Genomic DNA, 288358 nt, shown 5'->3' on the forward strand with positions numbered 1-288358 from the left:
ACAGCACGCTGACGGTGGAGCACGCTGACAGTGGAGCACGCTGACGGTGGAGCACGCTGACGGTAGAGCACGTTGACGGAGCAGCACGCTGACGGTGGAGCACTCTGACGGTGTAGCACGCTGACGGTGGAGCACGCTGACGGTGAAGCACGTTGACGGAGCAGCACGCTGACAGTGCAGCACGCTGACGGTGAGCACGCTGACGGTGCAGCACGCTGACGGTGGAGCACGCTGACGGTGGAGCACGTTGATGGAGAAGCACGCTGACGGTGCAGCACACTGATGGTGGAGCACGCTGATGGTGGAGCACGCTGACGGTAGAGCACGTTGACGGAGCAGCACGCTGACGGTGGAGCACGCTGATGGTGCAGCACGCTGACGGTGGAGCACGCTGACGGTGGAGCACGATGACGGAGCAGCTCGCTGACGGTGGAGCACGCTGACGGTGGAGCACGCTGACGGTGGAGCACGCTGACGTAGCAGAACACTGACGGAGCAGCACGATGAGGGTGGAGCACGCTGATGGTGGAAAATGCAGACAGTGGAGCACACTGACGGAACAGCACGCTGACGGTGGAGCACGCAGACGCTGGAGTACGTTGACGGTGGAGCACGCTGACGGTGCAGCACGCTGACGGTAGAGCAGGCTGACGGTGGAACACGCTGACGGTGGAACACGCTGACGGAGCAGCACGCTGACGGTGGAGAACGCTGACGGAGCAGCACACTGATGGAGCAGCACGCTGGCGGTGGAGCACGCTGATGGTGGAGCACGCTGACGGAGCAGCACCCTGACGGTGGAACATGCTGACGGTGGAGCACGCTGACAGTGGATGCACCCTGACAGTGTAGCACGCTGACGGTGGAACATGCTGACGGTGGAGCACGCTGACGGTGGAGCACGCTGACGGAGCAGCACGCTGACGGTGGAGCACGCTGACGGTGCAGCATGATGACGGAGCAGCACGCTGACGGTGGAGCACACTGACGGAGCAGCACGCTGACGGTGGAGCACGCTGACGGTGGAGCACGTTGATGGAGCAGCACGCTTACGGTGCAGCATGCTGACGGTGGAGCATGCTGACGGTGGAGAACTTTGACGGAGCAGCACGCTGACGGTGGAACACGCTGACGGTGGAGCATGCCAAAAGTGGAGCACGCTGACGGTGTAGCAAACAGACGGTGGAGCACGCTGACAGTGGAGCACGCTGACGATGGAGCACACTGATGGAGCAGCACGTTGACGGAGCAGCACGCTGACGGTGGAGCACGCTGACGGTGCAGCACGCTGACGGTGGAGCATGCTGACGGTGGAGCACGCTGACGGAGCAGCACGCTGACGGTGGAGCACGTTGACAGAGCAGCACGCTGACGGTGGAACAAACTGACGGTGGAACACACTGATGGTGGAGCACGCTGACGGTCCAGCACGCTGACGGTGCAGCACGCTGACGGTGGAGCACGCTGATGGAGCAGCATGCTGACCGTGGAGCACGCTGACGGTGAAGCACGCTGACGGAGCAGCACGCTGGCAGTGGAGCACGCTGACGGTGGAGCACGCTGAAAGTGGAACACGCTGACGGTGGAGCACGCTGATGGAGCAGCACGCTGACGGTGGGGAACGCTGACGGAGCAGCACACTGACGGTGGAGCATGGTGACGAAGCAGCACCCTGGCAGTGGAGCAGGCGGAAGGAGCAGCACGCTGATGGTGCAGCACGCTGGCGGTGGAGCACGCTGACGGGGGAGCAAGCTGACAGAGCAGCACCCTGATGGTGGAACACGCTGACGGTGGAGCACGCTGACTGTGGAACACGCTGACTGTGGAGCACACTGACGGAGAGGCACGCTGATGGTGGAGCACGCTGACGGTAGAGCACGTTGACGGTGGAGCATGCTGACGGTGCAGCACGCTGATGGTGGACCACGCTGACGGAGCAGCACGCTGACAGCGGAGAACGCTGACAGATCAGCACGCTGACTGTGGAGCACACTGACGGAGAGACACGCTGACGGTGGAGCACGCTGACGGTAGAGCACGTTGACGGTGGAGCATGCTGATGGTGGAGCACGCTGGCAGTGGAGCTCGCTGAAGGTGGAGCACGCTGACGGAGCTGAACGCTGCCGGTGCAGCACGCTGACGGTGGAGCACGCTGACTGTGGAACATACTGACTGTGGAGCACACTGACGGAGAGGCACGCTGATGGTGGAGCACGCTAACAGTAGAGCACGTTGACGGTGGAGCATGCTGACGGTGCAGCACGCTGATGGTGGACCACGCTGACGGAGCAGCACGCTGACAGTGGAGAACGCTGACGGATCAGCACGATGACTGTGGAGCACACTGACGGAGAGACACGCTGATGGTGGAAAACGCTGACGGTGGAGCACATTGACGGTGGAGGACGTTGACGGAGCAGCACGCTGCCGGTGGAGCACGCTGACGGTGGAGCATGCTGACGGTGGAACACGCTGACGGAGCAGCACGCTGACGGTGGAGTACGCTGATGGAGCAGCATGCTGACGGTGCAGCACGCTGCCGGTGGAGCATGCTGATGGTGGAGCACGCTGACGGTGGAGCACGCTGACGGTGGAGCACATTGACGGAGCAGCACGCTGACGGTGGAAAACACTGACGGTGGAGGACTTTGACGGAGCAGCACGCTGATGGTGGAACACGCTGACGGAGCAGCACGCTGATGGTGGAGCACGCTGATGGAGCAGCACGCTGACAGTGGAGCACGCTGGCGGTGGAGCTCGCTGACGGAGCAGCACGCTGACGGTGGAGCACGCTGACGGTGGAGAATGCTGAAGGATCAGCACGCTGACGGTGGAGCAAGCTGACGGAGCGGCACGCTGACCGTGGAGCATGCTGACGGTGGAGCACGCTGACGGTGGAGCACATTGACGGAGCAGCACGCTGACGGTGGAGCACGCTGGCGGTGGAGCTCGCTGACGGAGCAGCACGCTGATGGTGGAGCACGCTGACGGTGGAGCATGCTGAAGGATCAGCACGCTGACGGTGGAGCAAGCTGACAGAGCAGCACGCTGACGGTGGAGCATGCTGATGGTGGAGCACGCTGACGGTGGAGCACGCTGACGGTGGAGCACATTGATGGAGCAGCACGCTGATGGTGGAGCATGCTGACGGTGGAGCACGCTGACGGTGGAGCACGCTGACGGAGCAGCACGCTGATGGTGGAGCATGTTGATGGAGCAGCACGCTGACAGTACAGCACGCTGACGGTGGAGCACGCTGACAGTGGAGCACGCTGACGGTGGAGCACGCTGACGGTAGAGCACGTTGACGGAGCAGCACGCTGACGGTGGAGCACGCTGACGGTGTAGCACGCTGACGATGGAGCACGCTGACGGTGAAGCACGTTGACGGAGCAGCACGCTGACAGTGCAGCACACTGACGGTGAGCACGCTGACGGTGCAGCACGCTGACGGTGGAGCACGCTGACGGTGCAGCACGCTGACGGTGGAGCACGCTGATGGTGGAGCACGCTGACGGTAGAGCACGTTGACGGAGCAGCACGCTGACGGTGGAGCACGCTGATGGTGCAGCACGCTGACGGTGGAGCACGCTGACGGTGGAGCACGTTGACGGAGCAGCACGCTGACAGTGCAGCACGCTGACGGTGGAGCACGCTGACGGTGGAGCACGCCGACTGTGGAACACGCTGACTGTGGAGCACACTGACGGAGAGGCACGCTGATGGTGGAGCACGCTGACGGTAGAGCACGTTGACGGTGGAGCATGCTGACGGTGCAGCACGCTGATGGTGGACCACGCTGACGGAGCAGCACGCTGACAGCGGAGAACGCTGACGGATCAGCACGCTGACTGTGGAGCACACTGACGGAGAGACACGCTGATGGTGGAGCACGCTGACGGTAGACCACGTTGATGGTGGAGCGTGCTGATGGTGGAGCACGCTGGCAGTGGAGCTCGCTGAAGGTGGAGCACGTTGACGGTGGAGGACGTTGACGGAGCAGCACGCTGCCGGTGGAGCACGCTGACGGTGGAACACGCTGACGGAGCAGCACGCTGACGGTGGAGCACGCTGATGGAGCAGCACGCTGACGGTGGAAAACGCTGACAGTGGAGGACTTTGACGGAGCAGCACGCTGACGGTGGAACATGCTGACGGAGCAGCACGCTGACGGTGGAGCACGCTGACGTTGGAGCACGTTGACGGAGCAGCACGCTGACAGTGCAGCACGCTGACGGTGGAGCACGCTGACGGTGGAGCACGCTGACTGTGGAACACGCTGACTGTGGAGCACACTGACGGAGAGGCACGCTGATGGTGGAGCACGCTGACGGTAGAGCACGTTGACGGTGGAGCATGCTGATGGTGGAGCACGCTGGCAGTGGAGCTCGCTGAAGGTGGAGCACGCTGACGGAGCTGAACGCTGCCGCTGCAGCACGCTGACGGTGGAGCACGCTGACTGTGGAGAACGCTGACGGATCAGCACGATGACTGTGGAGCACACTGACGGAGAGACACGCTGATGGTGGAGCACGCTGACGGTAGACCACGTTGATGGTGGAGCGTGCTGATGGTGGAGCACGCTGGCAGTGGAGCTCGCTGAAGGTGGAGCACGTTGACGGTGGAGGACGTTGACGGAGCAGCACGCTGCCGGTGGAGCACGCTGACGGTGGAGCACGCTGACGGTGGAACACGCTGACGGAGCAGCACGCTGACGGTGGAGTACGCTGATGGAGCAGCACGCTGACGGTGCAGCACGCTGCCGGTGGAGCATGCTGATGGTGGAGCACGCTGACGGTGGAGCACGCTGACGGTGGAGCACGTTGACGGAGCAGCACGCTGACGGTGGAAAACACTGACGGTGGAGGACTTTGACGGAGCAGCACGCTGACGGTGGAACACGCTAACGGAGCAGCACGCTGATGGTGGAGCACGCTGACGGAGCAGCACGCTGACAGTGGAGCACGCTGGCGGTGGAGCTCGCTGACGGAGCAGCACGCTGACGGTGGAGCACGCTGACGGTGGAGCATGCTGAAGGATCAGCACGCTGACGGTGGAGCAAGCTGACGGAGCGGCACGCTGACCGTGGAGCATGCTGACGGTGGAGCACGCTGACGGTGGAGCACGCTGACGGTGGAGCACATTGACGGAGCAGCACGCTGACGGTGGAGCACGCTGGCGGTGGAGCTCGCTGACGGAGCAGCACGCTGACGGTGGAGCACGCTGACGGTGGAGCACGCTGAAGGATCAGCATGCTGACGGTGGAGCAAGCTGACGGAGCAGCACGCTGACGGTGGAGCATGCTGATGGTGGAGCACGCTGACGGTGGAGCACGCTGACGGTGGAGCACATTGACGGAGCAGCACGCTGATGGTGGAGCATGCTGACGGTGGAGCACGCTGACGGTGGAGCACGCTGACGGAGCAGCACGCTGATGGTGGAGCACGTTGATGGAGCAGCACGCTGACAGGGCAGCCCGCTGACGGTGGAGCACGCTGACAGTGGAGCACGCTGACGGTGGAGCACGCTGACGGTAGAGCACGTTGACGGAGCAGCACGCTGACGGTGGAGCACGCTGACGGTGCAGCACGCTGACAGTGGAGCACGCTGACGGTGAAGCACGTTGACGGAGCAGCACGCTGACAGTGCAGCACGCTGACGGTGAGCACGCTGACGGTGCAGCACGCTGACGGTGGAGCACGCTGACGGTGGAGCACGTTGACGGAGCAGCACGCTGACAGTGCAGCACGTTGACGGTGGAGCACGCTGACGGTGGAGCACGCTGAAGGTGGAGCACGCTGACGGAGCTGAACGCTGCCGGTGCAGCACGCTGACGGTGGAGCAAGCTGACTGTGGAACATGCTGACTGTGGAGCACACTGACGGAGAGGCACGCTGATGGTGGAGCACGCTAACAGTAGAGCACGTTGACGGTGGAGCATGCTGACGGTGCAGCACGCTGATGGTGGACCACGCTGACGGAGCAGCACGCTGACTGTGGAGAACGCTGACTGATCAGCACGCTGACTGTGGAGCACACTGACGGAGAGACACGCTGATGGTGGAGCACGCTGACGGTAGACCACGTTGATGGTGGAGCGTGCTGATGGTGGAGCACGCTGGCAGTGGAGCTCGCTGAAGGTGGAGCACGTTGACGGTGGAGGACGTTGACGGAGCAGCACGCTGCCGGTGGAGCACGCTGACGGTGGAGCACGCTGACGGTAGATCATGCTGACGGTGGAAAACGCTGACGGTGGAGCACGTTGACGGTGGAGGACGTTGACGGAGCAGCACGCTGCCGGTGGAGCACGCTGACGGTGGAGCACGCTGACGGTGGAACACGCTGACGGAGCAGCACGCTGACGGTGGAGCACGCTGATGGAGCAGCACGCTGACGGTGCAGCACGCTGCCGGTGGAGCATGCTGATGGTGGAGCACGCTGACGGTGGAGCACGCTGATGGTGGAGCACGTTGACGGAGCAGCACGCTGACGGTGGAAAACGCTGACGGTGGAGGACTTTGACGGAGCAGCACGCTGACGGTGGAACACGCTGACGGAGCAGCACGCTGATGGTGGAGCACGTTGATGGAGCAGCACGCTGAAAGTGCAGCACGCTGACGGTGGAGCACGCTGACAGTGGAGCACGCTGACGGTGGAGCACGCTGACGGTAGAGCACGTTGATGGAGCAGCACGCTGACGGTGGAGCACGCTGACGGTGCAGAACGCTGACGGTGGAGCACGCTGAGGGTGAAGCACGTTGACGGAGCAGCACACTGACAGTGCAGCACGCTGACGGTGAGCACGCTGACGGTGCAGCGCGGTGACGGTGGAGCACGCTGACGGTGGAGCACATAGACGGAGCAGCACGCTGACGGTGCAGCACGCTGACGGTGGAGCACGCTGATGGAGCACGCTGACGGTAGAGCACGTTGACGGAGCAGCACGCTGACGGTGGAGCACGCTGACGGTGCAGCACGCTGACGGTGGAGCAGGCTGACGGTGGAGCACGTTGACGGAGCAGCACGCTGACAGTGCAGCACGCTGACGGTGGAGCACGCTGACGGTGGAGCACGCCGACTGTGGAACACGCTGACTGTCGAGCACACTGACGGAGAGGCACGCTGATGGTGGAGCACGCTGATGGTAGAGCACGTTGACGGTGGAGCATGCTGACGGTGCAGCACGCTGATGGTGGACCACGCTGATGGAGCAGCACGCTGACAGCGGAGAACGCTGACGGATCAGCACGCTGACTGTGGAGCACACTGACGGAGAGACACGCTGATGGTGGAGCACGCTGACGGTAGACCACGTTGATGGTGGAGCGTGCTGATGGTGGAGCACGCTGGCAGTGGAGCTCGCTGAAGGTGGAGCACGTTGACGGTGGAGGACGTTGACGGAGCAGCACGCTGCCGGTGGAGCACGCTGACGGTGGAACACGCTGACGGGAGAGCATGCTGACGGTGGAAAACGCTGACGGTGGAGCACGTTGACGGTGGAGGACGTTGACGGAGCAGCACGCTGCCGGTGGAGCACGCTGACGGTGGAACACGCTGACGGAGCAGCACGCTGACGGTGGAGCACGCTGATGGAGCAGCACGCTGACGGTGCAGCACGCTGCCGGTGGAGCATGCTGATGGTGGAGCACGCTGACGGTGGAGCACGCTGACGGTGGAGCACGTTGACGGAGCAGCACGCTGACGGTGGAAAACGCTGACGGTGGAGGACTTTGACGGAGCAGCACGCTGACGGTGGAACAGGCTGACGGAGCAGCACGCTGACGGTGGAGCACGCTGACGGTGGAGCACGTTGACGGAGCAGCACGCTGACAGTGCAGCACGCTGATGGTGGAGCACGCTGACGGTGGAGCACGCTGACTGTGGAACACGCTGACTGTGGAGCACACTGACGGAGAGGCACGCTGATGGTGGAGCACGCTGACGGTAGAGCACGTTGACGGTGGAGCATGCTGACGGCGCAGCATGCTGATGGTGGACCACGCTGACGGAGCAGCACGCTGACAGCGGAGAACGCTGACGGATCAGCACGCTGACTGTGGAGCACACTGACGGAGAGACACGCTGACGGTGGAGCACGCTGACGGTAGAGCACGTTGACGGTGGAGCATGCTGATGGTGGAGCACGCTGGCAATGGAGCTCGCTGAAGGTGGAGCACGCTGACGGAGCTGAACGCTGCCGGTGCAGCACGCTGACGGTGGAGCACGCTGACTGTGGAACATGCTGACTGTGGAGCACACTGACGGAGAGGCACGCTGATGGTGGAGCACGCTAACAGTAGAGCACGTTGACGGTGGAGCATGCTGACGGTGCAGCACGCTGATGGTGGACCACGCTGACGGAGCAGCACGCTGACAGTGGAGAACGCTGACAGATCAGCACGATGACTGTGGAGCACACTGACGGAGAGACACGCTGATGGTGGAGCACGCTGACGGTTGACCACGTTGATGGTGGAGCGTGCTGATGGTGGAGCACGCTGGCAGTGGAGCTCGCTGAAGGTGGAGCACGTTGACGGTGGAGGACGCTGACGGTAGATCATGCTGACGGTGGAAAACGCTGACGGTGGAGCACGTTGACGGTGGAGGACGTTGACGGAGCAGCACGCTGCCGGTGGAGCACGCTGACGGTGGAGCACGCTGATGGTGGAGCACGCTGATGGAGCAGCACGCTGACGGTGCAGCACGCTGCCGGTGGAGCATGCTGATGGTGGAGCACGCTGACGGTGGAGCACGCTGACGGTGGAGCACGTTGACGGAGCAGCACGCTGACGGTGGAAAACGCTGACGGTGGAGGACTTTGACGGAGCAGCACGCTGACGGTGGAACACGCTGACGGAGCAGCACGCTGATGGTGGAGCACGCTGACGGAGCAGCACGCTGACGGTGGAGCACGCTGGCGGTGGAGCTCGCTGACGGAGCAGCACGCTGACGGTGGAGCACGCTGACGGTGGAGCATGCTGAAGGATCAGCACGCTGACGGTGGAGCACGCTGACGGTGGAGCACGCCGACTGTGGAACACGCTGACTGTGGAGCACACTGACGGAGAGGCACGCTGATGGTGGAGCACGCTGACAGTGGAGCACGCTGACGGTGGAGCACGCTGACGGTAGAGCACGTTGATGGAGCAGCACGCTGACGGTGGAGCACGCTGACGGTGCAGAACGCTGACGGTGGAGCACGCTGAGGGTGAAGCACGTTGACGGAGCAGCACACTGACAGTGCAGCACGCTGACGGTGAGCACGCTGACGGTGCAGCGCGGTGACGGTGGAGCACGCTGACGGTGGAGCACATAGACGGAGCAGCACGCTGACGGTGCAGCACGCTGACGGTGGAGCACGCTGATGGAGCACGCTGACGGTAGAGCACGTTGACGGAGCAGCACGCTGACGGTGGAGCACGCTGACGGTGCAGCACGCTGACGGTGGAGCAGGCTGACGGTGGAGCACGTTGACGGAGCAGCACGCTGACAGTGCAGCACGCTGACGGTGGAGCACGCTGACGGTGGAGCACGCCGACTGTGGAACACGCTGACTGTCGAGCACACTGACGGAGAGGCACGCTGATGGTGGAGCACGCTGATGGTAGAGCACGTTGACGGTGGAGCATGCTGACGGTGCAGCACGCTGATGGTGGACCACGCTGATGGAGCAGCACGCTGACAGCGGAGAACGCTGACGGATCAGTACGCTGACTGTGGAGCACACTGACGGAGAGACACGCTGATGGTGGAGCACGCTGACGGTAGACCACGTTGATGGTGGAGCGTGCTGATGGTGGAGCACGCTGGCAGTGGAGCTCGCTGAAGGTGGAGCACGTTGACGGTGGAGGACGTTGACGGAGCAGCACGCTGCCGGTGGAGCACGCTGACGGTGGAACACGCTGACGGGAGAGCATGCTGACGGTGGAAAACGCTGACGGTGGAGCACGTTGACGGTGGAGGACGTTGACGGAGCAGCACGCTGCCGGTGGAGCACGCTGACGGTGGAACACGCTGACGGAGCAGCACGCTGACGGTGGAGCACGCTGATGGAGCAGCACGCTGACGGTGCAGCACGCTGCCGGTGGAGCATGCTGATGGTGGAGCACGCTGACGGTGGAGCACGCTGACGGTGGAGCACGTTGACGGAGCAGCACGCTGACGGTGGAAAACGCTGACGGTGGAGGACTTTGACGGAGCAGCACGCTGACGGTGGAACAGGCTGACGGAGCAGCACGCTGACGGTGGAGCACGCTGACGGTGGAGCACGTTGACGGAGCAGCACGCTGACAGTGCAGCACGCTGATGGTGGAGCACGCTGACGGTGGAGCACGCTGACTGTGGAACACGCTGACTGTGGAGCACACTGACGGAGAGGCACGCTGATGGTGGAGCACGCTGACGGTAGAGCACGTTGACGGTGGAGCATGCTGACGGCGCAGCATGCTGATGGTGGACCACGCTGACGGAGCAGCACGCTGACAGCGGAGAACGCTGACGGATCAGCACGCTGACTGTGGAGCACACTGACGGAGAGACACGCTGACGGTGGAGCACGCTGACGGTAGAGCACGTTGACGGTGGAGCATGCTGATGGTGGAGCACGCTGGCAATGGAGCTCGCTGAAGGTGGAGCACGCTGACGGAGCTGAACGCTGCCGGTGCAGCACGCTGACGGTGGAGCACGCTGACTGTGGAACATGCTGACTGTGGAGCACACTGACGGAGAGGCACGCTGATGGTGGAGCACGCTAACAGTAGAGCACGTTGACGGTGGAGCATGCTGACGGTGCAGCACGCTGATGGTGGACCACGCTGACGGAGCAGCACGCTGACAGTGGAGAACGCTGACAGATCAGCACGATGACTGTGGAGCACACTGACGGAGAGACACGCTGATGGTGGAGCACGCTGACGGTTGACCACGTTGATGGTGGAGCGTGCTGATGGTGGAGCACGCTGGCAGTGGAGCTCGCTGAAGGTGGAGCACGTTGACGGTGGAGGACGCTGACGGTAGATCATGCTGACGGTGGAAAACGCTGACGGTGGAGCACGTTGACGGTGGAGGACGTTGACGGAGCAGCACGCTGCCGGTGGAGCACGCTGACGGTGGAGCACGCTGATGGTGGAGCACGCTGATGGAGCAGCACGCTGACGGTGCAGCACGCTGCCGGTGGAGCATGCTGATGGTGGAGCACGCTGACGGTGGAGCACGCTGACGGTGGAGCACGTTGACGGAGCAGCACGCTGACGGTGGAAAACGCTGACGGTGGAGGACTTTGACGGAGCAGCACGCTGACGGTGGAACACGCTGACGGAGCAGCACGCTGATGGTGGAGCACGCTGACGGAGCAGCACGCTGACGGTGGAGCACGCTGGCGGTGGAGCTCGCTGACGGAGCAGCACGCTGACGGTGGAGCACGCTGACGGTGGAGCATGCTGAAGGATCAGCACGCTGACGGTGGAGCACGCTGACGGTGGAGCACGCCGACTGTGGAACACGCTGACTGTGGAGCACACTGACGGAGAGGCACGCTGATGGTGGAGCACGCTGACGGTAGAGCACGTTGACGGTGGAGCATGCTGACGGTGCAGCACGCTGATGGTGGACCACGCTGACGGAGCAGCACGCTGACAGCGGAGAACGCTGACGGATCAGCACGCTGACTGTGGAGCACACTGACGGAGAGACACGCTGATGGTGGAGCACGCTGACGGTAGACCACGTTGATGGTGGAGCGTGCTGATGGTGGAGCACGCTGGCAGTGGAGCTCGCTGAAGGTGGAGCACGTTGACGGTGGAGGACGTTGACGGAGCAGCACGCTGCCGGTGGAGCACGCTGACGGTGGAACACGCTGACGGAGCAGCACGCTGACGGTGGAGCACGCTGATGGAGCAGCACGCTGACGGTGCAGCACGCTGCCGGTGGAGCATGCTGATGGTGGAGCACGCTGACGGTGGAGCACGCTGACGGTGGAGCACGTTGACGGAGTAGCACGCTGACGGTGGAAAACGCTGACAGTGGAGGACTTTGACGGAGCAGCACGCTGACGGTGGAACATGCTGACGGAGCAGCACGCTGACGGTGGAGCACGCTGACGTTGGAGCACGTTGACGAGCAGCACGCTGACAGTGCAGCACGCTGACGGTGGAGCACGCTGACGGTGGAGCACGCTGACTGTGGAACACGCTGTCTGTGGAGCACACTGACGGAGAGGCACGCTGATGGTGGAGCACGCTGACGGTAGAGCACGTTGACGGTGGAGCATGCTGACGGCGCAGCACGCTGATGGTGGACCACGCTGACGGAGCAGCACGCTGACAGCGGAGAATGCTGTCGGATCAGCACGCTGACTGTGGAGCACACTGACGGAGAGACACGCTGACGGTGGAGCACGCTGACGGTAGAGCACGTTGACGGTGGAGCATGCTGATGGTGGAGCACGCTGGCAGTGGAGCTCGCTGAAGGTGGAGCACGCTGAAGGTGGAGCACGCTGACGGAGCTGAACGCTGCCGGTGCAGCACGCTGACGGTGGAGCACGCTGACTGTGGAGAACGCTGACGGATCAGCACGATGACTGTGGAGCACACTGACGGAGAGACACGCTGATGGTGGAGCACGCTGACGGTAGACCACGTTGATGGTGGAGCGTGCTGATGGTGGAGCACGCTGGCAGTGGAGCTCGCTGAAGGTGGAGCACGTTGATGGTGGAGGACGTTGACGGAGCAGCACGCTGCCGGTGGAGCACGCTGACGGTGGAGCACGCTGACGGTGGAACACGCTGACGGAGCAGCACGCTGACGGTGGAGTACGCTGATGGAGCAGCACGCTGATGGTGCAGCACGCTGCCGGTGGAGCATGCTGATGGTGGAGCACGCTGACGGTGGAGCACGCTGACGGTGGAGCACGTTGACGGAGCAGCACGCTGACGGTGGAAAACACTGACGGTGGAGGACTTTGACAGAGCAGCACGCTGACGGTGGAACACGCTGACGGAGCAGCACGCTGATGGTGGAGCACGCTGACGGAGCAGCACGCTGACAGTGGAGCACGCTGGCGGTGGAGCTCGCTGACGGAGCAGCACGCTGACGGTGGAGCACGCTGACGGTGGAGCATGCTGAAGGATCAGCACGCTGACGGTGGAGCAAGCTGACGGAGCGTCACGCTGACCGTGGAGCATGCTGACGGTGGAGTACGCTGACGGTGGAGCACGCTGACGGTGGAGCACATTGACGGAGCAGCACGCTGACGGTGGAGCACGCTGGCGGTGGAGCTCGCTGACGGAGCAGCACGCTGACGGTGGAGCACGCTGACGGTGGAGCACGCTGAAGGATCAGCATGCTGACGGTGGAGCAAGCTGACGGAGCAGCACGCTGACGGTGGAGCATGCTGATGGTGGAGCACGCTGACGGTGGAGCACGCTGACGGTGGAGCACATTGACGGAGCAGCACGCTGATGGTGGAGCATGCTGACGGTGGAGCACGCTGACGGTGGAGCACGCTGACGGAGCAGCACGCTGATGGTGGAGCACGTTGATGGAGCAGCACGCTGACAGGGCAGCACGCTGACGGTGGAGCACGCTGACAGTGGAGCACGCTGACGGTGGAGCACGCTGACGGTAGAGCACGTTGACGGAGCAGCACGCTGACGGTGGAGCACGCTGACGGTGCAGCACGCTGACAGTGGAGCACGCTGACGGTGAAGCACGTTGACGGAGCAGCACGCTGACAGTGCAGCACGCTGACGGTGAGCACGCTGACGGTGCAGCACGCTGACGGTGGAGCACGCTGACGGTGGAGCACGTTGACGGAGCAGCACGCTGACAGTGCAGCACGTTGACGGTGGAGCACGCTGACGGTGGAGCACGCTGAAGGTGGAGCACGCTGACGGAGCTGAACGCTGCCGGTGCAGCACGCTGACGGTGGAGCAAGCTGACTGTGGAACATGCTGACTGTGGAGCACACTGACGGAGAGGCACGCTGATGGTGGAGCACGCTAACAGTAGAGCACGTTGACGGTGGAGCATGCTGACGGTGCAGCACGCTGATGGTGGACCACGCTGACGGAGCAGCACGCTGACAGTGGAGAACGCTGACAGATCAGCACGCTGACTGTGGAGCACACTGACGGAGAGACACGCTGATGGTGGAGCACGCTGACGGTAGACCACGTTGATGGTGGAGCGTGCTGATGGTGGAGCACGCTGGCAGTGGAGCTCGCTGAAGGTGGAGCACGTTGACGGTGGAGGACGTTGACGGAGCAGCACGCTGCCGGTGGAGCACGCTGACGGTGGAGCACGCTGACGGTAGATCATGCTGACGGTGGAAAACGCTGACGGTGGAGCACGTTGACGGTGGAGGACGTTGACGGAGCAGCACGCTGCCGGTGGAGCACGCTGACGGTGGAGCACGCTGACGGTGGAACACGCTGACGGAGCAGCACGCTGACGGTGGAGCACGCTGATGGAGCAGCACGCTGACGGTGCAGCACGCTGCCGGTGGAGCATGCTGATGGTGGAGCACGCTGACGGTGGAGCACGCTGATGGTGGAGCACGTTGACGGAGCAGCACGCTGACGGTGGAAAACGCTGACGGTGGAGGACGTTGACGGAGCAGCACGCTGACGGTGGAACACGCTGACGGAGCAGCACGCTGATGGTGGAGCACGGTGAGGGAGCAGCACGCTGAAAGTGCAGCACGCTGACGGTGGAGCACGCTGACAGTGGAGCACGCTGACGGTGGAGCACGCTGACGGTAGAGCACGTTGATGGAGCAGCACGCTGACGGTGGAGCACGCTGACGGTGCAGAACGCTGACGGTGGAGCACGCTGACGGTGAAGCACGTTGACGGAGCAGCACACTGACAGTGCAGCACGCTGACGGTGGAGCACGCTGATGGAGCACGCTGACGGTAGAGCACGTTGACGGAGCAGCACGCTGACGGTGGAGCACGCTGACGGTGCAGCACGCTGACGGTGGAGCAGGCTGACGGTGGAGCACGTTGACGGAGCAGCACGCTGACAGTGCAGCATGCTGACGGTGGAGCACGCTGACGGTGGAGCACGCCGACTGTGGAACACGCTGACTGTGGAGCACACTGACGGAGAGGCACGCTGATGGTGGAGCACGCTGATGGTAGAGCACGTTGACGGTGGAGCATGCTGACGGTGCAGCACGCTGATGGTGGACCACGCTGACGGAGCAGCACGCTGACAGCGGAGAACGCTGACGGATCAGCACGCTGACTGTGGAGCACACTGACGGAGAGACACGCTGATGGTGGAGCACGCTGACGGTAGACCACGTTGATGGTGGAGCGTGCTGATGGTGGAGCACGCTGGCAGTGGAGCTCGCTGAAGGTGGAGCACGTTGACGGTGGAGGACGTTGACGGAGCAGCACGCTGCCGGTGGAGCACGCTGACGGTGGAACACGCTGACGGGAGAGCATGCTGACGGTGGAAAACGCTGACGGTGGAGCACGTTGACGGTGGAGGACGTTGACGGAGCAGCACGCTGCCGGTGGAGCACGCTGACGGTGGAACACGCTGACGGAGCAGCACGCTGACGGTGGAGCACGCTGATGGAGCAGCACGCTGACGGTGCAGCACGCTGCCGGTGGAGCATGCTGATGGTGGAGCACGCTGACGGTGGAGCACGCTGACGGTGGAGCACGTTGACGGAGCAGCACGCTGACGGTGGAAAACGCTGACGGTGGAGGACTTTGACGGAGCAGCACGCTGACGGTGGAACAGGCTGACGGAGCAGCACGCTGACGGTGGAGCACGCTGACGGTGGAGCACGTTGACGGAGCAGCACGCTGACAGTGCAGCACGCTGATGGTGGAGCACGCTGACGGTGGAGCACGCTGACTGTGGAACACGCTGACTGTGGAGCACACTGACGGAGAGGCACGCTGATGGTGGAGCACGCTGACGGTAGAGCACGTTGACGGTGGAGCATGCTGACGGCGCAGCACGCTGATGGTGGACCACGCTGACGGAGCAGCACGCTGACAGCGGAGAACGCTGACGGATCAGCACGCTGACTGTGGAGCACACTGACGGAGAGACACGCTGACGGTGGAGCACACTGACGGTAGAGCACGTTGACGGTGGAGCATGCTGATGGTGGAGCACGCTGGCAATGGAGCTCGCTGAAGGTGGAGCACGCTGACGGAGCTGAACGCTGCCGGTGCAGCACGCTGACGGTGGAGCACGCTGACTGTGGAACATGCTGACTGTGGAGCACACTGACGGAGAGGCACGCTGATGGTGGAGCACGCTAACAGTAGAGCACGTTGACGGTGGAGCATGCTGACGGTGCAGCACGCTGATGGTGGACCACGCTGACGGAGCAGCACGCTGACAGTGGAGAACGCTGACAGATCAGCACGATGACTGTGGAGCACACTGACGGAGAGACACGCTGATGGTGGAGCACGCTGACGGTTGACCACGTTGATGGTGGAGCGTGCTGATGGTGGAGCACGCTGGCAGTGGAGCTCGCTGAAGGTGGAGCACGTTGACGGTGGAGGACGCTGACGGTAGATCATGCTGACGGTGGAAAACGCTGACGGTGGAGCACGCTGACGGTGGAGCTCGCTGACGGAGCAGCACGCTGCCGGTGGAGCACGCTGACGGTGGAGCACGCTGATGGTGGAGCACGCTGATGGAGCAGCACGCTGACGGTGCAGCACGCTGCCGGTGGAGCATGCTGATGGTGGAGCACGCTGACGGTGGAGCACGCTGACGGTGGAGCACGTTGACGGAGCAGCACGCTGACGGTGGAAAACGCTGACGGTGGAGGACTTTGACGGAGCAGCACGCTGACGGTGGAACACGCTGACGGAGCAGCACGCTGATGGTGGAGCACGCTGACGGAGCAGCACGCTGACGGTGGAGCACGCTGGCGGTGGAGCTCGCTGACGGAGCAGCACGCTGACGGTGGAGCACGCTGACGGTGGAGCATGCTGAAGGATCAGCACGCTGACGGTGGAGCAAGCTGACGGAGCGGGACGCTGACCGTGGAGCATGCTGACGGTGGAGCACGCTGACGGTGGAGCACGCTGACGGTGGAGCACATTGACGGAGCAGCACGCTGACGGTGGAGCACGCTGGCGGTGGAGCCCACTGACGGAGCAGCACGCTGACGGTGGAGCACGCTGACGGTGGAGCACGCTGAAGGATCAGCACGCTGACGGTGGAGCAAGCTGTCGGAGCAGCACGCTGACGGTGGAGCATGCTGACGGTGTATCACGCTGACGGTGGAGCACGCTGACGGTGGAGCACATTGACGGAGAAGCACGCTGATGGTGGAGCATGCTGACGGTGGAGCACGCTGACGGTGGAGCACGCTGACGGAGCAGCACGCTGATGGTGGAGCACGTTGATGGAGCAGCACGCTGAAAGTGCAGCACGCTGAAGGTGGAGCACGCTGACAGTGGAGCACGCTGACGGTGGAGCACGCTGACGGTAGAGCACGCTGACGGTGCAGCACGCTGACGGTGGAGCACGCTGATGGAGCAGCATGCTGACGGTGGAGCACCCTGACGGTGGAGCACGCTGACGGAGCAGCACGCTGGCAGTGGAGCACGCTGACGTTGCAGCATGCTGACGTTGGAGCACGCTGACGGTGGAGCACACTGACGGAGAAGCACGCAGACAGTGAAGCACGTTGACGGAGCAGCACGGTGATGGGGGAAAACGCTGACGGTGGAGCACGTTGACGGAGCAGCACGCTGACGGTGGAGCACGCTGATGGAGCAGCACGCTGACGGTGGAACACTCTGACGGAGCAGCATGCTGACGGTGGATAACGCTGACGGAGCAGCACGCTGACGGTGGAACACGCTGACAGAACAGCACGTTGACAGTGGAGAACACTGAAAGTGGCACACGCTGATGTTGGAGCACGCTGACGGAGCAGCACACTGACGGTGGGGAACGCTGACGGAGCAGCACACTGACGGTGGAGCATGATGACGAAGCAGCACCCTGGCAGTGGAGCAGGCGGAAGGAGCAGCACGCTGATGGTGCAGCACGCTGGCGGTGGAGCACGCTGACGGGGGAGCAAGCTGACAGAGCAGCACCCTGATGGTGGAACACGCTGACGGTGGAGCACGCTGACAGTGGAGCACGCTGATGGTGGAACATGTTGACGGTGGAGCACGCTGACGGTGGAGCACGCTGATGGAGCAGAACGCTACCGGAGCACCACGCTGACGGTGGAGCACACTGACGGAGCAGCACGCTGACGGTCGAGCACGCGGACGGTGGAGCACGCTGATGGAGCAGCATGCTGATGGTGGAGCATGTTGACAGAGCAGCACGCTGACGGTGGAACACGCTGATGGTGGAACACGCTGATGGTGGAGCACGCTGACGGTCCAGCACGCTGACGGTGCAGCACGCTGACGGTGGAGCACGCTGATGGAGCAGCATGCTGACGGTGGAGCACCCTGACGGTGGAGCACGCTGACGGAGCAGCACGCTGGCAGTGGAGCACGCTGACGGTGGAGTACGCTGAAAGTGGAACACGCTGACGGTGGAGCACGCTGACGGAGCAGCACGCTGACGGTGGGGAACGCTGACGGAGCAGCACGCTGACGGTGGAGCATGGTGACGAAGCAGCACCCTGGCAGTGGAGCAGGCGGAAGGAGCAGCACGCTGATGGTGCAGCACGCTGGCGGTGGAGCACGCTGACGGGGGAGCAAGCTGACACAGCAGCACCCTGATGGTGGAACACGCTGACAGTGGAGCACGCTGACAGTGTAGCACGCTGATGGTGGAACATGTTGACGGTGGAGCACGCTGACGGTGGAGCACGCTGACGGAGCAGAACGCTACCGGAGCAGCACGCTGACGGTGGAGCACGCTGACGGTGGAGCACGCTGACAGTGGAGCACACTGACGGAGCAGCACGCTGACGGTCGAGCACGCTGACGCTGGAGAACGTTGACTGTGGAGCACGCTGACGGTGGAGCACGCTGACGGTGGAGGACTTTGACGGAGCAGCACGCTGACGGTGGAACTCGCTGACGGAACAGCACGCTGATGGTGGAGCACGCTGACGGAGCAGCACGCTGACGGTGGAGAACGCTGGCGGTGGAGCTCGCTGACGGAGCAGCACGCTGACGGTGGAGCACGCTGAAGGTGGAGCATGCTGAAGGATCAGCACGCTGACGGTGGAGCAAGCTGACGGAGCGGGACGCTGACCGTGGAGCATGCTGACGGTGGAGCACGCTGACGGTGGAGCATGCTGACGGTGTATCACGCTGACGGTGGAGCACGCTGACGGTGGAGCACATTGACGGAGAAGCACGCTGATGGTGGAGCATGCTGACGGTGGAGCACGCTGACGGTGGAGCACGCTGACGGAGCAGCACGCTGATGGTGGAGCACGTTGATGGAGCAGCACGCTGAAAGTGCAGCACGCTGACGGTGGAGCACGCTGACAGTGGAGCACGCTGACGGTGGAGCACGCTGACGGTAGAGCACGTTGACGGAGCAGCACGCTGACGGTGGAGCACGCTGACGGTGCAGCACGCTGACGGTGGAGCACGCTGACGGTGAAGCACGTTGACGGAGCAGCACGCTGACAGTGCAGCACGCTGACGGTGAGCACGCTGACGGTGCAGCCCGGTGACGGTGGAGCACGCTGACGGTGGAGCACGTTGACGGTGGAGCACGCTGACAGTGGAGCATGCTGACGTTGCAGCACGCTGACGTTGGAGCACGCTGACGGTGGAGCACACTGACGGAGAAGCACGCAGACAGTGAAGCACGTTGACGGAGCAGCACGGTGATGGGGGAAAACGCTGACGGTGGAGCACGTTGACGGAGCAGCACGCTGACGGTGGAGCACGCTGATGGAGCAGCACGCTGACGGTGGAACACTCTGACGGAGCAGCATGCTGACGGTGGATAACGCTGACGGTGGAGCACGCTGACGGTGGAACACGCTGACAGAACAGCACGTTGACAGTGGAGAACGCTGAAAGTGGCACACGCTGATGGTGGAGCACGCTGACGGAGCAGCACACTGACGGTGGGGAACGCTGACGGAGCAGCACACTGACGGTGGAGCATGATGACGAAGCAGCACCCTGGCAGTGGAGCAGGCGGAAGGAGCAGCACGCTGATGGTGCAGCACGCTGGCGGTGGAGCACACTGACGGGGGAGCAAGCTGACAGAGCAGCACCCTGATGGTGGAACACGCTGACGGTGGAGCACGCTGACAGTGGAGCACGCTGATGGTGGAACATGTTGACGGTGGAGCACGCTGACGGTGGAGCACGCTGATGGAGCAGATCGCTACCGGAGCACCACGCTGACGGTGGAGCACACTGACGGAGCAGCACGCTGACGGTCGAGCACGCGGACGGTGGAGCACGCTGATGGAGCAGCATGCTGATGGTGGAGCATGTTGACAGACAGCACGCTGAGGGTGGAACACGCTGATGGTGGAACACGCTGATGGTGGAGCACGCTGACGGTCCAGCACGCTGACGGTGCAGCACGCTGACGGTGGAGCACGCTGATGGAGCAGCATGCTGACGGTGGAGCACGCTGACGGTGGAGCACGCTGACGGAGCAGCACGCTGGCAGTGGAGCACGCTGACGGTGGAGTACGCTGAAAGTGGAACACGCTGACGGTGAAGCACGCTGACGGAGCAGCACGCTGACGGTGGGGAACGCTGACGGAGCAGCACGCTGACGGTGGAGCATGGTGACGAAGCAGCACCCTGGCAGTGAAGCAGGCGGAAGGAGCAGCACGCTGATGGTGCAGCACGCTGGCGGTGGAGCACGCTGACGGGGGAGCAAGCTGACACAGCAGCACCCTGATGGTGGAACACGCTGACAGTGGAGCACGCTGACAGTGTAGCACGCTGATGGTGGAACATGTTGACGGTGGAGCACGCTGACGGTGGAGCACGCTGACGGAGCAGAACGCTACCGGAGCAGCACGCTGACGGTGGAGCACGCTGACGGTGGAGCACGCTGACAGTGGAGCACACTGATGGAGCAGCACGCTGACGGTCGAGCACGCTGACGCTGGAGAACGTTGACTGTGGAGCACGCTGACGGTGGAGCACGCTGACGGTGGAGGACTTTGACGGAGCAGCACGCTGACGGTGGAACACGCTGACGGAACAGCACGCTGATGGTGGAGCACGCTGACGGAGCAGCACGCTGACGGTGGAGAACGCTGGCGGTGGAGCTCGCTGACGGAGCAGCACGCTGACGGTGGAGCACGCTGAAGGTGGAGCATGCTGAAGGATCAGCACGCTGACGGTGGAGCAAGCTGACGGAGCGGGACGCTGACCGTGGAGCATGCTGACGGTGGAGCACGCTGACGGTGGAGCACGCTGACGGTGGAGCACATTGACGGAGCAGCACGCTGACGGTGGAGCACGCTGGCGGTGGAGCTCACTGACGGAGCAGCACGCTGACGGTGGAGCACGCTGACGGTGGAGCACGCTGACGGACCAGCACGCTGACGGTGGAGCAAGCTGACGGAGCAGCACGCTGACGGTGGAGCATGCTGACGGTGGAGCACGCTGACGGTGGAGCACGCTGACGGTGGAGCACATTGACGGATAAGCACGCTGACGGTGGAGCACGCTGACGGAGCAGCACGCTGATGGTGGAGCACGTTGATGGAGCAGCACGCTGAAAGTGCAGCACGCTGACGGTGGAGCACGCTGACAGTGGAGCACGCTGACGGTGGAGCACGCTGACGGTAGAGCACGTTGACGGAGCAGCACGCTGACGGTGGAGCACGCTGACGGTGCAGCACGCTGACGGTGGAGCACGCTGACGGTGAAGCACGTTGACGGAGCAGCACGCTGACAGTGGAGCACGCTGACGGTGCAGCGCGCTGACGGTGGAGCACGCTGACGGTGGAGCACGCTGACAGTGGAGCATGCTGACGTTGCAGCACGCTGACATTGGAGCACGCTGACGGTGGAGCACACTGACGGAGAAGCATGCAGACAGTGAAGCACGTTGACGGAGCAGCACGGTGATGGGGGAAAACGCTGACGGTGGAGCACGTTGACGGAGCAGCACGCTGACGGTGGAGCACGCTGATGGAGCAGCACGCTGACGGTGGAACACTCTGACGGAGCAGCATGCTGACGGTGGATAACGCTGACGGAGCAGCATGCTGATGGTGGAACACGTTGACAGAACAGCACGTTGACAGTGGAGAACGCTGAAAGTGGAACACGCTGACGGTGGAGCACGCTGACGGAGCAGCACGCTGACGGTGGGGAACGCTGACGGAGCAGCACACTGACGGTGGAGCATGGTGACGAAGCAGCACCCTGGCAGTGGAGCAGGCGGAAGGAGCAGCACGCTGATGGTGCAGCACGCTGGCGGTGGAGCACGCTGACGGGGGAGCAAGCTGACAGAGCAGCACCCTGATGGTGGAACACGCTGACGGTGGAGCACGCTGACAGTGGAGCACGCTGATGGTGGAACATGTTGACGGTGGAGCACGCTGACGGTGGAGCACGCTGATGGAGCAGAACGCTACCGGAGCACCACGCTGACGGTGGAGCACACTGACGGAGCAGCACGCTGACGGTCGAGCACGCGGACGGTGGAGCACGCTGATGGAGCAGCATGCTGACGGTGGAGCATGTTGACAGAGCAGCACGCTGACGGTGGAACACGCTGATGGTGGAACACGCTGATGGTGGAGCACGCTGACGGTCCAGCACGCTGACGGTGCAGCACGCTGACGGTGGAGCACGCTGATGGAGCAGCACGCTGACGGTGGAGCACGCTGACGGTGGAGCACGCTGACGGAGCAGCACGCTGGCAGTGGAGCACGCTGACGGTGGAGTACGCTGAAAGTGGAACACGCTGACGGTGGAGCACGCTGACGGAGCAGCACGCTGACGGTGGGGAACGCTGACGGAGCAGCACGCTGACGGTGGAGCATGGTGACGAAGCAGCACGCTGGCGGTGGAGCACGCTGATGGGGGAGCAAGCTGACACAGCAGCACCCTGATGGTGGAACACGCTGACAGTGGAGCACGCTGACAGTGTAGCACGCTGATGGTGGAACATGTTGACGGTGGGGCACGCTGACGGTGGAGCATGCTGACGGAGCAGAACGCTACCGGAGCAGCACGCTGACGGTGGAGCACGCTGACGGTGGAGCACGCTGACAGTGGAGCACACTGATGGAGCAGCACGCTGACGGTCGAGCACGCTGACGCTGGAGCACGTTGACTGTGGAGCACGCTGACGGTGGAGCACGCTGATGGTGGAGCATGCTGATGGTGGAGCACGCTGACGGTGGAGCACGCTGACGGAGCAGCACGCTGACGGTGGAGCACGCTGACGGTGGAACACGCTGACGTAGCAGAACGCTGATGGAGCAACACGCTGAGGGTGGAGCACACTGACGGTGGAACACGCTGACGCTGGAGTACGTTGACGGTGGAGCATGCTGACGGTGGAGCACATTGACGGTGGACCACGTTGAAGGAGCAGCACGCTGACGGTGGAACACGCTGATGGTGGAGCACGCTAATGGTGCAGCACACTGATGGTGGAGCACGCTGACGGTGCATTACGCTGACGGTGGAGCACGCTGACGTTGAACACGCTGATGGAGCAGCATGCTGACGGTGGAGCACGTTGACAGAGCAGCACGCTGACGGTGGAACACGCTGATGGTGGAACACGCTGATGGTGGAGCACGCTGACGGTCCAGCACGCTGACGGTGCAGCACGCTGACGGTGGAGCACGCTGATGGAGCAGCATGCTGACGGTGGAGCACGCTGACGGTGGAGCACGCTGACGGAGCAGCACGCTGGCAGTGGAGCACGCTGACGGTGGAGTACGCTGAAAGTGGAACACGCTGACGGTGGAGCACGCTGACGGAGCAGCACGCTGACGGTAGGGAACGCTGACGGAGCAGCACGCTGACGGTGGAGCATGGTGACGAAGCAGCACCCTGGCAGTGGAGCAGGCGGAAGGAGCAGCACGCTGATGGTGCAACACGCTGGCGGTGGAGCACGCTGACGGGGGAGCAAGCTGACACAGCAGCACCCTGATGGTGGAACACGCTGACAGTGGAGCACGCTGACAGTGTAGCACGCTGATGGTGGAACATGTTGACGGTGGAGCACGCTGACGGTGGAGCACGCTGACGGAGCAGAACGCTACCAGAGCAGCACGCTGACGGTGGAGCACGCTGACGGTGGAGCACGCTGACAGTGGAGCACACTGATGGAGCAGCACGCTGACGGTCGAGCACGCTGACGCTGGAGCACGTTGACTGTGGAGCACGCTGACGATGGAGCACGCTGACGGTGGAGCATGCTGATGGTGGAGCACGCTGACGGTGGAGCACGCTGACGGAGCAGCACGCTGACGGTGGAGCACGCTGACGGTGGAACACGCTGACGTAGCAGAACGCTGATGGAGCACCACGCTGAGGTTGGAGCACCCTGACGGTGGAACACGCTGACGCTGGAGTACGTTGACGGTGGAGCACGCTGACGGTGGAGCACATTGACGGTGGACCACGTTGAAGGAGCAGCACGCTGACGGTGGAACACGCTGATGGTGGAGCACGCTAATGGTGCAGCACACTGATGGTGGAGCACGCTGACGGTGCATTACGCTGACGGTGGAGCACGCTGACGTTGAACACGCTGATGGAGCAGCACGCTGACGGTGGAGCACGCTGACGGTGGAGCATGGTGACGAAGCAGCACCCTGGCAGTGGAGCAGGCGGAAGGAGCAGCACGCTGATGGTGCAGCACGCTGGCGGTGGAGCACGCTGACGGGGGAGCAAGCTGACACAGCAGCACCCTGATGGTGGAACACGCTGACAGTGGAGCACGCTGACAGTGTAGCACGCTGATGGTGGAACATGTTGACGGTGGAGCACGCTGACGGTGGAGCACGCTGACGGAGCAGAACGCTACCGGAGCAGCACGCTGACGGTGGAGCACGCTGACGGTGGAGCACGCTGACAGTGGAGCACACTGATGGAGCAGCACGCTGACGGTCGAGCACGCTGACGCTGGAGCACGTTGACTGTGGAGCACGCTGACGGTGGAGCACGCTGACGGTGGAGCATGCTGATGGTGGAGCACGCTGACGGTGGAGCACGCTGACGGAGCAGCACGCTGACGGTGGAGCACGCTGACGGTGGAACACGCTGACGTAGCAGAACGCTGATGGAGCAACACGCTGAGGTTGGAACACACTGACGGTGGAACACGCTGACGCTGGAGTACGTTGACGGTGGAGCACGCTGACGGTGGAGCACATTGACGGTGGACCACGTTGAAGGAGCAGCACGCTGACGGTGGAACACGCTGATGGCGGAGCACGCTAATGGTGCAGCACACTGATGGTGGAGCACGCTGACGGTGCATTACGCTGACGTTGGAGCACGCTGACGTTGAACACGCTGATGGAGCAGCACGCTGACGGTGGAGCACGCTGACGGTGCAGCCCGCTGACTGACCAGCACGCTGACGGTGCAGCACGCTGACAGTGGAGCATGCTGACGTTGCAGCACGCTGACGTTGGAGCACGCTGACGGTGGAGCACGCTGACGGAGAAGCACGCTGACAGTGAAGCACGTTGACGGAGCAGCATGCTGATGGGGGAAAACGCTGACGGTGGAGCACGTTGACGGAGCAGCACGCTGACCGTGGAACACGCTGACGGAGCAGCACGCTGATGGTGGAGCACGCTGACGGAGCAGCACGCTGACGGTGGAACACGCTGGCGGTGGAGCACACTGACGGAGCAGCACGCTGATGGTGGAGCACGCTGATGGAGCAGCACGATGACGGTGGAGCACGCTGGCAGTGGAGCACGCTCACGGAGCAGCACGCTGACGGTGGAGCAAGCTGATGGTGGAACACGCTGATGGTGGAACACCCTGACGGTGGAGCAAGTTGATGGAACAGCACGCTGATGGTGGAACACGCTGACGGTGGAGCACGCTGACGGTGGAGCATGCTGACCGTGGAGCACGCTGCCAGTGGAGCATGCTGACGGTGGAGCACCCTGACGGTGGAGCACGTTGACGGAACAGCACGCTGACGGTGGAACACGCTGACGGTGGAGCACGTTGACGGTGACGCATGCTGACATTGGAGCACGCTGCCAGTGGAGCACGCTGCCGGTGGAGCACGCTGACGGTTGAGCATGCTGACGGAGCAGCACACTGACAGTGGAGCACGCTGACGGTGGAGCACGCTGACAGTGGAGCATGCTGACGTTGCAGCACGCTGACGTTGGAGCACGCTGACGGTGGAGCACGCTGACGGAGAAGCACGCTGACAGTGAAGCACGTTGACGGAGCAGCACGCTGATGGGGGAAAACGCTGACGGTGGAGCACGTTGACGGAGCAGCACGCTGACGGTGGAGCACGCTGATGGAGCAGCACGCTGACGGTGCAGCACGCTGCCGGTGGAGCACGCTGACGGTGGAGTACGCTGACGGTGGAGCACGCTGACGGTGGAGCATGGTGACGAAGCAGCACCCTGGCAGTGGAGCAGGCGGAAGGAGCAGCACGCTGATGGTGCAGCACGCTGGCGGTGGAGCACGCTGATGGGGGAGCAAGCTGACACAGCAGCACCCTGATGGTGGAACACGCTTACAGAGGAGCACGCTGACAGTGTAGCACGCTGATGGTGGAACATGTTGACGGTGGAGCACGCTGACGGAGCAGCACGCTGACGGTGGAGCACGCTGACGGTGGAACACGCTGACGTAGCAGAACGCTGATGGAGCAACACGCTGAGGGTGGAGCACACTGACGGTGGAACACGCTGACGCTGGAGTACGTTGACGGTGGAGCACGCTGACGGTGGAGCACATTGACGGTGGACCACGTTGAAGGAGCAGCACGCTGACGGTGGAACACGCTGATGGTGGAGCACGCTAATGGTGCAGCACACTGATGGTGGAGCACGCTGACGGTGCATTACGCTGACGGTGGAGCACGCTGACGTTGAACACGCTGATGGAGCAGCATGCTGACGGTGGAGCACGTTGACAGAGCAGCACGCTGACGGTGGAACACGCTGATGGTGGAACACGGTGATGGTGGAGCACGCTGACGGTCCAGCACGCTGACGGTGCAGCACGCTGACGGTGGAGCACGCTGATGGAGCAGCATGCTGAAGGTGGAGCACGCTGACGGTGGAGCACGCTGACGGAGCAGCACGCTGGCAGTGGAGCACGCTGACGGTGGAGTACGCTGAAAGTGGAACACGCTGACGGTGGAGCACGCTGACGGAGCAGCACGCTGACGGTAGGGAACGCTGACGGAGCAGCACGCTGACGGTGGAGCATGGTGACGAAGCAGCACCCTGGCAGTGGAGCAGGCGGAAGGAGCAGCACGCTGATGGTGCAGCACGCTGGCGGTGGAGCACGCTGACGGGGGAGCAAGCTGACACAGCAGCACCCTGATGGTGGAACACGCTGACAGTGGAGCACGCTGACAGTGTAGCACGCTGATGGTGGAACATGTTGACGGTGGAGCACGCTGACGGTGGAGCACGCTGACGGAGCAGAACGCTACCGGAGCAGCACGCTGACGGTGGAGCACGCTGACGGTGGAGCACGCTGACAGTGTAGCACGCTGATGGTGGAACATGTTGACGGTGGAGCACGCTGACGGTGGAGCACGCTGACGGAGCAGAACGCTACCAGAGCAGCACGCTGACGGTGGAGCACGCTGACGGTGGAGCACGCTGACAGTGGAGCACACTGATGGAGCAGCACGCTGACGGTCGAGCACGCTGACGCTGGAGCACGTTGACTGTGGAGCACGCTGACGATGGAGCACGCTGACGGTGGAGCATGCTGATGGTGGAGCACGCTGACGGTGGAGCACGCTGACGGAGCAGCACGCTGACGGTGGAGCACGCTGACGGTGGAACACGCTGACGTAGCAGAACGCTGATGGAGCAACACGCTGAGGTTGGAGCACACTGACGGTGGAACACGCTGACGCTGGAGTACGTTGACGGTGGAGCACGCTGACGGTGGAGCACATTGACGGTGGACCACGTTGAAGGAGCAGCACGCTGACGGTGGAACACGCTGATGGTGGAGCACGCTAATGGTGCAGCACACTGATGGTGGAGCACGCTGACGGTGCATTACGCTGACGGTGGAGCACGCTGACGTTGAACACGCTGATGGAGCAGCACGCTGACGGTGGAGCACGCTGACGGTGGAGCATGGTGACGAAGCAGCACCCTGGCAGTGGAGCAGGCGGAAGGAGCAGCACGCTGATGGTGCAGCACGCTGGCGGTGGAGCACGCTGACGGGGGAGCAAGCTGACACAGCAGCACCCTGATGGTGGAACACGCTGACAGTGGAGCACGCTGACAGTGTAGCACGCTGATGGTGGAACATGTTGACGGTGGAGCACGCTGATGGTGCAGCACGCTGGCGGTGGAGCACGCTGATGGGGGAGCACGCTGACGGTGGAGCACGCTGACGGTGGAGCACGTTGACGGAGCAGCAAGCTGACGGTGGAACACGCTGACGGAGCAGCACGCTGATGGTGGAGCACGTTGATGGAGCAGCACGCTGAAAGTGCAGCACGCTGACGGTGGAGCACGCTGACAGTGGAGCACGCTGACGGTGGAGCACGCTGACGGTAGAGCACGTTGACGGAGCAGCACGCTGACGGTGGAGCACGCTGAAGGTGCAGCACGCTGACGGTGGAGCACGCTGACTGTGAAGCACGTTGACGGAGCAGCACGCTGACAGTGCAGCACGCTGACGGTGAGCACGCTGATGGTGCAGCGCGGTGACGGTGGAGCACGCTGACGGTGGAGCACGTTGACGGAGCAGCACGCTGACGGTGCAGCACGCTGACGGTGGAGCACGCTGATGGTGGAGCACGCTGACGGTCCAGCACGCTGACGGTGCAACACGCTGACGGTGGAGCACGCTGATGGAGCAGCATGCTGACGGTGGAGCACGCTGACGGTGAAGCACGCTGACGGAGCAGCACGCTGGCAGTGGAGCACGCTGACGGTGGAGCACGCTGAAAGTGGAACACGCTGACGGTGGAGCACGCTGATGGAGAAGCACGCTGACGGTGGGGAACGCTGACGGAGCAGCACACTGACGGTGGAGCACGCTGACGGTGGAGCACGCTGAAAGTGGAACACGCTGACGGTGGAGCACGCTGATGGTGCAGCACGCTGGCGGTGGAGCACGCTGACGGGGGAGCAAGCTGACAGAGCAGCACCCTGATGGTGGAACACGCTGACGGTGGAGCACGCTGACTGTGGAACATGCTGACTGTGGAGCACACTGACGGAGAGGCACGCTGATGGTGGAGCACGCTGACGGTAGAGCACGTTGACGGTGGAGCATGCTGACGGTGCAGCACGCTGATGGTGGACCACGCTGACGGAGCAGCACGCTGACAGCGGAGAACGCTGACAGATCAGCACGCTGACTGTGGAGCACACTGACGGAGAGACACGCTGACGGTGGAGCACGCTGACGGGAGAGCACGTTGACAGTGGAGCATGCTGATGGTGGAGCACGCTGGCAGTGGAGCTCGCTGAAGGTGGAGCACGCTGACGGAGCTGAACGCTGCCGGTGCAGCACGCTGACGGTGGAGCACGCTGACTGTGGAACATGCTGACTGTGGAGCACACTGACGGAGAGGCACGCTGATGGTGGAGCACGCTAACAGTAGAGCACGTTGACGGTGGAGCACGCTGATGGTGGACCACGCTGACGGAGCAGCACGCTGACAGTGGAGAACGCTGACGGATCAGCACGATGACTGTGGAGCACACTGACGGAGAGACACGCTGATGGTGGAGCACGCTGACGGTAGACCACGTTGATGGTGGAGCGTGCTGATGGTGGAGCACGCTGGCAGTGGAGCTCGCTGAAGGTGGAGCACGTTGACGGTGGAGGACGTTGACGGAGCAGCACGCTGCCGGTGGAGCACGCTGACGGTGGAGCACGCTGACGGCAGAGCATGGTGACGGTGGAAAACGCTGACGGTGGAGCACGTTGACGGTGGAGGACATTGACGGAGCAGCACGCTGCCGGTGGAGCACGCTGACGGTGGAGCACGCTGACGGTGGAACACGCTGACGGAGCAGCACGCTGACGGTGGAGTACGCTGATGGAGCAGCACGCTGACGGTGCAGCACGCTGCCGGTGGAGCATGCTGATGGTGGAGCACGCTGACGGTGGAGCACGCTGACGGTGGAGCACGTTGACGGAGCAGCACGCTGACGGTGGAAAACACTGACGGTGGAGGACTTTGACGGAGCAGCACGCTGACGGTGGAACACGCTGACGGAGCAGCACGCTGATGGTGGAGCACGCTGACGGAGCAGCACGCTGACAGTGGAGCACGCTGGCGGTGGAGCCCGCTGACGGAGCAGCACGCTGACGGTGGAGCACATTGACGGAGCAGCACGCTGACGGTGGAGCACGCTGGCGGTGGAGCTCGCTGACGGAGCAGCACGCTGACGGTGGAGCACGCTGACGGTGGAGCACGCTGAAGGATCAGCACGCTGACGGTGGAGCAAGCTGACGGAGCAGCACGCTGACGGTGGAGCATGCTGATGGTGGAGCACGCTGACGGTGGAGCACGCTGACGGTGGAGCACATTGACGGAGCAGCACGCTGATGGTGGAGCATGCTGACGGTGGAGCACGCTGACGGTGGAGCACGCTGACGGAGCAGCACGCTGATGGTGGAGCACGTTGATGGAGCAGCACGCTGACAGTGCAGCACGCTGACGGTGGAGCACGCTGACAGTGGAGCACGCTGACGGTGGAGCACGCTGACGGTAGAGCACGTTGACGGAGCAGCACGCTGACGGTGGAGCACGCTGACGGTGCAGCACGCTGATGGTGGAACACGCTGACTGTGGAGCACACTGACGGAGAGACACGCTGATGGTGGAGCACGCTGACGGTAGACCACGTTGATGGTGGAGCGTGCTGATGGTGGAGCACGCTGGCAGTGGAGCTCGCTGAAGGTGGAGCACGTTGACGGTGGATGACGTTGACGGAGCAGCACGCTGCCGGTGGAGCACGCTGACGGTGGAGCACGCTGACGGTAGATCATGCTGACGGTGGAAAACGCTGACGGTGGAGCACGTTGACGGTGGAGGACGTTGACGGAGCAGCACGCTGCCGGTGGAGCACGCTGACGGTGGAGCACGCTGACGGTGGAGTACGCTGATGGAGCAGCACGCTGACGGTGCAGCACGCTGCCGGTGGAGCATGCTGATGGTGGAGCACGCTGACGTTGGAGCACGCTGACGGTGGAGCACGTTGACGGATCAGCAAGCTGACGGTGGAACACGCTGACGGAGCAGCACGCTGATGGTGGAGCACGTTGATGGAGCAGCACGCTGAAAGTGCAGCACGCTGACGGTGGAGCACGCTGACAGTGGAGCACGCTGACGGTGGAGCACGCTTTCGGTAGAGCACGTTGACGGAGCAGCACGCTGACGGTGGAGCACGCTGAAGGTGCAGCACGCTGACGGTGGAGCACGCTGACGGTGAAGCACGTTGACGGAGCAGCACGCTGACAGTGCAGCACGCTGACGGTGAGCACGCTGATGGTGCAGCGCGGTGACGGTGGAGCACGCTGACGGTGGAGCACGTTGACGGAGCAGCACGCTGACGGTGCAGCACGCTGACGGTGGAGCACGCTGATGGTGGAGCACGCTGACGGTAGAGCACGTTAATGGAGCAGCACGCTGACGGTGGAGCACGCTGACGGTGCAGCACGCTGACGGTGGAGCACGCTGACGGTGGAGCACGTTGACGGAGCAGCACGCTGACAGCGGAGAACGCTGACGGATCAGCACGCTGACTGTGGAGCTCACTGACGGAGAGACACGCTGATGGTGGAGCACGCTGACGGTAGACCACGTTGATGGTGGAGCGTGCTGATGGTGGAGCACGTTGGCAGTGGAGCTCGCTGAAGTTGGAGCACGTTGACGGTGGAGGACGTTGACGGAGCAGCACGCTGCCGGTGGAGCACGCTGACGGTGGAACACGCTGACGGAGCAGCACGCTGACGGTGGAGCACGCTGATGGAGCAGCACACTGACGGTGCAGCACGCTGCCGGTGGAGCATGCTGATGGTGGAGCACGCTGACGGTGGAGCACGCCGACGGTGGAGCACGTTGACGGAGCAGCACGCTGACGGTGGAAAACGCTGACGGTGGAGGACTTTGACGGAGCAGCACGCTGACGGTGGAACACGCTGACGGAGCAGCACGCTGATGGTGGAGCACGCTGACGGAGCAGCACGCTGACGGTGGAGTAGGCTGGCGGTGGAGCTCGCTGACGGAGCAGCACGCTGACGGTGGAGCACGCTGACGGTGGAGCACGCTGAAGGATCAGCACGCTGACGGTGGAGCAAGCTGACGGAGCGGCACGCTGACCGTGGAGCATGCTGACGGTGGAGCACGCTGACGGTGGAGCACGCTGACGGTGGAGAACTTTGACGGAGCAGCACGCTGACGGTGGAACACGCTGACTGTGGAGCACACTGACGGAGAGACACGCTGATGGTGGAGCACGCTGACGGTAGACCACGTTGATGGTGGAGCGTGCTGATGGTGGAGCACACTGGCAGTGGAGCTCGCTGAAGGTGGAGCACATTGACGGTGGATGACGTTGACGGAGCAGCACGCTGCCGGTGGAGCACGCTGACGGTGGAGCACGCTGACGGTAGATCATGCTGACGGTGGAAAACGCTGACGGTGGAGCACGTTGACGGTGGAGGACGTTGACGGAGCAGCACGCTGCCGGTGGAGCACGCTGACGGTGGAGCACGCTGACGGTGGAGTACGCTGATGGAGTAGCACGCTGACGGTGCAGCACGCTGCCGGTGGAGCATGCTGATGGTGGAGCACGCTGACGGTGGAGCACGCTGACGGTGGAGCACGTTGACGGATCAGCAAGCTGACGGTGGAACACGCTGACGGAGCAGCACGCTGATGGTGGAGCACGTTGATGGAGCAGCACGCTGAAAGTGCAGCACGCTGACGGTGGAGCACGCTGACAGTGGAGCACGCTGACGGTGGAGCACGCTGACGGTAGAGCACGTTGACGGAGCAGCACGCTGACGGTGGAGCACGCTGAAGGTGCAGCACGCTGACGGTGGAGCACGCTGACGGTGAAGCACGTTGACGGAGCAGCACGCTGACAGTGCAGCACGCTGACGGTGAGCACGCTGACGGTGCAGCGCGGTGACGGTGGAGCACGCTGACGGTGGAGCACATTGACGGAGCAGCACGCTGACGGTGCAGCACGCTGACGGTGGAGCACGCTGATGGTGGAGCACGCTGACGGTAGAGCACGTTAATGGAGCAGCACGCTGACGGTGGAGCACGCTGACGGTGCAGCACGCTGACGGTGGAGCACGCTGACGGTGGAGCACGTTGACGGAGCAGCACGCTGACAGTGCAGCACGCTGACGGTGGAGCACGCTGACGGTGGAGCACGTCGACTGTGGAACACACTGACTGTGGAGCACACTGACGGAGAGGCACGCTGATTGTGGAGCACGCTGACGGTAGAGCACGTTGACGGTGGAGCATGCTGACCGCACAGCACGCTGATGGTGGACCACGCTGACGGAGCAGCACGCTGACAGCGGAGAACGCTGACGGATCAGCACGCTGACTGTGGAGCACACTGACGGAGAGACACGCTGATGGTGGAGCACGCTGACGGTAGACCACGTTGATGGTGGAGCGTGCTGATGGTGGAGCACGCTGGCAGTGGAGCTCGCTGAAGTTGGAGCACGTTGACGGTGGAGGACGTTGACGGAGCAGCACGCTGCCGGTGGAGCACGCTGACGGTGGAACATGCTGACGGAGCAGCACGCTGACGGTGGAGCACGCTGATGGAGCAGCACGCTGACGGTGCAGCACGCTGCCGGTGGAGCATGCTGATGGTGGAGCACGCTGACGGTGGAGCACGCCGACGGTGGAGCACGTTGACGGAGCAGCACGCTGACGGTGGAAAACGCTGAGGGTGGAGGACTTTGATGGAGCAGCACGCTGACGGTGGAACACGCTGACGGAGCAGCACGCTGATGGTGGAGCACGCTGACGGAGCAGCACGCTGACGGTGGAGTAGGCTGGCGGTGGAGCTCGCTGACGGAGCAGCACGCTGACGGTGGAGCACGCTGACGGTGGAGCACGCTGAAGGATCAGCATGCTGACGGTGGAGCAAGCTGACGGAGCGGCACGCTGACCGTGGAGCATGCTGACGGTGGAGCACGCTGACGGTGGAGCACGCTGACGGTGGAGAACTTTGACGGAGCAGCACGCTGACGGTGGAGCACGCTGGCGGTGGAGCTCGCTGACGGAGCAGCACGCTGACGGTGGAGCACGCTGACGGTGGAGCACGCTGAAGGATCAGCACGCTGACGGTGGAGCAAGCTGACGGAGCAGCACGCTGACAGTGGAGCATGCTGACGGTGGAGCACGCTGACGGTGGAGCACGCTGACGGTGGAGCACATTGACGGAGCAGCACGCTGATGGTGGAGCATGCTGACGGAGCAGCACGCTGATGGTGGAGCACGTTGATGGAGCAGCACGCTGACAGTGCAGCACGCTGACGGTGGAGCACGCTGACAGTGGAGCACGCTGACGGTGGAGCACGCTGACGGTAGAGCACGTTGACGGAGCAGCACGCTGACGGTGGAGCACGCTGACGGTGCAGCACGCTGACGGTGGAGCACGCTGACGGTGAAGCACATTGACGGAGCAGCACGCTGACAGTGCAGCACGCTGACGGTGAGCACGCTGACGGTGCAGCACGCTGACGGTGGAGCACGCTGACGGTGGAGCACGCTTACAGTGGAGCACGCTGACGGTGGAGCACGCTGACGGTAGAGCACGTTGACGGAGCAGCACGCTGACGGTGGAGCACGCTGACGGTGCAGCACGCTGACGGTGGAGCACGATGACGGTGAAGCACGTTGACGGAGCAGCACGCTGACAGTGCAGCACGCTGACGGTGAGCACGCTGACGGTGCAGCACGCTGACGGTGGAGCACGCTCACGGTGGAGCACGTTGACGGAGAAGCACGCTGACGGTGCAGCACGCTGACGGTGGAGCACGCTGATGGTGGAGCACGCTGACGGTAGAGCACGTTGACGGAGCAGCACGCTGACGGTGGAGCACGCTGACGGTAGAGCACGCTGACGGTGGAGCACGCTGACTGTGGAACACGCTGACTGTGGAGCACACTCACGGAGAGGCACGCTGATGGTGGAGCACGCTGACGGTAGAGCACGTTGACGGTGGAGCATGCTGACGGTGCAGCACGCTGATGGTGGACCACGCTGACGGAGCAGCACGTGGACAGCGGAGAACGCTGACGGATCAGCATGCTGACTGTGGAGCACACTGACGGAGAGACACGCTGACGGTGGAGCACGCTGACGGTAGAGCACTTTGACGGTGGAGCATGCTGATGGTGGAGCACGCTGGCAGTGGAGCTTGCTGAAGGTGGAGCACGCTGACGGAGCAGAACGCTGCCGGTGCAGCACGCTGACGGTGGAGCACGCTGACTGTGGAACATGCTGACTGTGGAGCACACTGACGGAGAGGCACGCTGACGGTGGAGCACGCTAACAGTAGAGCACGTTGACGGTGGAGCATGCTGACGGTGCAGCACGCTGATGGTGGACCACGCTGACGGAGCAGCACGCTGACAGTGGAGAACGCTGATGGATCAGCACGCTGACTGTGGAGCACACTGACGGAGAGACACGCTGATGGTGGAGCACGCTGACGGTAGACCACGTTGATGGTGGAGCGTGCTGATGGTGGAGCACGCTGGCAGTGGAGCTCGCTGAAGGTGGAGCACGTTGACGGTGGAGGACGTTGACAGAGCAGCACGCTGCCGGTGGAGCACGCTGACGGTGGAGCACGCTGACGGTAGAGCATGCTGACGGTGGAAAACGCTGACGGTGGAGCACGTTGACGGTGGAGGACGTTGACGGAGCAGCACGCTGCCGGTGGAGCACGCTGACGGTGGAGCACGCTGACGGTGGAACATGCTGACGGAGCAGCACGCTGACGGTGGAGCACGCTGATGGAGCAGCACGCTGACGGTGCAGCATGCTGCCGGTGGAGCATGCTGATGGTGGAGCACGCTGACGGTGGAGCACGCTGACGGTGGAGCACGTTGACGGAGCAGCACGCTGAGGGTGGAAAACGCTGACGGTGGAGGACTTTGACGGAGCAGCACGCTGACGGTGGAACACGCTGACGGAGCAGCACGCTGATGGTGGAGCACGCTGACGGAGCAGCACGCTGACGGTGGAGCACGCTGGCGGTGGAGCTCGCTGACGGAGCAGCACGCTGACGGTGGAGCACGCTGACGGTGGAGCACGCTGAAGGATCAGCACGCTGACGGTGGAGCAAGCTGACGGAGCAGCACGCTGACCGTGGAGCATGCTGACGGTGGAGCACGCTGACGATGGAGCACATTGACGGAGCAGCACGCTGACGGTGGAGCACGCTGGCGGTGGAGCTCGCTGACGGAGCAGCACGCTGACGGTGGAGCACGCTGACGGTGGAGCACGCTGAAGGATCAGCACGCTGACGGTGGAGCAAGCTGACGGAGCAGCACGCTGACGGTGGAGCACGCTGACAGTGGAGCACGCTGACGGTGGAGCACGCTGACGGTAGAGCACGTTGACGGAGCAGCACGCTGACGGTGGAGCACGCTGAAGGTGCAGCACGCTGACGGTGGAGCACGCTGACGGTGAAGCACGTTGACGGAGCAGCACGCTGACAGTGCAGCACGCTGACGGTGAGCACGCTGACGGTGCAGCGCGGTGACGGTGGAGCACGCTGACGGTGGAGCACATTGACGGAGCAGCACGCTGACGGTGCAGCACGCTGACGGTGGAGCACGCTGATGGTGGAGCACGCTGACGGTAGAGCACGTTAATGGAGCAGCACGCTGACGGTGGAGCACGCTGACGGTGCAGCACGCTGACGGTGGAGCACGCTGACGGTGGAGCACGTTGACGGAGCAGCACGCTGACAGTGCAGCACGCTGACGGTGGAGCACGCTGACGGTGGAGCACGTCGACTGTGGAACACACTGACTGTGGAGCACACTGACGGAGAGGCACGCTGATTGTGGAGCACGCTGACGGTAGAGCACGTTGACGGTGGAGCATGCTGACCGCACAGCACGCTGATGGTGGACCACGCTGACGGAGCAGCACGCTGACAGCGGAGAACGCTGACGGATCAGCACGCTGACTGTGGAGCACACTGACGGAGAGACACGCTGATGGTGGAGCACGCTGACGGTAGACCACGTTGATGGTGGAGCGTGCTGATGGTGGAGCACGCTGGCAGTGGAGCTCGCTGAAGTTGGAGCACGTTGACGGTGGAGGACGTTGACGGAGCAGCACGCTGCCGGTGGAGCACGCTGACGGTGGAACATGCTGACGGAGCAGCACGCTGACGGTGGAGCACGCTGATGGAGCAGCACGCTGACGGTGCAGCACGCTGCCGGTGGAGCATGCTGATGGTGGAGCACGCTGACGGTGGAGCACGCCGACGGTGGAGCACGTTGACGGAGCAGCACGCTGACGGTGGAAAACGCTGAGGGTGGAGGACTTTGATGGAGCAGCACGCTGACGGTGGAACACGCTGACGGAGCAGCACGCTGATGGTGGAGCACGCTGACGGAGCAGCACGCTGACGGTGGAGTAGGCTGGCGGTGGAGCTCGCTGACGGAGCAGCACGCTGACGGTGGAGCACGCTGACGGTGGAGCACGCTGAAGGATCAGCATGCTGACGGTGGAGCAAGCTGACGGAGCGGCACGCTGACCGTGGAGCATGCTGACGGTGGAGCACGCTGACGGTGGAGCACGCTGACGGTGGAGAACTTTGACGGAGCAGCACGCTGACGGTGGAGCACGCTGGCGGTGGAGCTCGCTGACGGAGCAGCACGCTGACGGTGGAGCACGCTGACGGTGGAGCACGCTGAAGGATCAGCACGCTGACGGTGGAGCAAGCTGACGGAGCAGCACGCTGACAGTGGAGCATGCTGACGGTGGAGCACGCTGACGGTGGAGCACGCTGACGGTGGAGCACATTGACGGAGCAGCACGCTGATGGTGGAGCATGCTGACGGAGCAGCACGCTGATGGTGGAGCACGTTGATGGAGCAGCACGCTGACAGTGCAGCACGCTGACGGTGGAGCACGCTGACAGTGGAGCACGCTGACGGTGGAGCACGCTGACGGTAGAGCACGTTGACGGAGCAGCACGCTGACGGTGGAGCACGCTGACGGTGCAGCACGCTGACGGTGGAGCACGCTGACGGTGAAGCACATTGACGGAGCAGCACGCTGACAGTGCAGCACGCTGACGGTGAGCACGCTGACGGTGCAGCACGCTGACGGTGGAGCACGCTGACGGTGGAGCACGCTTACAGTGGAGCACGCTGACGGTGGAGCACGCTGACGGTAGAGCACGTTGACGGAGCAGCACGCTGACGGTGGAGCACGCTGACGGTGCAGCACGCTGACGGTGGAGCACGATGACGGTGAAGCACGTTGACGGAGCAGCACGCTGACAGTGCAGCACGCTGACGGTGAGCACGCTGACGGTGCAGCACGCTGACGGTGGAGCACGCTCACGGTGGAGCACGTTGACGGAGAAGCACGCTGACGGTGCAGCACGCTGACGGTGGAGCACGCTGATGGTGGAGCACGCTGACGGTAGAGCACGTTGACGGAGCAGCACGCTGACGGTGGAGCACGCTGACGGTAGAGCACGCTGACGGTGGAGCACGCTGACTGTGGAACACGCTGACTGTGGAGCACACTCACGGAGAGGCACGCTGATGGTGGAGCACGCTGACGGTAGAGCACGTTGACGGTGGAGCATGCTGACGGTGCAGCACGCTGATGGTGGACCACGCTGACGGAGCAGCACGTGGACAGCGGAGAACGCTGACGGATCAGCATGCTGACTGTGGAGCACACTGACGGAGAGACACGCTGACGGTGGAGCACGCTGACGGTAGAGCACTTTGACGGTGGAGCATGCTGATGGTGGAGCACGCTGGCAGTGGAGCTTGCTGAAGGTGGAGCACGCTGACGGAGCAGAACGCTGCCGGTGCAGCACGCTGACGGTGGAGCACGCTGACTGTGGAACATGCTGACTGTGGAGCACACTGACGGAGAGGCACGCTGACGGTGGAGCACGCTAACAGTAGAGCACGTTGACGGTGGAGCATGCTGACGGTGCAGCACGCTGATGGTGGACCACGCTGACGGAGCAGCACGCTGACAGTGGAGAACGCTGATGGATCAGCACGCTGACTGTGGAGCACACTGACGGAGAGACACGCTGATGGTGGAGCACGCTGACGGTAGACCACGTTGATGGTGGAGCGTGCTGATGGTGGAGCACGCTGGCAGTGGAGCTCGCTGAAGGTGGAGCACGTTGACGGTGGAGGACGTTGACAGAGCAGCACGCTGCCGGTGGAGCACGCTGACGGTGGAGCACGCTGACGGTAGAGCATGCTGACGGTGGAAAACGCTGACGGTGGAGCACGTTGACGGTGGAGGACGTTGACGGAGCAGCACGCTGCCGGTGGAGCACGCTGACGGTGGAGCACGCTGACGGTGGAACATGCTGACGGAGCAGCACGCTGACGGTGGAGCACGCTGATGGAGCAGCACGCTGACGGTGCAGCATGCTGCCGGTGGAGCATGCTGATGGTGGAGCACGCTGACGGTGGAGCACGCTGACGGTGGAGCACGTTGACGGAGCAGCACGCTGAGGGTGGAAAACGCTGACGGTGGAGGACTTTGACGGAGCAGCACGCTGACGGTGGAACACGCTGACGGAGCAGCACGCTGATGGTGGAGCACGCTGACGGAGCAGCACGCTGACGGTGGAGCACGCTGGCGGTGGAGCTCGCTGACGGAGCAGCACGCTGACGGTGGAGCACGCTGACGGTGGAGCACGCTGAAGGATCAGCACGCTGACGGTGGAGCAAGCTGACGGAGCAGCACGCTGACCGTGGAGCATGCTGACGGTGGAGCACGCTGACGTTGGAGCACATTGACGGAGCAGCACGCTGACGGTGGAGCACGCTGGCGGTGGAGCTCGCTGACGGAGCAGCACGCTGACGGTGGAGCACGCTGACGGTGGAGCACGCTGAAGGATCAGCACGCTGACGGTGGAGCAAGCTGACGGAGCAGCACGCTGACGGTGGAGCACGCTGACAGTGGAGCACGCTGACGGTGGAGCACGCTGACGGTAGAGCACGTTGACGGAGCAGCACGCTGACGGTGGAGCACGCTGAAGGTGCAGCACGCTGACGGTGGAGCACGCTGACGGTGAAGCACGTTGACGGAGCAGCACGCTGACAGTGCAGCACGCTGACGGTGAGCACGCTGACGGTGCAGCGCGGTGACGGTGGAGCACGCTGACGGTGGAGCACATTGACGGAGCAGCACGCTGACGGTGCAGCACGCTGACGGTGGAGCACGCTGATGGTGGAGCACGCTGACGGTAGAGCACGTTAATGGAGCAGCACGCTGACGGTGGAGCACGCTGACGGTGCAGCACGCTGACGGTGGAGCACGCTGACGGTGGAGCACGTTGACGGAGCAGCACGCTGACAGTGCAGCACGCTGACGGTGGAGCACGCTGACGGTGGAGCACGTCGACTGTGGAACACACTGACTGTGGAGCACACTGACGGAGAGGCACGCTGATTGTGGAGCACGCTGACGGTAGAGCACGTTGACGGTGGAGCATGCTGACCGCACAGCACGCTGATGGTGGACCACGCTGACGGAGCAGCACGCTGACAGCGGAGAACGCTGACGGATCAGCACGCTGACTGTGGAGCACACTGACGGAGAGACACGCTGATGGTGGAGCACGCTGACGGTAGACCACGTTGATGGTGGAGCGTGCTGATGGTGGAGCACGCTGGCAGTGGAGCTCGCTGAAGTTGGAGCACGTTGACGGTGGAGGACGTTGACGGAGCAGCACGCTGCCGGTGGAGCACGCTGACGGTGGAACATGCTGACGGAGCAGCACGCTGACGGTGGAGCACGCTGATGGAGCAGCACGCTGACGGTGCAGCACGCTGCCGGTGGAGCATGCTGATGGTGGAGCACGCTGACGGTGGAGCACGCCGACGGTGGAGCACGTTGACGGAGCAGCACGCTGACGGTGGAAAACGCTGAGGGTGGAGGACTTTGATGGAGCAGCACGCTGACGGTGGAACACGCTGACGGAGCAGCACGCTGATGGTGGAGCACGCTGACGGAGCAGCACGCTGACGGTGGAGTAGGCTGGCGGTGGAGCTCGCTGACGGAGCAGCACGCTGACGGTGGAGCACGCTGACGGTGGAGCACGCTGAAGGATCAGCATGCTGACGGTGGAGCAAGCTGACGGAGCGGCACGCTGACCGTGGAGCATGCTGACGGTGGAGCACGCTGACGGTGGAGCACGCTGACGGTGGAGAACTTTGACGGAGCAGCACGCTGACGGTGGAGCACGCTGGCGGTGGAGCTCGCTGACGGAGCAGCACGCTGACGGTGGAGCACGCTGACGGTGGAGCACGCTGAAGGATCAGCACGCTGACGGTGGAGCAAGCTGACGGAGCAGCACGCTGACAGTGGAGCATGCTGACGGTGGAGCACGCTGACGGTGGAGCACGCTGACGGTGGAGCACATTGACGGAGCAGCACGCTGATGGTGGAGCATGCTGACGGAGCAGCACGCTGATGGTGGAGCACGTTGATGGAGCAGCACGCTGACAGTGCAGCACGCTGACGGTGGAGCACGCTGACAGTGGAGCACGCTGACGGTGGAGCACGCTGACGGTAGAGCACGTTGACGGAGCAGCACGCTGACGGTGGAGCACGCTGACGGTGCAGCACGCTGACGGTGGAGCACGCTGACGGTGAAGCACATTGACGGAGCAGCACGCTGACAGTGCAGCACGCTGACGGTGAGCACGCTGACGGTGCAGCACGCTGACGGTGGAGCACGCTGACGGTGGAGCACGCTTACAGTGGAGCACGCTGACGGTGGAGCACGCTGACGGTAGAGCACGTTGACGGAGCAGCACGCTGACGGTGGAGCACGCTGACGGTGCAGCACGCTGACGGTGGAGCACGATGACGGTGAAGCACGTTGACGGAGCAGCACGCTGACAGTGCAGCACGCTGACGGTGAGCACGCTGACGGTGCAGCACGCTGACGGTGGAGCACGCTCACGGTGGAGCACGTTGACGGAGAAGCACGCTGACGGTGCAGCACGCTGACGGTGGAGCACGCTGATGGTGGAGCACGCTGACGGTAGAGCACGTTGACGGAGCAGCACGCTGACGGTGGAGCACGCTGACGGTAGAGCACGCTGACGGTGGAGCACGCTGACTGTGGAACACGCTGACTGTGGAGCACACTCACGGAGAGGCACGCTGATGGTGGAGCACGCTGACGGTAGAGCACGTTGACGGTGGAGCATGCTGACGGTGCAGCACGCTGATGGTGGACCACGCTGACGGAGCAGCACGTGGACAGCGGAGAACGCTGACGGATCAGCATGCTGACTGTGGAGCACACTGACGGAGAGACACGCTGACGGTGGAGCACGCTGACGGTAGAGCACTTTGACGGTGGAGCATGCTGATGGTGGAGCACGCTGGCAGTGGAGCTTGCTGAAGGTGGAGCACGCTGACGGAGCAGAACGCTGCCGGTGCAGCACGCTGACGGTGGAGCACGCTGACTGTGGAACATGCTGACTGTGGAGCACACTGACGGAGAGGCACGCTGACGGTGGAGCACGCTAACAGTAGAGCACGTTGACGGTGGAGCATGCTGACGGTGCAGCACGCTGATGGTGGACCACGCTGACGGAGCAGCACGCTGACAGTGGAGAACGCTGATGGATCAGCACGCTGACTGTGGAGCACACTGACGGAGAGACACGCTGATGGTGGAGCACGCTGACGGTAGACCACGTTGATGGTGGAGCGTGCTGATGGTGGAGCACGCTGGCAGTGGAGCTCGCTGAAGGTGGAGCACGTTGACGGTGGAGGACGTTGACAGAGCAGCACGCTGCCGGTGGAGCACGCTGACGGTGGAGCACGCTGACGGTAGAGCATGCTGACGGTGGAAAACGCTGACGGTGGAGCACGTTGACGGTGGAGGACGTTGACGGAGCAGCACGCTGCCGGTGGAGCACGCTGACGGTGGAGCACGCTGACGGTGGAACATGCTGACGGAGCAGCACGCTGACGGTGGAGCACGCTGATGGAGCAGCACGCTGACGGTGCAGCATGCTGCCGGTGGAGCATGCTGATGGTGGAGCACGCTGACGGTGGAGCACGCTGACGGTGGAGCACGTTGACGGAGCAGCACGCTGAGGGTGGAAAACGCTGACGGTGGAGGACTTTGACGGAGCAGCACGCTGACGGTGGAACACGCTGACGGAGCAGCACGCTGATGGTGGAGCACGCTGACGGAGCAGCACGCTGACGGTGGAGCACGCTGGCGGTGGAGCTCGCTGACGGAGCAGCACGCTGACGGTGGAGCACGCTGACGGTGGAGCACGCTGAAGGATCAGCACGCTGACGGTGGAGCAAGCTGACGGAGCAGCACGCTGACCGTGGAGCATGCTGACGGTGGAGCACGCTGACGTTGGAGCACATTGACGGAGCAGCACGCTGACGGTGGAGCACGCTGGCGGTGGAGCTCGCTGACGGAGCAGCACGCTGACGGTGGAGCACGCTGACGGTGGAGCACGCTGAAGGATCAGCACGCTGACGGTGGAGCAAGCTGACGGAGCAGCACGCTGACGGTGGAGCATGCTGACGGTGGAGCACGCTGATGGTGGAGCATGCTGACGGTGGAGCACGCTGACGGTGGAGCACGCTGACGGTGCAGCGCGCTGACGGTGGAGCACACTGACGGTGGAGCACGTTGACGGAGCAGCACGCTGACGGTGCAGCACGCTGACGGAGCACGCTGATGGTGGAGCATGCTGACGGTAGTGCACGTTGACGGAGCAGCACGCTGACGGTGGAGCACGCTGACGGTGCAGCACGCTGACGGTGGAGCACGCTGACGGTGGAGCACGTTGACGGAGCAGCACGCTGACAGTGCAGCACGCTGACGGTGGAGCACGCCGACTGTGGAACACACTGACTGTGGAGCACACTGACGGAGAGGCACGCTGATGGTGGAGCACGCTGACAGTAGAGCACGTTGACGGTGGAGCATGCTGACGGTGCAGCACGCTGATGGTGGACCACGCTGACGGAGCAGCACGCTGACAGCGGAGAACGCTGACGGATCAGCATGCTGACTGTGGAGCACACTGACGGAGAGACAGGCTGATGGTGGAGCACGCTGACGGTAGACCACGTTGATGGTGGAGCGTGCTGATGGTGGAGCACGCTGGCAGTGGAGCTCGCTGAAGGTGGAGCACGTTGACGGTGGAGGACGTTGACGGAGCAGCACGCTGCCGGTGGAGCACACTGACGGTGGAGCACGCTGACGGTAGAGCATGGTGACGGTGGAAAACGCTGACGGTGGAGGACTTTGACGTAGCAGCACGCTGACGGTGGAACACGCTGACGGAGCAGCACGCTGATGGTGGAGCACGCTGACGGAGCAGCACGCTGACGGTGGAGCACGCTGGCGGTGGAGCTCGCTGACGGAGCAGCACGCTGTCGGTGGAGCACGCTGACGGTGGAGCACGCTGAAGGATCAGCACGCTGACGGTGGAGCAAGCTGACGGAGCGGCACGCTGACCGTGGAGCATGCTGATGGTGGAGCACGCTGACGGTGGAGCACGTTGACGGAGCAGCACGCTGAGGGTGGAAAACGCTGACGGTGGAGGACTTTGACGGAGCAGCACGCTGACGGTGGAACACGCTGACGGAGCAGCACGCTGATGGTGGAGCACGCTGACGGAGCAGCACGCTGACGGTGGAGCACGCTGGCGGTGGAGCTCGCTGACGGAGCAGCACGCTGACGGTGGAGCACGCTGACGGTGGAGCACGCTGAAGGATCAGCACGCTGACGGTGGAGCAAGCTGACGGAGCAGCACGCTGACGGTAGAGCATGCTGACGGTGGAAAACGCTGACGGTGGAGCACGTTGACGGTGGAGGACGTTGACGGTGCAGCATGCTGCCGGTGGAGCACGCTGACGGTGGAGCACGCTGACGGTGGAACATGCTGGCGGAGCAGCACGCTGACGGTGGAGCACGCTGATAGAGCAGCACGCTGACGGTGCAGCATGCGGACAGCGGAGAACGCTGACGGATCAGCATGCTGACTGTGGAGCACACTGACGGAGAGACACGCTGACGGTGGAGCACGCTGACGGTAGAGCACGTTGACGGTGGAGCATGCTGATGGTGGAGCACGCTGGCAGTGGAGCTTGCTGAAGGTGGAGCACGCTGACGGAGCAGAACGCTGCCGGTGCAGCACGCTGACGGTGGAGCACGCTGACTGTGGAACATGCTGACTGTGGAGCACACTGACGGAGAGGCACACTGTCGGTGGAGCACGCTAACAGTAGAGCACGTTGACGGTGGAGCATGCTGACGGTGCAGCACGCTGATGGTGGACCACGCTGACGGAGCAGCACGCTGACATTGGAGAACGCTGACGGATCAGCACGATGACTGTGGAGCACACTGACGGAGAGACACGCTGATGGTGGAGCACGCTGACGGTAGACCACGTTGATGCTGGAGCGTGCTGATGGTGGAGCACACTGGCAGTGGAGCTCGCTGAAGGTGGAGCACGTTGACGGTGGAGGACGTTGACGGAGCAGCACGATGCCGGTGGAGCACGCTGACGGTGGAGCACGCTGACGGTGGAACATGCTGACGGAGCAGCACGCTGACGGTGGAGCACGCTGATGGAGCAGCACGCTGACGGTGCAGCATGCTGCCGGTGGAGCATGCTGATGGTGGAGCACGCTGACGGTGGAGCACGCTGACTGTGGAGCACGTTGACGGAGCAGCACGCTGAGGGTGGAAAACGCTGACGGTGGAGGACTTTGACGGAGCAGCACGCTGACGGTGGAACACGCTGACGGAGCAGCACGCTGATGGTGGAGCACGCTGACGGAGCAGCACGCTGACGGTGGAGCACGCTGGCGGTGGAGCTCGCTGACGGAGCAGCACGCTGACGGTGGAGCACGCTGACGGTGGAGCACGCTGAAGGATCAGCACGCTGACGGTGGAGCAAGCTGACGGAGCAGCACGCTGACCGTGGAGCATGCTGACGGTGGAGCACGCTGACGGTGGAGCACATTGACGGAGCAGCACGCTGATGGTGGAGCACGCTGGCGGTGGAGCTCGCTGACGGTGCAGCACGCTGACGGTGGCGCACGCTGACGGTGGAGCACGCTGAAGGATCAGCACGCTGACGGTGGAGCAAGCTGACGGAGCAGCACGCTGACGGTGGAGCATGCTGACGGTGGAGCACGCTGACGGTGGAGCACATTGACGGAGCAGCACTCTGATGGTGGAGCATGCTGACGGTGGAGCACGCTGATGGTGGAGCATGCTGACGGTGGAGCACGCTGACGGTGGAGCACGCTGACGGTGCAGCGCGCTGACGGTGGAGCACGCTGACGGTGGAGCACGTTGACGGTGGAGCACGTTGACGGAGCAGCACGCTGACGGTGCAGCACGCTGACGGTGGAGCACGCTGATGGTGGAGCACGCTGACGGTAGAGCACGTTGACGGAGCAGCACGCTGACGGTGGAGCACGCTGACGGTGCAGCACGCTGACGGTGGAGCACGCTGACGGTGGAGCACGTTGACGGAGCAGCACGCTGACAGTGCAGCACGCTGACGATGGAGCACGCTGACGGTGGAGCACGCTGACTGTGGCGCACGCTGACGGTGGAGCACGCTGACTGTGGAACACGCTGATGGTGGAGCACGCTGACGGTAGAGCACGTTGACGGAGCAGCACGCTGACGGTGGAGCACGCTGACGGTGCAGCATGCTGACGGTGGAGCACGCTGACGGTGGAGCACGTTGACGGAGCAGCACGCTGACAGTGCAGCACGCTGACGGTGGTGCACGCTGACGGTGGAGCACGCTGACTGTGGAACACGCTGACTGTGGAGCACACTGACGGAGAGGCACGCTGATGGTGGAGCACGCTGACGGTAGAGCACGTTGACGGTGGAGCATGCTGACGGTGCAGCACGCTGATGGTGGACCACGCTGACGGAGCAGCACGCTGACAGCGGAGAACGCTGACGGATCAGCACGCTGACTGTGGAGCACTCTGACGGTGATTCACGCTGACGGTGGAGCACGCTGACGGTGGAACATGCTGACGGAGCAGCACGCTGACGGTGGAGCACGCTGATGGAGCAGCACGCTGACGGTGCAGCATGCTGCCGGTGGAGCATGCTGATGGTGGAGCACGCTGACGGTGGAGCACGCTGACGGTGGAGCACGTTGACGGAGCAGCACGCTGAGGGTGGAAAACGCTGACGGTGGAGGACTTTGACGGAGCAGCACGCTGACGGTGGAACACGCTGACGGAGCAGCACGCTGATGGTGGAGCACGCTGACGGAGCAGCACGCTGACGGTGGAGCACGCTGGCGGTGGAGCACGCTGACGGAGCAGCACGCTGACGGTGGAGCACGCTGACGGTGGAGCACGCTGAAGGATCAGCACGCTGACGGTGGAGCAAGCTGACGGAGCAGCACGCTGACCGTGGAGCAAGCTGACGGTGGAGCACGCTGACGGTGGAGCACATTGACGGAGCAGCACGCTGACGGTGGAGCACGCTGGCGGTGGAGCTCGCTGACGGAGCAGCACGCTGACGGTGGAGCACGCTGACGGTGGAGCACGCTGATGGTGGAGCATGCTGACGGTAGAGCACGCTGACGGAGCAGCACGCTGACGGTGGAGCACGCTGACGGTGCAGCACGCTGACGGTGGAGCACGCTGACGGTGGAGCACGTTGACGGAGCAGCACGCTGACAGTGCAGCACGCTGACGGTGGAGCACGCTGAAGGATCAGCACGCTGACGGTGGAGCAAGCTGACGGAGCAGCACGCTGACGGTAGAGCATGCTGACGGTGGAAAACGCTAACAGTAGAGCACGTTGACGGTGGAGCATGCTGACGGTGCAGCACGCTGATGGTGGACCACGCTGACGGAGCAGCACGCTGACATTGGAGAACGCTGACGGATCAGCACGATGACTGTGGAGCACACTGACGGAGAGACACGCTGATGGTGGAGCACGCTGACGGTAGACCACGTTGATGGTGGAGCGTGCTGATGGTGGAGCACACTGGCAGTGGAGCTCGCTGAAGGTGGAGCACATTGACGGTGGAGCACGTTGACGGAGCAGCACGCTGACAGTGCAGCACACTGACGATGGAGCACGCTGACGGTGGAGCACGCTGACTGTGGCGCACGCTGACGGTGGAGCACGCTGACTGTGGAACACGCTGATGGTGGAGCACGCTGACGGTAGAGCACGTTGACGGAGCAGCACGCTGACGGTGGAGCACGCTGACGGTGCAGCATGCTGACGGTGGAGCACGCTGACGGTGGAGCACGTTGACGGAGCAGCACGCTGACAGTGCAGCACGCTGACGGTGGTGCACGCTGACGGTGGAGCACGCTGACTGTGGAACACGCTGACTGTGGAGCACACTGACGGAGAGGCACGCTGATGGTGGAGCACGCTGACGGTAGAGCACGTTGACGGTGGAGCATGCTGACGGTGCAGCACGCTGATGGTGGACCACGCTGACGGAGCAGCACGCTGACAGCGGAGAACGCTGACGGATCAGCACGCTGACTGTGGAGCACACTGACGGAGAGACACGCTGACGGTGGAGCACGCTGACGGTGGAACATGCTGACGGAGCAGCACGCTGACGGTGGAGCACGCTGATGGAGCAGCACGCTGACGGTGCAGCATGCTGCCGGTGGAGCATGCTGATGGTGGAGCACGCTGACGGTGGAGCACGCTGACGGTGGAGCACGTTGACGGAGCAGCACGCTGAGGGTGGAAAACGCTGACAGTGGAGGACTTTGACGGAGCAGCACGCTGACGGTGGAACACGCTGACGGAGCAGCACGCTGATGGTGGAGCACGCTGACGGAGCAGCACGCTGACGGTGGAGCACGCTGGCGGTGGAGCTCGCTGACGGAGCAGCACGCTGACGGTGGAGCACGCTGACGGTGGAGCACGCTGACGGTAGAGCATGCTGACGGTGGAAAACGCTGACGGTGGAGCACGTTGACGGTGGAGGACGTTGACGGAGCAGCACGCTGCCGGTGGAGCACGCTGACGGTGGAGCACGCTGACGGTGGAACATGCTGACGGAGCAGCACGCTGACGGTGGAGCACGCTGATGGAGCAGCACGCTGACGGTGCAGCATGCTGCCGGTGGAGCATGCTGATGGTGGTGCACGCTGACGGTGGAGCACGCTGACGGTGGAGCACGTTGACGGAGCAGCACGCTGAGGGTGGAAAACGCTGACGGTGGAGGACTTTGACGGAGCAGCACGCTGACGGTGGAACACGCTGACGGAGCAGCACGCTGATGGTGGAGCACGCTGACGGAGCAGCACGCTGACGGTGGAGCACGCTGGCGGTGGAGCTCGCTGACGGAGCAGCACGCTGACGGTGGAGCACGCTGACGGTGGAGCACGCTGAAGGATCAGCACGCTGACGGTGGAGCAAGCTGACGGAGCAGCACGCTGACCGTGGAGCATGCTGACGGTGGAGCACGCTGACGGTGGAGCACATTGACGGAGCAGCACGCTGACGGTGGAGCACGCTGGCGGTGGAGCTCGCTGACGGAGCAGCACGCTGACGGTCAAGCACGCTGACGGTGGAGCACGCTGAAGGATCAGCACGCTGACGGTGGAGCAAGCTGACGGAGCAGCACGCTGACGGTGGAGCATGCTGACGGTGGAGCACGCTGATGGTGGAGCATGCTGACGGTGGAGCACGCTGACGGTGGAGCACGCTGACGGTGCAGCGCGCTGACGGTGGAGCACACTGACGGTGGAGCACGTTGACGGAGCAGCACGCTGACGGTGCAGCACGCTGACGGTGGAGCACGCTGATGGTGGAGCATGCTGACGGTAGAGCACGTTGACGGAGCAGCACGCTGACGGTGGAGCACGCTGACGGTGCAGCACGCTGATGGTGGAGCACGCTGACGGTGGAGCACGTTGACGGAGCAGCACGCTGACAGTGCAGCACGCTGACGGTGGAGCACGCCGACTGTGGAACACACTGACTGTGGAGCACACTGACGGAGAGGCACGCTGATGGTGGAGCACGCTGACAGTAGAGCACGTTGACGGTGGAGCATGCTGACGGTGCAGCACGCTGATGGTGGACCACGCTGACGGAGCAGCACGCTGACAGCGGAGAACGCTGACGGATCAGCATGCTGACTGTGGAGCACACTGACGGAGAGACAGGCTGATGGTGGAGCACGCTGACGGTAGACCACGTTGATGGTGGAGCGTGCTGATGGTGGAGCACGCTGGCAGTGGAGCTCGCTGAAGGTGGAGCACGTTGACGGTGGAGGACGTTGACGGAGCAGCACGCTGCCGGTGGAGCACGCTGACGGTGGAGCACGCTGACGGTAGAGCATGGTGACGGTGGAAAACGCTGACGGTGGAGGACTTTGACGTAGCAGCACGCTGACGGTGGAACACGCTGACGGAGCAGCACGCTGATGGTGGAGCACGCTGACGGAGCAGCACGCTGACGGTGGAGCACGCTGGCGGTGGAGCTCGCTGACGGAGCAGCACGCTGACGGTGGAGAACGCTGACGGTGGAGCACGCTGAAGGATCAGCACGCTGACGGTGGAGCAAGCTGACGGAGCGGCACGCTGACCGTGGAGCATGCTGATGGTGGAGCACGCTGACGGTGGAGCACGCTGACGGTGGAGCACGTTGACGGAGCAGCACGCTGAGGGTGGAAAACGCTGACGGTGGAGGACTTTGACGGAGCAGCACGCTGACGGTGGAATACGCTGATGGAGCAGCACGCTGATGGTGGAGCACGCTGACGGAGCAGCACGCTGACGGTGGAGCACGCTGGCGGTGGAGCTCGCTGACGGAGCAGCACGCTGACGGTGGAGCACGCTGACGGTGGAGCACGCTGAAGGATCAGCACGCTGACGGTGGAGAAAGCTGACGGAGCAGCACGCTGACGGTAGAGCATGCTGACGGTGGAAAACGCTGACGGTGGAGCACGTTGACGGTGGAGGACGTTGACGGTGCAGCATGCTGCCGGTGGAGCACGCTGACGGTGGAGCACGCTGACGGTGGAACATGCTGGCGGAGCAGCACGCTGACGGTGGAGCACGCTGATAGAGCAGCACGCTGACGGTGCAGCATGCGGACAGCGGAGAACGCTGACGGATCAGCATGCTGACTGTGGAGCACACTGACGGAGAGACACGCTGACGGTGGAGCACGCTGACGGTAGAGCACGTTGACGGTGGAGCATGCTGATGGTGGAGCATGCTGGCAGTGGAGCTTGCTGAAGGTGGAGCACGCTGACGGAGCAGAACGCTGCCGGTGCAGCACGCTGACGGTGGAGCACGCTGACTGTGGAACATGCTGACTGTGGAGCACACTGACGGAGAGGCACACTGTCGGTGGAGCACGCTAACAGTAGAGCACGTTGACGGTGGAGCATGCTGACGGTGCAGCACGCTGATGGTGGACCACGCTGACGGAGCAGCACGCTGACATTGGAGAACGCTGACGGATCAGCACGATGACTGTGGAGCACACTGACGGAGAGACACGCTGATGGTGGAGCACGCTGACGGTAGACCACGTTGATGGTGGAGCGTGCTGATGGTGGAGCACACTGGCAGTGGAGCTCGCTGAAGGTGGAGCACGTTGACGGTGGAGGACGTTGACGGAGCAGCACGATGCCGGTGGAGCACGCTGACGGTGGAGCACGCTGACGGTGGAACATGCTGACGGAGCAGCACGCTGACGGTGGAGCACGCTGATGGAGCAGCACGCTGACGGTGCAGCATGCTGCCGGTGGAGCATGCTGATGGTGGAGCACGCTGACGGTGGAGCACGCTGACTGTGGAGCACGTTGACGGAGCAGCACGCTGAGGGTGGAAAACGCTGACGGTGGAGGACTTTGACGGAGCAGCACGCTGACGGTGGAACACGCTGACGGAGCAGCACGCTGATGGTGGAGCACGCTGACGGAGCAGCACGCTGACGGTGGAGCACGCTGGCGGTGGAGCTCGCTGACGGAGCAGCACGCTGACGGTGGAGCACGCTGACGGTGGAGCACGCTGAAGGATCAGCACGCTGACGGTGGAGCAAGCTGACGGAGCAGCACGCTGACCGTGGAGCATGCTGACGGTGGAGCACGCTGACGGTGGAGCACATTGACGGAGCAGCACGCTGATGGTGGAGCACGCTGGCGGTGGAGCTCGCTGACGGAGCAGCACGCTGACGGTGGCGCACGCTGACGGTGGAGCACGCTGAAGGATCAGCACGCTGACGGTGGAGCAAGCTGACGGAGCAGCACGCTGACGGTGGAGCATGCTGACGGTGGAGCACGCTGACGGTGGAGCACATTGACGGAGCAGCACGCTGATGGTGGAGCATGCTGACGGTGGAGCACGCTGATGGTGGAGCATGCTGACGGTGGAGCACGCTGACGGTGGAGCACGCTGACGGTGCAGCGCGCTGACGGTGGAGCACGCTGACGGTGGAGCACGTTGACGGTGGAGCACGTTGACGGAGCAGCACGCTGACGGTGCAGCACGCTGACGGTGGAGCACGCTGATGGTGGAGCACGCTGACGGTAGAGCACGTTGACGGAGCAGCACGCTGACGGTGGAGCACGCTGACGGTGCAGCACGCTGACGGTGGAGCACGCTGACGGTGGAGCACGTTGACGGAGCAGCACGCTGACAGTGCAGCACGCTGACGATGGAGCACGCTGACGGTGGAGCACGCTGACTGTGGCGCACACTGACGGTGGAGCACGCTGACTGTGGAACACGCTGATGGTGGAGCACGCTGACGGTAGAGCACGTTGACGGAGCAGCACGCTGACGGTGGAGCACGCTGACGGTGCAGCATGCTGACGGTGGAGCACGCTGACGGTGGAGCACGTTGACGGAGCAGCACGCTGACAGTGCAGCACGCTGACGGTGGTGCACGCTGACGGTGGAGCACGCTGACTGTGGAACACGCTGACTGTGGAGCACACTGACGGAGAGGCACGCTGATGGTGGAGCACGCTGACGGTAGAGCACGTTGACGGTGGAGCATGCTGACGGTGCAGCACGCTGATGGTGGACCACGCTGACGGAGCAGCACGCTGACAGCGGAGAACGCTGACGGATCAGCACGCTGACTGTGGAGCACACTGACGGAGAGACACGCTGACGGTGGAGCACGCTGACGGTGGAACATGCTGACGGAGCAGCACGCTGACGGTGGAGCACGCTGATGGAGCAGCACGCTGACGGTGCAGCATGCTGCCGGTGGAGCATGCTGATGGTGGAGCACGCTGACGGTGGAGCACGCTGACGGTGGAGCACGTTGACGGAGCAGCACGCTGAGGGTGGAAAACGCTGACGGTGGAGGACTTTGACGGAGCAGCACGCTGACGGTGGAACACGCTGACGGAGCAGCACTCTGATGGTGGAGCACGCTGACGGAGCAGCACGCTGACGGTGGAGCACGCTGGCGGTGGAGCTCGCTGACGGAGCAGCACGCTGACGGTGGAGCACGCTGACGGTGGAGCACGCTGAAGGATCAGCACGCTGACGGTGGAGCAAGCTGACGGAGCAGCACGCTGACCGTGGAGCAAGCTGACGGTGGAGCACGCTGACGGTGGAGCACATTGACGGAGCAGCACGCTGACGGTGGAGCACGCTGGCGGTGGAGCTCGCTGACGGAGCAGCACGCTGACGGTGGAGCACGCTGACGGTGGAGCACGCTGATGGTGGAGCATGCTGACGGTAGAGCACGTTGACGGAGCAGCACGCTGACGGTGGAGCACGCTGACGGTGCAGCACGCTGACGGTGGAGCACGCTGACGGTGGAGCACGTTGACGGAGCAGCACGCTGACAGTGCAGCACGCTGACGGTGGAGCACGCTGAAGGATCAGCACGCTGACGGTGGAGCAAGCTGACGGAGCAGCACGCTGACGGTAGAGCATGCTGACGGTGGAAAACGCTGACGGTGGAGCACGTTGACGGTGGAGGACGTTGACGGTGCAGCATGCTGCCGGTGGAGCACGCTGACGGTGGAGCACGCTGACGGTGGAACATGCTGGCGGAGCAGCACGCTGACGGTGGAGCACGCTGATGGAGCAGCACGCTGACGGTGCAGCATGCGGACAGCGGAGAACGCTGACGGATCAGCATGCTGACTGTGGAGCACACTGACGGAGAGACACGCTGACGGTGGAGCACGCTGACGGTAGAGCACGTTGACGGTGGAGCATGCTGATGGTGGAGCACGCTGGCAGTGGAGCTTGCTGAAGGTGGAGCACGCTGACGGAGCAGAACGCTGCCGGTGCAGCACGCTGACGGTGGAGCACGCTGACTGTGGAACATGCTGACTGTGGAGCACACTGACGGAGAGGCACGCTGTCGGTGGAGCACGCTAACAGTAGAGCACGTTGACGGTGGAGCATGCTGACGGTGCAGCACGCTGATGGTGGACCACGCTGACGGAGCAGCACGCTCTCATTGGAGAACGCTGACGGATCAGCACGATGACTGTGGAGCACACTGACGGAGAGACACGCTGATGGTGGAGCACGCTGACGGTAGACCACGTTGATGGTGGAGCGTGCTGATGGTGGAGCACACTGGCAGTGGAGCTCGCTGAAGGTGGAGCACGTTGACGGTGGAGGACGTTGACGGAGCAGCACGATGCCGGTGGAGCACGCTGATGGTGGAGCACGCTGACGGTGGAACATGCTGACGGAGCAGCACGCTGACGGTGGAGCACGCTGATGGAGCAGCACGCTGACGGTGCAGCATGCTGCCGGTGGAGCATGCTGATGGTGGAGCACGCTGACGGTGGAGCACGCTGACTGTGGAGCACGTTGACGGAGCAGCACGCTGAGGGTGGAAAACGCTGACGGTGGAGGACTTTGACGGAGCAGCACGCTGACGGTGGAACACGCTGACGGAGCAGCACGCTGATGGTGGAGCACGCTGACGGAGCAGCACGCTGACGGTGGAGCACGCTGGCGGTGGAGCTCGCTGACGAAGCAGCACGCTGACGGTGGAGCACGCTGACGGTGGAGCATGCTGAAGGATCAGCACGCTGACGGTGGAGCAAGCTGACGGAGCAGCACGCTGACCGTGGAGCATGCTGACGGTGGAGCACGCTGACGGTGGAGCACATTGACGGAGCAGCACGCTGATGGTGGAGCACGCTGGCGGTGGAGCTCGCTGACGGAGCAGCACGCTGACGGTGGCGCACGCTGACGGTGGAGCACGCTGAAGGATCAGCACGCTGACGGTGGAGCAAGCTGACGGAGCAGCACGCTGACGGTGGAGCATGCTGACGGTGGAGCACGCTGACGGTGGAGCACATTGACGGAGCAGCACGCTGATGGTGGAGCATGCTGACGGTGGAGCACGCTGATGGTGGAGCATGCTGACGGTGGAGCACGCTGACGGTGGAGCACGCTGACGGTGCAGCGCGCTGACGGTGGAGCACGCTGACGGTGGAGCACGTTGACGGAGCAGCACGCTGACGGTGCAGCACGCTGACGGTGGAGCACGCTGATGGTGGAGCACGCTGACGGTAGAGCACGTTGACGGAGCAGCACGCTGACGGTGGAGCACGCTGACGGTGCAGCACGCTGACGGTGGAGCACGCTGACGGTGGAGCACGTTGACGGAGCAGCACGCTGACAGTGCAGCACACTGACGATGGAGCACGCTGACGGTGGAGCACGCTGACTGTGGCGCACGCTGACGGTGGAGCACGCTGACTGTGGAACACGCTGATGGTGGAGCACGCTGACGGTAGAGCACGTTGACGGAGCAGCACGCTGACGGTGGAGCACGCTGACGGTGCAGCATGCTGACGGTGGAGCACGCTGACGGTGGAGCACGTTGACGGAGCAGCACGCTGACAGTGCAGCACGCTGACGGTGGTGCACGCTGACGGTGGAGCACGCTGACTGTGGAACACGCTGACTGTGGAGCACACTGACGGAGAGGCACGCTGATGGTGGAGCACGCTGACGGTAGAGCACGTTGACGGTGGAGCATGCTGACGGTGCAGCACGCTGATGGTGGACCACGCTGACGGAGCAGCACGCTGACAGCGGAGAACGCTGACGGATCAGCACGCTGACTGTGGAGCACACTGACGGAGAGACACGCTGACGGTGGAGCACGCTGACGGTGGAACATGCTGACGGAGCAGCACGCTGACGGTGGAGCACGCTGATGGAGCAGCACGCTGACGGTGCAGCATGCTGCCGGTGGAGCATGCTGATGGTGGAGCACGCTGACGGTGGAGCACGCTGACGGTGGAGCACGTTGACGGAGCAGCACGCTGAGGGTGGAAAACGCTGACGGTGGAGGACTTTGACGGAGCAGCACGCTGACGGTGGAACACGCTGACGGAGCAGCACGCTGATGGTGGAGCACGCTGACGGAGCAGCACGCTGACGGTGGAGCACGCTGGCGGTGGAGCTCGCTGACGGAGCAGCACGCTGACGGTGGAGCACGCTGACGGTGGAGCACGCTGAAGGATCAGCACGCTGACGGTGGAGCAAGCTGACGGAGCAGCACGCTGACCGTGGAGCATGCTGACGGTGGAGCACGCTGACGGTGGAGCACATTGACGGAGCAGCACGCTGACGGTGGAGCACGCTGGCGGTGGAGCTCGCTGACGGAGCAGCACGCTGACGGTGGAGCACGCTGACGGTGGAGCACGCTGAAGGATCAGCACGCTGACGGTGGAGCAAGCTGACGGAGCAGCACGCTGACGGTGGAGCATGCTGACGGTGGAGCACGCTGACGGTGGAGCACATTGACGGAGCAGCACGCTGATGGTGGAGCATGCTGACGGTGGAGCACGCTGATGGTGGAGCATGCTGACGGTGGAGCACGCTGACGGTGCAGCGCGCTGACGGTGGAGCACGCTGACGGTGGAGCACGTTGACGGAGCAGCACGCTGACGGTGCAGCACGCTGACGGTGGAGCACGCTGATGGTGGAGCATGCTGACGGTAGAGCACGTTGACGGAGCAGCACGCTGACGGTGGAGCACGCTGACGGTGCAGCACGCTGACGGTGGAGCACGCTGACGGTGGAGCACGTTGACGGAGCAGCACGCTGACAGTGCAGCACGCTGACGGTGGAGCACGCCGACTGTGGAACACACTGACTGTGGAGCACACTGACGGAGAGGCACGCTGATGGTGGAGCACGCTGACAGTAGAGCACGTTGACGGTGGAGCATGCTGACGGTGCAGCACGCTGATGGTGGACCACGCTGACGGAGCAGCACGCTGACAGCGGAGAACGCTGACGGATCAGCATGCTGACTGTGGAGCACACTGACGGAGAGACACGCTGATGGTGGAGCACGCTGACGGTAGACCACGTTGATGGTGGAGCGTGCTGATGGTGGAGCACGCTGGCAGTGGAGCTCGCTGAAGGTGGAGCACGTTGACGGTGGAGGACGTTGACGGAGCAGCACGCTGCCGGTGGAGCACGCTGACGGTGGAGCACGCTGACGGTAGAGCATGGTGACGGTGGAAAACACTGACGGTGGAGCACGTTGACGGTGGAGGACGTTGACGGAGCAGCACGCTGACGGTGGAGCACGCTGACGGTGGAGCACGCTGACGGAGCAGCACGCTGACGGTGGAGCACGCTGATGGAGCAGCACGCTGACGGTGCAGCACGCTGCCGGTGGAGCATGCTGATGGTGGAGCACGGTGACGGAGCAGCACGCTGACGGTGGAAAACGCTGACGGTGGAGGACTGTGACGTAGCAGCACGCTGACGGTGGAACACGCTGACGGAGCAGCACGCTGATGGTGGAGCACGCTGACGGAGCAGCACGCTGACGGTGGAGCACGCTGGCGGTGGAGCTCGCTGACGGAGCAGCACGCTGACGGTGGAGCACGCTGACGGTGGAGCACGCTGAAGGATCAGCACGCTGACGGTGGAGCAAGCTGACGGAGTGGCACGCTGACCGTGGAGCATGCTGACGGTGGAGCACGCTGACGGTGGAGCACACTGACGGTGGAGCACATTGACGGAGCAGCACGCTGACGGTGGAGCACGCTGGCGGTGGAGCTCGCTGACGGAGCAGCACGCTGACGGTGGATCACGCTGACGGTGGAGCACGCTGAAGGATCAGCACGCTGACGGTGGAGCAAGCTGACGGAGCAGCACGCTGACGGTAGAGCATGCTGACGGTGGAAAACGCTGACGGTGGAGCACGCTGACGGTGGAACATGCTGACGGAGCAGCACGCTGACGGTGGAGCACGCTGATGGAGCAGCACGCTGACGGTGCAGCATGCGGACATCGGAGAACGCTGACGGATCAGCATGCTGACTGTGGAGCACACTGACGGAGAGACACGCTGACGGTGGAGCATGCTGACGGTAGAGCACGTTGACGGTGGAGCATGCTGATGGTGGAGCACGCTGGCAGTGGAGCTTGCTGAAGGTGGAGCACGCTGACGGAGCAGAACGCTGCCGGTGCAGCACGCTGACGGTGGAGCACGCTGACTGTGGAACATGCTGACTGTGGAGCACACTGACGGAGAGGCACGCTGACGGTGGAGCACGCTAACAGTAGAGCACGTTGACGGTGGAGCATGCTGACGGTGCAGCACGCTGATGGTGGACCACGCTGACGGAGCAGCACGCTGACATTGGAGAACGCTGACGGATCAGCACAATGACTGTGGAGCACACTGACGGAGAGACACGCTGATGGTGGAGCACGCTGACGGTAGACCACGTTGATGGGGGAGCACGCTGGCAGTGGAGCTCGCTGAAGGTGGAGCACGTTGACGGTGGAGGACGTTGACAGAGCAGCACGCTGCCGGTGGAGCATGCTGACGGTGGCGCACGCTGACGGTAGAGCATGCTGACGGTGGAAAACGCTGACGGTGGAGCACGTTGACGGTGGAGGACGTTGACGGAGCAGCACGCTGCCGGTGGAGCACGCTGACGGTGGAGCACGCTGATGGAGCAGCACGCTGACGGTGCAGCATGCTGCCGGTGGAGCATGCTGATGGTGGAGCACGCTGACGGTGGAGCACGCTGACGGTGGAGCACGTTGACGGAGCAGCACGCTGAGGGTGGAAAACGTTGACGGTGGAGGACTTTGACGGAGCAGCACGCTGACGGTGGAACACGCTGACGGAGCAGCACGCTGATGGTGGAGCACGCTGACGGAGCAGCACGCTGACGGTGGAGCACGCTGGCGGTGGAGCTCGCTGACGGAGCAGCACGCTGACGGTGGAGCACGCTGACGGTGGAGCACGCTGAAGGATCAGCACGCTGACGGTGGAGCAAGCTGACGGAGCAGCACGCTGACGGTAGAGCATGCTGACGGTGGAAAACGCTGACGGTGGAGCACGTTGACGGTGGAGGACGTTGACGGTGCAGCATGCTGCCGGTGGAGCACGCTGACGGTGGAGCACGCTGACGGTGGAACATGCTGGCGGAGCAGCACGCTGACGGTGGAGCACGCTGATGGAGCAGCACGCTGACGGTGCAGCATGCGGACAGCGGAGAACGCTGACGGATCAGCATGCTGACTGTGGAGCACACTGACGGAGAGACACGCTGACGGTGGAGCACGCTGACGGTAGAGCACGTTGACGGTGGAGCATGCTGATGGTGGAGCACGCTGGCAGTGGAGCTTGCTGAAGGTGGAGCACGCTGACGGAGCAGAACGCTGCCGGTGCAGCACGCTGACGGTGGAGCACGCTGACTGTGGAAAATGCTGACTGTGGAGCACACTGACGGAGCGGCACGCTGTCGGTGGAGCACGCTAACAGTAGAGCACGTTGACGGTGGAGCATGCTGACGGTGCAGCACGCTGATGGTGGACCACGCTGACGGAGCAGCACGCTGACATTGGAGAACGCTGACGGATCAGCACGATGACTGTGGAGCACACTGACGGAGAGACACGCTGATGGTGGAGCACGCTGACGGTAGACCACGTTGATGGTGGAGCGTGCTGATGGTGGAGCACACTGGCAGTGGAGCTCGCTGAAGGTGGAGCACGTTGACGGTGGAGGACGTTGACGGAGCAGCACGATGCCGGTGGAGCACGCTGACGGTGGAGCACGCTGACGGTGGAACAAGCTGACGGAGCAGCACGCTGACGGTGGAGCACGCTGATGGAGCAGCACGCTGACGGTGCAGCATGCTGCCGGTGGAGCATGCTGATGGTGGAGCACGCTGACGGTGGAGCACGCTGACTGTGGAGCACGTTGACGGAGCAGCACGCTGAGGGTGGAAAACGCTGACGGTGGAGGACTTTGACGGAGCAGCACGCTGACGGTGGAACACGCTGACGGAGCAGCACGCTGATGGTGGAGCACGCTGACGGAGCAGCACGCTGACGGTGGAGCACGCTGACGGTGGAGCACATTGACGGAGCAGCACGCTGACGGTGGAGCACGCTGGCGGTGGAGCTCGCTGACGGAGCAGCACGCTGACGGTGGATCACGCTGACGGTGGAGCACGCTGAAGGATCAGCACGCTGACGGTGGAGCAAGCTGACGGAGCAGCACGCTGACGGTAGAGCATGCTGACGGTGGAAAACGCTGACGGTGGAGCACGCTGACGGTGGAACATGCTGACGGAGCAGCACGCTGACGGTGGAGCACGCTGATGGAGCAGCACGCTGACGGTGCAGCATGCGGACATCGGAGAACTCTGACGGATCAGCATGCTGACTGTGGAGCACACTGACGGAGAGACACGCTGACGGTGGAGCATGCTGACGGTAGAGCACGTTGACGGTGGAGCATGCTGATGGTGGAGCACGCTGGCAGTGGAGCTTGCTGAAGGTGGAGCACGCTGACGGAGCAGAACGCTGCCGGTGCAGCACGCTGACGGTGGAGCACGCTGACTGTGGAACATGCTGACTGTGGAGCACACTGACGGAGAGGCACGCTGACGGTGGAGCACGCTAACAGTAGAGCACGTTGACGGTGGAGCATGCTGACGGTGCAGCACGCTGATGGTGGACCACGCTGACGGAGCAGCACGCTGACATTGGAGAACGCTGACGGATCAGCACGATGACTGTGGAGCACACTGACGGAGAGACACGCTGATGGTGGAGCACGCTGACGGTAGACCACGTTGATGGTGGAGCACGCTGGCAGTGGAGCTCGCTGAAGGTGGAGCACGTTGACGGTGGAGGACGTTGACAGAGCAGCACGCTGCCGGTGGAGCATGCTGACGGTGGCGCACGCTGACGGTAGAGCATGCTGACGGTGGAAAACGCTGACGGTGGAGCACGTTGACGGTGGAGGACGTTGACGGAGCAGCACGCTGCCGGTGGAGCACGCTGACGGTGGAGCACGCTGACGGTGGAACATGCTGACAGAGCAGCACGCTGACGGTGGAGCACGCTGATGGAGCAGCACGCTGACGGTGCAGCATGCTGCCGGTGGAGCATGCTGATGGTGGAGCACGCTGACGGTGGAGCACGCTGACGGTGGAGCACGTTGACGGAGCAGCACGCTGAGGGTGGAAAACGTTGACGGTGGAGGACTTTGACGGAGCAGCACGCTGACGGTGGAACACGCTGACGGAGCAGCACGCTGATGGTGGAGCACGCTGACGGAGCAGCACGCTGACGGTGGAGCACGCTGGCGGTGGAGCTCGCTGACGGAGCAGCACGCTGACGGTGGAGCACGCTGACGGTGGAGCACGCTGAAGGATCAGCACGCTGACGGTGGAGCAAGCTGACGGAGCAGCACGCTGACGGTAGAGCATGCTGACGGTGGAAAACGCTGACGGTGGAGCACGTTGACGGTGGAGGACGTTGACGGTGCAGCATGCTGCCGGTGGACCACGCTGACGGTGGAGCACGCTGACGGTGGAACATGCTGGCGGAGCAGCACGCTGACGGTGGAGCACGCTGATGGAGCAGCACGCTGACGGTGCAGCATGCGGACAGCGGAGAACGCTGACGGATCAGCATGCTGACTGTGGAGCACACTGACGGAGAGACACGCTGACGGTAGAGCACGCTGACGGTAGAGCACGTTGACGGTGGAGCATGCTGATGGTGGAGCACGCTGGCAGTGGAGCTTGCTGAAGGTGGAGCACGCTGACGGAGCAGAACGCTGCCGGTGCAGCACGCTGACGGTGGAGCACGCTGACTGTGGAAAATGCTGACTGTGGAGCACACTGACGGAGCGGCACGCTGTCGGTGGAGCACGCTAACAGTAGAGCACGTTGACGGTGGAGCATGCTGACGGTGCAGCACGCTGATGGTGGACCACGCTGACGGAGCAGCACGCTGACATTGGAGAACGCTGACGGATCAGCACGATGACTGTGGAGCACACTGACGGAGAGACACGCTGATGGTGGAGCACGCTGACGGTAGACCACGTTGATGGTGGAGCGTGCTGATGGTGGAGCACACTGGCAGTGGAGCTCGCTGAAGGTGGAGCACGTTGACGGTGGAGGACGTTGACGGAGCAGCACGATGCCGGTGGAGCACGCTGACGGTGGAGCACGCTGACGGTGGAACATGCTGACGGAGCAGCACGCTGACGGTGGAGCACGCTGATGGAGCAGCATGCTGGCGGTGCAGCATGCTGCCGGTGGAGCATGCTGATGGTGGAGCACGCTGACGGTGGAGCACGCTGACTGTGGAGCACGTTGACGGAGCAGCACGCTGAGGGTGGAAAACGCTGACGGTGGAGGACTTTGACGGAGCAGCACGCTGACGGTGGAACACGCTGACGGAGCAGCACGCTGATGGTGGAGCACGCTGACGGAGCAGCACGCTGACGGTGGAGCACGCTGGCGGTGGAGCTCGCTGACGGAGCAGCACGCTGACGGTGGAGCACGCTGACGGTGGAGCACGCTGGCGGTGGAGCTCGCTGACGGAGCAGCACGCTGACGGTGGCGCACGCTGACGGTGGAGCACGCTGAAGGATCAGCACGCTGACGGTGGAGCAAGCTGACGGAGCAGCACGCTGACGGTGGAGCATGCTGACGGTGGAGCACGATGACGGTGGAGCACATTGACGGAGCAGCACGCTGATGGTGGAGCATGCTGACGGTGGACCACGCTGATGGTGGAGCATGCTGACGGTGGAGCACGCTGACGGTGGAGCACGCTGACGGTGCAGCGCGCTGACGGTGGAGCACGCTGACGGTGGAGCACGTTGACGGAGCAGCACGCTGATGGTGCAGCACGCTGACGGTGGAGCACGCTGATGGTGGAGCACGCTGACGGTAGAGCACGTTGACGGAGCAGCACGCTGACGGTGGAGCACGCTGACGGTGCAGCACGCTGACGGTGGAGCACGCTGACGGTGGAGAACGTTGACGGAGCAGCACGCTGACTGTGGAGCACGCTGACGGTGGAGAACGCTGACGGTGGAGCACGCTGATTGTGGCGCACGCTGACGGTGGAGCACGCTGACTGTGGAACACGCTGATGGTGGAGCACGCTGACGGTAGAGCACGTTGACGGAGCAGCACGCTGACGGTGGAGCACGCTGACGGTGCAGCATGCTGACGGTGGAGCACGCTGACGGTGGAGCACGTTGACGGAGCAGCACGCTGACAGTGCAGCACGCTGACGGTGGAGCACGCTGACGGTGGAGCACGCTGACTGTGGAACACGCTGACTGTGGAGCACACTGACGGAGAGGCACGCTGATGGTGGAGCACGCTGACGGTAGAGCACGTTGACGGTGGAGCATGCTGACGGTGCAGCACGCTGATGGTGGACCACGCTGACGGAGCAGCACGCTGACAGCGGAGAACGCTGACGGATCAGCACGCTGACTGTGGAGCACACTGACGGAGAGACACGCTGATGGTGGAGCACGCTGACGGTAGACCACGTTGATGGTGGAGCGTGCTGATGGTGGAGCACGCTGGCAGTGGAGCTCGCTGAAGGTGGAGCACGTTGACGGTGGAGGACGTTGACGGAGCAGCACGCTGCCGGTGGAGCACGCTGACGGTGGAGCATGCTGACGGTAGAGCATGGTGACGGTGGAAAACGCTGACGGTGGAGCACGTTGACGGTGGAGGACGTTGACGGAGCAGCACGCTGCCGGTGGAGCACGCTGACGGTGGAGCACGCTGACGGAGCAGCACGCTGACGGTGGAGCATGCTGATGGAGCAGCACGCTGACGGTGCAGCACGCTGCCGGTGGAGCATGCTGATGGTGGAGCACGTTGACGGAGCAGCACGCTGACGGTGGAAAACGCTGACGGTGGAGGACTTTGACGGAGCAGCACGCTGACGGTGGAACACGCTGACAGAGCAGCACGCTGATGGTGGAGCACGCTGACGGTGGAGCACGCTGATGGAGCAGCACGCTGACGGTGCAGCATGCTGCCGGTGGAGCATGCTGATGGTGGAGCACGCTGACGGTGGAGCACGCTGACGGTGGAGCACGTTGACGGAGCAGCACGCTGAGGGTGGAAAACGCTGACGGTGGAGGACTTTGACGGAGCAGCACGCTGACGGTGGAACACGCTGACGGAGCAGCACGCTGATGGTGGAGCACGCTGACGGAGCAGCACGCTGACGGTGGAGCACGCTGGCGGTGGAGCTCGCTGACGGAGCAGCACGCTGACGGTGGAGCACGCTGACGGTGGAGCACGCTGAAGGATCAGCACGCTGACGGTGGAGCAAGCTGACGGAGCAGCATGCTGACGGTGGAGCACGCTGACGGTGGAGCACGTTGACGGAGCAGCACGCTGACAGTGCAGCACGCTGACGGTGAGCACGCTGACGGTGGAGCACGCTGACGGTGGAGCACGTTGACGGAGCAGCACGCTGATGGTGCAGCACGCTGACGGTGGAGCACGCTGATGGTGGAGCACGCTGACGGTAGAGCACGTTGACGGAGCAGCACGCTGACGGTGGAGCACGCTGACGGTGCAGCACGCTGACGGTGGAGCACGCTGACGGTGGAGAACGTTGACGGAGCAGCACGCTGACAGTGCAGCACGCTGACGGTGGAGAACGCTGACGGTGGAGCACGCTGATTGTGGCGCACGCTGACGGTGGAGCACGCTGACTGTGGAACACGCTGATGGTGGAGCACGCTGACGGTAGAGCACGTTGACGGAGCAGCACGCTGACGGTGGAGCACGCTGACGGTGCAGCATGCTGACGGTGGAGCACGCTGACGGTGGAGCACGTTGACGGAGCAGCACGCTGACAGTGCAGCACGCTGACGGTGGAGCACGCTGACGGTGGAGCACGCTGACTGTGGAACACGCTGACTGTGGAGCACACTGACGGAGAGGCACGCTGATGGTGGAGCACGCTGACGGTAGAGCACGTTGACGGTGGAGCATGCTGACGGTGCAGCACGCTGATGGTGGACCACGCTGACGGAGCAGCACGCTGACAGCGGAGAACGCTGACGGATCAGCACGCTGACTGTGGAGCACACTGACGGAGAGACACGCTGATGGTGGAGCACGCTGACGGTAGACCACGTTGATGGTGGAGCGTGCTGATGGTGGAGCACGCTGGCAGTGGAGCTCGCTGAAGGTGGAGCACGTTGACGGTGGAGGACGTTGACGGAGCAGCACGCTGCCGGTGGAGCACGCTGACGGTGGAGCATGCTGACGGTAGAGCATGGTGACGGTGGAAAACGCTGACGGTGGAGCACGTTGACGGTGGAGGACGTTGACGGAGCAGCACGCTGCCGGTGGAGCACGCTGACGGTGGAGCACGCTGACGGAGCAGCACGCTGACGGTGGAGCATGCTGATGGAGCAGCACGCTGACGGTGCAGCACGCTGCCGGTGGAGCATGCTGATGGTGGAGCACGTTGACGGAGCAGCACGCTGACGGTGGAAAACGCTGACGGTGGAGGACTTTGACGGAGCAGCACGCTGACGGTGGAACACGCTGACAGAGCAGCACGCTGATGGTGGAGCACGCTGACGGTGGAGCACGCTGATGGAGCAGCACGCTGACGGTGCAGCATGCTGCCGGTGGAGCATGCTGATGGTGGAGCACGCTGACGGTGGAGCACGCTGACGGTGGAGCACGTTGACGGAGCAGCACGCTGAGGGTGGAAAACGCTGACGGTGGAGGACTTTGACGGAGCAGCACGCTGACGGTGGAACACGCTGACGGAGCAGCACGCTGATGGTGGAGCACGCTGACGGAGCAGCACGCTGACGGTGGAGCACGCTGGCGGTGGAGCTCGCTGACGGAGCAGCACGCTGACGGTGGAGCACGCTGACGGTGGAGCACGCTGAAGGATCAGCACGCTGACGGTGGAGCAAGCTGACGGAGCAGCATGCTGACGGTGGAGCACGCTGACGGTGGAGCACGTTGACGGAGCAGCACGCTGACAGTGCAGCACGCTGACGGTGAGCACGCTGACGGTGCAGCACGCTGACGGTGGAGCACGCTGACGGTGGAGCACGTTGACGGAGCAGCACGCTGACAGTGCAGCACGTTGACGGTGGAGCACGCTGACGGTGGAGCACGCTGAAGGTGGAGCACGCTGACGGAGCTGAACGCTGCCGGTGCAGCACGCTGACGGTGGAGCAAGCTGACTGTGGAACATGCTGACTGTGGAGCACACTGACGGAGAGGCACGCTGATGGTGGAGCACGCTAACAGTAGAGCACGCTGACGGTGGAGCAAGCTGACGGAGCAGCACGCTGACGGTAGAGCATGCTGACGGTGGAAAACGCTGACGGTGGAGCACGTTGACGGTGGAGGACGTTGACGGTGCAGCATGCTGCCGGTGGAGCACGCTGACGGTGGAGCACGCTGACGGTGGAACATGCTGGCGGAGCAGCACGCTGACGGTGGAGCACGCTGATGGAGCAGCACGCTGACGGTGCAGCATGCGGACAGCGGAGAACGCTGACGGATCAGCATGCTGACTGTGGAGCACACTGACGGAGAGACACGCTGACGGTGGAGCACGCTGACGGTAGAGCACGTTGATGGTGGAGCATGCTGATGGTGGAGCACGCTGGCAGTGGAGCTTGCTGAAGGTGGAGCACGCTGACGGAGCAGAACGCTGCCGGTGCAGCACGCTGACGGTGGAGCACGCTGACTGTGGAACATGCTGACTGTGGAGCACACTGACGGAGCGGCACGCTGTCGGTGGAGCACGCTAACAGTAGAGCACGTTGATGGTGGAGCATGCTGACGGTGCAGCACGCTGATGGTGGACCACGCTGACGGAGCAGCACGCTGACATTGGAGAACGCTGACGGATCAGCACGATGACTGTGGAGCACACTGACGGAGAGACACGCTGATGGTGGAGCACGCTGACGGTAGACCACGTTGATGGTGGAGCGTGCTGATGGTGGAGCACACTGGCAGTGGAGCTCGCTGAAGGTGGAGCACGTTGACGGTGGAGGACGTTGACGGAGCAGCACGATGCCGGTGGAGCACGCTGACGGTGGAGCACGCTGACGGTGGAACATGCTGACGGAGCAGCACGCTGACGGTGGAGCACGCTGATGGAGCAGCACGCTGATGGTGCAGCATGCTGCCGGTGGAGCATGCTGATGGTGGAGCACGCTGACGGTGGAGCACGCTGACTGTGGAGCACGTTGACGGAGCAGCACGCTGAGGGTGGAAAACGCTGACGGTGGAGGACTTTGACGGAGCAGCACGCTGACGGTGGAACACGCTGACGGAGCAGCACGCTGATGGTGGAGCACGCTGACGGAGCAGCACGCTGACGGTGGAGCACGCTGGCGGTGGAGCTCGCTGACGGAGCAGCACGCTGACGGTGGAGCACGCTGACGGTGGAGCACGCTGAAGGATCAGCACGCTGACGGTGGAGCAAGCTGACGGAGCAGCACGCTGACCGTGGAGCATGCTGACGGTGGAGCACGTTGACGGAGCAGCACGCTGACAGTGCAGCACGCTGACGGTGGAGCACGCTGACGGTGGAGCACGCTGACTGTGGAACACGCTGACTGTGGAGCACACTGACGGAGAGGCACGCTGATGGTGGAGCACGCTGACGGTAGAGCACGTTGACGGTGGAGCATGCTGACAGTGCAGCACGCTGATGGTTGACCACGCTGACGGAGCAGCACGCTGACAGCGGAGAACGCTGACGGATCAGCACGCTGACTGTGGAGCACACTGACGGAGAGACACGCTGATGGTGGAGCACGCTGACGGTAGACCACGTTGATGGTGGAGCGTGCTGATGGTGGAGCACGCTGGCAGTGGAGCTCGCTGAAGGTGGAGCACGTTGACGGTGGAGGACGTTGACGGAGCAGCACGCTGCCGGTGGAGCACGCTGACGGTGGAGCATGCTGACGGTAGAGCATGGTGACGGTGGAAAACGCTGACGGTGGAGCACGTTGACGGTGGAGGACATTGACGGAGCAGCACGCTGCCGGTGGAGCACGCTGACGGTGGAACACGCTGACGGAGCAGCACGCTGACGGTGGAGCACGCTGATGGAGCAGCACGCTGACGGTGCAGCACGCTGCCGGTGGAGCATGCTGATGGTGGAGCACGTTGACGGAGCAGCACGCTGACGGTGGAAAACGCTGACGGTGGAGGACTTTGACGGAGCAGCACGCTGACGGTGGAACACGCTGACAGAGCAGCACGCTGATGGTGGAGCACGCTGACGGAGCAGCACGCTGACGGTGGAGCACGCTGGCGGTGGAGCTCGCTGACGGAGCAGCACGCTGACGGTGGAGCACGCTGACGGTGGAGCACGCTGAAGGATCAGCACGCTGACGGTGGAGCAAGCTGACGGAGCGGCACGCTGACCGTGGAGCATGCTGACGGTGGAGCACGCTGACGGTGGAGCACGCTGACGGTGGAGCACATTGACGGAGCAGCACGCTGACGGTGGAGCACGCTGGCGGTGGAGCTCGCTGACGGAGCAGCACGCTGACGGTGGAGCACGCTGACGGTGGAGCACGCTGAAGGATCAGCACGCTGACGGTGGAGCAAGCTGACGGAGCAGCACGCAGACGGTGGAGCATGCTGACGGTGGAGCACGCTGACGGTGGAGCACGCTGACGGTGGAGCACATTGACGGAGCAGCACGCTGATGGTGGAGCACGCTGACGGTGGAGCACGCTGACTGTGGAACACGCTGACTGTGGAGCACACTGACGGAGAGGCACGCTGATGGTGGAGCACGCTGACGGTAGAGCACGTTGACGGTGGAGCATGCTGACGGTGCAGCACGCTGATGGTGGACCACGCTGACGGAGCAGCACGCTGACAGCGGAGAACGCTGACGGATCAGCACGCTGACTGTGGAGCACACTGACGGAGAGACACGCTGATGGTGGAGCACGCTGACGGTAGACCACGTTGATGGTGGAGCGTGCTGATGGTGGAGCACGCTGGCAGTGGAGCTCGCTGAAGGTGGAGCACGTTGACGGTGGAGGACGTTGACGGAGCAGCACGCTGCCGGTGGAGCACGCTGACGGTGGAGCACGCTGACGGTAGAGCATGGTGACGGTGGAAAACGCTGACGGTGGAGCACGTTAACGGTGGAGGACGTTGACGGAGCAGCACGCTGCCGGTGGAGCACGCTGACGGTGGAACACGCTGACGGAGCAGCACGCTGACGGTGGAGCACGCTGATGGAGCAGCACGCTGACGGTGCAGCACGCTGCCGGTGGAGCATGCTGATGGTGGAGCACGTTGACGGAGCAGCACGCTGACGGTGGAAAACGCTGACGGTGGAGGACTTTGACGGAGCAGCACGCTGACGGTGGAACACGCTGACGGTGGAGCACGCTGAAGGATCAGCACGCTGACGGTGGAGCACGCTGACGGTGGAGCACGCTGAAGGATCAGCACGCTGACGGTGGAGCTCGCTGACGGAGCAGCACGCTGACGGTGGAGCACGCTGACGGTGGAGCACGCTGAAGGATCAGCACGCTGACGGTGGAGCAAGCTGACGGAGCGGCACGCTGACCGTGGAGCATGCTGACGGTGGAGCACGCTGACGGTGGAGCACGCTGACGGTGGAGCACATTGACGGAGCAGCACGCTGACGGTGGAGCACGCTGGCGGTGGAGCTCGCTGACGGAGCAGCACGCTGACGGTGGAGCACGCTGACGGTGGAGCACGCTGAAGGATCAGCACGCTGACGGTGGAGCAAGCTGACGGAGCAGCACGCAGACGGTGGAGCATGCTGACGGTGGAGCACGCTGACGGTGGAGCACGCTGACGGTGGAGCACATTGACGGAGCAGCACACTGATGGTGGAGCATGCTGACGGTGGAGCACGCTGACGGTGGAGCACGCTGACGGAGCAGCACGCTGATGGTGGAGCACGTTGATGGAGCAGCACGCTGAAAGTGCAGCACGCTGACGGTGGAGCACGCTGACAGTGGAGCACGCTGACGGTGGAGCACGCTGACGGTAGAGCACGTTGACGGAGCAGCACGCTGACGGTGGAGCACGCTGACGTTGCAGCACGCTGACGGTGGAGCACGCTGACGGTGGAGCACGTTGACGGAGCAGCACGCTGACAGTGCAGCACGCTGACGGTGGAGCACGCTGACGGTGGAGCACGCTGACTGTGGAACACGCTGACTGTGGAGCACACTGACGGAGAGGCACGCTGATGGTGGAGCACGCTGACGGTAGAGCACGTTGACGGTGGAGCATGCTGACGGTGCAGCACGCTGATGGTGGACCACGCTGACGGAGCAGCACGCTGACAGCGGAGAACGCTGACGGATCAGCACGCTGACTGTGGAGCACACTGACGGAGAGACACGCTGACGGTGGAGCACGCTGACAGTGGAGCATGCTAACGTTGCAGCACGCTGACGTTGGAGCACGCTGACGGTGGAGCACGCTGACGGAGAAGCACGCTGACAGTGAAGCACGTTGACGGAGCAGCACGCTGATGGGGGAAAACGCTGACGGTGGAGCACGTTGACGGAGCAGCACGCTGACGGTGGAGCACGCTGATGGAGCAGCACGCTGACGGTGGAGCACGCTGATGGAGCAGCATGCTGACGGTGCAGCACGCTGCCGGTGGAGCATGCTGATGGTGGAGCACGCTGACGGTGGAGCACGCTGACGGTGGAGCACGTTGGCGGAGCAGCACGCTGACGGTGGAAAACGCTGACGGTGGAGGACTTTGACGGAGCAGCACGCTGACGGTGGACACGCTGACGGAGCAGCACGCTGATAGTGGAGCACGCTGGCGGTGGAGCACACTGACGGAGCAGCACGCTGACGGTGGAGCACGCTGACGGTGGAGCACGCTGAAGGATCAGCACGCTGACGGTGGAGCAAGCTGAAGGATCAGCACGCTGACGGTGGAGCAATCTGACGGAGCAGCACGCTGACGGTGGAGCATGCTGACGGTGGAGCACGCTGACGGTGGAGCACGCTGACGGTGGAGCACATTGACGGAGCAGCACGCTGACGGTGGAGCACGCTGGCGGTGGAGCTCGCTGACGGAGCAGCACGCTGACGGTGGAGCACGCTGACGGTGGAGCACGCTGAAGGATCAGCACGCTGACAGTGGAGCAAGCTGAAGGATCAGCACGCTGACGGTGGAGCAAGCTGACGGAGCAGCACGCTGACGGAGCAGCACGCTGACGGTGGAGCACGCTGGCGGTGGAGCACACTGACGGAGCAGCACGCTGACGGTGGAGCACGCTGACGGTGGAGCACGTTGACGGTGGAGCACGCTGATGGAGCAGCATGCTGACGGTGGAGCACGCTGACGGTGGAGCACGCTGACGGAGCAGCACGCTGGCAGTGGAGCACGCTGACGGTGGAGCACGCTGAAAGTGGAACACGCTGACGGTGGAGCACGCTGACGGAGCAGCACGCTGACGGTGGGGAACGCTGACAGAGCAGCACACTGACGGTGGAGCATGGTGACGAAGCAGCACCCTGGCAGTGGAGCAGGCGGAAGGAGCAGCACGCTGATGGTGCAGCACGCTGGCGGTGGAGCACGCTGACGGGGGAGCAAGCAGACAGAGCAGCACCCTGATGGTGGAACACGCTGACGGTGGAGCCCACTGACAGTGGAGCATGCTGATAGTGTAGCACGCTGATGGTGGAACATGGTGACGGTGGAGCACGCTGACGGTGGAGCACGCTGACGGAGCAGAACGCTACCGGAGCAGCACGCTGATGGTGGAGCACGCTGACGGTGGAACACGCTGACAGTGGAGCACACTGACGGAGCAGCACGCTGACGGTCGAGCACGCTGACGGTGGAGCACGCTGATGGAGCAGCATGCTGACGGTGGAGCACGTTGACAGAGCAGCACGCTGACGGTGGAACACGCTGACGGTAGAACACGCTGATGGTGGAGCACGCTGACGGTCCAGCACGCTGACGGTGCAGCACGCTGACAGTGGAGCATGCTGACGTTGCAGCACGCTGACGTTGCATCACGCTGACGGTGGAGCACGCTGACGGAGAAGCACGCTGACAGTGAAGCACGTTGACGGAGCAGCACGCTGATGGGGGAAAACGCTGACGGTGGAGCACGTTGACGGAGCAGCACGCTGACGGTGGAACACGCTGACAGAGCAGCACGCTGATGGTGGAGCACGCTGACGGAGCAGCACGCTGACGGTGGAACACGCTGGCGGTGGAGCACAATGACGGAGCAGCACGCTGATGGTGGAGCACGCTGACGGAGCAGCACGATGACGGTGGAGCACGCTGACAGTGGAGCACATTCACGGAGCAGCACGCTGACGGTGGAGCAGGCTGATGGTGGAACACGCTGACGGTGGAACACCCTGACGGTGGAGCAAGTTGACGGAACAGCACGCTGATGGTGGAGCACGCTGACAGTGGAGCACGCTGACGGAACAGCACGGTGACGGTGGGGCATGCTGACGGTGGAGCACGCTGCCGCTGGAGCACGCTGATGGAGCAGCACGCTGACGGTGCATCACTTTGGCGGTGCAGCACGCTGACGGTGGAGCACGCTGACAGTGCAGCACGCTGACGGTGGAGCACGCTGACTGTGGAACACGCTGACTGTGGAGCACACTGACGGAGAGGCACACTGAAGGTGGAGCACGCTGACGGTAGAGCACGTTGACGGTGGAGCATGCTGATGGTGCAGCACGCTGATGGTGGACCAAGCTGACGGAGCAGCACGCTGACGGTGGAGCACGCTGACGGTAGAGCATGCTGACGGTGGAAAACGCTGACGGTGGAGCATGCTGAAGGTGGAGCACGTTGATGGTGGAGGACGTTGACGGAGCAGCACGCTGCCGGTGGAGCACGCTGACGGTGGAGCACGCTGACGGTGGAACACGCTGACGGAGCAGCACACTGACGGTGGAGGACACTGATGGAGAAGCACGCTGACGGTGGAGCACGTTGACGGAGAAGCACGCTGACGGTGGAGCACGGTGTTGGAGCAGCACGCTAATGGTGGAGCATGCTGATGGTGGAGCACGCTAGCAGTGGAGCTCGCTGACGGTGCAGCACGCTGACGGTGCAGCACGCTGACGGGGGAGCACGCTGATGGAGCAGCACGCTGACGGTGGAACACTCTGACGGAGCAGCATGCTGACGGTGGATAACGCTGACGGAGCAGCACGCTGACGGTGGAACACGCTGACAGAACAGCACGTTGACACTGGAGAACGCTGAAAGTGGAACACGCTGACGGTGGAGCACGCTGACGGAGCAGCACGCTGACGGTGGGGAACGCTGACGGAGCAGCACACTGACGGTGGAGCATGGTGACGAAGCAGCACCCTGGCAGTGGAGCAGGCGGAAGGAGCAGCACGCTGATGGTGCAGCACGCTGGCAGTGGAGCACGCTGACGGGGGAGCAAGCTGACACAGCAGCACCCTGATGGTGGAACACGCTGACGGTGGAGCACGCTGACAGTGGAGCACGCTGACAGTGTAGCACGCTGATGGTGGAACATGTGGACGGTGGAGCGCCCTGACGGTGGAGCACTCTGACGGAGCAGAATGCTACCGGAGCAGCACGCTGACGGTGGAGCACGCTGACGGTGGAACACGCTGACAGTGGAGCACACTGACGGAGCAGCACGCTGACGGTCGAGCACGCTGACGCTGGAGCACGTTGACTGTGGAGTACGCTGACGGTGGAGCACGCTGATGGTGGAGCATGCTGATGGTGGAGCACGCTGACGGTGGAGCACTCTGACGGAGCAGCACGCTGACGGTGGAGCACGCTGACGGTGGAACACGCTGACGTAGCAGAACGCTGATGGAGCAACACGCTGAGGGTGGAGCACACTGATGGTGGAACACGCTGATGCTGGAGTACGTTGACGGTGGAGCACGCTGACGGTGGAGCACATTGACGGTGGACCACGTTGAAGGAGCAGCACGCTGACGGTGGAACACGCTGATGGTGGAGCACGCTAATGGTGCAGCATACTGATGGTGTAGCACGCTGACGGTGCATTACGCTGACGGTGGAGCACGCTGACGGTGGAACACGCTGATGGAGCAGCACGCTGACGGTGGAGCACGCTGACGGTGCAGCCCGCTGACTGACCAGCACGCTGACGGTGCAACACGCTGACAGTGGAGCATGCTGACGTTGCAGCACGCTGACGTTGGAGCACGCTGACGGTGGAGCACGCTGACGGAGAAGCACGCTGACAGTGAAGCACGTTGACGGAGCAGCACGCTGTTGGGGGAAAACGCTGACGGTGGAGCACGTTGACGGAGCAGCACGCTGACGGTGGAACACGCTGACGGAGCAGCACGCTGATGGTGGAGCACGCTGACGGAGCAGCACGCTGACGGTGGAACACGCTGGCGGTGGAGCACACTGACGGAGCAGCACGCTGATGGTGGAGCACGCTGACGGAGCAGCACGATGACGGTGGAGCACGCTGGCAGTGGAGCACGTTCACGGAGCAGCACGCTGACGGTGGAGCAGGCTGATGGTGGAACACGCTGACGGTGGAACACCCTGACGGTGGAGCAAGTTGACGGAACAGCACGCTGATGGTGGAGCACGCTGACAGTGGAGCACGCTGACGGAACAGCACGGTGACGGTGGGGCACGCTGACGGTGGAGCACGCTAACGCTGGAGCACGCTGACGGAGCAGCACGCTGACGGTGCATCACGTTGACAGAGCAGCACGCTGACGGTGGAGCACGCTGACAGTGCAGCACGCTGACGGTGGAGCACGCTGATTGTGGAACACGCTGACTGTGGAGCACACTGACGGAGAGGCACGCTGACGGTGGAGCACGCTGACGGTAGAGCACGTTGACGGTGGAGCATGCTGATGGTGCAGCACGTTGATGGTGGACCACGCTGACGGAGCAGCACACTGACGGTGGAGCACGCTGACGGTGGAGCACGCTGACGGTGGAGCGCGATGACAGAGCAGCAAGCTGACGGAGCAGCACGCTGACAGTGGAGCACGCTGACGGAGCAGCACACTGACGGAGCAGCATGCTGACGGTGGAGCACACTGACGGAGCAGCACGCTGACGGTGGAGCACGCTGATGGTTGAGCACGCTGATGGTGGAACACGCTGACGGTGGAACACGCTGACGGTGGAGCATGCTGACGGAGCAGCACGCTGATGGTGGAGCAGGCTGACGGTGGAGCACACTGATGGAGCAGCACTCTTACGGTGGAGCACGCTGGTAGTGGAGCACGCTGACGGTGGAGCACGCTGACGGTGGAGCATGCTGTCGGAGCAGCACACTGACGGTGGAGCACGCTGATGGTGGAGCACGCTGATGGTGGAGCACGCTGACGGAGCATCATGCTGACGGTGGAGCAGGCTGACGGTGGAACACGCTGACAGAGCATCACGCTGACGGTGGAACACGCTGACAGTGGGACACGCTGATGGGGCAGCATGCTGACGGTGGAGCACCCTGACGGTGGAGAACGCTGATGGTGGAACACGCTGACGGAGCAGCATGCTGATGCTGGAAAACGCTGACGGAGCAGCACACTGACGGTGGAGCACGATGACGGAGCAGCACGCTGACGGTGGAGTTCGTTGACAGAGCAGCACGCTGATGGTGGAGCACGCTGACGGTCCAGCGCGCTGATGGAGCAGCACGCTGACGGTGGAGCATGCTGACGGTGGAGCACGCTGACGGAGCAGCACGCTGGCAGTGGAGCAGCACGCTGACGGTGGAGCACACTGACGGAGCAGCACGCTGATGGTGGAGCACGCTGACGGTGGAGCATGCTGACGGAGCCACACGCTTATGGTGCAGCACGCTGACGGTGGAGCACACTGAGGGTGGAGCACGTTGACGGAGAAGCACGCTGACGGTGGAGCACGCTGACGGTGGAGAACTTTGACGGAGAAACACGCTGACGGTGGAGCACGTTGACGGAGCAACACGCTGACGTTGGAACACGCTGACGGTGGAGCACGCTGACGGAGCAGCACGCTGACGGTGGAACACGCTGACGGTGGAGCACGCTGACGGTGGAGCACGCCAACAGTGGAGCACGCTGACAGTGTAGCAGACGGTGGAGCACGCTGACGGTGGAGCATGCTGACGATGGAGCACACTGATGGAGCAGCACGCTGACGGAGAGTCACACTGACGGTGGAGCACACTGACGGACCAGCACGCTGACGGTGGAGCATGCTGAAGGTGGAGCACGCTGACGGTGCAAAACGCTGTCAGAGCAGCACGCTGACGGTGGAGCACGCTGATGGTGGAAAACGCTGACGGAGCAGCACGCTGACGGTGGAGCACGCTGACGGTGGAGCATGCTGATGGTAGAACACGCTGACGGATCAGCACACTGACGGTGGAGCACGTTGACAGAGCAGCACGCTGACGGTGAAAAACGCTGATGGTGGAACACGCTGATGGTGGAGCATGCTGATGGAACAGCACGCTGATGGAGCAGCACACTGACGGTGGAACACGCTGACAGTGGGACACGCTGACGGAGCAGCACACTGACGGTGGAACACTCTGACAGTGGGACACGCTGACGGAGCAGCACACTGACGGTGGAGCACGCTGACGGTGGAGCACGCTGACGGTGGAGCGCGTTGACAGAGCAGCACGCTGATGGTGAAAAACGCTGACGGTGGAACACGCTGATTGTGGAACACGCTGACAGTGGGACATGCTGACGGAGCAGCACACTGACGGTGGAGCACGCTGACGGTGGAGCACGCTGACGGTGGAACACACTGACGGATCAGCACACTGACGGTGGAGCGCGTTGACAGAGCAGCACGCTGATGGTGAAAAACGCTGATGGTGGAACACGCTGATGGTGGAGCATGCTGATGGAACAGCACGCTGACGGAGCAGCACACTGACGGTGGAGCATGCTGACGGTGGAGCACGCTGACGGAGCAGCACGCTGACGGTGGAGCATGCTGACAGAGCAGCACGCTGACGGTGGAACACGCTGACGGTGGAACACGCTGATGGTGGAGCACGGTGACGAAGCAGGACCCTGGCAGTGGAGCAGGCGGAAGGAGCAGCACGCTGATGGTGCAACACGCTGGCGGTGGAGCACGCTGACGGGGGAGCACGCTGACAGAGCAGCACCCTGACGGTGGAACACGCTGACGGAGCAGCACACTGACGGTGGAGCGCGTTGACAGAGCAGCACGCTGACGGTGAAAAACGCTGATCGTGGAACACGCTGATGGTGGAGTATGCTGATGGAACAGCACGCTGATGGAGCAGCACGCTGACGGTGGAGCATGCTGACGGTGGAGCACGCTGACGGAGCAGCACGCTGACGGTGGAGCACGTTGACAGAGCAGCACGCTGACGGTGGAACACGCTGACGGTGGAACACGCTGATGGTGGAGCAAGGTGACGAAACAGGACCCTGGCAGTGGAGCAGGCGGAAGGAGCAGCACGCTGATGGTGCAGCACGCTGGCGGTGGAGCACGCTGACGGGGGAGCACGCTGACTGAGCAGCACCCTGACGGTGGAACACGCTGACGGAGCAGCACACTGACGGTGGAGCGCGTTGACAGAGCAGCACGCTGACGGTGAAAAACGCTGATGGTGGAACACGCTGATGGTGGAGTATGCTGGTGGAACAGCACGCTGACGGAGCAGCACGCTGACGTTGGAGCATGCTGACGGTGGAGCACGCTGACGGAGCAGCACACTAACTGTGGAGCACGCTGACGGTGGAGCACGCTGACGGAGCAGAACGCTACCGGAGCAGCACGTTGACGGTGGAGCACGCTGACGGAGCAGCACGTTGACGGTGCAGCAGGCTGACGGTGGAACACACTGTCGGAGCAGCGCGCTGTTGGTGGAACACGCTGACGGTGGAGCACGCTGACGGTGGAGCGCGTTGACAGAGCAGCACGCTGACGGTGGAACACGCTGACGGTGGAACAGACTGACAGAGCAGCACCCTGACGGTGGAACACGCTGACGGTGGAGCACGCTGATGGAGCAGCGCGCTGATGGTGGAACACGCTGACAGTGGAGCACGCTGATGGTGGAAAACGTTGACGGTGGAGCACGTTGACGGTGGGCAACGCTGACTGAGCAGCACACTAACTGTGGAGCACGCTGACGGTGGAGCACGGTGACGAAGCAGGAACCTGGCAGTGGAGCAGGTGGAAGGAGCAGCACGCTGATGGCGCAGCACGCTGGCGGTGGATCACGCTGACGGGGGAGCACGCTGACAGAGCAGCACGCTGACGGTGAAAAACGCTGATGGTGGAACACGCTGATGGTGGAGTATGCTGATGGAACAGCACGCTGACGGAGCAGCACGCTGACGGTGGAGCATGCTGACGGTGGAGCACGCTGACGGAGCAGCACGCTGACGGTGGAGCACGTTGACAGAGCAGCACGCTGACGGTGGAACACGCTGACGGTGGAACACGCTGATGGTGGAGCAAGGTGACGAAGCAGGACCCTGGCAGTGGAGCAGGCGGAAGGAGCAGCACGCTTATGGTGCAGCACGCTGGCGGTGGAGCACGCTGACGGGGGAGCACGCTGACAGAGCAGCACCCTGACGGTGGAACACGCTGACGGTGGAGAACGCTGACAGTGGAGCACACTGACACTGTAGCACGCTGATGGTGGAAAACGTTGACGGTGGAGCACACTGACGGTGGAGCACGCTGATGGAGCAGCACACTAACTGTGGAGCACGCTGACGGTGGAGCACGCTGATGGAGTAGAACGCTACCGGAGCAGCACGTTGACGGTGGAGCACGCTGACGGAGCAGCACGTTGACGGTGCAGCAGGCTGACGGTGGAACACGCTGTCGGAGCAGCGCGCTGATGGTGGAACACGCTGACGGTGGAGCACGCTGACGGTGGAGCGCGTTGACAGAGCAGCACGCTGACGGTGGAACACGCTGACGGTGGAACAGACCGACAGAGCAGCACCCTGACGGTGGAACACGCTGACGGTGGAGCACGCTGATGGAGCAGCGCGCTGATGGTGGAACACGCTGACAGTGGAGCACGCTGATGGTGGAAAACGTTGACGGTGGAGCACGTTGACGGTGGAGCACGCTGACTGAGCAGCACACTAACTGTGGAGCACGCTGACGGTGGAGCACGGTGACGAAGCAGGAACCTGGCAGTGGAGCAGGTGGAAGGAGCAGCACGCTGATGGCGCAGCACGCTGGTGGTGGATCACACTGACGGGGGAGCACGCTGATGGTGGAGCACGCTGACGGTGGAGCACGCTGACGGTGGAGCACGCTGAAGGATCAGCACGCTGACAGTAGAGCAAGCTGACTGAGCAGCACGCTGAAGGTGGAGCACGCTGCCGGTGGAGCACGCTGACGGTGGAGCACGCTGACGGTGGAACACGCTGACGGAGCAGCACACTGACGGTGGAGGACACTGATGGAGAAGCACGCTGACGGTGGAGCACGTTGACGGAGAAGCACGCTGACGGTGGAGCACGGTGTTGGAGCAGCACGCTAATGGTGGAGCATGCTGATGGTGGAGCACGCTAGCAGTGGAGCTCGCTGACGGTGCAGCACGCTGACGGTGCAGCACGCTGACGGGGGAGCACGCTGATGGAGCAGCACGCTGACGGTGGAACACTCTGACGGAGCAGCATGCTGACGGTGGATAACGCTGACGGAGCAGCACGCTGACGGTGGAACACGCTGACAGAACAGCACGTTGACACTGGAGAACGCTGAAAGTGGAACACGCTGACGGTGGAGCACGCTGACGGAGCAGCACGCTGACGGTGGGGAACGCTGACGGAGCAGCACACTGACGGTGGAGCATGGTGACGAAGCAGCACCCTGGCAGTGGAGCAGGCGGAAGGAGCAGCACGCTGATGGTGCAGCACGCTGGCAGTGGAGCACGCTGACGGGGGAGCAAGCTGACACAGCAGCACCCTGATGGTGGAACACGCTGACGGTGGAGCACGCTGACAGTGGAGCACGCTGACAGTGTAGCACGCTGATGGTGGAACATGTGGACGGTGGAGCGCCCTGACGGTGGAGCACTCTGACGGAGCAGAATGCTACCGGAGCAGCACGCTGACGGTGGAGCACGCTGACGGTGGAACACGCTGACAGTGGAGCACACTGACGGAGCAGCACGCTGACGGTCGAGCACGCTGACGCTGGAGCACGTTGACTGTGGAGTACGCTGACGGTGGAGCACGCTGATGGTGGAGCATGCTGATGGTGGAGCACGCTGACGGTGGAGCACTCTGACGGAGCAGCACGCTGACGGTGGAGCACGCTGACGGTGGAACACGCTGACGTAGCAGAACGCTGATGGAGCAACACGCTGAGGGTGGAGCACACTGATGGTGGAACACGCTGATGCTGGAGTACGTTGACGGTGGAGCACGCTGACGGTGGAGCACATTGACGGTGGACCACGTTGAAGGAGCAGCACGCTGACGGTGGAACACGCTGATGGTGGAGCACGCTAATGGTGCAGCACACTGATGGTGTAGCACGCTGACGGTGCATTACGCTGACGGTGGAGCACGCTGACGGTGGAACACGCTGATGGAGCAGCACGCTGACGGTGGAGCACGCTGACGGTGCAGCCCGCTGACTGACCAGCACGCTGACGGTGCAGCACGCTGACAGTGGAGCATGCTGACGTTGCAGCACGCTGACGTTGGAGCACGCTGACGGTGGAGCACGCTGACGGAGAAGCACGCTGACAGTGAAGCACGTTGACGGAGCAGCACGCTGTTGGGGGAAAACGCTGACGGTGGAGCACGTTGACGGAGCAGCACGCTGACGGTGGAACACGCTGACGGAGCAGCACGCTGATGGTGGAGCACGCTGACGGAGCAGCACGCTGACGGTGGAACACGCTGGCGGTGGAGCACACTGACGGAGCAGCACGCTGATGGTGGAGCACGCTGACGGAGCAGCACGATGACGGTGGAGCACGCTGGCAGTGGAGCACGTTCACGGAGCAGCACGCTGACGGTGGAGCAGGCTGATGGTGGAACACGCTGACGGTGGAACACCCTGACGGTGGAGCAAGTTGACGGAACAGCACGCTGATGGTGGAGCACGCTGACAGTGGAGCACGCTGACGGAACAGCACGGTGACGGTGGGGCACGCTGACGGTGGAGCACGCTAACGCTGGAGCACGCTGACGGAGCAGCACGCTGACGGTGCATCACGTTGACAGAGCAGCACGCTGACGGTGGAGCACGCTGACAGTGCAGCACGCTGACGGTGGAGCACGCTGATTGTGGAACACGCTGACTGTGGAGCACACTGACGGAGAGGCACGCTGACGGTGGAGCACGCTGACGGTAGAGCACGTTGACGGTGGAGCATGCTGATGGTGCAGCACGTTGATGGTGGACCACGCTGACGGAGCAGCACACTGACGGTGGAGCACGTTGACGGAGCAACACGCTGACGTTGGAACACGCTGACGGTGGAGCACGCTGACGGAGCAGCACGCTGACGGTGGAACACGCTGACGGTGGAGCACGCTGACGGTGGAGCACGCCAACAGTGGAGCACGCTGACAGTGTAGCAGACGGTGGAGCACGCTGACGGTGGAGCATGCTGACGATGGAGCACACTGATGGAGCAGCACGCTGACGGAGAGTCACACTGACGGTGGAGCACACTGACGGACCAGCACGCTGACGGTGGAGCATGCTGAAGGTGGAGCACGCTGACGGTGCAAAACGCTGTCAGAGCAGCACGCTGACGGTGGAGCACGCTGATGGTGGAAAACGCTGACGGAGCAGCACGCTGACGGTGGAGCACGCTGACGGTGGAGCATGCTGATGGTAGAACACGCTGACGGATCAGCACACTGACGGTGGAGCACGTTGACAGAGCAGCACGCTGACGGTGAAAAACGCTGATGGTGGAACACGCTGATGGTGGAGCATGCTGATGGAACAGCACGCTGATGGAGCAGCACACTGACGGTGGAACACGCTGACAGTGGGACACGCTGACGGAGCAGCACACTGACGGTGGAACACTCTGACAGTGGGACACGCTGACGGAGCAGCACACTGACGGTGGAGCACGCTGACGGTGGAGCACGCTGACGGTGGAGCGCGTTGACAGAGCAGCACGCTGATGGTGAAAAACGCTGACGGTGGAACACGCTGATTGTGGAACACGCTGACAGTGGGACATGCTGACGGAGCAGCACACTGACGGTGGAGCACGCTGACGGTGGAGCACGCTGACGGTGGAACACACTGACGGATCAGCACACTGACGGTGGAGCGCGTTGACAGAGCAGCACGCTGATGGTGAAAAACGCTGATGGTGGAACACGCTGATGGTGGAGCATGCTGATGGAACAGCACGCTGACGGAGCAGCACACTGACGGTGGAGCATGCTGACGGTGGAGCACGCTGACGGAGCAGCACGCTGACGGTGGAGCATGCTGACAGAGCAGCACGCTGACGGTGGAACACGCTGACGGTGGAACACGCTGATGGTGGAGCACGGTGACGAAGCAGGACCCTGGCAGTGGAGCAGGCGGAAGGAGCAGCACGCTGATGGTGCAACACGCTGGCGGTGGAGCACGCTGACGGGGGAGCACGCTGACAGAGCAGCACCCTGACGGTGGAACACGCTGACGGAGCAGCACACTGACGGTGGAGCGCGTTGACAGAGCAGCACGCTGACGGTGAAAAACGCTGATCGTGGAACACGCTGATGGTGGAGTATGCTGATGGAACAGCACGCTGATGGAGCAGCACGCTGACGGTGGAGCATGCTGACGGTGGAGCACGCTGACGGAGCAGCACGCTGACGGTGGAGCACGTTGACAGAGCAGCACGCTGACGGTGGAACACGCTGACGGTGGAACACGCTGATGGTGGAGCAAGGTGACGAAACAGGACCCTGGCAGTGGAGCAGGCGGAAGGAGCAGCACGCTGATGGTGCAGCACGCTGGCGGTGGAGCACGCTGACGGGGGAGCACGCTGACTGAGCAGCACCCTGACGGTGGAACACGCTGACGGAGCAGCACACTGACGGTGGAGCGCGTTGACAGAGCAGCACGCTGACGGTGAAAAACGCTGATGGTGGAACACGCTGATGGTGGAGTATGCTGGTGGAACAGCACGCTGACGGAGCAGCACGCTGACGTTGGAGCATGCTGACGGTGGAGCACGCTGACGGAGCAGCACACTAACTGTGGAGCACGCTGACGGTGGAGCACGCTGACGGAGCAGAACGCTACCGGAGCAGCACGTTGACGGTGGAGCACGCTGACGGAGCAGCACGTTGACGGTGCAGCAGGCTGATGGTGGAACACGCTGTCGGAGCAGCGCGCTGTTGGTGGAACACGCTGACGGTGGAGCACGCTGACGGTGGAGCGCGTTGACAGAGCAGCACGCTGACGGTGGAACACACTGACGGTGGAACAGACTGACAGAGCAGCACCCTGACGGTGGAACACGCTGACGGTGGAGCACGCTGATGGAGCAGCGCGCTGATGGTGGAACACGCTGACAGTGGAGCACGCTGATGGTGGAAAACGTTGACGGTGGAGCACGTTGACGGTGGGCAACGCTGACTGAGCAGCACACTAACTGTGGAGCACGCTGACGGTGGAGCACGGTGACGAAGCAGGAACCTGGCAGTGGAGCAGGTGGAAGGAGCAGCACGCTGATGGCGCAGCACGCTGGCGGTGGATCACGCTGACGGGGGAGCACGCTGACAGAGCAGCACGCTGACGGTGAAAAACGCTGATGGTGGAACACGCTGATGGTGGAGTATGCTGATGGAACAGCACGCTGACGGAGCAGCACGCTGACGGTGGAGCATGCTGACGGTGGAGCACGCTGACGGAGCAGCACGCTGACGGTGGAGCACGTTGACAGAGCAGCACGCTGACGGTGGAACACGCTGACGGTGGAACACGCTGATGGTGGAGCAAGGTGACGAAGCAGGACCCTGGCAGTGGAGCAGGCGGAAGGAGCAGCACGCTTATGGTGCAGCACGCTGGCGGTGGAGCACGCTGACGGGGGAGCACGCTGACAGAGCAGCACCCTGACGGTGGAACACGCTGACGGTGGAGAACGCTGACAGTGGAGCACACTGACACTGTAGCACGCTGATGGTGGAAAACGTTGACGGTGGAGCACACTGACGGTGGAGCACGCTGATGGAGCAGCACACTAACTGTGGAGCACGCTGACGGTGGAGCACGCTGATGGAGTAGAACGCTACCGGAGCAGCACGTTGACGGTGGAGCACGCTGACGGAGCAGCACGTTGACGGTGCAGCAGGCTGACGGTGGAACACGCTGTCGGAGCAGCGCGCTGATGGTGGAACACGCTGACGGTGGAGCACGCTGACGGTGGAGCGCGTTGACAGAGCAGCACGCTGATGGTGGAACACGCTGACGGTGGAACAGACTGACAGAGCAGCACCCTGACGGTGGAACACGCTGACGGTGGAGCACGCTGATGGAGCAGCGCGCTGATGGTGGAACACGCTGACAGTGGAGCACGCTGATGGTGGAAAACGTTGACGGTGGAGCACGTTGACGGTGGAGCACGCTGACTGAGCAGCACACTAACTGTGGAGCACGCTGACGGTGGAGCACGGTGACGAAGCAGGAACCTGGCAGTGGAGCAGGTGGAAGGAGCAGCACGCTGATGGCGCAGCACGCTGGTGGTGGATCACACTGACGGGGGAGCACGCTGATGGTGGAGCACGCTGACGGTGGAGCACGCTGACGGTGGAGCACGCTGAAGGATCAGCACGCTGACAGTAGAGCAAGCTGACTGAGCAGCACGCTGAAGGTGGAGCACGCTGACGGTGGAGCACGCTGACGGAGCAGCATGCTTACGGTGCAGCACGCTGACGGTGGAGCATGCTGACGGTGGAGCACGCTGACGGAGCAGCACGCTGACGGTGGAGCACGATGACGGTGGAGCAAACTGACGGAGAAGCACGCTGATGGTGGAGCACGCTGACGGAGCATCATGCTGACGGTGGAGCAGGCTGACGGTGGAGCACGTTAACGGTGCAGCACGCTGACGGTGGAGCACGCTGACATTGGAGCAAGCTGACGGAGCAGCACGCTGACGGAGCAGCACGCTGACGGTGGAGCACGCTGACGGTGGAACACGCTGACGGTACAGCATGTTGACGGAGCAGCATGCTGACGGTGGAGGACGCTGACGGTGGAAGACGCTGACGGTGCAGCATGTTGACGGAGCACCACGCTGACGGTGGAGCACGCTAATGGAGCAGCACGCTGACGGTGCATCACGTTGACAGAGCAGCATGCTGACGGTGGAGCACGCTGACGGAGCATCACGTTGACGGAGCAGCACGCTGACGGTGGAGCACGCTGATGGTAGAGCACATTGACGGAGCAGCACGCTGACGGTGGAGCACGCCGACGGTGGAGCACGCTGGCGGTGGAGCATGTTGACAGAGCAGCACGCTGACGGTGAAAAACGTTGATGGTGGAACACGCTGATGGTGGAGCATGCTGACGGAACAGCACGCTGACGGAGCAGCACACTGACGGTGGAGCATGCTGACGGTGGAGCACGCTGACGGACCACCACGCTGACGGTGGAGCACGTTGACAGAGCAGCACGCTGACGGTGGAACACGCTGACGGTGGAACTCGCTGATGCTGGAGCACGGTGACGAAGCAGGACCCTGGCAGTGGAGCAGGCGGAAGGAGCAGCACGCTGATGGTGCAGCACGCTGGCGGTGGAGCACACTGACGGGGGAGCACGCTGACAGAGCAGCACCCTGATGGTGGAACACGCTGACGGTGTAGCACGCTGACAGTGGAGCACGCTGACAGTGCAGCACGCTGATGGTGGAAAACGTTGACGGTGCAGCACGCTGACGGTGGAGCACAGTGAGGGTGGAGCACGTTGACGGAGAAGCACGCTGACGGTGGAGCACGCTGACGGTGGAGAACTTTGACGTAGAAGCACGCTGACGGTGGAGCACGTTGACGGAGCAACATGCTGACGTTGGAACACGCTGACGGTGGAGCACGCTGACGGTGGAGCATGCTGACGGAGCAGCACGCTGACGGTGGAGTACGCTGACGGTGGAAAACGCTGACAGAGCAGCACGCTGACGGTGGAGCACGCTGACGGTGGAGCACGTTGACGGAGCAACACGCTGACGTTGGAACACGCTGATGGTGGAGCACGCTGACGGTGGAGCATGCTGACGGAGCAGCACGCTGACGGTGGAGCACGCTGACGGTGGAAAACGCTGACAGAGCAGCACGCTGACGGTGGAGCACGCTGACGGTGGAGCACGCTGACGGAGTAGCACGCTGACAGAGCAGCACATTGACGGAGCAGCACGCTGACGGTGGAGGACGCTGACAGTGCAGCATGCTGACGGCAGAGCATTCTGACGGCAGAGCACGTTGACGGAGCATCACGCTGACGATGGAACATGCTGACGGTGGAGTACGCTGACGGTGGAGAACGCTGACAGAGCAGCACGCTGACGGTGGAGCACGCTGACGGTGGAAAACGCTGACGGAGCAGCACGCTGACGGTGGAAAACGCTGATGGTAGAGCACGCTGACGGTGGAGCATGCCGATGATGGAGCATCCTGACGGAGCAGCACGCTGATGGTCGAGCACGCTGACGGTGCAGCACGCTGACGGTGGAGCACGCTGATGGTGGAGCACGCTAACGGTGGAGCACGCTGACGGAGCAGCACGCTGACGGTGGAGCACGCTGACGGTGGAGCACGCTGACGGTGGAGCACGCTGAAGGATCAGCACGCTGACAATAGAGCAAGCTGACGGAGCAGCACGCTTACGGTGCAGCACGCTGACGGTGGAGCATGCTGACGGTGGAGCACACTGACTGAGCAGCACGCTGAAGGTGGAGCACGCTGACGGTGGAGCACGCTGACGGAGCAGCACGCTTACGGTGCTGCACGCTGACGGTGGAGCATGCTGACGGTGGAGCACGCTGACGGAGCAGCACGCTGACGGTGGAGCACGATGACGGTGGAGCAAACTGACGGAGAAGCACGCTGATGGTGGAGCACGCTGACGGAGCATCATGCTGATGGTGGAGCAGGCTGACGGTGGAGCACGTTAACGGTGCAGCACGCTGACGGTGGAGCACGCTGACATTGGAGCAAGCTGACGGAGCAGCACGCTGATGGAGCAGCACGCTGACGGTGGAGCACGCTGACGGTGGAACACGCTGACGGTGCAGCATGTTGACGGAGCAGCATGCTGACGGTGGAGGACGCTGACGTTGCAACACGCTGACGGTGCAGCATGTTGACGGAGCACCACACTGACGGTGGAGCACGCTGACGGTGGAGAACGCTGACAGTGGAACACACTGACGGTGCAGCACGTTGAGGGAGCAGCACGCTAAGGGTGGAGCACGCTGCCGGTGGAGCAGGCTGACATTGGAACACTCTGACGGTGGAACACGCTGACGGTACAGCATGTTGTCGGAGCAGCAGGCTTACGGTGGAGCACATTGACGGTGGAGCACGCTGACGGTGGAGCGAGTTGATGGAACAGCACGCTGACGGTGGAGCACACTGACAGTGGAGCACGCTGACGGAGCAGCACGCTGACAGTGGAGCACGCTGACAGTGGAGCACGTTGACGGAGCATCACGCTGAAGGGGGAAAACGCTGACGGTGGAGCACTTTGACGGAGCAGCACGCTGACGGTGGAACATGCTGACGGAGCAGCATGCTGATGGTGGAGCACGCTGACGGAGCAGCACGCTGAAGGTGGAGCACGCTGATGGTGGAGCACGCTGACGGAGAAGCACGCTGATGGTGGAGCACGCTGACGGAGCATCATGCTGACGGTGGAGCAGACTGACGGTGGAGCACGTTGACGGTGCAGCACGCTGATGGTGGAACACGCTGACAGAGCAGCATGCTGACAGTGGAACACGCTGACAGTGGGACACGCTGACGGAGCAGCACGCTGACGGTGCAGCATGCTGACGGTGCAGCACGCTGATAGTGGAACACGCTGACAGAGCAGCATGCTGACAGTGGAACACGCTGACAGTGGGACACGCTGACGGAGCAGCACACTGACGGTGCAGCATGCTGACGGTGGAGCACGCTGACGGTGGAACACACTGACGGAGCAGCACGCTGACGGTGGAACACGCTGACAGTGGGACACGCTGACGGAGCAGCACACTGACGGTGGAGCACGCTGACGGTGGAGCACGCTGACGGTGGAGCGCGTTGACAGAGCTGCACGCTGACGGTGAAAAACGCTGACGGTGGAACACGCTGATGGTGGAACACGCTGACAGTGGGACACGCTGACGGAGCAGCACACTGACGGTGGAGCACGCCGACGGTGGAGCACGCTGGCGGTGGAGCACGTTGAGAGAGCAGCACGCTGACGGTGAAAAACGCTGATGGTGGAACACGCTGATGGTGGAGCATGCTAACGGAACAGCACGCTGACGGTGGAGCACACTGACGGTGGAGCATGCTGACGGTGGAAAACGCTGACGGACCAGCACGCTGATGGTGGAGCACGCTGACGGTGGAGCATGCTGACGGAGCAGCACGCTGACGATGGAGCACGTTGTCGGAGAAGCACGCTGATGGTGGACCATGCTGACGGTGGAGAATGTTGACGGAGAAGCATGCTGTCGGTGGAGCACGTTGACGGAGCAGCACGCTGACGATGGAACATGCTGACGGTGGAGTACGCTGACGGTGGAGAACGCTGACGGAGCAGCACGCTGACGGTGGAGCGCGCCAACAGTGGAGCACGCTGACGGTGGAGCACACTGATGGTGGAGCACACTGACGATGGAGCACACTGACGGAGCAGCACGCTGACGGAGCAGCACACTGACGGAGCAGCACACTGACGATGGAGCACGCTGCCGGTCGAACACGCTGAAGGTGCAATACGCTGACGTTGGAGCACGCTGATTGTGCAGCACGCTGACGGTGGACAACGTTGACGGAGCAGCAAACTGACGGTGCAGCACGCTGACAGTGGAGCACGCTGACGGTGGAGCACGCTGACGGTGGAATACGTTGATGTTGGAGCACGCTGACGGTGGAGCACGTTGACGGAGCAGCACGCTGACGGTGGAGAAAGCTGACGGTGGAGCACACTGATGGTGGAGCATGCTGACGGAGCAGCACGCTGACAGTGCAGCACGTTGATGGAGCAGCACGCTGACAGTGGAAAACGCTGACAGAGCAGCACGCTGACGGTGGAGCACGCTGATGGTGGAGCACGCTGACGGTGGAGCACACTGACAGTGCAGCACGTTGATGGAGCAGCACGCTGACAGTGCAGCACGCTGACCGTGCAGCACGCTGATGGTGGAGCACGCTGACGGTAGAGCACATTGACGGAGCAGCACGCTAATGGTGGAGCACGCTGACGGTGGAGCACGTTGACGGAGCTGCATGCTGACAGTGGAGCACGTTGTCGGAGAAGCACGCTGACGGTGGAGCATGCTGATGGTGGAGAATGTTGACGGAGAAGCATGCTGTCGGTGGAGCACGTTGACGGAGCAGCAAGCTGACGATGGAACATGCTGACGGTGGAGTACGCTGACGGTGGAGAACGCTGACGGAGCAGCACGCTGACGGTGGAGCACGCCAACAGTGGAGCACGCTGACGGTGGAGCACACTGATGGTGGAGCACGCTGACGATGGAGCACACTGACGGAGCAGCACGCTGACGATGGAGCACACTGACGGAGCAGCACGCTGACGGAGCAGCACACTGACGGAGCAGCATGCTGACGATGGAGCACACTGACGGAGCAGCACGCTGACGGAGCAGCACACTGACGGAGCAGCACGCTGACGATGGAGCACACTGAGGGAGCAGCACGCTGACGGTGGAGCACGCTGACGGAGCAGCATACTGACGGAGCAGGACGCTGACGGTGGAGCACGCTGACGGTGCAGCACGCTGACGGACCAGCACGCTGACAGTGGAGCACGCTGATGGTGGAGCACACTGACGGTAGAAAACGCTGACGGACCAGCACGCTGATGGTGGAGCATGCTGACGGTGGAGCATGCTGACGGAGCAGCACGCTGACGGTGGAGCACGCTGATGGTGGAAAACGCTGACGGAGCAGCACGCTGACGGTGGAGCACGCTGATGGTGGAAAACAATGACGGAGCCGCACGCTGACGGAGCAGCACGCTGACGGTGGAGCACGCAGACGGAGAAGCACACTGACGGTCGAGAACGCTGACGGTGCAGTACGCTGACGGTGGAGCACGCTGAAGGTCGAGAACGCAGAAGGTGCAGCACGCTGACGGTGGAGCACGCTGACGGTGGAGCACGCTGACGTTGGAGCACACTGACGGTGGAAAACGCTGACGGACCAGCACGCTGATGGTGGAGCACGCTGACGGTGGAGCACGTTGACGGAGCAGCACACTGACGGTGGAGTACGCTGACTGTGCAGCACGCTGATGGTGGAGCACGCTGACGGAGCAGCACGATGACGGTGGAGCACGCTGTCGGAGCAGCACGCTGACGGTGGAGCACGTTGACAGTGCAGCACGCTGACTGTGGAGCACGCTGATGGTGGAGCACGCTGACGGAGCAGCATGCTGACGGTGGAGGACGCTGACGGAGCAGCACGCTGACGGTGGAGCACGCCAACAGTGGAGCACGCTGACGGTGGAGCACACTGATGGTGGAGCACGCTGACGATGGAGCACACTGACGGAGCAGCACGCTGACGATGGAGCACACTGACGGAGCAGCACGCTGACGGAGCAGCACACTGACGGAGCAGCATGCTGACGATGGAGCACACTGACGGAGCAGCACGCTGACGGAGCAGCACACTGACGGAGCAGCACGCTGACGATGGAGCACACTGAGGGAGCAGCACGCTGACGGTGGAGCACGCTGACGGAGCAGCATACTGACGGAGCAGGACGCTGACGGTGGAGCACGCTGACGGTGCAGCACGCTGACGGACCTGCACGCTGACAGTGGAGCACGCTGATGGTGGAGCACACTGACGGTAGAAAACGCTGACGGACCAGCACGCTGATGGTGGAGCATGCTGACGGTGGAGCATGCTGACGGAGCAGCACGCTGACGGTGGAGCACGCTGATGGTGGAAAACGCTGACGGAGCAGCACGCTGACGGTGGAGCACGCTGATGGTGGAAAACAATGACGGAGCCGCACGCTGACGGAGCAGCACGCTGACGGTGGAGCACGCAGACGGAGAAGCACACTGACGGTCGAGAACGCTGACGGTGCAGTACGCTGACGGTGGAGCACGCTGACGGTCGAGAACGCAGAAGGTGCAGCACGCTGACGGTGGAGCACGCTGACGGTGGAGCACGCTGACGTTGGAGCACACTGACGGTGGAAAACGCTGACGGACCAGCACGCTGATGGTGGAGCACGCTGACGGTGGAGCACGTTGACGGAGCAGCACACTGACAGTGGAGTACGCTGACTGTGCAGCACGCTGATGGTGGAGCACGCTGACGGAGCAGCACGATGACGGTGGAGCACGCTGTCGGAGCAGCACGCTGACGGTGGAGCACGTTGACAGTGCAGCACGCTGACTGTGGAGCACGCTGATGGTGGAGCACGCTGACGGAGCAGCATGCTGACGGTGGAGGACGCTGACGGAGCAGCAGGTTGACGAAGCAGCACGCTGACGGTGGAGCACGCTGACGGTGGAGAACGCTGACAGAGCAGCACGCTGACGGTGGAATACGCTGATGGTGCAGCAGGTTGACGAAGCAGCACGCTGACGGTGGAGCACGCTGACGGTGGAGAACGCTGACAGTACAACACGCTGACGGTGCAGCACGTTGACGGAGCAGCACGCTGACGGTGGAGCACGCTGACGGTGGAGCACGCTGACGGTGGAGCACGCTGAAGGATCAGCACGCTGACGGTGGAGCAAGCTGACGGAGCAGCACGCTGACGGTGGAGCATGCTGATGGTGGAGCACGCTGACGGTGGAGCACGCTGACGGTGGAGCACATTGACGGAGCAGCACGCTGATGGTGGAGCATGCTGACGGTGGAGCACGCTGACGGTGGAGCACGCTGACGGAGCAGCACGCTGATGGTGGAGCACGTTGATGGAGCAGCACGCTGACAGTGCAGCACGCTGACGGTGGAGCACGCTGACAGTGGAGCACACTGACGGTGGAGCACGCTGACGGTAGAGCACGTTGACGGAGCAGCACGCTGACGGTGGAGCACGCTGACGGTGCAGCATGCTGATGGTGGAGCACGCTGGCAGTGGAGCTCGCTGAAGGTGGAGCACGTTGACGGTGGAGGACGTTGACGGAGCAGCACGCTGCCGGTGGAGCACGCTGACGGTGGAGCACGCTGACGGTAGATCATGCTGACGGTGGAAACCGCTGACGGTGGAGCACGTTGACGGTGGAGGACGTTGATGGAGCAGCCCGCTGCCGGTGGAGCACGCTGACGGTGGAGCACGCTGACGGTGGAACACGCTGACGGAGCAGCACGCTGACGGTGGAGCACGCTGATGGAGCAGCACGCTGACGGTGCAGCACGCTGCCGGTGGAGCATGCTGATGGTGGAGCACGCTGACGGTGGAGCACGCTGACGGTGGAGCACGTTGACGGAGCAGCAAGCTGACGGTGGAACACGCTGACGGAGCAGCACGCTGATGGTGGAGCACGTTGATGGAGCAGCACGCTGAAAGTGCAGCACGCTGACGGTGGAGCACGCTGACAGTGGAGCACGCTGACGGTGGAGCACGCTGACGGTAGAGCACGTTGACAGTGCAGCACGCTGACGGTGAGCACGCTGACGGTGCAGCGCGGTGACGGTGGAGCACGCTGACGGTGGAGCACGTTGACGGAGCAGCACGCTGACGGTGCAGCACGCTGACGGTGGAGCACGCTGATGGTGGAGCACGCTGACGGTCCAGCACGCTGACGGTGCAACACGCTGACGGTGGAGCACGCTGATGGAGCAGCATGCTGACGGTGGAGCACGCTGACGGTGAAGCACGCTGACGGAGCAGCACGCTGGCAGTGGAGCACGCTGACGGTGGAGCACGCTGAAAGTGGAACACGCTGACGGTGGAGCACGCTGATGGAGAAGCATGCTGACGGTGGGGAACGCTGACGGAGCAGCACACTGACGGTGGAGCACGCTGACGGTGGAGCACGCTGAAAGTGGAACACGCTGACGGTGGAGCACGCTGATGGTGCAGCACGCTGGCGGTGGAGCACGCTGACGGGGGAGCAAGCTGACAGAGCAGCACCCTGATGGTGGAACACGCTGACGGTGGAGCACGCTGACTGTGGAACATGCTGACTGTGGAGCACACTGACGGAGAGGCACGCTGATGGTGGAGCACGTTGACGGTAGAGCACGTTGACGGTGGAGCATGCTGACGGTGCAGCACGCTGATGGTGGACCACGCTGACGGAGCAGCACGCTGACAGCAGAGAACGCTGACAGATCAGCACGCTGACTGTGGAGCACACTGACGGAGAGACACGCTGACGGTGGAGCACGCTGACGGTAGAGCACGTTGACGGTGGAGCATGCTGATGGTGGAGCACGCTGGCAGTGGAGCTCGCTGAAGGTGGAGCACGCTGACGGAGCTGAACGCTGCCGGTGCAGCACGCTGACGGTGGAGCACGCTGACTGTGGAACATGCTGACTGTGGAGCACACTGACGGAGAGGCACGCTGATGGTGGAGCACGCTAACAGTAGAGCACGTTGACGGTGGAGCACGCTGATGGTGGACCACGCTGACGGAGCAGCACGCTGACAGTGGAGAACGCTGACGGATCAGCACGATGACTGTGGAGCACACTGACGGAGAGACACGCTGATGGTGGAGCACGCTGACGGTAGACCACGTTGATGGTGGAGCGTGCTGATGGTGGAGCACGCTGGCAGTGGAGCTCGCTGAAGGTGGAGCACGTTGACGGTGGAGGACGTTGACGGAGCAGCACGCTGCCGGTGGAGCACGCTGATGGTGGAGCACGCTGACGGTAGAGCATGGTGACGGTGGAAAACGCTGACGGTGGAGCACGTTGACGGTGGAGGACATTGACGGAGCAGCACGCTGCCGGTGGAGCACGCTGACGGTGGAGCACGCTGACGGTGGAACACGCTGACGGAGCAGCACGCTGACGGTGGAGTACGCTGATGGAGCAGCACGCTGACGGTGCAGCACGCTGCCGGTGGAGCATGCTGATGGTGGAGCACGCTGACGGTGGAGCACGCTGACGGTGGAGCACGTTGACGGAGCAGCACGCTGACGGTGGAAAACACTGACGGTGGAGGACTTTGACGGAGCAGCACGCTGACGGTGGAACACGCTGACGGAGCAGCACGCTGATGGTGGAGCACGCTGACGGAGCAGCACGCTGACAGTGGAGCACGCTGGCGGTGGAGCCCGCTGACGGAGCAGCATGCTGACGGTGGAGCACATTGACGGAGCAGCACGCTGACGGTGGAGCACGCTGGCGGTGGAGCTCGCTGACGGAGCAGCACGCTGACGGTGGAGCACGCTGACGGTGGAGCACGCTGAAGGATCAGCACGCTGACGGTGGAGCAAGCTGACGGAGCAGCACGCTGACGGTGGAGCATGCTGATGGTGGAGCACGCTGACGGTGGAGCACGCTGACGGTGGAGCACATTGACGGAGCAGCACGCTGATGGTGGAGCATGCTGATGGTGGAGCACGCTGACGGTGGAGCACGCTGATGGAGCAGCACGCTGACGGTGCAGCACGCTGCCGGTGGAGCACGCTGACGGTGGAGTACGCTGACGGTGGAGCACGCTGACGGTGGAGCATGGTGACGAAGCAGCACGCTGGCAGTGGAGCAGGCGGAAGGAGCAGCACGCTGATGGTGCAGCACGCTGGCGGTGGAGCACGCTGATGGGGGAGCACGCTGACTGTGGAGCACACTGACGAAGAGACACGCTGATGGTGGAGCACGCTGACGGTAGACCACGTTGATGGTGGAGCGTGCTGATGGTGGAGCACGCTGGCAGTGGAGCTCGCTGAAGGTGGAGCACGTTGACGGTGGATGACGTTGACGGAGCAGCACGCTGCCGGTGGAGCACGCTGACGGTGGAGCACGCTGACGGTAGATCATGCTGACGGTGGAAAACGCTGACGGTGGAGCACGTTGACGGTGGAGGACGTTGACGGAGCAGCACGCTGCCGGTGGAGCACGCTGACGGTGGAGCACGCTGACGGTGGAGTACGCTGATGGAGCAGCACGCTGACGGTGCAGCACGCTGCCGGTGGAGCATGCTGATGGTGGAGCACGCTGACGGTGGAGCACGCTGACGGTGGAGCACGTTGACGGATCAGCAAGCTGACGGTGGAACACGCTGACGGAGCAGCACGCTGATGGTGGAGCACGTTGATGGAGCAGCACGCTGAAAGTGCAGCACGCTGACGGTGGAGCACGCTGACGGTGAGCACGCTGACGGTGCAGCGCGGTGACGGTGGAGCACGCTGACGGTGGAGCACGTTGACGGAGCAGCACGCTGACGGTGCAGCACGCTGACGGTGGAGCACGCTGATGGTGGAGCACGCTGACGGTAGAGCACGTTAATGGAGCAGCACGCTGACGGTGGAGCACGCTGACGGTGCAGCACGCTGACGGTGGAGCACGCTGACGGTGGAGCACGTTGACGGAGCAGCACGCTGACAGTGCAGCACGCTGACGGTGGAGCACGCTGACGGTGGAGCACGTCGACTGTGGAACACACTGACTGTGGAGCACACTGACGGAGAGGCACGCTGATGGTGGAGCACGCTGACGGTAGAGCACGTTGACGGTGGAGCATGCTGACCGCACAGCACGCTGATGGTGGACCACGCTGACGGAGCAGCACGCTGACAGCGGAGAACGCTGACGGATCAGCACGCTGACTGTGGAGCACACTGACGGAGAGACACGCTGATGGTGGAGCACGCTGACGGTAGACCACGTTGATGGTGGAGCGTGCTGATGGTGGAGCACGCTGGCAGTGGAGCTCGCTGAAGTTGGAGCACGTTGACGGTGGAGGACGTTGACGGAGCAGCACGCTGCCGGTGGAGCACGCTGACGGTGGAACACGCTGACGGAGCAGCACGCTGACGGTGGAGCACGCTGATGGAGCAGCACGCTGACGGTGCAGCACGCTGCCGGTGGAGCAGGCTGAAGGTGGAGCACGCTGACGGTGGAGCACGCCGACGGTGGAGCACGTTGACGGAGCAGCACGCTGACGGTGGAAAACGCTGACGGTGGAGGACTTTGACGGAGCAGCACGCTGACGGTGGAACACGCTGACGGAGCAGCACGCTGATGGTGGAGCACGCTGACGGAGCAGCACGCTGACGGTGGAGTAGGCTGGCGGTGGAGCTCGCTGACGGAGCAGCACGCTGACGGTGGAGCACGCTGACGGTGGAGCACGCTGAAGGATCAGCACGCTGACGGTGGAGCAAGCTGACGGAGCGGCACGCTGACCGTGGAGCATGCTGACGGTGGAGCACGCTGACGGTGGAGCACGCTGACGGTGGAGAACTTTGACGGAGCAGCACGCTGACGGTGGAACACGCTGACTGTGGAGCACACTGACGGAGAGACACGCTGATGGTGGAGCACACTGACGGTAGACCACGTTGATGGTGGAGCGTGCTGATGGTGGAGCACGCTGGCAGTGGAGCTCGCTGAAGGTGGAGCACGTTGACGGTGGATGACGTTGACGGAGCAGCACGCTGCCGGTGGAGCACGCTGACGGTGGAGCACGCTGACGCTAGATCATGCTGACGGTGGAAAACGCTGACGGTGGAGCACGTTGACGGTGGAGGACGTTGACGGAGCAGCACGCTGCCGGTGGAGCACGCTGACGGTGGAGCACGCTGACGGTGGAGTACGCTGATGGAGCAGCACGCTGACGGTGCAGCACGCTGCCGGTGGAGCATGCTGATGGTGGAGCACGCTGACGGTGGAGCACGCTGACGGTGGAGCACGTTGACGGATCAGCAAGCTGACGGTGGAACACGCTGACGGAGCAGCACGCTGATGGTGGAGCACGTTGATGGAGCAGCACACTGAAAGTGCAGCACGCTGACGGTGGAGCACGCTGACAGTGGAGCACGCTGACGGTGGAGCACGCTGACGGTAGAGCACGTTGACGGAGCAGCACGCTGACGGTGGAGCACGCTGAAGGTGCAGCACGCTGACGGTGGAGCACGCTGACGGTGAAGCACGTTGACGGAGCAGCACGCTGACAGTGCAGCACGCTGACGGTGAGCACGCTGACGGTGCAGCGCGGTGACGGTGGAGCACGCTGACGGTGGAGCACGTTGACGGAGCAGCACGCTGACGGTGCAGCACCCTGACGGTGGAGCACGCTGATGGTGGAGCACGCTGACGGTAGAGCACGTTAATGGAGCAGCACGCTGACGGTGGAGCACGCTGACGGTGCAGCACGCTGACGGTGGAGCACGCTGACGGTGGAGCACGTTGACGGAGCAGCACGCTGACAGTGCAGCACGCTGACGGTGGAGCACGCTGACGGTGGAGCACGTCGACTGTGGAACACACTGACTGTGGAGCACACTGACGGAGAGGCACGCTGATGGTGGAGCACGCTGACGGTAGAGCACGTTGACGGTGGAGCATGCTGACCGCACAGCACGCTGATGGTGGACCACGCTGACGGAGCAGCACGCTGACAGCGGAGAACGCTGACGGATCAGCACGCTGACTGTGGAGCACACTGACGGAGAGACACGCTGATGGTGGAGCACGCTGACGGTAGACCACGTTGATGGTGGAGCGTGCTGACGGTGGAGCACGCTGACGGTAGAGCACGTTGACGGAGCAGCACGCTGACGGTGGAGCACGCTGAAGGTGCAGCACGCTGACGGTGGAGCACGCTGACGGTGAAGCACGTTGACGGAGCAGCACGCTGACAGTGCAGCACGCTGACGGTGAGCACGCTGACGGTGCAGCGCGGTGACGGTGGAGCACGCTGACGGTGGAGCACGTTGACGGAGCAGCACGCTGACGGTGCAGCACGCTGACGGTGGAGCACGCTGATGGTGGAGCACGCTGACGGTAGAGCACGTTAATGGAGCAGCACGCTGACGGTGGAGCACGCTGACGGTGCAGCACGCTGACGGTGGAGCACGCTGACGGTGGAGCACGTTGACGGAGCAGCACGCTGACAGTGCAGCACGCTGACGGTGGAGCACGCTGACGGTGGAGCACGTCGACTGTGGAACACACTGACTGTGGAGCACACTGACGGAGAGGCACGCTGATGGTGGAGCACGCTGACGGTAGAGCACGTTGACGGTGGAGCATGCTGACCGCACAGCACGCTGATGGTGGACCACGCTGACGGAGCAGCACGCTGACAGCGGAGAACGCTGACGGATCAGCACGCTGACTGTGGAGCACACTGACGGAGAGACACGCTGATGGTGGAGCACGCTGACGGTAGACCACGTTGATGGTGGAGCGTGCTGATGGTGGAGCACGCTGGCAGTGGAGCTCGCTGAAGTTGGAGCACGTTGACGGTGGAGGACGTTGACGGAGCAGCACGCTGCCGGTGGAGCACGCTGACGGTGGAACACGCTGACGGAGCAGCACGCTGACGGTGGAGCACGCTGATGGAGCAGCACGCTGACGGTGCAGCACGCTGCCGGTGGAGCATGCTGATGGTGGAGCACGCTGACGGTGGAGCACGCCGACGGTGGAGCACGTTGACGGAGCAGCACGCTGACGGTGGAAAACGCTGACGGTGGAGGACTTTGACGGAGCAGCACGCTGACGGTGGAACACGCTGACGGAGCAGCACGCTGATGGTGGAGCACGCTGACGGAGCAGCACGCTGACGGTGGAGTAGGCTGGCGGTGGAGCTCGCTGACGGAGCAGCACGCTGACGGTGGAGCACGCTGACGGTGGAGCACGCTGAAGGATCAGCACGCTGACGGTGGAGAACGCTGACGGAGCGGCACGCTGACCGTGGAGCATGCTGACGGTGGAGCACGCTGACGGTGGAGCACGCTGACGGTGGAGAACTTTGACGGAGCAGCACGCTGACAGTGGAGCACGCTGGCGGTGGAGCTCGCTGACGGAGCAGCACGCTGACGGTGGAGCACGCTGACGGTGGAGCACGCTGAAGGATCAGCACGCTGACGGTGGAGCACATTGACGGAGCAGCACGCTGATGGTGGAGCATGCTGACGGAGCAGCACGCTGATGGTGGAGCACGTTGATGGAGCAGCACGCTGACAGTGCAGCACGCTGACGGTGGAGCACGCTGACAGTGGAGCACGCTGACGGTGGAGCACGCTGACGGTAGAGCACGTTGACGGAGCAGCACGCTGACGGTGGAGCACGCTGACGGTGCAGCACGCTGACGGTGGAGCACGCTGACAGTGAAGCACGTTGACGGAGCAGCACGCTGACAGTGCAGCACGCTGACGGTGAGCACGCTGACGGTGCAGCACGCTGACGGTGGAGCACGCTGACGGTGGAGCACGCTTACAGTGGAGCACGCTGACGGTGGAGCACGCTGACGGTAGAGCACGTTGACGGAGCAGCACGCTGACGGTGGAGCACGCTGACGGTGCAGCACGCTGACGGTGGAGCACGATGACGGTGAAGCATGTTGACGGAGCAGCACGCTGACAGTGCAGCACGCTGACGGTGAGCACGCTGACGGTGCAGCACGCTGACGGTGGAGCACGCTCACGGTGGAGCACGTTGACGGAGAAGCACGCTGACGGTGCAGCACGCTGACGGTGGAGCACGCTGATGGTGGAGCACGCTGACGGTAGAGCACGTTGACGGAGCAGCACGCTGACGGTGGAGCACGCTGACGGTAGAGCACGCTGACGGTGGAGCACGCTGACTGTGGAACACGCTGACTGTGGAGCACACTCACGGAGAGGCACGCTGATGGTGGAGCACGCTGACGGTAGAGCACGTTGACGGTGGAGCATGCTGACGGTGCAGCACGCTGATGGTGGACCACGCTGACGGAGCAGCACGTGGACAGCGGAGAACGCTGACAGATCAGCATGCTGACTGTGGAGCACACTGACGGAGAGACACGCTGACGGTGGAGCACGCTGACGGTAGAGCACGTTGACGGTGGAGCATGCTGATGGTGGAGCACGCTGGCAGTGGAGCTTGCTGAAGGTGGAGCACGCTGACGGAGCAGAACGCTGCCGGTGCAGCACGCTGACGGTGGAGCACGCTGACTGTGGAACATGCTGACTGTGGAGCACACTGACGGAGAGGCACGCTGACGGTGGAGCACGCTAACAGTAGAGCACGTTGACGGTGGAGCATGCTGACGGTGCAGCACGCTGATGGTGGACCACGCTGACGGAGCAGCACGCTGACAGTGGAGAACGCTGATGGATCAGCACGCTGACTGTGGAGCACACTGACGGAGAGACACGCTGATGGTGGAGCACGCTGACGGTAGACCACGTTGATGGTGGAGCGTGCTGATGGTGGAGCACGCTGGCAGTGGAGCTCGCTGAAGGTGGAGCACGTTGACGGTGGAGGACGTTGACAGAGCAGCACGCTGCCGGTGGAGCACGCTGACGGTGGAGCACGCTGACGGTAGAGCATGCTGACGGTGGAAAACGCTGACGGTGGAGCACGTTGACGGTGGAGGACGTTGACGGAGCAGCACGCTGCCGGTGGAGCACGCTGACGGTGGAGCACGCTGACGGTGGAACATGCTGACGGAGCAGCACGCTGACGGTGGAGCACGCTGATGGAGCAGCACGCTGACGGTGCAGCATGCTGCCGGTGGAGCATGCTGATGGTGGAGCACGCTGACGGTGGAGCACGCTGACGGTGGAGCACGTTGACGGAGCAGCACGCTGAGGGTGGAAAACGCTGACGGTGGAGGACTTTGACGGAGCAGCACGCTGACGGTGGAACACGCTGACGGAGCAGCACGCTGATGGTGGAGCACGCTGACGGAGCAGCACGCTGACGGTGGAGCACGCTGGCGGTGGAGCTCGCTGACGGAGCAGCACGCTGACGGTGGAGCACGCTGACGGTGGAGCACGCTGAAGGATCAGCACGCTGACGGTGGAGCAAGCTGACGGAGCAGCACGCTGACCGTGGAGCATGCTGACGGTGGAGCACGCTGACGGTGGAGCACATTGACGGAGCAGCACGCTGACGGTGGAGCACGCTGGCGGTGGAGCTCGCTGACGGAGCAGCACGCTGACGGTGGAGCACGCTGACGGTGGAGCACGCTGAAGGATCAGCACGCTGACGGTGGAGCAAGCTGACGGAGCAGCACGCTGACGGTGGAGCATGCTGACGGTGGAGCACGCTGACGGTGGAGCACATTGACGGAGCAGCACGCTGATGGTGGAGCATGCTGACGGTGGAGCACGCTGATGGTGGAGCATGCTGACGGTGGAGCACGCTGACGGTGGAGCACGCTGACGGTGCAGCGCGCTGACGGTGGAGCACGCTGACGGTGGAGCACGTTGACGGAGCAGCACGCTGACGGTGCAGCACGCTGACGGTGGAGCACGCTGATGGTGGAGCATGCTGACTGTAGAGCACGTTGACGGAGCAGCACGCTGACGGTGGAGCACGCTGACGGTGCAGCACGCTGACGGTGGAGCACGCTGACGGTGGAGCACGTTGACGGAGCAGCACGCTGACAGTGCAGCACGCTGACGGTGGAGCACGCCGACTGTGGAACACACTGACTGTGGAGCACACTGACGGAGAGGCACGCTGATGGTGGAGCACGCTGACAGTAGAGCACGTTGACGGTGGAGCATGCTGACGGTGCAGCACGCTGATGGTGGACCACGCTGACGGAGCAGCACGCTGACAGCGGAGAACGCTGACGGATCAGCATGCTGACTGTGGAGCACACTGACGGAGAGACAGGCTGATGGTGGAGCACGCTGACGGTAGACCACGTTGATGGTGGAGCGTGCTGATGGTGGAGCACGCTGGCAGTGGAGCTCGCTGAAGGTGGAGCACGTTGACGGTGGAGGACGTTGACGGAGCAGCACGCTGCCGGTGGAGCACGCTGACGGTGGAGCACGCTGACGGTAGAGCATGGTGACGGTGGAAAACGCTGACGGTGGAGCACGTTGACGGTGGAGGACGTTGACGGAGCAGCACGCTGCCGGTGGAGCACGCTGACGGTGGAACACGCTGACGGAGCAGCACGCTGACGGTGGAGCACGCTGATGGAGCAGCACGCTGACGGTGCAGCACGCTGCCGGTGGAGCATGCTGATGGTGGAGCACGTTGACGGAGCAGCACGCTGACGGTGGAAAACGCTGACGGTGGAGGACTTTGACGTAGCAGCACGCTGACGGTGGAACACGCTGACGGAGCAGCACGCTGATGGTGGAGCACGCTGACGGAGCAGCACGCTGACGGTGGAGCACGCTGGCGGTGGAGCTCGCTGACGGAGCAGCACGCTGACGGTGGAGCACGCTGACGGTGGAGCACGCTGAAGGATCAGCACGCTGACGGTGGAGCAAGCTGACGGAGCGGCACGCTGACCGTGGAGCATGCTGATGGTGGAGCACGCTGACGGTGGAGCACGCTGACGGTGGAGCACGTTGACGGAGCAGCACGCTGAGGGTGGAAAACGCTGACGGTGGAGGACTTTGACGGAGCAGCACGCTGACGGTGGAACACGCTGACGGAGCAGCACGCTGATGGTGGAGCACGCTGACGGAGCAGCACGCTGATGGTGGAGCACGCTGACGGTAGAGCACGTTGACGGTGGAGCATGCTGACCGCACAGCACGCTGATGGTGGACCACGCTGACGGAGCAGCACGCTGACAGCGGAGAACGCTGACGGATCAGCACGCTGACTGTGGAGCACACTGACGGAGAGACACGCTGATGGTGGAGCACGCTGACGGTAGACCACGTTGATGGTGGAGCGTGCTGATGGTGGAGCACGCTGGCAGTGGAGCTCGCTGAAGTTGGAGCACGTTGACGGTGGAGGACGTTGACGGAGCAGCACGCTGCCGGTGGAGCACGCTGACGGTGGAACATGCTGACGGAGCAGCACGCTGACGGTGGAGCACGCTGATGGAGCAGCACGCTGACGGTGCAGCACGCTGCCGGTGGAGCACGCTGACGGTGGAGCACGCTGACGGTGGAGCACGTTGACGGATCAGCAAGCTGATGGTGGAACACGCTGACGGAGCAGCACGCTGATGGTGGAGCACGTTGATGGAGCAGCACGCTGAAAGTGCAGCACGCTGACGGTGGAGCACGCTGACAGTGGAGCACGCTGACGGTGGAGCACGCTGACGGTAGAGCACGTTGACGGAGCAGCACGCTGACGGTGGAGCACGCTGAAGGTGCAGCACGCTGACGGTGGAGCACGCTGACGGTGAAGCACGTTGACGGAGCAGCACGCTGACAGTGCAGCACGCTGACGGTGAGCACGCTGACGGTGCAGCGCGCTGACGGTGGAGCACGCTGACGGTGGAGCACGTTGACGGAGCAGCACGCTGACGGTGCAGCACGCTGACGGTGGAGCACGCTGATGGTGGAGCACGCTGACGGTAGAGCACGTTAATGGAGCAGCACGCTGACGGTGGAGCACGCTGACGGTGCAGCACGCTGACGGTGGAGCACGCTGACGGTGGAGCACGTTGACGGAGCAGCACGCTGACAGTGCAGCACGCTGACGGTGGAGCACGCTGACGGTGGAGCACGTCGACTGTGGAACACACTGACTGTGGAGCACACTGACGGAGAGGCACGCTGATGGTGGAGCACGCTGACGGTAGAGCACGTTGACGGTGGAGCATGCTGACCGCACAGCACGCTGATGGTGGACCACGCTGACGGAGCAGCACGCTGACAGCGGAGAACGCTGACGGATCAGCACGCTGACTGTGGAGCACACTGACGGAGAGACACGCTGATGGTGGAGCACGCTGACGGTAGACCACGTTGATGGTGGAGCGTGCTGATGGTGGAGCACGCTGGCAGTGGAGCTCGCTGAAGTTGGAGCACGTTGACGGTGGAGGACGTTGACGGAGCAGCACGCTGCCGGTGGAGCACGCTGACGGTGGAACACGCTGACGGAGCAGCACGCTGACGGTGGAGCACGCTGATGGAGCAGCACGCTGACGGTGCAGCACGCTGCCGGTGGAGCATGCTGATGGTGGAGCACGCTGACGGTGGAGCACGCCGACGGTGGAGCACGTTGACGGAGCAGCACGCTGACGGTGGAAAACGCTGACGGTGGAGGACTTTGACGGAGCAGCACGCTGACGGTGGAACACGCTGACGGAGCAGCACGCTGATGGTGGAGCACGCTGACGGAGCAGCACGCTGACGGTGGAGTAGGCTGGCGGTGGAGCTCGCTGACGGAGCAGCACGCTGACGGTGGAGCACGCTGACGGTGGAGCACGCTGAAGGATCAGCACGCTGACGGTGGAGAACGCTGACGGAGCGGCACGCTGACCGTGGAGCATGCTGACGGTGGAGCACGCTGACGGTGGAGCACGCTGACGGTGGAGAACTTTGACGGAGCAGCACGCTGACAGTGGAGCACGCTGGCGGTGGAGCTCGCTGACGGAGCAGCACGCTGACGGTGGAGCACGCTGACGGTGGAGCACGCTGAAGGATCAGCACGCTGACGGTGGAGCACATTGACGGAGCAGCACGCTGATGGTGGAGCATGCTGACGGAGCAGCACGCTGATGGTGGAGCACGTTGATGGAGCAGCACGCTGACAGTGCAGCACGCTGACGGTGGAGCACGCTGACAGTGGAGCACGCTGACGGTGGAGCACGCTGACGGTAGAGCACGTTGACGGAGCAGCACGCTGACGGTGGAGCACGCTGACGGTGCAGCACGCTGACGGTGGAGCACGCTGACAGTGAAGCACGTTGACGGAGCAGCACGCTGACAGTGCAGCACGCTGACGGTGAGCACGCTGACGGTGCAGCACGCTGACGGTGGAGCACGCTGACGGTGGAGCACGCTTACAGTGGAGCACGCTGACGGTGGAGCACGCTGACGGTAGAGCACGTTGACGGAGCAGCACGCTGACGGTGGAGCACGCTGACGGTGCAGCACGCTGACGGTGGAGCACGATGACGGTGAAGCATGTTGACGGAGCAGCACGCTGACAGTGCAGCACGCTGACGGTGAGCACGCTGACGGTGCAGCACGCTGACGGTGGAGCACGCTCACGGTGGAGCACGTTGACGGAGAAGCACGCTGACGGTGCAGCACGCTGACGGTGGAGCACGCTGATGGTGGAGCACGCTGACGGTAGAGCACGTTGACGGAGCAGCACGCTGACGGTGGAGCACGCTGACGGTAGAGCACGCTGACGGTGGAGCACGCTGACTGTGGAACACGCTGACTGTGGAGCACACTCACGGAGAGGCACGCTGATGGTGGAGCACGCTGACGGTAGAGCACGTTGACGGTGGAGCATGCTGACGGTGCAGCACGCTGATGGTGGACCACGCTGACGGAGCAGCACGTGGACAGCGGAGAACGCTGACAGATCAGCATGCTGACTGTGGAGCACACTGACGGAGAGACACGCTGACGGTGGAGCACGCTGACGGTAGAGCACGTTGACGGTGGAGCATGCTGATGGTGGAGCACGCTGGCAGTGGAGCTTGCTGAAGGTGGAGCACGCTGACGGAGCAGAACGCTGCCGGTGCAGCACGCTGACGGTGGAGCACGCTGACTGTGGAACATGCTGACTGTGGAGCACACTGACGGAGAGGCACGCTGACGGTGGAGCACGCTAACAGTAGAGCACGTTGACGGTGGAGCATGCTGACGGTGCAGCACGCTGATGGTGGACCACGCTGACGGAGCAGCACGCTGACAGTGGAGAACGCTGATGGATCAGCACGCTGACTGTGGAGCACACTGACGGAGAGACACGCTGATGGTGGAGCACGCTGACGGTAGACCACGTTGATGGTGGAGCGTGCTGATGGTGGAGCACGCTGGCAGTGGAGCTCGCTGAAGGTGGAGCACGTTGACGGTGGAGGACGTTGACAGAGCAGCACGCTGCCGGTGGAGCACGCTGACGGTGGAGCACGCTGACGGTAGAGCATGCTGACGGTGGAAAACGCTGACGGTGGAGCACGTTGACGGTGGAGGACGTTGACGGAGCAGCACGCTGCCGGTGGAGCACGCTGACGGTGGAGCACGCTGACGGTGGAACATGCTGACGGAGCAGCACGCTGACGGTGGAGCACGCTGATGGAGCAGCACGCTGACGGTGCAGCATGCTGCCGGTGGAGCATGCTGATGGTGGAGCACGCTGACGGTGGAGCACGCTGACGGTGGAGCACGTTGACGGAGCAGCACGCTGAGGGTGGAAAACGCTGACGGTGGAGGACTTTGACGGAGCAGCACGCTGACGGTGGAACACGCTGACGGAGCAGCACGCTGATGGTGGAGCACGCTGACGGAGCAGCACGCTGACGGTGGAGCACGCTGGCGGTGGAGCTCGCTGACGGAGCAGCACGCTGACGGTGGAGCACGCTGACGGTGGAGCACGCTGAAGGATCAGCACGCTGACGGTGGAGCAAGCTGACGGAGCAGCACGCTGACCGTGGAGCATGCTGACGGTGGAGCACGCTGACGGTGGAGCACATTGACGGAGCAGCACGCTGACGGTGGAGCACGCTGGCGGTGGAGCTCGCTGACGGAGCAGCACGCTGACGGTGGAGCACGCTGACGGTGGAGCACGCTGAAGGATCAGCACGCTGACGGTGGAGCAAGCTGACGGAGCAGCACGCTGACGGTGGAGCATGCTGACGGTGGAGCACGCTGACGGTGGAGCACATTGACGGAGCAGCACGCTGATGGTGGAGCATGCTGACGGTGGAGCACGCTGATGGTGGAGCATGCTGACGGTGGAGCACGCTGACGGTGGAGCACGCTGACGGTGCAGCGCGCTGACGGTGGAGCACGCTGACGGTGGAGCACGTTGACGGAGCAGCACGCTGACGGTGCAGCACGCTGACGGTGGAGCACGCTGATGGTGGAGCATGCTGACTGTAGAGCACGTTGACGGAGCAGCACGCTGACGGTGGAGCACGCTGACGGTGCAGCACGCTGACGGTGGAGCACGCTGACGGTGGAGCACGTTGACGGAGCAGCACGCTGACAGTGCAGCACGCTGACGGTGGAGCACGCCGACTGTGGAACACACTGACTGTGGAGCACACTGACGGAGAGGCACGCTGATGGTGGAGCACGCTGACAGTAGAGCACGTTGACGGTGGAGCATGCTGACGGTGCAGCACGCTGATGGTGGACCACGCTGACGGAGCAGCACGCTGACAGCGGAGAACGCTGACGGATCAGCATGCTGACTGTGGAGCACACTGACGGAGAGACAGGCTGATGGTGGAGCACGCTGACGGTAGACCACGTTGATGGTGGAGCGTGCTGATGGTGGAGCACGCTGGCAGTGGAGCTCGCTGAAGGTGGAGCACGTTGACGGTGGAGGACGTTGACGGAGCAGCACGCTGCCGGTGGAGCACGCTGACGGTGGAGCACGCTGACGGTAGAGCATGGTGACGGTGGAAAACGCTGACGGTGGAGCACGTTGACGGTGGAGGACGTTGACGGAGCAGCACGCTGCCGGTGGAGCACGCTGACGGTGGAACACGCTGACGGAGCAGCACGCTGACGGTGGAGCACGCTGATGGAGCAGCACGCTGACGGTGCAGCACGCTGCCGGTGGAGCATGCTGATGGTGGAGCACGTTGACGGAGCAGCACGCTGACGGTGGAAAACGCTGACGGTGGAGGACTTTGACGTAGCAGCACGCTGACGGTGGAACACGCTGACGGAGCAGCACGCTGATGGTGGAGCACGCTGACGGAGCAGCACGCTGACGGTGGAGCACGCTGGCGGTGGAGCTCGCTGACGGAGCAGCACGCTGACGGTGGAGCACGCTGACGGTGGAGCACGCTGAAGGATCAGCACGCTGACGGTGGAGCAAGCTGACGGAGCGGCACGCTGACCGTGGAGCATGCTGATGGTGGAGCACGCTGACGGTGGAGCACGCTGACGGTGGAGCACGTTGACGGAGCAGCACGCTGAGGGTGGAAAACGCTGACGGTGGAGGACTTTGACGGAGCAGCACGCTGACGGTGGAACACGCTGACGGAGCAGCACGCTGATGGTGGAGCACGCTGACGGAGCAGCACGCTGACGGTGGAGCACGCTGGCGGTGGAGCTCGCTGACGGAGCAGCACGCTGACGGTGGAGCACGCTGACGGTGGAGCACGCTGAAGGATCAGCACGCTGACGGTGGAGCAAGCTGACGGAGCAGCACGCTGACGGTAGAGCATGCTGACGGTGGAAAACGCTGACGGTGGAGCACGTTGACGGTGGAGGACGTTGACTGTGCAGCATGCTGCCGGTGGAGCACGCTGACGGTGGAGCACGCTGACGGTGTAACATGCTGGCGGAGCAGCACGCTGACGGTGGAGCACGCTGATGGAGCAGCACGCTGACGGTGCAGCATGCGGACAGCGGAGAACGCTGACGGATCAGCATGCTGACTGTGGAGCACACTGACGGAGAGACACGCTGACGGTGGAGCACGCTGACGGTAGAGCACGTTGACGGTGGAGCATGCTGATGGTGGAGCACGCTGGCAGTGGAGCTTGCTGAAGGTGGAGCACGCTGACGGAGCAGAACGCTGCCGGTGCAGCACGCTGACGGTGGAGCACGCTGACTGTGGAACATGCTGACTGTGGAGCACACTGACGGAGAGGCACGCTGTCGGTGGAGCACGCTAACAGTAGAGCACGTTGACGGTGGAGCATGCTGACGGTGCAGCACGCTGATGGTGGACCACGCTGACGGAGCAGCACGCTGACATTGGAGAACGCTGACGGATCAGCACGATGACTGTGGAGCACACTGACGGAGAGACACGCTGATGGTGGAGCACGCTGACGGTAGACCACGTTGATGGTGGAGCGTGCTGATGGTGGAGCACACTGGCAGTGGAGCTCGCTGAAGGTGGAGCACGTTGACGGTGGAGGACGTTGACGGAGCAGCACGATGCCGGTGGAGCACGCTGACGGTGGAGCACGCTGACGGTGGAACATGCTGACGGAGCAGCACGCTGACGGTGGAGCACGCTGATGGAGCAGCACGCTGACGGTGCAGCATGCTGCCGGTGGAGCATGCTGATGGTGGAGCACGCTGACGGTGGAGCACGCTGACTGTGGAGCACGTTGACGGAGCAGCACGCTGAGGGTGGAAAACGCTGACGGTGGAGGACTTTGACGGAGCAGCACGCTGACGGTGGAACACGCTGACGGTGCAGCACGCTGATGGTGGAGCACGCTGACGGAGCAGCACGCTGACGGTGGAGCACGCTGGCGGTGGAGCTCGCTGACGGAGCAGCACGCTGACGGTGGAGCACGCTGACAGTGGAGCACGCTGAAGGATCAGCACGCTGACGGTGGAGCAAGCTGACGGAGCAGCACGCTGACCGTGGAGCATGCTGACGGTGGAGCACGCTGACGGTGGAGCACATTGACGGAGCAGCACGCTGACGGTGGCGCACGCTGACGGTGGAGCACGCTGAAGGATCAGCACGCTGACGGTGGAGCAAGCTGACGGAGCAGCACGCTGACGGTGGAGCATGCTGACGGTGGAGCACGCTGACGGTGGAGCACATTGACGGAGCAGCACGCTGAAGGTGGAGCATGCTGACGGTGGAGCACGCTGATGGTGGAGCACGCTGACGGTGCAGCGTGCTGACGGTGGAGCACGCTGACGGTGGAGCACGTTGACGGAGCAGCACGCTGACGGTGCAGCACGCTGACGGTGGAGCACGCTGATGGTGGAGCACGCTGACGGTAGAGCACGTTGACGGAGCAGCACGCTGACGGTGGAGCACGCTGACGGTGCAGCACGCTGACGGTGGAGCACGCTGACGGTGGAGCACGTTGACGGAGCAGCACGCTGACAGTGCAGCACGCTGACGATGGAGCACGCTGACGGTGGAGCACGCTGACTGTGGCGCACGCTGACGGTGGAGCACGCTGACTGTGGAACACGCTGATGGTGGAGCACGCTGACGTTAGAGCACGTTGACGGAGCAGCACGCTGACGGTGGAGCACGCTGACGGTGCAGCATGCTGACGGTGGAGCACGCTGACGGTGGAGCACGTTGACGGAGCAGCACGCTGACAGTGCAGCACGCTGACGGTGGTGCACGCTGACGGTGGAGCACGCTGACTGTGGAACACGCTGACTGTGGAGCACACTGACGGAGAGGCACGCTGATGGTGGAGCACGCTGACGGTAGAGCACGTTGACGGTGGAGCATGCTGACGGTGCAGCACGCTGATGGTGGACCACGCTGACGGAGCAGCACGCTGACAGCGGAGAACGCTGACGGATCAGCACGCTGACTGTGGAGCACACTGACGGAGAGACACGCTGACGGTGGAGCACGCTGACGGTGGAACATGCTGACGGAGCAGCACGCTGACGGTGGAGCACGCTGATGGAGCAGCACGCTGACGGTGCAGCATGCTGCCGGTGGAGCATGCTGATGGTGGAGCACGCTGACGGTGGAGCACGCTGACGGTGGAGCACGTTGACGGAGCAGCACGCTGAGGGTGGAAAACGCTGACGGTGGAGGACTTTGACGGAGCAGCACGCTGACGGTGGAACACGCTGATGGAGCAGCACGCTGATGGTGGAGCACGCTGACGGAGCAGCACGCTGACGGTGGAGCACGCTGGCGGTGGAGCTCGCTGACGGAGCAGCACGCTGACGGTGGAGCACGCTGACGGTGGAGCACGCTGAAGGATCAGCACGCTGACGGTGGAGCAAGCTGACGGAGCAGCACGCTGACCGTGGAGCACGCTGACGGTGGAGCACATTGACGGAGCAGCACGCTGACGGTGGAGCACGCTGGCGGTGGAGCTCGCTGACGGAGCAGCACGCTGACGGTGGAGCACGCTGACGGTGGAGCACGCTGAAGGATCAGCACGCTGACGGTGGAGCAAGCTGATGGAGCAGCACGCTGACGGTGGAGCATGCTGACGGTGGAGCACGCTGACGGTGGAGCACATTGACGGAGCAGCACGCTGATGGTGGAGCATGCTGACGGTGGAGCACGCTGATGGTGGAGCATGCTGACGGTGGAGCACGCTGACGGTGCAGCGCGCTGACGGTGGAGCACGCTGACGGTGGAGCACGTTGACGGAGCAGCACGCTGACGGTGCAGCACGCTGACGGTGGAGCACGCTGACGGTGCAGCACGCTGACGGTGGAGCACGCTGACGGTGGAGCACGTTGACGGAGCAGCACGCTGACAGTGCAGCACGCTGACGGTGGAGCACGCCGACTGTGGAACACACTGACTGTGGAGCACACTGACGGAGAGGCACGCTGATGGTGGAGCACGCTGACAGTAGAGCACGTTGTCGGTGGAGCATGCTGACGGTGCAGCACGCTGATGGTGGACCACGCTGACGGAGCAGCACGCTGACAGCGGAGAACGCTGACGGATCAGCATGCTGACTGTGGAGCACACTGACGGAGAGACACGCTGATGGTGGAGCACGCTGACGGTAGACCACGTTGATGGTGGAGCGTGCTGATGGTGGAGCACGCTGGCAGTGGAGCTCGCTGAAGGTGGAGCACGTTGACGGTGGAGGACGTTGACGGAGCAGCACGCTGCCGGTGGAGCACGCTGACGGTGGAGCACGCTGACGGTAGAGCATGGTGACGGTGGAAAACACTGACGGTGGAGCACGTTGACGGTGGAGGACGTTGACGGAGCAGCACGCTGCCGGTGGAGCACGCTGACGGTGGAACACGCTGACGGAGCAGCACGCTGACGGTGGAGCACGCTGATGGAGCAGCACGCTGACGGTGCAGCACGCTGCCGGTGGAGCATGCTGATGGTGGAGCACGTTGACGGAGCAGCACGCTGACGGTGGAAAACGCTGACGGTGGAGGACTTTGACGTAGCAGCACGCTGACGGTGGAACACGCTGACGGAGCAGCACGCTGATGGTGGAGCACGCTGACGGAGCAGCACGCTGACGGTGGAGCACGCTGGCGGTGGAGCTCGCTGACGGAGCAGCACGCTGACGGTGGAGCACATTGACGGAGCAGCACGCTGACGGTGGAGCACGCTGGCGGTGGAGCTCGCTGACGGAGCAGCACGCTGACGGTGGATCACGCTGACGGTGGAGCACGCTGAAGGATCAGCACGCTGACGGTGGAGCAAGCTGACGGAGCAGCACGCTGACGGTAGAGCATGCTGACGGTGGAAAACGCTGACGGTGGAGCACGTTGACGGTGGAGCACACTGACGGTGGAACATGCTGACGGAGCAGCACGCTGACGGTGGAGCACGCTGATGGAGCAGCACGCTGACGGTGCAGCATGCGGACATCGGAGAACGCTGACGGATCAGCATGCTGACTGTGGAGCACACTGACGGAGAGACACGCTGACGGTGGAGCATGCTGACGGTAGAGCACGTTGACGGTGGAGCATGCTGATGGTGGAGCACGCTGGCAGTGGAGCTTGCTGAAGGCGGAGCACGCTGATGGAGCAGAACGCTGCCGGTGCAGCACGCTGACGGTGGAGCACGCTGACTGTGGAACATGCTGACTGTGGAGCACACTGACGGAGAGGCACGCTGACGGTGGAGCACGCTAACAGTAGAGCACGTTGACGGTGGAGCATGCTGACGGTGCAGCACGCTGATGGTGGACCACGCTGACGGAGCAGCACGCTGACATTGGAGAACGCTGACGGATCAGCACGATGACTGTGGAGCACACTGACGGAGAGACACGCTGATGGTGGAGCACGCTGACGGTAGACCACGTTGATGGTGGAGCACGCTGGCAGTGGAGCTCGCTGAAGGTGGAGCACGTTGACGGTGGAGGACGTTGACAGAGCAGCACGCTGCCGGTGGAGCAAGCTGACGGTGGCGCACGCTGACGGTAGAGCAAGCTGACGGTGGAAAACGCTGACGGTGGAGCACGTTGACGGTGGAGGACGTTGACGGAGCAGCACGCTGCCGGTGGAGCACGCTGACGGTGGAGCACGCTGACGGTGGAACATGCTGACGGAGCAGCACGCTGACGGTGGAGCACGCTGATGGAGCAGCACGCTGACGGTGCAGCATGCTGCCGGTGGAGCATGCTGATGGTGGAGCACGCTGACGGTGGAGCACGCTGACGGTGGAGCACGTTGACGGAGCAGCACGCTGAGGGTGGAAAACGTTGACGGTGGAGGACTTTGACGGAGCAGCACGCTGACGGTGGAACACGCTGATGGAGCAGCACGCTGATGGTGGAGCACGCTGACGGAGCAGCACGCTGACGGTGGAGCACGCTGGCGGTGGAGCTCGCTGACGGAGCAGCACGCTGACGGTGGAGCACGCTGACGGTGGAGCACGCTGAAGGATCAGCACGCTGACGGTGGCGCACGCTGACGGTGGAGCACGCTGAAGGATCAGCACGCTGACGGTGGAGCAAGCTGACGGAGCAGCACGCTGACGGTGGAGCATGCTGACGGTGGAGCACGCTGACGGTGGAGCACATTGACGGAGCAGCACGCTGATGGTGGAGCATGCTGACGGTGGAGCACGCTGATGGTGGAGCACGCTGACGGTGCAGCGTGCTGACGGTGGAGCACGCTGACGGTGGAGCACGTTGACGGAGCAGCACGCTGACGGTGCAGCACGCTGACGGTGGAGCACGCTGATGGTGGAGCACGCTGACGGTAGAGCACGTTGACGGAGCAGCACGCTGACGGTGGAGCACGCTGACGGTGCAGCACGCTGACGGTGGAGCACGCTGACGGTGGAGCACGTTGACGGAGCAGCACGCTGACAGTGCAGCACGCTGACGATGGAGCACGCTGACGGTGGAGCACGCTGACTGTGGCGCACGCTGACGGTGGAGCACGCTGACTGTGGAACACGCTGATGGTGGAGCACGCTGACGTTAGAGCACGTTGACGGAGCAGCACGCTGACGGTGGAGCACGCTGACGGTGCAGCATGCTGACGGTGGAGCACGCTGACGGTGGAGCACGTTGACGGAGCAGCACGCTGACAGTGCAGCACGCTGACGGTGGTGCACGCTGACGGTGGAGCACGCTGACTGTGGAACACGCTGACTGTGGAGCACACTGACGGAGAGGCACGCTGATGGTGGAGCACGCTGACGGTAGAGCACGTTGACGGTGGAGCATGCTGACGGTGCAGCACGCTGATGGTGGACCACGCTGACGGAGCAGCACGCTGACAGCGGAGAACGCTGACGGATCAGCACGCTGACTGTGGAGCACACTGACGGAGAGACACGCTGACGGTGGAGCACGCTGACGGTGGAACATGCTGACGGAGCAGCACGCTGACGGTGGAGCACGCTGATGGAGCAGCACGCTGACGGTGCAGCATGCTGCCGGTGGAGCATGCTGATGGTGGAGCACGCTGACGGTGGAGCACGCTGACGGTGGAGCACGTTGACGGAGCAGCACGCTGAGGGTGGAAAACGCTGACGGTGGAGGACTTTGACGGAGCAGCACGCTGACGGTGGAACACGCTGATGGAGCAGCACGCTGATGGTGGAGCACGCTGACGGAGCAGCACGCTGACGGTGGAGCACGCTGGCGGTGGAGCTCGCTGACGGAGCAGCACGCTGACGGTGGAGCACGCTGACGGTGGAGCACGCTGAAGGATCAGCACGCTGACGGTGGAGCAAGCTGACGGAGCAGCACGCTGACCGTGGAGCACGCTGACGGTGGAGCACATTGACGGAGCAGCACGCTGACGGTGGAGCACGCTGGCGGTGGAGCTCGCTGACGGAGCAGCACGCTGACGGTGGAGCACGCTGACGGTGGAGCACGCTGAAGGATCAGCACGCTGACGGTGGAGCAAGCTGATGGAGCAGCACGCTGACGGTGGAGCATGCTGACGGTGGAGCACGCTGACGGTGGAGCACATTGACGGAGCAGCACGCTGATGGTGGAGCATGCTGACGGTGGAGCACGCTGATGGTGGAGCATGCTGACGGTGGAGCACGCTGACGGTGCAGCGCGCTGACGGTGGAGCACGCTGACGGTGGAGCACGTTGACGGAGCAGCACGCTGACGGTGCAGCACGCTGACGGTGGAGCACGCTGACGGTGCAGCACGCTGACGGTGGAGCACGCTGACGGTGGAGCACGTTGACGGAGCAGCACGCTGACAGTGCAGCACGCTGACGGTGGAGCACGCCGACTGTGGAACACACTGACTGTGGAGCACACTGACGGAGAGGCACGCTGATGGTGGAGCACGCTGACAGTAGAGCACGTTGTCGGTGGAGCATGCTGACGGTGCAGCACGCTGATGGTGGACCACGCTGACGGAGCAGCACGCTGACAGCGGAGAACGCTGACGGATCAGCATGCTGACTGTGGAGCACACTGACGGAGAGACACGCTGATGGTGGAGCACGCTGACGGTAGACCACGTTGATGGTGGAGCGTGCTGATGGTGGAGCACGCTGGCAGTGGAGCTCGCTGAAGGTGGAGCACGTTGACGGTGGAGGACGTTGACGGAGCAGCACGCTGCCGGTGGAGCACGCTGACGGTGGAGCACGCTGACGGTAGAGCATGGTGACGGTGGAAAACACTGACGGTGGAGCACGTTGACGGTGGAGGACGTTGACGGAGCAGCACGCTGCCGGTGGAGCACGCTGACGGTGGAACACGCTGACGGAGCAGCACGCTGACGGTGGAGCACGCTGATGGAGCAGCACGCTGACGGTGCAGCACGCTGCCGGTGGAGCATGCTGATGGTGGAGCACGTTGACGGAGCAGCACGCTGACGGTGGAAAACGCTGACGGTGGAGGACTTTGACGTAGCAGCACGCTGACGGTGGAACACGCTGACGGAGCAGCACGCTGATGGTGGAGCACGCTGACGGAGCAGCACGCTGACGGTGGAGCACGCTGGCGGTGGAGCTCGCTGACGGAGCAGCACGCTGACGGTGGAGCACATTGACGGAGCAGCACGCTGACGGTGGAGCACGCTGGCGGTGGAGCTCGCTGACGGAGCAGCACGCTGACGGTGGATCACGCTGACGGTGGAGCACGCTGAAGGATCAGCACGCTGACGGTGGAGCAAGCTGACGGAGCAGCACGCTGACGGTAGAGCATGCTGACGGTGGAAAACGCTGACGGTGGAGCACGTTGACGGTGGAGCACACTGACGGTGGAACATGCTGACGGAGCAGCACGCTGACGGTGGAGCACGCTGATGGAGCAGCACGCTGACGGTGCAGCATGCGGACATCGGAGAACGCTGACGGATCAGCATGCTGACTGTGGAGCACACTGACGGAGAGACACGCTGACGGTGGAGCATGCTGACGGTAGAGCACGTTGACGGTGGAGCATGCTGATGGTGGAGCACGCTGGCAGTGGAGCTTGCTGAAGGCGGAGCACGCTGATGGAGCAGAACGCTGCCGGTGCAGCACGCTGACGGTGGAGCACGCTGACTGTGGAACATGCTGACTGTGGAGCACACTGACGGAGAGGCACGCTGACGGTGGAGCACGCTAACAGTAGAGCACGTTGACGGTGGAGCATGCTGACGGTGCAGCACGCTGATGGTGGACCACGCTGACGGAGCAGCACGCTGACATTGGAGAACGCTGACGGATCAGCACGATGACTGTGGAGCACACTGACGGAGAGACACGCTGATGGTGGAGCACGCTGACGGTAGACCACGTTGATGGTGGAGCACGCTGGCAGTGGAGCTCGCTGAAGGTGGAGCACGTTGACGGTGGAGGACGTTGACAGAGCAGCACGCTGCCGGTGGAGCATGCTGACGGTGGCGCACGCTGACGGTAGAGCATGCTGACGGTGGAAAACGCTGACGGTGGAGCACGTTGACGGTGGAGGACGTTGACGGAGCAGCACGCTGCCGGTGGAGCACGCTGACGGTGGAGCACGCTGACGGTGGAACATGCTGACGGAGCAGCACGCTGACGGTGGAGCACGCTGATGGAGCAGCACGCTGACGGTGCAGCATGCTGCCGGTGGAGCATGCTGATGGTGGAGCACGCTGACGGTGGAGCACGCTGACGGTGGAGCACGTTGACGGAGCAGCACGCTGAGGGTGGAAAACGTTGACGGTGGAGGACTTTGACGGAGCAGCACGCTGACGGTGGAACACGCTGACGGAGCAGCACGCTGATGGTGGAGCACGCTGACGGAGCAGCACGCTGACGGTGGAGCACGCTGGCGGTGGAGCTCGCTGACGGAGCAGCACGCTGACGGTGGAGCACGCTGACGGTGGAGCACGCTGAAGGATCAGCACGCTGACGGTGGCGCACGCTGACGGTAGAGCATGCTGACGGTGGAAAACGCTGACGGTGGAGCACGTTGACGGTGGAGGACGTTGACGGTGCAGCATGCTGCCGGTGGAGCACGCTGACGGTGGAACATGCTGGCGGAGCAGCACGCTGACGGTGGAGCACGCTGATGGAGCAGCACGCTGACGGTGCAGCATGCGGACAGCGGAGAACGCTGACGGATCAGCATGCTGACTGTGGAGCACACTGACGGAGAGACACGCTGACGGTGGAGCACGCTGACGGTAGAGCACGTTGACGGTGGAGCATGCTGATGGTGGAGCACGCTGGCAGTGGAGCTTGCTGAAGGTGGAGCACGCTGACGGAGCAGAACGCTGCCGGTGCAGCACGCTGACGGTGGAGCACGCTGACTGTGGAACATGCTGACTGTGGAGCACACTGACGGAGCGGCACGCTGTCGGTGGAGCACGCTAACAGTAGAGCACGTTGACGGTGGAGCATGCTGACGGTGCAGCACGCTGATGGTGGACCACGCTGACGGAGCAGCACGCTGACATTGGAGAACGCTGACGGATCAGCACGATGACTGTGGAGCACACTGACGGAGAGACACGCTGATGGTGGAGCACGCTGACGGTAGACCACGTTGATGGTGGAGCGTGCTGATGGTGGAGCACACTGGCAGTGGAGCTCGCTGAAGGTGGAGCACGTTGACGGTGGAGGACGTTGACGGAGCAGCACGATGCCGGTGGAGCACGCTGACGGTGGAGCACGCTGACGGTGGAACATGCTGACGGAGCAGCACGCTGACGGTGGAGCACGCTGATGGAGCAGCACGCTGACGGTGCAGCATGCTGCCGGTGGAGCATGCTGATGGTGGAGCACGCTGACGGTGGAGCACGCTGACTGTGGAGCACGTTGACGGAGCAGCACGCTGAGGGTGGAAAACGCTGACGGTGGAGGACTTTGACGGAGCAGCACGCTGACGGTGGAACACGCTGACGGAGCAGCACGCTGAGGGTGGAGCACGCTGACGGAGCAGCACGCTGACGGTGGAGCACGCTGGCGGTGGAGCTCGCTGACGGAGCAGCACGCTGACGGTGGAGCACGCTGACGGTGGAGCACGCTGGCGGTGGAGCTCGCTGACGGAGCAGCACGCTGACGGTGGCGCACGCTGACGGTGGAGCACGCTGAAGGATCAGCACGCTGACGGTGGAGCAAGCTGACGGAGCAGCACGCTGACGGTGGAGCACGCTGACGGTGGAGCACGCTGACGGTGGAGCACATTGACGGAGCAGCACGCTGATGGTGGAGCATGCTGACGGTGGAGCACGCTGATGGTGGAGCATGCTGACGGTGGAGCACGCTGACGGTGGAGCACGCTGACGGTGCAGCGCGCTGACGGTGGAGCACGCTGACGGTGGAGCACGTTGACGGAGCAGCACGCTGACGGTGCAGCACGCTGACGGTGGAGCACGCTGATGGTGGAGCACGCTGACGGTAGAGCACGTTGACGGAGCAGCACGCTGACGGTGGAGCACGCTGACGGTGCAGCACGCTGACGGTGGAGCACGCTGACGGTGGAGCACGTTGACGGAGCAGCACGCTGACAGTGCAGCACGCTGACGGTGGAGCACGCTGACGGTGGAGCACGCTGACTGTGGCGCACGCTGACGGTGGAGCACGCTGACTGTGGAACACGCTGATGGTGGAGCACGCTGACGGTAGAGCACGTTGACGGAGCAGCACGCTGACGGTGGAGCACGCTGACGGTGCAGCATGCTGACGGTGGAGCACGCTGACGGTGGAGCACGTTGACGGAGCAGCACGCTGACAGTGCAGCACGCTGACGGTGGAGCACGCTGACGGTGGAGCACGCTGACTGTGGAACACGCTGACTGTGGAGCACACTGACGGAGAGGCACGCTGATGGTGGAGCACGCTGACGGTAGAGCACGTTGACGGTGGAGCATGCTGACGGTGCAGCACGCTGATGGTGGACCACGCTGACGGAGCAGCACGCTGACAGCGGAGAACGCTGACGGATCAGCACGCTGACTGTGGAGCACACTGACGGAGAGACACGCTGATGGTGGAGCACGCTGACGGTAGACCACGTTGATGGTGGAGCGTGCTGATGGTGGAGCACGCTGGCAGTGGAGCTCGCTGAAGGTGGAGCACGTTGACGGTGGAGGACGTTGACGGAGCAGCACGCTGCCGGTGGAGCACGCTGACGGTGGAGCATGCTGACGGTAGAGCATGGTGACGGTGGAAAACGCTGACGGTGGAGCACGTTGACGGTGGAGGACGTTGACGGAGCAGCACGCTGCCGGTGGAGCACGCTGACGGTGGAACACGCTGACGGAGCAGCACGCTGACGGTGGAGCACGCTGATGGAGCAGCACGCTGACGGTGCAGCACGCTGCCGGTGGAGCATGCTGATGGTGGAGCACGTTGACGGAGCAGCACGCTGACGGTGGAAAACGCTGACGGTGGAGGACTTTGACGGAGCAGCACGCTGACGGTGGAACACGCTGACAGAGCAGCACGCTGATGGTGGAGCACGCTGACGGAGCAGCACGCTGACGGTGGAGCACGCTGATGGAGCAGCACGCTGACGGTGCAGCATGCTGCCGGTGGAGCATGCTGATGGTGGAGCACGCTGACGGTGGAGCACGCTGACGGTGGAGCACGTTGACGGAGCAGCACGCTGAGGGTGGAAAACGCTGACGGTGGAGGACTTTGACGGAGCAGCACGCTGACGGTGGAACACGCTGACGGAGCAGCACGCTGATGGTGGAGCACGCTGACGGAGCAGCACGCTGACGGTGGAGCACGCTGGCGGTGGAGCTCGCTGACGGAGCAGCACGCTGACGGTGGAGCACGCTGACGGTGGAGCACGCTGAAGGATCAGCACGCTGACGGTGGAGCAAGCTGACGGAGCAGCACGCTGACGGTAGAGCATGCTGACGGTGGAAAACGCTGACGGTGGAGCACGTTGACGGTGGAGCACGCTGACGGTGGAGCACGTTGACGGAGCAGCACGCTGAGGGTGGAAAACGCTGACGGTGGAGGACTTTGACGGAGCAGCACGCTGACGGTGGAACACGCTGACGGAGCAGCACGCTGATGGTGGAGCACGCTGACGGAGCAGCACGCTGACGGTGGAGCACGCTGGCGGTGGAGCTCGCTGACGGAGCAGCACGCTGACGGTGGAGCACGCTGACGGTGGAGCACGCTGAAGGATCAGCACGCTGACGGTGGAGCAAGCTGACGGAGCAGCACGCTGACGGTAGAGCATGCTGACGGTGGAAAACGCTGACGGTGGAGCACGTTGACGGTGGAGGACGTTGACGGTGCAGCATGCTGCCGGTGGAGCACGCTGACGGTGGAGCACGCTGACGGTGGAACATGCTGGCGGAGCAGCACGCTGACGGTGGAGCACGCTGATGGAGCAGCACGCTGACGGTGCAGCATGCGGACAGCGGAGAACGCTGACGGATCAGCATGCTGACTGTGGAGCACACTGACGGAGAGACACGCTGAAAGTGCAGCACGCTGACGGTGGAGCACGCTGACAGTGGAGCACGCTGACGGTGGAGCACGCTGACGGTAGAGCACGTTGACGGAGCAGCACGCTGACGGTGGAGCACGCTGACGTTGCAGCACGCTGACGGTGGAGCACGCTGACGGTGGAGCACGTTGACGGAGCAGCACGCTGACAGTGCAGCACGCTGACGGTGGAGCACGCTGACGGTGGAGCACGCTGAAGGATCAGCACGCTGACGGTGGAGCAAGCTGAAGGATCAGCACGCTGACGGTGGAGCAATCTGATGGAGCAGCACGCTGACGGTGGAGCATGCTGACGGTGGAGCACGCTGACGGTGGAGCACGCTGACGGTGGAGCACATTGACGGAGCAGCACGCTGACGGTGGAGCACGCTGGCGGTGGAGCTCGCTGACGGAGCAGCACGCTGACGGTGGAGCACGCTGACGGTGGAGCACGCTGAAGGATCAGCACGCTGACAGTGGAGCAAGCTGAAGGATCAGCACGCTGACGGTGGAGCAAGCTGACGGAGCAGCACGCTGACGGAGCAGCACGCTGACGGTGGAGCACGCTGGCGGTGGAGCACACTGACGGAGCAGCACGCTGACGGTGGAGCACGCTGACGGTGGAGCACGTTGACGGTGGAGCACGCTGATGGAGCAGCATGCTGACGGTGGAGCACGCTGACGGTGGAGCACGCTGACGGAGCAGCACGCTGGCAGTGGAGCACGCTGACGGTGGAGCACGCTGAAAGTGGAACACGCTGACGGTGGAGCACGCTGACGGAGCAGCACGCTGACGGTGGGGAACGCTGACAGAGCAGCACACTGACGGTGGAGCATGGTGACGAAGCAGCACCCTGGCAGTGGAGCAGGCGGAAGGAGCAGCACGCTGATGGTGCAGCACGCTGGCGGTGGAGCACGCTGACGGGGGAGCAAGCAGACAGAGCAGCACCCTGATGGTGGAACACGCTGACGGTGGAGCCCACTGACAGTGGAGCACGCTGATAGTGTAGCACGCTGATGGTGGAACATGTTGATGGTGGAGCACGCTGACGGTGGAGCACGCTGACGGAGCAGAACGCTACCGGAGCAGCACGCTGATGGTGGAGCACGCTGACGGTGGAACACGCTGACAGTGGAGCACACTGACGGAGCAGCACGCTGACGGTCGAGCACGCTGACGGTGGAGCACGCTGATGGAGCAGCATGCTGACGGTGGAGCACGTTGACAGAGCAGCACGCTGACGATGGAACACGCTGACGGTAGAACACGCTGATGGTGGAGCACGCTGACGGTCCAGCACGCTGACGGTGCAGCACGCTGACAGTGGAGCATGCTGACGTTGCAGCACGCTGACGTTGCATCACGCTGACGGTGGAGCACGCTGACGGAGAAGCACGCTGACAGTGAAGCACGTTGACGGAGCAGCACGCTGATGGGGGAAAACGCTGACGGTGGAGCACGTTGACGGAGCAGCACGCTGACGGTGGAACACGCTGACAGAGCAGCACGCTGATGGTGGAGCACGCTGACGGAGCAGCACGCTGACGGTGGAACACGCTGGCGGTGGAGCACAATGACGGAGCAGCACGCTGACGGTGGAGCACGCTGACGGAGCAGCACGATGACGGTGGAGCACGCTGACAGTGGAGCACATTCACGGAGCAGCACGCTGACGGTGGAGCAGGCTGATGGTGGAACACGCTGACGGTGGAACACCCTGACGGTGGAGCAAGTTGACGGAACAGCACGCTGATGGTGGAGCACGCTGACAGTGGAGCACGCTGACGGAACAGCACGGTGACGGTGGGGCATGCTGACGGTGGAGCACGCTGCCGCTGGAGCACGCTGATGGAGCAGCACGCTGACGGTGCATCACTTTGGCGGTGCAGCACGCTGACGGTGGAGCATGCTGACAGTGCAGCACGCTGACGGTGGAGCACGCTGACTGTGGAACACGCTGACTGTGGAGCACACTGACGGAGAGGCACACTGAAGGTGGAGCACGCTGACGGTAGAGCACGTTGACGGTGGAGCATGCTGATGGTGCAGCACGCTGATGGTGGACCACGCTGACGGAGCAGCACGCTGACGGTGGAGCACGCTGACGGTAGAGCATGCTGACGGTGGAAAACGCTGACGGTGGAGCATGCTGAAGGTGGAGCACGTTGATGGTGGAGGACGTTGACGGAGCAGCACGCTGCCGGTGGAGCACGCTGACGGTGGAGCACGCTGACGGTGGAACACGCTGACGGAGCAGCACACTGACGGTGGAGGACGCTGATGGAGAAGCACGCTGACGGTGGAGCACGTTGACGGAGAAGCACGCTGACGGTGGAGCACGGTGTTGGAGCAGCACGCTAATGGTGGAGCATGCTGATGGTGGAGCACGCTAGCAGTGGAGCTCGCTGACGGTGCAGCACGCTGACGGTGCAGCACGCTGACGGGGGAGCACGCTGATGGAGCAGCACGCTGACGGTGGAACACTCTGACGGAGCAGCATGCTGACGGTGGATAACGCTGACGGAGCAGCACGCTGACGGTGGAACACGCTGACAGAACAGCACGTTGACACTGGAGAACGCTGAAAGTGGAACACGCTGACGGTGGAGCACGCTGACGGAGCAGCACGCTGACGGTGGGGAACGCTGACGGAGCAGCACACTGACGGTGGAGCATGGTGACGAAGCAGCACCCTGGCAGTGGAGCAGGCGGAAGGAGCAGCACGCTGATGGTGCAGCACGCTGGCAGTGGAGCACGCTGACGGGGGAGCAAGCTGACACAGCAGCACCCTGATGGTGGAACACGCTGACGGTGGAGCACGCTGACAGTGGAGCACGCTGACAGTGTAGCACGCTGATGGTGGAACATGTGGACGGTGGAGCGCCCTGACGGTGGAGCACTCTGACGGAGCAGAATGCTACCGGAGCAGCACGCTGACGGTGGAGCACGCTGACGGTGGAACACGCTGACAGTGGAGCACACTGACGGAGCAGCACGCTGACGGTCGAGCACGCTGACGCTGGAGCACGTTGACTGTGGAGTACGCTGACGGTGGAGCACGCTGATGGTGGAGCATGCTGATGGTGGAGCACGCTGACGGTGGAGCACTCTGACGGAGCAGCACGCTGACGGTGGAGCACGCTGACGGTGGAACACGCTGACGTAGCAGAACGCTGATGGAGCAACACGCTGAGGGTGGAGCACACTGATGGTGGAACACGCTGATGCTGGAGTACGTTGACGGTGGAGCACGCTGACGGTGGAGCACATTGACGGTGGACCACGTTGAAGGAGCAGCACGCTGACGGTGGAACACGCTGATGGTGGAGCACGCTAATGGTGCAGCACACTGATGGTGTAGCACGCTGACGGTGCATTACGCTGACGGTGGAGCACGCTGACGGTGGAACACGCTGATGGAGCAGCACGCTGACGGTGGAGCACGCTGACGGTGCAGCCCGCTGACTGACCAGCACGCTGACGGTGCAGCACGCTGACAGTGGAGCATGCTGACGTTGCAGCACGCTGACGTTGGAGCACGCTGACGGTGGAGCACGCTGACGGAGAAGCACGCTGACAGTGAAGCACGTTGACGGAGCAGCACGCTGTTGGGGGAAAACGCTGACGGTGGAGCACGTTGACGGAGCAGCACGCTGACGGTGGAACACGCTGACGGAGCAGCACGCTGATGGTGGAGCACGCTGACGGAGCAGCACGCTGACGGTGGAGCACGCTGGCGGTGGAGCACACTGACGGAGCAGCACGCTGATGGTGGAGCACGCTGACGGAGCAGCACGATGACGGTGGAGCACGCTGGCAGTGGAGCACGTTCACGGAGCAGCACGCTGACGGTGGAGCAGGCTGATGGTGGAACACGCTGACGGTGGAACACCCTGACGGTGGAGCAAGTTGACGGAACAGCACGCTGATGGTGGAGCACGCTGACAGTGGAGCACGCTGACGGAACAGCACGGTGACGGTGGGGCACGCTGACGGTGGAGCACGCTAACGCTGGAGCACGCTGACGGAGCAGCACGCTGACGGTGCATCACGTTGACAGAGCAGCACGCTGACGGTGGAGCACGCTGACAGTGCAGCACGCTGACGGTGGAGCACGCTGATTGTGGAACACGCTGACTGTGGAGCACACTGACGGAGCAGCACGCTGACGGTCGAGCACGCTGACGCTGGAGCACGTTGACTGTGGAGTACGCTGACGGTGGAGCACGCTGATGGTGGAGCATGCTGATGGTGGAGCACGCTGACGGTGGAGCACTCTGACGGAGCAGCACGCTGACGGTGGAGCACGCTGACGGTGGAACACGCTGACGTAGCAGAACGCTGATGGAGCAACACGCTGAGGGTGGAGCACACTGATGGTGGAACACGCTGATGCTGGAGTACGTTGACGGTGGAGCACGCTGACGGTGGAGCACATTGACGGTGGACCACGTTGAAGGAGCAGCACGCTGACGGTGGAACACGCTGATGGTGGAGCACGCTAATGGTGCAGCACACTGATGGTGTAGCACGCTGACGGTGCATTACGCTGACGGTGGAGCACGCTGACGGTGGAACACGCTGATGGAGCAGCACGCTGACGGTGGAGCACGCTGACGGTGCAGCCCGCTGACTGACCAGCACGCTGACGGTGCAGCACGCTGACAGTGGAGCATGCTGACGTTGCAGCACGCTGACGTTGGAGCACGCTGACGGTGGAGCACGCTGACGGAGAAGCACGCTGACAGTGAAGCACGTTGACGGAGCAGCACGCTGTTGGGGGAAAACGCTGACGGTGGAGCACGTTGACGGAGCAGCACGCTGACGGTGGAACACGCTGACGGAGCAGCACGCTGATGGTGGAGCACGCTGACGGAGCAGCACGCTGACGGTGGAACACGCTGGCGGTGGAGCACACTGACGGAGCAGCACGCTGATGGTGGAGCACGCTGACGGAGCAGCACGATGACGGTGGAGCACGCTGGCAGTGGAGCACGTTCACGGAGCAGCACGCTGACGGTGGAGCAGGCTGATGGTGGAACACGCTGACGGTGGAACACCCTGACGGTGGAGCAAGTTGACGGAACAGCACGCTGATGGTGGAGCACGCTGACAGTGGAGCACGCTGACGGAACAGCACGGTGACGGTGGGGCACGCTGACGGTGGAGCACGCTAACGCTGGAGCACGCTGACGGAGCAGCACGCTGACGGTGCATCACGTTGACAGAGCAGCACGCTGACGGTGGAGCACGCTGACAGTGCAGCACGCTGACGGTGGAGCACGCTGATTGTGGAACACGCTGACTGTGGAGCACACTGACGGAGAGGCACGCTGACGGTGGAGCACGCTGACGGTAGAGCACGTTGACGGTGGAGCATGCTGATGGTGCAGCACGTTGATGGTGGACCACGCTGACGGAGCAGCACACTGACGGTGGAGCACGCTGACGGTGGAGCACGCTGACGGTGGAGCGCGTTGACAGAGCAGCACGCTGACGGAGCAGCACGCTGACAGTGGAGCACGCTGACGGAGCAGCACACTGACGGAGCAGCATGCTGACGGTGGAGCACACTGACGGAGCAGCACGCTGACGGTGGAGCACGCTGATGGTTGAGCACGCTGATGGTGGAACACGCTGACGGTGGAACACGCTGACGGTGGAGCATGCTGACGGAGCAGCACGCTGATGGTGGAGCAGGCTGACGGTGGAGCACACTGATGGAGCAGCACTCTTACGGTGGAGCACGCTGGTAGTGGAGCACGCTGACGGTGGAGCACACTGACGGTGGAGCATGCTGTCGGAGCAGCACACTGACGGTGGAGCACGCTGATGGTGGAGCACGCTGATGGTGGAGCACGCTGACGGAGCATCATGCTGACGGTGGAGCAGGCTGACGGTGGAACACGCTGACAGAGCATCACACTGACGGTGGAACACGCTGACAGTGGGACACGCTGATGGGGCAGCATGCTGACGGTGGAGCACCCTGACGGTGGAGAACGCTGATGGTGGAACACGCTGACGGAGCAGCATGCTGATGCTGGAAAACGCTGACGGAGCAGCACACTGACGGTGGAGCACGATGACGGAGCAGCACGCTGACGGTGGAGTTCGTTGACAGAGCAGCACGCTGATGGTGGAGCACGCTGACGGTCCAGCGCGCTGATGGAGCAGCACGCTGACGGTGGAGCATGCTGACGGTGGAGCACGCTGACGGAGCAGCACGCTGGCAGTGGAGCAGCACGCTGATGGTGGAGCACACTGACGGAGCAGCACGCTGATGGTGGAGCACGCTGACGGTGGAGCATGCTGACGGAGCCACACGCTTATGGTGCAGCACGCTGACGGTGGAGCACACTGAGGGTGGAGCACGTTGACGGAGAAGCACGCTGACGGTGGAGCACGCTGACGGTGGAGAACTTTGACGGAGAAACACGCTGACGGTGGAGCACGTTGACGGAGCAACACGCTGACGTTGGAACACGCTGACGGTGGAGCACGCTGACGGAGCAGCACGCTGACGGTGGAACACGCTGACGGTGGAGCACGCTGACGGTGGAGCACGCCAACAGTGGAGCACGCTGACAGTGTAGCAGACGGTGGAGCACGCTGACGGTGGAGTATGCTGACGATGGAGCACACTGATGGAGCAGCACGCTGACGGAGAGTCACACTGACGGTGGAGCACACTGACGGACCAGCACGCTGACGGTGGAGCATGCTGAAGGTGGAGCACGCTGACGGTGCAAAACGCTGTCAGAGCAGCACGCTGACGGTGGAGCACGCTGATGGTGGAAAACGCTGACGGAGCAGCACGCTGACGGTGGAGCACGCTGACGGTGGAGCATGCTGATGGTAGAACACGCTGACGGATCAGCACACTGACGGTGGAGCACGTTGACAGAGCAGCACGCTGACGGTGAAAAACGCTGATGGTGGAACACGCTGATGGTGGAGCATGCTGATGGAACAGCACGCTGATGGAGCAGCACACTGACGGTGGAACACGCTGACAGTGGGACACGCTGACGGAGCAGCACACTGACGGTGGAACACTCTGACAGTGGGACACGCTGACGGAGCAGCACACTGACGGTGGAGCACGCTGACGGTGGAGCACGCTGACGGTGGAGCGCGTTGACAGAGCAGCACGCTGATGGTGAAAAACGCTGACGGTGGAACACGCTGATTGTGGAACACGCTGACAGTGGGACATGCTGACGGAGCAGCACACTGACGGTGGAGCACGCTGACGGTGGAGCACGCTGACGGTGGAACACACTGACGGATCAGCACACTGACGGTGGAGCGCGTTGACAGAGCAGCACGCTGATGGTGAAAAACGCTGATGGTGGAACACGCTGATGGTGGAGCATGCTGATGGAACAGCACGCTGACGGAGCAGCACACTGACGGTGGAGCATGCTGACGGTGGAGCACGCTGACGGAGCAGCACGCTGACGGTGGAGCATGCTGACAGAGCAGCACGCTGACGGTGGAACACGCTGACGGTGGAACACGCTGATGGTGGAGCACGGTGACGAAGCAGGACCCTGGCAGTGGAGCAGGCGGAAGGAGCAGCACGCTGATGGTGCAACACGCTGGCGGTGGAGCACGCTGACGGGGGAGCACGCTGACAGAGCAGCACCCTGACGGTGGAACACGCTGACGGAGCAGCACACTGACGGTGGAGCGCGTTGACAGAGCAGCACGCTGACGGTGAAAAACGCTGATCGTGGAACACGCTGATGGTGGAGTATGCTGATGGAACAGCACGCTGATGGAGCAGCACGCTGACGGTGGAGCATGCTGACGGTGGAGCACGCTGACGGAGCAGCACGCTGACGGTGGAGCACGTTGACAGAGCAGCACGCTGACGGTGGAACACGCTGACGGTGGAACACGCTGATGGTGGAGCAAGGTGACGAAACAGGACCCTGGCAGTGGAGCAGGCGGAAGGAGCAGCACGCTGATGGTGCAGCACGCTGGCGGTGGAGCACGCTGACGGGGGAGCACGCTGACTGAGCAGCACCCTGACGGTGGAACACGCTGACGGAGCAGCACACTGACGGTGGAGCGCGTTGACAGAGCAGCACGCTGACGGTGAAAAACGCTGATGGTGGAACACGCTGATGGTGGAGTATGCTGGTGGAACAGCACGCTGACGGAGCAGCACGCTGACGGTGGAGCATGCTGACGGTGGAGCACGCTGACGGAGCAGCACACTAACTGTGGAGCACGCTGACGGTGGAGCACGCTGACGGAGCAGAACGCTACCGGAGCAGCACGTTGACGGTGGAGCACGCTGACGGAGCAGCACGTTGACGGTGCAGCAGGCTGACGGTGGAACACGCTGTCGGAGCAGCGCGCTGATGGTGGAACACGCTGACGGTGGAGCACGCTGACGGTGGAGCGCGTTGACAGAGCAGCACGCTGACGGTGGAACACGCTGACGGTGGAACAGACTGACAGAGCAGCACCCTGACGGTGGAACACGCTGACGGTGGAGCACGCTGATGGAGCAGCGCGCTGATGGTGGAACACGCTGACAGTGGAGCACGCTGATGGTGGAAAACGTTGACGGTGGAGCACGTTGACGGTGGGCAACGCTGACTGAGCAGCACACTAACTGTGGAGCACGCTGACGGTGGAGCACGGTGACGAAGCAGGAACCTGGCAGTGGAGCAGGTGGAAGGAGCAGCACGCTGATGGCGCAGCACGCTGGCGGTGGATCACGCTGACGGGGGAGCACGCTGACAGAGCAGAACGCTGACGGTGAAAAACGCTGATGGTGGAACACGCTGATGGTGGAGTATGCTGATGGAACAGCACGCTGACGGAGCAGCACGCTGACGGTGGAGCATGCTGACGGTGGAGCACGCTGACGGAGCAGCACGCTGACGGTGGAGCACGTTGACAGAGCAGCACGCTGACGGTGGAACACGCTGACGGTGGAACACGCTGATGGTGGAGCAAGGTGACGAAGCAGGACCCTGGCAGTGGAGCAGGCGGAAGGAGCAGCACGCTTATGGTGCAGCACGCTGGCGGTGGAGCACGCTGACGGGGGAGCACGCTGACAGAGCAGCACCCTGACGGTGGAACACGCTGACGGTGGAGAACGCTGACAGTGGAGCACACTGACACTGTAGCACGCTGATGGTGGAAAACGTTGACGGTGGAGCACACTGACGGTGGAGCACGCTGATGGAGCAGCATACTAACTGTGGAGCACGCTGACGGTGGAGCACGCTGATGGAGTAGAACGCTACCGGAGCAGCACGTTGACGGTGGAGCACGCTGACGGAGCAGCACGTTGACGGTGCAGCAGGCTGACGGTGGAACACGCTGTCGGAGCAGCGCGCTGATGGTGGAACACGCTGACGGTGGAGCACGCTGACGGTGGAGCGCGTTGACAGAGCAGCACGCTGACGGTGGAACACGCTGACGGTGGAACAGACTGACAGAGCAGCACCCTGACGGTGGAACATGCTGACGGTGGAGCACGCTGATGGAGCAGCGCGCTGATGGTGGAACACGCTGACAGTGGAGCACGCTGATGGTGGAAAACGTTGACGGTGGAGCACGTTGACGGTGGAGCACGCTGACTGAGCAGCACACTAACTGTGGAGCACGCTGACGGTGGAGCACGGTGACGAAGCAGGAACCTGGAAGTGGAGCAGGTGGAAGGAGCAGCACGCTGATGGCGCAGCACGCTGGTGGTGGATCACGCTGACGGGGGAGCACGCTGATGGTGGAGCACGCTGACGGTGGAGCACGCTGACGGTGGAGCACGCTGAAGGATCAGCACGCTGACAGTAGAGCAAGCTGACTGAGCAGCACGCTGAAGGTGGAGCACGCTGACGGTGGAGCACGCTGACGGAGCAGCATGCTTACGGTGCAGCACGCTGACGGTGGAGCATGCTGACGGTGGAGCACGCTGACGGAGCAGCACGCTGACGGTGGAGCACGATGACGGTGGAGCAAACTGACGGAGAAGCACGCTGATGGTGGAGCACGCTGACGGAGCATCATGCTGACGGTGGAGCAGGCTGACGGTGGAGCACGTTAACGGTGCAGCACGCTGACGGTGGAGCACGCTGACATTGGAGCAAGCTGACGGAGCAGCACGCTGACGGAGCAGCACGCTGACGGTGGAGGACGCTGACGGTGGAAGACGCTGACGGTGCAGCATGTTGACGGAGCACCACGCTGACGGTGGAGCACGCTGACGGTGGAGAACGCTGACAGTGGAACACGCTGACGGTGCAGCACGTTGAGGGAGCAGCACGCTGAGGGTGGGGCACGCTGCCGGTGGAGCAGGCTGACATTGGAACACCCTGACGGTGGAACACGCTGACGGTACAGCATGTTGTCGGAGCAGCACGCTTACGGTGGAGCACGTTGACGGTGGAGCACGCTGACGGTGGAGCGAGTTGATGGAACAACACGCTGACGGTGGAGTACACTGACAGTGGAGCACGCTGACGGAGCAGCACGCTGACGGTGGAGCACGCTGATGGAGCAGCACGCTGACGGTGCAGCATACTGATGGAGCAGCACGCTGACGGTGGAGCACGCTGACGGTGGAGCACGCTAATGGAGCAGCACGCTGACGGTGCATCACGTTGACGGAGCAGCATGCTGACGGTGGAGCACGCTGACGGAGCATCACGTTGACGGAGCAGCACGCTGACGGTGGAGCACGCTGATGGTAGAGCACGTTGACGGAGCAGCACGCTGACGGTGGAGCACGCCGACGGTGGAGCACGCTGGCGGTGGAGCATGTTGACAGAGCAGCACGCTGACGGTGAAAAACGTTGATGGTGGAACACGCTGATGGTGGAGCATGCTGACGGAACAGCACGCTGATGGAGCAGCACACTGACGGTGGAGCATGCTGACGGTGGAGCACGCTGACGGACCACCACGCTGACGGTGGAGCACGTTGACAGAGCAGCACGCTGACGGTGGAACACGCTGACGGTGGAACTCGCTGATGCTGGAGCACGGTGACGAAGCAGGACCCTGGCAGTGGAGCAGGCGGAAGGAGCAGCACGCTGATGGTGCAGCACGCTGGCGGTGGAGCACACTGACGGGGGAGCACGCTGACAGAGCAGCACCCTGATGGTGGAACACGCTGACGGTGCAGCACGCTGACAGTGGAGCACGCTGACAGTGCAGCACGCTGATGGTGGAAAACGTTGACGGTGGAGCACGCTGACGGTGGAGCACACTGACGGAGCAGCACACTAACTGTGGAGCACGCTGACGGTGGAGCACGCTGACGGAGCAGAACGCTACCGGAGCAGCACGTTGACGGTGGAGCACGCTAATGGAGCAGGACGCTGACGGTGCAGCATGCTGACAGTGGAGCACGCTGACGGTGGAACACGCTGACGGAGCAGCGCGCTGACGGTGGAAAACGTTGACGGTGGAGCACGTTGACGGTGGAGCACGCTGACGGAGCAGCACACTAACTGTGGTGCACGCTGACGGTGGAGCACGCTGACGGAGCAGAACGCTGACGGTGGAGCACGCTACTGGAGCAGCACGTTGACGGTGGAGCACGCTGATGGAGCAGCACGCTGACGGTGGAGCACGCTGACAGTGGAGCACGCTGACAGTGTAGCACGCTGATGGTGGAAAACGTTGACGGTGGAGCACGTTGACGGTGGAGCACGCTGACGGAGCAGCACACTAACTGTGGAGCACACTGATGGAGCAGCACGCTGGCAGGGAGCAGCACGCTGACGGTGGAGCACACTGACGGAGCAGCACGCTGACGGTGGAGCACGCTGACGGTGGAGCATGCTGACGGAGCCACACGCTTATGGTGCAGCACGCTGACGGTGGAGCACAGTGAGGGTGGAGCACGTTGACGGAGAAGCACGCTGACGGTGGAGCACGCTGACGGTGGAGAACTTTGACGTAGAAGCACGCTGACGGTGGAGCACGTTGACGGAGCAACATGCTGACGTTGGAACACGCTGACGGTGGAGCACGCTGACGGTGGAGCATGCTGACGGAGCAGCACGCTGACGGTGGAGTACGCTGACGGTGGAAAACGCTGACAGAGCAGCAGGCTGACGGTGGAGCACGCTGACGGTGGAGCACGTTGACGGAGCAACACGCTGACGTTGGAACACGCTGATGGTGGAGCACGCTGACGGTGGAGCATGCTGACGGAGCAGCACGCTGACGGTGGAGCACGCTGACGGTGGAAAACGCTGACAGAGCAGCACGCTGACGGTGGAGCACGCTGACGGTGGAGCACGCTGACGGAGTAGCATGCTGACAGAGCAGCACATTGACGGAGCAGCACGCTGACGGTGGAGGACGCTGACAGTGCAGCATGCTGACGGCAGAGCATTCTGACGGCAGAGCACGTTGACGGAGCATCACGCTGACGATGGAACATGCTGACGGTGGAGTACGCTGACGGTGGAGAACGCTGACAGAGCAGCACGCTGACGGTGGAGCACGCTGACGGTGGAAAACGCTGACGGAGCAGCACGCTGACGGTGGAGCACGCTGATGGTAGAGCACGCTGACGGTGGAGCATGCCGATGATGGAGCATCCTGACGGAGCAGCACGCTGATGGTCGAGCACGCTGACGGTGCAGCACGCTGACGGTGGAGCACGCTGATGGTGGAGCACGCTAACGGTGGAGCACGCTGACGGAGCAGCACGCTGACGGTGGAGCACGCTGACGGTGGAGCACGCTGACGGTGGAGCATGCTGACGGTGGAGCACACTGACGGAGCAGCACGCTGACGGTGGAGCACGATGACGGTGGAGCAAACTGACGGAGAAGCACGCTGATGGTGGAGCACGCTGACGGAGCATCATGCTGATGGTGCAGCACGCTGACGGTGGAGCACGCTGACATTGGAGCAAGCTGACGGAGCAGCACGCTGACGGTGGAGCACACTGACAGAGCAGCACGCTGATGCTGGAGCACGCTGACGGTGGAGCACGCTGACGGTGGAGCACGCTGAAGGATCAGCACGCTGACAATAGAGCAAGCTGACTGAGCAGCACGCTGAAGGTGGAGCACGCTGACGGTGGAGCACGCTGACGGAGCAGCACGCTTACGGTGCTGCACGCTGACGGTGGAGCATGCTGACGGTGGAGCACGCTGACGGAGCAGCACGCTGACGGTGGAGCACGATGACGGTGGAGCAAACTGACGGAGAAGCACGCTGATGGTGGAGCACGCTGACGGAGCATCATGCTGATGGTGGAGCAGGCTGACGGTGGAGCACGTTAACGGTGCAGCACGCTGACGGTGGAGCACGCTGACATTGGAGCAAGCTGACGGAGCAGCACGCTGACGGAGCAGCACGCTGACGGTGGAGCACGCTGACGGTGGAACACGCTGACGGTGCAGCATGTTGACGGAGCAGCATGCTGACGGTGGAGGACGCTGACGTTGCAACACGCTGACGGTGCAGCATGTTGACGGAGCACCACACTGACGGTGGAGCACGCTGACGGTGGAGAACGCTGACAGTGGAACACGCTGACGGTGCAGCACGTTGAGGGAGCAGCACGCTAAGGGTGGAGCACGCTGCCAGTGGAGCAGGCTGACATTGGAACACTCTGACGGTGGAACACGCTGACGGTACAGCATGTTGTCGGAGCAGCAGGCTTACGGTGGAGCACATTGACGGTGGAGCACGCTGACGGTGGAGCGAGTTGATGGAACAGCACGCTGACGGTGGAGCACACTGACAGTGGAGCACGCTGACGGAGCAGCACGCTGACAGTGGAGCACGCTGACAGTGGAGCACGTTGACGGAGCATCACGCTGAAGGGGGAAAACGCTGACGGTGGAGCACTTTGACGGAGCAGCACGCTGACGGTGGAACATGCTGACGGAGCAGCATGCTGATGGTGGAGCACGCTGACGGAGCAGCACGCTGAAGGTGGAGCACGCTGATGGTGGAGCACGCTGACGGAGAAGCACGCTGATGGTGGAGCACGCTGACGGAGCATCATGCTGACGGTGGAGCAGGCTGACGGTGGAGCACGTTGACGGTGCAGCACGCTGATGGTGGAACACGCTGACAGAGCAGCATGCTGACAGTGGAACACGCTGACAGTGGGACACGCTGACGGAGCAGCACGCTGACGGTGCAGCATGCTGACGGTGCAGCACGCTGATAGTGGAACACGCTGACAGAGCAGCATGCTGACAGTGGAACACGCTGACAGTGGGACACGCTGACGGAGCAGCACACTGACGGTGCAGCATGCTGACGGTGGAGCACGCTGACGGTGGAACACACTGACGGAGCAGCACGCTGACGGTGGAACACGCTGACAGTGGGACACGCTGACGGAGCAGCACACTGACGGTGGAGCACGCTGACGGTGGAGCACGCTGACGGTGGAGCGCGTTGACAGAGCTGCACGCTGACGGTGAAAAACGCTGACGGTGGAACACACTGATGGTGGAACACGCTGACAGTGGGACACGCTGACGGAGCAGCACACTGACGGTGGAGCACGCCGACGGTGGAGCACGCTGGCGGTGGAGCACGTTGAGAGAGCAGCACGCTGACGGTGAAAAACGCTGATGGTGGAACACGCTGATGGTGGAGCATGCTAACGGAACAGCACGCTGACGGTGGAGCACACTGACGGTGGAGCATGCTGACGGTGGAAAACGCTGACGGACCAGCACGCTGATGGTGGAGCACGCTGACGGTGGAGCATGCTGACGGAGCAGCACGCTGACGATGGAGCACGTTGTCGGAGAAGCACGCTGATGGTGGACCATGCTGACGGTGGAGAATGTTGACGGAGAAGCATGCTGTCGGTGGAGCACGTTGACGGAGCAGCACGCTGACGATGGAACATGCTGACGGTGGAGTACGCTGACGGTGGAGAACGCTGACGGAGCAGCATGCTGACGGTGGAGCGCGCCAACAGTGGAGCACGCTGACGGTGAAGCACACTGATGGTGGAGCACACTGACGATGGAGCACACTGACGGAGCAGCACGCTGACGGAGCAGCACACTGACGGAGCAGCACACTGACGATGGAGCACGCTGCCGGTCGAACACGCTGAAGGTGCAATACGCTGACGTTGGAGCACGCTGATTGTGCAGCACGCTGACGGTGGACAACGTTGACGGAGCAGCAAACTGACGGTGCAGCACGCTGACAGTGGAGCACGCTGACGGTGGAGCACGCTGACGGTGGAATACGTTGATGTTGGAGCACGCTGACGGTGGAGCACGTTGACGGAGCAGCACGCTGACGGTGGAGAAAGCTGACGGTGGAGCACACTGATGGTGGAGCACGCTGACGGAGCAGCACGCTGACAGTGCAGCACGTTGATGGAGCAGCACGCTGACAGTGGAAAACGCTGACAGAGCAGCACGCTGACGGTGGAGCACGCTGATGGTGGAGCACGCTGACGGTGGAGCACACTGACAGTGCAGCACGTTGACGGAGCAGCACGCTGACAGTGCAGCACGCTGACCGTGCAGCACGCTGATGGTGGAGCACGCTGACGGTAGAGCACATTGACGGAGCAGCACGCTAATGGTGGAGCACGCTGACGGTGGAGCACGTTGACGGAGCTGCATGCTGACAGTGGAGCACATTGTCGGAGAAGCACGCTGACGGTGGAGCATGCTGATGGTGGAGAATGTTGACGGAGAAGCATGCTGTCGGTGGAGTACGTTGACGGAGCAGCAAGCTGACGATGGAACATGCTGACGGTGGAGTACGCTGACGGTGGAGAACGCTGACGGAGCAGCACGCTGACGGTGGAGCACGCCAACAGTGGAGCACGCTGACGGTGGAGTACACTGATGGTGGAGCACGCTGACGATGGAGCACACTGACGGAGCAGCACGCTGACGATGGAGCACACTGATGGAGCAGCACGCTGACGGAGCAGCACACTGACGGAGCAGCATGCTGACGATGGAGCACACTGACGGAGCAGCACGCTGACGGAGCAGCACACTGACGGAGCAGCACGCTGACGATGGAGCACACTGAGGGAGCAGCACGCTGACGGTGGAGCACGCTGACGGAGCAGCATACTGACGGAGCAGGACGCTGACGGTGGAGCACGCTGACGGTGCAGCACGCTGACGGACCAGCACGCTGACAGTGGAGCACGCTGATGGTGGAGCACACTGACGGTAGAAAACGCTGACGGACCAGCACGCTGATGGTGGAGCATGCTGACGGTGGAGCATGCTGACGGAGCAGCACGCTGACGGTGGAGCACGCTGATGGTGGAAAACGCTGACGGAGCAGCACGCTGACGGTGGAGCACGCTGATGGTGGAAAACAATGACGGAGCCGCACGCTGACGGAGCAGCACGCTGACGGTGGAGCACGCAGACGGAGAAGCACACTGACGGTCGAGAACGCTGACGGTGCAGTACGCTGACGGTGGAGCACGCTGACGGTCGAGAACGCAGAAGGTGCAGCACGCTGACGGTGGAGCACGCTGACGGTGGAGCACGCTGACGTTGGAGCACACTGACGGTGGAAAACGCTGACGGACCAGCACGCTGATGGTGGAGCACGCTGACGGTGGAGCACGTTGACGGAGCAGCACACTGACGGTGGAGTACGCTGACTGTGCAGCACGCTGATGGTGGAGCACGCTGACGGAGCAGCACGATGACGGTGGAGCACGCTGTCGGAGCAGCACGCTGACGGTGGAGCACGTTGACAGTGCAGCACGCTGACTGTGGAGCACGCTGATGGTGGAGCACGCTGACGGAGCAGCATGCTGATGGTGGAGGACGCTGACGGAGCAGCAGGTTGACGAAGCAGCACGCTGACGGTGGAGCACGCTGACGGTGGAGAACGCTGACAGAGCAGCACGCTGACGGTGGAATACGCTGATGGTGCAGCAGGTTGACGAAGCAGCACGCTGACGGTGGAGCACGCTGACGGTGGAGAACGCTGACAGTGCAACACGCTGACGGTGCAGCACGTTGACGGAGCAGCACGCTGACGGTGGAGCACGCTGACGGTGCAGCACATTGACGGTGGAGCACACTGACGGTCGAGCACGCAGAAGGTGCAGTCGCTGACGGTGCAGTACGCTGACGGTGGAGCATGCTGACGGTGGAGCACGCTGACGGTGGAGCACACTGACGGAGAAGTACGCTGATGGTGGAGCACGCTGACGGTGGAGCACATTGAGGGTGGAGCACAGTGACGGTGCAGCACGCTGGCGGTGGACAACGTTGATGGAGCAGCACGCTGACGGTGGAGCACGCTGACGGTGGAGCACGTTGACAGTGGAGCACGCTGACGGTGGAGCACGTTGACGGTGGAGCATGCTGACGGAGAAGCACGCTGACGGTGGAGCACGCAGACGGACAAGCACACTGACGGTCGAGAATGCTGATGGTGCAGTACACTGATGGTGGAGCACGCTGACGGTCGAGAACGCAGAAGGTGCAGCACGCTGACGGTGGAGCACGCTGACGGTGGAGCATACGGACGGTGGAAAACACTGACGGACCAGCACGCTGATGGTGGAGCACGCTGACGGTGGAGCATGCTGACGGAGCAGCACGCTGACGGTGGAGCACGCTGACGGTGGAAAACGCTGACAGAGCAGCACGCTGACGGTGGAGCACGCTGACGGTGGAGCACGCTGACGGAGTAGCACGCTGACAGAGCAGCACATTGACGGAGCAGCACGCTGACGGTGGAGGACGCTGACAGTGCAGCATGCTGACGGCAGAGCATTCTGATGGCAGAGCACGTTGACGGAGCAGCACGCTGACGATGGAACATGCTGACGGTGGAGTACGCTGACGGTGGAGAACGCTGACAGAGCAGCACGCTGACGGTGGAGCGCGCCAACAGTGGAGCACGCTGACGGTGGAGCACACTGATGGTGGAGCATGCTGATGATGGAACACACTGACGGAGCAGCACGCTGACGGAACAGCACACTGACGGAGCAGCACACTGACGATGGAGCACGCTGACGGTCGAACACGCTGAAGGTGCAATACGCTGATGCTGGAGCACGCTGACGGTGCAGCACGCTGACGGTGGACAACGTTGACGGAGCAGCAAACTGACGGTGCAGCACGCTGACAGTGGAGCACGCTGACGGTGGAGCACGCTGACGGTGGAAAACACTGATGTTGGAGCACGCTGACGGTGGAGCACGTTGACGGAGCAGCACGCTGACGGTGGAGAAAGCTGACGGTGGAGCACACTGACGGTGGAGCACGCTGATGGAGCAGCACGCTTACAGTGCAGCACGTTGACGGAGCAGCACGCTGACAGTGGAAAACGCTGACAGAGCAGCACGCTGACAGTGGAGAACGCTGATGGTGCAGCACGCTGACGGTGGAGCACGCTCACGATGGAGCACGCTGACGGTGGAGCACGCTGGCAGTGCAGCACGCTGACGGTGGTGCACGCTGATGGTGGAGCACGCTGACAGTGCAGTCCGCTGACAGATCAGCATGCTGACGGTGGAATACGCTGACGGTGCAGCAGGTTGACGAAGCAGCACGCTGACGGTGGAGCACGCTGACGGTGGAGAACGCTGACAGTGCAACACGCTGACGGTGCTGCACGTTGACGGAGCAGCGCGCTGACGGTGGAGCACGCTGACGGTGCAGCACATTGACGGTGGAGCACGCTGACGGTGGAGAACACTGATGGTGGAGCACGCTGACGATGGAGCACACTGACGGAGCAGCACGCTGACGGAACAGCACACTGACGGAGCAGCACACTGACGATGGAGCACGCTGACGGTCGAACACGCTGAAGGTGCAATACGCTGACGCTGGAGCACGCTGACCGTGCAGCACGCTGACGGTGGACAACGTTGACGGAGCAGCAAACTGACGGTGCAGCACGCTGACAGTGGAGCACACTGACGGTGTAGCACGCTGACGGAGCAGCACGCTGACAGTGCAGCACGTTGACGGAGCAGCACGCTGACAGTGGAAAACGCTGACAGAGCTGCACGCTGACGGTGGAGCACGCTGATGGTGGAGCACACTGACGGTGGAAAATGCTGACGGACCAGCACGCTGATGGTGGAGCACGCTGACGGTGGAGCATGCTGACGGAGCAGCACGCTGACGGTGGAGCACGCTGATGGTGGAAAACGCTGACGGAGCAGCACGCTGACGGTGGAGCACGCTGATGGTGGAAAACATTGACGGAGCCGCACGCTGACGGAGCAGCACGCTGACGGTGGAGCACGCAGACGGAGAAGCACACTGACGGTCGAGAACGCTGACGGTGCAGTACGCTGACGGTGGAGCACGCTGACGGTCGAGAACGCAGAAGGTGCAGCACGCTGACGGTGGAGCACGCTGAAGGTGGAGCACACTGACGGTGGAAAACGCTGACGGACTAGCACGCTGATGGTGGAGCACGCTGACGGTGGAGCACGCTGACGGAGTAGCATGCTGACAGAGCAGCACATTGACGGAGCAGCACGCTGACGGTGGAGCACGCTGACAGTGCAGCATGCAGACGGCAGAGCATTCTGACGGCAGAGCACATTGACGGAGCAGCACGCTGACGGTGGAGCACGCTGACGGTGGAGCACGTTGACGGAGCAGCACGCTGACGGTGGAGTACGCTGACTGTGCAGCACGCTGACGGTGGAGCACGCTGACGGAGCAGCACGATGACGGTGGAGCACGCTGTCGGAGCAGCACGCTGACGGTGGAGCACGTTGACAGTGCAGCACGCTGACTGTGGAGCACGCTGACGGTGGAGCACGCTGATGGAGCAGCATGCTGACGGTGGAGGACGCTGACGGAGCAGCACGCTGACAGTGCAGTACGCTGACGGTGGTGCACGCTGACGGTGGAACACGCTGACGGTGCAGCAGGTTAACGAAGCAGCACGCTGACGGTGGAGCACGCTGACGGTGGAGAACGCTGACAGTGCAGCATGCTCACGATGGAGCACGCTGACGGTGGAGCACGCTGGCAGTGCAGCACGCTGACGGTGGTGCACGCTGATGGTGGAGCACGCTGACAGTGCAGTCCGCTGACAGAGCAGCACGCTGACGGTGGAATACGCTGACGGTGCAGCAGGTTGACGAAGCAGCACGCTGACGGTGGAGCACGCTGACGGTGGAGAACGCTGACAGTGGAGCACATTGAGGGTGGAGCACAGAGACGGTGCAGCACGCTGACGGTGGACAGCGTTGACGGAGCAGCACACTGACGGTGGAGCACGCTGACGGTGGAGCACGTTGACAGTGGAGCACGCTGACGGTGGAGCACGTTGACGGTGCAGCACGCTGACGGACCAGCACGCTGACAGTGGAGCACGCTGATGGTGGAGCACACTGACGGTGGAAAATGCTGACGGACCAGCACGCTGACGGTGGAGCACGCTGACGGTCGAGAACGCAGAAGGTGCAACACGCTGACGGTGGAGCACGCTGACGGTGGAGCACACTGACGGTGGAAAACACTGACGGACCAGCACGCTGATGGTGGAGCATGCTGACGGTGGAGCATGCTGACGGAGCAGAACGCTGACGCTGGAGCACGCTGACGGTGCAGCACGTTGACGGAGCAGCAAGCTGACGGTGGTGCACGCTGACGGTGGAACACGCTGACGGTGCAGCAGGTTGACGAAGCAGCACACTGACGGTGGAGCACGCTGACGGTGGAGAACGCTGACAGTGCAACACGCTGACGGTGCAGCACGTTGACGGAGCAGCACGCTGACGGTGGAGCACGCTGACGGTGCAGCACATTGACGGTGGAGCACGCTGATGGTCGAGCACGCAGAAGGTCCAGTCATTGACGGTGCAGTACGCTGACGGTGGAGCATGCTGATGGTGGAGCACGCTGACGGTGGAGCACACTGACGGAGAAGTACGCTGATGGTGGAGCACGCTGACGGTGGAGCACATTGAGGGTGGAGCACAGTGACGGTGCAGCACGCTGACGGTGGACAGCGTTGACGGAGCAGCACACTGACGGTGGAGCACGCTGACGGTGGAGCACGTTGACAGTGGAGCACGCTGACGGTGGAGCACGTTGACGGTGCAGCACGCTGACGGACCAGCACGCTGACAGTGGAGCACGCTGATGGTGGAGCACACTGACGGTGGAAAATGCTGACGGACCAGCACGCTGACGGTGGAGCACGCTGACGGTCGAGAACGCAGAAGGTGCAACACGCTGACGGTGGAGCACGCTGACGGTGGAGCACACTGACGGTGGAAAACACTGACGGACCAGCACGCTGATGGTGGAGCATGCTGACGGTGGAGCATGCTGACGGAGCAGAACGCTGACGCTGGAGCACGCTGACGGTGCAGCACGTTGACGGAGCAGCAAGCTGACGGTGGAGCACGGTGACGGTGCAGCACATTGACGGTGGAGCACGCTGATGGTCGAGCATGCAGAAGGTGCAGTCGCTGACGGTGCAGTACGCTGACGGTGGAGCATGCTGACGGTGGAGCACGCTGACGGTGGAGCACACTGACGGAGAAGTACGCTGATGGTGGAGCACGCTGACGGTGGAGCACATTGAGGGTGGAGAACAGTGATGGTGCAGCACGCTGACGGTGGACAACGTTGACGGAGCAGCACGCTGACGGTGGAGCACGCTGACGGTGGAGCACGTTGACAGTGGAGCACACTGACGGAGAAGTACGCTGATGGTGGAGCACGCTGACGGTGGAGCACATTGAGGGTGGAGCACAGTGATGGTGCAGCACGCTGACGGTGGTAAACACTGACGGACCAGCACGCTGATGGTGGAGCACGCTGACGGTGGAGCATGCTGACGGAGCAGCATGCTGACGGTGGAGCACGCTGACGGTGGAAACGCTGACGGAGCAGCACGCTGATGGTGGAGCACGTTGACAGTGCAGCACGCTGACTGTGGAGCACGCTGACAGAGCAGCACATTGACGGAGCAGCACGCTGACGGTGGAGCACGCTGACAGTGCAGCATGCTGACGGCAGAGCATTCTGACGGCAGAGCACATTGACGGGGCAGCACGCTGACAGGGCAGTACGCTGACGGTGGTGCACGCTGACGGTGGAATCCGCTGACGGTGCAGCATTTTGACGAAGCAGCACGCTGACGGTGGAGCATGCTGACGGTGGAGAACGCTGACAGTGCAACACGCTGACGGTGCAGCATGTTGACGGAGCAGCACGCTGACGGTGGAGCACGCTGACGGTGCAGCACATTGACGGTGGAGCACGCTGAAGGTCGAGCACGCAGAAGGTGCAGTCGCTGACGGTGCAGTACGCTGACGGTGGAGCATGCTGACGGTGGAGCACACTTACGGTGGAGCACACTGACGGAGAAGTACGCTGATGGTGGAGCACGCTGACGGTGGAGCACGTTGAGAGTGGAGCACAGTGACGGTGCAGCACGCTGACGGTGGACAACGTTGACGGAGCAGCACGCTGACGGTGGAGCACGCTGACGGTGGAGCACGTTGACAGTGGAGCACACTGATGGTGGAAAACACTGACGGACCAGCACGCTGATGGTGGAGCACGCTGACGGTGGAGCATGCTGACGGAGCAGCAAGCTGACGGTGGAGCACGCTGACGGTGGAAACGCTGACGGAGCAGCACGCTGATGGTGGAGCACGCTGACGGTGGAGCACGCTGATGGAGTAGCATGCTGACAGAGCAGCACATTGACGGAGCAGCACGCTGACGGTGGAGCACGCTGACAGTGCAGCATGCTGACGGCAGAGCATTCTGACGGCAGAGCACATTGACGGAGCAGCACGCTGACGGTGGAGCACGCTGACGGTGGAGCACGTTGATGGAGCAGCACGCTGACGGTGGAGTACGCTGACTGTGCAGCACGCTGACGGTGGAGCACGCTGACGGAGCAGCACGATGACGGTGGATCACGCTGTCGGAGCAGCACGCTGACGGTGGAGCACGTTGCCAGTGCAGCACGCTGACTGTGGAGCACGCTGACGGTGGAGCACGCTGACAGAGCAGCATGCTGACGGTGGAGGACGCTGACGGAGCAGCACGCTGACAATGCAGCACGCTGACAGTGGTGCACGCTGACGGTGGAACACGCTGACGGTGCAGCAGGTTGACGAAGCAGCACGCTGACGGTGGAGCACGCTGACGGTGGAGAACGCTGACAGTGCAACACGCTGACGGTGCAGCACGTTGACGGAGCAGCACGCTGACGGTGGAGCACGCTGACGGTGCAGCACATTGACGGTGGAGCACGCTGATGGTCGAGCACGCAGAAGGTCCAGTCATTGACGGTGCAGTACGCTGACGGTGGAGCATGCTGATGGTGGAGCACGCTGACGGTGGAGCACACTGACGGAGAAGTACGCTGATGGTGGAGCACGCTGACGGTGGAGCACATTGAGGGTGGAGCACAGAGACGGTGCAGCACGCTGACGGTGGACAGCGTTGACGGAGCAGCACACTGACGGTGGAGCACGCTGACGGTGGAGCACGTTGACAGTGGAGCACGCTGACGGTGGAGCACGTTGACGGTGCAGCACGCTGACGGACCAGCACGCTGACAGTGGAGCACGCTGATGGTGGAGCACACTGACGGTGGAAAATGCTGACGGACCAGCACGCTGACGGTGGAGCACGCTGACGGTCGAGAACGCAGAAGGTGCAACACGCTGACGGTGGAGCACGCTGACGGTGGAGCACACTGACGGTGGAAAACACTGACGGACCAGCACGCTGATGGTGGAGCATGCTGACGGTGGAGCATGCTGACGGAGCAGAACGCTGACGCTGGAGCACGCTGACGGTGCAGCACGTTGACGGAGCAGCAAGCTGACGGTGGTGCACGCTGACGGTGGAACACGCTGACGGTGCAGCAGGTTGACGAAGCAGCACACTGACGGTGGAGCACGCTGACGGTGGAGAACGCTGACAGTGCAACACGCTGACGGTGCAGCACGTTGACGGAGCAGCACGCTGACAGTGGAACACGCTGACGGTGCAGCACGTTGACGGAGCAGCACGCTGACGGTGGAGCACGCTGACGGTGCAGCACATTGACGGTGGAGCACGCTGATGGTCGAGCATGCAGAAGGTGCAGTCGCTGACGGTGCAGTACGCTGACGGTGGAGCATGCTGACGGTGGAACACGCTGACGGTGGAGCACACTGACGGAGAAGTACGCTGATGGTGGAGCACGCTGACGGTGGAGCACATTGAGGGTGGAGAACAGTGATGGTGCAGCACGCTGACGGTGGACAACGTTGACGGAGCAGCACGCTGACGGTGGAGCACGCTGACGGTGGAGCACGTTGACAGTGGAGCACACTGACGGAGAAGTACGCTGATGGTGGAGCACGCAGACGGTGGAGCACATTGAGGGTGGAGCACAGTGATGGTGCAGCACGCTGACGGTGGACAACGTTGACGGAGCAGCACGCTGACGGTGGAGCACGCTGACGGTGGAGCACGTTGACAGTGGAGCACGCTGACGGTGGAGCATGTTGACGGTGGAGCACGTTGACGGTGGAGCATGCTGACGGAGAAGCACGCTGACGGTGGAGCACGCAGACGGAGAAGCACACTGACGGTCGAGAACGCTGACGGTGCAGTACGCTGACTGTGGAGCACGCTGACGGTGGAGCACACTGACGGTGGTAAACACTGACGGACCAGCACGCTGATGGTGGAGCACGCTGACGGTGGAGCATGCTGACGGAGTAGTTCGCTGACGGTGGAGCACGCTGACGGTGGAAAACGCTGACGGAGCAGCACGCTGACGGTGGAGCACGCTGACGGTGGAGCACACTGACGGAGTAGCACGCTGACAGAGCAGCACATTGATGGAGCAGCACACTGACGATGGAGCACGCTGACGGTCGAACATGCTGAAGTTGCAATACGCTGACGCTGGAGCACGCCGACGGTGCAGCACGCTGACGGTGGACAACGTTGATGGAGCAGCAAACTGACGGTGCAGCACGCTGACAGTGGAGCACGCGGACGGTGGAGCACGCTGACGGTGGAAAACGCTGATGTTGGAGCACGCTGACGGTGGAGCACGTTGACGGAGCAGCACGCTGACGGTGGAGAAAGCTGACGGTGGAGCACACTGACGGTGGAGCACGCTGACGGAGCAGCACGCTGACAGTGCAGCACGTTGACGGAGCAGCACGCTGACAGTAGAAAAAGCTGACAGAGCAGCACGCTGACAGTGGAGCACGCTGTTGGTGGAGCACGCTGACGGTGGAGCACGCTGACAGTGCAGCACGTTGACGGAGCAGCACGCTGACAGTGCAGCACGCTGACGGTGGAGCATGCTAACGGTAAAGCACATTGACGGAGCAGCACGCTGATGGTGGAGCACGCTGACGGTGGAGCACGTTGACGGAGCTGCACGCTGACAGTGGAGCACGTTGTCGGAGAAGCACGCTGACGGTGGAGCATGCTGACGGTGGAGAATGTTGACGGAGAAGCATGCTGTCGGTGGAGCACGTTGACGGAGCAGCAAGCTGACGATGGAACATGCTGACGGTGGAGTACGCTGACGGTGGAGAACGCTGACGGAGCAGCACGCTGACGGTGGAGCGCGCCAACAGTGGAGCACGCTGATGGTGGAGCACACTGATGGTGGAGCACGCTGACGATGGAGCACACTGACGGAGCAGCACGCTGACGATAGAGCACACTGACGGAGCAGCATGCTGATGGAGCAGCACACTGACGGAGCAGGACGCTGACGGTGGAGCACGCTGACGGTGCAGCACGCTGACGGACCAGCACGCTGACAGTGGAGCACGCTGATGGTGGAGCACACTGACGGTGGAAAATGCTGACGGACCAGCACGCTGATGGTGGAGCACGCTGACGGTGGAGCATGCTGACGGAGCAGCACACTGACGGTGGAGCACGCTTATGGTGGAAAGCGCTGACGGAGCAGCACGCTGACGGTGGAGCACGCTGATGGTGGAAAACAATGACGGAGCCGCACGCTGACGGAGCAGCACGCTGACGGTGGAGCACGCAGACGGAGAAGCACACTGACGGTCGAGAACGCTGACGGTGCAGTACGCTGACGGTGGAGCACGCTGATGGTCGAGAACGCAGAAGGTGCAGCTCGCTGACGGTGGAGCACGCTGACGGTGGAGCACACTGACGGTGGAAAACGCTGACGGACCAGCACGCTGATGGTGGAGCACGCTGACGGTGGAGCATGCTGACGGAGCAGCACGCTGACGGTGGAGCACGCTGACGGTGGAAAACGCTGACGGTGGTGCACGCTGATGGTGGAGCACGCTGACAGTGCAGTCCACTGACAGATCAGCATGCTGACGGTGGAATACGCTGACGGTGCAGCAGGTTGACGAAGCAGCACGCTGACGGTGGAGCACGCTGATGGTGGAGAACGCTGACAGTGCAACACGCTGACGGTGCAGCACGTTGACGGAGCAGCACGCTGACGGTGGAGCACGCTGACGGTGCAGCACATTGACGGTGGAGCACGCTGACGGTGGAGAACACTGATGGTGGAGCACGCTGACGATGGAGCACACTGACGGAGCAGCACGCTGACGGAACAGCACACTGACGGAGCAGCACACTGACGATGGAGCACGCTGACGGTCGAACACGCTGAAGGTGCAATACGCTGACGCTGGAGCACGCTGACCGTGCAGCACGCTGACGGTGGACAACGTTGACGGAGCAGCAAACGGACGGTGCAGCACGCTGACAGTGGAGCACACTGACGGTGTAGCACACTGACGGAGCAGCACGCTGACAGTGCAGCACATTGACGGAGCAGCACGCTGACAGTGGAAAACGCTGACAGAGCAGCACGCTGACGGTGGAGCACGCTGATGGTGGAGCACACTGACGGTGGAAAATGCTGATGGTGGAGCACGCTGACGGTGGAGCATGCTGACGGAGCAGCACGCTGACGGTGGAGCACGCTGATGGTGGAAAACGCTGACGGAGCAGCACGCTGACGGTGGAGCACGCTGATGGTGGAAAACAATGACGGAGCCGCACGCTGACGGAGCAGCACGCTGACGGTGGAGCACGCAGACGGAGAAGCACACTGACGGTCGAGAACGCTGACGGTGCAGTACGCTGACGGTGGAGCACGCTGACGGTCGAGAACGCAGAAGGTGCAGCACGCTGACGGTGGAGCACGCTGAAGGTGGAGCACACTGACGGTGGAAAACGCTGACGGACCAGCACGCTGATGGTGGAGCACGCTGACGGTGGAGCACGCTGACGGAGTAGCATGCTGACAGAGCAGCACATTGACGGAGCAGCACGCTGACGGTGGAGCACGCTGACAGTGCAGCATGCAGACGGCAGAGCATTCTGACGGCAGAGCACATTGACGGAGCAGCACGCTGACGGTGGAGCACGCTGACGGTGGAGCACGTTGACAGAGCAGCACGCTGACGGTGGAGTACGCTGACTGTGCAGCACGCTGACGGTGGAGCACGCTGACGGAGCAGCACGATGACGGTGGAGCACGCTGTCGGAGCAGCACGCTGACGGTGGAGCACGTTGACAGTGCAGCACGCTGACTGTGGAGCACGCTGACGGTGGAGCACGCTGATGGAGCAGCATGCTGACGGTGGAGGACGCTGACGGAGCAGCACGCTGACAGTGCAGTACGCTGACGGTGGTGCACGCTGACGGTGGAACACGCTGACGGTGCAGCAGGTTGACGAAGCAGCACGCTGACGGTGGAGCACGCTGACGGTGGAGAACGCTGACAGTGCAGCATGCTCACGATGGAGCACGCTGACGGTGGAGCACGCTGGCAGTGCAGCACGCTGACGGTGGTGCACGCTGACGGTGGAGCACGCTGACAGTGCAGTCCGCTGACAGAGCAGCACGCTGACGGTGGAATACGCTGACGGTGCAGCATTTTGACGAAGCAGCACGCTGACGGTGGAGCATGCTGACGGTGGAGAACGCTGACAGTGCAACACGCTGACGGTGCAGCATGTTGATGGAGCAGCACGCTGACGGTGGAGCACGCTGACGGTGCAGCACATTGACGTTGGAGCACGCTGAAGGTCGAGCACGCAGAAGGGGCAGTCGCTGACGGTGCAGTACGCTGACGGTGGAGCATGCTGACGGTGGAGCACACTGACGGTGGAGCACACTGACGGAGAAGTACGCTGATGGTGGAGCACGCTGACGGTGGAGCACGTTGAGGGTGGAGCACAGTGACGGTGCAGCACGCTGACGGTGGACAACGTTGACGGAGCAGCACGCTGACGGTGGAGCACGCTGACGGTGGAGCACGTTGACAGTGGAGCACACTGACGGTGGAAAACGCTGACGGACCAGCACGCTGATGGTGGAGCACGCTGACGGTGGAGCATGCTGACGGAGCAGCATGCTGACGGTGGAGCACGCTGACGGTGGAAACGCTGACGGAGCAGCACGCTGATGGTGGAGCACGTTGACAGTGCAGCACGCTGACTGTGGAGCACGCTGACAGAGCAGCACATTGACGGAGCAGCACGCTGACGGTGGAGCACGCTGACAGTGCAGCATGCTGACGGCAGAGCATTCTGACGGCAGAGCACATTGACGGGGCAGCACGCTGACAGGGCAGTACGCTGACGGTGGTGCACGCTGACGGTGGAATCCGCTGACGGTGCAGCATTTTGACGAAGCAGCACGCTGACGGTGGAGCAAGCTGACGGTGGAGAACGCTGACAGTGCAACACGCTGACGGTGCAGCATGTTGACGGAGCAGCACGCTGACGGTGGAGCACGCTGACGGTGCAGCACATTGACGGTGGAGCACGCTGAAGGTCGAGCACGCAGAAGGTGCAGTCGCTGACGGTGCAGTACGCTGACGGTGGAGCATGCTGACGGTGGAGCACACTTACGGTGGAGCACACTGACGGAGAAGTACGCTGATGGTGGAGCACGCTGACGGTGGAGCACGTTGAGAGTGGAGCACAGTGACGGTGCAGCACGCTGACGGTGGACAACGTTGACGGAGCAGCACGCTGACGGTGGAGCACGCTGACGGTGGAGCACGTTGACAGTGGAGCACACTGATGGTGGAAAACACTGACGGACCAGCACGCTGATGGTGGAGCACGCTGACGGTGGAAAACGCTGATGGAGCAGCACGCTGATGGTGGAGCACGCTGACGGTGGAGCACGCTGATGGAGTAGCACGCTGACAGAGCAGCACATTGACGGAGCAGCACGCTGACAGTGGAGCACGCTGACAGTGCAGCATGCTGACGGCAGAGCATTCTGACGGCAGAGCACATTGACGGAGCAGCACGCTGACGGTGGAGCACGCTGACGGTGGAGCTCGTTGATGGAGCAGCACGCTGACGGTGGAGTACGCTGACTGTGCAGCACGCTGACGGTGGAGCACGCTGACGGAGCAGCACAATGACGGTGGATCACGCTGTCGGAGCAGCACGCTGACGGTGGAGCACGTTGACAGTGCAGCACACTGACTGTGGAGCACGCTGACGGTGGAGCACGCTGACAGAGCAGCATGCTGACGGTGGAGGACGCTGACGGAGCAGCACGCTGACAGTGCAGCACGCTGACAGTGGTGCACGCTGACGGTGGAACACGCTGACGGTGCAGCAGGTTGACGAAGCAGCACGCTGACGGTGGAGCACGCTGACGGTGGAGAACGCTGACAGTGTAACACGCTGACGGTGCAGCACGTTGACGGAGCAGCACGCTGACGGTGGAGCACGCTGACGGTGTAGCACATTGACGGTGGAGCACGCTGATGGTCGAGCACGCAGAAGGTCCAGTCGTTGACGGTGCAGTACGCTGACGGTGGAGCATGCTGATGGTGGAGCACGCTGACGGTGGAGAACACTGACGGAGAAGTACGCTGATGGTGGAGCACGCTGACGGTGGACAGCGTTGACGGAGCAGCACACTGACGGTGGAGCACGCTGACGGTGGAGCACGTTGACAGTGGAGCACGCTGACGGTGGAGCACGTTGACGGTGCAGCACGCTGACGGACCAGCACGCTGACAGTGGAGCACGCTGATGGTGGAGCACACTGACGGTGGAAAATGCTGACGGACCAGCACGCTGATGGTGGAGCACGCTGACGGTCGAGAACGCAGAAGGTGCAGCACGCTGACGGTGGAGCACGCTGATGGTGGAGCACACTGACGGTGGAAAACACTGACGGACCAGCACGCTGATGGTGGAGCACGCTGACGGTGGAGCATGCTGACGGAGCAGCACGCTGACGCTGGAGCACGCTGACGGTGCAGCACGTTGACGGAGCAGCACGCTGACGGTGGAGCACACTGACGGTGCAGCACATTGACGGTGGAGCACGCTGATGGTCGAGCATGCAGAAGGTGCAGTCGCTGACGGTGCAGTACGCTGACGGTGGAGCATGCTGACGGTGGAGCACGCTGACGGTGGAGCACACTGACGGAGAAGTACGCTGATGGTGGAGCACGCTGACGGTGGAGCACATTGAGGGTGGAGAACAGTGATGGTGCAGCACGCTGACGGTGGACAACGTTGACGGAGCAGCACGCTGACGGTGGAGCACGCTGACGGTGGAGCACGTTGACAGTGGAGCACACTGACGGAGAAGTACGCTGATGGTGGAGCACGCTGACGGTGGAGCACATTGAGGGTGGAGCACAGTGATGGTGCAGCACGCTGACGGTGGACAATGTTGACGGAGCAGCACGCTGACGGTGGAGCACGCTGACGGTGGAGCACGTTGACAGTGGAGCACGCTGACGGTGGAGCACGTTGACGGTGGAGCACGTTGACGGTGGAGCATGCTGACGGAGAAGCACGCTGACGGTGGAGCACGCAGACGGAGAAGCACACTGACGGTCGAGAATGCTGACGGTGCAGTACGCTGACTGTGGAGCACGCTGACGGTGGAGCACACTGACGGTGGTAAACACTGACGGACCAGCACGCTGATGGTGGAGCACGCTGACGGTGGAGCACATTGAGGGTGGAGCACAGTGATGGTGCAGCACGCTGACGGTGGACAACGTTGACGGAGCAGCACGCTGACGGTGGAGCACGCTGACGGTGGAGCACGTTGACAGTGGAGCACGCTGACGGTGGAGCACGTTGACGGTGGAGCACGTTGACGGTGGAGCATGTTGACGGAGAAGCACGCTGACAGTGCAACACGCTGACGGTGCAGAACGTTGACGGAGCAGCACGCTGACGGTGGAGCACGCTGACGGTGGAGCACGTTGACAGTGGAGCACGCTGACGGTGGAGCAGGTTGACGAAGCAGCACGCTGACGGTGGAGCATGCTGACGGTGGAGAACGCTGACAGTGCAACACGCTGACGGTGCAGAACGTTGACGGAGCAGCACGCTGACGGTGGAGCACGCTGACGGTGCAGCACATTGACGGTGGAGCACGCTGAAGGTCGAGCACGCAGAAGGTGCAGTCGCTGACGGTGCAGTACGCTGACGGTGGAGCATGCTGACGGTGGAGCACGCTGACGGTGGAGCACACTGACGGAGAAGTACGCTGATGGTGGAGCACGCTGACGGTGGAGCACGTTGAGGGTGGAGCACAGTGACGGTGCAGCACGCTGACGGTGGACAACGTTGACGGAGAAGCACGCTGACGGTGGAAAATGCTGACGGACCAGCACGCTGATGGTGGAGCACGCTGACGGTGGAGCATGCTGACGGAGCTGCACGCTGACGGTGGAGCACGCTGACGGTGGAAAACGCTGATGGAGCAGCACGCTGATGGTGGAGCACGCTGACGGTGGAGCACGCTGATGGAGTAGCACGCTGACAGAGCAGCACATTGACGGAGCAGCACGCTGACAGTGGAGCACGCTGACAGTGCAGCATGCTGACGGCAGAGCATTCTGACGGCAGAGCACATTGACGGAGCAGCACGCTGACGGTGGAGCACGCTGACGGTGGAGCTCGTTGATGGAGCAGCACGCTGACGGTGGAGTACGCTGACTGTGCAGCACGCTGACGGTGGAGCACGCTGACGGAGCAGCACAATGACGGTGGATCACGCTGTCGGAGCAGCACGCTGACGGTGGAGCACGTTGACAGTGCAGCACACTGACTGTGGAGCACGCTGACGGTGGAGCACGCTGACAGAGCAGCATGCTGACGGTGGAGGACGCTGACGGAGCAGCACGCTGACAGTGCAGCACGCTGACAGTGGTGCACGCTGACGGTGGAACACGCTGACGGTGCAGCAGGTTGACGAAGCAGCACGCTGACGGTGGAGCACGCTGACGGTGGAGAACGCTGACAGTGTAACACGCTGACGGTGCAGCACGTTGACGGAGCAGCACGCTGACGGTGGAGCACGCTGACGGTGCAGCACATTGACGGTGGAGCACGCTGATGGTCGAGCACGCAGAAGGTCCAGTCGTTGACGGTGCAGTACGCTGACGGTGGAGCATGCTGATGGTGGAGCACGCTGACGGTGGAGAACACTGACGGAGAAGTACGCTGATGGTGGAGCACGCTGACGGTGGACAGCGTTGACGGAGCAGCACACTGACGGTGGAGCACGCTGACGGTGGAGCACGTTGACAGTGGAGCACGCTGACGGTGGAGCACGTTGACGGTGCAGCACGCTGACGGACCAGCACGCTGACAGTGGAGCACGCTGATGGTGGAGCACACTGACGGTGGAAAATGCTGACGGACCAGCACGCTGATGGTGGAGCACGCTGACGGTCGAGAACGCAGAAGGTGCAGCACGCTGACGGTGGAGCACGCTGATGGTGGAGCACACTGACGGTGGAAAACACTGACGGACCAGCACGCTGATGGTGGAGCACGCTGACGGTGGAGCATGCTGACGGAGCAGCACGCTGACGCTGGAGCACGCTGACGGTGCAGCACGTTGACGGAGCAGCACGCTGACGGTGGAGCACGCTGACGGTGCAGCACATTGACGGTGGAGCACGCTGATGGTCGAGCATGCAGAAGGTGCAGTCGCTGACGGTGCAGTACGCTGACGGTGGAGCATGCTGACGGTGGAGCACGCTGACGGTGGAGCACACTGACGGAGAAGTACGCTGATGGTGGAGCACGCTGACGGTGGAGCACATTGAGGGTGGAGAACAGTGATGGTGCAGCACGCTGACGGTGGACAACGTTGACGGAGCAGCACGCTGACGGTGGAGCACGCTGACGGTGGAGCACGTTGACAGTGGAGCACACTGACGGAGAAGTACGCTGATGGTGGAGCACGCTGACGGTGGAGCACATTGAGGGTGGAGCACAGTGATGGTGCAGCACGCTGACGGTGGACAATGTTGACGGAGCAGCACGCTGACGGTGGAGCACGCTGACGGTGGAGCACGTTGACAGTGGAGCACGCTGACGGTGGAGCACGTTGACGGTGGAGCACGTTGACGGTGGAGCATGCTGACGGAGAAGCACGCTGACGGTGGAGCACGCAGACGGAGAAGCACACTGACGGTCGAGAATGCTGACGGTGCAGTACGCTGACTGTGGAGCACGCTGACGGTGGAGCACACTGACGGTGGTAAACACTGACGGACCAGCACGCTGATGGTGGAGCACGCTGACGGTGGAGCACATTGAGGGTGGAGCACAGTGATGGTGCAGCACGCTGACGGTGGACAACGTTGACGGAGCAGCACGCTGACGGTGGAGCACGCTGACGGTGGAGCACGTTGACAGTGGAGCACGCTGACGGTGGAGCACGTTGACGGTGGAGCACGTTGACGGTGGAGCATGTTGACGGAGAAGCACGCTGACGGTGGAGCACGCAGACGGAGAAGCACACTGACGGTCGAGAATGCTGACGGTGCAGTACGCTGACTGTGGAGCACGCTGACGGTGGAGCACACTGACGGTGGTAAACACTGACGGACCAGCACGCTGATGGTGGAGCACGCTGACGGTGGAGCATGCTGACGGAGCAGTTCGCTGACGGTGGAGCACGCTGACGGTGGAAAACGCTGACGGAGCAGCACGCTGACGGTGGAGCACGCTGACGGTGGAGCACACTGACGGAGTAGCACGCTGACAGAGCAGCACATTGACGGAGCAGCACGCTGACGGTGGAGCACGCTGACAATGCAGCACGCTGACGGCAGAGCATTCTGACGGCAGAGCACGTTGACGGAGCAGCACGCTGACGATGGACCATGCTGACGCTGGAGTACGCTGACGGTGGAGAACGCTGACGGAGCAGCACGCTGACGGTGGAGCGCGCCAACAGTGGAGCACGCTGACGGTGGAGCAAACTGATGGTGGAGCACGCTGACGATGGAGCACACTGACGGAGCAGCACGCTGACGGAACAGCACACTGACGGAGCAGCACACTGACGATGGAGCACGCTGACGGTCGAACATGCTGAAGTTGCAATACGCTGACGCTGGAGCACGCCGACGGTGCAGCACGCTGACGGTGGACAACGTTGATGGAGCAGCAAACTGACGGTGCAGCACGCTGACAGTGGAGCACGCGGACGGTGGAGCACGCTGACGGTGGAAAACGCTGATGTTGGAGCACGCTGACGGTGGAGCACGTTGCCGGAGCAGCACGCTGACGGTGGAGAAAGCTGACGGTGGAGCACACTGACGGTGGAGCACGCTGACGGAGCAGCACGCTGACAGTGCAGCACGTTGACGGAGCAGCACGCTGACAGTGGAAAAAGCTGACAGAGCAGCACGCTGACAGTGGAAAAAGCTGACAGAGCAGCACGCTGACAGTGCAGCACGTTGACGGAGCAGCACGCTGACAGTGCAGCACGCTGACGGTGGAGCATGCTAACGGTAAAGCACATTGACGGAGCAGCACGCTGATGGTGGAGCACGCTGACGGTGGAGCACGTTGACGGAGCTGCACGCTGACAGTGGAGCACGTTGTCGGAGAAGCACGCTGACGGTGGAGCATGCTGACGGTGGAGAATGTTGACGGAGAAGCATGCTGTCGGTGGAGCACGTTGACGGAGCAGCAAGCTGACGATGGAACATGCTGACGGTGGAGTACGCTGACGGTGGAGAACGCTGACGGAGCAGCACGCTGACGGTGGAGCGCGCCAACAGTGGAGCACGCTGACGGTGGAGCACACTGATGGTGGAGCACGCTGACGATGGAGCACACTGACGGAGCAGCACGCTGACGATGGAGCACACTGACGGAGCAGCATGCTGACGGAGCAGCACACTGACGGTGCAGGACGCTGACGGTGGAGCACGCTGACGGTGCAGCACGCTGACGGACCAGCACGCTGACAGTGGAGCACGCTGATGGTGGAGCACACTGACGGTGGAAAATGCTGACGGACCAGCACGCTGATGGTGGAGCACGCTGACGGTGGAGCATGCTGACGGAGCAGAACGCTGACGGTGGAGCACGCTGATGGTGGAAAACGCTGACGGAGCAGCACGCTGACGGTGGAGCACTCAGACGGAGAAGCACACTGACGGTCGAGAACGCTGACGGTGCAGTACGCTGACGGTGGAGCACGCTGACGGTCGAGAACGCAGAAGGTGCAGCACGCTGACGGTGGAGCACGCTGACGGTGGAGCACACTGACGGTGGAAAACGCTGACGGACCAGCTCGCTGATGGTGGAGCACGCTGACGGTGGAGCATGCTGACGGAGCAGCACGCTGACGGTGGAGCACGCTGATGGTGGAAAACGCTGACGGAGCAGCACGCTGACGGTGGAGCACTCAGACGGAGAAGCACACTGACGGTCGAGAACGCTGACGGTGCAGTACGCTGACGGAGCAGCACGCTGACGGTGGAGCACGCTGACAGTGCAGCATGCTGACGGCAGAGCATTCTGATGGCAGAGCACGTTGACGGAGTAGCACGCTGACGGTGGAGCACGCTGACGGTGGAGCACGCTGACGGAGCAGCACGATGACGGTGGAGCACGCTGTCGGAGCAGCACGCTGACGGTGGAGCACGTTGACAGTGCAGCACGCTGACTGTGGAGCATGCTGACGGTGGAGGACGCTGACGGTGGAACACGCTGACGGTGCAGCAGGTTGACGAAGCAGCACGCTGACGGTGGAGCACGCTGACGGTGGAGAACGCTGACAGTGCAGCATGCTCACGATGGAGCACGCTGACGGTGGAGCACGCTGGCAGTGCAGCACGCTGACGGTGGTGCACGCTGACGGTGGAGCAGGTTGACGAAGCAGCACGCTGACGGTGGAGCATGCTGACGGTGGAGAACGCTGACAGTGCAACACGCTGACGGTGCAGAACGTTGACGGAGCAGCACGCTGACGGTGGAGCACGCTGACGGTGCAGCACATTGACGGTGGAGCACGCTGAAGGTCGAGCACGCAGAAGGTGCAGTCGCTGACGGTGCAGTACGCTGACGGTGGAGCATGCTGACGGTGGAGCACACTGACGGTGGAGCACACTGACGGAGAAGTACGCTGATGGTGGAGCACGCTGACGGTGGAGCACGTTGAGGGTGGAGCACAGTGACGGTGCAGCACGCTGACGGTGGACAACGTTGACGGAGAAGCACGCTGACGGTGGAAAACGCTGACGGACCAGCACGCTGATGGTGGAGCACGCTGACGGTGGAGCATGCTGACGGAGCAGCACGCTGACGGTGGAGCACGCTGACGGTGGAAAACGCTGATGGAGCAGCACGCTGATGGTGGAGCACGCTGACGGTGGAGCACGCTGATGGAGTAGCACGCTGACAGAGCAGCACATTGACGGAGCAGCACGCTGACGGTGGAGCACGCTGACAGTGCAGCATGCTGACGGCAGAGCATTCTGACGGCAGAGCACATTGACGGAGCAGCACGCTGACGGTGGAGCACGCTGACGGTGGAGCTCGTTGATGGAGCAGCACGCTGACGGTGGAGTACGCTGACTGTGCAGCACGCTGACGGTGGAGCACGCTGACGGAGCAGCACAATGACGGTGGATCACGCTGTCGGAGCAGCACGCTGACGGTGGAGCACGTTGACAGTGCAGCACACTGACTGTGGAGCACGCTGACGGTGGAGCACGCTGACAGAGCAGCATGCTGACGGTGGAGGACGCTGACGGAGCAGCACGCTGACAGTGCAGCACGCTGACAGTGGTGCACGCTGACGGTGGAACACGCTGACGGTGCAGCAGGTTGACGAAGCAGCACGCTGACGGTGGAGCACGCTGACGGTGGAGAACGCTGACAGTGCAACACGCTGATGGTCGAGCACGCAGAAGGTCCAGTCGTTGACGGTGCAGTACGCTGACGGTGGAGCATGCTGATGGTGGAGCACGCTGACGGTGGAGCACATTGAGGGTGGAGCACAGTGACGGTGCAGCACGCTGACGGTGGACAGCGTTGACGGAGCAGCACACTGACGGTGGAGCACGCTGACGGTGGAGCACGTTGACAGTGGAGCACATTGACGGTGGAGCACGCTGACGGTCGAGCAAGCAGAAGGTGCAGTCGCTGATGGTGCAGTACGCTGACGGTGGAGCATGCTGACGGTGGAGCACGCTGACGGTGGAGCACACTGACGGAGAAGTACGCTGATGGTGGAGCACGCTGACGGTGGAGCACATTGAGGGTGGAGCACAGTGATGGTGCAGCACGCTGACGGTGGACAACGTTGACGGAGCAGCACGCTGACGGTGGAGCACGCTGACGGTGGAGCACGTTGACAGTGGAGCACGCTGACGGTGGAGCACGTTGACGGTGGAGCACGTTGACGGTGGAGCATGCAGACGGAGAAGCACACTGACGGTCGAGAACGCTGACGGTGCAGTACGCTGACAGTGGAGCACGCTGACGGTGGAGCACACTGACGGTGGAAAACACTGACGGACCAGCACGCTGATGGTGGAGCACGCTGACGGTGGAGCATGCTGACGGAGCAGCACGCTGACGGTGGAGCACGCTGACGGTGGAAAACGCTGACGGAGCAGCACGCTGACGGTGGAGCACACTGACGGTGGAGCACGCTGACGGAGCAGCACGCTGACAGTGCAGCACGTTGACGGAGCAGCACGCTGACAGTGGAAAACGCTGACAGAGCAGCACGCTGACAGTGGAGCACGCTGTTGGTGGAGCACGCTGACGGTGGAGCACGCTGACAGTGCAGCACGTTGACGGAGCAGCACGCTGACAGTGCAGCACGCTGACCGTGCAGCACGCTGACGGTGGAGCACGCTAACGGTAAAGCACATTGACGGAGCAGCACGCTGATGGTGGAGCACGCTGACGGTGGAGCACGTTGACGGAGCTGCACGCTGACAGTGGAGCACGTTGTCGGAGAAGCACGCTGACGGTGGAGCATGCTGACGGTGGAGAATGTTGACGGAGAAGCATGCTGTCGGTGGAGCACGTTGACGGAGCAGCAAGCTGACGATGGAACATGCTGACGGTGGAGTACGCTGACGGTGGAGAACGCTGACGGAGCAGCACGCTGACGGTGGAGCGCGCCAACAGTGGAGCATGCTGACGGTGGAGCACACTGATGGTGGAGCACGCTGACGATGGAGCACACTGACGGAGCAGCACGCTGACGATGGAGCACACTGACGGAGCAGCACGCTGACGGAGCAGCACACTGACGGAGCAGCATGCTGACGATGGAGCACACTGACGGAGCAGCACGCTGACGGAGCAGCACACTGACGGAGCAGGATGCTGACGGTGGAGCACGCTGATGGTGCAGCACGCTGACGGACCAGGACGCTGACAGTGGAGCACACTGATGGTGGAGCACACTGACGGTGGAAAACGCTGACGGACCAGCACGCTGATGGTGGAGCACGCTGACGGTGGAGCATGCTGACGGAGCAGCACGCTGACAGTGCAGCACGCTGACGGTGGTGCACGCTGACGGTGGAACACGCTGACGGACCAGCACGCTGACAGTGGAGCACGCTGACGGTGGAGAACGCTGACGGATCAGCACGCTGACAGTGGAGCACGCTGACGGTGGAGCACGCTGACGGAGCAGCACGCTGACAGTGCAGCACGCTGACGGTGGAGCACACTGACGGTCGAACACGCTGACGGTGGACAACGTTGACGGAGCAGCAAACTGATGGTGCAGCACGCTGACAGTGGGGCATGCTGACGGTGGAGCACGCTGACGGTGGAAAACGCTGATGTTGGAGCACGCTGACAGTGGAGCACGTTGATGGACCAGCACGCTGATGGTGGAGCACGCTGACGGTGGAAAACGCTAACGGAGCAGCATGCTGACGGTGGAGCATGCTGACGGTGGAGCACGCTGACGGAGTAGCACGCTGACAGAGCAGCACATTGACGGAGCAGCACGCTGACGGTGGAGCACGCTGACAGTGCAGCACGCTGACTGCAGAGCATTCTGATGGTAGAGCACATTAACGGAGCAGCATGCTGACGGTGGAGCACGCTGATGGTGGAGCACGTTGACGGAGCAGCACGCTGACGGTGGAGCACACTGACGGTGGAAAACGCTGATGTTGGAGCACGCTGACAGTGGAGCACGTTGGTGGAGCAGCACGCTGACGGTGGAGAAAGCTGACGGTGGAGCACACTGACGGTGGAGCACGCTGACGGAGCAGCACGCTGACAGAGCAGCACGCTGACGGTGGAGCACGCTGACGGTGGAGCACGCTGACAGTGCAGCACGTTGACGGAGCAGCACGCTGACGGTGGAGCACGATGTCGGAGAAGCACGCTGACGGTGGAGCATGCTGACGGTGGAGAATGTTGACGGAGAAGCATGCTGACGGTGGAGCGCGCCAATAGTGGAGCACGCTGAGTGTGGAGCACACTGATGGTGGACCACGCTGACGATGGAGCACACTGACGGAGCAGCACGCTGACGGAGCAGCATGCTGATGGAGCAGCACGCTGACGGTGGAGCACGCTGACGGACCAGCACGCTGACAGTGGAGCACGCTGACGGTGGAGCACACTGACGGTGGAAAACGCTGACGGACCATCATGCTGATGGTGGAGCACGCTGACGGTGGAGCATGCTGACGGAGCAGCACGCTGATGGACCAGCACGCTGACAGTGGAGCACGCTGACGGTGGAGCACACTGACGGTGGAAAACGCTGACGGACCATCACGCTGATGGTGGAACACGCTGACGGTGGAGCATGCTGATGGAGCAGCACGCTGATGGAGCAGCACGCTGACGGTGGAAAACAATGACGGAGCCGCACGCTGACAGAGCAGCACGCTAACGATGGAGCACGCAGACGGAGAAGCACACTGACGGTCGAGAACGCTGACGGTGCAGTACGCTGACGGTGGAGCACGCTGACGGTCGAGCACGCAGAAGGTGCAGTACGCTGACGGTGGAGCATGCTGACGGTGGAGCACACTGACGGTGGAAAACGCTGACGGACCAGCACGCTGATGGTGGAGCACGCTGACGGTGGAAAACGCTAACGGAGCAGCATGCTGACGGTGGAGCATGCTGACGGTGGAGCACGCTGACGGAGTAGCACGCTGACAGAGCAGCACATTGACGGAGCAGCACGCTGACGGTGGAGCACGCTGACTGCAGAGCATTCTGATGGTAGAGCACATTAACGGAGCAGCACGCTGATGGTGGAGCACGCTGATGGTGGAGCACGTTGACGGAGCAGCACGCTGACGGTGGAGCACACTGACGGTGCAGCACGCTGACGGTGGAGCACGTTGACGGAGCAGCACGCTGACGGTGGAAAACGCTGACGGAGCAGCACGCTGACGGTGGAGCACGCTGACGGTGGAAAACAATGACGGAGCCGCATGCTGACGGAGCAGCATGCTGACGGTGGAGCACGCAGACGGAGAAGCACACTGACGGTCGAGAACGCTGACGGTGCAGTACGCTGACGGTGGAGCACGCTGACGGTGGAGCACACTGACGGTGGAAAACGCTGACGGACCAGCACGCTGATGGTGGAGCACGCTGACGGTGGAATACGCTGACGGAGCAGCACGCTGACGGTGGAGCACGCTGACGGTGGAGCACGTTGACGGAGCAGCACGCTGACGGTGGATCACACTGACGGAGCAGCACGCTGACGGTGGAGCACGCTGACGGAGCAGCACGATGACGGTGGAGCACGCTGTCGGAGCAGCACGCTGACGGTGGAGAAAGCTGACGGTGGAGCACACTGACGGTGGAGCACGCAGACGGTGGAGCACGCTGACAGTGCAGCACGTTGACGGAGCAGCACGCTGATGGTGGAGCACGATGTCGGAGAAGCACGCTGACGGTGGAGCATGCTGACGGTGGAGAATGTTGACGGAGAAGCATGCTGACTGTTGAGCATGCCAATAGTGGAGCACGCTGATGGTGGAGCACGCTGACGGAGCAGCAGGCTGACGGACCAGCATGCTGACAGTGGAGCACCCTGACGGTGGAGCACACTGACGGTGGAAAACGCTGACAGACCATCACGCTGACGGTGGAGCACGCTGACGGTGGAGCTCGCTGACGGTGGAGCACGCTGACGGAGCAGCACTCTGACGGTGGAGCACACTGACGGTGGAGAACGCTGAAGGATCAGCACGCTGACGGTGGAGCACGCTGACGGTGGAGCACGCTGACGGAGCAGCACGCTGACAGTGCAGCACGCTGATGGTGGAGCACGCTGACGGAACAGCACGCTGACGGAGCAGCACACTGACGGTGGAATATGCTGACGGTGGAGCACGCTAACAGTGCAACACGCTGACGGTGGAGCACGCTGACGGAGCAGCACGCTGACAGTGCAGCATGCTGACGGTGCAGCACACTGACGGTGGAGCACACTGACAGTGCAGCACGCTGACGGAGCAGCACACTGACGGTGGAACACGCTGACGGTGGAACACACTGATGGTGGAGCACGCTGATAGAGCAGCACGCTGACGGTGGAGCACGCTGACGGTGGAGCATGCTGACGGAGCAGCACGCTGACGGTGCAGCACGCTGACGGTGGAGCACGCTAACAGTGCAGCATGCTGACGGTGGAACACGCTGATGGTGGTGCACGCTGACGGAGCAGCACTCTGACGGTGGAGCACACTGACGGTGGAGAACGCTGACGGATCAGCACGCTGACAGTGGAGCACGCTGACGGTGGAGCACGCTGACGGAGCAGCACGCTGACAGTGCAGCACGCTGACGGTGGAGCACACTGACGGTCGAACACGCTGAAGGTGCAATACGCTGACGCTGGAGCACGCTGACGGTGCAGCACGCTGACGGTGGAACACGTTGATGGAGCAGCACGCTGACGGTGGAGAAAGCTGACGGTGGAGCACACTGACGGTGGAGCATGCTGACGGAGCAGCACGCTGACAGAGCAGCACGCTGACGGTGGAGCACGCTGACGGTGGAGCACGCTGACAGTGCAGCACGTTGACGGAGCAGCACGCTGACGGTGGAGCACGATGTCGGAGAAGCACGCTGACGGTGGAGCATGCTGACGGTGGAGAATGTTGACGGAGAAGCATGCTGACGGTGGAGCACGCCAATAGTGGAGCACGCTGAGTGTGGAGCACACTGATGGTGGACCACGCTGACGATGGAGCACACTGACGGAGCAGCACGCTGACGGAGCAGCATGCTGATGGAGCAGCATGCTGACAGTGGAGCACGCTGACGGTGGAGCACACTGACGGTGGAAAACGCTGACGGACCATCATGCTGATGGTGGAGCACGCTGACGGTGGAGCATGCTGACGGAGCAGCACGCTGATGGACCAGCACGCTGACAGTGGAGCACGCTGACGGTGGAGCACACTGACGGTGGAAAACGCTGACGGACCATCACGCTGACGGTGGAGCACGCTGACGGTGGAGCACGCTGACGGTGGAGCACGCTGACGGAGCAGCACTCTGACGGTGGAGCACACTGACGGTGGAGAACGCTGACGGATCAGCACGCTGACGGTGGAGCACGCTGACGGTGGAGCACGCTGACGGAGCAGCACGCTGACAGTGCAGCACGCTGATGGTGGAGCACGCTGACGGTCGAACACGCTGAAGGTGCAATACGCTGACGCTGGAGCACGCTGACGGAACAGCACGCTGACGGAGCAGCACACTGACGGTGGAATATGCTGACGGTGGAGCACGCTAACAGTGCAGCACGCTGACGGTGGAGCACGCTGACGGAGCAGCACGCTGACAGTGCAGCACGCTGACGGTGGAGCACACTGACGGTCGAACACGCTGAAGGTGCAATACGCTGACGCTGGAGCACGCTGACGGTGCAGCACGCTGACGGTGGACAACGTTGACGGAGCAGCAAACTGATGGTGCAGCACGCTGACAGTGGAGCACGCTGACGGTGGAGCACGCTGACGGTGGAAAACGCTGATGTTGGAGCACGCTGACAGTGGAGCACGTTGATGGAGCAGCACGCTGACGGTGGAGAAAGCTGACGGTGGAGCACACTGACGGTGGAGCACGCTGACGGAGCAGCACGCTGACAGAGCAGCACGCTGACGGTGGAGCACGCTGACGGTGGAGCACGCTGACAGTGCAGCACGTTGACGGAGCAGCACGCTGACGGTGGAGCACGATGTCGGAGAAGCACGCTGACGGTGGAGCATGCTGACGGTGGAGAATGTTGACAGAGAAGCATGCTGACGGTGGAGCGCGCCAATAGTGGAGCACACTGAGTGTGGAGCACACTGATGGTGGACCACGCTGACGATGGAGCACACTGACGGAGCAGCACGCTGACGGTGGAGCACACTGACGGTGGAAAACGCTGACGGACCATCATGCTGATGGTGGAGCACGCTGACGGTGGAGCATGCTGACGGAGCAGCACGCTGATGGACCAGCACGCTGACAGTGGAGCACGCTGACGGTGGAGCACACTGACGGTGGAAAACGCTGACGGACCATCACGCTGACGGTGGAAAACGCTGACGGTGGAGCATGCTGATGGAGCAGCACGCTGATGGAGCAGCACGCTGACGGTTGAAAACAATGACGGAGCCGCACGCTGACAGAGCAGCACGCTAACGATGGAGCACGCAGACGGAGAAGCACACTGACGGTCAAGAACGCTGACGGTGCAGTACGCTGACAGTGGAGCACGCTGACGGTCGAGCACGCAGAAGGTGCAGTACGCTGACGGTGGAGCATGCTGACGGTGGAGCACACTGACGGTGGAAAACGCTGACGGACCAGCACGCTGATGGTGGAGCACGCTGACGGTGGAAAACGCTAACGGAGCAGCATGCTGACGGTGGAGCATGCTGACGGTGGAGAACGCTGACGGAGTAGCACGCTGACAGAGCAGCACATTGACGGAGCAGCACGCTGACGGTGGAGCACGCTGACAGTGCAGCACGCTGACTGCAGAGCATTCTGATGGTAGAGCACATTAACGGAGCAGCACGCTGACGGTGGAGCACGCTGATGGTGGAGCACGTTGACGGAGCAGCACGGTGACGGTGGAGCACACTGACGGTGCAGCACGCTGACAGTGGAGCACGTTGACGGAGCAGCACGCTGACGGTGGAAAACGCTTATGGAGCAGCACGCTGACGGTGGAGCACGCTGACGGTGGAAAACAATGACGGAGCCGCATGCTGACGGAGCAGCACGCTGACGGTGGAGCACGCAGACGGAGAAGCACACTGACGGTCGAGAACGCTGACGGTGCAGTACGCTGACGGTGGAGCACGCTGACGGTCGAGCATGCAGAAGGTGCAGTACGCTGACGGTAGAGCACGCTGACGGTGGAGCACACTGACGGTGGAAAACGCTGACGGACCAGCACGCTGATGGTGGAGCACGCTGACGGTGGAAAACGCTGATGGAGCAGCACGCTGACGGTGGAGCACGCTGACGGTGGAGCACGTTGACGGAGCAGCACGCTGACGGTGGATCACACTGACGGTGCAGCACGCTGACGGTGGAGCACGCTGACGGAGCAGCACGATGACGGTGGAGCACGCTGTCGGAGCAGCACGCTGACGCTGGAGCACGTTGACAGTGCAGCACGCTGACTGTGGAGCACGCTGACGGTGGAGCACGCTGACGGAGCAGCATGCTGACGGTGGAGGACGCTGACGGAGCAGCACGCTACCAGTGCAGCACGCTGACAGTGGTGCACGCTGATGGTGGAGCACGCTGATGGTGGAACACACTGATGGTGGAGCATGCTGACGGAGCAGCACGCTGACGGTGCAGCACGCTGACGGTGGAGCACGCTAACAGTGAAGCACGCTAACAGTGCAGCATGCTGACGGTGGAACACGCTGATGGAGCAGCACGCTGACGGTGGAGAACGCTGACTGTGGAGCACACTGACGGTGAAGCACGCTGACGGTGGAGCACGCTGACGGAGCAGCACTCTGATGGTGGAGCACACTGACGGTGGAGAACGCTGACGGATCAGCACGCTGACGGTTGAGCACGCTGATGGTGGAGCACGCTGATGGTAGAGCACGCTGACAGTGCAGCCCGCTGACAGAGCAGCACGCTGACGGTGGAATACGCTGACGGTGCAGCAGATTGACGAAGCAGCACGCTGACGGTGGAGCACGCTGACGGTGGAGAACGCTGACGGACCATCACGCTGACGGTGGAAAACGCTGACGGTGGAGCATGCTGATGGAGCAGCACGCTGATGGAGCAGCACGCTGACGGTGGAAAACAATGACGGAGCCGCACGCTGACAGAGCAGCACGCTAACGATGGAGCACGCAGACGGAGAAGCACACTGACGGTCGAGAACGCTGACGGTGCAGTACGCTGACAGTGGAGCACGCTGACGGTCGAGCACGCAGAAGGTGCAGTACGCTGACGGTGGAGCATGCTGACGGTGGAGCACACTGACGGTGGAAAACGCTGACGGACCAGCACGCTGATGGTGGAGCACGCTGACGGTGGAAAACGCTAACGGAGCAGCATGCTGACGGTGGAGCATGCTGACGGTGGAGCACGCTGACGGAGTAGCACGCTGACAGAGCAGCACATTGACGGAGCAGCACGCTGACGGTGGAGCACGCCTGACTGCAGAGCATTCTGATGGTAGAGCACATTAACGGAGCAGCACGCTGACGGTGGAGCACGCTGATGGTGGAGCACGTTGACGGAGCAGCACGCTGACGGTGGAGCACACTGACGGTGCAGCACGCTGACGGTGGAGCACGTTGACGGAGCAGCACGCTGACGGTGGAAAACGCTTATGGAGCAGCACGCTGACGGTGGAGCACGCTGACGGTGGAAAACAATGACGGAGCCGCATGCTGACGGAGCAGCACGCTGACGGTGGAGCACGCAGACGGAGAAGCACACTGACGGTCGAGAACGCTGACGGTGCAGTACGCTGACGGTGGAGCACGCTGACGGTCGAGCATGCAGAAGGTGCAGTACGCTGACGGTAGAGCACGCTGATGGTGGAGCACACTGACGGTGGAAAACGCTGACGGACCAGCACGCTGATGGTGGAGCACGCTGACGGTGGAAAACGCTGATGGAGCAGCACGCTGACGGTGGAGCACGCTGACGGTGGAGCACGTTGACGGAGCAGCACGCTGACGGTGGAGCACGCTGACGGTGCAGCACGCTGACGGTGGAGCACGCTGACGGAGCAGCACGATGACGGTGGAGCACGCTGTCGGAGCAGCACGCTGACGCTGGAGCACGTTGACAGTGCAGCACGCTGACTGTGGAGCACGCTGACGGTGGAGCACGCTGACGGAGCAGCATGCTGACGGTGGAGGACGCTGACGGAGCAGCACGCTACCAGTGCAGCACGCTGACAGTGGTGCACGCTGATGGTGGAGCACGCTGATGGTGGAACACACTGATGGTGGAGCATGCTGACGGAGCAGCACGCTGACGGTGCAGCACGCTGACGGTGGAGCACGCTAACAGTGAAGCACGCTAACAGTGCAGCATGCTGACGGTGGAACACGCTGATGGAGCAGCACGCTGACGGTGGAGAACGCTGACTGTGGAGCACACTGACGGTGAAGCACGCTGACGGTGGAGCACGCTGACGGAGCAGCACTCTGATGGTGGAGCACACTGACGGTGGAGAACGCTGACGGATCAGCACGCTGACGGTTGAGCACGCTGATGGTGGAGCACGCTGATGGTGGAGCACGCTGACAGTGCAGCCCGCTGACAGAGCAGCACGCTGACGGTGGAATACGCTGACGGTGCAGCAGATTGACGAAGCAGCACGCTGACGGTGGAGCACGCTGACGGTGGAGAACGCTGACAGTGGAACACGCTGGTGGTGTAGCACGTTGTCGGAGCAGCACGCTTACAGTGGAGCACGTTGATGGTGGAGCACACTGACGGTGGAGCGAGTTGACAGCGCAGCACTCCGACGGTGGAACACGCTGAGAGTGGGACACACCGACGGAGCAGCACGCTGACGGTGCAGCACGCTGACGGTGGAGCACACTAACAGTGCAGCACGCTGACGGTGGAGCACGCTGACGAAGAAGCATACTGGCGGTGGAACACGCTGACAGAGCAGCACGCTGACGGTGGAGAACGCTGATGGATCAGCACGCTGACAGTGGAGCACGTTGATGGTGGAACACGCTGACGGTGTTGCATGCTGACAGAGCAGCACGCTGACGGTGGAGCACGCTGGTGGTGGAGCATGCTGGCGGTGGAGCTTGCTGATGGTGCAGCACGCTGGCGGTGGAGCACGCTGACGGTGGAACACGCTGACGGTGTTGCATGCTGACGGTGGAGCACGCTGACAGTGGAGGACGCTGATGGTGGAACACGCTGATGGTGGAGCACGCTGATGGAGCAGCACGCTGACGGTGGAGCACGCTGACGGTGGAGCATGCTGACAGAGCAGCACGCTGACAGTGGAGCATGCTGACAGTGGGACACACTGACGGATTAGCACGCTGACGGTGCAGCACGCTGACGGTGGAGCACGCTAACAGTGCAGCATGCTGACGGTGGAACACGCTGACGGAGCAGCACGCTGACGGTGGAGAACGCTGACGGATCAGCATGCTGACGGTGGAGCATGGCGACGGAGCAGCACGCTAACGGTGGAGGACGTTGATGGTGGAGCACGCTAGCGGTGGAGCTCACTGACGGTGCAGCACGCTGGCGGTGGAGCACGTTGACGGAGCAGCACGGTGACGGTGGAGCACACTGACGGTGCAGCACACTGACGGTGGAGAACGCTGACGGAGCAGCACGATGACGGTGGAGCACGCTGTCGGAGCAGCACGCTGACTGTGGAGCACGTTGACAGTGCAGCACGCTGACTGTGGAGCACGCTGACGGTGGAGCACGCTGACGGAGCAGCACGCTGACAGTGCAGCATGCTGACGGTGGTGCACGCTGACGGTGGAGCACGCTGACAGTGCAGCCCGCTGACAGAGCAGCACGCTGACGGTGGAACACGCTGACGGTGCAGCACGCTCACGATGGAGCACGCTGACAGTGGAGCACGCTGACAGTGCAGCACGCTGACGGTGGTGCACGCTGACGGTGGAGCACGCTGACAGTGCAGCACGCTGACGGAGCATCATGCTGACGGTGGAGCACGCTGACGGAGCAGCACGCTGATGGTGGAGCACGCTGATGGTGGAGCACGCTGATGGAGCAGCACGCTGATGGTGGAGCACGCTGACGGAGCATCATGCTGACGGTGGAGCAGGCTGATGGTGGAGCACGTTGACGGTGCAGCACGCTGACGGTGGAGCACGCTGATGGTGGAACACGCTGACAGAGCAGCACGCTGACGGTGGAACCCGCTGACAGTGGGACACGCTGACGGAGCAGCACGCTGACAGTGCAGCACGCTGACGGTGGTGCACGCTGACGGTGGAGCACGCTGACAGTGCAGCCCGCTGACAGAGCAGCACACTGACGGTGGAACACGCTGACGGTGCAGCAGGTTGACGAAGCAGCACGCTGACGGTGGAGAACGCTGACAGTGCAGCACGCTCACGATGGAGCACGCTGACAGTGGAGCACGCTGACAGTGCAGCACGCTGACGGTGGTGCACGCTGACGGTGGAGCACGCTGACAGTGCAGCCCGCTGACAGAGCAGCACGCTGACGGTGGAATACGCTGACGGTGCAGCAGATTGACGAAGCAGCACGCTGACGGTGGAGCACGCTGACGGTGGAGAACGCTGACAGTGGAACACGCTGACGGTGCAGCACGTTGACGGAGCAGCACGCTGAGGGTGGAGCACGCTGACGGTGGAGCAGGCTGACGTTGGAACATGCTGACGGTGGAACATACTGATGGTGTAGCACGTTGTCGGAGCAGCACGCTTACAGTGGAGCATGTTGATGGTGGAGCACACTGACGGTGGAGCGAGTTGACGGAGCAGCACTCCGACGGTGGAACCTGCTGACAGTGGGACACACCGACGGAGCAGCACGCTGACGGTGCAGCACGCTGACGGTGCAGCACGCTGACGGTGGAGCACGCTAACAGTGCAGCACGCTGACGGTGGAGCACGCTGACGAAGAAGCATGCTGGCGGTGGAACACGCTGACAGAGCAGCACGCTGACGGTGGAGAACGCTGACGGATCAGCACGCTGACAGTGGAGCACATTGACGGAGCAGCACGCTAACGGTGGAGCACGCTGGTGTGGAGCACGCTGGCATTGGAGCTTGCTGATGGTGCAGCACGCTGGCGGTGGAGCACGCTGATGGTGGAACACGCTGACGGTGTTGCATGCTGACGGAGCAGCACGCTGATGGTGGAGCACGCTGGTGGTGGAGCACGCTGGCGGTGGAGCTTGCTGACGGTGCAGCACGCTGGCGGTGGAGCACGCTGACGGTGGAACACGCTGACGGTGTTGCATGCTGACGGTGGAGCACGCTGACAGTGGAGGACGCTGATGGTGGAACACGCTGATGGTGGAGCACGCTGACGGAGCAGCACGCTGACGGTGGAGCACGCTGACGGTGGAGCATGCTGACAGTGGGACACACTGACGGATTAGCACGCTGACGGTGCAGCACGCTGACGGTGGAGCACGCTAACAGTGCAGCATGCTGATGGTGGAACACGCTGATGGAGCAGCACGCTGACGGTGGTGAACGCAGACTGTGGAGCACGCTGACGGTGGAGCATGCTGACGGAGCAGCACGCTGACGGTGGAGCACGCTGACGGTGGAAAACGATGACGGAGCAGCACACTGACGGTGGAGCACGCTGACGGAGCAGCACGATGACGGTGGAGCACGCTGTCGGAGCAGCACGCTGACTGTGGAGCACGTTGACAGTGCAGCACGCTGACTGTGGAGCACGCTGACGGTGGAGCACGCTGACGGAGCAGCATGCTGACGGTGGAGGACGCTGACGGAGCAGCACGCTGACAGTGCAGCACGCTGACGGTGGTGCACGCTGACGGTGGAGCACGCTGACAGTGCAGCCCGCTGACAGAGCAGCACGCTGACGGTGGAACACGCTGACGGTGCAGCAGGTTGACGAAGCAGCACGCTGACGGTGGAGAATGCTGACAGTGCAGCACGCTCACGATGGAGCACGCTGACATTGGAGCACGCTGACAGTGCAGCACGCTGACGGTGGTGCACGCTGACGGTGGAGCACACTGACGGTGGAAAACGCTGACGGACCATCACGCTGACGGTGGAAAACGCTGACGGTGGAGCATGCTGATGGAGCAGCACGCTGATGGAGCAGCACGCTGACGGTTGAAAACAATGACGGAGCCGCACGCTGACAGAGCAGCACGCTAACGATGGAGCACGCAGACGGAGAAGCACACTGACGGTCAAGAACGCTGACGGTGCAGTACGCTGACAGTGGAGCACGCTGACGGTCGAGCACGCAGAAGGTGCAGTACGCTGACGGTGGAGCATGCTGACGGTGGAGCACACTGACGGTGGAAAACGCTGACGGACCAGCACGCTGATGGTGGAGCACGCTGACGGTGGAAAACGCTAACGGAGCAGCATGCTGACGGTGGAGCATGCTGACGGTGGAGAACGCTGACGGAGTAGCACGCTGACAGAGCAGCACATTGACGGAGCAGCACGCTGACGGTGGAGCACGCTGACAGTGCAGCACGCTGACTGCAGAGCATTCTGATGGTAGAGCACATTAACGGAGCAGCACGCTGACGGTGGAGCACGCTGATGGTGGAGCACGTTGACGGAGCAGCACGGTGACGGTGGAGCACACTGACGGTGCAGCACGCTGACAGTGGAGCACGTTGACGGAGCAGCACGCTGACGGTGGAAAACGCTTATGGAGCAGCACGCTGACGGTGGAGCACGCTGACGGTGGAAAACAATGACGGAGCCGCATGCTGACGGAGCAGCACGCTGACGGTGGAGCACGCAGACGGAGAAGCACACTGACGGTCGAGAACGCTGACGGTGCAGTACGCTGACGGTGGAGCACGCTGACGGTCGAGCATGCAGAAGGTGCAGTACGCTGACGGTAGAGCACGCTGACGGTGGAGCACACTGACGGTGGAAAACGCTGACGGACCAGCACGCTGATGGTGGAGCACGCTGACGGTGGAAAACGCTGATGGAGCAGCACGCTGACGGTGGAGCACGCTGACGGTGGAGCACGTTGACGGAGCAGCACGCTGACGGTGGATCACACTGACGGTGCAGCACGCTGACGGTGGAGCACGCTGACGGAGCAGCACGATGACGGTGGAGCACGCTGTCGGAGCAGCACGCTGACGCTGGAGCACGTTGACAGTGCAGCACGCTGACTGTGGAGCACGCTGACGGTGGAGCACGCTGACGGAGCAGCATGCTGACGGTGGAGGACGCTGACGGAGCAGCACGCTACCAGTGCAGCACGCTGACAGTGGTGCACGCTGATGGTGGAGCACGCTGATGGTGGAACACACTGATGGTGGAGCATGCTGACGGAGCAGCACGCTGACGGTGCAGCACGCTGACGGTGGAGCACGCTAACAGTGAAGCACGCTAACAGTGCAGCATGCTGACGGTGGAACACGCTGATGGAGCAGCACGCTGACGGTGGAGAACGCTGACTGTGGAGCACACTGACGGTGAAGCACGCTGACGGTGGAGCACGCTGACGGAGCAGCACTCTGATGGTGGAGCACACTGACGGTGGAGAACGCTGACGGATCAGCACGCTGACGGTTGAGCACGCTGATGGTGGAGCACGCTGATGGTAGAGCACGCTGACAGTGCAGCCCGCTGACAGAGCAGCACGCTGACGGTGGAATACGCTGACGGTGCAGCAGATTGACGAAGCAGCACGCTGACGGTGGAGCACGCTGACGGTGGAGAACGCTGACGGACCATCACGCTGACGGTGGAAAACGCTGACGGTGGAGCATGCTGATGGAGCAGCACGCTGATGGAGCAGCACGCTGACGGTTGAAAACAATGACGGAGCCGCACGCTGACAGAGCAGCACGCTAACGATGGAGCACGCAGACGGAGAAGCACACTGACGGTCAAGAACGCTGACGGTGCAGTACGCTGACAGTGGAGCACGCTGACGGTCGAGCACGCAGAAGGTGCAGTACGCTGACGGTGGAGCATGCTGACGGTGGAGCAAACTGACGGTGGAAAACGCTGACGGACCAGCACGCTGATGGTGGAGCACGCTGACGGTGGAAAACGCTAACGGAGCAGCATGCTGACGGTGGAGCATGCTGACGGTGGAGAACGCTGACGGAGTAGCACGCTGACAGAGCAGCACATTGACGGAGCAGCACGCTGACGGTGGAGCACGCTGACAGTGCAGCACGCTGACTGCAGAGCATTCTGATGGTAGAGCACATTAACGGAGCAGCACGCTGACGGTGGAGCACGCTGATGGTGGAGCACGTTGACGGAGCAGCACGCTGACGGTGGAGCACACTGACGGTGCAGCACGCTGACGGTGGAGCACGTTGACGGAGCAGCACGCTGACGGTGGAAAACGCTTATGGAGCAGCACGCTGACGGTGGAGCACGCTGACGGTGGAAAACAATGACGGAGCCGCATGCTGACGGAGCAGCACGCTGACGGTGGAGCACGCAGACGGAGAAGCACACTGACGGTCGAGAACGCTGACGGTGCAGTACGCTGACGGTGGAGCACGCTGACGGTCGAGCATGCAGAAGGTGCAGTACGCTGACGGTAGAGCACGCTGATGGTGGAGCACACTGACGGTGGAAAACGCTGACGGACCAGCACGCTGATGGTGGAGCACGCTGACGGTGGAAAACGCTGATGGAGCAGCACGCTGACGGTGGAGCACGCTGACGGTGGAGCACGTTGACGGAGCAGCACGCTGACGGTGGATCACACTGACGGTGCAGCACGCTGACGGTGGAGCACGCTGACGGAGCAGCACGATGACGGTGGAGCACGCTGTCGGAGCAGCACGCTGACGCTGGAGCACGTTGACAGTGCAGCACGCTGACTGTGGAGCACGCTGACGGTGGAGCACGCTGACGGAGCAGCATGCTGACGGTGGAGGACGCTGACGGAGCAGCACGCTACCAGTGCAGCACGCTGACAGTGGTGCACGCTGATGGTGGAGCACGCTGATGGTGGAACACACTGATGGTGGAGCATGCTGACGGAGCAGCACGCTGACGGTGCAGCACGCTGACGGTGGAGCACGCTAACAGTGAAGCACGCTAACAGTGCAGCATGCTGACGGTGGAACACGCTGATGGAGCAGCACGCTGACGGTGGAGAACGCTGACTGTGGAGCACACTGACGGTGAAGCACGCTGACGGTGGAGCACGCTGACGGAGCAGCACTCTGAGGGTGGAGCACACTGACGGTGGAGAACGCTGACGGATCAGCACGCTGACGGTTGAGCACGCTGATGGTGGAGCACGCTGATGGTGGAGCACGCTGACAGTGCAGCCCGCTGACAGAGCAGCACGCTGACGGTGGAATACGCTGACGGTGCAGCAGATTGACGAAGCAGCACGCTGACGGTGGAGCACGCTGACGGTGGAGAACGCTGACAGTGGAACACGCTGGTGGTGTAGCACGTTGTCGGAGCAGCACGCTTACAGTGGAGCACGTTGATGGTGGAGCACACTGACGGTGGAGCGAGTTGACAGCGCAGCACTCCGACGGTGGAACACGCTGAGAGTGGGACACACCGACGGAGCAGCACGCTGACGGTGCAGCACGCTGACGGTGGAGCACACTAACAGTGCAGCACGCTGACGGTGGAGCACGCTGACGAAGAAGCATGCTGGCGGTGGAACACGCTGACAGAGCAGCACGCTGACGGTGGAGAACGCTGATGGATCAGCACGCTGACAGTGGAGCACGTTGATGGTGGAACACGCTGACGGTGTTGCATGCTGACAGAGCAGCACGCTGACGGTGGAGCACGCTGGTGGTGGAGCATGCTGGCGGTGGAGCTTGCTGATGGTGCAGCACGCTGGCGGTGGAGCACGCTGACGGTGGAACACGCTGACGGTGTTGCATGCTGACGGTGGAGCACGCTGACAGTGGAGGACGCTGATGGTGGAACACGCTGATGGTGGAGCACGCTGATGGAGCAGCACGCTGACGGTGGAGCACGCTGACGGTGGAGCATGCTGACAGAGCAGCACGCTGACAGTGGAGCATGCTGACAGTGGGACACACTGACGGATTAGCACGCTGACGGTGCAGCACGCTGACGGTGGAGCACGCTAACAGTGCAGCATGCTGACGGTGGAACACGCTGACGGAGCAGCACGCTGACGGTGGAGAACGCTGACGGATCAGCATGCTGACGGTGGAGCATGGCGACGGAGCAGCACGCTAACGGTGGAGGACGTTGATGGTGGAGCACGCTAGCGGTGGAGCTCGCTGACGGTGCAGCACGCTGGCGGTGGAGCACGTTGACGGAGCAGCACGGTGACGGTGGAGCACACTGACGGTGCAGCACACTGACGGTGGAGAACGCTGACGGAGCAGCACGATGACGGTGGAGCACGCTGTCGGAGCAGCACGCTGACTGTGGAGCACGTTGACAGTGCAGCACGCTGACTGTGGAGCACGCTGACGGTGGAGCACGCTGACGGAGCAGCACGCTGACAGTGCAGCATGCTGACGGTGGTGCACGCTGACGGTGGAGCACGCTGACAGTGCAGCCCGCTGACAGAGCAGCACGCTGACGGTGGAACACGCTGACGGTGCAGCACGCTCACGATGGAGCACGCTGACAGTGGAGCACGCTGACAGTGCAGCACGCTGACGGTGGTGCACGCTGACGGTGGAGCACGCTGACAGTGCAGCACGCTGACGGAGCATCATGCTGACGGTGGAGCACGCTGACGGAGCAGCACGCTGATGGTGGAGCACGCTGATGGTGGAGCACGCTGATGGAGCAGCACGCTGATGGTGGAGCACGCTGACGGAGCATCATGCTGACGGTGGAGCAGGCTGATGGTGGAGCACGTTGACGGTGCAGCACGCTGACGGTGGAGCACGCTGATGGTGGAACACGCTGACAGAGCAGCACGCTGACGGTGGAACCCGCTGACAGTGGGACACGCTGACGGAGCAGCACGCTGACAGTGCAGCACGCTGACGGTGGTGCACGCTGACGGTGGAGCACGCTGACAGTGCAGCCCGCTGACAGAGCAGCACACTGACGGTGGAACACGCTGACGGTGCAGCAGGTTGACGAAGCAGCACGCTGACGGTGGAGAACGCTGACAGTGCAGCACGCTCACGATGGAGCACGCTGACAGTGGAGCACGCTGACAGTGCAGCACGCTGACGGTGGTGCACGCTGACGGTGGAGCACGCTGACAGTGCAGCCCGCTGACAGAGCAGCACGCTGACGGTGGAATACGCTGACGGTGCAGCAGATTGACGAAGCAGCACGCTGACGGTGGAGCACGCTGACGGTGGAGAACGCTGACAGTGGAACACGCTGACGGTGCAGCACGTTGACGGAGCAGCACGCTGAGGGTGGAGCACGCTGACGGTGGAGCAGGCTGACGTTGGAACATGCTGACGGTGGAACATACTGATGGTGTAGCACGTTGTCGGAGCAGCACGCTTACAGTGGAGCATGTTGATGGTGGAGCACACTGACGGTGGAGCGAGTTGACGGAGCAGCACTCCGACGGTGGAACCTGCTGACAGTGGGACACACCGACGGAGCAGCACGCTGACGGTGCAGCACGCTGACGGTGCAGCACGCTGACGGTGGAGCACGCTAACAGTGCAGCACGCTGACGGTGGAGCACGCTGACGAAGAAGCATGCTGGCGGTGGAACACGCTGACAGAGCAGCACGCTGACGGTGGAGAACGCTGACGGATCAGCACGCTGACAGTGGAGCACATTGACGGAGCAGCACGCTAACGGTGGAGCACGCTGGTGTGGAGCACGCTGGCATTGGAGCTTGCTGATGGTGCAGCACGCTGGCGGTGGAGCACGCTGATGGTGGAACACGCTGACGGTGTTGCATGCTGACGGAGCAGCACGCTGATGGTGGAGCACGCTGGTGGTGGAGCACGCTGGCGGTGGAGCTTGCTGACGGTGCAGCACGCTGGCGGTGGAGCACGCTGACGGTGGAACACGCTGACGGTGTTGCATGCTGACGGTGGAGCACGCTGACAGTGGAGGACGCTGATGGTGGAACACGCTGATGGTGGAGCACGCTGACGGAGCAGCACGCTGACGGTGGAGCACGCTGACGGTGGAGCATGCTGACAGTGGGACACACTGACGGATTAGCACGCTGACGGTGCAGCACGCTGACGGTGGAGCACGCTAACAGTGCAGCATGCTGATGGTGGAACACGCTGATGGAGCAGCACGCTGACGGTGGTGAACGCAGACTGTGGAGCACGCTGACGGTGGAGCATGCTGACGGAGCAGCACGCTGACGGTGGAGCACGCTGACGGTGGAAAACGATGACGGAGCAGCACACTGACGGTGGAGCACGCTGACGGAGCAGCACGATGACGGTGGAGCACGCTGTCGGAGCAGCACGCTGACTGTGGAGCACGTTGACAGTGCAGCACGCTGACTGTGGAGCACGCTGACGGTGGAGCACGCTGACGGAGCAGCATGCTGACGGTGGAGGACGCTGACGGAGCAGCACGCTGACAGTGCAGCACGCTGACGGTGGTGCACGCTGACGGTGGAGCACGCTGACAGTGCAGCCCGCTGACAGAGCAGCACGCTGACGGTGGAACACGCTGACGGTGCAGCAGGTTGACGAAGCAGCACGCTGACGGTGGAGAATGCTGACAGTGCAGCACGCTCACGATGGAGCACGCTGACATTGGAGCACGCTGACAGTGCAGCACGCTGACGGTGGTGCACGCTGACGGTGGAGCACGCTGACAGTGCAGCCCGCTGACAGAGCAGCACGCTGACGGTGGAATACGCTGACGGTGCAGCAGATTGACGAAGCAGCACGCTGACGGTGGAGCACGCTGACGGTGGAGAACGCTGACAGTGGAACACGCTGACGGTGCAGCACGTTGACGGAGCAGCACGCTGAGGGTGGAGCACGCTGACGGTGGAGCAGGCTGACGTTGGAACATGCTGACGGTGGAACACACTGATGGTGTAGCACGTTGTCGGTGCAGCACACTTACAGTGGAGCACGTTGATGGTGGAGCACACTGACGGTGGAGCGAGTTGACGGAGCAGCACTCCGACGGTGGAACATGCTGACAGTGGGACACACCGACGGAGCAGCACGCTGATGGTGCAGCACGCTGAAGGTGCAGCACGCTGACGGTGGAGCACGCTAACAGTGCAGCACGCTGACGGTGGAGCACGCTGACGAAGAAGCATGCTGACAGTGGAGCACATTGACGGAGCAGCACGCTAACGGTGGAGCACGCTGGTGTGGAGCACGCTGGCGTTGGAGCTTGCTGATGGTGCAGCACGCTGGCGGTGGAGCATGCTGATGGTGGAACACGCTGACGGTGTTGCATGCTGACGGAGCAGCACGCTGACGGTGGAGCACGCTGGTGGTGGAGCACGCTGGCGGTGGAGCTTGCTGACGGTGCAGCACGCTGGCGGTGGAGCACGCTGACGGTGGAACACGCTGACGGTGTTGCATGCTGACGGTGGAGCACGCTGACAGTGGAGGACGCTGATGGTGGAACACGCTGATGGTGGAGCACGCTGACGGAGCAGCACGCTGACGGTGGAGCACGCTGACGGTGGAGCATGCTGACAGAGCAGCACGCTGACGGTGGAGCATGCTGACAGTGGGACACACTGACGGATTAGCACGCTGACGGTGCAGCACGCTGACGGTGGAGCACGCTAACAGTGCAGCATGCTGACGGTGGAACACGCTGACGGAGCAGCACGCTGACGGTGGAGAACGCTGACGGAACAGCATGCTGACGGTGGAGCATGGCGATGGAGCAGCACGCTAACGGTGGAGGACGTTGATGGTGGAGCACGCTGGCGGTGGAGCTCGCTGACGGTGCAGCACGCTGGCGGTGGAGCACGCTGACGGTGGAAAACGCTGATGTTGGAGCACGCTGACGGTGGAGCACGTTGACGGAGCAGCACGCTGACGGTGGAGAAAGCTGACGGTGGAGCACACTGACGGTGGAGCACGCTGACGGTGGAATACGCTGACGGTGCAGCAGATTGACGAAGCAGCACGCTGACGGTGGAGCACGCTGACGGTGGAGAACGCTGACAGTGGAACACGCTGACGGTGCAGCACGTTGACGGAGCAGCACGCTGAGGGTGGAGCACGCTGACGGTGGAGCAGGCTGACGTTGGAACATGCTGACGGTGGAACATACTGATGGTGTAGCACGTTGTCGGAGCAGCACGCTTACAGTGGAGCACATTGATGGTGGAGCACACTGACGGTGGAGCGAGTTGACGGAGCAGCACTCCGACGGTGGAACCTGCTGACAGTGGGACACACCGACGGAGCAGCACGCTGACGGTGCAGCACGCTGACGGTGCAGCACGCTGACGGTGGAGCACGCTAACAGTGCAGCACGCTGACGGTGGAGCACGCTGACGAAGAAGCATGCTGGCGGTGGAACACGCTGACAGAGCAGCACGCTGACGGTGGAGAACGCTGACGGATCAGCACGCTGACAGTGGAGCACATTGACGGAGCAGCACGCTAACGGTGGAGCACGCTGGTGTGGAGCACGCTGGCGTTGGAGCTTGCTGATGGTGCAGCACGCTGGCGGTGGAGCACGCTGATGGTGGAACACGCTGACGGTGTTGCATGCTGACGGAGCAGCACGCTGACGGTGGAGCACGCTGGTGGTGGAGCACGCTGGCGGTGGAGCTTGCTGACGGTGCAGCACGCTGGCGGTGGAGCACGCTGACGGTGGAACACGCTGACGGTGTTGCATGCTGACGGTGGAGCACGCTGACAGTGGAGGACGCTGATGGTGGAACACGCTGATGGTGGAGCACGCTGACGGAGCAGCACGCTGACGGTGGAGCACGCTGACGGTGGAGCATGCTGACAGAGCAGCATGCTGATGGTGGAGCATGCTGACAGTGGGACACACTGACGGATTAGCACGCTGACGGTGCAGCACGCTGACGGTGGAGCACGCTAACAGTGCAGCATGCTGACGGTGGAACACGCTGACGGAGCAGCACGCTGACGGTGGAGCACGCTGACGGTGGAAAACGATGACGGAGCAGCACACTGACGGTGGAGCACGCTGACGGAGCAGCACGATGACGGTGGAGCATGCTGACGGAGCAGCACGCTGACGGTGGAGCACGCTGACGGTGGAAAACGATGACGGAGCAGCACACTGACGGTGGAGCACGCTGACGGAGCAGCACGATGACGGTGGAGCACGCTGTCGGAGCAGCACGCTGACTGTGGAGCACGTTGACAGTGCAGCACGCTGACTGTGGAGCACGCTGACGGTGGAGCACACTGACGGAGCAGCATGCTGACGGTGGAGGACGCTGACGGAGCAGCACGCTGACAGTGCAGCACGCTGACGGTGGTGCACGCTGACGGTGGTGCACGCTGACAGTGCAGCCCGCTGACAGAGCAGCACGCTGACGGTGGTGCACGCTGACGGTGGAGCACGCTGACAGTGCAGCCCGCTGACAGAGCAGCACGCTGACGGTGGAATACGCTGACGGTGCAGCAGATTGACGAAGCAGCACGCTGACGGTGGAGCACGCTGACGGTGGAGAACGCTGACAGTGGAACACGCTGACGGTGCAGCACGTTGACGGAGCAGCACGCTGAGGGTGGAGCACGCTGACGGTGGAGCAGGCTGACGTTGGAACATGTTGACGGTGGAACATACTGATGGTGTATCACGTTGTCGGAGCAGCACGCTTACAGTGGAGCACGTTGATGGTGGAGCACACTGACGGTGGAGCGAGTTGACGGAGCAGCACTCCGACGGTGGAACCTGCTGACAGTGGGACACACCGACGGAGCAGCACGCTGACGGTGCAGCACGCTGACGGTGGAGCACGCTAACAGTGCAGCACGCTGACAGTGGAGCACGCTGACGAAGAAGCATGCTGGCGGTGGAACACGCTGACAGAGCAGCACGCTGACGGTGGAGAACGCTGACGGATCAGCACGCTGACAGTGGAGCACATTGACAGAGCAGCACGCTAACGGTGGAGCACGCTGGTGTGGAGCACGCTGGCGTTGGAGCTTGCTGATGGTGCAGCACGCTGGCGGTGGAGCACGCTGATGGTGGAACACGCTGACGGTGTTGCATGCTGACGGAGCAGCACGCTGACGGTGGAGCACGCTGGTGGTGGAGCATGCTGGCGGTGGAGCTTGCTGACGGTGCAGTACGCTGGCGGTGGAGCACGCTGACGGTGGAACACGCTGACGGTGTTGCATGCTGACGGTGGAGCACGCTGACAGTGGAGGACGCTGATGGTGGAACACGCTGATGGTGGAGCACGCTGACGGAGCAGCACGCTGACGGTGGAGCACGCTGACGGTGGAGCATGCTGACAGAGCAGCACGCTGACGGTGGAGCATGCTGACAGTGGGACACACTGACGGATTAGCACGCTGACGGTGCAGCACGCTGACGGTGGAGCACGCTAACAGTGCAGCATGCTGACGGTGGAACATGCTGACGGAGCAGCACGCTGACGGTGGAGAACGCTGACGGATCAGCATGCTGACGGTGGAGCATGGCGACGGAGCAGCACGCTAACGGTGGAGGACGTTGATGGTGGAGCACGCTGGCGGTGGAGCTCGCTGACGGTGCAGCACGCTGGCGGTGGAGCACGCTGATGGTGGAACACGCTGACGGTGGAACACGCTGACGGTGGAGCACACTGATGGAGAAGCACGTTGGCGGTGGAGCTCGCTGACGGAGCAGCACACTGGCGTTGGAGCTCGCTGACGGAGCAGCACGCTGACGGTGGAGCACGCTGACGGTGGAGCACACTGACGGAGCAGCACGCTTACGGTGGAGCACGCTGATGGTGGAGCACGCTGATGGTGGAGCACGCTGACGGTGGAGCACGCTGACGGAGCAGCACGCTGATGGTGGAGCATGCTGACGGTGGAGCACACTGACGGAGCAGCACGCTGACGATGGAGCACGCTGATGGTGGAGCACGCTGATGGTGGAACACGCTGACGGTGGAACACGCTGACGGTGGAACACTTTGATGGAGCAGCACGCTGACAGTGGAGCATGCTGACGGTGGAGCACGCTGATGGTGGAGCACGCTGACTGTGGAGCACGCTGACGGTGGAGCACACTGACGGTGGAGAATGCTGACGGATCAGCACGCTGACGGTGGATCACGCTGACGGTGGAGCACGCTGACGGAGCAGCACGCTGACAGTCGAGCACGCTGACAGTGCAGCACGCTGACGGTGGAGCACGCTGACGGTCGAACACGCTGAAGGTGCAATACGATGATGCTGGAGCACGCTGACGGTGCAGCACGCTAACGGTGGACAACGTTGACGGAGCAGCAAACTGACGGTGCAGCGCGCTGACAGTGGAGCACGCTGATGGTGGAGCACGCTGACGGTGGAAAACGCTGATGTTGGAGCACGCTGACGGTGGAGCACGTTGACGGAGCAGCACGCTGACGGTGGAGAAAGCTGACGGTGGAGCACGCTGATGGTGGAGCACGCTGACGGAGCATCATGCTGACGGTGGAGCACGCTGACGGAGCAGCACGCTGACAGTGGAGCACGCTGATGGTGGAGCACGCTGATGGAGCAGCACGCTGATGGTGGAGCACGCTGACGGAGCATCATGCTGAAGGTGGAGCAGGCTGACGGTGGAGCACGTTGACGGTGCAGCACGCTGACGGTGGAGCACGCTGATGGTGGAACACGCTGACAGAGCAGCACGCTGACGGTGGAACACGCTGACAGTGGGACACGCTGACGGAGCAGCATGCTGACGGTGGAGCACGCTGACGGTGGAGAACGCTGACGGTGGAACACGGTGACGGAGCAGCATGCTGACGGTGGAACACGCTGACAGTGGGACACGTTGACGGAGCAGCACACTGACGGTGGAGCACGCTGACGGTGGAACACATTGACAGAGCAGCACGCTGACGGTGGAGTATGCTGACGGTGGAACACGCTGACGGTGCAGCACGTTGACGGTGGAGCACGCTGACGGTCGAGCACGCAGAAGGTGCAGTACGCTGACGGTGCAGTACGCTGATGGAGCACGCTGACGGTGGAGCACGCTGACGGTGGAGCACACTGACGGAGAAATTCACTGATGGTGGAGCACGCTGACAGTGGACCACATTGATGGTGGAGCACAGTGATGGTGCAGCACGCTGACGGTGGACAACGTTGACGGTGGAGCACGCTGACGGTGTAGCACGCTGACGGTGGAGCACTCTGACGGTGGAACACGCTGACGGAGCAGCACACTGACGGTGGAACACGTTGACAGAGCAGCACGCTGACGGTGGAGTATGCTGACGGTGGAACACGCTGACGGAGCAGCATGCAGACGGTGGAACACGCTGAAAGTGGGACACGTTGACGGAGCAGCACACTGACGGTGGAGCACGCTGACGGTGGAACACATTGACAGAGCAGCACGCTGACGGTGGAGCACTCTGACGGTGGAGCACGCTGACGGAGCAGCACGCTGGCAGTGGAGCACGCTGACGGTGGAGCACGCTGAAAGTGGAACACGCTGATGGTGGAGCACGCTGACGGAGCAGCATGCTGACGGTGGAGCACACTGACATTGGAAAACGCTGACGGAGCAGCACGCTGACGGTGGAGCACACTGACGGTGCAGCACGTTGACGGTGGAGCACGCTGACGGTTGAGCACGCAGAAGGTGCAGTACGCTGACGGTGCAGTACGCTGATGGAGCATGCTGACGGTGGAGCACGCTGACGGTGGAGCACACTGACGGAGAAGTACACTGATAGTCTTTTAAATGAAAACCAAATCAACAAAATTGGGATAAATCAGGCACAGCCCCTAATTCAGGTCAGCTGTAAAAACCAAGAACAAAGTTTAAAGGAAACTTACAAACTTTAAATCAAAATGTGATTAAAGGGGTCAACAAAACACCCCAGTCCCCGCGGTGCCCACCGAGCTCGGAAGGCCTCGAGAGTGCCAGCAGACACCGCGTGCTCCTTCTCCAGGGACATCCGGCAGCGAACGTAGCCACGGAAGAGGGACAAACAATCGGGTGGGACTCCCCCGTCGATCGCCCGCTGCCTGGACCTGTTAATGGCCAACTTGGCCAGGCCCAGGAGCAGGTTCACGAGGAGGTCCTCCTCCTTCCCGACCCCCTTCCGCACCGGGTGCCCATAGATCAGGAGCGTGGGGCTGAAGTGCAAACAAAACATCAATAAAAGGTTTTTCAAATAACTAAAAAGGGAGTGCAGCCTACAACACCCTATGTATACATGGTCCACGGACTCCACAAGACCGCAAAAAGGGCACATGTCCTGAGAGTCCGTAAACCTATGCATCCTCTTATTATAAGGGACTGCTGCATGCAACACCCTCCAACCCAGGTCCCCGATAGAAAGGGGGAGGACACCTCTGTAGAGGGCCTCCCATCTGGGGCCTCTGCCGCCGGACGGCAACAAGGCACGCCAGGGCGTGTCCGGTCGACAGACAAGAGCGAGAAAATGGAAGGTGTGCAGCAGCAAGAAGTACACTGATGGTGGAGCACGCTGACGGTGGAGCACATTGATGGTGGAGCACAGTGATGGTGCAGCACGCTGACGGTGGACAACGTTGACGGAGCAGCACGCTGAAGGTGGAGCACGCTGACGGTGGAGCACGCTGACGGTGGAGCACGTTGACGGTGGAGCACGCTGACGGTGGAGCACTCTGACGGTGGAACACGCTGACGGAGCAGCACGCTGACGGTGGAGCACGCTGACGGTGGAGCACACTGACGGTGGAGCACGCTGACGGAGAAGCACGCTGACGGTGGAGCACGTTGACGGAGAGCACGCTGACGGTGGAAACGCTGACGGTGGAGCACTTTGACGGAGCAGCACGCTGACGGTGGAACACTTTGATGGAGCAGCATGCTGACAGTGGAGCATGCTTACGGTGGAGCACGCTGACCGAGCAGCACGCTGACGGTGGAGCACGCTGACTGTGGAGCACGCTGACGGTGGAGCACACTGACGGTGGAGAACGCTGACGGATCAGCACACTGACGGTGGAGCACGCTGACGGAGCAGCACGCTGACAGTCGAGCACGCTGACAGTGCATCATGCTGACGGTGGAGCACGCTGACGGTCGAACACGCTGAAGGTGCAATACGCTGACGCTGGAGCACGCTGACGGTGCAGCACGCTTACAGTGGACAACGTTGACGGAGCAGCAAACTGACGGTGCAGCACGCTGACAGTGGAGCACGCTGACGGTGGAGCACGCTGACGGTGGAAAATGCTGATGTTGGAGCACGCGGACGGTGGAGCACACTGACGGTGGAGCACGCTGACGGTGGAGCACGCTGACAGTGCAGCACGTTGACGGAGCAGCACGCTGATGGTGGAGCACGCTGACAGTGCAGCACGCTGACGGTGGAGCACGCTGACGGTAGAGCACATTGACGGAGCAGCACGCTGACGGTGGAGCACGCTGACGGTGGAGCACGTTGACGGAGCTGCACGCTGACAGTGGAGCACGTTGTCGGAGAAGCACGCTGACGGTGGAGCATGCTGACGGTGGAGAATGTTGACGGAGAAGCATGCTGTCGGTGGAGCACGTTGACGGAGCAGCACGCTGACGATGGAACATGCTGACGGTGGAGTACGCTGATGGTGGAGCACGCTGACAGAGCAGCACACTGACGGTGGAGCGCGCCAACAGTGGAGCACGCTGACGGTGGAGCACACTGATGGTGGAGCACGCTGACGATGGAGCACACTGACGGAGCAGTACGCTGACGATGGAGCACAGTGACGGAGCAGCATGCTGACGGAGCAGCACGCTAATGGAGCAGCACGCTGACGGTGGAGCACGCTGACGGTGCAGCACGCTGATGGACTAGCACGCTGACAGTGGAGCACGCTGACGGTGGAGCACACTGACGGTGGAAAACGCTGACGGGCCAGCACGCTGATGGTGGAGCACGCTGACGGTGGAGCATGCTGACGGAGCAGCACGCTGACGGTGGAACACGCTGACGGTGGAAAACGCTGACGGAGCAGCACGCTGACGGTGGAGCACGCTGATGGTGGAAAACAATGACGGAGCCGCACGCTGACGGAGCAGCACGCTGACGGTGGAGCACGCAGATGGAGAAGCACACTGACGGTCGAGAATGCTGACGGTGCAGTACGCTGACGGTGGAGCATGCTGACGGTCGAGCACGCAGAAGGTGCAGTACGCTGACGGTGGAGCACGCTGATGGTGGAACACGCTGACGGAGCAGCACGCTGACGGTGGAGCATGCTGACCGTGGAGCACGCTGACGGTGGAGCACGTTGACGGAGCAGCACGCCGACGGTGGAAAACGCTGACGGAGCAGCACGCTGACGGTGGAGCATGCTGACGGTGGAAAATGCTGACGGAGCCACACGCTGACGGAGCAGCATGCTGACGGTGGAGCACGCTGACGGAGCAGCATGCTGACGGTGGAGGACGCTGACGGAGCAGCACGCTGACGGTGGAACACGCTGACAGTGCGACACACTGACGGAGCAGCACGCTGACGGTGCAGCACGCTGACGGTGGAGCACGCTGACAGTGCAGCATGCTCACGTTGGAGCACCCTGACGGTGGAGCATGCTGAATGTGCAGCACACTGACGATGGTGCACGCTGACGGTGGAGCACGCTGACGGTGCAGCAGGTTGACGAAGCAGCACTCTGACGGTGGAGCACGCTGACGGTGGAGCACGCTGACAGTGGAACACGCTGACGGTGCAGCACGTTGACGGAGCTGTACGCTGAGGGTGGAGCACGCTGACGGTGGAGCACGCTGACATTGGAACACACTGACGGTGGAACACGCTGACGGTGCAGCACGTTGTCGGAGCAGCACGCTTACAGTGGAGCATGTTGATGGTGGAGCACACTGACGGTGGAGCGAGTTCACGGAGCAGCACTCTGACGGTGGAACACGCTGACAGTGGAGGACGCTGATGGTGGAGCACGCTGACGGTGGAGCACGCTGACGGAGCAGCATGCTGACGGTGGAGCACGCTGACGGTCGAACACGCTGAAGGTGCAATACGCTGACGCTGGAGCACGCTGACGGTGCAGCACGCTTACGGTGGACAGCGTTGACGGAGCAGCAAACTGACGGTGCAGCACGCTGACAGTGGAGCACGCTGACGGTGGAGCACGCTGACGGTGGAAAACGCTGATGTTGGAGCACGCTGACGGTGGAGCACACTGACGGTGGAGCACGTTGACGGAGCAGCACGCTGACAGTGCAGCACGTTGACGGAGCAGCACGCTGATTGTGGAGCAAGCTGACGGTGGAGCACGCTGACAGTGCAGCACGTTGACGGAGCAGCACGCTGATGGTGGAGCACGCTGACAGTGCAGCACACTGACGGTGGAGCACGCTGACGGTAGAGCACATTGACGGAGCAGCACGCTGACGGTGGAGCACATTGACGGAGCTGCACGCTGACAGTGGAGCACGTTGTCGGAGAAGCACGCTGACGGTGGAGCATGCTGACGGTGGAGAATGTTGACGGAGAAGCATGCTGTCGGTGGAGCACGTTGACGGAGCAGCGCGCTGACGATGGAACATGCTGACGGTGGAGTACGCTGATGGTGGAGAACGCTGACGGAGCAGCACACTGACGGTGGAGCGCGCCAACAGTGGAGCACGCTGACGGTGGAGCACACTGATGGTGGAGCACGCTGACGATGGAGCACACTGACGGAGCAGCACGCTGACGATGGAGCACAGTGACGGAGCAGCATGCTGACGGAGCAGCACGCTGATGGAGCAGCACGCTGACGGTGGAGCAAGCTGACGGTGCAGCACGCTGATGGACTAGCACGCTGACAGTGGAGCACGCTGACGGTGGAGCACACTGACGGTGGAAAACGCTGACGGACCAGCACACTGATGGTGGAGCACGCTGACGGTGGAGCATGCTGACGGAGCAGCACGCTGACGGTGGAGCACGCTGATGGTGGAAAACGCTGACGGAGCAGCACGCTGACGGTGGAGCACGCTGATGGTGGAAAACAATGACGGAGCCGCACGCTGACGGAGCAGCACGCTGACGGTGGAGCACGCAGACGGAGAAGCACACTGACGGTCGAGAACGTTGACGGTGCAGTACGCTGACGGTGGAGCACGCTGACGGTCGAGCACGCAGAAGGTGCAGTACGCTGACGGTGGAGCACGCTGATGGTGGAGCACGCTGACGGAGCAGCACGCTGACGGTGGAGCATGCTGACCGTGGAGCACGCTGACGGTGGAGCACGTTGACGGAGCAGCACGCCGATGGTGGAAAACGCTGACGGAGCAGCACGCTGACGGTGGAGCATGCTGACAGTGGAAAATGCTGACGGAGCCACACGCTGACGGAGCAGCATGCTGACGGTGGAGCACGCTGACGGAGCAGCATGCTGACGGTGGAGGACGCTGACGGAGCAGCACGCTGACGGTGGAACACGCTGACAGTGCGACACACTGACGGAGCAGCACGCTGACGGTGCAGCACGCTGACGGTGGAGCACGCTGACAGTGCAGCATGCTCACGTTGGAGCACCCTGACGGTGGAGCACGCTGAATGTGCAGCACACTGACGATGGTGCACGCTGACGGTGGAGCACGCTGACGGTGCAGCAGGTTGACGAAGCAGCACTCTGACGGTGGAGCACGCTGACGGTGGAGCACGCTGACAGTGGAACACGCTGACGGTGCAGCACGTTGACATTGGAACACACTGACGGTGGAACACGCTGACGGTGCAGCACGTTGTCGGAGCAGCACGCTTACAGTGGAGCATGTTGATGGTGGACCACACTGACGGTGGAGCGAGTTGACGGAGCAGCACTCTGACGGTGGAACACGCTGACAGTGGAGGACGCTGATGGTGGAGCACGCTGACGGTGGAGCACGCTGATGGAGCAGAACGCAGCTGGTGCAGCACGCTGACGGTGGAGCACGCTGACGGTGGAACACGCTGAGGGTGGAGCACACTGAGGGAGAAGTACGCTGATGGTGGAGCACATTGACGGTGGAGCACAATGACGGTGCAGCACGCTGACGGTGGACAACGTTGACAGAGCAGCACGCTGACGGTGGAGCACGCTGACGGTGGAGCACGTTGACGGTGGAGCACGCTGACGGTGGAGCACTCTGATGGTGGAACACGCTGACGGAGCAGCACGCTGACGGTGGAGCACACTGAAGGTGGAGCACGCTGACGGAGCAGCACGCTGACGGTGGAACACGCTGACGGAGCAGCATGCTGATGGTGGAACACGCTGACAGTGGGACACGCTGACGGAGCAGAACACTGACGGTGGAAAACGCTGACGGTGGTACACGCTGATGGTGGAGCACGCTGACGGAACAGCACGCTGACGGAGCAGCACGCTGACGGTGGAGCACGTTGACAGAGCAGCACGCTGATGGTGGAGCACGCTGACGGTCCAGCACGCTGATGGAGCAGCACGCTGACGGTGGAGTACGCTGACAGTGGAGCACGCTGACGAAGCAGCACGCTGGCAGTGGAGCACGCTGACGGTGGAGCACGCTGAAAGTGGAACATGCTGACGGTGGAGCACGCTGACGGTGGAGCACATTGATGGTGGAGCACACTGACGGTGCAGCACGCTGACGGTGGACAACGTTGACGGAGCAGCATGCTGACGGTGGAGCACGCTGATGGTGGAGCACGTTGACGGTGGAGCACGCTGACGGTGGAGCACGCTGACGGTGGAGAACGCTGACAGTGGAGCACGCTGACGGTGCAGCACGTTGACGGAGCAGCACGCTGAGGGTGGAGCACGCTGAAGGTGGAGCAGGCTGACGTTGGAACACGCTGACAGTGGAACACGCTGACGGTGCAGCACGTTGTCGCAGCAGCACGCTTACAGTGGAGCACGTTGATCGTGGAGCACACTGACGGTGGAGCGAGTTGACGGAGCAGCACTCCGACGGTGGAACTCGCTGACAGTGGGACACACCGACAGAGCAGCACGCTGACGGTGCAGCACGCTGACGGTGGAGCAAGCTAACAGTGCAGCACGCTGACGGCGGAGAACGCTGACGGACCAGCACGCTGAAGGTGGAGCACGGTGACGGAGCAGCACGCTAACGGTGGAGCACACTGGTGGTGGAGCACGCTGGCGGTGGAGCTTGCTGACGGTGCAGCACGCTGACAGTGGAGCACGCTGACGGTGGAACACGCTGTCGGTGCAGCATGCTGACGGAGCAGCACGCTGACGGTGGAACACGCTGACGGTGGAGCACGCTGACAGTGGAGGACGCTGATGGTGGAGCACGCTGACGGTGGAGCACGCTGACGGAGCAGAACGCAGCCGGTGCAGCACGCTGATGGTGGAGCATGCTGACGGTGGAACACGCTGAGGGTGGAGCACACTGACGGAGAAGTACGCTGATGGTGGAGCACATTGACGGTGGAGCACACTGACGGTGCAGCACGCTGACGGTGGACAACGTTGACAGAGCAGCACGCTGACGGTGGAGCACGCTGATGGTGGAGCACGTTGACGGTGCAGCACGTTGTCGCAGCAGCACGCTTACAGTGGAGCACATTGATGGTGGAGCACACTGACGGTGGAGCGAGTTGACGGAGCAGCACTCTGACGGTGGAACACGCTGACAGTGGGACACACCGACGGAGCAGCACGCTGATGGTGAAGCACCCTAAAGGTGGAGCACGCTGACGGAGCAGAACGCAGCCGGTGCAGCACGCTGACGGTGGAGCACGCTGACGGTGGAACACGCTGAGGGTGGAGCACACTGACGGAGAGGTATGCTGATGGTGGAGCACATTGACGGTGGAGCACACTGACGGTGCAGCACGCTGACGGTGGACAACGTTGACAGAGCAGCACGCTGAAGGTGGAGCACGCTGATGGTGGAGCACATTGATGGTGGAGCACGCTGACGGTGGAGCACATTGACAGTGGAGCAAGTTGACGGATCTGCACGCTGACGGTGGAGCACTCTGACGGTGGAACACGCTGACGGAGCAGCACGCTGACGGTGGAGCACGCTGAAGGTGGAGCACGCTGACGGAGCAGCACGCTGACGGTGGAGCACGCTGACAGTGCAGCACGCTGATGGTGGAGCACGCTGACGGTAGAGCACATTGACGGAGCAGCACGCTGACGGTGTTGCACGCTGACGGTGGAGCACGTTGACGGAGCTGCACGCTGACAGTGGAGCACGTTGTCGGAGAAGCACGCTGACGGTGGAGCATGCTGACGGTGGAGAATGTTGACGGAGAAGCATGCTGTCGGTGGAGTACGTTGACGGAGCAGCAAGCTGACGATGGAACATGCTGACGGTGGAGTACGCTGACGGTGGAGAACGCTGACGGAGCAGCACGCTGACGGTGGAGCACGCCAACAGTGGAGCACGCTGACGGTGGAGCACACTGATGGTGGAGCACGCTGACGACGGAGCACACTGACGGAGCAGCACGCTGACGATGGAGCACACTGACGGAGCAGCACGCTGACGGAGCAGCACACTGACGGAGCAGCATGCTGACGATGGAGCACACTGACGGAGCAGCACGCTGACGGAGCAGCACGCTGACGGTGGAGCACGCTGACGGTGGAGCATGCTGAAGGATCAGCACGCTGACGGTGGAACACGCTGACGGTGAAGCAGGTTGACGAAGCAGCACTCTGACGGTGGAGCACGCTGACGGTGGAGCACGCTGACAGTGGAACATGCTGACGGTGCAGCACGTTGACGGAGCAGCACGCTGAGGGTGGAGCACGCTGACGGTGGAGCATGCTGACGTTGGAGCACACTGACGGTGGAACACGCTGACGGTGCAGCACGTTGTCGGAGCAGCACGCTTACAGTGGAGCACGTTGATGGTGGAGCACACTGACGGTGGAGCGAGTTGACGGAGCAGCACTCTGACGGTGGAACACGCTGACAGTGGAGGACGCTGATGGTGGAGCACGCTGACGGTGAAGCACGCTGATGGAGCAGAACACAGCCGGTGCAGCACGCTGACGGTGGAGCACGCTGACGGTGGAACACGCTGAGGGTGGAGCACACTGAGGGAGAAGTACGCTGATGGTGGAGCACATTGACGGTGGAGCACACTGACGGTGCAGCACGCTGACGGTGGACAACGTTGACAGAGCAGCATGCTGACGGTGGAGCACGCTGACGGTGGAGCACGTTGACGGTGGAGCACGCTGACGGTGGAGCACTCTGATGGTGGAACACGCTGACGGAGCAGCACGCTGACGGTGGAGCACACTGAAGGTGGAGGATGCTGACGGTGGAACACGGTGACGGAGCAGCATGCTGACGGTGGAACACGCTGACAGTGGGACATGCTGACGGAGCAGAACACTGACGGTGGAAAACGCTGACGGTGGAAAACGCTGATGGTTGAGCACGCTGACGGAACAGCATGCTGACGGAGCAGCACGCTGACGGTGGAGCACGTTGACAGAGCAGCACGATGATGGTGGAGCACGCTGACAGTGGAGCACGCTGACGAAGCAGCACGCTGGCAGTTGAGCACGCTGACGGTGGAGCACATTGATGGTAGAGCACACTGACGGTGGAGCACGCTGACGGAGAAGCACGCTGACGGTGGAGCACGTTGACGGAGCAGCACGCTGACGGTGGAAAATGCTGACGGTGGAGCACTTTGACGGAGCAGCACGCTGACGGTGGAACACTTTGATGGAGCAGCACGCTGACAGTGGAGCATGCTGACCGTGGAGCACGCTAACCGAGCAGCACGCTGATGGTGGAGCACGCTGACGGTGGAGCACGCAGACTGTGGAGCACGCTGACAGTGGAGCACGCTGACGGAGCAGCACTCTGAGGGTGGAGCACACTGACGGTGGAGAACGCTGACGGAGCAGCACGCTGACGGTGGAACACTTTGATGGAGCAGCATGCTGACAGTGGAGCATGCTGACGGTGGAGCATGCTGACGGTGGAGCACGCTGACTGTGGAGCATGCTGACAGTGGAGCACGCTGACGGAGCAGCACTCTGACGGTGGAGCACACTGACGGTGGAGAACGCTGACGGATCAGCACGCTGATGGTGGAGCACGCTGACGGTGGAGCATCCTGACGGAGCAGCACGCTGACAGTGGAGCACGCTGACGGTGGAGCACGCTGACAGGGGAAAACGCTGATGTTGGAGCACGCTGACGGTGGAGCACGTTGACGGAGCAGCACGCTGACGGTGGAGAAAGCTGACGGTGGAGCACACTGACGGTGGAGCACGCTGACGGAGCAGCACGCTGACAGTGCAGCACGTTGACGGAGCAGCACGCTGACAGTGGAAAACGCTGACAGAGCAGCACGCTGACGGTGGAGCACGCTGACGGTGGAGCACGCTGACAGTGCAGCACGTTGACGGAGCAGCACCCTGATGGTGGAGCACATTGTCGGAGAAGCACGCTGACGGTGGAGCATGCTGACGGTGGAGAATGTTGACGGAGAAGCATGCTGACGGTGGAGCGCGCCAATACTGGAGCACACTGACGGTGGAGCACACTGATGGTGGACCACGCTGACGATGGAGCACACTGACGGAGCAGCATGCTGACGGAGCAGCACGCTGATGGAGCAGCACGCTGACGGTGGAGCACGCTGACGGAGCAGCACGCTGACGGACCAGCACGCTGACAGTGGAGCACGCTGACGGTGGAGCACACTGACGGTGGAAAACGCTGACGGACCATCACGCTGATGGTGGAGCACGCTGACGGTGGAGCATGCTGACGGAGCAGCACGCTGATGGAGCAGCACGCTGACAGTGGAAAACGCTGACGGACCAGCACGCTTATGGTGGAGCACGCTGATGGTGGAAAACGCTGACGGAGCAGCATGCTGACGGTGGAGCATGCTGACGGTGGAGCATGCTGACGAAGCAGCACGCTGTCAGTGGAGCACGCTGACGGTGGAGCACGCTGAAAGTGGAACATGCTGACGGTGGAGCACGCTGACGGTGGAGCACATTGATGGTGGAGCACACTGACGGTGCAGCACGCTGACGGTGGACAACGTTGACGGAGCAGCATGCTGACGGTGGAGCACGTTGACGGTGGAGCACGCTGACGGTGGAGCACGCTGACGGTGGAGAACGCTGACAGTGGAACACGCTGACGGTGCAGCACGCTGACGGAGCAGCACGCTGATGGTGGAGCACGCTGAAGGTGGAGCACGCTGACGGAGCAGCACGCTGACGGTGGAGCACGCTGACGGTGGAGCACGCTGACGGAGAAGCACGCTGACGGTGGAACACGCTGACGGAGCAGCATGCTGACGGTGGAACACGCTGACAGTGGGACACGCTGATGGAGCAGAATACTGACGGTGGAAAACGCTGACGGTGGAACACGCTGATGGTGGAGCACGCTGACGGAACAGCACGCTGACGGAGCAGCACACTGACGGTGGAGTATGCTGACGGTGGAGCACGCTAACAGTGCAGCACGCTGACGGTGCAGCACACTGACGGTGGAGCACACTGACAGTGCAGCACGCTGACGGAGCAGCACGCTGATGGTGGAACACGCTGACGGTGGAACACACTGATGGTGGAGCACGCTGATGGAGCAGCACGCTGACGGTGGAGCACGCTGACGGTGGAGCATGCTGACGGAGCAGCACGCTGACGGAGCAGCACGCTGATGGTGGAGCACATTGTCGGAGAAGCACGCTGATGGTGGAGCATGCTGACGGTGGAGAATGTTGACAGAGAAGCATGCTGACGGTGGAGCGCGCCAATAGTGGAGCACGCTGACGGTGGAGCACACTGATGGTGGACCACGCTGACGATGGAGCATACTGACGGAGCAGCACGCTGACGGAGCAGCACGCTGATGGAGCAGCACGCTGACGGTGGAGCACACTGACGGAGCAGCACGCTGATGGACCAGCACGCTGACAGTGGAGCACGCTGACGGTGGAGCACACTGACGGTGGAAAACGCTGACGGACCATCACGCTGATGGTGGAGCACGCTGACGGTGGAGCATGCTGACGGAGCAGCACGCTGATGGAGCAGCACGCTGACGGTGGAAAACAATGACGGAGCCGCACGCTGACAGAGCAGCACGCTAACGATGGAGCACGCAGACGGAGAAGCACACAGACGGTCGAAAACGCTGACGGTGCAGTACGCTGACGGTGGAGCACGCTGACGGTCGAGCACGCAGAAGGTGCAGTACGCTGACGGTGGAGCACGCCGACGGTGGAGCACACTGACGGTGGAAAACGCTGACGGACCAGCACGCTGATGGTGGAGCACGCTGACTGTGGAAAACGCTGACGGAGCAGCATGCTGACGGTGGAGCATGCTGACGGTGGAGCACGCTGACGGAGTAGCACGCTGACAGAGCAGCACATTGACGGAGCAGCACGCTGACGGTGGAAAACGCTGACGGAGCAGCACGCTGACGGTGGAGCACTCTGACGGTGGAACACGCTGACGGAGCAGCACGCTGACGGTGGAGCACACTGAAGGTGGAGCACGCTGACAGAGCAGCACGCTGACGGTGGAGCACGCTGACGGTGGAGCACGCTGACGGAGAAGCACGCTGACGGTGGAACACGCTGACGGAGCAGCATGCTGACGGTGGAGCACGCTGACGGTGGAGCACGTTGACGGTGGAGCACGTTGACGGATCAGCACGCTGACGGTGGAGCACTCTGACGGTGGAACACGCTGACGGTGGAGCACCCTGACGGTACAGCACGTTGACGGTGGAGCACGCTGACGGTGGACAACGTTGACGGTGGAGCACGCTGACGATGGAGCACACTAACGGTGGAGCACGCTGACGGAGAAGCACGCTGACGGTGGAGCACGTTGACGGAGCAGCACGCTGACGGTGGAAAACGCTGACGGTGGAGAAATTTGACGGAGCAGCACGCTGACGGTGGAACACTTTGATGGAGCAGCACGCTGACAGTGGAGCATGCTGACGGTGGAGCACACTGACCGAGCAGCACGCTGATGGTGGAGCACGCTGACGGTGGAGCACGCAGACTGTGGAGCACGCTGACGGTGGAGCACGCTGACAGAGCAGCACTCTGACGGTGGAGCACACTGACGGTGGAGAACGCTGACGGAGCAGCATGCTGACGGTGGAACACTTTGATGGAGCAGCACGCTGACAGTGGAGCATGCTGACGGTGGAGCATGCTGACCGAGCAGCACGCTGATGGTGGAGCACGCTGACGGTGGAGCACGCTGACTGTGGAGCACGCTGACGGTGGAGCACGCTGACGGAGCAGCACTCTGACGGTGGAGCACACTGATGGTGGAGAACGCTGACGGATCAGCACGCTGATGGTGGAGCACGCTGACGGTGGAGCATGCTGACGGAGCAGCACGCTGACTGTCGAGCACGCTGACAGTGCAGCACGCTGACGGTGGAGCACGCTGACGGTCGAACACGCTGAAGGTGCAATACGCTGACGCTGGAGCACGCTGACGGTGCAGCACGCTGACGGTGGACAACGTTGATGGAGCAGCAAACTGACGGTGCAGCACGCTGACAGTGGAGCACGCTGACGGTGGAGCACGCTGACAGTGCAAAAAGCTGATGTTGGAGCACGCTGACGGTGGAGCACGTTGACGGAGCAGCACACTGACGGTGGAGAAAGCTGACGGTGGAGCACACTGACGGTGGAGCACGCTGACGGAGCAGCACGCTGACAGTGCAGCACGTTGACGGAGCAGCACGCTGACAGTGGAAAACGCTGACAGAGCAGCATGCTGACGGTGGAGCACGCTGACGGTGGAGCACGCTGACAGTGCAGCACGTTGACGGAGCAGCACGCTGATGGTGGAGCACGTTGTCGGAGAAGCACGCTGACGGTGGAGCATGCTGACGGTGGAGAATGTTGACGGAGAAGCATGCTGATGGTGGAGCGCGCCAATAGTGGAGCACGCTGACGGTGGAGCACACTGATGGTGGACCACGCTGACGATGGAGCGCACTGACGGAGCAGCACGCTGACGGAGCAGCACGCTGATGGTGCAGCACGCTGACGGTGGAGCACACTGACGGAGCAGCACGCTGATGGACCAGCACGCTGACAGTGGAGCACGCTGACGGTGGAGCACACTGACGGTGGAAAACGCTGACGGACCATCACGCTGATGGTGGAGCACGCTGACGGTGGAAAACGCTGACGGAGCAGCATGCTGACGGTGGAGCATGCTGACGGTGGAGTACGCTGACGGAATAGCACGCTGACAGAGCAGCACATTGACGGAGCAGCACGCTGACGGTGGAGCACGCTGACAGTGCAGCACACTGACGGCAGAGCATTCTGATGGTAGAGCACATTGACGGAGCAGCACGCTGACGGTGGAGCACGCTGATGGTGGAGCACGTTGACGGAGCAGCACGCTGACGGTGGAGCACACTGACGGAGCAGCACGCTGATGGAGCAGCACGCTGACGGTGGAGTACGCTGACGGTGGAGCACGCTGACAGTGGAAAACGCTGATGGAGCAGCACGCTGACGGTGGAGCATGCTGACGGTGGAAAACACTGACGGAGCCACACGCTGACAGACCAGCACGCTGACGGTGGAGCACGCTGACGGTGCAGCACGTTGACGGTGGAGCACGCTGACGGTCGAGCACGCAGAAGGTGCAGTACGCTGATGGTGCAGTACGCTGACGGAGCAGCACGCTGACAGTGCAGCTCGCTGACAGTGGAGCATGCTGACGGAGCAGCACGCTGACGGTGGAGTACGCTGACGGTGGAGAACGCTGACGGTGAAGCACACTGACGGAGCAGCACGCTGATGGAGCAGCACGCTGACGGTGGAGTACGCTGACGGTGGAGCACGCTGACGGAGCAGCATGCTGGCAGTGGAGCACGCTGACGGTGGAGCACGCTGAAAGTGGAACACGCTGACGGTGGAGCACGCTGACGGTGGAGCACATTGATGGTGGAGCACGTTGACGGTGGAGCACGCTGACGGTGGAGCACGTTGATGGTGGAGCACGCTGACGGTGGAGCACGCTGACGGTGGAGCACTCTGACGGTGGAGCACACTGACGGTGGAGCACGCTGACGGTGGAGCACTCTGACAGTGGAACACGCTGACGGAGCAGCACCCTGATGGTGGAGCACGCTGACGGTGGAGCACGCTGACAGTGGAAAACGCTGATGGAGCAGCACGCTGACAGTGGAGCATGCTGACGGTGGAAAACACTGACGGAGCCACACGCTGACGGACCAGCACGCTGACGGTGGAGCACGCTGACGGTGCAGCACGTTGACGGTGGAGCACGCTGACGGTCGAGCACGCAGAAGGTGCAGTACGCTGATGGTGCAGTACGCTGACGGAGCAGCACGCTGACAGTGCAGCTCGCTGACAGTGGAGCATGCTGACGGAGCAGCACGCTGACGGTGGAGTACGCTGACGGTGGAGAACGCTGACGGTGAAGCACACTGACGGAGCAGCACGCTGATGGAGCAGCACGCTGACGGTGGAGTACGCTGACGGTGGAGCACGCTGACGGAGCAGCATGCTGGCAGTGGAGCACGCTGACGGTGGAGCACGCTGAAAGTGGAACACGCTGACGGTGGAGCACGCTGACGGTGGAGCACATTGATGGTGGAGCACGTTGACGGTGGAGCACGCTGACGGTGGAGCACGTTGATGGTGGAGCACGCTGACGGTGGAGCACGCTGACGGTGGAGCACTCTGACGGTGGAGCACACTGACGGTGGAGCACGCTGACGGTGGAGCACTCTGACAGTGGAACACGCTGACGGAGCAGCACCCTGATGGTGGAGCACGCTGACGGTGGAGCACGCTGACAGTGGAAAACGCTGATGGAGCAGCACGCTGACGGTGGAGCATGCTGACGGTGGAAAACACTGACGGAGCCACACGCTGACGGACCAGCACGCTGACGGTGGAGCACGCTGACGGTGCAGCACGTTGACGGTGGAGCACGCTGACGGTCGAGCACGCAGAAGGTGCAGTACGCTGACGGTGCAGTACGCTGACGGTGGAGCACACTGACGGTGGAGCACGCTGACGGTGGAGCACATTGATGGTGGAGCACACTGACGGTGCAGCAAGCTGACGGTGGACAACGTTGACGGAGCAGCACGCTGACGGTGGAGCACACTGACGGTGGAGCACGCTGACGGTGGAGCACGCTGACGGAGAAGCACGCTGACGGTGGAACACGTTGACGAAGCAGCACGCAGACGGTGGAAAAGGCTGACGGTGGAGCACTTTGACGGAGCAGCACGCTGATGGTGGAACACTTTGACGGAGCAGCACGTTGACAGTGGAGCATGCTGACCGTGGAGCACGCTGACGGTGGAGCACGCTGACGGTGGAGCACGCTGACGGAGCAGCACTCTGACGGTGGAGAACACTGACGGTGGAGAACGCTGACGGAGCAGCACGCTGACGGTGCAGCACGCTGACTGTGGAGCACGCTGACGGTGGAACACGCTGACGGAGCAGCGCGCTGACGGTAGAACATGCTCACAGTGGGACACACTGACGGAGCAGCACGCTGACGGTGCAGCACGCTGACGGTGGAGCATGCTGACAGTGCAGCATGCTGACGGTGGTGCACGCTGACGGTGGAGCACGCTGACTGTGCAGCACGCTGATGGAGCAGCACGCTGACGGTGGATCACGCAGACAGTGGCGCACACTGACAGAGCAGCACGCTGACGGTGGAACATGCTGACGGTGGAACAACCTGTTGGTGGAGTACGCTGACGGAGCAGCACGCTGACAGTGCAGCACGCTGACATGGAGCATGCTGACGGAGCAGCACGCTGACGGTGGAGCACGTTGACGGTGGAGCACGCTGACGGTGGAGCACGCTGACGGTGGAGTACGCTGACGGTGGAGCACGCTGACGGTGGACACGCTGACGGTGGTTCAAGCTGACGGTGGAACACGTTGACGATGAAACACTCTGAGGGAGCAGCACGCTGATGGTGGAGACCGCTGACGGAGCAGCACGCTGACGGTGGAACATGCTGACGGAGCAGCACGCTGATGGTGGAGAACGCTGACGGATCAGCACGCTGACGGTGGAGCACGGTGATGGAGCAGCATGCTAACGGTGGAGCACGCTGACGGTGGAGCACGCTGGGGGTTGAGCACACTGACGGTGGAGCACGCTGACGGAGCAGCACGCTGACGGTGGTGCACGCTGACGGTGGAGCACGCTGACGGTGGAGCACGCTGACGGAGCAGCATGCTGACGGTGGAGCACGCTGACAGTGGAAAATGCTGACAGAGCAGCACGCTGATGGTGGTGCACGCTGACGGTGGAGCACGCTGACAGTGCAGCACGCTGACGGTGGAGCACTCTGACGGTAGAGCATATTGACGGAGCAGCACGCTGACGGTGGAGAACGTTGACGGTGGAGCACGTTGACGGAGCTGCACGCTGACGGTGTAGCACACTGATGGTGAAGCACACTAACGATGGAGCACACTGACGGAGCGGCACGCTGACGGAGCAGCACGCTGATGGAGCAGCACACTGACGGTGGAGCACGCCGACGGTGGAGCATGCTGACGGACCAGCACGCTGACAGTGGAAATACGCTGACGGTGGAGCACGCTGACGGTGGAAAACGCTGACGGAGCAGCACGCTGACGGTGGAGCATGCTGACGGTGGAAAGCACTGACGGAGCCGCATGCTGATGGAGCAGCACGCTGACGGTGGAGCACGCTGACGGAGCAGCACGCTGACGGTCGAGCACGTTGAAGCTGCAGTACGCTGACAGTGGAGCACGCTGTCGGTGGAGCACACTGACGGTAGAACACGCTGACGGACCAGCACGCTGACGGTGCAGCACGCTGACGGTGGAGCACGCTGACGGTCGAGCACGCAGAAGGTGCAGTACGCTGACGGTGCAGTACGCTGACGGTGGAGCACACTGACGGTGGAGCACGCTGACGGTGGAGCACACTGACGGAGAAGTACGCTGATGGTGGAGCACGCTGACGGTGGAGCACATTGATGGTGGAGCACACTGACGGTGCAGCAAGCTGACGGTGGACAACGTTGACGGAGCAGCACGCTGACGGTGGAGCACACTGACGGTGGAGCACGCTGACGGTGGAGCACGCTGACGGAGAAGCACGCTGACGGTGGAAAACGCTGACGGTGGAGCACTTTGACGGAGCAGCACGCTGATGGTGGAACACTTTGACGGAGCAGCACGTTGACAGTGGAGCATGCTGACCGTGGAGCACGCTGATGGTGGAGCACGCTGACGGTGGAGCACGCTGACGGAGCAGCACGCTGATGGAGCAGCACGCTGACGGTGGAGTACGCTGACGGTGGAGCACGCTGACAGTGGAAAACGCTGATGGAGCAGCACGCTGACGGTGGAGCATGCTGACGGTGGAAAACACTGACGGAGCCACACGCTGACAGACCAGCACGCTGACGGTGGAGCACGCTGACGGTGCAGCACGTTGACGGTGGAGCACGCTGACGGTCGAGCACGCAGAAGGTGCAGTACGCTGATGGTGCAGTACGCTGACGGAGCAGCACGCTGACAGTGCAGCTCGCTGACAGTGGAGCATGCTGACGGAGCAGCACGCTGACGGTGGAGTACGCTGACGGTGGAGAACGCTGACGGTGAAGCACACTGACGGAGCAGCACGCTGATGGAGCAGCACGCTGACGGTGGAGTACGCTGACGGTGGAGCACGCTGACGGAGCAGCATGCTGGCAGTGGAGCACGCTGACGGTGGAGCACGCTGAAAGTGGAACACGCTGACGGTGGAGCACGCTGACGGTGGAGCACATTGATGGTGGAGCACGTTGACGGTGGAGCACGCTGACGGTGGAGCACGTTGATGGTGGAGCACGCTGACGGTGGAGCACGCTGACGGTGGAGCACTCTGACGGTGGAGCACACTGACGGTGGAGCACGCTGACGGTGGAGCACTCTGACAGTGGAACACGCTGACGGAGCAGCACCCTGATGGTGGAGCACGCTGACGGTGGAGCACGCTGACAGTGGAAAACGCTGATGGAGCAGCACGCTGACAGTGGAGCATGCTGACGGTGGAAAACACTGACGGAGCCACACGCTGACGGACCAGCACGCTGACGGTGGAGCACGCTGACGGTGCAGCACGTTGACGGTGGAGCACGCTGACGGTCGAGCACGCAGAAGGTGCAGTACGCTGATGGTGCAGTACGCTGACGGAGCAGCACGCTGACAGTGCAGCTCGCTGACAGTGGAGCATGCTGACGGAGCAGCACGCTGACGGTGGAGTACGCTGACGGTGGAGAACGCTGACGGTGAAGCACACTGACGGAGCAGCACGCTGATGGAGCAGCACGCTGACGGTGGAGTACGCTGACGGTGGAGCACGCTGACGGAGCAGCATGCTGGCAGTGGAGCACGCTGACGGTGGAGCACGCTGAAAGTGGAACACGCTGACGGTGGAGCACGCTGACGGTGGAGCACATTGATGGTGGAGCACGTTGACGGTGGAGCACGCTGACGGTGGAGCACGTTGATGGTGGAGCACGCTGACGGTGGAGCACGCTGACGGTGGAGCACTCTGACGGTGGAGCACACTGACGGTGGAGCACGCTGACGGTGGAGCACTCTGACAGTGGAACACGCTGACGGAGCAGCACCCTGATGGTGGAGCACGCTGACGGTGGAGCACGCTGACAGTGGAAAACGCTGATGGAGCAGCACGCTGACGGTGGAGCATGCTGACGGTGGAAAACACTGACGGAGCCACACGCTGACGGACCAGCACGCTGACGGTGGAGCACGCTGACGGTGCAGCACGTTGACGGTGGAGCACGCTGACGGTCGAGCACGCAGAAGGTGCAGTACGCTGACGGTGCAGTACGCTGACGGTGGAGCACACTGACGGTGGAGCACGCTGACGGTGGAGCACATTGATGGTGGAGCACACTGACGGTGCAGCAAGCTGACGGTGGACAACGTTGACGGAGCAGCACGCTGACGGTGGAGCACACTGACGGTGGAGCACGCTGACGGTGGAGCACGCTGACGGAGAAGCACGCTGACGGTGGAACACGTTGACGAAGCAGCACGCAGACGGTGGAAAAGGCTGACGGTGGAGCACTTTGACGGAGCAGCACGCTGATGGTGGAACACTTTGACGGAGCAGCACGTTGACAGTGGAGCATGCTGACCGTGGAGCACGCTGACGGTGGAGCACGCTGACGGTGGAGCACGCTGACGGAGCAGCACTCTGACGGTGGAGAACACTGACGGTGGAGAACGCTGACGGAGCAGCACGCTGACGGTGCAGCACGCTGACTGTGGAGCACGCTGACGGTGGAACACGCTGACGGAGCAGCGCGCTGACGGTAGAACATGCTCACAGTGGGACACACTGACGGAGCAGCACGCTGACGGTGCAGCACGCTGACGGTGGAGCATGCTGACAGTGCAGCATGCTGACGGTGGTGCACGCTGACGGTGGAGCACGCTGACTGTGCAGCACGCTGATGGAGCAGCACGCTGACGGTGGATCACGCAGACAGTGGCGCACACTGACAGAGCAGCACGCTGACGGTGGAACATGCTGACGGTGGAACAACCTGTTGGTGGAGTACGCTGACGGAGCAGCACGCTGACAGTGCAGCACGCTGACATGGAGCATGCTGACGGAGCAGCACGCTGACGGTGGAGCACGTTGACGGTGGAGCACGCTGACGGTGGAGCACGCTGACGGTGGAGTACGCTGACGGTGGAGCACGCTGACGGTGGACACGCTGACGGTGGTTCAAGCTGACGGTGGAACACGTTGACGATGAAACACTCTGAGGGAGCAGCACGCTGATGGTGGAGACCGCTGACGGAGCAGCACGCTGACGGTGGAACATGCTGACGGAGCAGCACGCTGATGGTGGAGAACGCTGACGGATCAGCACGCTGACGGTGGAGCACGGTGATGGAGCAGCATGCTAACGGTGGAGCACGCTGACGGTGGAGCACGCTGGGGGTTGAGCACACTGACGGTGGAGCACGCTGACGGAGCAGCACGCTGACGGTGGTGCACGCTGACGGTGGAGCACGCTGACGGTGGAGCACGCTGACGGAGCAGCATGCTGACGGTGGAGCACGCTGACAGTGGAAAATGCTGACAGAGCAGCACGCTGATGGTGGTGCACGCTGACGGTGGAGCACGCTGACAGTGCAGCACGCTGACGGTGGAGCACTCTGACGGTAGAGCATATTGACGGAGCAGCACGCTGACGGTGGAGAACGTTGACGGTGGAGCACGTTGACGGAGCTGCACGCTGACGGTGTAGCACACTGATGGTGAAGCACACTAACGATGGAGCACACTGACGGAGCGGCACGCTGACGGAGCAGCACGCTGATGGAGCAGCACACTGACGGTGGAGCACGCCGACGGTGGAGCATGCTGACGGACCAGCACGCTGACAGTGGAAATACGCTGACGGTGGAGCACGCTGACGGTGGAAAACGCTGACGGAGCAGCACGCTGACGGTGGAGCATGCTGACGGTGGAAAGCACTGACGGAGCCGCATGCTGATGGAGCAGCACGCTGACGGTGGAGCACGCTGACGGAGCAGCACGCTGACGGTCGAGCACGTTGAAGCTGCAGTACGCTGACAGTGGAGCACGCTGTCGGTGGAGCACACTGACGGTAGAACACGCTGACGGACCAGCACGCTGACGGTGCAGCACGCTGACGGTGGAGCACGCTGACGGTCGAGCACGCAGAAGGTGCAGTACGCTGACGGTGCAGTACGCTGACGGTGGAGCACACTGACGGTGGAGCACGCTGACGGTGGAGCACACTGACGGAGAAGTACGCTGATGGTGGAGCACGCTGACGGTGGAGCACATTGATGGTGGAGCACACTGACGGTGCAGCAAGCTGACGGTGGACAACGTTGACGGAGCAGCACGCTGACGGTGGAGCACACTGACGGTGGAGCACGCTGACGGTGGAGCACGCTGACGGAGAAGCACGCTGACGGTGGAAAACGCTGACGGTGGAGCACTTTGACGGAGCAGCACGCTGATGGTGGAACACTTTGACGGAGCAGCACGTTGACAGTGGAGCATGCTGACCGTGGAGCACGCTGATGGTGGAGCACGCTGACGGTGGAGCACGCTGACGGAGCAGCACGCTGATGGAGCAGCACGCTGACGGTGGAGTACGCTGACGGTGGAGCACGCTGACAGTGGAAAACGCTGATGGAGCAGCACGCTGACGGTGGAGCATGCTGACGGTGGAAAACACTGACGGAGCCACACGCTGACAGACCAGCACGCTGACGGTGGAGCACGCTGACGGTGCAGCACGTTGACGGTGGAGCACGCTGACGGTCGAGCACGCAGAAGGTGCAGTACGCTGATGGTGCAGTACGCTGACGGAGCAGCACGCTGACAGTGCAGCTCGCTGACAGTGGAGCATGCTGACGGAGCAGCACGCTGACGGTGGAGTACGCTGACGGTGGAGAACGCTGACGGTGAAGCACACTGACGGAGCAGCACGCTGATGGAGCAGCACGCTGACGGTGGAGTACGCTGACGGTGGAGCACGCTGACGGAGCAGCATGCTGGCAGTGGAGCACGCTGACGGTGGAGCACGCTGAAAGTGGAACACGCTGACGGTGGAGCACGCTGACGGTGGAGCACATTGATGGTGGAGCACGTTGACGGTGGAGCACGCTGACGGTGGAGCACGTTGATGGTGGAGCACGCTGACGGTGGAGCACGCTGACGGTGGAGCACTCTGACGGTGGAGCACACTGACGGTGGAGCACGCTGACGGTGGAGCACTCTGACAGTGGAACACGCTGACGGAGCAGCACCCTGATGGTGGAGCACGCTGACGGTGGAGCACGCTGACAGTGGAAAACGCTGATGGAGCAGCACGCTGACAGTGGAGCATGCTGACGGTGGAAAACACTGACGGAGCCACACGCTGACGGACCAGCACGCTGACGGTGGAGCACGCTGACGGTGCAGCACGTTGACGGTGGAGCACGCTGACGGTCGAGCACGCAGAAGGTGCAGTACGCTGATGGTGCAGTACGCTGACGGAGCAGCACGCTGACAGTGCAGCTCGCTGACAGTGGAGCATGCTGACGGAGCAGCACGCTGACGGTGGAGTACGCTGACGGTGGAGAACGCTGACGGTGAAGCACACTGACGGAGCAGCACGCTGATGGAGCAGCACGCTGACGGTGGAGTACGCTGACGGTGGAGCACGCTGACGGAGCAGCATGCTGGCAGTGGAGCACGCTGACGGTGGAGCACGCTGAAAGTGGAACACGCTGACGGTGGAGCACGCTGACGGTGGAGCACATTGATGGTGGAGCACGTTGACGGTGGAGCACGCTGACGGTGGAGCACGTTGATGGTGGAGCACGCTGACGGTGGAGCACGCTGACGGTGGAGCACTCTGACGGTGGAGCACACTGACGGTGGAGCACGCTGACGGTGGAGCACTCTGACAGTGGAACACGCTGACGGAGCAGCACCCTGATGGTGGAGCACGCTGACGGTGGAGCACGCTGACAGTGGAAAACGCTGATGGAGCAGCACGCTGACGGTGGAGCATGCTGACGGTGGAAAACACTGACGGAGCCACACGCTGACGGACCAGCACGCTGACGGTGGAGCACGCTGACGGTGCAGCACGTTGACGGTGGAGCACGCTGACGGTCGAGCACGCAGAAGGTGCAGTACGCTGACGGTGCAGTACGCTGACGGTGGAGCACACTGACGGTGGAGCACGCTGACGGTGGAGCACATTGATGGTGGAGCACACTGACGGTGCAGCAAGCTGATGGTGGACAACGTTGACGGAGCAGCACGCTGACGGTGGAGCACACTGACGGTGGAGCACGCTGACGGTGGAGCACGCTGACGGAGAAGCACGCTGACGGTGGAACACGTTGACGAAGCAGCACGCAGACGGTGGAAAAGGCTGACGGTGGAGCACTTTGACGGAGCAGCACGCTGATGGTGGAACACTTTGACGGAGCAGCACGTTGACAGTGGAGCATGCTGACCGTGGAGCACGCTGACGGTGGAGCACGCTGACGGTGGAGCACGCTGACGGAGCAGCACTCTGACGGTGGAGAACACTGACGGTGGAGAACGCTGACGGAGCAGCACGCTGACGGTGCAGCACGCTGACTGTGGAGCACGCTGACGGTGGAACACGCTGACGGAGCAGCGCGCTGACGGTAGAACATGCTCACAGTGGGACACACTGACGGAGCAGCACGCTGACGGTGCAGCACGCTGACGGTGGAGCATGCTGACAGTGCAGCATGCTGACGGTGGTGCACGCTGACGGTGGAGCACGCTGACTGTGCAGCACGCTGATGGAGCAGCACGCTGACGGTGGATCACGCAGACAGTGGCGCACACTGACAGAGCAGCACGCTGACGGTGGAACATGCTGACGGTGGAACAACCTGTTGGTGGAGTACGCTGACGGAGCAGCACGCTGACAGTGCAGCACGCTGACATGGAGCATGCTGACGGAGCAGCACGCTGACGGTGGAGCACGTTGACGGTGGAGCACGCTGACGGTGGAGCACGCTGACGGTGGAGTACGCTGACGGTGGAGCACGCTGACGGTGGACACGCTGACGGTGGTTCAAGCTGACGGTGGAACACGTTGACGATGAAACACTCTGAGGGAGCAGCACGCTGATGGTGGAGACCGCTGACGGAGCAGCACGCTGACGGTGGAACATGCTGACGGAGCAGCACGCTGATGGTGGAGAACGCTGACGGATCAGCACGCTGACGGTGGAGCACGGTGATGGAGCAGCATGCTAACGGTGGAGCACGCTGACGGTGGAGCACGCTGGGGGTTGAGCACACTGACGGTGGAGCACGCTGACGGAGCAGCACGCTGACGGTGGTGCACGCTGACGGTGGAGCACGCTGACGGTGGAGCACGCTGACGGAGCAGCACGCTGACGGTGGAGCACGCTGACAGTGGAAAATGCTGACAGAGCAGCACGCTGATGGTGGTGCACGCTGACGGTGGAGCACGCTGACAGTGCAGCACGCTGACGGTGGAGCACTCTGACGGTAGAGCATATTGACGGAGCAGCACGCTGACGGTGGAGAACGTTGACGGTGGAGCACGTTGACGGAGCTGCACGCTGACGGTGTAGCACACTGATGGTGAAGCACACTAACGATGGAGCACACTGACGGAGCGGCACGCTGACGGAGCAGCACGCTGATGGAGCAGCACACTGACGGTGGAGCACGCCGACGGTGGAGCATGCTGACGGACCAGCACGCTGACAGTGGAAATACGCTGACGGTGGAGCACGCTGACGGTGGAAAACGCTGACGGAGCAGCACGCTGACGGTGGAGCATGCTGACGGTGGAAAGCACTGACGGAGCCGCATGCTGATGGAGCAGCACGCTGACGGTGGAGCACGCTGACGGAGCAGCACGCTGACGGTCGAGCACGATGAAGCTGCAGTACGCTGACAGTGGAGCACGCTGTCGGTGGAGCACACTGACGGTGGAGCACGCTGACGGACCAGCACGCTGACGGTGCAGCACGCTGACGGTGGAGCACGCTGACGGTCGAGCACGCAGAAGGTGCAGTACGCTGACGGTGCAGTACGCTGACGGTGGAGCACACTGACGGTGGAGCACGCTGACGGTGGAGCACACTGACGGAGAAGTACGCTGATGGTGGAGCACGCTGACGGTGGAGCACACTGACGGAGAAGTACGCTGATGGTGGAGCACGCTGACGGTGGAGCACATTGATGGTGGAGCACACTGACGGTGCAGCAAGCTGACGGTGGACAACGTTGACGGAGCAGCACGCTGACGGTGGAGCACACTGACGGTGGAGCACGCTGACGGTGGAGCACGCTGACGGAGAAGCACGCTGACGGTGGAAAACGCTGACGGTGGAGCACTTTGACGGAGCAGCACGCTGATGGTGGAACACTTTGACGGAGCAGCACGTTGACAGTGGAGCATGCTGACCGTGGAGCACGCTGATGGTGGAGCACGCTGACGGTGGAGCACGCTGACGGAGCAGCACTCTGACGGTGGAGAACACTGACGGTGGAGAACGCTGACGGAGCAGCACGCTGACGGTGCAGCACGCTGACTGTGGAGAACGCTGACGGTGGAACACGCTGACGGAGCAGCATGCTGACGGTAGAACATGCTCACAGTGGGACACACTGACGGAGCAGCACGCTGACGGTGCAGCACGCTGACGGTGGAGCACGCTGACAGTGCAGCACGCTGACGGTGGTGCACGCTGACGGTGGAGCACGCTGACTGTGCAGCACGCTGACGGAGCAGCACGCTGACGGAGCAGCACACTGACGGTGGAGTATGCTGACGGTGGAGCACGCTGACGGAGTAGCACGCTTGCGGTGGAGCACGTTGACAGAGCAGCACACTGACGGTGGAAAACACTGACTGTGGAGCACTTTGACGGAGCAGCACGCTGATGGTGGAACACGCTGACGGAGCAGCACGCTGATGGTGGAGCATGCTGACTGTGGAGCACGCTGATGGTGTAGCACGCTGACAGTGGAAAACGCTGACGGAGCAGCACGCTGACGGTGGAAAATTCTGGCGGAGCAGCACGCTGACGGTGGAACAAGCTGACGGTGGAGCACGCTGACGGAGCAGCACGCTGACGGTCGAGCACGCTGATGGTGCAGCACGCTGACGGTGGAGCACGCTGACGGTCGAGCACGCTGAAGGTGCAGCACGCTGACGGTGGAGCACGCTAACGGAGCAGCGCGCTGACGGTGGAACACACTGACAGTGCGACACACTGACGGAGCAGCACGCTGACAGTGCAGCACGCTCACGGTGGAGCACCCTGACGGTGGAGCACGCTGACAGTGTAGCACGCTGACGGTGGTGCACGCTGACGGTGGAGCACGCTGACAGTGCAGCCCGCTGACAAAGCAGCACGCTGACGGTGGAACACGCTGACGGTGCAGCAGGTTGACGAAGCAGCACGCTGATGGTGGAGCACGCTGACGGTGGAGAACGCTGACAGTGGAACACGCTGACGGTGCAGCACGTTGTCGGAGCAGCACGCTTACAGTGGAGAACGTTGATGGTGGAGCACACTGACGGTGGAGCGAGTTGACGGAGCAGAACACAGCCAGTGCAGCAAGCTGATGGTGGAGCACGCTGACGGTGGAACACGCTGAGGGTGGAGCACACTGACGGAGAAGTACGCTGATGGTGGAGCACATTGACGGTGGAGCACACTGACGGTGCAGCACGCTGACGGTGGACAACGTTGACAGAGCAGCACGCTGACGGCGGAGCACGCTGACGGTGGAGCACGTTGATGGTGGAGCACGCTGACAGTGGAGCACGTTGACGGTGAAGCACGTTGACGGATCAGGACGCTGACGGTGGAGCACTCTGACTGTGGAACACGCTGACGGAGCAGCACGCTGACGGTGGAGCACGCTGAAGGTGGAGCACGCTGACGGAGCAGCACGCTGACGGTGGAGAATGCTGACCGTGGAGCACGCTGAAGGTGGAGCACGCTGACGGAGCAGCACGCTGACGGTGGAGCACGCTGACGGAGAAGCATGCTGACTGTGGAACACGCTGACAGTGGGACACGCTGACGGAGCAGAACACTGACGGTGGAGCACGCTGATGGTGAAACACGTTGACAGAGCAGCACGCTGACAGTGGAAAACGCTGACGGTGGAGCACGCTGAGGGAACAGCACGCTGACGGAGCAGTACACTGACGGTGGAGTATGCTGACGGTGGAGCACGCTGACAGAGCAGCACGCTGACGGTGGAGCACGTTGACAGAGCAGCACGCTGATGGTGGAGCACGCTGACGGTCCAGCACGCTGATGGAGCAGCACGCTGACGGTGGAGCACGCTGACGGTGGAGCACGCTGACAGAGCAGCACGCTGATGGAGCAGCATGCTGACGGTGGAGCACGCTGACGGTGGAGCACTCTGACAGTGGAACACGCTGACGGAGCAGCAGGCTGACGGTGGAGCACACTGACGGTGGAGCACGCTGATGGTGGAAATCGCTGATGGAGCAGCACGCTGACGGTGGAGCATGCTGACGGTGGAAAACACTGACAGAGCCGCACACTGACGGAGCAGCACGCTGACGGTGGAGCACGCTGACGGTGCAGCACGTTGACGGGGAGCACGCTGACGGTCGAGCACGCAGAAGGTGCAGTACGCTGATGGTGCAGTACGCTGACGGTGGAGCACACTGACAGTGGAGCACGCTGACGGTGGAGCACACTGACGGAGAAGTATGCTGTTGGTGGAGCACGCTGACGGTGGAGCACATTGATGGTGGAGCACACTGACGGTGCAGCACGCTGACGGTGGACAACGTTGACGGAGCAGCACGCTGACAGTGGACCACGCTGACGGTGGAGCAGGTTGACGGTGGAGCACGCTGACGGTGGAGCACTCTGACGGTGGAACACGCTGACGGAGCAGTACGCTGACGGTGGAGCATGCTGACGGTGGAGCACACTGACGGTGGAGCACGCTGACGGTGGAGCACGCTGACGGAGAAGCACGCTGATGGTGGAGCACGCTGACGGTGGAGAACGCTGACAGTGGAACACACTGACGGTGCAGCACGTTGACGGAGCAGCACGCTGAGGGTGGAGCACGCTGACGGTGGAGCAGGCTGACGTTGGAACACGCTGACAGTGGAACACGCTGACGGTGCAGCACGTTGTCGGAGCAGCACGCTTACAGTGGAGAACGTTGATGGTGGAGCACACTGACGGTGGAGCGAGTTGACGGAGCAGCACTCTGACGGTGGAACACGCTGACAGTGGAGGACGCTGATGGTGGAGCACGCTGACGGTGGAGCACGCTGACGGAGCAGAACACAGCCGGTGCAGCAAGCTGACGGTGGAGCACGCTGATGGTGGAACACGCTGAGGGTGGAGCACACTGACGGAGAAGTACGCTGATGGTGGAGCACATTGAAGGTGGAGCACACTGACGGTGCAGCACGCTGACGGTGGACAACGTTGACAGAGCAGCACGCTGACGGTGGAGCACGCTGACGGTGGAGCACGTTGACGGTGGAGCACGCTGACAGTGGAGCACGTTGACGGTGGAGCACGTTGACGGATCAGCACGCTGACGGTGGAGCACTCTGACGGTGGAACACGCTGACGGAGCAGCACGCTGACAGTGGAGCACGCTGACCATGGAGCACGCTGACGGTGGAGCACGCTGACGGAGAAGCACGCTGACGGTGGAACACGCTGACGGAGCAGCATGCTGACGGTGGAACACGCTGACAGTGGGACACGCTGACGGAGCAGAACACTGACAGTGGAGCACGCTGATGGTGAAACACGTTGACAGAGCAGCACGCTGACGGTGGAAAATGCTGACGGTGGAACACGCTGATGGTGGAGCACGCTGACGGAACAGCACGCTGACGGAGCAGCACACTGACGGTGGAGTATGCTGACGGTGGAGCACGCTGACAGAGCAGCACGCTGACGGTGGAGCACGTTGACGGTCCAGCACACTGATGGAGCAGCACGCTGACGGTGGAGCACGCTGACGGTGGAGCATGCTGACGGAGCAGCACGCTGATGGAGCAGCACGCTGACGGTGGAGCACGCTGATGGTGGAGCACTCTGACAGAGGAACACGCTGACGGAGCAGCACGCTGACGGTGGAGCACGCTGACGGTGGAGCACGCTGACGGTGGAAAACGCTGATGGAGCAGCACGCTGAGGGTGGAGCATGCTGACGGTGGAAAACACTGACGGAGCCGCACGCTGACGGAGCAGCACGCTGATGGTGGAGCACGCTGACGGTGCAGCACGTTGACGGTGGAGCACGCTGACGGTCGAGCACGCAGAAGGTGCAGTACGCTGACGGTGCAGTACGCTGACGGTGGAGCACGCTGTCGGTGGAGCACACTGTCGGAGAAGTACGCTGATGGTGGAGCACGCTGATGGTGGAGCACATTGATGGTGGAGCACACTGACGGTGTAGCACGCTGACGGTGGACAACGTTGACGGAGCAGCACGCTGACGGTGGAGCACGCTGACGGTGGAGCAGATTGACGGTGGAGCACGCTGACGGTGGAGCAGGCTGACGGTGGAGCACTCTGACGGTTGAACACGCTGATGGAGCAGCACGCTGACGGTGGAGCATGCTGACGGTGGAGCACACTGACGGTGGAGCACGCTGACGGAGAAGCACGCTGACGGTGGAACACATTGACGGAGCAGCACGCTGATGGTGGAAAACGCTGACGGTGGAGCAGATTGACGGTGGAGCACACTGACGGTGGAGCACGCTGACGGTGGAGCACTCTGACGGTGGAACACGCTGACGGAGCAGCACGCTGACGGTGGAGCATGCTGACGGTGGAGCACACTGACGGTGGAACACGCTGACGGAGCAGCACGCTGATGTTGGAGCACACTGACGGTGGAGCACGCTGACGGTGGAGCGCGCTGACGGAGAAGCACGCTGACGGTGGAACACGTTGACGGAGCAGCACGCTGACGGTGGAAAACGCTGACGGTGGAGCACTTTGACGGAGCAGCACGCTGACGGTGGAACACTTTGAAGGAGCAGCACGCTGACGGTGGAGCAGGCTGACGAAGCAGCACGCTGACGGTGGAGCATGCTGACGGAGCAGCACGCTGACGGTGGAAGATGCTGACAGTGGAATACGCTTCCGGAGCAGCATGCTGACGGTGCAGCTCGCTGACGGTTGAGCACGCTAACAGTGCAGCACGCTCTTGTGGAGCACGCTGACGGTGGAGCACGCTGACAGTGCAGCACGCTGACGGTGGTGCACGCAGACGGTGGAACACGCTGACAGTGGAACACGCTGACGGTGGAGCACTCTGACGGAGTAGCACGCTGACAGTGCAACACGCTGACAGTGGAGCATGCTGACGGAGCAGAACGCTGACGGTGGAGCACGCTGTCGGTAGAGCACGCTGATGGTGGATCTCGCTGACGGTGGTTCACACTGACGGTGGAGCATGCTGACGGTGGAACAAGCTGACGGAGCAGCACGCTGACGGTGTTGAATGCTGATGGATCAGCACGCTGACAGTGGAGCACGCTGACAGAGTAGCACGCTTGCGGTGGAGCACGTTGACAAAGCAGCACGCTGGCGGTGGAAAACGCTGACTGTGGAGCACTTTGACGGAGCAGCACGCTGACGGTGGAACACGCCGATGGTGGAGCACGCTGACGGAGCAGCACGCTGACTGTGGAACACGCTGACGGAGCAGCACGCTGATGGTGGAGCACGCTGAAGGAGCAGAACGCTGACTGTGGAGCACGCTGATGGTGGAGCACGCTGACGGAGCAGCACGCTGACGGTCGAGCACGCTGATGGTGCAGCACGCTGACGGTGGAGCACGCTGACGGTGGAGCACGCTGACGGTGGAAAACGCTGACGGACCAGCACGCTGATGGTGGAGTACGCTGACGGTGGAGCACGCTGACGGTGCAGCACACTGATGGTGGAAAACGCTGACGGAGCAGCAGGCTGACGGTGGAGCACGCTGACAGTGCAGCATGCTGACGGTGGAGCACGCTGACGGTAGAGCACATTGACGGAGCAGCATGCTGACGGTGGAGCACGCTGACGGTGGAGCACGTTGACGGAGCAGCACGCTGATGGTGGAACACGCTGACAGTGGAATACGCTTCCGGAGCAGCACGCTGACGGTGGAGCACGCTGACGGAGCAGAATGCTGACGGTGGAGCACGCTGACGGTAGAGCACATTGATGGAGCAGCACGCTGACGGTGGAGCACGCTGACGGTGGAGCACGTTGACGAAGCAGCACGCTGACGGTGGAGCACGCTGACGGAGCAGCACGCTGACGGTGGAACACGCTGACAGTGGAACACGCTTCAGGAGCAGCACGCTGACGGTGGAGCACGCTGACGGAGCAGCACGCTGACGGTGGAACACGCTGACAGTGCGACACACTGATGGAGCAGCACGCTAGCAGTGCAGCACGCTGACGGTTGAGCACGCTAACAGTGCAGCACGCTCTTGTGGAGCACGCTGACGGTGGAGCACGCTAACAGTGCAGCACGCTGACAGTGGTGCATGCTGACGGTGGAGCACGCTGACAGTGCAGCACATTGACGGAGCAGCACGCTGACGGTGGAAAACACTGACTGTGGAGCACTTTGATGGAGCAGCACGCTGACGGTGGAACATGCTGACAGAGCAGCACGCTGATGGTGGAACAGGCTGACGGAGCAGCACGCTGATAGTGGAGCACGCTGACGGTGGAGCACGCTGACTGTGGAGCACGCTGACGGAGCAGCACGCTGACGGTGGAGAACGATGACGGTGGAGCACGCTGATGGTGGAGCACGATGACGGAGCAGCACGCTGACGGTGGAGCACGATGACGGTGGAGCACGCTGATGGTGGAGCATGCTGACGGTGGAGCACGATGACGGAACAGCACACTGACGGTGGAACACACTGATGGAGCAGCACGCTGGCAGTGCAGCACGCTGACGGTTGAGCACGCTAACAGTGCAGCATGCTCTTGTGGAGCACGCTGACGGTGGAGCACGCTGACAGTGTAGCACGCTGACGGTGGTGCACGCTGACGGTGGAGCACGCTGACAGTGCAGCACGCTGACGGAGCAGCACGCTGACGGTGGAACAGGCTGACAGTGGAACACGCTGACGGTGGAGCACGCTGACGGAGCAGCCGCTGACAGTGCAACACGCTGACAGTGGAGCATGCTGACGGAGCAGCACGCTGACGGTGGAGCACGCTGACGAAGGAGCACGCTGGCGGTGGAGTACGCTGTCGGTATAGCACGCTGATGGTGGAACTCGCTGACGGTGGAACACGCTGACGATGGAACACTCTGACGGAGCAGCACGCTGACGGTGGAACACGCTGACGGAGCAGCACGCTGACAGTGCAACACGCTGACGGAGCAGCACGCTGATGGTGGAGCGCGCTGATGGAGCAGCACGCTGACTATGGAGCACGCTGACGGTGGAAAACGCTGACGGAGCAGCACGCTGACAGTGGAGCACGCTGACGGTGGAAAACACTGACGGAGCAGCACGCTGACGGTGGAAAATGCTGGCGGAGCAGCATGCTGACGGTGGAGCATGCTGACGGAGCAGCACGCTGACGGTCGAGCATGCTCACGGTGCAACACGCTGACGGTGGAGCACGCTGACGGTCGAGCACGCTGAAGTTGCAGCTCGCTGACGGTGGAGCACGCTGACGGTGGAGCACGCTGACGGTGGAAAACGCTGACGGACCAGCACGCTGATGGTGGAGCACGCTGACGGTGGAGCACGCTGACGGAGCTACACGCTGATGGTGGAGCACGCTGACGGTGGAGCACGCTGACAGAGCAGGACGTGACGGTGGAGCACGCTGACGGTGGAGCACGTTGACGGTGGAAAACACTGACGGTGCAGCACGCTGACGGTCGAGCTCGCTGAAGGTGCTGCACGCTGACGGTGGATCACGCTGATGGAGCAGCACGCTGAGGGTGGAGCACACTGACAGTGGAACACGCTGATGGTGGAATGCACTAATGGTGGAGCACGCTGACGGAGCAGCAGTCCGATGATGGAACACGCTGATGGTGGAACACGCTGACGGTGGAACACGCTGACGGAGCAGCATGCTGACGGTGGAATGTGCTAATGGTGGAGCACGCTGACGGTGCAGCACACTGACGGTGGAGCACGCTGACGGTGGAACACGCTGATGGAGCAGCACGCTGACGGTGGAGCACGCTGACGGAGCAGCACGCTGATGGAGCAGCACGCTGACGGTGGAGCACGCTGACGGTGCAGCCCGCTGACGGTGGAGCACGCTGACGGAGCAGCACGCTGACGGAGCAGCACGCTGATGGTGGAGCACGCTGACGGTGGAGCACACTGACAGAGCAGCACGCTGACGGTGGAGCACGCTGACGGAGAAGCACGCTGACGGTGGAGCACGTTGACAGAGCAGCACGCTGACGGTGGAAAACGCTGACGGTCGAGCACGCTGAAGTTGCAGCTCGCTGACGGTGGAGCACGCTGACGGTGGAGCACGCTGACGGTGGAAAACGCTGACGGACCAGCACGCTGATGGTGGAGCACGCTGACGGTGGAGCACGCTGACGGAGCTACACGCTGATGGTAGAGCACGCTGACGGTGGAGCACGCTGACAGAGCAGGACGTGACGGTGGAGCACGCTGACGGTGGAGCACGTTGACGGTGGAAAACACTGACGGTGCAGCACGCTGACGGTCGAGCGCGCTGAAGGTGCTGCACGCTGACGGTGGATCACGCTGATGGAGCAGCACGCTGAGGGTGGAGCACACTGACAGTGGAACACGCTGATGGTGGAATGCACTAATGGTGGAGCACGCTGACGGAGCAGCCGTCCGATGATGGAACACGCTGATGGTGGAACACGCTGACGGTGGAACACGCTGACGGAGCAGCATGCTGACGGTGGAATGTGCTAATGGTGGAGCACGCTGACGGTGCAGCACACTGACGGTGGAGCACGCTGACGGTGGAACACGCTGATGGAGCAGCACGCTGACGGTGGAGCACGCTGACGGTGGAGCACGCTGACGGAGCAGCACGCTGATGGAGCAGCACGCTGACGGTGGAGCACGCTGACGGTGCAGCCCGCTGACGGTGGAGCACGCTGATGGAGCAGCACGCTGACGGAGCAGCACGCTGATGGTGGAGCACGCTGACGGTGGAGCACACTGACAGAGCAGCACGCTGACGGTGGAGCACGCTGACGGAGAAGCACGCTGACGGTGGAGCACGTTGACAGAGCAGCACGCTGACGGTGGAAAACGCTGACGGTGGAGCACTTTGACGGAGCAGCACGCTGACGGTGCAACACGCTGATGGAGCAGCAGGCTGATGGTGGAGCATGCTGACGGAGCAGCACGGTGATTGTGGAGCACGCTGACGGTGGAGCATGCTGACGGTGGAGCACGCTGACGGAGCAGCACGCTGACGGTGGAGCATGCTAACGGTGGAGCACGCTGACGGATCAGCAGGCTGATGGTGGAGCGCGCTGACGGAGCAGCACGCTGACGGTGGAACACGCTGACAGTGCGACACACTGATGGAGCAGCACGCTGGCAGTGCAGCACGCTGACGGTTGAGCACGCTAACAGTGCAGCATGCTCTTGTGGAGCACGCTGACGGTGGAGCACGCTGACAGTGCAGCACGCTGACGGTGGTGCACGCTGACGGTGGAGCACGCTGACAGTGCAGCACGCTGACGGAGCAGCACGCTGACGGTGGAACAGGCTGACAGTGGAACACGCTGACGGTGGAGCACGCTGACGGAGCAGCACGCTGACAGTGCAACACGCTGACAGTGGAGCATGCTGACGGAGCAGCACGCTGACGGTGGAGCACGCTGACGAAGGAGCACGCTGGCGGTGGAGTACGCTGTCGGTATAGCACGCTGATGGTGGAACTCGCTGACGGTGGTTCACGCTGACGGTGGAACACGCTGACAATGGAACACTCTGACGGAGCAGCACGCTGACGGTGGAGAACACTGACGGAGCAGCACGCTGACGGTGGAACACACTGACGGAGCAGCACGCTGACGGTGTTGAACGCTGACAGATCAGCACGCTGACAGTGGAGCACGCTGACGGAGAAGCACGCTGACGGTGGAAAACGCTGACGGTGGAGCACTTTGACGGAGCAGCACGCTGATGGTGGAACAGGCTGACGGAGCAGCACGCTGATAGTGGAGCACGCTGACGGTGGAGCACGCTGACTGTGGAGCACGCTGACGGAGCAGCACGCTGACGGTGGAGCACGATGACGGTGGAGCACGCTGATGGTGGAGCATGCTGACGGTGGAGCACGCTGACGGAACAGCACACTGACGGTGGTGCACGCTGATGGAGCAGCACGTTGACGGTGGAGCATGCTGACGGTGGAGCATGCTGACGGATCAGCACGCTGATGGTGGAGCACGCTGACGGTGGAGCATGCTGACGGTGGAGCATGCTGACGGAGCAGCACGCTGACGGTGGAGCATGCTGACGGTGGAGCACGCTGACGGATCAGCACGCTGACGGAGCAGCACATTGACGGTGGAGCATGCTGACGGTGGAGCACGCTGATGGTGGAGCACGCTGACGGAGCAGCACGCTGATGGTGGAGCACGCTGACGGAGCAGCACGCTGACGGTCGAGCACGCTGACTGTGCAGCACGCTGACCGTGGAGCACGCTGATGGTCGAGCACGCTGAAGGTGCAGTACGCTGACGGTGGAACACGCTGACGGTGGAGCACGCTGATGGTGGAGCACGCTGACGGAGCAGCACGCAGATGCTGGAGCACCCTTACGGTGGAAAACGCTGACGGAGCAGCACGCTGTTGGTGGAGCACGCTGACAGTGCAGCACGCTGACGGTGGAGCACGCTGATGGTAGAGCACATTGACGGAGCAGCACGCTGACGGTGGAGCACGCTGACGGTGGAGCACGTTGACGAAGCAGCACGCTGACGGTGGAGCACGCTGACAGAGCAGCACGCTGACGGTGGAACACGCTGACAGTGGAATACGCTGATGGAGCAGCACGCTGACGGTGGAGCACTCTGACAGGGCAGCATGCTGACGGTTGAACACGCTGACAGTGCGACACACTGACGGAGCAGCACGCTAGCAGTGCAGCACGCTCTTGTGGAGCACGCTGACGGTGGAGTACGTTGATGGTGGAGCATGCTGATGGTGCAGCACGCTGACGGTGGAGCACGCTGACGGAGCAGCACGCTGAGGTGGAGCACGCTGACGGTGGAGCACGCTGACGGTGGAAAACGCTGATGGTGGAGCACACTGACGGTGGAGCACGCTGACGGTGGAAAACGCTGACGGTGGAGTACGCTGACAGTGGAGCACGTTGACGGTGGAGCACGTTGACAGAGCAGAACGCTGCCGCTGGAGCACGCTGACGGTGGAGCACGCTGAGGGTGGAGCACGCTGACGGTGGAGCACGCTGACGGGGCAGCACCCTGACGGTGCAGCACGCTGATGGTGGAGCATGCTGATGGTGGAGCACGCTGACTGTGGGGCACGCTGACGGAGAAGCACGCTGACAATGGAGCACGTTGACAGAGCAGCACGCTGACGGTGGAAAACGCTGACGTTGGAGCACTTTCACGGAGCAGCACGCTGATGGTGGAACACGTTGACGGAGCAGCACGCTGATGGTGGAGCACGGTGACGGAGCAGCACGCTGACGGTGGAGCACGCTGATGGTGGAGCATGCTGACGGAGCAGCACGCTGACGGTGGAGCACGCTGATGGTGCAGCATGCTGACGGTGGAGCACGCTGACGGAGCAGCACTCTGACGGTGGAGCACGATGACGGTGGCGCACACTGACGGAGCAGCACGTTGACGGTGGAGCATGCTGACGGTGGAGCACGCTGACGGATCAGCACGCTGATGGTGGAGCACACTGACGGAGCAGCACGCTGACGGTGGAGCATACTGACGGTGGAGCATGCTGACAGTGGAGCACGCTGACGGTGGAGCACACTGACAGAGCAGCATGCTGAAGGTGGAGCACGCTGACGGCGGAGCACGCTGACGGAGCAGCACGTTTAAGGTGCAGCACGCTGACGGTGGAGCACACTGACGGTGGAGCATGCTGACGGTGGAGCACGATGACGGTGGAGCACACTGACGGAGCAGCACGTTGACGGTGGAGCATGCTGATGGTGGAGCACGCTGACGGATCAGCACGCTGATGGTGGAGCACGCTGACGGAGCAGCACGCTGACGGTGGAGCATGCTGACGGTGGAGCACGCTGACGGTGGAGCACACTGACGGAGCAGCACGCTGAAGGTGGAGCACGCTGACGGTGGAGCACGCTGATGGAGCAGCACGTTTAAGGTGCAGCACGCTGACGGTGGAGCACGCTGACGGTGGAGCACACTCACAGTGGAGCACGCTGATGGTGGAGCATGCTGACGGTGGAGCATGCTGACGGAGCAGCACGCTGACGGTGGAGCACGATGACGGTGGAGCACACTGACAGAGCAGCACGCTGACGGTGGAGCATGCTGATGGTGGAGCATGCTGACGGTGGAGCATGCTGACGGTGGTGCACGCTGACGGTGGAGCACACTGACAGAGCAGTGCGCTGAAGGTGGAGCACGCTGACGGTGGAGCACGCTGACGGAGCAGCACGTCTAAGGTGCAGCACGCTGACGGTGGAGCACGCTGACGGTGGAGCACGTTGACGGACAAGCACGCTGACGGTGGAGCATGCTGACGGTGGAGAACGTTGACGAAGAAGCACGCTGACGGTGGAGCACGTTGACGGAGAAGCACGCTGACGGTGGAACACGCTGACGGTGGATCACGCTGACGGTGGAGAACGCTGACGGATCAGCATGCTGACGGTGGAGCGCGCCAACAGTGGAGCACACTGACAGTGGAGCACACTGATGGTGGAGGACGCTGACGATGGAGCACACTGAGGGAGCAACTCGCTGACAGAGCAGCACGCTGACGGTGGAGCACGCTGACAGTGCAGCACGCTCATGGTGGAGCATGCTGACTGTGGAGCACGCTGACGGTGGAACATTCTGACAGAGCAGCACGCTGACGGTGGAGAACGCTGACGGAGCAGCACGCTGACGGTGGAACACGTTGACAGAGCAGCACGCTGAGAGGTGGAACACGCTGACTGTGGAGCACTTTGACGGAGCAGCACGCTGATGGTGGAACAGGCTGACGGAGCAGCACGCTGATAGTGGAGCATGCTGACAGTGGAGCACGCTGACGGTGGAGCACGCTGACGATGGAATACTCTGACGGAGCAGCACGCTGACGGTGGAGAACGCTGACGGAGCAGCACGCTGACGGTGGAGCACACTGACGGAGCAGCACGCTGACGGTGGAGCATGCTGACGGTGGAGCACGCTGACGGAACAGCACACTGACGGTGGAGCACGCTGACGGAGCAGCACGTTGACGGTGGAGCATGCTGATGGTGGAGCACGCTGACGGATCAGCACGCTGATGGTGGAGCACGCTGACGGAGCAGCACGCTGACGGTGGAGCATGCTGACGGTGGAGCACACTGACGGTGGAAAACGCTGACGGTGGAGTACGCTGACAGTGGAGCACGTTGACGGTGGAGCACGTTGACAGAGCAGCACGCTGATGGTGGAGCACGCTGACGGAGCAGCACGGTGACTGTGGAGCATGCTGACGGTGGAGCTTGCTGACGGTGGAGCACGCTGACGGAGCAGCACGCTGACGGTGGAGCATGCTAACGGTGGAGCACGCTGACGGATCAGCAGGCTGACGGTGGAGCGCGCTGACGGAGGAGCATGCTGATGGTGGTGCATGCTGACGGAGCAGCACGCTGACGGAGGAGCATGCTGACGGTGGAGCACACTGACGGAGCAACACGCTGACGGTGGAGCACGCTGACGGTGGAGCACGCTGACGGAGCAGTTCGCTGACGGTGGTGCACGCTGATGGTGGAGCACGCTGACGGTGCAGCACGCTGACGGTGGAGCACCTTGATGGTGGAGCACTTGATGGTGCAGCACGCTGATGGTGGAGCACGCTGACGGAGCAGCACGCTGACGGTGGAGCACGCTGACGGTGGAGCACGCTGACGGTGGAAAACGCTGATGGTGGAGCACACTGACGGTGGAGCACGTTGACGGTAGAGCACATTGACGAAGCAGTACGCTGCCGGTGGAGCACGCTGACGGTGGAGCATGCTGACGGTGGAAAACGCTGACGGTGGAGTACGCAGACAATGGAGCACGTTGACAGAGCAGCACGCTGACGGTGGAAAACGCTGACGTTGGAGGACTTTCACGGAGCAGCACACTGATGGTGGAACACGTTGACGGAGCAGCACGCTGATAGTGGAGCACGCTGACGGAGCAGCACGCTGACGTGGAGCACGCTGATGGTGGAGCATGCTGACGGTGGAGCACGCTGACGGAGCAGCACGCTGACGGTGGAGCACGATGACGGTGGAGCACACTAACGGAGCAGCACGTTGATGGTGGAGCATGCTGACGGTGGAGAACGCTGACGGATCAGCACGCTGATGGTGGAGCACGCTGACGGAGCAGCACGCTGACGGTGGAGAATGCTGACGGTGGAGCATGCTGACGGTGGAGCATGCTGACGGTGGAGCACGCTGACGGAGCAGCACGTTTAAGGTGCAGCACGCTGACGGTGGAGCACGCTGACGGAGCAGCACGCTGACGGTGGTGCACGATGACGGTGGAGCACACTGACGGAGCAGCACGTTGACGGTGGTGCATGCTGACGGTGGAGCACGCTGACGGTGGAGCACGCTGATGTTGGAGCATGCTGACGGAGCAGCACGCTGACGGTGGAGCATGCTGATGGTGGAGCATGCTGACGGTGGAGCATGATGTCGGTGGAGCACGCTGACGGTGGAGCACACTGACGGAGCAGCACGCTGAAGGTGGAGCACACTGACGGTGGAGCACGCTGATGGAGCAGCACGTTTAAGGTGCAGCACGCTGACGGTGGAGCACGCTGACGGTGGAGCACGCTGACGGAGCAGCACGTTGACGGTGGAGCTTGCTGACGGTGGAGCACGCTGACAGCTCAGCACGCTGATGGTAGAGCACGCTGACGGAGCAGCACGCTGACGGTGGAGCATGCTGACGGTGGAGCATGCTGACGGTGGAGCACGCTGACGGTGGAGCACACTGACGGAGCAGCACGCTGAAGGTGGAGCACGCTGACGGTGGAGCACGCTGACGGAGCAGCACGTTTAAGGTGCAGCACGCTGACGTTGGAGCACGCTGACGGTGGAGCACGCTGACAGTGGAGCACGCTGATGGTGGAGCATGCTGACGGTGGAGCTCGCTGACGGTGGAGAACGCTGATGGAGCAGCATGCTGACGGTGGAGCGCGCCAACAGTGGAGCACACTGACAGTGGAGCACACTGATGGTGGAGGACGCTGACGATGGAGCACACTCTGGGAGCAACACGCTGACAGAGCAGCACGCTGACGGTGGAGCACGCTAACAGTGCAGCACGCTCATGGTGGAGCATGCTGACTGTGGAGCACGCTGACGGTGGAACACTCTGACGGAGCAGCACGCTGACGGTGGAGAACGCTGACGGAGCAGCACGCTGACGGTGGAACATGTTGACAGAGCAGCACGCTGAGAGGTGGAACACGCTGACTGTGGAGCACTTTGACGGAGCAGCACGCTGATGGTGGAACAGGCTGACGGAGCAGCACGCTGATAGTGGAGCACGCTGACAGTGGAGCACGCTGACGGTGGAGCACGCTGACGATGGAATACTCTGACGGAGCAGCACGCTGACGGTGGAGAACGCTGACGGAGCAGCACGCTGACGGTGGAGCACACTGACGGAGCAGCACGCTGACGGTGGAGCATGCTGACGGTGGAGCACGCTGACGGAACAGCACACTGACGGTGGAGCACGCTGACGGAGCGGCACGTTGACGGTGGAGCATGCTGACGGTGGAGCACGCTGACGGATCAGCACGCTGATGGTGGAGCACGCTGACGGAGCAGCACGCTGACGGTGGAGCATGCTGACGGTGGAGCACACTGACGGTGGAAAACGCTGACGGTGGAGTACGCTGACAGTGGAGCACGTTGACGGTGGAGCACGTTGACAGAGCAGCACGCTGATGGTGGAGCACGCTGACGGAGCAGCACGGTGACTGTGGAGCATGCTGACGGTGGAGCTTGCTGACGGTGGAGCACGCTGACGGAGCAGCACGCTGACGGTGGAGCATGCTAACGGTGGAGCACGCTGACGGATCAGCAGGCTGACGGTGGAGCGCGCTGACGGAGGAGCATGCTGATGGTGGTGCATGCTGACGGAGCAGCACGCTGACGGAGGAGCATGCTGACGGCGGAGCGCACTGACGGAGCAACACGCTGACGGTGGAGCACGCTGACGGTGGAGCACGCTGACGGAGCAGTTCGCTGACAGTGGTGCACGCTGACGGTGCAGCACGCTGACGGTGGAGCACCTTGATGGTGGAGCACTTGATGGTGCAGCACGCTGACGGTGGAGAACGCTGACGGTGGAAAACGCTGATGGTGGAGCACACTGACGGTGGAGCACGTTGACGGTAGAGCACATTGACGAAGCAGTACGCTGCCGGTGGAGCACGCTGACGGTGGAGCATGCTGACGGTGGAAAACGCTGACGGTGGAGTATGCAGACAATGGAGCACGTTGACAGAGCAGCACGCTGACGGTGGAAAACGCTGACGTTGGAGGACTTTCACGGAGCAGCACACTGATGGTGGAACACGTTGACGGAGCAGCACGCTGATAGTGGAGCACGCTGACGGAGCAGCACGCTGACGTGGTGCACGCTGATGGTGGAGCATGCTGACGGTGGAGCACGCTGACGGAGCAGCACGCTGACGGTGGAGCACGATGACGGTGGAGCACACTAACGGAGCAGCACGTTGATGGTGGAGCATGCTGACGGTGGAGAACGCTGACGGATCAGCACGCTGATGGTGGAGCACGCTGACGGAGCAGCACGCTGACGGTGGAGAATGCTGACGGTGGAGCATGCTGACGGTGGAGCACGCTGACGGTGGAGCACGCTGACGGAGCAGCACGTTTAAGGTGCAGCACGCTGACGGTGGAGCACGCTGACGGAGCAGCACGCTGACGGTGGTGCACGATGACGGTGGAGCACACTGACGGAGCAGCACGTTGACGGTGGTGCATGCTGACGGTGGAGCACGCTGACGGTGGAGCACGCTGATGTTTGAGCATGCTGACGGAGCAGCACGCTGACGGTGGAGCATGCTGATGGTGGAGCACGCTGACGGTGGAGCATGCTGACGGTGGAGCACGCTGACGGTGGAGCACACTGACGGAGCAGCACGCTGAAGGTGGAGCACGCTGACGGTGGAGCACGCTGATGGAGCAGCACGTTTAAGGTGCAGCACGCTGACGGTGGAGCACGCTGACGGTGGAGCACGCTGACGGAGCAGCACGTTGACGGTGGAGCTTGCTGACGGTGGAGCACGCTGACAGATCAGCACGCTGATGGTAGAGCACGCTGACGGAGCAGCACGCTGACGGTGGAGCATGCTGACGGTGGAGCATGCTGACGGTGGAGCACGCTGACGGTGGAGCACACTGACGGAGCAGCACGCTGAAGGTGGAGCACGCTGACGGTGGAGCACGCTGACGGTGGAGCACGCTGACAGTGGAGCACGCTGATGGTGGAGCATGCTGACGGTGGAGCTCGCTGTCGGTGGAGAACGCTGATGGAGCAGCACGCTGACGGTGGAGCGCGCCAACAGTGGAGCACACTGACAGTGGAGCACACTGATGGTGGAGGACGCTGACGATGGAGCACACTCTGGGAGCAACACGCTGACAGAGCAGCACGCTGACGGTGGAGCACGCTAACAGTGCAGCACGCTCATGGTGGAGCATGCTGACTGTGGAGCACGCTGACGGTGGAAAACGCTGACGGTGGAGCACTTTGACGGAGCAGCACGCTGATGATGGTGCATGCTGACGGAGCAGCACGCTGACGGTGGAGCACGCTGATGATGGAACACTCTGATGGAGCAGCACGCTGACGGTGGAACACGCTGACGGAGCAGCACGCTGACGGTGTTGAACGCTGACGGATCAGCACGCTGACAGTGGAGCACGCTGACGGAGAGGCACGCTGACGGTGGAGCACGTTGACAGAGCAGCACGCTGACGGTGGAAAACGCTGACTGTGGAGCACTTTGACGGAGCAGCACGCTGACGGTGGAACACGCTGACTGTGGAGCACTTTGACGGAGCTGCACGCTGATGGTGGAACAGGCTGACGGAGCAGCACGCTGATAGTGGAGCACGCTGACGGTGGAGCACGCTGACGGAGCAGCACGCTGATGGTGGAGAACGATGACGGTGGAGCACGCTGATGGTGGAGAACGCAGACGGTGGAGTACGCTGATGGAGCAGCACGCTGACGGTGGAGCACGATGACGGTGGAGCACGCTGATGGTGGAGCATGCTGACGGTGGAGCACGCTGACGGAACAGCACACTGACGGTGGAGCACGCTGACGGAGCAGCACTTTGACGGTGGAGCATGCTGATGGTGGAGCACGCTGACGGATCAGCACGCTGATGGTGGAGCACGCTGACGGAGCAGCACGCTGATGGTGGAGCATACTGACGGTGGAGCATGCTGACAGTGGAGTACGCTGACGGTGGAGCACACTGATGGAGCAGCACGCTGAAGGTGGAGCACGCTGACGGTGGAGCACGCTGACGGAGCAGCACGTTTAAGGTGCAGCACGCTGACGGTGGAGCACGCTGACGGTGGAGCACGATGACGGTGGAGCACGATGATGGTGGAGCACACTGACGGAGCAGCACGCTGACGGTGGAGCATGATGAGGGTGGAGCACACTGACGGAGCAGCACGTTGATGGTGGTGCATGCTGACGTTGGAGCACGCTGATGGATCAGCACGCTGATGGTGGAGCACGCTGACGGAGCAGCACGCTGACGGTGGAGCATGCTGACGGTGGAGCATGCTGACGCTGGAGCACGCTGACGGTGGAGCACACTGACGGAGCAGCACGCTGAAGGTGGTGCACGCTGACGGTGGAGCACGCTAATGGAGCAGCACGTTTAAGGTGCAGCACGCTGACGGTGGAGCACGCTGACGGTGGAGCACGCTGACGGTGGAGCATGCTGACGGTGGAGCATGCTGGCGCTGGAGCACGCTGACGGTGGAGCACACTGACGGAGCAGCACGCTGAAGGTGGTGCACGCTGACGGTGGAGCACGCTGATGGAGCAGCACGTTTAAGGTGCAGCACGCTGACGTGGAGCACGCTGATGGTGGAGCACGCTGACGGAGCAGCACGTTGACGGTGGAGCATGCTGACGGTGGTGCACGCTGACGGATCAGCACGCTGATGCTGGAGCACGCTGACGGAGCAGCACGCTGACGGTGGAGCATGCTGACGGTGGAGCATGCTGACGGTGGAGCACGCTGACGGTGGAGCACACTGACGGAGCAGCACGCTGAAGGTGGAGCACGCTGACGGTGGAGCACGCTGACGGTGGAGCACGATGACGGAGCAGCACGCTGACGGTGGAGCATGCTGATGGTGGAGCATGCTGACGGTGGAGCATGCTGACGGTGGAGGACACTGACGGTGGAGCACACTGACAGAGCAGCACGCTGAAGGTGGAGCACGCTGACGGTGGAGCACGCTGACGGAGCAGCACGTTTAAGGTGCAGCACGCTGACAGTGGAGCACGCTGACGGTGGAGCACATTGACGGACAAGCACGCTGACGGTGGAGCATGCTGACGGTGGAGAACGTTGACGGAGAAGCACGCTGACGGTGGAGCACGTTGACGGAGAAGCACGCTGACGGTCGAACACGCTGATGGTGGAGAACGCTGACGGAGCAGCATGCTGACGGTGGAGCGCGCCAACAGTGGATCACACTGACAGTAGAGCACACTGATGGTGGAGGACGCTGACGATGGAGCACACTGAGGGAGCAACACGCTGACAGAGCAGCACGCTGAAGGTGGAGCACGCTGACGGTGGAGCACGCTGACGGAGCAGCACGTTTAAGGTGCAGCACGCTGACGTTGGAGCACGCTGACGGTGGAGCACGCTGACAGTGGAGCACGCTGATGGTGGAGCATGCTGACGGTGGAGCTCGCTGACGGTGGAGAACGCTGATGGAGCAGCACGCTGACGGTGGAGCGCGCCAACAGTGGAGCACACTGACAGTGGAGCACACTGATGGTGGAGGACGCTGACGATGGAGCACACTCTGGGAGCAACACGCTGACAGAGCAGCACGCTGACGGTGGAGCACGCTAACAGTGCAGCACGCTCATGGTGGAGCATGCTGACTGTGGAGCACGCTGACGGTGGAAAACGCTGACGGTGGAGCACTTTGACGGAGCAGCACGCTGATGATGGTGCATGCTGACGGAGCAGCACGCTGACGGTGGAGCACGCTGATGATGGAAAACTCTGACGGAGCAGCACGCTGACGGTGGAACACGCTGACGGAGCAGCACGCTGACAGTGTTGAACGCTGACGGATCAGCACGCTGACAGTGGAGCACGCTGACGGAGAGGCACGCTGACGGTGGAGCACGTTGACAGAGCAGCACGCTGACGGTGGAAAACGCTGACTGTGGAGCACTTTGACGGAGCAGCACGCTGACGGTGGAACACGCTGACTGTGGAGCACTTTGACGGAGCTGCACGCTGATGGTGGATCAGGCTGACGGAGCAGCACGCTGATAGTGGAGCACGCTGACGGTGGAGCACGCTGACGGAGCAGCACGCTGATGGTGGAGAACGATGACGGTGGAGCACGCTGATGGTGGAGAACGCAGACGGTGGAGTACGCTGATGGAGCAGCACGCTGACGGTGGAGCACGATGACGGTGGAGCACGCTGATGGTGGAGCATGCTGACGGTGGAGCACGCTGACGGAACAGCACACTGACGGTGGAGCACGCTGACGGAGCAGCACTTTGACGGTGGAGCATGCTGATGGTGGAGCACGCTGACGGATCAGCACGCTGATGGTGGAGCACGCTGACGGAGCAGCACGCTGATGGTGGAGCATACTGACGGTGGAGCATGCTGACAGTGGAGTACGCTGACGGTGGAGCACACTGATGGAGCAGCACGCTGAAGGTGGAGCACGCTGACGGTGGAGCACGCTGACGGAGCAGCACGTTGAAGGTGCAGCACGCTGACGGTGGAGCACGCTGACGGTGGAGCACGATGACGGTGGAGCACGATGATGGTGGAGCACACTGACGGAGCAGCACGCTGACGGTGGAGCATGATGATGGTGGAGCACACTGACGGAGCAGCACGTTGATGGTGGTGCATGCTGACGTTGGAGCACGCTGATGGATCAGCACGCTGATGGTGGAGCACGCTGACGGAGCAGCACGCTGACGGTGGAGCATGCTGACGGTGGAGCATGCTGACGCTGGAGCACGCTGACGGTGGAGCACACTGACGGAGCAGCACGCTGAAGGTGGTGCACGCTGACGGTGGAGCACGCTAATGGAGCAGCACGTTTAAGGTGCAGCACGCTGACGGTGGAGCACGCTGACGGTGGAGCACGCTGACGGTGGAGCATGCTGACGGTGGAGCATGCTGACGCTGGAGCACACTGACGGTGGAGCACACTGACGGAGCAGCACGCTGAAGGTGGTGCACGCTGACGGTGGAGCACGCTGATGGAGCAGCACGTTTAAGGTGCAGCACGCTGACGGTGGAGCACGCTGATGGTGGAGCACGCTGACGGAGCAGCACGTTGACGGTGGAGCATGCTGACGGTGGTGCACGCTGACTGATCAGCACGCTGATGCTGGAGCACGCTGACGGAGCAGCACGCTGACGGTGGAGCATGCTGACGGTGGAGCATGCTGACGGTGGAGCACGCTGACGGTGGAGCACACTGACGGAGCAGCACGCTGAAGGTGGAGCACGCTGACGGTGGAGCACGCTGACGGTGGAGCACGATGACGGAGCAGCACGCTGACGGTGGAGCATGCTGATGGTGGAGCATGCTGACGGTGGAGCATGCTGACGGTGGAGGACACTGAAGGTGGAGCACACTGACAGAGCAGCACGCTGAAGGTGGAGCACGCTGACGGTGGAGCACGCTGACGGAGCAGCACCTTTAAGGTGCAGCACGCTGACAGTGGAGCACGCTGACGGTGGAGCACATTGACGGACAAGCACGCTGACGGTGGAGCATGCTGACGGTGGAGAACGTTGACGGAGAAGCACGCTGACGGTGGAGCACGTTGACGGAGAAGCACGCTGACGGTCGAACACGCTGATGGTGGAGAACGCTGACGGAGCAGCATGCTGACGGTGGAGCGCGCCAACAGTGGATCACACTGACAGTAGAGCACACTGATGGTGGAGGACGCTGACGATGGAGCACACTGAGGGAGCAACACGCTGACAGAGCAGCACGCTGACGGTGGAGCACGCTGACAGTGCAGAACGCTCATGGTGGAGCATGCTGACTGTGGAGCACGCTGATGGTGGAAAACGCTTACGGTGGAGCACTTTGACGGAGCAGCACGCTGATGGTGGTGCATGCTGACGGAGCAGCACGCTGACGGTGGAGCACGCTGACGATGGAACACTCTGACGGAGCAGCACGCTGACGGTGGAGAACGCTGACGGAGCAGCACGCTGACGGTGGAACACGCTGACGGAGCAGCACGCTGACGGTGTTGAACGCTGACGGAGCAGCACGCTGACGGTGGAACACATTGACAGAGCAGCACGCTGACGGTGGAGCACGCTGACGGAGCAGCACGCTGACAGTGGAGAACGATGACGGTGGAGCACGCTGATGGTGGAGCATGCTGATGGTGGAGCACGCTGACGGAACAGCACACTGACGGTGGAGCACACTGATGGAGCAACACGTTGACGGTGGAGCATGCTGACGGTGGAGCACGCTGACGGATCAGCACGCTGATGGTGGAGCACGCTGACGGAGCAGCACGCTGACGGTGGAGCATGCTGACGGTGGAGCACACTGACGGTGGAAAACGCTGACGGTGGAGTACGCTGACAGTGGAGCACGTTGACGGTGGAGCACGTTGACAGAGAAGCACGCTGATGGTGGAGCACGCTGACGGAGCAGCACGGTGACTGTGGAGCATGCTGACGGTGGAGCATGCTGACGTTGGAGCACGCTGACGGAGCAGCACGCTGACGGTGGAGCATGCTAACGGTGGAGCACGCTGACGGATCAGCAGGCTGACGGTGGAGCGCGCTGACGGAGCAGCATGCTGATGGTGGTGCATGCTGACGGAGCAGCACGCTGACGGAGGAGCATGCTGACGGTGGAGCACACTGACGGAGCAGCACGCTGACGGTGGAGCACGCTGACGGTGGAGCACGCTGACGGTGGAAAACGCTGACGGTGGAGTACGCTGACAATGGAGCACGTTGACAGAGCAGCACGCTGACGGTGGAAAACGCTGACGTTGGAGCACTTTCATGGAGCATCACGCTGATGGTGGAGCACGCTGACGGAGCAGCACACTGACGGTGGAGCACGCTGACGGTGGAGCACGCTGACGGTGGAAAACGCTGATGGTGGAGCACACTGACGGTGGAGCACGTTGAGGGTAGAGCACATTGACGAAGCAGCATGCTGCCGGTGGAGCACGCTGACGGTAGAGCACGCTGACGGTGGAAAACGCTGACGGTGGAGTACGCTGACAATGGAGCACATTGACAGAGCAGCACGCTGACGGTGGAAAACGCTGACGTTGGAGCACTTTCACGGAGCAGCACGCTGATGGTGGAACACGTTGACGGAGCAGCACGCTGATAGTGGAGTACGGTGACGGAGCAGCACGCTGACAGTGGAGCACACTGATGGAGCAGCACGCTGAAGGTGGAGCACGCTGACGGTGGAGCACGCTGACGGAGCAGCATGCTGACGGTGGAGAACGATGACGGTGGAGCACGATGACGGTGGAGCACACTGACGGAGCAGCACGCTGACGGTGGAGCACGATGACGGTGGTGCACACTGACGGAGCAGCACGTTGACGGTGGAGCACGCTGACGGTGGAGCACGATGACGGTGGAGCACACTGACGGAGCAGCACGCTGACGGTGGAGCACGATGACGGTGGAGCACACTGACGGAGCAGCACATTGACGGTGGAGCACGCTGACGATGGAACACTCTGACGGAGCAGCACGCTGATGGTGGAGAACGCTGACGGAGCAGCACGCTGACGGTGGAACACGCTGACGGAGCAGCACGCTGACGGTGTTGAACGCTGACGGAGCAGCACGCTGACGGTGGAACACGTTGACAGAGCAGCACGCTGACGGTGGAACACGCTGACTGTGGTGCACTTTGACGGAGCAGCACGCTGATGGTGGAACAGGCTGACGGAGCAGCACGCTGATAGTGGAGCACGCTGACGGTGGAGCACGCTGACGGTGGAGCACGCTGACGGAGCAGCACGCTGACGGTGGAGAACGATGACGGTGGAGCACGCTGATGGTGGAGCACGCTGATGGTGGAGCATGCTGACGGTGGAGAACGATGACGGTGGAGCACGCTGATGGTGGAGCATGCTGACGGTGGAGCACGCTGGATATCAGCACACTGACAGTGGAGCACGCTGACGGTGGAGCACGCTGACGGTGGAGCACGCTGACGGAACAGCACACTGACGGTGGAGCACACTGACGGAGCAGCACGTTGACGGTGGAGCATGCTGACGGTGGAGCACGCTGACGGATCAGCACGCTGATGGTGGAGCACGCTGACGGAGCAGCACGCTGACGGTGGAGCATGCTGACGGTGGAGCACACTGACGGTGGAAAACGCTGACGGTGGAGTACGCTGACAGTGGAGCACGTTGACGGTGGAGCACGTTGACAGAGAAGCACGCTGATGGTGGAGCACGCTGACGGAGCAGCACGGTGACTGTGGAGCATGCTGACGGTGGAGCATGCTGACGTTGGAGCACGCTGACGGAGCAGCACGCTGACGGTGGAGCATGCTAACGGTGGAGCACGCTGACGGATCAGCAGGCTGACGGTGGAGCGCGCTGACGGAGCAGCATGCTGATGGTGGTGCATGCTGACGGAGCAGCACGCTGACGGAGGAGCATGCTGACGGTGGAGCACACTGACGGAGCAGCACGCTGACGGTGGAGCATGCTGACGGTGGAGCACGCTGACGGTGGAAAACGCTGACGGTGGAGTACGCTGACAATGGAGCACGTTGACAGAGCAGAACGCTGACGGTGGAAAACGCTGACGTTGGAGCACTTTCACGGAGCATCACGCTGATGGTGGAGCACGCTGACGGAGCAGCACACTGACGGTGGAGCACGCTGACGGTGGAGCACGCTGACGGTGGAAAACGCTGATGGTGGAGCACACTGACGGTGGAGCACGTTGAGGGTAGAGCACATTGACGAAGCAGCATGCTGCCGGTGGAGCACGCTGACGGTAGAGCACGCTGACGGTGGAGAAAGCTGATGGAGCATCACGCTGATGGTGGAGCACACTGACGGAGCAGCACGCTGACGGTGGAGCACGCTGACGTTGGAGCACACTGACGGTGGAGAAAGCTGATGGAGCATCACGCTGATGGTGGAGCACGTTGACGGAGCAGCACGCTGACGGAGAAGCATGCTGACGGTGGATAACGTTGACGGAGAAGCACGCTGACGGTGGAGCACGCTGACGGTGGAACACGCTGACGGTGGAACATGCTGACTATGGAGCACACTGACGGAGCAGCACATTGACGGTGGAGCACGCTGACGGTGGAGCATGCTGACGGTGGAGCACGCTGATGGTGGAAAACGCTGACGGAGCAGCACACTGACGGAGCAGCACGCTGACGGTGGAGCACGCTGACGGTGGAAAACGCTGACGGTGGAGCAGACTGACGGAGCAGCACGCTGACGGTGGAGCACGCTGAAGGTGGAGCATGCTGATGGAGCAGCACGCTTACGGTGCAGGACGCTGACGGTGGAGCACGCTGACGGTGGAGCATGCTGACAGTGGAGAACGTTGACGGAGAAGCACGCTGACGGTGGAGCATGCTGACGGTGGAAAACGCTGACGGTGGAGCACGCTGATGGTGGAGCACACTGATGGTGGAGCACGCTGAATATCAGCACACTGACGGAGCAGCACGCTTACGGTGCAGCACGTTGACGGTGGAGCACGCTGATGGTGGAGCACGCTGAATATCATCACACTGACGGAGCAGCACGCTGATGGAGCAGCATGCTGACGGTGGAGCACCCTGACGGTGGAGCACGCTGACGGTGGAAAACGCTGACGGAACATCACGCTGACGTTGGAGCACGCTGACAGTGGAGCACGCTGACGGTCGAGCACGCTGACGGTGGAGCACGCTGACGGTGGAAAACGCTGACGGTGGAGCAAGCTGACGGAGCAGCACGCTGACGGTGGAGCACGCTAACGGTGGAGACCGTTGACGGAGAAGCATGCTGACGGTGGAGCACGCTGACGGTGGAACACGCTGACGGTGGAGCACACTGATGGTGGAAAATGCTGATGGTGGAGCACGCTGACGGTGGAGAACGTTGACGGAGAAGCACGCTGCCAGTGGAAAACGCTGACAGTGGAACACACTGACGATGGAGCACGCTGACGGAGCAGCACGCTGACGGTGGAGCACGCTAACGGTGGAGAACGTTGACGGAGAAGCATGCTGACGGTGGAGCACGCTGACGGTGGAGCCCGCTGATGGTGGAGAACACTGATGGAGCAGCACGCTGACGGTGGAACACGCTGACGTTGGAGCACGCTGATGCTGGAAAATGCTGACGGTGGAGCACGCTGACGGTGGAGAACGTTGACGGAGAAGCACGCTGACAGTGGAAAACGCTGACAGTGGAACACACTGACGATGAAGCACGCTGACGGAGCAGCACGCTGACGGTGGAAAACGCTGAAGGTGGAGCACGCTGAAGGTGGATCTCGATGCCGGAGCAGCACGCTGACGGTTGAGCACGCTGATGGTGCAGCACCCTGACAGTGGATCACGTTGACTGAGCAGCACGCTGACGGTTGAGCACGCTGACGGTGGAGCACGCTGAAGGTGCAGCACGTGATGGAGCAGCACGCTGACGGTGGAGCATGCTGACGGTGGAGAACATTGACGGAGAAGCACGCTGACGGTGGAGCATGCTGAAGGTGGAGAACATTGACGGAGAAGCACGCTGATGGTGGAACAAGCTGACGGTAGAGCACACTGACGGTGGAGCACACTGATGATGGAGCACGCTGACAGTGGAGCACGCTGATGATGGAGCACACTGACGGAGCAGCACGCTGATGGAGCAGCACGCTGACCGTGGAGCACGCTGAAGGTGGAGCACGCTGATGGAGCAGCACGCTTACGGTGCAGCACGCTGACGGTGGAGCACGCTGATGGAGCAGCACGCTTACAGTGCAGCACGCTGACGGTGGAGCACGCTGACGGTGGAGCATGCTGACAGTGGAGCACACTGACGGAGAAGCACACTGACGGTGGATCACGCTGATGGTGGAGCACACTGACAGAGCAGCACGCTGACGGTGGAGCACGCTGATGTTGGAGGACACTGACGGTGGAGAACGCTGATGGAGCATCACGCTGATGGTGGAGCACGTTGACGGAGCAGCACGCTGACGGAGAAGCATGCTGACGGTGGATAACGTTGACGGAGAAGCACGCTGACGGTGGAGCACGCTGACGGTGGAACACGCTGACAGTGGATCATGCTGACTGTGGAGCACGCTGATGTTGGAAAACGCTGACGGAGCAGCACGCTGACGGAGCAGCACGCTGACGGTGGAGCACGCTGACGGTGGAAAACGCTGACGGTGGAGCACACTGACGGAGCAGCACGCTGACGGTGGAGCACGCTGAAGGTGGAGCACGCTGATGGAGCAGCACGCTTACGGTGCAGGACGCTGACAGTGGAGCACGCTGACGGTGGAGCATGCTGACAGTGGAGCACACTGACGGAGAAGCACGCTGACGGTGGAGAACGTTGACGGAGAAGCACGCTGACGGTGGAGCATGCTGACGGTGGAAAACGCTTACGGTGCAGCACGCTGATGGAGCAGCACGCTTACGGTGCAGCACGTTGACGGTGGAGCACGCTGATGGTGGAGCACACTGATGGTGGAGCACGCTGGATATCAGCACACTGACAGTGGAGCACGCTGACGGTGGAGCACGCTGACGGTGGAAAACGCTGACGGAACAGCACGCTGACGTTGGAGCACGCTGACGGTGGAGCACGCTGACGGTGGAAAATGTTGACAGTGGAGCACGCTGACGGTCGAGCACGCTGACGGTGGAGCACGCTGACGGTGAAAAACGCTGACGGTGGAACATGCTGACTATGGAGCACACTGGCGGAGCAGCACGCTGACGGTGGAGCACACTGACGGTGGAGAACGCTGATGGAGCATCACGCTGATGGTGGAGCACGTTGACGGAGCAACACGCTGACGGAGAAGCATGCTGACGGTGGATAATGTTGACGGAGAAGCACGCTGACGGTGGAGCACGCTGACGGTGGAACACGCTGAGGGTGGAAAATGCTGACTATGGAGCACACTGACGGAGCAGCACGTTGACGGTGGAGCATGCTGACGGTGGAGCACGCTGACGGTGGAGCACGCTGATGGTGGAAAACGCTGACTGAGCAGCACGCTGACGGAGCAGCATGCTGACGGTGGAGCATGCTGACGGTGGAGCACGCTGACGGTGGAGAACGCTGACGGAGCAGCACGCTGACGGTGGAGCGCGCCAACAGTGGAGCACGCTGACGGTGGAGCAGACTGAAGGTGGAGCACGCTGATGATGGAGCACACTGACGGAGCAGCACGCTGACGGTGGAACACGCTGACGGTGGAACATGCTGACTATGGAGCACACTGACGGAGCAGCACATTGACGATGGAGCACGCTGATGGTGGAGCACGCTGACGGTGGAAAACGCTGACTGTGGAGCACGCTGACGGTGAAAACACTGACGGACCAGCACGCCGACGGTGGAGCACGCTGATGGTGGAGCACGCTGACGGAGCAGCACGCTGACAGTGGAAAACGCTGACAGTGGAACACACTGACAATGGAGCACGCTGACGGAGCAGCACACTGACGGTGGAAAACGCTGAATGTGGAGCACGCTGAAGGTGGATCTCGCTGCCGGAGCAGCACGCTGACGGTTGAGCACGCTGATGGTGCAGCACGCTGACAGTGGATCACGTTGACTGAGCAGCATGCTGACGGTTGAGCACGCTGACGGTGGAGCACGCTGAAGGTGCAGCACGTGATGGAGCAGCACGCTGACGGTGGAGCATGCTGACGGTGGAGAACATTGACGGAGAAGCACGCTGACGGTGGAGCATGCTGAAGGTGGAGAACATTGACGGAGAAGCACGCTGATGGTGGAACAAGCTGACGGTAGAGCACGCTGACGGTGGAGCACACTGATGATGGAGCACGCTGACAGTGGAGCACGCTGATGATGGAGCACACTGACGGAGCAGCACGCTGACGGAGCAGCACGCTGACCGTGGAGCACGCTGAAGGTGGAGCACGCTGATGGAGCAGCACGCTTACGGTGCAGCACGCTGACGGTGGAGCACACTGATGGAGCAGCACGCTTACAGTGCAGCACGCTGACGGTGGAGCACGCTGACGGTGGAGCATGCTGACAGTGGAGCAGACTGACGGAGAAGCACTCTGACGGTGGAGCACGTTGACGGAGAAGCACGCAGACGGTGGAGCATGCTGACGGTGGAGAACATTGACGGAGAAGCACGCTGACGGTGGAGAATGCTGACGGTGGAGAACATTGACGGAGAAGCACGCTGATGGTGGAACAAGCTGACGGTGGAGCACGCTGACGGTGCAGCACGCTGACGGTGGAGCACGTTGAGGGAGCAGCACGCTGACGGTAGAACACGCTGACGGTAGAACACGCTGACGGTGGAGCACGCTGATGGTGGAGAACGCTGATGGAGCAGCACGCTGACGGTGGAGCGCGCCAACAGTGGATTACGCTGACGGTGGAGCAGACTGAAGGTGGAGCACGCTGATGATGGAGCACACTGACGGAGCAGCACGCTGACGGTGGAACACGCTGATGGAGCAGCACGCTGACGGTGGAGCCCGCTGATGTTGGAGCACGCTGACGGTGGAAAACGCTGACGGAACAGCACGCTGACGTTGGAGCACGCTGACGGTGGAAAACGTTGATGGTGGAGCACGCTGACAGTCGAGCACGCTGAAGGTGCAGCACGCTGACGGTGGAGCACGCTGACGGTGAAAACGCTGACGGACCAGCGCGCTGACGGTGGAGCACCCTGATGGTGGAACACGCTGACGGAGCAGCACGCTAACGGTGGAGCACGCTGACGGTGGAGCATGCTGACGGAGCAGCACGCTGACGGTCGAGCATGCTGACGGTGGAGAAAGTTGACGGAGCAGCACGCTGGTGGTTGACACGCTGGTGGTGCAGCACGCTGACGGTGGAGCACGATGACGGTGGAGCACGCTGATCGTTGAACACACTGACGATGGAGCACGCTGATGGAGCAGCACGCTGACGGTGGAAAACGCTGAAGGTGGAGCACGCTGAAGGTGGAGCTCGCTGACGGAGCAGCACGCTGACGGTCGAGCACGCTGATGGTGCAGCACGCTGATGGTGGATCACGTTGACTGAGCAGCACGTTGACGGTTGAGCACGCTGACGGTGGAGCACGCTGAAGGTGCAGCACGTGATGGAGCAGCACGCTGACGGTGGAGCATGCTGACGGTGGGGAACATTGACGGAGAAGCACGCTGACGGTGGAACAAGCTGACGGTGGAGCACGCTGACGGTGGAGCACACTGATGGTGGAGCACGCTGACAGTGGAGCACGCTGATGATGGAGCACACTGACGGAGCAGCATGCTGACGGTGGAGCACGCTGACGGTGGAGCACGCTGACGGTGGAGAACGCTGATGGAGCAGCACGCTGACGGTGGAGCGCGCCAACAGTGGAGCACGATGACGGTGGAGCAGACTGAAGGTGGAGCACGCTGATGATGGAGCACACTGACGGAGCAGCACGCTGACGGTGGAACACGCTGACGGTGGAACATGAAGACTATGGAGCACACTGACGGAGCAGCACGTTGACGATGGAGCACGCTGATGGTGGAGCACGCTGACGGTGGAAAACGCTGACTGTGGAGCACGCTGACGGTGAAAACGCTGACTGACCAGCACGCCGACGGTGGAGCACGCTGATGGTGGAGCACGCAGACGGAGCAGCACGCTAACGGTGGAGCACGCTGACGGTGGAGCACACTGATGGAGCAGCACGCTTACGGTGCAGCACGCTGATGGTGGAGCACACTGATGGTGGAGCACGCTGAATATCAGCACAGTGACGGAGCAGCACGCTGATGGAGCAGCATGCTGACGGTGGAGCACGCTGATGGTGGAACACGCTGACGGTGGAAAACGCTGACAGAACAGCACGCTGACGTTGGAGCACGCTGACGGTGGAGCACGCTGACGGTGGAAAATGTTGACAGTGGAGCACGCTCACGGGAGAGCACGCTGACGGTGGAGCACGCTGACGGTGGAAAACGCTGACGGTGGAGCACGCTGACGGAGCAGCACGCTGACGGTGGAGCCCGCTGATGGTGGAGAACGCTGAGGGAGCAGCACGCTGACGGTGGAACACGCTGACGGTGGAGCACGCTGACGGTGGAAAATGCTGACGGTGGAGCACGCTGACGGTGGAGGACGTTGACGGAGAAGCACGCTGACAGTGGAAAACGCTGACATTGGAACACACTGACGATGGAGCACGCTGACGGAGCAGCACGCTGACGGTGGAAAACGCTGAAGGTGGAGCACGCTGAAGGTGGATCTCGCTGCCGGAGCAGCACGCTGACGGTTGAGCATGCTGATGGTGCAGCACGCTGACAGTGGATCACGTTGACTGAGCAGCACGCTGACGGTTGAGCACGCTGATGGTGGAGCACGCTGAAGGTGCAGCACGTGATGGAGCAGCACGCTGACGGTGGAGCATGCTGATGGTGGAGAACATTGACGGAGAAGCACGCTGACAGTGGAGCATGCTGAAGGTGGAGAACATTGACGGAGAAGCACGCTGATGGTGGAACAAGCTGACGGTAGAGCACGCTGACGGTGGAGCACACTGATGATGGAGCACGCTGACAGTGGAGCACGCTGATGATGGAGCACACTGACGGAGCAGCACGCTGACAGAGCAGCACGCTGACCGTGGAGCACGCTGAAGGTGGAGCACGCTGATGGAGCAGCACGCTTACGGTGCAGCACGCTGACAGTGGAGCACGCTGACGGTGGAGCATGCTGACAGTGGAGCACACTGACGGGGAAGCACGCTGACGGTGGAGCATGTTGACGGAGAAGCACGCAGACGGTGGAGCATGCTGACGGTGGAGAACATTGACGGAGAAGCACGCTGACGGTGGAGCATGCTGATGGTGGAGAACATTGACGGAGAAGCACGCTGATGGTGGAACAAGCTGACGGTGGAGCAAGCTGACGGTGCAGCACGCTGACAGTGCAGCACGTTGAGGGAGCAGCACGCTGACGGTAGAACACGCTGACGGTAGAACACGCTGACGGTAGAACAGGCTGACGGTGGAGCACGCTGACGGTGGAGAACGCTGACGGAGCAGCACGCTGACGGTGGAGCGCGCCAACAGTGGAGCACGCTGACGGTGGAGCAGACTGAAGGTGGAGCACGCTGATGATGGAGCACACTGACGGAGGAGCACGCTGACGGTGGAACACGCTGATGGAGCAGCACGCAGACGGTGGCGCACGCTGACGGAGCAGCACGCTTACAGTGCAGCATGCTGACGGTGGAGCACACTGACAGAGCAGCACGCTGACGGTGGAACACGCTGACGGTGGAACATGAAGACTATGGAGCACACTGACGGAGCAGCACGTTGACGATGGAGCACGCTGATGGTGGAGCACGCTGACGGTGGAAAACGCTGACTGTGGAGCACGCTGACGGTGAAAACGCTGACTGACCAGCACGCCGACGGTGGAGCACGCTGATGGTGGAGCACGCAGACGGAGCAGCACGCTAACGGTGGAGCACGCTGACGGTGGAGCACACTGATGGAGCAGCACGCTTACGGTGCAGCACGCTGATGGTGGAGCACACTGATGGTGGAGCACGCTGAATATCAGCACACTGACGGAGCAGCACGCTGATGGAGCAGCATGCTGACGGTGGAGCACGCTGATGGTGGAACACGCTGACGGTGGAAAACGCTGACGGAACAGCACGCTGACGTTGGAGCACGCTGACGGTGGAGCACGCTGACGGTGGAAAACGCTGACGGTGGAGCACGCTGACGGAGCAGCACGCTGACGGTGGAGCACGCTAATGGTGGAGAACGTTGACGGAGAAGCATGCTGACGGTGGAGCACGCTGACGGTGGAGCCCGCTGATGGTGGAGAACGCTGAGGGAGCAGCACGCTGACGGTGGAACACGCTGACGGTGGAGCACGCTGACGGTGGAAAATGCTGACGGTGGAGCACGCTGACGGTGGAGAACGTTGACGGAGAAGCACGCTGACAGTGGAAAACGCTGACATTGGAACACACTGACGATGGAGCACGCTGACGGAGCAGCACGCTGACGGTGGAAAACGCTGAAGGTGGAGCACGCTGAAGGTGGATCTCGCTGCCGGAGCAGCACGCTGACGGTTGAGCATGCTGATGGTGCAGCACGCTGACAGTGGATCACGTTGACTGAGCAGCACGCTGACGGTTGAGCACGCTGACGGTGGAGCACGCTGAAGGTGCAGCACGTGATGGAGCAGCACGCTGACGGTGGAGCATGCTGACGGTGGAGAACATTGACGGAGAAGCACGCTGACGGTGGAGCATGCTGAAGGTGGAGAACATTGACGGAGAAGCACGCTGATGGTGGAACAAGCTGACGGTAGAGCACGCTGACGGTGGAGCACACTGATGATGGAACACGCTGACAGTGGAGAACGCTGATGATGGAGCACACTGACGGAGCAGCACGCTGACAGAGCAGCACGCTGACCGTGGAGCACGCTGAAGGTGGAGCACGCTGATGGAGCAGCACGCTTACGGTGCAGCACGCTGACGGTGGAGCACGCTGATGGAGCAGCACGCTTACAGTGCAGCACGCTGACGGTGGAGCACGCTGACGGTGGAGCATGCTGACAGTGGAGCACACTGACGGGGAAGCACGCTGACGGTGGAGCATGTTGACGGAGAAGCACGCAGACGGTGGAGCATGCTGACGGTGGAGAACATTGACGGAGAAGCACGCTGACGGTGGAGCATGCTGACGGTGGAGAACATTGACGGAGAAGCACGCTGATGGTGGAACAAGCTGACGGTGGAGCACGCTGACGGTGCAGCACGCTGACAGTGGAGCACGTTGAGGGAGCAGCACGCTGACGGTAGAACACGCTGACGGTAGAACACGCTGACGGTAGAACAGGCTGACGGAGCAGCACGCTGACGGTGGAGCGCGCCAACAGTGGAGCACGCTGACGGTGGAGCAGACTGAAGGTGGAGCACGCTGATGATGGAGCACACTGACGGAGGAGCACGCTGATGGTGGAACACGCTGATGGAGCAGCACGCAGACGGTGGCGCACGCTGACGGAGCAGCACGCTTACAGTGCAGCACGCTGACGGTGGAGCACGCTGACGGAGCAGCACACTGATGGTGCAGCACGCTGATGGAGCAGCACGCTGACGGTGGAGCCCGCTGATGTTGGAGCACGCTGACGGTGGAAAACGCTGACGGAACAGCACGCTGACGGTGGAGCACGCTAACGGTGGAAAACGTTGATGGTGGAGCACGCTGACAATCGAGCACGCTGAAGGTGCAGCACGCTGACGGTGGAGCACGCTGACGGTGAAAACGCTGACGGACCAGCGCGCTGATGGTGGAGCACCCTGATGGTGGAACACGCTGACGGAGCAGCACGCTAACGGTGGAGCACGCTGACGGTGGAGCATGCTGACGGAGCAGCACGCTGACGGTCGAGCATGCTGACGGTGGAGAAAGTTGACGGAGCAGCACGCTGGTGGTTGACAAGCTGGTGGTGCAGCACGCTGACGGTGGAGCACGATGACGGTGGAGCACGCTGATCGTTGAACACACTGACGATGGAGCACGCTGATGGAGCAGCATGATGACAGTGGAAAACGCTCAAGGTGGAGCACGCTGAAGGTGGAGCTCGCTGACGGAGCAGCACGCTGACGGTCGAGCACGCTGATGGTGCAGCACGCTGACCGTGGATCACGTTGACTGAGCAGCACGCTGACGGTTGAGCACGCTGACGGTGGAGCACGCTGAAGGTGCAGCACGTGATGGAGCAGCGTGCTGACAGTGGAGCATGCTGACGGTGGAGAACATTGACGGAGAAGCACGCTGACGGTGGAGCATGCTGAAGGTGGAGAACATTGACGGAGAAGCACGCTGATGGTGGAACAAGCTGACGGTAGAGCACACTGACGGTGGAGCACACTGATGATGGAGCACGCTGACAGTGGAGCACGCTGATGATGGAGCACACTGACGGAGCAGCACGCTGACGGATCAGCACGCTGACCGTGGAGCACGCTGAAGGTGGAGCACGCTGATGGAGCAGCACGCTTACGGTGCAGCACGCTGACGGTGGAGCACGCTGATGGAGCAGCACGCTTACAGTGCAGCACGCTGACGCTGGAGCACGCTGACGGTGGAGCATGCTGACAGTGGAGCACACTGACGGAGAAGCACACACGGTGGATCACGCTGATGGTGGAGCACACTGACGGAGCAGCACACTGACGGTGGAGAACGCTGATGGAGCATCACGCTGATGGTGGAGCACGTTGACGGAGCAGCACGCTGACGGAGAAGCATGCTGACGGTGGATAACGTTGACGGAGAAGCACGCTGACGGTGGAGCACGCTGACGGTGGAACACGCTGACGGTGGAGCATGCTGACGGTGGAGCACGCTGATGGTGGAAAACGCTGACGGAGCAGCACGCTGACGGAGCAGCACGCTGACGGTGGAGCACGCTGACGGTGGAAAACGCTGACGGTGGAGCACACTGACGGAGCAGCACACTGACGGTGGAGCACGCTGATGGTGGAGCACGTTGACGGAGCAGCACGCTGACGGAGAAGCATGCTGACGGTGGATAACGTTGACGGAGAAGCACGCTGACGGTGGAGCACGCTGACGGTGGAACACGCTGACGGTGGAGCATGCTGACGGTGGAGCACGCTGATGGTGGAAAACGCTGACGGAGCAGCACGCTGACGGAGCAGCACGCTGACGGTGGAGCACGCTGACGGTGGAAAACGCTGACGGTGGAGCACACTGACGGAGCAGCACGCTGACGGTGGAGCACGCTGAAGGTGGAGCACGCTGATGGAGCAGCACGCTTATGGTGCAGGACGCTGACGGTGGAGCACGCTGACGGTGGAGCATGCTGACAGTGGAGCACACTGACGGAGAAGCACGCTGACGGTGGAGCATGCTGACGGTGGAAAACGCTGACGGTGGAGCACACTGATGGAGCAGCACGCTTACGGTGCAGCACGTTGACGGTGGAGCACGCTGATGGTGGAGCACACTGATGGTGGAGCACGCTGAATATCATCACACTGACGGAGCAGCACGCTGATGGAGCAGCATGCTGACGGTGGAGCACCCTGACGGTGGAGCACGCTGACGGTGGAAAATGTTGACAGTGGAGCACGCTGACGGTCGAGCATGCTGACGGTGGAGCACGCTGACGGTGGAAAACGCTGACGGTGGAGCACGCTGACGGAGCAGCACGCTGACGATGGAGCACGCTAACGGTGGAGAACGTTGACGGAGAAGCATGCTGACGGTGGAGCACGCTGACGGTGGAACACGCTGACGGTGGAGCACACTGATGGTGGAAAATGCTGACGGTGGAGCACGCTGACGGTGGAGAACGTTGACGGAGAAGCACGCTGACAGTGGAAAACGCTGACAGTGGAACACACTGACGATGGAGCACGCTGACGGAGCAGCATGCTGACGGTGGAAAACGCTGAAGGTGGAGAACGCTGAAGGTGGAGCTCGCTGCCGGAGCAGCACGCTGACGGTTGAGCACGCTGATGGTGCAGCACGCTGACAGTGCATCACGTTGACTGAGCAGCACGCTGACGGTTGAGCACGCTGACGGTGGAGCACGCTGAAGGTGCAGCACGTGATGGAGCAGCACGCTGACGGTGGAGCATGCTGACGTTGGAGAACATTGACGGAGAAGCACGCTGACGGTGGAGCATGCTGAAGGTGGAGAACATTGACGGAGAAGCACGCTGATGGTGGAACAAGCTGACGGTAGAGCACGCTGACGGTGGAGCACACTGATGATGGAGCACGCTGACAGTGGAGCACGCTGATGATGAAGCACACTGACGGAGCAGCACGCTGACGGAGCAGCACGCTGACGGTGGAACACGCTGACGGTGGAACATGCTGACTATGGAGCACACTGACGGAGCAGCACGTTGACGGTGGAGCATGCTGACCGTGGAGCACGCTGACGGTGGAGCACGCTGACGGTGGAGAACGCTGACGGAGCAGCACGCTGACGGTGGAGCGCGCCAACAGTGGAGCACGCTGACGGTGGAGCAGACTGAAGGTGGAGCACGCTGATGATGGAGCACACTGACGGAGCAGCACGCTGACGGTGGAACACGCTGACGGTGGAACATGCTGACTATGGAGCACACTGACGGAGCAGCACGTTGACGATGGAGCACGCTGATGGTGGAGCACGCTGACGGTGGAAAACGCTGAATGTGGAGCACGCTGACGGTGAAAACGCTGACGGACCAGCACGCTGATGGTGGAGCACGCTGATGGTGGAGCACGCTGACGGAGCAGCACGCTAACGGTGGAGCACGCTGACGGTGGAGCACACTGATGGAGCAGCACGCTTACGGTGCAGCACGCTGATGGTGGAGCACACTGATGGTGGAGCACGCTGAATATCAGCATGCTGACGGAGCAGCACGCTGATGGAGCAGCACACTGATGGTGGAGCACGCTGGATATCAGCACACTGACGGTGGAGCACGCTGACGGTGGAGCACGCTGATGGTGGAAAACGCTGACGGAACAGCACGCTGACGTTGGAGCACGCTGACGGTGGAGCACGCTGACGGTGAAAAATGTTGACAGTGGAGCACGCTGACGGTCGAGCACGCTGACGGTGGAGCACGCTGACCGTGGAAAACGCTGACGGTGGAGCACGCTGACGGAGCAGCACGCTGACGGCGGAGCACGCTAACGGTGGAGAACGTTGACGGAGAAGCATGCTGACGGTGGAGCACGCTGACGGTGGAGCCCGCTGATGGTGGAGAACGCTGATGGAGCAGCACGCTGACGGTGGAACACGCTGACGGTGGAGCACGCTGATGGTGGAAAATGCTGACGGTGGAGCACGCTGACGGTGGAGAACGTTGACGGAGAAGCACGCTGACAGTGGAAAACGCTGACAGTGGAACACACTGACGATGGAGCACGCTGACGGAGCAGCACCCTGACGGTGGAAAACGCTGAAGGTGGAGCACGCTGAAGGTGGATCTCGCTGCCGGAGCAGCACGCTGACGGTTGAGCACGCTGATGGTGCAGCACGCTGACAGTGGATCACGTTGACTGAGCAGCACGCTGACGGTGGAGCACGCTGACGGTGGAGCATGCTGACGGTGGAGAACATTGACGGAGAAGCACGCTGACGGTGGAGGATGCTGAAGGTGGAGAACATTGACGGAGAAGCACGCTGATGGTGGAACAAGCTGACGGTAGAGCACGCTGACGGTGGAGCACACTGATGATGGAGCACGCTGACAGTGGAGCACGCTGATGATGGAGCACACTGACGGAGCAGCATGCTGACGGAGCAGCACGCTGACCGTGGAGCACGCTGAAGGTGGAGCACGCTGATGGAGCAGCACGCTTACGGTGCAGCACGCTGACGGTGGAGCACGCTGATGGAGCAGCACGCTTACAGTGCAGCACGCTGACGCTGGAGCATGCTGACGGTGGAGCATGCTGACAGTGGAGCACACTGACGGAGAAGCACACTGACGGTGGATCACGCTAATGGTGGAGCACACTGACGGAGCAGCATGCTGACGGTGGAGCACGCTGACGTTGGAGCACACTGACGGTGGAGAACCCTGATGGAGCATCACGCTGATGGTGGAGCACGTTGACGGAGCAGCACGCTGACGGAGAAGCATGCTGACGGTGGATAACGTTGACGGAGAAGCACGCTGACGGTGGAGCACGCTGACGGTGGAACACGCTGACAGTGGATCATGCTGACGGTGGAGCACGCTGATGGTGGAAAACGCTGACGGAGCAGCACGCTGACGGAGCAGCACGCTGACAGTGGAGCACGCTGACGGTGGAAAACGCTGACGGTGGAGCACACTGACGGAGCAGCACGCTGACAGTGGAGCACGCTGAAGGTGGAGCACGCTGATGGAGCAGCACGCTTACGGTGCAGGACGCTGACAGTGGAGCACGCTGACGGTGGAGCATGCTGACAGTGGAGCACACTGACGGAGAAGCACGCTGACGGTGGAGAACGTTGACGGAGAAGCACGCTGACGGTGGAGCATGCTGACGGTGGAAAACGCTTACGGTGCAGCACGCTGATGGAGCAGCACGCTTACGGTGCAGCACGTTGACGGTGGAGCACGCTGATGGTGGAGCACACTGATGCTGGAGCACGCTGGATATCAGCACACTGACGGTGGAGCACGCTGACGGTGGAGCACGTTGACGGTGGAAAACGCTGACGGAACAGCACGCTGACGTTGGAGCACACTGACGGTGGAGCACGCTGACGGTGGAAAATGTTGACAGTGGAGCACGCTGACGGTCGAGCACGCTGACGGTGGAGCACGCTGACCGTGGAAAACGCTGACGGTGAAGCATGCTGACGGAGCAGCACGCTGACGGTGGAGCACGCTAACGGTGGAGAACGTTGACGGAGAAGCATGCTGACGGTGGAGCACGCTGACGGTGGAGCCCGCTGATGGTGGAGAACGCTGATGGAGCAGCATGCTGACGGTGGAACACGCTGACGGTGGAGCACGCTGACGGTGGAAAATGCTGACGGTGGAGCACGCTGATGGTGGAGAACATTGACGGAGAAGCACGCTGACAGTGGAAAACGCTGACAGTGGAACACACTGACGATGGAACACGCTGACGGAGCAGCACGCTGACGGTGGAAAAAGCTGAAGGTGGAGCACGCTGAAGGTGGATCTCGCTGCCGGAGCAGCACGCTGACGGTTGAGCACGCTGATGGTGCAGCACGCTGACAGTGGATCACGTTGACTGAGCAGCACGCTGACTGTTGAGCACGCTGACGGTGGAGCACGCTGAAGGTGCAGCACGTGATGGAGCAGCATGCTGACGGTGGAGCATGCTGACGGTGGAGAACATTGACGGAGAAGCACGCTGACGGTGGAGCATGCTGAAGGTGGAGAACATTGACGGAGAAGCACGCTGATGGTGGAACAAGCTGACGGTAGAGCACACTGACGGTGGAGCACACTGATGATGGAGCACGCTGACAGTGGAGCACGCTGATGATGGAGCACACTGACGGAGCAGCACGCTGACGGATCAGCACGCTGACCGTGGAGCACGCTGAAGGTGGAGCACGCTGATGGAGCAGCACGCTTACGGTGCAGCACGCTGACGGTGGAGCACGCTGATGGAGCAGCACGCTTACAGTGCAGCACGCTGACGCTGGAGCACGCTGACGGTGGAGCATGCTGACAGTGGAGCACACTGACGGAGAAGCACACACGGTGGATCACGCTGATGGTGGAGCACACTGACGGAGCAGCACGCTGACGGTGGAGCACGCTGACGTTGGAGCACACTGACGGTGGAGAACGCTAATGGAGCATCACGCTGATGGTGGAGCACGTTGACGGAGCAGCACGCTGACGGAGAAGCATGCTGACGGTGGATAACGTTGACGGAGAAGCACGCTGACGGTGGAGCACGCTGACGGTGGAACACGCTGACGGTGGAGCATGCTGACGGTGGAGCACGCTGATGGTGGAAAACGCTGACGGAGCAGCACGCTGACGGAGCAGCACGCTGACGGTGGAGCACGCTGACGGTGGAAAACGCTGACGGTGGAGCACACGGACGGAGCAGCACGCTGACGGTGGAGCACGCTGAAGGTGGAGCACGCTGATGGAGCAGCACGCTTATGGTGCAGGACGCTGACGGTGGAGCACGCTGACGGTGGAGCATGCTGACAGTGGAGCACACTGACGGAGAAGCACGCTTACGGTGCAGCACGTTGACGGTGGAGCACGCTGATGGTGGAGCACGCTGAATATCATCACACTGACGGAGCAGCACGCTGATGGAGCAGCATGCTGACGGTGGAGCACCCTGACGGTGGAGCACGCTGACGGTGGAAAATGTTGACAGTGGAGCACGCTGACGGTCGAGCACGCTGACGGTGGAGCACGCTGACGGTGGAAAACGCTGACGGTGGAGCACGCTGACGGAGCAGCACGCTGACGGTGGAGCACGCTAACGGTGGAGAACGTTGACGGAGAAGCATGCTGACGGTGGAGCACGCTGACGGTGGAACACGCTGACGGTGGAGCACACTGATGGTGGAAAATGCTGACGGTGGAGCACGCTGACGGTGGAGAACGTTGACGGAGAAGCACGCTGACAGTGGAAAACGCTGACAGTGGAACACACTGACGATGGAGCACGCTGACGGAGCAGCATGCTGACGGTGGAAAACGCTGAAGGTGGAGAACGCTGAAGGTGGAGCTCGCTGCCGGAGCAGCACGCTGACGGTTGAGCACGCTGACGGTGGAGCACGCTGAAGGTGCAGCACGTGATGGAGCAGCACGCTGACGGTGGAGCATGCTGACGTTGGAGAACATTGACGGAGAAGCACGCTGACGGTGGAGCATGCTGAAGGTGGAGAACATTGACGGAGAAGCACGCTGATGGTGGAACAAGCTGACGGTAGAGCACGCTGACGGTGGAGCACACTGATGATGGAGCACGCTGACAGTGGAGCACGCTGATGATGGAGCACACTGACGGAGCAGCACGCTGACGGAGCAGCACGCTGATGGTGGAACACGCTGACGGTGGAACATGCTGACTATGGAGCACACTGACGGAGCAGCACGTTGACGGTGGAGCATGCTGACCGTGGAGCACGCTGACGGTGGAGCACGCTGACGGTGGAGAACGCTGACGGAGCAGCACGCTGACGGTGGAGCGCGCCAACAGTGGAGCACGCTGACGGTGGAGCAGACTGAAGGTGGAGCACGCTGATGATGGAGCACACTGACGGAGCAGCACGCTGACGGTGGAACACGCTGACGGTGGAACATGCTGACTATGGAGCACACTGACGGAGCAGCACGTTGACGATGGAGCACGCTGATGGTGGATCACGCTGACGGTGGAAAACGCTGACTGTGGAGCACGCTGACGGTGAAAATGCTGACGGACCAGCACGCTGACGGTGGAGCACGCTGATGGTGGAGCACGCTGACGGAGCAGCACGCTAACGGTGGAGCACGCTGACGGTGGAGCACACTGATGGAGCAGCACGCTTACGGTGCAGCACGCTGATGGTGGAGCACACTGATGGTGGAGCACGCTGAATATCAGCACGCTGACGGAGCAGCACGCTGATGGAGCAGCACACTGATGGTGGAGCACGCTGGATATCAGCACACTGACGGTGGAGCACGCTGACGGTGGAGCACGCTGACGGTGGAAAACGCTGACGGAACAGCACGCTGACGTTGGAGCACGCTGACGGTGGAGCACGCTGACGGTGGAAAATGTTGACAGTGGAGCACGCTGACGGTCGAGCACGCTGACGGTGGAGCACGCTGACCGTGGAAAACGCTGACGGTGGAGCACGCTGACGGAGCAGCACGCTGACGGCGGAGCATGCTAACGGTGGAGAACGTTGACGGAGAAGCATGCTGACGGTGGAGCACGCTGACGGTGGAGCCCGCTGATGGTGGAGAACGCTGATGGAGCAGCACGCTGACGGTGGAACACGCTGACGGTGGAGCACGCTGATGGTGGAAAATGCTGACGGTGGAGCACGCTGACGGTGGAGAACGTTGACGGAGAAGCACGCTGACAGTGGAAAACGCTGACAGTGGAACACACTGACGATGGAGCACGCTGACGGAGCACCACCCTGACGGTGGAAAACGCTGAAGGTGGAGCACGCTGAAGGTGGATCTCGCTGCCGGAGCAGCACGCTGACGGTTGAGCACGCTGATGGTGCAGCACGCTGACAGTGGATCACGTTGACTGAGCAGCACGCTGACGGTGGAGCACGCTGACGGTGGAGCATGCTGACGGTGGAGAACATTGACGGAGAAGCACGCTGACGGTGGAGCATGCTGAAGGTGGAGAACATTGACGGAGAAGCACGCTGATGGTGGAACAAGCTGACGGTAGAGCACGCTGACGGTGGAGCACACTGATGATGGAGCACGCTGACAGTGGAGCACGCTGATGATGGAGCACACTGACGGAGCAGCATGCTGACGGAGCAGCACGCTGACCGTGGAGCACGCTGAAGGTGGAGCACGCTGATGGAGCAGCACGCTTACGGTGCAGCACGCTGACGGTGGAGCACGCTGATGGAGCAGCACGCTTACAGTGCAGCACGCTGACGCTGGAGCACGCTGACGGTGGAGCATGCTGACAGTGGAGCACACTGACGGAGAAGCACACTGACGGTGGATCACACTAATGGTGGAGCACACTGACGGAGCAGCACGCTGACGGTGGAGCACGCTGACGTTGGAGCACACTGACGGTGGAGAACGCTGATGGAGCATCACGCTGATGGTGGAGCACGTTGACGGAGCAGCACGCTGACGGAGAAGCATGCTGACGGTGGATAACGTTGACGGAGAAGCACGCTGACGGTGGAGCACGCTGACGGTGGAACACGCTGACAGTGGATCATGCTGACGGTGGAGCACGCTGATGGTGGAAAACGCTGACGGAGCAGCACGCTGACGGAGCAGCACGCTGACAGTGGAGCACGCTGACGGTGGAAAACGCTGACGGTGGAGCACACTGACGGAGCAGCACGCTGACGGTGGAGCACGCTGAAGGTGGAGCACGCTGATGGAGCAGCACGCTTACGGTGCAGGACGCTGACAGTGGAGCACGCTGACGGTGGAGCATGCTGACAGTGGAGCACACTGACGGAGAAGCACGCTGACGGTGGAGAACGTTGACGGAGAAGCACGCTGACGGTGGAGCATGCTGACGGTGGAAAACGCTTACGGTGCAGCACGCTGATGGAGCAGCACGCTTACGGTGCAGCACGTTGACGGTGGAGCACGCTGATGGTGGAGCACACTGATGGTGGAGCACGCTGGATATCAGCACACTGACGGTGGAGCATGCTGACGGTGGAGCACGTTGACGGTGGAAAACGCTGACGGAACAGCACGCTGACGTTGGAGCACACTGACGGTGGAGCACGCTGACGGTGGAAAATGTTGACAGTGGAGCACGCTGACGGTCGAGCACGCTGACGGTGGAGCACGCTGACCGTGGAAAACGCTGACGGTGAAGCACGCTGACGGAGCAGCACGCTGACGGTGGAGCACGCTAACGGTGGAGAACGTTGACGGAGAAGCATGCTGACGGTGGAGCACGCTGACGGTGGAGCCCGCTGATGGTGGAGAACGCTGATGGAGCAGCACGCTGACGGTGGAACACGCTGACGATGGAGCACACTGATGGTGGAAAATGCTGACGGTGGAGCACGCTGACGGTGGAGAACGTTGACGGAGAAGCACGCTGACAGTGGAAAACGCTGACAGTGGAACACACTGACGATGGAACACGCTGATGGAGCAGCACGCTGACGGTGGAAAACGCTGCAGGTGGAGCACGCTGAAGGTGGAGCTCGCTGCCGGAGCAGCACGCTGACGGTTGAGCACGCTGATGGTGCAGCACGCTGACAGTGGATCACGTTGACTGAGCAGCACGCTGACGGTTGAGCACACTGATGGTGGAGCACGCTGAAGGTGCAGCACATGATGGTGCAGCACGCTGACGGTGGAGCATGCTGACGGTGGAGAACATTGACGGAGAAGCACGCTGACGGTGGAGCATGCTGAAGGTGGAGAACATTGACGGAGAAGCACGTTGATGGTGGAACAAGCTGACGGTAGAGCACGCTGACGGTGGAGCACACTGATGACGGAGCACGCTGACAGTGGAGCACGCTGATGATGGAGCACACTGACGGAGCAGCACGCTGACGGAGCAGCACGCTGACCGTGGAGCACGCTGAAGGTGGAGCACGCTGATGGAGCAGCACGCTTACGGTGCAGCACGCTGACAGTGGAGCACGCTGATGGAGCAGCACGCTTACAGTGCAGCACGCTGACGGTGGAGCACGCTGACGGTGGAGCATGCTGACAGTGGAGCACACTGACGGAGAAGCACGCTGACGGTGGAGCACGTTGACGGAGAAGCACGCAGACGGTGGAGCATGCTGACGGTGGAGAACATTGACGGAGAAGCACGCTGACGGTAGAGCACGCTGACGGTGGAGAACGCTGACGGAGCAGCACGCTGACGGTGGAGCGCGCCAACAGTGGAGCACGCTGATGGTGGAGCAGACTGAAGGTGGAGCACGCTGATGATGGAGCACACTGACGGAGCAGCACGCTGACGGTGGAACACGCTGACGGTGGAACATGCTGACTATGGAGCACACTGACGGAGCAGCACGTTGACGATGGAGCACGCTGATGGTGGAGCACGCTGACGGTGGAAACACTGACTGTGGAGCACGCTGACGGTGAAAACGCTGACTGACCAGCACGCCGACGGTGGAGCACGCTGATGGTGGAGCACGCTGACGGAGCAGCACGCTAACGGTGGAGCACGCTGACGGTGGAGCACACTGATGGAGCAGCACGCTTACGGTGCAGCACGCTGATGGTGGAGCACACTGATGGTGGAGCACGCTGAATATCAGCACACTGACGGAGCAGCACGCTGATGGAGCAGCATGCTGGCGGTGGAGCACGCTGACGGTGGAGCACGCTGACGGTGGAGCACGCTGACGGTGGAAAACGCTGACGGAACAGCACGCTGACGTTGGAGCACGCTGACGGTGGAGCACGCTGACGGTGGAAAATGTTGACAGTGGAGCACGCTGACGGTCGAGCACGCTGACGGTGGAGCACGCTGACGGTGGAAAACGCTGACGGTGCAGCACGCTGATGGAGCAGCACGCTGACGGTGGAGCACGCTAACGGTGGAGAACGTTGACGGAGAAGCATGCTGACGGTGGAGCACGCTGACGGTGGAGCCCGCTGATGGTGGAGAACGCTGATGGAGCAGCACGCTGACGGTGGAACACGCTGACGGTGGAGCACGCTGACGGTGGAAAATGCTGACGGTGGGGCACGCTGACGGTGGAGAACGTTGACGGAGAAGCACGCTGACAGTGGAAAATGCTGACAGTGGAACACACTGACGATGGAGCACGCTGACGGAGCAGCACACTGACGGTGGAAAACGCTGAAGGTGGAGCACGCTGAAGGTGGATCTCGCTGCCGGAGCAGCACGCTGACGGTTGAGCACGCTGATGGTGCAGCACGCTGACAGTGGATCACGTTGACTGAGCAGCACGCTGACGGTTGAGCACGCTGACGGTGGAGCACGCTGAAGGTGCAGCACGTGATGGAGCAGCACGCTGACGGTGGAGCATGCTGACGGTGGAGAACATTGACGGAGAAGCACGCTGACGGTGGAGCATGCTGAAGGTGGAGAACATTGACGGAGAAGCACGCTGATGGTGGAACAGGCTGACGGTAGAGCACACTGACGGTGGAGCACACTGATGATGGAGCACGCTGACAGTGGAGCACGCTGATGATGGAGCACACTGACGGAGCAGCACACTGACGGAGCAGCATGCTGACCATGGAGCACGCTGAAGGTGGAGCACGCTGATGGAGCAGCACGCTTACGGTGCATCACGCTGACGGTGGAGCATGCTGATGGAGCAGCACGCTTACAGTGCAGCACGCTGACGGTGGAGCACGCTGACGCTGGAGCATGCTGACAGTGGAGCACACTGACGGAGAAGCACGCTGATGGTGGAGAACGCGGACGGAGCTGCATGCTGACGGTGGAACAGTGCAGCACACTGATGGTGGAGCACGCTGACGGTGGAGCACACTGACGGTGGAAAATGCTGACGGAACAGCACGCTGACGTTGGAGCACGCTGATGGTGGAGCACGCTAACGGTGGAAAATGTTGACCGTGGAGCACGCTGACGGTCGAGCACGCTGACGGTGGAAAACGCTGACGGTGGAGCACGCTGATGAGCAGCATGCTGACGGTGGAGCACACTAACAGTGGAGAATGTTGACGGAGAAGCATGCTGACGGTGGAGCATGCTGACGGTGGAGAACGCTGACGGAGCAGCACGCTGACGGTGGAACACGCTGACGGTGGACCACGCTGACGGTGGAAAACGCTGACGGTTGAGCACGCTGACGGTGGAGAATGTTGACGGAGAAGCACGCTGACGGTGGAACACGCTGACGGAGAAGCACGCTGACGGTGGAGCATGCTGACGGTGGAGAACGCTGACGGAGAAGCACGCTGACGGTGGAGCACGTTGACGGGGAAGCACGCTGACGGTGGAACACGCTGATGGTGGAGCACGCTGATGGTGGAGAACGCTGATGGAGCAGCACGCTGACGGTGCAGCACGCTTACGATGGAGCACGCTGACGGTGAAAAACGCTGACGGAGCAGCACGCTGACGGTGGAGCATGCTGACGGTGGAGCACGCTGATGGAGGAGCATGCTGACGGATCAGCACGCTGACGGTGGAGATCGCTGACGGAGCAGCACGTTGACGGTGGAGCATGCTGACGGTGGATCATGCTGATGGTGGAGCATGCTGACGGTGGAGCACACTGACGGAGCAGCACGCAGAAGGTGGAGCACGCTTACAGTGCAGCACGATGACGGTGGAGCACGCTGACGGTGGAGCACACTGACGGAGCAGCACGCTGACGGTGGAGCGCGTTGACGGAGAAGCATGCTGACGGTGGAGCATGCTGACCGTGGAGAACGTTGACGGAGAAGCACACTGACGGAGCAGCACGCTGAGGGTGGAGCACGTTGACGGAGCAGCATGCTGACGGTGGAACACGCTGACGGTGGAGCACGCTGACGGTGGATAACGCTGCCGGAGCAGCACGCTGACGGTGGAACACGCTGATGGAACAGCACGCTGACGTTGGAGCACGCTGATGGTGGAGCACGCTGACGGTGGAAAACGTTGATGGTGGAGCACGCTGACGGAGCAGCACGCTAACGGTGGAGCACGCTGACGGTGGAGCATGCTGACGGAGCATCACGCTGACGGTCGAGCATGTTGACGGTGGAGAAAGTTGACGGAGCAGCACGCTGATGGTTGACACGCTGGTGGTGCAGCACGTTGACGGTGGAGCACGATGACGGTGGAGCACGCTGATCGTGGAACACACTGACGATGGAGCACGCTGACGGAGCAGCACGCTGATGGTGGAAAACGCTGAAGGTGGAGCACGCTGAAGGTGGAGCTCGCTGACGGAGCAGCACGCTGACGGTCGAGCACGCTGATGGTGCAGCACGCTGACAGTGGATCACGTTGACTGAGCAGCACGCTGACGGTTGAGCACGCTGACGGTGGAGCATGCTGAAGGTGCAGCACGTGATGGAGCAGCACGCTGACGGTGGAGCATGCTGACGGTGGAGAACATTGACGGAGAAGCACGCTGACGGTGGAGCATGCTGACGGTGGAGAACATTGACGGAGAAGCACGCTGATGGTGGAACAAGCTGACGGTGGAGCACGCTGACGGTGGAGCACACTGATGGTGGAGCACGCTGACTGTGGAGCATGCTGATGATGGAGCACACTGACGGAGCAGCACGCTGACGGAGCAGCATGCTGACGGTGGAGCATGCTGACGGTGGATCACGCTGATTGTGGAGCACACTGAAGGAGCAGCACGCTGACGGTGGAGCACGCTGACGGTGGAGCACACTGACGGTGGAGAACGCTGATGGAGCATCACGCTGATGGTGGAGCACGTTGACGGAGCAGCACGCTGACGGTGAAGCATCCTGACGGTGGATAACGTTGACGGAGAAGCACGCTGATGGTGGAGCACGCTGACGGTGGAACACGCTGAGGGTGGAACATGCTGACTATGGAGCACACTGACGGAGCAGCACGTTGACGGTGGAGCACACTGACGGTGGAGCATGCTGATGGTGGAAAACGCTGACGGAGCAGCACGCTGACAGTGGAGCACGCTGATGGTGGAGCACGCTGACGGTGGAAAATGCTGACGGTGGAGCACGCTGACGGAGCAGCACGCTGACGGTGGAGCACGCTGATGGAGCAGCATGCTTACGGTGCAGCATGCTGACGGTGGAGCACGCTGACGGTGGAGCATGCTGACAGTGGAGCACACTGACGGAGAAGCACGCTGACGGTGGAGCATGTTGACGGAGACGCACGCTGACGGTGAAGCACGCTGACGGTGGAAAACGCTGACGGTGGTGCACGCTGATGGAGCAGCATGCTTACGGTGCAGCATGTTGACGGTGGAGCACGCTGAAGCTGGAGCACGCTGACGGTGGAGAACATTGACGGAGAAGCACGCTGACGGTGGAGCACGCTGACGGTGGTGCACGCTGACGGTGGAAAACGTTGACGGTGGAGCACGCTGAAGATGGAGCACGCTGATGGAGCAGCACGCTTACGATGCAGCACGCTGACGGTGGAGCATGCTGACAGTGGAGCACACTGACGGAGAAGAATGCTGACGGTGGAGCTCGTTGACGGAGAAGCACGCTGACGGTGAAGCACGCTCACAGTGGAAAACGCTGACGGTGGAGCATGCTGATGGAGCAGCACGCTTACGGTGCAGCACGTTGACGGTGGAGCACGCTGACGGTGGAGCACGCTGACGGTGGTGAACGTTGACGGAGAAGCACGCTGACGGTGGGACACGCTGACGGAGAAGCACGCTGACGGTGGAGAACGCTGACGGAGAAGCACGCTGACGGTGGAGCACGTTGACGGCGAAGCACGCTGACGGTGGAACACGCTGAGGGTGGAGCACGCTGATGGTGGAGAATGCTGATGGAGCAGCATGCTGACGGTGGAGCGCGCCAACAGTGGAGCGCACTGATGGTGGAGCACGCTGATGATGGAGCACATTGACGGAGCAGCACGCTGATGGAGCAGCACGCTGACGGTGGAGCACGCTGACGGTGCAGCACGCTGATGGTGGAAAATGTTGACGGTGGAGAACGCTGACGGTCGGGCACGCTGACGGAGCAGCACGCTAACGGTGGAGAACGCTGACGGAGAAGCATGCTGACGGTGGAGCACGCTGACGGTGGAGCACACTGACGGTGGAAAACGCTGACGGTGGAGCACGCTAATGGTGGAGAACGTTGACGGAGAAGCACGCTGACGGTGGAACACGCTGACGGAGAAGCACGCTGACGGTGGAGCACGTTGACGGAGAAGCACGCTGACGGTGGAACACGCTGACAGTGGAGCACGCTGATGGTGGAGAATGCTGACGGAGCAGCACGCTGACGGTGGAGCACACTGACGGTGGAGCGCGCTGACGGAGCAGCATGCTGACGGTGGAGCATGCTGACGGTGGAGCACGCTGATGGAGCAGCACGCTAACAGTGGAGCACGCTGACGGTGGAGAACGTAGACGGTGGAGCATGCTGACAGTGGAGCACGCCAATGGTGGAGAACGTAGACGGTGGAGTACGCTGACGGTGGAACACGCTGACGGTGGACCACGCTGACGGAGCAGCACGCTGACGGTGGAGCACGCTGATGGAGCAGCACGCTGACGGTGGAGCACGCTGACGGAGCAGCATGCTGACGGTGGAGCACGCTGACGGTGGAGCACGCTGACGGAGCAGCATGCTGATGGAGCAGCAAGCTGATGGTGGAGCACGTTGACGGTGGAGCACGCTGACGGAGCAGCACGCTGATGGTGGAGAACACTGATGGAGCAGCACGCCGACGGTGGAGCACGCTGACGGAGCAGCACGCTGACAGTGGAGCACGCTGACGGAGCAGCACGCTGCCGTTTGACCTCACTGACAGTGCAGCACGCTGATGGAGCTGCACGCTGATGGTGGAGCACGCTGACGGAGCAGCACCCTGATGGTGGAGCACGCTGATGGAGCAGCACGCTAACAGTGGAGCACGCTGACGGTGGAGAACGTAGACGGTGGAGCATGCTGACAGTGGAGCACGCCGATGGTGGAGAACGTAGACGGTGGAGTACGCTGACGGTGCAGCACGCGGACGGTGCAGCACGCTGACGGTGGAACACGCTGACGGTGGAACACGCTGACGGTGGAGCACGCTGACGGTGGAGCACGCTGACGGAGCAGCATGCTGACGGTGGAGCACGCTGACGGTGGAGCACGCTGACGGTGGAGCACGCTGACGGAGCAGCATGCTGATGGAGCAGCAAGCTGATGGTGGAGCACGCTGAAGGTGGAGCATGCTGACGCAGCAGGACGCTGACAGAGCAGCACGCTGAAGGTGGAGCACGCTGATGGAGCAGCACGCTGACGGTGGAGCATGCTGACAGAGCAGCACGCTGACGGTGGAGCACGCTGACAGAGCAGCACGCTGACGGTGGAGCACGCTGATAGAGCTGCACGCTGACAGAGCAGCACGCTGACGGAGCAGCACGCTGATGGTGGAGCACACTGACGGTGGAGCACGCTGACAGAGAAGCATGCTAACGGTGGAGCACGCTAACGGTGGAGCACGCTGACGGTGGAGCACGCTGGCGGAGCAGCACGCTGATGGTGGAGCATGCTGACGGAGCAGCACGCTGACGGTGGAGCACGCTGACAGTGGAGCACGTGACGGTGGAGCACGATGATGGAGCAGCACGCTGACGGTGGAGCACGCTGACGGTGCAGCATGCTGATGGTGGAGCATGCTGACGGAGCAGCACACTGACGGTGGAGCACGCTGACAGTGGAGCACGTGACGGTGGAGCACGATGATGGAGCAGCACGCTGACGAAGCAGCACGCTGACAGTGGAGCACGCTGATGGAGCAGCATGCTGACAAAGCAGCACGCTGACAGAGCAGCACGCTGACGGTAGAGCATACTGACAGAGCAGCATGCTGACGGTGGAGGATGCTGATGGACCAGCATGCTGATGGTGGAGCACGCTGACGTAGCAGCACGCTGACGGAGCAGCACGCTGACAGAGCAGCACACTGACGGTGGAGCATGCTGACGGAGCAGCACACTGACGGAGCAGCACGCTGACAGAGCAGCACGCTGACAGAGCAGCACGCTGACGAAGCAGCACGCTGATAGAACAGCACACTGACGGTGGAGCACGCTGACAGTGGAGCACGCTGACGGAGCAGCACACTGACGGAGCAGCACACTGACGGTGGAGCATGCTGATGGTGGAGCACGCTGACAGTGGAGCACGCTGACGGAGCAGCACACTGACGGTGGAGCACGCTGATGGAGCTGCACGCTAACAGTGCAGCACGCTGACGATGGAGCGCGCTGACGGAGCAGCACACTGACGGTGGAGCACACAGATGGTGGAGCACGCTGACGGTGGAGCACGCTGACGGAGCAGCACTGCTGATGGAGCAGCATGCTTCTGGTGGAGCACGCTGACGGTAGAGCACGCTGACGGAGCAGCACGCTGACGGTGGAGCACACTGACGGTGGAGCACACTGACGGAGCAGCACGCTGATGGTGGAGCACGCTGATGGTGGAGCATGCTGACGGAGCAGCACGCTGACGGTGGAGCACGCTGACAGTGGAGCACGTGACGGTGGAGCACGATGATGGAGCAGCACGCTGATGAAGCAGCACGCTGACAGTGGAGCACGCTGATGAGCAGCACGCTGACAAAGCAGCACGCTGACAGAGCAGCACGCTGACGGTAGAGCATACTGACAGAGCAGCATGCTGACGGTGGAGCATGCTGATGGACCAGCACGCTGATGGTGGAGCACGCTGACAGAGCAGCACGCTGACAGAGCAGCACACTGACGGTGGAGCACACTGACAGAGCAGCACACTGACGGTGGAGCACGCTGACGGAGCAGCACACTGACGGAGCAGCACGCTGACAGAGCAGCACGCTGACAGAGCAGCACGCTGACGAAGCAGCACGCTGACAGAACAGCACACTGACGGTGGAGCACGCTGACAGTGGAGCATGCTGACGGAGCAGCACACTGACGGAGCAGCACACTGACGGTGGAGCATGCTGACGGTGGAGCACGCTGACGGTGGAGCACGCTGACGGAGCAGCACACTGACGGTGGAGCACACAGATGGTGGAGCACGCTGATGGTAGAGCACGCTGACGGAGCAGCACGCTGACGGTGGAGCACACTGACGGTGGAGCACACTGACGGAGCAGCACGCTGATGGTGGAGCACGCTGATGGTGGAGCATGCTGACGGTGGAGCACGCTGATGGAACACCACCCTGATGTTGGAGCATGCTGAAGGAGCAGCACGCTGACGGTGGAGCACGCTGACGGAGCAGCACGCTAACAGTGCAGCACGCTGACGGTGGAGCACGCTGACAGAGCAGAACTGCTGATGGAGCAGCACGCTGCTGGTGGAGCACACTGACGGTAGAGCATGCTGACGGAGCAGCATGCTGACGGTGGAGCACACTGACGGTGGAGCACGCTGATGGTGGAGTACGCTGACGGTGGAGCACGCTGATGGTGGAGTACGCTGACGGAGCAGCACTCTGACAGTGGAGCACGCTGACGGTGGAGCACGCTGATGGTGGAGTACGCTGACGGAGCAGCACTCTGACAGTGGAGCACGCTGACGGTGGAGCATGCTGACGGTGGAGCACGCTGACGGAGCAGCACGCTGATGGTGGAGCACGCTGACGGAGCAGCACGTTGACGGTGGAGCACGCTGATGGAGCAGCACGCTGACGGTGGAGCACGCTGACGGAGCAGCACGCTGACGGTGGAGCACGCTGATGGTGGAGAACGTAGACAGTGGAGCACGCTGACAGTGGAGCACGCTGATGGTGGAGAACGTAGACGGTGGAGTATGCTGACGGTGCAGCACGCGGACGGTGCAGCACGCTGACGGTGGAACACGCTGACGGAGCAGCACGCTGACGGTGGAGCACGCTGACAGAGCAGCATGCTGACGGTGGAGCACGCTGACGGTGGAGCACGCTGACGGAGCAGCACGCTGATGGAGCAGCAAGCTGATGGTGGAGCACGCTGACGGTGGAGCACGCTGACGCAGCAGGATGCTGACGGAGCAGCACGCTGAAGGTGGAGCACGCTGACGGAGCAGCACGATGACGGTGGAGCATGCTGACGGAGCAGCACGCTGATGGTGGAGCACGCTGACAGAGCAGCACGCTGACGGTGGAGCACGCTGACAGAGCAGCACGCTGACGGTGGAGCACGCTGATAGAGCTGCACGCTGACAGAGCAGCACGCTGACGGAGCAGCACGCTGACGGTGGAGCACGTTGACGGTGGAGCACGCTGATGGAGCAGCACGCTGACGGTGGAGCACGCTGACGGAGCAGCACGCTGACGGTGGAGCACGCTGATGGAGCAGCATGCTGACAGTGGAGCACGCTGACGGAGCAGCACGCTGACAGTGGAGCACGCTGACGGTGGAGAACGTAGATGGTGGAGCACAATGACAGTGGAGCACGCTGATGGTGGAGAACGTAGACGGTGAAGTACGCTGACGGTGCAGCACGCGGACGGTGCAGCACGCTGACGGTGGAACACACTGACGGTGGAACACGCTGACGGAGCAGCACGCTGACGGTGGAGCACGCTGACGGTGGAGCACGCTGACAGAGCAGCATGCTGACGGTGGAGCACGCTGACGGTGGATCACGCTGACGGAGCAGCACGCTGATGGAGCAGCAAGCTGATGGTGGAGCACGCTGACGGTGGAGCACGCTGACGCAGCAGGACGCTGACGGAGCAGCACGCTGAAGGTGGAGCACGCTGATGGAGCAGCATGCTGACAGTGGAGCACGCTGACGGAGCAGCACGCTGACAGTGGAGCACGCTGACGGTGGAGAACGTAGATGGTGGAGCACGATGACAGTGGAGCACGCTGATGGTGGAGAACGTAGACGGTGAAGTACGCTGACGGTGCAGCACGCGGACGGTGCAGCACGCTGACGGTGGAACACACTGACGGTGGAACACGCTGACGGAGCAGCACGCTGACGGTGGAGCACGCTGACGGTGGAGCACGCTGACAGAGCAGCATGCTGACGGTGGAGCACGCTGACGGTGGAGCATGCTGACGGAGCAGCACGCTGATGGAGCAGCAAGCTGATGGTGGAGCACGCTGACGGTGGAGCACGCTGACGCAGCAGGACGCTGACGGAGCAGCACGCTGAAGGTGGAGCACGCTGGCGGAGCAGCACGCTGACGGTGGAGCATGCTGATGGAGCAGCACGCTGACGGTGGAGCACGCTGACAGAGCAGCACGCTGACGGTGGAGCACGCTGATAGAGCTGCACGCTGACAGAGCAGCACGCTGACGGAGCAGCACGCTGACGGTGGAGCACGCTGACAGAGCAGCACGCTGACGGTGGAGCACGCTGATAGAGCTGCACGCTGACAGAGCAGCACGCTGACGGAGCAGCACGCTAACGGTGGAGCATGCTAACGGTGGAGCACGCTGACGGTGGAGCACGCTGGCGGAGCAGCACGCTGACGGTGGAGCATGCTGACGGAGCAGCACGCTGATGGAGCAGCACGCTGACGGTGGAGCACGCTGACGGTGCAGCACGCTGATGGTGGAGCACGTGACAGTGGAGCACGTTGACAGAGCAGCACACTGACCGTGGAGTACGCTGATGGTGCTGCACGCTGACGGTGGAGCACCCTGACGGTGGAGAACACTGATGGTGCAGCACACTGACAGAGCAGCACGCTGACGGTGGAGCACACTGACGGTGGAGCACGTGACGGAGCAGCATGCTGACGGAGCAGCACGCAGATGGTGGAGCACGCTGATGGTGCAGCACGCTGACGGAGCAGCACGCTGACGGTGCAGCACGCTGACGGAGCAGCACGCAGGTGGTGGAGCACGCAGACGGAGCAGCACGCTGTCGGAGCAGCACATTGACAGTGGTGCCCGCTGACGGAGCAGCACGCAGATGGTGGAGCACGCTGATGGAGCAGCACGCAGACGGTGGAGCACGCTGACGGAGCAGCACGCCGATGGTGGAGCACGCTGATGGAGCAGCACGCTGATGGTGGAGCACGCTGACAGTGGAGCACGCTGATGGTGGAGCACGTGACGGTGGAGCACGCTGACAGTGGAGCACGCTGATGGAGCAGCACGCTGACGGTGGAGCACGCTGACGGAGCAGCACGCTGACGGAGCAGCATGCTGACAGTGGAGCACGCTAACGGAGCAGCACGCTGATGGAGCAGCACGCTGATGGAGCAGCACGCTGACGGTGGAGCACACTGACAGTGGAGCACGCTGACGGAGCAGCACGCTGACAGTGGAGAATGCTGACGGTGGAGCACGCTGACGGAGCAGCACGCTGACGGTGGAGCACGCAGACAGAGCAGCACGCTGACTGTGGAGCACGCTGATGGTGGAGAATGCAGACGGAGCAGCACACAGACGGTGCAGCACGCTGACGGTGCAGCACACTGACAGTGCAGCACGCTGACGGAGCAGCACTCTGACGGTGGAACAAACTAACGGAGCAGCACGCTGACGGTGCAGCACACTGACAGTGCAGCACGCTGACGGAGCAGCACGCTGACGGTGGAACACACTAACGGAGCAGCACGCTGATGGTGGAGCACGCTAACGGTGGAGCGTGTTGACAGAGCAGGACGCTGACGGTGGAACACACTAATGGAGCAGCATGCTGATGGTGGAGCACGCTGACAGTGGAGCACGCTGACAGAGCAGCACATATCACCATTGAATTTAAGAAAGCTGATTCACAGCCAACATGGCAAATTCGCAGCCTAACCAGGCCAACACGTTATGGTTCCTGACGAGGGGATGAGGAAGGAAGAAACTGTGTTATCTCCCACCCTATGCCACTATGGACCAATCCTGTGCATCTTCAAAAGCACCGTAACAGCAGTATTGGCATTCTGGGAACAGCTTCTCTGGTCACATTCGTCTGGGGAAAGGGAATGTTTTAGTCTTTATTCTTGACAATAGTTTTGTGCTCGTTCAAGGTGAACAAGGTCACTCCTTGGAAACAGAGCATGTTCAGTAAAGAAAGAAGGAACGACAGGACCCATATTTCACAACCTTTCACAACCTCAGGATATCCAAACATCCTTGACAGCTCACAAGGTACTTTTTGTCATGTAGTCATGGTTGTAATGTAAAAAACACAGCAGCCAATTTGCATACAGCAATATCCCAGAAACAGTAAAAAGATAATAACCGGATAATCTTTTTTAAAAATGTTAGTGAGGCATAAATATTGTTCACTGTGAAAAATCCGCCTTGCTCTTCAGAACACTACTGTGGAATCTCTTCCATCAATCTGAGTGGGACAGAGCCTTGATTTAATATCTCTTCTGAAAGACAGCACCTCCGACAGTGCAGCACTCCCTCAGTACTCTAATGACATGCCAGCCTAGACACTTTTTGTGCTCAAGTCTCTGGGCTTTGACCTGACCCCACTATTACCTTCTGATTCAGAGGTGAGTGTTGCCTACTGAGCCATGCTTGATGGTCACTTAGGATCGCTCAAAGGTCAGTTAACATGGATACGATATACCCCTCAAAGTATATTAGGATTCTATCTCAGAAGAACCACAGCAGAGTGACTTTTATTTCATTTGCCACTTCAGAAATTTTCATAGCCACTCTGAATGCCAGTTCAGCATAAAACTTTCTGCACTGAGCGCTGGCTTGAGTCTATTTAAGCTGATTTCACAGAGGGGTCTTACAGCCCATTGTTAACAGAAACTATCATCCCCTCACTTTGTGCTGGAATCAAAATGTGTGACTCATTGGGTGGGACCTTCGCAGCCCCATGGAGGTGGGGAAATTTAACTTTTGACTGTCAAGGTGGCTTCACGACACTGTCCCACCTCCCAGTTGTCACCTCGATCAACCCCAAAACACCCTCCAAGATACCTGTGCTCCTTAAATTCTAGCCCCTTTTGCATTCCTAAACACAATCATAATTGCTCCACCATATGTGGCTGTGCTTTCAATTATCTGGACCCCTGGCTCCGGAATTCTCTCCCAGCTTTCGCCACCCTGTTTACTCCTTAAAACTTACTTCTTTGACCAAGCTTTTGGTCATTGACCCAATATCTCCTGCGACTTGGTATCATACCTTATGTATAATACTCCCGTGAAGCACCTTGAAATGTTTCAGCATTTTAAAGGTGCTATATAAATATAAACATTTGCTCCACCCTGGGGTGCAATGCAATCAAGCAAGACCTGCTCTTGCCTGACACATGTACACATACATACACATGTACACGTACACACATTCATTCACGAACACACTCACAAGCACTTAGATACACTCACACAGATGCAAACACAAACAAAGACCGGTGCACACACCCACAGACAACATGCATTCAGACACACAAACACACACACACATACTCAAACAAACAGACAGAGATACACAGGGTCCCGAGCCTGTGCATGGAGGAGCAACCTCACCTGAGGCCATCCCCAAATTGGCCACCTTTACGTTCGCTAAGGACAGATATCAAGACCTGGGAGGCGTGGGTCCGCAGCACTGAATGGACAGTACCATACTGGGAGAGGTGAGCACTGCCAAGGGAACTAGGAGAATGAGAAGCCTCAAAATGTCTATTGAATGTTTCAAAAAAAAGCCCAGGGACATTAACAGCAACATTGTGGAGGCAATACCCCCTCCACAGGAGTGATTGTGGTCATGTCAGTGGCTGTTTCAGCCTTGAGGCTGAGTTATTGAATTTTTAGAGGAAACTCCAATGAAACCCTGACCTGTGGCTGGGAGGTTTGCACCATGCAGTTTCCAGGCTCCAGGTTCAGCTGGCTGGGAGCCTGTCCAACACTGGAAAAGTTTTGTCAGCATGAGATAATGGACCTACGTCGGGAGCTTGATTAACACTAACACCCATCCTCATACACACTCACATATACTCGCTCAGAAAATCACTCTTACACACACCCACATCCCCACAGACAAACACACAACACACACACCCACCTACAGGCACAGACACAGACACAGACACACTGCACACATGCTTGCTCTTGTACAGGAGGCAGTGAATATCAAACAGCAACATGAGCCCAGGCTGATCCACCCCAACCTAACCCAGGGGCTCAAATTGTCACCCAATCCAGCTAGCTCAGCAAAGAACTAGGGTGGGACCCAGGCCCTCCCAGCTTGTATGACTCAGTTCCACACTAGACAGTGCACTTTGCAAATAAACCAGACCAGGGACATTAGACCTGTTTATTTGTAATGACAAGCAGCCAAGTCCAGCATTTCTCTGTGAAAGCGGCTAAATAGAGCGCTTCTGACAAATGGGATTTTCATTCTTTTTGCTTCAGTCACAGAGAACAAAAAAAACATCAGCAGATCCCTGCTGCCCTCTCTCCTTTGGACAAACTCATTGCATATTTCAGTGGAAACAGAGACATAGGGCCATGCCAACTGAGCTCAATGTGATTTTTCCCTCAATGGAGGTCTCTTTAGCTCTGGTGTTTACAGAGAGAGGAGGGAGGGAGGGAGGGAGGGGGAAAAATGACACTTCATCTGTAAAAGCTTTGGACAAGGGCTGACATCACTCTGCATTTCCGTTGCTAACACCAACGCTTTGTTCCAGTTAGCGGGACCCATGTGTGTACATTTTAACATCGCTGCATTTCTATATAGGCTTGGAAACCAAGATAGAAAGAAAGATTAAAACCTGTGTGTGTTTTTGTTAGTGTGTATTTATTATGACAGGGAGCTTTGTGAGTTTGACCTTTTACGGGTCTTCAACCACATATGCTGCTCCAGGAGCTGCCTGTATTCACAAACTGCCATTGGCTCTTAATTTATGGCTCTGTTTGATTATATACAATAGACTCCTATGAAAGACTGTAAATCTTTTTAGCCTGCCAGCCTGTTTTTAGAGGTGGTTTCTCTTCAGCAGACAGGCAGCCTACTTTGTGCATGACTGCAATGAAGAACTGTTGTACAATTTCTATTCTCCTTATGATTAATGCGCACAGGAACAGCAATTTAATGTACACCAAAAGGAAGTGGTGACTTTGATAATGGTGACTCCACTAACAAATGCACAGCCAAATGCAGAACTGAGCCATTCAGGTCATGGAAGCGCTATTGGATTTGATCCCTGGCTATTGCTGAGTTAGCTTGTAGACTGAGGTTTCATAGCCTTAATGCCGTTGGCCTTAAATCCTTAAGGTTAGGGAGAGGAAATAGAACCCTAGGGTTCCTGCTCCCTAACACTGTTCATTCTCACTGAAAAATGATCGTGTAGGTGTGGACAGATTTTGCTCGCCTGTGATGCCTCCCACTCCTTTGGAATACCCTGTTTACACGTATTATCTCGGCTCATATTTCAAAGTACGCCAATTGCTGAAAGTGCTGGAAGGGCAGCCAGCACCTGCAGACGTGTGTCAGCCACGACTCTGTGGATAGCGCTCCTGCCCCGGCATCAGAAAATTGCAGGTTCAAGTCCCACTCCAGGGACTGTAGCAGAAAGTCTAGGCTAGCACTTCGGTGGAGTACTGAGGGCGTGCAGCACTGTTGGAGGTGCCAACTTTCAGACAAGTTAAACTGAGGCTCAATCAGCCTTCACAAGATCCCACAGCATAATTTCAAAGGAGAGCAGGGGAGTTATCCCTGATGGTATGGGCCAATATTTATCCCTCAACCACCATCACTAAAGATAGATTATCTGGCCCTTATCACATTATTTGTTGGAGCTTGCTGTGCACAAATTGATTCCTGCATTATAGCAATAAGTATGCTTCAAAAAATGCATCTTTGGTTGGTAAAGTGATTTGGGACATCTTGAGGTTGTGAAAGGTGTTATATAAATGCAAGTTCTTTCTTTCCTTGTACACACCTAATATTAGCCAGGCTTTGAAGAGAAGAAGGGAGACAGTTAGAAGGCATTCAATGAGCTGGGAGGTTAAAAAATGACCAAGAGCTTTCAAGATAACCCTAACTTATTAAACCATGTAAGCTGGCACGTGGCATATCACAGCTAAAAACCAGTACAGAGCTGGGGAAAGGATAAGTCCAGCCTGCTGACGTTGAGAGGGAATCAAGGACACTTCATGGTGTTCTGAGGTTTTTTGCAATGATTTCCACTAGTGAACTGGCTTGAGTACCTTTGGGGAGGGCAGCAATGACACTTAGACAACCTCAGTGAGGGATAAAAATCATATTGTTCAGGCCACTGTGAATTCTACTTCTTACAGGAGCTTTTAAACTCATTTCCTTTTCTTTTAAGTTGGTGGAAAAAATTAAGGGTGGAATTGTCCTGTCCCATTGGTGGCAGCAGAGGGTAGGGAGAATTCAGCATGAGGGGCAGAAATTGGTTTCATGCCGGCATGAAGTCACAGCAGAATTGTCCAATGATGTCTGCGATGGCGGAACGCGAATCCCATTGGAGGCTGGTGTGGACCCATTTGCATCCCAAAACGGAGAGAATATGCTGGCCCAGAACACATCTGGATAAGTGTGACGTGTAGGTGTTGGAGTTGGGATTTACCTTCAGGGACCTCCAAGGAGCAGATGCTGCTGGAGCCCTGCAGCTACTGGACCCTGGAGGAACACATTCATTGCACGCTGGGTGGACCCTCATGGACATGGCTCCACCATGAAGCAGCTCTCGGAAGTTGGGAGATCTCCGTTGATGCTTCATACCTGCCTCGGAACATCACGGACTTGGCTATGGGCTGCTACGTATAATCGTTGAGGAGGTGGAGAAGAAGGTCTAGGTGTGAATGGGAGAAGAAGGTGTACTTGTGGGGAGGTGTGGCGGAGGTTGAGGGGGGGAAGGAGGGTGTATGGAAGGAGGAGGGAGTACAGGTTAGGGAGGAGGGTGTAACAGGGGAGAATGTTGTAAGTGGGGAAATAGGTCTAAGGGTGAAGGAAAGTGCAAGTAAGAGAGTCCGGAGAGGTGAAGGTTTCCGGGGGAGCAGGGAGTTTGGAGGGGGGAAGATATCTAGAAGAAGGAGGGAGTTTGGAGAGGGGAAGGTGTCCAAGGAAGCAGGGAGTTTGGAGAGGGGAAGATATCTAGAAGAAGGAGGGAGTTTGGAGAGGGGAAGGTGTCTGGGGGAGAAGGGAGTTTGGAGAGGGGAAGATATCTAGAAGAAGGAGGGAGTTTGGAGAGGGGAAGGTGTCCGGGAGAGCTGGGAGTTTGGAGAGGGGAAGATATCTAGAAGAAGGAGGGAGTTTGGAGAGGGGAAGGTGTCCGGGGGAGCAGGAAGTTTGGAGAGGGGAAGATATCTAGAAGAAGGAGGGAGTTTGGAGAGGGGAAGGTGTCCGGGGGAGCAAGGAGTTTGGAGAGGGGAAGATATCTAGAAGAAGGAGGGAGTTTGGAGAGGGGAAGGTGTCCGGGAGGAGGAGGGAGCTTGGGAAGGGGAAGGTATCCAGGGGGAGGTGGGATTGAGGAGTGGGGATGTCCATGTGAATGTGCAAGGGAGGGGTCTGTGGAGTCAATGACTGCCTCTTGGGAACAAACTGAGGGTCGGTGTGGTAGGAGGGAATGTTGAGTATGAGAGGGGGCAGAAGGAGCTGGAAGGGTGGGAGGATGAGGGTGCATCAGAAACAGTTGAAGGGCTGGTAAGGGTGGTTGGTGGGGATACGGGAGGCAGACACCGACCCTGGGGGTGGGAAGGAGGAGGTCAGGGAGGTCAATGTGGAGAGGGCCAGGGTTGTTTAGGAGGCAGGAAATGTGCACGTTCAACTAGACATTCTGGAATGACAAAGGTTCAGGTTGGTAGGTGACATTGGGAAAGTGGAAGGTGATGCCAGGGAAGTCCACATTGATGGGGGAAAGGACAATGGGTGACTGAGGTTCGGGGAAAACAGGGGGAGCTGATCAGAAATAACCAGCCTGTTTGTCAATCAAAAGTGGGCAGGGCCTCGTGTTGGACGGGTACAGGTGTTGCCTGGGGGTGTGATCGGTGGGTGGGCGGAGATTCAGGTCGGCTCAGATGGACAACTGAAAGAGAAGCCCAGCAGGCAGCATTGAGATGAAAGTGATGGACGAAGACTCCGTGAGCCTGGGAGAATGCTTGCACGAGGCTCGGAAGGGCCCTGCCACACAAACACTTCTCCTTCTAGAACCACTCGAGGTCTGGCTGCCTGCAGCTGAACTACCAGCCGGGGGTGGGTGCAGGGGGAGGACTCGCAAAGTCTGACAATGGAGCTGAAAGACAACATTACATGTTATTCAGTGAAAGCGAATATATGTTCAGATTATAAAGTGACAAAATGTGTTCACCCTTGCAAACACTTGTGATCAGAATTTCTCAACTTTTCTAGGCCTATTGCTTTTTTAGGTGCTGCCCTGATATCCGCAATTTGGGTGGAGAAAGCCTGTGCAATGATTAGCCCTGGTGCCACTGATGTCTTCAGCGATCATCCTCTGGAGAGCCGAGGCCTTGAGAGCCCTGGTTTGCTTCGGCTGTCCTCCTTTGGGCCAGCCGCTCCCTCTGAGGCAACACAGGATGAGGTTGAGCGAGGCCACAGGCAAAGGGGATTCGGAGGGAGCGAACAGTCTCTGAGATCCCTGAGTGGATGACCCAGGGGTGTCCAGCTGCCGCTCCTCTTCCCTTCGGGTGTCCGAGGGCCCCAGCCTGACTCCTTGAAGGGAAGGAGCACCTGGAGGGACATCGAGGTGCCCCATTTCCCTCTCGTGTTGCCACTGCAGGAACTCACCACTGTCTACCAGGATGGAGTGCAGGTCTACACGTATCTCCGCATTCTACTGGAACAGGGTCTCCATGGTAAGTCGTCCAGGCTGCTTATTTCCAGCTCTTCAATGGAGGAGGTGTCCCCTTGGCTGGAGGTGAGGATGTGGATGGAGCCGAGAGACTGGTTGGCTGAGAGGGTCAGTCGTTTGGCAGAGCTCCCTGCGAACCAAAGTAGAGATAATTAGTGCATGGCAGCAGTGTCAAAAGCAGGAGAGAGAGCACTCTCACAGTTGCGTTGAAAGAGGGATGATGTAGTGCAGGATCCTCATATGGGTGATCGCTGCCGACCTGACCACCGTTGCAGACGTGGTCCACATCCTCTCTGGTCAGTGCAGTGGCCCGCTCCTCAAAGTGAGTGAGGGACCTAATATGGGCAACTCCACCCCTGGTCTAGGACCATTCCCTGTTGTTGTGAATCAGCTTCTCTTGCATGAAAACAGATGGAGAGAGTGTGAGCAGGACGCTATTTGGCCCTGCATGGAATGTTTGTGTGGTGAGCAGATCTGTGGAGGGGATTAATACATGAGCTCCAAAGGATACAAGCCTGGTAGAGATGTGAGGGTGTGTGTGAGTGTTAGTGGCGTTGTCCCTTGAGAGCCTTGTGGACATGTGATGGGTTTGTGAGTGTGTGAGCTGAGTGTGGTGAGGTGGTTGACTTACCCTGGCGGAACAGATGAGACCATTCATCCTCTTCCTGCACTGGATGGGTGACCTCCTCTGTGCTCTGGTGGTGCTGACCACTGCCTCCCAAGCCGGATTGGTAGACCTCCTGCAGCCAGAGTGGGTAGAGTACGTTGAGGCAGCCTTCCACTCTGTCCAGCAGGTGCCTCAGAGAGGCATCACTGAATCTGGGGGCTGTGCATGAAGTAGGCTGTGCTCTGAAGGGCTTTAAATGTGGCATCCAGAAAGAGGAAGTGCTGAGGTCACAGCATGGTGGGCAAATCCACGCACACCCTCCAGCGATCCAGCGTGTTTCCCATGAACGCATTATTAATAAGAGGCACGCAGGGAAGGGGACAATATGGTGCGAAAACCTGCCATTGCGGCCGGCGGGTAAAACATCGTTTTTTCACACACTTAGTGCAAATCTGGGACGATTCCGCCCCATGGCTTTGTTTCAGAGCGGCCTCATGTTCCAGGTGTCAAAATCAATTTTTTACTTTCGAAACTCCCGAGCCACACCAGTTGTTAGAAACTGAGTTTGTGTTTTTTTTTTTAAATACATTTTATGGTCATTTTTTTAACTTACCTGAGTGAGGGATATCAGAAATCAGGAACAACATATTTTTCTACAGTCTCCCCTCGATAGCGCAGTGAGTTGTTGAGTAATGTGGAACAATTTGGTTTACTCCTTATCCCTGTAACCACCTCCTGCGCTACTACCACACAAGTCTGTGTTCGTCCAACTCTGGCCTGCACTTTCCCTACTTCCTCCTCCCCACCATTGGCAGCCGGGCCTTCAGTCATCTACACCTTGAGCACTGGAATTTACTCTCTAAATCTCTCTTCCTTCTTTAAGATGTTCCTTAAAACTATCTTATTGACCAAGCTTTTAATCACCTGTCCTACTATCCTCTTAGATTCACAGAATGATGCAGCACAGAGGGAGGATATTCAGCCCATTGCATCTGTTCCCTATGTGACTTAGTGTCACATTTTGTTTGATAATGCTTCTTGGGGTTACTACAGTATTACTACAGTACTACAGTAATTACAGTACTACAGTGTTACTACATTAAAGGCACTATACAAATGCAAGTTGTTGTTGGTTCATTTGGTAAAGTGAAGTACCATGTACCTTTAAGAGAATGCAAGTGGACTAACCATGTGACAATACTGACCAATCACTGTATAGCGCGGGCTACTGGTTAACTAAGTCTAGAGCTGGAGATGGTTGTGGGAACACGCAAGGATTTAGTGCTCTGCCTTCTGTTGCAATAAACAATCACAGTATACTCTTCTGTCGGTCTCTCTCCATTATTGATAGCATAATCAACTAACAAGTGTATATGAAGGCATGCAATTCGAGTTTACTCAGCCAGTGAACTCATAGACTCAAGACATAAAACTGGGGACGAGGATTAAAATAACGAAATTGCAAGACCCCTGGGTGAGAATCCACAAGACAGATGAGCAAGACATCAGAAAAAGAATCTGTACTTAGGCTGTCAAATTGACGGCAAACAGAGCAGAAAGCAGTGCTGAAGTTTTAAATTTAAGGAAAAAAAAATGGTCCAATTGGACCACAAGGCTGCTGGGTCTCCCGAAATGAGGAGTGTCAAACATCAAAAGAGCCTGCAGAGTAAAAGGGGAAACCCTGCAAAATCGCCCAGAAAAGGGAAAAGAGATCGTTAGCTGTGATTTTTTTCCGAACAGGAACAAAGTTCCATAAAGTTAAAAGAGAAGACTCACGATCGCAGGGATCCTGCCAAAACTCAAAAAAGCACGGGAAACACTAACCGAGCACAGGAAAGCCGACAGCTGCAGAGGCAGCCCGAGTTTAAGAAAAAGGTGACTGCTCTTAAAGCGGCAATACATTTAAAGTGGTGCGTACAAGAAAAACGGCTGTGGACAGAAAATTATAGGAGACGCCAGAGAGAGGACAACTCTGCAGAAGGCAAAACATGAATCGATCCATGGCAGTCAAGAAAGCTGCGGTAAGCCAAACAGCTGAATTCGTCATTAACTGGGAATCCCACTGGAAGCGCAGTCCCCTTGCGGCCGTTCACAATGCCACAGTTCAGGCATGTCGATCCATTCGACCCCATTTCAGATGAACGGTCTGGGTACATTGAACACCTAGCATTCTTCTTTACTGCTAATTACATCGCGGGGAAGGAAAAGCAGAGGGCAATTTTTTTGTCTGCACTCGGGAGCAACACATACGGGCTGATTCGCAGCCTTATGTCACCTAACACCCCAGACTTGAAGACTTTCGATGAGTTAATAAAAATTGTACAAAACCACTTGAGACCAAAGCCCTCAGTTACTACGCAGCGCTTCAAATTCAATTAAAAAAATAGGCTTCCAGGAGAGACAATAGCTGACTATGCAGCAGTTTTAAAGGCATTAAGTGAACATTGCGAATTCGGAACGTTAGCGATATGTTGAGAGACCGTTTGATATGTGGGATTGGAGATTATATTATTCAAAGGCATTTGCTAGCCAAAGTTAATATAGACTTCAATAAGGCATTAGAATTAGCCACAGCCGTGGAGAGAGAGTGCTGTTAGAAATTCAGAAGCTATAAGTGGTGCACAAAATGGCAGCATCCATCTGGTAGGGTGGGACAAACTGGCAACAAAAGGCACAAAAACATTGGACCCCATAGAAAGTTGGGAAATGCCCCCTATGTACAGATCAGTAAAGAAACAGTAGTACCACAGTGAAAACCCACAAAATGAATGAGAGAAATGCATCCAGGCATCCAGTGGGTGATCGACAAGTCAAACAAGTCGACTGCATTTTCTTGGCTGTCTGCGATCTGAGCAAGGCCCTAACGGTAAGTCCCGAATTTTGCACATCACTCTTATCCAAGGCATGTTCTGGGCCGGCATGTTTCCCCACTGGCCTAATGGTAAATTGGGCGTTGGGGGGGAGGGGGGGGGGTGGTGGGAACGACTCCGGCCGGGTCTTACTTTGCATCCCATTGGCAGGATGCAAATCGGGTTTCATGCCGGCCTCCAGCGGGATTTGCAATCTGCCATGTCAGACACCATGATCCCGTGGTGATTTCACGCCGAATTTCGACACCCCCACTCCCACCCGTCATGACGCCCGCTGCAAACGGGAACAAAAACTCCCGGCCAGAGTCCTGGACCTGCTCTGTGTTTGCTGCTATTTCATGTGTTGGTATGTCACCGTGATAGTACCATACTGACACAGGCTATAACTGCTGCACTGATATAGCATCAATTGGCACAGTGTGGTGGTACGTCAATACCCTGCACCAGCACAATGTTTTCTTTAGACATTTTATTTAAATGAACAGAGGAGGCTTTGGTGGATCCGGCTTGCCTGTAAGATGGAAGATGGTCACATACCCAAGGACCTTCTGCATAGTGAGGTAGCCAGAGCCATACGACCAGTGGGGCACACAAGGCTTCGCTTTGAGGATGCTTGCAAGCACGACATGAAGGCCCTAAACATCAACTGCACCTGGGAGTCACTAGCTGGCGAAAGTGGGAAATGGTGACACCTCCTGTGGGCTGGTGTGCACTACCATGATGGCCAATGACAGCAGTTTGGCAACAGGCACAAACGCCAAAAATAACAACCCACAACATTACTCGGCAGCTTCGTATGCAGTGCTTGTGGCAGAACCTGTCTCTCAAGGATTGGTCTTCACAGCCAATTAGCAAATGTGTACCAAATGAAGAACACCCCCACACACCCCCCCACCCCCCCGCCACCCGCCCCCCGTCCCCATCCCCCAACCACCTCAATGCATTATTTGCCTTGTGTCCATCATCTCTCATAGATGGAAGGATGCCAACATAAGAAATAAGAGCAGCAGTATGCCGTTTGGCCCTTTCAGTGCTGCTCTGCCATTCAGTAAGATCCTTCACCTGACCTTCTATTTCAACTCCAACCTCCCGCATTATCTCCATATCTCTCATAGTACCCAAACGTCTATCAACCTCTGCCTTGAATGTACTCAATGACACGGTATCCACAGCTCTCTGGGGGAGAAAATTCTAAAGATTCACAACCCTCTGAGTAAAGAAATCCCTCCTCATTTCAGTCCTTATTGGCTGACCCCTTGTTCTGAGACTGTGACCCCATGTCCTAGATTCCCCAGCCAGGGGGGGGAAACATCGTCTCAGCACCTACCCTGTCAAGCTCCTTAAAATTTTATTTGTCCCAATGAGATCTCCTCTGATTGTCATAAACTCTAGGGAATATGGGCCTAATCTACTCAATCTCTCCTCATCGGCCAATCGCCTCATCCTGTGAACCAATCGAGTTTTTTTTTGGACTTGAAGTAACATTATATCTTCTTTATATTAATTGCATTGAACTGCTTCTAAATGACTGGATCTGTTTCTTTGGCTTTTGCTTCTCTTCAACCAGTTCCATTAACATTCCAGCGCAGATTTGCGGAAGCTTCTTCTGTGAATAGCTGACTTATGGAGGACACAGGTTCAATCCATGATCTGCGCTGTTAGCTGACCTCAGCATGAGCCCTATGTTTGAGGCTTTACAATTGGATTCAGTTAAGTTAGCAATGGGAATAAAATGACCAGGGCTCCTGCTCCTGATCACTGTGTTCAGCAACCCTTCCTGAAAATGCACTTGTATGGATGCTGGATGGGAACAAGACCTGGTTCCATGCTGAAGCACCCCCCACCCCTCCCAGGGATTGAATGACCTAAAGGTACCCCATAGAAAATGGCTGAGGAGAGTCACTGTCACTGGTGGGATTGTAAACTAGCAAAGCATCAATATAATCAGAACAAGAAATGAAGGTTGAGACACCGTCAAGAAAAATGTACAGTAAAACAAAAGGTAAACTCACAAATGGAACTTTTGATCATAGACTTTCCCCTGTTGCCTGGCAACCACATTCCTGACTGCTATGGGACGAAGGTGTTGGCTGCTGCTTGAGTGATTAGCTGCTTTGGCCCTAGTACATGAGAGTGAGGTAATGTTATTATGTAAATACTGTAGAGCTCAAGGTTAGGTAAGTGCTTCGTTTTAATTGTGAAATTTGTTTTCACTGAGATGGGGGAGCCTCGATGCTGGAGAATGGGGAACTTGACAATTTGTGAGGAGAAACATTGACATCAGCATTCCGAGGTTAGGTGTTGCTCGTTACAAGCAGAGCAAGATTTTCTGCCTTGTCTCAATGTCAGAAATACCTCTGAAAAGCACCCCTCCCCTTTACTTCACCCCTCACACATCAATCCACCCTGTGGCTTGTCTGGACTGAGTTTGTCAATCCAGTGCCATTCAGCATTGAGTTAGGACAATGGGTAATGTAGATCCACGTTTATTTGGATCAGGATTCAGGCTGGTCATGTTTACGGCTTTGACTAAATGATTCTAAAGACTGCACTGCTGGCCCTTCTGATGGTTTAGATAGGAATATGTACAATATATTGTCATGAAAGTGTAGATGCGATATTATAAATTTTGTAAAAAATATACTAATCTTCCCCATGGACACAAGAAGCCTTAAAGAGAGTTCCCTAAAATCTTACAACTGCAAAGCTTCCAGAAGGCTTCAAGTGGATTGCAGGTAGTCATATTCGGACCTGTGAAGGTATTTGAAATTCAATGTGCATTTCCACAAGGGTAAACAGAAACACAACGACAATGACTAGCTCTTTCCATATCTCTCCAAACCTGGGAGAATTGGAATCATTCAAGTTAATGGCTGAGACATTTAAAAGGTTAATTACCTCAGCTATAAAAACAATGGATAGGACTATGAACCCAAACTAGAACTAACCCAATACCTAATAAGGAAGCATATTTGATAGTTTGGGATAGCAGCCATTTTGTGTTTTTGGATTTTATAAAGGAGGCTATAAGAAGCCATTTTGGTGCCAGTGTGCGACAATAGCAGCACACAGCTCTCAACTGAAACAGCCATGAACCACATGTGAGAGCTGGGGGGCCCTGCCATCAGGAGTTACAGAGTAAGGCATCCAGAAAACTCATCTCTGAGCTGCTGAGAAGAAATGAAGCAATCTTCCAGCATCAGTTTCTCCAGTCTCCAGTAAGGAAAGGAGCCTTTACTCTCTCCCAGCTTCTGCTCTACCTAACGAGCCCACCTCTGAAGGAAAACTCTGACTCTTCAACTTCACAAGCCATCGCAGCTACTAAACCGAACCTCAAGTTTCAACCCCTTCACTTCAGAAAGAAGAAATTCAAGTAATGCCCCATCAATGATATCTCACAGAGACTGATTTAAAATCCCACCTTTAAGTATCGATTCCTTTATCTGCATTTTAATCTTGTATCTGTATTTTTGTTAAAAACTTTATCACTTTTACTTTTAGCAGTAATTTTGTAATAAACCAACCTTTATCTTGTTTAGGAATATACCTTGGCTGCTGGGTTATTTTTAAATTGAATCACTTGCAAATTAAGAGGAGGCTCATACACACACACACACACACAAATTCTTAGCTCACAGACTTTGAGGAAATGCCTTTTACTTGGTCATGATAATATCGATAGTTACAGGGACTATTAACGTAAGACTAATAAACCTGATAACGAATTCAGAAGAAACATTTTTTATCCAGAGTGTGATTACAATATTGAACTCACTACCACAAGGAGTAAATGAGGCAAATAAAGAAGCATTTAAGAGAAAGCTAGATAAGCACTCCAAGGAGGAAGGAATGGGAGGATAAAAGCAAAATACTGCAGATGCTGGAAATCTAGAACAAAAACAAAAATACCTGGAAAAACTCAACAGGACTGACAGCATCTGCGGAGAGGAATATAGTTGACGTTTCGAGTCCATATGACCCTTCATCAGAGCTAAGGAAATAGAGAAATGAGGTGAAATATAAGCTGGTAGAGGGAGGTGGGACAGGTAGAACACTTGCCCCTTTACTTCCCCCCTCCTCACCATCCAAGGGCCCAAACACTCCTTTCAAGTGAAGCAGCATTTCACTTGCACTTCCCTCAATTTAGTCTACTGCATTCGCTGCTCCCAATGTAGTCTCCTCTACATTGGAGAGACCAAACACAGACTGGGTGACCGCTTTGCAGAACACCTTCGGTCTGTCCACAAGCATTACCCAGACCTCCCTGTCACTTGCCATTTCAACACTCCACCCTGCTCTCATGCCCACATGTCCGTCCTTGGCCTGCTGCAATGTTCCAGTGAAGCTTAACGCAAACTGGAGGAACAGCACTTCATCTTCCGACTAGGCACTTTACAGCCTTCCGGACTTAATAATGAGTTCAACAATTTCAGATCATGAACTCTCTCCTCCATCCCCACCCCCTTTCTGATCCCCCTTTTTCCAATAATTTATCATTTTTTTACAAATATTTTTTTTCTTTTCCTACTTATTTTTAAATTTATTTTGATCTATTGTTTTATCTCCACCTTTTAGCCCATTTTGATCCCTTCTCCCCACCCCAACCCCACTAGGGCCATCTGCCACTAGCTTGTCCTGCTTTCTACCCTTAATGTCCCATTAGCACATTCCTTAGATAATATCACCACCGCCAACACCCTTTTGTCCTTTAGTCTATGACATCTTTGGCAATCTCTTCTTTGCCTTCACCTATCACTGACCCTCTATCCAGCTCTACCTGTCCCACCCCCCTTCAACCAGCTTATATTTCACCCCATTTCTCTATTTCCTTAGTTCTGATGAAGAGCCATATGGACTCGAAACGTCTACTGTATTCCTCTCTGCTGATGCTGTCAGACCTGCTGAGTTTTTCAAGGAGTAGAAGGATATGTTGATCGGTTGAGATGAAGAGGGATGGGATGAGGCTTGTGTGAAGCATAATTAACAATTTGAACAGGTGGAGCCAAATGGCCTGTTTCTGTGATTGAAACTTTATGACCAGGATTATGCCCTCGTCAGGTGTGCTCAATGTTATAAATTAATTGGAAAGTTTTTTTTCTTCTCTTAATGACGGATCGAAACCTCATCCCGCCCGTGGATGAGGTTTTGCAAAAAATCCAAAGGCCGCCTGGCCTTTTCGCTCGCCTGCCAACTGTAAGGTTGGACAGGCAGCTAAATCTGGAATCCAATTAGATCTTTAATGGCCTTAACAGGCCTGTTAATTGTTGGCGGGCGCGCTGCCAACTCCCAAGTGTGCCCACTGACCGAAATATCGCTCGAGTGCGCGATGACGTCGGGCACACACCCGCCGGACAAGCGCAATACTCTGGCCTATGTAAATACACGCACTGACCAGTTTGGGACTGAGACCCCAGATTTGGTCCCACATTGTCTGCTGAGTTAATAAATCCTGCCTTCAATTCTAGATAGTTGAGGTTGAGTAGGTTGGGCCTGTACTCATTAGAGTTTAGAAGATTGCAAGGCTACCCTATTGAAACATATTAGATTCTTAGGGGGCTTGACAGGGTGGATGCTGAGAGGTTGTTTCGCCTTGTGCGAGAGTCTAGGACCAGAAGACATAATGTCAGAGTAAGGGGGGCACCCATTTAAAACAGAGACGAGGAGCAATTTCTTCTCTCAGAGGGTAGTCAATCTGTGGAATTCTTTACCACACAGGTCTGTAGAGGCTGGGTCGTTAAGTATATTCAAGGCTGAGATAGATAGATTTTTAATCAGTAAGAGAATCAAGGATTATGGGGAGAAGACAAAAAAGTGGAGTTGAGGATTATCAGATCAGCCATGATCTCATTGAATGGTGGAGCAGACTCGATGGGCCAAATGGCCTACTTCTGCTCCTACATCTTATGGTCTTTTTTGTGGCCTCAGTATCTATGGGATAGGTTAAGGAACCTCAGCAGGATTACAATTCGTGATCATTATCTAGTGACCCCAGTTGGAGATGGAAATAAAGTGACTTATTGAGTGAAGACAGGATTGGATTTGGCTAAAACAAAAACAGAATTACCTGGAAAAACTCAGCAGGTCTGGCAACATCAGCGGAGAAGAAAAGAGTTGACGTTTCGAGTCCTCATGACCCTTGACAGAACTTGAGTTCGAGTCCAAGAAAGAGTTGAAATATAAGCTGGTTTAAGGTGTTGGGGTGGGGGGGTGGTAGAGGGAGAGGCTCTCTCTCTCCCCCACCCCCCCACCCCCTCACCCCACCCCCCCCGCCCCCCAACACCTTAAACCAGCTTAGATTTCAACTCTTTCTTGGACTCGAACTCAAGTTCTGTCGAAGGGTCATGAGGACTTGAAACGTCAACTCTTTGCTTCTCCGCCGATGCTGCCAGACCTGCTGAGTTTTTCCAGGTAATTCTGTTTTTGTTTTGGATTTCCAGCATCCGCAGTTTTTTTGTTTTTATCTTTGGATTTGGCTAAGGTGTTTTTCACTGTTGAAATATCTATTGATTCTCTCTACCCGGACACACTTGGCAATTGAGTTACTCAAGGCTGCCAGTTTCCATGATGCTCTACACCAGCAACAGCCAGCCTTTGGTGTAGGAAGTAGGTCAAGGAGAGGGGCATGTAGGAGTTCAGACATGTCATCTTTATCTCAAAGATCAAGACCACATAAAAATGCAAGGAAGGTTTGGGGTCGCTATTTGTAATGAGGATTTACAGGGATGCACAGAAGAATACCAGATGTTCGTTCAAGGAAGACACAGCTTATCCTTCTTAGATAAATTGGTACATTGATGAATTAGTACATTGATGGATTGATAGACCTACGAATTAGTATATTGCATAAATTGGCAGATTGTTGAATTGCTAAATTGGTGAACTAGCAAATTGGTGAATAGATAGTTTGGCACATTGGCAAATTGGTGCATTGGCTGATTGGAGAATTAGTTGTTTGATGAGTTAATATATTCATGAATTAACCACATCGTAAACTCATCGATTATTTAATTAGTAATTTATTGAATTGATAAGTTTGCCGTTTTTCATTATTAATACAGAAAAGAGGAAATCATCAGCAGGGGAAGAGCACAGAGTGTGATCCTCTGAGGGAATCATTCACATTTTTATAAATAAACTATTACTTACACATCTTAGGGCTGTAAATGGTAATTACATTATTCATGATGGTTCACAAATACTGATGCAATGAAATGTTTAACCGCTTCCCTTTTGTTAAAGGCTTTTAAAATGGATTGGCCTTTGGCATGGTGCGTTCGTCGTCTGTCCTTTTACCCCGAGGACTGGCTGGTTCAGTGCTCAAAGGCATTGTACTGTCACTTCAATCAGCGTAGAGTTTTGCCTGTGTGCAAATGTGATGACCTTACCTGATAATGCAAGCTTAGCTCAATTATATAACCTCCTTTAACAATGAGGTAGCGGGAGAGCCAGAGCTGCAAGTTTAGGCACTAACAACCCTTTACCAGCTAGCAAATGCCTTATTTGCTGCTCACTGTGTGCCATGCAACTTTCCTATATAGCAGGGGCAGAGAGGCACTGAACAGGTACTGACATTACAACAGGGACTACCTCTTCAGCAGGACCGCATTGGGATAGCCTGAAGTTATGCAAGGTGCTATATAAATGCAAGTTCCTTGTTTCATAGGCAAATAAGGAGAGGAGACCCAATGGGACACTGGATATAGGAACATTGGGGAAACGGGCACTGAAGACAATGGGCTGAATTTTCTGAGGGGTGTCTGGACCCTGACATTGGGTTAAAAAATGGGTCCTCAACCCGCAGTTGCCTGCAGTGGGACCTAGTCAGCAATTTGGCCACAAGCGGCATACTAATTGGCCGCCTGTGGGGTCACGATTGAGTTAAGACAACGGGCAGGCTCCTGATGCTGCCGTCCAATCACAGGGCTGGCAACACCAAAGCCTCTGCAATACCGTGGGGAGACCTGGAGCCTCTGGGAGGCAAGTTAAGGAAAAAAGGGCCGAGGGTTGGGAGACAAACACCTCTGGGGAGGTCATTGGAACTGGGGGTGCTGCCTTCCTAGCCCATGTCCCCTTCTTTGACCCATGGGCTGCAGTAGGGAGGTTGCTCCCAATTAGCTGGTGTCCTCCTATATGTAGTGGTGGGGTGGGGGGGTTGCCCTGCCATCAGCAAAATGCTGACAGCACTGTAAAATGACCCCTGGTTGGGATTTTAATTATGTAAATCTGCTGCCTGCCTTTTTGGGAGGTGGGGCAGACTCTCTGCAACCAGTCCCACTTTCAGTAAAATGGCTCGATGATGGGACTGCGTAAGGGAGCCAATCCAACATGGCTGCCTGCGATTTTACTGGCCTTCCATCTCCCCAAGGACAGGTAAAATCCTTGCCAAGCTTTTTATTTACCCTGTCCGGTGTCTTACTCACCTGGCTGACCACATTATGGGCGGAATCTTCTGGAGTCCGGTGGTGGGCGGGAAAGTCCCGCTGGGCAGCAGAACGGCTGAATGTGCGCAATCTTCCACTGCCCGGCTCATTAATTATGCACCCGTGAGGAGCACAGTGAATCTAGTGGTGGGACGGGCTGGAATTTGCCCACTCTGTTGTTCTCTCTTGGGGTCGAAGGCCCTGTCGCCATATTTCAAGGGCACCCGGACAGACATTCACTCAGCGCAGGCCAGGAGCTCTACATTGCTCCTTGTGGCTGCGGCTCATACTTGAGATGCTGGCAGGTGTGAGCAGCCACACCCTGGGACATACGAGGGTGCCCCCAGCATTGACCTCCCCAGAGGTGTTTGTCTTCCAACCCTCGGCCTTTTTTTCCTTAACTTGCCTCCCAGAGGCTCCAGGTCTTCAGTGCCCGTTTCCCCAGTGTTCCTATAACCAGTGTCCCATTGGGTCTCCTCTCCTTATTTGCCCATGAAACAAGGAACTTGCATAACTTCAGGCTATCCCAATGTGGTCCTGCTGAAGAGTAGTCCCTGTAGAGAGTTCGGTGCGTCTCTACCCCTGCTATATAGGAAAGTTGCCTGGCACACAATGAGCAGCAAATAAGGCATTTGCTAACTGGTAAAGGGTTATTAGTGCCCAAACTTCCAGCTCTGGCACTCCTGCACCCTCATTGTTAAAGGAGGTTATATAATTGAGCTAAGCTTACATTATCAGGTAAGGCACATAGACGCAACTCTACACTGCCTACGTTACACCCATGGTCAGGCCAATGCTTGCTGTTGCAGTGGGCCATGTTCACTGGCATCTTGACCATCTTAACATCCCACTGCCTCTTGCTCCTCAGGCCTTGCTCCTCCTGGCACTGTGCCAACCTGCAATGGACCCTCCTTTTCCTCATCTGGATGAGAGCCATTACCAAGATAGGGTTGCCTGCAGCCTTCATCATCAATGCCTCTGTAGATCTGTGAATGAATTGAAGTGATCCATCTAGCAAGCATGTCCTTTTCAATTTTCCCTCCACCAGCAGGCCAGTGCTTAGCCCTTCTCACCTGGCTTCCATCTAGACATGGCTCCCCCCACCCCACCCCTTCCAGGCGAAGGACGTTTCGGAGGATCAGAGATGGATGTCCTTCCCGTTGGTACATGAATGCGTATGGAGACATTGCTCTTTGACCAGGATGATCAGAGCCATGTGCAAGAAGGCTCCCTCTGACATTATTCCACTTGACTCCACTACTCTTGAGACTCTATGGAGAGACCATTGTCCTGGCAACATGGAAAGAATAACCACATGAGCCCTTGTCAGCCATGACTATTCACCCAACAGGATGGAGGTTTGGAGTCATGGGTTGGCTGCTGTCCACCAGCCATGCCACTTGGAGGCATTCACTTCCGTCCCTCCCTTCATCCCTGCCTTTGACTGAAGCTGATGGCAAATGGCACAGAATAAACAGCAGCTCCAACCTTGCTGTGATTTCAATGTTATGAGACCCGTGAGTCAGGAACAAACCTGCTGCAATGTAGGCTTCACCATTGAGTAGAGAACGCAACTGAGCATGGTTGACACCCAGCTGCCTCAATTATCAGGGTGTCCCTTTAGTCAGCCGCTTACGCCGACCTTGAACTCCACCCACCCGACAAGACCCTCCTCCCACTTCGAGCGATCTCTCTCACTGACTGACTAACTACTTGGCCAAGGTCAGATTTGCAAAATGGTGCACCTCACTTTCCAGACTCGGTCCACCACCTTCTACCCTCCCCCCGTCACCCACCAACTGGCCCCCCACCCCAAATACTCTTGACCTACCCAATATCACCATTCCTCTCCCCTCTGTCACCCTTGAGCCTGTTACCCTGGACCATATTACCATTAACCTCCACATGGCTTTCCTCACCTCAGAGCCGACACCCATTACCACCCCCTGTCCACCCTCACCCTGCCCCCTCTCATTATCCGAGCCATCTGTCTAGTCCCCCTCCCTGACCGCCCACCACCACCGTCTTCCGCATGAGACACTCACTTACCAAATTCTTACCCTGGACCTGCCACTCTACTGCATCCCACTCCCACCTCTGACTGAGACTGTTCCCTCCTATCACCAGTACCCTGAGGTCTCTCCCCAGAACCCCACTGTCAACACCACTGACCCCACCCTCTATGACACTCACCCCCCCCAACCGAACATTCTCTACCCCACTTCCCCGTACGCTACTCCCCCAACCCTTCCAGCCTTCACCTGCCCTCTGTGTCCAGCCTTTGTGCAGCTTGTGCTACCAGCACTCAATAGTGAAGTTATGCAAGGCCCCCAAAAGGTGAAATCAGCTACTGACCTCAAAGGCGCAGAAGAGGTGAAGCTTACCAGACACGCGTCAC

Source organism: Carcharodon carcharias, chromosome 17, assembly GCF_017639515.1.
Source record: "Carcharodon carcharias isolate sCarCar2 chromosome 17, sCarCar2.pri, whole genome shotgun sequence".
In the NCBI taxonomy this organism is placed as follows: Eukaryota; Metazoa; Chordata; class Chondrichthyes; order Lamniformes; family Lamnidae; genus Carcharodon; species Carcharodon carcharias.